Raw genomic sequence first — 277,620 nt, forward strand, 5'->3', positions numbered from 1 at the left:
TTGAAGATTCTCTCTTCACCATATTGGCACCATTTTAGATAACATGCTCCTGGGTCGCCGTGACCGATTTTCATGATCATATTCGGGTTCAGCGACCCTAAATTAGTTAAATTTGATCGGTCACAAGCCTGTTGCATGTTGTTTGAAAATACTTGAAGATTCTCTCTTCACCATATTGGCACCATTTTAGATAACATGCTCCTGGGTCGCCGTGACCGATTTTCATGGTCATATTCGGGTTCAGCGACCCTAAATTAGTTAAATTTGATCGGTCACAAGCCTGTTGCATGTTGTTTGAAAATACTTGAAGATTCTCTCTTCACCATATTGGCACCATTTTAGATAACACGCTCCTGGGTCGCCGTGACCGATTTTCATGGTCATATTCGGGTTCAGCGACCCCAAATTAGTTAAATTTAATCGGTCACAAGCCTGTTGCATGTTGTTTGAAAATACTTGAAGATTCTCTCTTCACCATATTGGCACCATTTTAGATAACACGCTCCTGGGTCGCCGTGACCGATTTTCATGGTCATATTCGGGTTCAGCGACCCCAAATTAGTTAAATTTAATCGGTCACAAGCTTGTTGCATGTTGTTTGAAAATACTTGAAGATTCTCTCTTCACCATATTGGCACCATTTTAGATAACACGCTCCTGGGTCGCCGTGACCGATTTTCATGATCATATTCGGGTTCAGCGACCCTAAATTAGTTAAATTTGATCGGTCACAAGCCTGTTGCATGTTGTTTGAAAATACTTGAAGATTCACTCTTCGCCATATTGGACGCCATCATGGATTACACGCTCCTGGGTCGCCGTGACCGATTTTCATGGTCATATTCGGGTTCAGCGACCCTAAATTAGTTAAATATGATCGGTCACAAGCCTGTTGCATGTTGTTTGAAAATACTTGAAGATTCTCTCTTCACCATATTGGCACCATTTTAGATAACATGCTCCTGGGTCGCCGTGACCGATTTTCATGGTCATATTCGGGTTCAGCGACCCTAAATTAGTTAAATTTGATCGGTCACAAGCCTGTTGCATGTTGTTTGAAAATACTTGAAGATTCACTCTTCGCCATATTGGACGCCATCATGGATTACACGCTCCTGGGTCGCCGTGACCGATTTTCATGGTCATATTCGGGTTCAGCGACCCCAAATTAGTTAAATTTAATCGGTCACAAGCTTGTTGCATGTTGTTTGAAAATACTTGAAGATTCTCTCTTCACCATATTGGCACCATTTTAGATAACACGCTCCTGGGTCGCCGTGACCGATTTTCATGGTCATATTCGGGTTCAGCGACCCTAAATTAGTTAAATATGATCGGTCACAAGCCTGTTGCATGTTGTTTGAAAATACTTGAAGATTCTCTCTTCACCATATTGGCACCATTTTAGATAACACGCTCCTGGGTCGCCGTGACCGATTTTCATGGTCATATTCGGGTTCAGCGACCCTAAATTAGTTAAATTTTATCGGTCACAAGCCTGTTGCATGTTGTTTGAAAATACTTGAAGATTCTCTCTTCACCATATTGGCACCATTTTAGATAACACGCTCCTGGGTCGCCGTGACCGATTTTCATGGTCATATTCGGGTTCAGCGACCCTAAATTAGTTAAATATGATCGGTCACAAGCCTGTTGCATGTTGTTTGAAAATACTTGAAGATTCTCTCTTCACCATATTGGCACCATTTTAGATAACATGCTCCTGGGTCGCCGTGACCGATTTTCATGGTCATATTCGGGTTCAGCGACCCTAAATTAGTTAAATTTGATCGGTCACAAGCCTGTTGCATGTTGTTTGAAAATACTTGAAGATTCACTCTTCGCCATATTGGACGCCATCATGGATTACACGCTCCTGGGTCGCCGTGACCGATTTTCATGGTCATATTCGGGTTCAGCGACCCCAAATTAGTAAAAATTAATCGGTCATAAGCTTGTTGCATGTTGTTTGAAAATACTTGAAGATTCTCTCTTCACCATATTGGACGCCATCATGGATTACACGCTCCTGGGTCGCCGTGACCGATTTTCATGGTCATATTCGGGTTCAGCGACCCTAAATTAGTTAAATATGATCGGTCACAAGCCTGTTGCATGTTGTTTGAAAATACTTGAAGATTCTCTCTTCACCATATTGGCACCATTTTAGATAACATGCTCCTGGGTCGCCGTGACCGATTTTCATTGTCATATTCGGGTTCAGCGACCCCAAATTAGTTAAATTTAATCGGTCACAAGCTTGTTGCATGTTGTTTGAAAATACTTGAAGATTCTCTCTTCACCATATTGGCACCATTTTAGATAACACGCTCCTGGGTCGCCGTGACCGATTTTCATGGTCATATTCGGGTTCAGCGACCCCAAATTAGTTAAATTTAATCGGTCACAAGCCTGTTGCATGTTGTTTGAAAATACTTGAAGATTCTCTCTTCACCATATTGGCACCATTTTAGATAACACGCTCCTGGGTCGCCGTGACCGATTTTCATGGTCATATTCGGGTTCAGCGACCCCAAATTAGTTAAATTTAATCGGTCACAAGCTTGTTGCATGTTGTTTGAAAATACTTGAAGATTCTCTCTTCACCATATTGGCACCATTTTAGATAACACGCTCCTGGGTCGCCGTGACCGATTTTCATGATCATATTCGGGTTCAGCGACCCTAAATTAGTTAAATTTGATCGGTCACAAGCCTGTTGCATGTTGTTTGAAAATACTTGAAGATTCACTCTTCGCCATATTGACGCCATCATGGATTACACGCTCCTGGGTCGCCGTGACCGATTTTCATGGTCATATTCGGGTTCAGCGACCCTAAATTAGTTAAATATGATCGGTCACAAGCCTGTTGCATGTTGTTTGAAAATACTTGAAGATTCTCTCTTCACCATATTGGCACCATTTTAGATAACATGCTCCTGGGTCGCCGTGACCGATTTTCATGGTCATATTCGGGTTCAGCGACCCTAAATTAGTTAAATTTGATCGGTCACAAGCCTGTTGCATGTTGTTTGAAAATACTTGAAGATTCACTCTTCGCCATATTGGACGCCATCATGGATTACACGCTCCTGGGTCGCCGTGACCGATTTTCATGGTCATATTCGGGTTCAGCGACCCCAAATTAGTTAAATTTAATCGGTCACAAGCTTGTTGCATGTTGTTTGAAAATACTTGAAGATTCTCTCTTCACCATATTGGCACCATTTTAGATAACACGCTCCTGGGTCGCCGTGACCGATTTTCATGGTCATATTCGGGTTCAGCGACCCTAAATTAGTTAAATATGATCGGTCACAAGCCTGTTGCATGTTGTTTGAAAATACTTGAAGATTCTCTCTTCACCATATTGGCACCATTTTAGATAACACGCTCCTGGGTCGCCGTGACCGATTTTCATGGTCATATTCGGGTTCAGCGACCCTAAATTAGTTAAATTTTATCGGTCACAAGCCTGTTGCATGTTGTTTGAAAATACTTGAAGATTCTCTCTTCACCATATTGGCACCATTTTAGATAACACGCTCCTGGGTCGCCGTGACCGATTTTCATGGTCATATTCGGGTTCAGCGACCCTAAATTAGTTAAATATGATCGGTCACAAGCCTGTTGCATGTTGTTTGAAAATACTTGAAGATTCTCTCTTCACCATATTGGCACCATTTTAGATAACATGCTCCTGGGTCGCCGTGACCGATTTTCATGGTCATATTCGGGTTCAGCGACCCTAAATTAGTTAAATTTGATCGGTCACAAGCCTGTTGCATGTTGTTTGAAAATACTTGAAGATTCACTCTTCGCCATATTGGACGCCATCATGGATTACACGCTCCTGGGTCGCCGTGACCGATTTTCATGGTCATATTCGGGTTCAGCGACCCCAAATTAGTAAAAATTAATCGGTCATAAGCTTGTTGCATGTTGTTTGAAAATACTTGAAGATTCTCTCTTCACCATATTGGCACCATTTTAGATAACACGCTCCTGGGTCGCCGTGACCGATTTTCATGGTCATATTCGGGTTCAGCGACCCTAAATTAGTTAAATATGATCGGTCACAAGCCTGTTGCATGTTGTTTGAAAATACTTGAAGATTCTCTCTTCACCATATTGGCACCATTTTAGATAACACGCTCCTGGGTCGCCGTGACCGATTTTCATGGTCATATTCGGGTTCAGCGGCCCGAAATTACTTAAATTTGATCGGTCACAAGCCTGTTACATGTTGTTTGAAAATACTTGAAGATTCACTCTTCGCCATATTGGACGCCATCATGGATTACACGCTCCTGGGTCGCCGTGACCGATTTTCATGGTCATATTCGGGTTCAGCGGCCCGAAATTAGTTAAATATGATCGGTCACAAGCCTGTTACATGTTGTTTGAAAATACTTGAAGATTCACTCTTCGCCATATTGGACGCCATCTTGGATTACACGCTCCTGGGTCGCTGTGACCGATTTTCATTGTCATATTCGGGTTCAGCGACCCTAAATTAGTTAAATATGATCGGTCACAAGCTTGTTGCATGTTGTTTGAAAATACTTGAAGATTCTCTCTTCACCATATTGGCACCATTTTAGATAACACGCTCCTGGGTCGCCGTGACCGATTTTCATGGTCATATTCGGGTTCAGCGGCCCGAAATTACTTAAATTTGATCGGTCACAAGCCTGTTACATGTTGTTTGAAAATACTTGAAGATTCACTCTTCGCCATATTGGACGCCATCTTGGATTACACGCTCCTGGGTCGCCGTGACCGATTTTCATGGTCATATTCGGGTTCAGCGACCCCAAATTAGTTAAATTTAATCGGTCACAAGCTTGTTGCATGTTGTTTGAAAATTCTTGAAGATTCACTCTTCGCCATATTGGCACCATTTTAGATAACACGCTCCTGGGTCGCCGTGACCGATTTTCATGGTCATATTCGGGTTCAGCGGCCCTAAATTACTTAAATTTGATCGGTCACAAGCCTGTTACATGTTGTTTGAAAATACTTGAAGATTCACTCTTCGCCATATTGGACGCCATCTTGGATTACACGCTCCGGGGTCGCCGTGACCGATTTTCATGGTCACAAGCCTGTTACATGTTGTTTGAAAATACTTGAAGATTCACTCTTCGCCATATTGGACGCCATCATGGATTACACGCTCCTGGGTCGCCGTGACCGATTTTCATTGTCATATTCGGGTTCAGCGACCCCAAATTAGTTAAATTTAATCGGTCACAAGCTTGTTGCATGTTGTTTGAAAATACTTGAAGATTCTCTCTTCACCATATTGGCACCATTTTAGATAACACGCTCCTGGGTCGCCGTGACCGATTTTCATGGTCATATTCGGGTTCAGCGACCCCAAATTAGTTAAATTTAATCGGTCACAAGCTTGTTGCATGTTGTTTGAAAATACTTGAAGATTCTCTCTTCACCATATTGGCACCATTTTAGATAACACGCTCCTGGGTCGCCGTGACCGATTTTCATGGTCATATTCGGGTTCAGCGACCCTAAATTAGTTAAATTTGATCGGTCACAAGCCTGTTGCATGTTGTTTGAAAATACTTGAAGATTCTCTCTTCACCATATTGGCACCATTTTAGATAACATGCTCCTGGGTCGCCGTGACCGATTTTCATGATCATATTCGGGTTCAGCGACCCTAAATTAGTTAAATTTGATCGGTCACAAGCCTGTTGCATGTTGTTTGAAAATACTTGAAGATTCTCTCTTCACCATATTGGCACCATTTTAGATAACATGCTCCTGGGTCGCCGTGACCGATTTTCATGGTCATATTCGGGTTCAGCGACCCTAAATTAGTTAAATTTGATCGGTCACAAGCCTGTTGCATGTTGTTTGAAAATACTTGAAGATTCTCTCTTCACCATATTGGACGCCATCATGGATTACACGCTCCTGGGTCGCCGTGACCGATTTTCATGGTCATATTCGGGTTCAGCGACCCTAAATTAGTTAAATATGATCGGTCACAAGCCTGTTGCATGTTGTTTGAAAATACTTGAAGATTCTCTCTTCACCATATTGGCACCATTTTAGATAACATGCTCCTGGGTCGCCGTGACCGATTTTCATTGTCATATTCGGGTTCAGCGACCCCAAATTAGTTAAATTTAATCGGTCACAAGCTTGTTGCATGTTGTTTGAAAATACTTGAAGATTCTCTCTTCACCATATTGGCACCATTTTAGATAACACGCTCCTGGGTCGCCGTGACCGATTTTCATGGTCATATTCGGGTTCAGCGACCCCAAATTAGTTAAATTTAATCGGTCACAAGCCTGTTGCATGTTGTTTGAAAATACTTGAAGATTCTCTCTTCACCATATTGGCACCATTTTAGATAACACGCTCCTGGGTCGCCGTGACCGATTTTCATGGTCATATTCGGGTTCAGCGACCCCAAATTAGTTAAATTTAATCGGTCACAAGCTTGTTGCATGTTGTTTGAAAATACTTGAAGATTCTCTCTTCACCATATTGGCACCATTTTAGATAACACGCTCCTGGGTCGCCGTGACCGATTTTCATGATCATATTCGGGTTCAGCGACCCTAAATTAGTTAAATTTGATCGGTCACAAGCCTGTTGCATGTTGTTTGAAAATACTTGAAGATTCACTCTTCGCCATATTGGACGCCATCATGGATTACACGCTCCTGGGTCGCCGTGACCGATTTTCATGGTCATATTCGGGTTCAGCGACCCTAAATTAGTTAAATATGATCGGTCACAAGCCTGTTGCATGTTGTTTGAAAATACTTGAAGATTCTCTCTTCACCATATTGGCACCATTTTAGATAACATGCTCCTGGGTCGCCGTGACCGATTTTCATGGTCATATTCGGGTTCAGCGACCCTAAATTAGTTAAATTTGATCGGTCACAAGCCTGTTGCATGTTGTTTGAAAATACTTGAAGATTCACTCTTCGCCATATTGGACGCCATCATGGATTACACGCTCCTGGGTCGCCGTGACCGATTTTCATGGTCATATTCGGGTTCAGCGACCCCAAATTAGTTAAATTTAATCGGTCACAAGCTTGTTGCATGTTGTTTGAAAATACTTGAAGATTCTCTCTTCACCATATTGGCACCATTTTAGATAACACGCTCCTGGGTCGCCGTGACCGATTTTCATGGTCATATTCGGGTTCAGCGACCCTAAATTAGTTAAATATGATCGGTCACAAGCCTGTTGCATGTTGTTTGAAAATACTTGAAGATTCTCTCTTCACCATATTGGCACCATTTTAGATAACACGCTCCTGGGTCGCCGTGACCGATTTTCATGGTCATATTCGGGTTCAGCGACCCTAAATTAGTTAAATTTTATCGGTCACAAGCCTGTTGCATGTTGTTTGAAAATACTTGAAGATTCTCTCTTCACCATATTGGCACCATTTTAGATAACACGCTCCTGGGTCGCCGTGACCGATTTTCATGGTCATATTCGGGTTCAGCGACCCTAAATTAGTTAAATATGATCGGTCACAAGCCTGTTGCATGTTGTTTGAAAATACTTGAAGATTCTCTCTTCACCATATTGGCACCATTTTAGATAACACGCTCCTGGGTCGCCGTGACCGATTTTCATGGTCATATTCGGGTTCAGCGACCCTAAATTAGTTAAATTTGATCGGTCACAAGCCTGTTGCATGTTGTTTGAAAATACTTGAAGATTCTCTCTTCACCATATTGGCACCATTTTAGATAGCACGCTCCTGGGTCGCCGTGACCGATTTTCATGGTCATATTCGGGTTCAGCGACCCTAAATTAGTTAAATATGATCGGTCACAAGCCTGTTGCATGTTGTTTGAAAATACTTGAAGATTCTCTCTTCACCATATTGGCACCATTTTAGATAACATGCTCCTGGGTCGCCGTGACCGATTTTCATGGTCATATTCGGGTTCAGCGACCCTAAATTAGTTAAATTTGATCGGTCACAAGCCTGTTGCATGTTGTTTGAAAATACTTGAAGATTCACTCTTCGCCATATTGGACGCCATCATGGATTACACGCTCCTGGGTCGCCGTGACCGATTTTCATGGTCATATTCGGGTTCAGCGACCCCAAATTAGTTAAATTTAATCGGTCACAAGCTTGTTGCATGTTGTTTGAAAATACTTGAAGATTCTCTCTTCACCATATTGGCACCATTTTAGATAACACGCTCCTGGGTCGCCGTGACCGATTTTCATGGTCATATTCGGGTTCAGCGACCCTAAATTAGTTAAATATGATCGGTCACAAGCCTGTTGCATGTTGTTTGAAAATACTTGAAGATTCTCTCTTCACCATATTGGCACCATTTTAGATAACACGCTCCTGGGTCGCCGTGACCGATTTTCATGGTCATATTCGGGTTCAGCGACCCTAAATTAGTTAAATTTTATCGGTCACAAGCCTGTTGCATGTTGTTTGAAAATACTTGAAGATTCTCTCTTCACCATATTGGCACCATTTTAGATAACACGCTCCTGGGTCGCCGTGACCGATTTTCATGGTCATATTCGGGTTCAGCGACCCTAAATTAGTTAAATTTGATCGGTCACAAGCCTGTTGCATGTAGAGACCCTAAATAGGAGACTGGTCTAAGCTGGCTAAATCGATCTGGCAACGTATGTTTTGAGCTTGGCAACACTGATAAGTTTTGCTGGGCGTAAAGGCAAATGCTCGTTTGGATTAGAGATCCTTAAGGATCTCTAGTTGCATGTTGTTTGAAAATACTTGAAGATTCTCTCTTCACCATATTGGACGCCATCATGGATTACACGCTCCTGGGTCGCCGTGACCGATTTTCATGGTCATATTCGGGTTCAGCGACCCCAAATTAGTTAAATTTAATCGGTCACAAGCTTGTTGCATGTTGTTTGAAAATACTTGAAGATTCTCTCTTCACCATATTGGCACCATTTTAGATAACACGCTCCTGGGTCGCCGTGACCGATTTTCATGGTCATATTCGGGTTCAGCGACCCTAAATTAGTTAAATATGATCGGTCACAAGCCTGTTGCATGTTGTTTGAAAATACTTGAAGATTCTCTCTTCACCATATTGGCACCATTTTAGATAACATGCTCCTGGGTCGCCGTGACCGATTTTCATGGTCATATTCGGGTTCAGCGACCCTAAATTAGTTAAATTTGATCGGTCACAAGCCTGTTGCATGTTGTTTGAAAATACTTGAAGATTCACTCTTCGCCATATTGGACGCCATCATGGATTACACGCTCCTGGGTCGCCGTGACCGATTTTCATGGTCATATTCGGGTTCAGCGACCCCAAATTAGTTAAATTTAATCGGTCACAAGCTTGTTGCATGTTGTTTGAAAATACTTGAAGATTCTCTCTTCACCATATTGGCACCATTTTAGATAACACGCTCCTGGGTCGCCGTGACCGATTTTCATGGTCATATTCGGGTTCAGCGACCCTAAATTAGTTAAATATGATCGGTCACAAGCCTGTTGCATGTTGTTTGAAAATACTTGAAGATTCTCTCTTCACCATATTGGCACCATTTTAGATAACACGCTCCTGGGTCGCCGTGACCGATTTTCATGGTCATATTCGGGTTCAGCGACCCTAAATTAGTTAAATTTGATCGGTCACAAGCCTGTTGCATGTTGTTTGAAAATACTTGAAGATTCTCTCTTCACCATATTGGCACCATTTTAGATAACACGCTCCTGGGTCGCCGTGACCGATTTTCATGGTCATATTCGGGTTCAGCGACCCTAAATTAGTTAAATTTGATCGGTCACAAGCCTGTTGCATGTAGAGACCCTAAATAGGGAGACTGGTCTAAGCTGGCTAAATCGATCTGGCAACGTATGTTTTGAGCTTGGCAACACTGATAAGTTTTGCTGGGCGTAAAGGCAAATGCTCGTTTGGATTAGAGATCCTTAAGGATCTCTAGTTGCATGTTGTTTGAAAATACTTGAAGATTCTCTCTTCACCATATTGGCACCATTTTAGATAACACGCTCCTGGGTCGCCGTGACCGATTTTCATGGTCATATTCGGGTTCAGCGACCCTAAATTAGTTAAATATGATCGGTCACAAGCCTGTTGCATGTTGTTTGAAAATACTTGAAGATTCTCTCTTCACCATATTGGCACCATTTTAGATAACACGCTCCTGGGTCGCCGTGACCGATTTTCATGGTCATATTCGGGTTCAGCGACCCTAAATTAGTTAAATTTTATCGGTCACAAGCCTGTTGCATGTTGTTTGAAAATACTTGAAGATTCTCTCTTCACCATATTGGCACCATTTTAGATAACACGCTCCTGGGTCGCCGTGACCGATTTTCATGGTCATATTCGGGTTCAGCGACCCTAAATTAGTTAAATTTGATCGGTCACAAGCCTGTTGCATGTTGTTTGAAAATACTTGAAGATTCACTCTTCGCCATATTGGACGCCATCATGGATTACACGCTCCTGGGTCGCCGTGACCGATTTTCATGGTCATATTCGGGTTCAGCGACCCTAAATTAGTTAAATATGATCGGTCACAAGCCTGTTGCATGTTGTTTGAAAATACTTGAAGATTCTCTCTTCACCATATTGGCACCATTTTAGATAACATGCTCCTGGGTCGCCGTGACCGATTTTCATGGTCATATTCGGGTTCAGCGACCCTAAATTAGTTAAATTTGATCGGTCACAAGCCTGTTGCATGTTGTTTGAAAATACTTGAAGATTCACTCTTCACCATATTGGCACCATTTTAGATAACACGCTCCTGGGTCGCCGTGACCGATTTTCATGGTCATATTCGGGTTCAGCGACCCTAAATTAGTTAAATATGATCGGTCACAAGCCTGTTGCATGTTGTTTGAAAATACTTGAAGATTCTCTCTTCACCATATTGGCACCATTTTAGATAACATGCTCCTGGGTCGCCGTGACCGATTTTCATGGTCATATTCGGGTTCAGCGACCCTAAATTAGTTAAATTTTATCGGTCACAAGCCTGTTGCATGTTGTTTGAAAATACTTGAAGATTCTCTCTTCACCATATTGGCACCATTTTAGATAACACGCTCCTGGGTCGCCGTGACCGATTTTCATGGTCATATTCGGGTTCAGCGACCCTAAATTAGTTAAATATGATCGGTCACAAGCCTGTTGCATGTTGTTTGAAAATACTTGAAGATTCTCTCTTCACCATATTGGCACCATTTTAGATAACACGCTCCTGGGTCGCCGTGACCGATTTTCATGGTCATATTCGGGTTCAGCGACCCTAAATTAGTTAAATTTGATCGGTCACAAGCCTGTTGCATGTTGTTTGAAAATACTTGAAGATTCTCTCTTCACCATATTGGCACCATTTTAGATAACACGCTCCTGGGTCGCCGTGACCGATTTTCATGGTCATATTCGGGTTCAGCGACCCTAAATTAGTTAAATTTGATCGGTCACAAGCCTGTTGCATGTTGTTTGAAAATACTTGAAGATTCACTCTTCGCCATATTGGACGCCATCATGGATTACACGCTCCTGGGTCGCCGTGACCGATTTTCATGGTCATATTCGGGTTCAGCGACCCTAAATTAGTTAAATATGATCGGTCACAAGCCTGTTGCATGTTGTTTGAAAATACTTGAAGATTCTCTCTTCACCATATTGGCACCATTTTAGATAACATGCTCCTGGGTCGCCGTGACCGATTTTCATGGTCATATTCGGGTTCAGCGACCCTAAATTAGTTAAATTTGATCGGTCACAAGCCTGTTGCATGTTGTTTGAAAATACTTGAAGATTCACTCTTCGCCATATTGGACGCCATCATGGATTACACGCTCCTGGGTCGCCGTGACCGATTTTCATGGTCATATTCGGGTTCAGCGACCCCAAATTAGTTAAATTTAATCGGTCACAAGCTTGTTGCATGTTGTTTGAAAATACTTGAAGATTCTCTCTTCACCATATTGGCACCATTTTAGATAACACGCTCCTGGGTCGCCGTGACCGATTTTCATGGTCATATTCGGGTTCAGCGACCCTAAATTAGTTAAATATGATCGGTCACAAGCCTGTTGCATGTTGTTTGAAAATACTTGAAGATTCTCTCTTCACCATATTGGCACCATTTTAGATAACACGCTCCTGGGTCGCCGTGACCGATTTTCATGGTCATATTCGGGTTCAGCGACCCTAAATTAGTTAAATTTTATCGGTCACAAGCCTGTTGCATGTTGTTTGAAAATACTTGAAGATTCTCTCTTCACCATATTGGCACCATTTTAGATAACACGCTCCTGGGTCGCCGTGACCGATTTTCATGGTCATATTCGGGTTCAGCGACCCTAAATTAGTTAAATATGATCGGTCACAAGCCTGTTGCATGTTGTTTGAAAATACTTGAAGATTCTCTCTTCACCATATTGGCACCATTTTAGATAACACGCTCCTGGGTCGCCGTGACCGATTTTCATGGTCATATTCGGGTTCAGCGACCCTAAATTAGTTAAATTTTATCGGTCACAAGCCTGTTGCATGTTGTTTGAAAATACTTGAAGATTCTCTCTTCACCATATTGGCACCATTTTAGATAGCACGCTCCTGGGTCGCCGTGACCGATTTTCATGGTCATATTCGGGTTCAGCGACCCTAAATTAGTTAAATATGATCGGTCACAAGCCTGTTGCATGTTGTTTGAAAATACTTGAAGATTCTCTCTTCACCATATTGGCACCATTTTAGATAACATGCTCCTGGGTCGCCGTGACCGATTTTCATGGTCATATTCGGGTTCAGCGACCCTAAATTAGTTAAATTTGATCGGTCACAAGCCTGTTGCATGTTGTTTGAAAATACTTGAAGATTCACTCTTCGCCATATTGGACGCCATCATGGATTACACGCTCCTGGGTCGCCGTGACCGATTTTCATGGTCATATTCGGGTTCAGCGACCCCAAATTAGTTAAATTTAATCGGTCACAAGCTTGTTGCATGTTGTTTGAAAATACTTGAAGATTCTCTCTTCACCATATTGGCACCATTTTAGATAACACGCTCCTGGGTCGCCGTGACCGATTTTCATGGTCATATTCGGGTTCAGCGACCCTAAATTAGTTAAATATGATCGGTCACAAGCCTGTTGCATGTTGTTTGAAAATACTTGAAGATTCTCTCTTCACCATATTGGCACCATTTTAGATAACACGCTCCTGGGTCGCCGTGACCGATTTTCATGGTCATATTCGGGTTCAGCGACCCTAAATTAGTTAAATTTTATCGGTCACAAGCCTGTTGCATGTTGTTTGAAAATACTTGAAGATTCTCTCTTCACCATATTGGCACCATTTTAGATAACACGCTCCTGGGTCGCCGTGACCGATTTTCATGGTCATATTCGGGTTCAGCGACCCTAAATTAGTTAAATTTGATCGGTCACAAGCCTGTTGCATGTTGTTTGAAAATACTTGAAGATTCTCTCTTCACCATATTGGCACCATTTTAGATAACACGCTCCTGGGTCGCCGTGACCGATTTTCATGGTCATATTCGGGTTCAGCGACCCTAAATTAGTTAAATTTGATCGGTCACAAGCCTGTTGCATGTAGAGACCCTAAATAGGAGACTGGTCTAAGCTGGCTAAATCGATCTGGCAACGTATGTTTTGAGCTTGGCAACACTGATAAGTTTTGCTGGGCGTAAAGGCAAATGCTGTTTGGATTAGAGATCCTTAAGGATCTCTAGTTGCATGTTGTTTGAAAATACTTGAAGATTCTCTCTTCACCATATTGGCACCATTTTAGATAACACGCTCCTGGGTCGCCGTGACCGATTTTCATGGTCATATTCGGGTTCAGCGACCCTAAATTAGTTAAATATGATCGGTCACAAGCCTGTTGCATGTTGTTTGAAAATACTTGAAGATTCTCTCTTCACCATATTGGCACCATTTTAGATAACACGCTCCTGGGTCGCCGTGACCGATTTTCATGGTCATATTCGGGTTCAGCGACCCTAAATTAGTTAAATTTGATCGGTCACAAGCCTGTTGCATGTTGTTTGAAAATACTTGAAGATTCTCTCTTCACCATATTGGCACCATTTTAGATAACACGCTCCTGGGTCGCCGTGACCGATTTTCATGGTCATATTCGGGTTCAGCGACCCTAAATTAGTTAAATTTGATCGGTCACAAGCCTGTTGCATGTTGTTTGAAAATACTTGAAGATTCTCTCTTCACCATATTGGCACCATTTTAGATAACACGCTCCGGGGTCGCCGTGACCGATTTTCATGGTCACAAGCCTGTTACATGTTGTTTGAAAATACTTGAAGATTCACTCTTCGCCATATTGGACGCCATCATGGATTACACGCTCCTGGGTCGCCGTGACCGATTTTCATTGTCATATTCGGGTTCAGCGACCCCAAATTAGTTAAATTTAATCGGTCACAAGCTTGTTGCATGTTGTTTGAAAATACTTGAAGATTCTCTCTTCACCATATTGGCACCATTTTAGATAACACGCTCCTGGGTCACCGTGACCGATTTTCATGGTCATATTCGGGTTCAGCGACCCCAAATTAGTTAAATTTAATCGGTCACAAGCTTGTTGCATGTTGTTTGAAAATACTTGAAGATTCTCTCTTCACCATATTGGCACCATTTTAGATAACACGCTCCTGGGTCGCCGTGACCGATTTTCATGGTCATATTCGGGTTCAGCGACCCTAAATTAGTTAAATTTGATCGGTCACAAGCCTGTTGCATGTTGTTTGAAAATACTTGAAAATTCTCTCTTCACTATATTGGCACCATTTTAGATAACACGCTCCTGGGTCGCCGTGACCGATTTTCATGGTCATATTCGGGTTCAGCGACCCTAAATTAGTTAAATATGATCGGTCACAAGCCTGTTGCATGTTGTTTGAAAATACTTGAAGATTCTCTCTTCACCATATTGGCACCATTTTAGATAACACGCTCCTGGGTCGCCGTGACCGATTTTCATGGTCATATTCGGGTTCAGCGACCCTAAATTAGTTAAATATGATCGGTCACAAGCCTGTTGCATGTTGTTTGAAAATACTTGAAGATTCTCTCTTCACCATATTGGCACCATTTTAGATAACACGCTCCTGGGTCGCCGTGACCGATTTTCATGGTCATATTCGGGTTCAGCGACCCTAAATTAGTTAAATTTGATCGGTCACAAGCCTGTTGCATGTTGTTTGAAAATACTTGAAGATTCTCTCTTCACCATATTGGCACCATTTTAGATAACACGCTCCTGGGTCGCCGTGACCGATTTTCATGGTCATATTCGGGTTCAGCGACCCTAAATTAGTTAAATTTGATCGGTCACAAGCCTGTTGCATGTTGTTTGAAAATACTTGAAGATTCTCTCTTCACCAGATTGGCACCATTTTAGATAACACGCTCCTGGGTCGCCGTGACCGATTTTCATGGTCATATTCGGGTTCAGCGACCCTAAATTAGTTAAATATGATCGGTCACAAGCCTGTTGCATGTTGTTTGAAAATACTTGAAGATTCTCTTCACCATATTGGCACCATTTTAGATAACACGCTCCTGGGTCGCCGTGACCGATTTTCATGGTCATATTCGGGTTCAGCGACCCTAAATTAGTTAAATTTGATCGGTCACAAGCCTGTTGCATGTTGTTTGAAAATACTTGAAGATTCTCTCTTCACTATATTGGCACCATTTTAGATAACACGCTCCTGGGTCGCCGTGACCGATTTTCATGGTCATATTCGGGTTCAGCGACCCCAAATTAGTTAAATTTAATCGGTCACAAGCTTGTTGCATGTTGTTTGAAAATACTTGAAGATTCTCTCTTCACCATATTGGCACCATTTTAGATAACACGCTCCTGGGTCGCCGTGACCGATTTTCATTGTCATATTCGGGTTCAGCGACCCCAAATTAGTTAAATTTAATCGGTCACAAGCTTGTTGCATGTTGTTTGAAAATACTTGAAGATTCTCTCTTCACCATATTGGCACCATTTTAGATAACACGCTCCTGGGTCGCCGTGACCGATTTTCATGGTCATATTCGGGTTCAGCGACCCTAAATTAGTTAAATTTGATCGGTCACAAGCCTGTTACATGTTGTTTGAAAATACTTGAAGATTCACTCTTCGCCATATTGGCACCATTTTAGATAACACGCTCCTGGGTCGCCGTGACCGATTTTCATGGCCATATTCGGGTTCAGCGGCCCGAAATTACTTAAATTTTATCGGTCACAAGCCTGTTACATGTTGTTTGAAAATACTTGAAGATTCACTCTTCGCCATCTTGGATTACACGCTCCTGGGTCGCCGTGACCGATTTTCATGGCCATATTCGGGTTCAGCGGCCCGAAATTACTTAAATTTTATCGGTCACAAGCCTGTTACATGTTGTTTGAAAATACTTGAAGATTCACTCTTCGCCATCTTGGATTACACGCTCCTGGGTCGCCGTGACCGATTTTCATTGTCATATTCGGGTTTAGCGACCCCAAATTAGTAAAAATTAATCGGTCATAAGCTTGTTGCATGTTGTTTGAAAATACTTGAAAATTCTCTCTTCACCATATTAGCACCATTTTAGATAACACGCTCCTGGGTCGCCGTGACCGATTTTCATGGTCATATTCGGGTTCAGCGACCCTAAATTAGTTAAATTTGATCGGTCACAAGCCTGTTGCATGTTGTTTGAAAATACTTGAAGATTCTCTCTTCACCAGATTGGCACCATTTTAGATAACACGCTCCTGGGTCGCCGTGACCGATTTTCATGGTCATATTCGGGTTCAGCGACCCTAAATTAGTTAAATATGATCGGTCACAAGCCTGTTGCATGTTGTTTGAAAATACTTGAAGATTCTCTCTTCACCATATTGGCACCATTTTAGATAACACGCTCCTGGGTCGCCGTGACCGATTTTCATGGTCATATTCGGGTTCAGCGACCCTAAATTAGTTAAATTTGATCGGTCACAAGCCTGTTGCATGTTGTTTGAAAATACTTGAAGATTCTCTCTTCACTATATTGGCACCATTTTAGATAACACGCTCCTGGGTCGCCGTGACCGATTTTCATGGTCATATTCGGGTTCAGCGACCCCAAATTAGTTAAATTTAATCGGTCACAACCTTGTTGCATGTTGTTTGAAAATACTTGAAGATTCTCTCTTCACCATATTGGCACCATTTTAGATAACACGCTCCTGGGTCGCCGTGACCGATTTTCATGGTCATATTCGGGTTCAGCGACCCCAAATTAGTTAAATTTAATCGGTCACAAGCTTGTTGCATGTTGTTTGAAAATACTTGAAGATTCTCTCTTCACCATATTGGCACCATTTTAGATAACACGCTCCTGGGTCGCCGTGACCGATTTTCATGGTCATATTCGGGTTCAGCGACCCTAAATTAGTTAAATTTGATCGGTCACAAGCCTGTTACATGTTGTTTGAAAATACTTGAAGATTCACTCTTCGCCATATTGGCACCATTTTAGATAACACGCTCCTGGGTCGCCGTGACCGATTTTCATGGCCATATTCGGGTTCAGCGGCCCGAAATTACTTAAATTTTATCGGTCACAAGCCTGTTACATGTTGTTTGAAAATACTTGAAGATTCACTCTTCGCCATCTTGGATTACACGCTCCTGGGTCGCCGTGACCGATTTTCATGGCCATATTCGGGTTCAGCGGCCCGAAATTACTTAAATTTTATCGGTCACAAGCCTGTTACATGTTGTTTGAAAATACTTGAAGATTCACTCTTCGCCATCTTGGATTACACGCTCCTGGGTCGCCGTGACCGATTTTCATTGTCATATTCGGGTTTAGCGACCCCAAATTAGTAAAAATTAATCGGTCATAAGCTTGTTGCATGTTGTTTGAAAATACTTGAAGATTCTCTTCACCATATTAGCACCATTTTAGATAACACGCTCCTGGGTCGCCGTGACCGATTTTCATGGTCATATTCGGGTTCAGCGACCCTAAATTAGTTAAATTTGATCGGTCACAAGCCTGTTGCATGTTGTTTGAAAATACTTGAAGATTCTCTCTTCACCAGATTGGCACCATTTTAGATAACACGCTCCTGGGTCGCCGTGACCGATTTTCATGGTCATATTCGGGTTCAGCGACCCTAAATTAGTTAAATATGATCGGTCACAAGCCTGTTGCATGTTGTTTGAAAATACTTGAAGATTCTCTCTTCACCATATTGGCACCATTTTAGATAACACGCTCCTGGGTCGCCGTGACCGATTTTCATGGTCATATTCGGGTTCAGCGACCCTAAATTAGTTAAATTTGATCGGTCACAAGCCTGTTGCATGTTGTTTGAAAATACTTGAAGATTCTCTCTTCACCAGATTGGCACCATTTTAGATAACACGCTCCTGGGTCGCCGTGACCGATTTTCATGGTCATATTCGGGTTCAGCGACCCTAAATTAGTTAAATTTGATCGGTCACAAGCCTGTTGCATGTTGTTTGAAAATACTTGAAGATCCTCTCGTCACCAGATTGGCACCATTTTAGATAACATGCTCCTGGGTCGCCGTGACCGATTTTCATGGTCATATTCGGGTTCAGCGACCCTAAATTAGTTAAATATGATCGGTCACAAGCCTGTTGCATGTTGTTTGAAAATACTTGAAGATTCACTCTTCGCCATATTGGCACCATTTTAGATAACACGCTCCTGGGTCGCCGTGACCGATTTTCATGGCCATATTCGGGTTCAGCGGCCCGAAATTACTTAAATTTTATCGGTCACAAGCCTGTTACATGTTGTTTGAAAATACTTGAAGATTCACTCTTCGCCATCTTGGATTACACGCTCCTGGGTCGCCGTGACCGATTTTCATTGTCATATTCGGGTTTAGCGACCCCAAATTAGTAAAAATTAATCGGTCATAAGCTTGTTGCATGTTGTTTGAAAATACTTGAAGATTCTCTCTTCACCATATTAGCACCATTTTAGATAACACGCTCCTGGGTCGCCGTGACCGATTTTCATGGTCATATTCGGGTTCAGCGACCCTAAATTAGTTAAATTTGATCGGTCACAAGCCTGTTGCATGTTGTTTGAAAATACTTGAAGATTCTCTCTTCACCATATTAGCACCATTTTAGATAACACGCTCCTGGGTCGCCGTGACCGATTTTCATGGTCATATTCGGGTTCAGCGACCCTAAATTAGTTAAATATGATCGGTCACAAGCCTGTTGCATGTTGTTTGAAAATACTTGAAGATTCTCTCTTCACCATATTGGCACCATTTTAGATAACACGCTCCTGGGTCGCCGTGACCGATTTTCATGGTCATATTCGGGTTCAGCGACCCTAAATTAGTTAAATTTGATCGGTCACAAGCCTGTTGCATGTTGTTTGAAAATACTTGAAGATTCTCTCTTCACTATATTGGCACCATTTTAGATAACACGCTCCTGGGTCGCCGTGACCGATTTTCATGGTCATATTCGGGTTCAGCGACCCTAAATTAGTTAAATTTGATCGGTCACAAGCCTGTTGCATGTTGTTTGAAAATACTTGAAGATTCTCTCTTCACCATATTGGCACCATTTTAGATAACACGCTCCTGGGTCGCCGTGACCGATTTTCATGGTCATATTCGGGTTCAGCGACCCTAAATTAGTTAAATTTGATCGGTCACAAGCCTGTTGCATGTTGTTTGAAAATACTTGAAGATTCTCTCTTCACCAGATTGGCACCATTTTAGATAACACGCTCCTGGGTCGCCGTGACCGATTTTCATGGTCATATTCGGGTTCAGCGACCCTAAATTAGTTAAATATGATCGGTCACAAGCCTGTTGCATGTTGTTTGAAAATACTTGAAGATTCTCTCTTCACCATATTGGCACCATTTTAGATAACACGCTCCTGGGTCGCCGTGACCGATTTTCATGGTCATATTCGGGTTCAGCGACCCTAAATTAGTTAAATTTGATCGGTCACAAGCCTGTTGCATGTTGTTTGAAAATACTTGAAGATTCACTCTTCGCCATATTGGCACCATTTTAGATAACACGCTCCTGGGTCGCCGTGACCGATTTTCATGGCCATATTCGGGTTCAGCGGCCCGAAATTACTTAAATTTTATCGGTCACAAGCCTGTTACATGTTGTTTGAAAATACTTGAAGATTCACTCTTCGCCATCTTGGATTACACGCTCCTGGGTCGCCGTGACCGGTTTTCATTGTCATATTCGGGTTCAGCGACCCTAAATTAGTTAAATTTGATCGGTCACAAGCCTGTTACATGTTGTTTGAAAATACTTGAAGATTCACTCTTCGCCATATTGGCACCATTTTAGATAACACGCTCCTGGGTCGCCGTGACCGATTTTCATGGCCATATTCGGGTTCAGCGGCCCGAAATTACTTAAATTTTATCGGTCACAAGCCTGTTACATGTTGTTTGAAAATACTTGAAGATTCACTCTTCGCCATATTGGCACCATTTTAGATAACACGGTCCTGGGTCGCCGTGACCGATTTTCATGGTCATATTCGGGTTCAGCGACCCTAAATTAGTTAAATTTGATCGGTCACAAGCCTGTTACATGTTGTTTGAAAATACTTGAAGATTCACTCTTCGCCATATTGGCACCATTTTAGATAACACGCTCCTGGGTCGCCGTGACCGATTTTCATGGCCATATTCGGGTTCAGCGGCCCGAAATTACTTAAATTTTATCGGTCACAAGCCTGTTACATGTTGTTTGAAAATACTTGAAGATTCACTCTTCGCCATATTGGCACCATTTTAGATAACACGCTCCTGGGTCGCCGTGACCGATTTTCATGGCCATATTCGGGTTCAGCGGCCCGAAATTACTTAAATTTTATCGGTCACAAGCCTGTTACATGTTGTTTGAAAATACTTGAAGATTCACTCTTCGCCATATTGGCACCATTTTAGATAACATGCTCCTGGGTCGCCGTGACCGATTTTCATGGTCATATTCGGGTTCAGCGACCCCAAATTAGTTAAATTTAATCGGTCATAACCTTGTTGCATGTTGTTTGAAAATACTTGAAGATTCTCTCTTCGCCATATTGGCACCATTTTAGATAACACGCTCCTGGGTCGCCGTGACCGATTTTCATGGTCATATTCGGGTTCAGCGACCCTAAATTAGTTAAATATGATCGGTCACAAGCCTGTTGCATGTTGTTTGAAAATACTTGAAGATTCACTCTTCGCCATCTTGGATTACACGCTCCTGGGTCGCCGTGACCGATTTTCATTGTCATATTCGGGTTCAGCGACCCCAAATTAGTAAAAATTAATCGGTCATAAGCTTGTTGCATGTTGTTTGAAAATACTTGAAGATTCTCTCTTCACCATATTGGCACCATTTTAGATAACACGCTCCTGGGTCGCCGTGACCGATTTTCATGGTCATATTCGGGTTCAGCGACCCTAAATTAGTTAAATTTGATCGGTCACAAGCCAGTTACATGTTGTTTGAAAATACTTGAAGATTCACTCTTCGCCATATTGGACGCCATCTTGGATTACACGCTCCGGGGTGGCCGTGGCCGATTTTCATGGTCACAAGCCTATTACATGTTGTTTGAAAATACATCCAAAACTGGCAGCGCTAGTCCGAGAGAATGATGGTCTCGAGTCGAGAGAATAGTGGTACCATTCACGGATGCAGAGAACACAACTCGAGATGGGCGATAGAACTTTTCTTTCGAGGTTCATTTGCAAAAAAGTTCATCCGTCAAACAAAAAACCAAAAGTGTCGACAACGGGAATCGAACCAGAGACCTTTGACAAACCAATCCAATGACTTAGCTGCCTCGGCAACCACAGCTTGTTGACCATGGAGAAGTCAGAAGTCGATGTATGAAACTTGTTGGAGATTTATTGATTCAACTAACGAATGAACTCATGTGTTATGATGGTGTGAGTTGGTACCATTATTCTATCGATTTTGGCACTGAGCCCTCAATAAATTTTGAGAGAACGATTATCTCGATTCTGAATTTTGGGTGTACTTGAAGATTCACTCTTCGCCATCTTGGACGCCATCTTGGATTACACGTTCCGGGGTCGCCGTGACCGATTTTCATGGTCAGAAGCCTGCTACATGTTGTTTGAAAATACTTGAAGATTCACTCTTCGCCATCTTGGATTACACGCTCCGGGGTCGCCGTGACCGGTTTTCATGGTCATATTTGGGTTCAGCGGCCCGAAATTACTTAAATTTGATCGGTCACAAGCCTGTTACATGTTGTTTGAAAATACTTGAAGATTCACTCTTCGCCATATTGGACGCCATCTTGGATTACACGCTCCTGGGTCGCCGTGACCGATTTACATGGTCATTTTCGGGTTCAACGACCCCAAGTTAGTTAAATTTAATCGGTCACAAGCTTGTTGCATGTTGTTTAAAAATACTTGAAGATTTTATCTTCGCCATATTGGACGCCATCTTGGATTACACGCTCCGGGGTCGCCGTGACCGATTTTTTTTAATTTATTTATCTTCGTCTTGAACAGACTGTTTCCTAACAGCTAATTAATTTCTTTAAACTATCTTTCGTCATATTTAAAACAAAACGGTCAGAAACTACATTAAACAAACGAGCATACATCAAATGGTTGGTTGTGTCCATACACAGTATGGTGCACAGATAGACGAAACATAGACGGATTTCGACGAAGATTACGTGGTGGAACATAAACGATCAGAAGTTGAGACAATTTTTGACAGTCCAGCCTTTTCGTCAAAAGATCGAAGATGAACAGCTGCTGCATCCTCTGTCTCCTCTTCAACAGCATGTCCAGCCCCAACAGACGACGGCAATCCTCGATTGATGTCTGCTCCGGCGGATTCCTCCACGGCAGCGTGCGTAATGCTAGTCGCACAAACGCGCGTTGCACCCTCTCCAACCTGGCGATGTGAACATTGTGATATGGTGCCCACACCTGGGCAGTATACTCCAACTGGCTTCTGACTAGGGCGCTGTACAGAGCCTTTAGAGCGTGGATGTCTTTGAAGGAAGTCGTGTTTCTTCGGATGAAACCAATTGTAGCAAACGCCTTAGCCGTGACGGAAGTGATATGCTCGTTGAAAGTCATCTTTCTGTCAAGAGTAACGCCAAGATCCTTAACAGAACATACCCGGTCTAGCAAGGATATTCCCATCATGTAGGCGTGCATGATTGGGCGCAGCTTACGGTCGAATGTAATTACTTGACACTTTTTTGCGTTGGCCTCCATCCCGTTTTGATCGCACCACCTCATGAGCGAATCAATGTCACTTTGGAGAGCCAGGCAATCGAGAGGTGAAGTAATTGTGCGATAGAACTTCAAGTCATCAGCGTACAAGACCTTGTCGTTCTTGATCCAGTGGCAGAGATCGGCCCAGATGACTACCCTGCAGGACACCAGACGGGATCATGAACAACCCAGACTTCGAGCCACCGAGTTTAACGTAGGCTGAACGAGAAGTTAGGTACGAGTGCAGCCAAGTCGTGATCCATTCAGGGAGTTCAAGCCTTCGCAGTTTTTCAACGGCAAGCTGGTGCGGCACTCTATCGAACGCCTTCGCAAAATCCACATAGACAGCATCCACCTGGCAGCGACTCTCCATACTCCTTAAGACGTCGGTGACAAAGGTCATCAGGTTCGTTGTCGTAGATCTCTTGGCCATGAAACCATGCTGACAGGCAGATATTATTGGTTGCACGGTATGGGATAAAAACTCATGCACAATTTTCTCGAACACCTTGGGTAGGCAGCTCAAAATGGAGATCGAACGATAGTTTTCCACGTTGTGCACGTTCCCGGACTTGTGAATTTGCGTGATCGAAGCTACCTTCCATTTAGCAGGGAACACACCCGATTCGAGGGAGCGGTTGAAAATAATGGCGAGCGGGTTTGCTAGTGTAGCTGCGCACTGCTTTACAATGGACGGAGGGATACAGTCCGGGCCAGGTCCTTTGGAGGCGTCGGTAGAGGCCAAGACCTTGCGCACGTCTTCCTCCGTGAGACACACCAAGGGCATGTGTAACTCATGCGGCAGGATCTTGTCCAGGGACTCGTTGCTGGGTGTAGGTTGATTGGCGCTGTAAACGGTTTTGAAAAAAACTGCAAACAGTTGTACAGAATCGTCTGGCGTTGAGGCGCTTGAGTCACGATACACCATGTCCTGCGGAATCCCTTTGTCTTGCTTCCGCTTCTTCACGAACGCCCAGAAGGATTTCGGCTCACGCTTCAGGTTCAATTCGATGCCACTGATGTATCCTGGGAAGGCAGCTTCTAAGCTCATCTCGTAGTGCAACTCTCGATCCGCCAACTCCCTGCCCAGCATTTCCGTCGGATGTTTAAGGAAACGTTTCCTTGCTTTTCGCAGCCTGTTGCGAAGATTTTCATGGTCATTTTCAGGTTCAGCGGCCCGAAATTAGTTAAATTTGATCGGTCACAAGCCTGTTGCATGTTGTTTGAAAATACTTGAAGATTCTCTCTTCACCATATTGGACGCCATCTTGGATTACACGCTCCGGGGTCGCCGTGACCGATTTTCATGGTCATATTCAGGTTCAGCGACCCTAAATTAGGTAAATTTGATCGGTCACAAGCCAGTTACATGTTGTTTGAAAATACTTGAAGATTCACTCTTCGCCATATTGGATTACACGCTCCTGGGTCGCCGTGACCGATTTTCATGGTCATATTCGGGTTCAGCGACCCTAAATTAGTTAAATTTGATCGGTCACAAGCCAGTTACATGTTGTTTGAAAATACTTGAAGATTCACTTTTCGCCATATTTGACGCCATCTTGGATTACACGCTCCTGGGTCGCCGTGATCAATTTTCATTGTCATATTCGGGTTCAGCGACCCCAAATTAGTTAAATTTAATCGGTCACAAGCCTGTTGCATGTTGTTTGAAAATACTTGAAGATTCTCTCTTCACCATATTGGCACCATTTTAGATAACACGCTCCTGGGTCGCCGTGACCGATTTTCATGGTCATATTCGGATTCAGCGACCCCAAATTAGTTAAATTTGATCGGTCACAAGCCTTTTACATGTTGTTTGAAAATACTTGAAGATTCTCTCTTCGCCATATTGGACGCCATCTTGGATTACACGCTCCTGGGTCGCCGTGACCGATTTTCATGGTCATATTCGGGTTCAACAGCCCGAAATTAGTTCAAATTGACACGTCGACAATCGTCATACTGTGATATTGTTGACTTCTCTATATACCCGCCATCTTGAATATCTCGCTTACCTTAAGCCTTAAGGAATCCGGCATCGTGACTGCGATATTTGGACTCACTACTATTTTTAGGACCTTTATTTGGACATTCTCTTGCTATTTCACTAGTAAAAGCAGTACTTTTTGAACACAAAACCTCATGTCATGACTATTTTATCAAGAGCAGCAAAACACTGCCTCCAAATAGCCTGTTCCATAATTGTGGGATGTTATTGTGCCTCCCACAATAGTGGAACATCTGTAATTAACTGATATTTTCACACACAAAAAAAGTTATCAGAAAATTCATTAAACATAACTATGCTTAAGTTTTGTTGGTTTCAGTGCGTGAAGTCATTAGGTCTATTCCCGTACTTGCAGAATTGCAGAATTTCTGCAGCTTCTGCAGAATTCTGCAGCCAGCATAAGTCACTTTTTTGCAGCACGTTCCCGTACTTTTCAGCTCGCTCTCTTCATCTCTTTCTTTTGCAGAAGTTCTGCAAGGAGAGAAGCGGCAAAAATTTTGCCTGGGTAGCGCGTTCCAGTACTTTTTCTGCAACATTGTACACAGTTGAGTGGATTTACTCAAATTGGGTATTAGGGTGGTCCAAATCCGGACTTTTTTGGGGCTACCCCCTGAAATCAAAGATTGAACCATCACTAGGCTAAATTCCAAATTTGAGCTCATACTGACCACGGGAACCCCTCCCTCCAATCGCTTAAAGTTTGTATGAGGAAAATCGTCAATATGTATGGAGAAAAGCAACTGTTTTACTTTTTTACCTGTGGAAGGCGCCATAATTATCCGATTCTTTCCATTTTTCAAATGTAGAACTTTCATTAAATTTAGAACAACTTTCCCGAAGACTCCATATTTTTAGGATTTTTTCCCGCGAAGTTATTAGCGCCTTTTTTGGACTTTTGTCGTCGTCGTCGTTTTCGTTTGCTATCCACTGCGCTGCGTTTCTGGCATGTTTATTATAATTTTCAACTAAAATAGCAGGATTGTTTTGAGATATTTTTAGCATATAAATTCTTAAATTATGTTTAAAATAAAAAAAACTGCGCTGTAAAATAGTTTAAAGAAAAGACAGCTTAGGGTCGATTAAAAAAATACAGCAAATGTCATAAGAACAGGGTTTGTTTGTTTTTTCCAAGCATTACACGCAGTTTTTCATATATGCTAAAGAAACATGATAATGATTCAATTATTTAAAAAAAAAATCTTCAGGTAATACAAATGTTGTTCCTTTAGGTAGTTTGCTTTAACAAAAATGTACTTTAGTACAAATCAGAACAAATAAAGGCAATTTTACAATTATTGCTGCAAATTTTCATTCATACTCTCTAAAATTATTTTTTTATTCTTTCTGGAAATTTCTTTCTGTGTTCCGCTCTTATAATATGATATCTTTTGTTGATCACATATTAAATTTAATTTTATATCTCAAAACAAACCTGGTATTTTAGTTCAACATAATAATAAACATGTCAAGAACGCAGCGCAGCGGATAGCAAACGAAAACGACGACGACGACAAAAGTCCAAGCAGAGAAACAGCGCGCGCTTGTAGCTAAACAGGCAGGCAGGCAGGCGAGCAAGCTCGTGAGAGAGTTTGAACCTGAGAGAGAGCACGTGCGTGTACGAATTGGAAATAAACATCGTTGTTAGGTAGCCCCTTACAGCTGGCCGCGCAAAAAGGGTCAGTTTTGGGCGCTAATAACTTCGCGGGAAAAAATCCTAAAAATATGGTGTCTTCGGGAAAGTTGCTCTAAATTTAATGAAGGTTCTACATTTGAAAAATGGAAAGAATCGGATAATTATGGCGCCTTCCAAAGGTAAAAAAGTAAAACAGTTGCTTTTCTCCATACATTTTGACGATTTTTCCCATACAAACTTTAAGCGATTGGAGGGAGGGGTTCCCGTGGTCAGAATGAGCTCAAATTTGGAATTTAGCCTAGTGATGAATTTTAAAAAAAATGGTTGACAAAAAAGGTAATTGAACGAAGTTTACCTCTAGAACTGAGACATTATTGTTTTATGCAGCACAACATTTTATTTAAAAAATCAAGGATGTATTATTTATGAAGTAACTAGAAATTTATTATGCTTAGGTAGAAACGTGGGTAGAAATCATATATTAGTAACAACTTAAAAATTTTACATTAGGTAAACAATTTTACAAATGAGAGTGGCAGGTACGTTTAATAAATATGATAAAAAAGACAAAAACACAAAAAGACTCGCGCACCACACGACGTTCTTGATGAATCAAAATAATTTTGTTACGCGATAAACCTAACGAACTCGGATCGTTTTTATCGAAAACTATATCACAATTCACGACAAAAATGCGAAACAAAAGGCACACACAAAAAAAAACACTTCACTCCGAATATATTTTTTACGACCACGCGCTCCCTTTGCCAATTATGCACTGATGACGCTGCATTTTCGGAGGGTAATCTTCTCGCAGCGCACAATTCACGACAAAAATGCGAAACAAAAGGCACACACACACAAAATCACTTTTCACTCCGAATATTTTTTTACGACCACCCAAAAAAGGTTTTATATAGAAGGGACCATGTTTGAAAGCAGAATGTTTGAAAGATTATTCAGGATAACATAAATAAATTATGACTGGATGTCACATGAAAGTACAACGGTGACGCAGTAAAATTGACAAATAAAAAAAATGATCACAAACTCAGAAATTAATTAAGCAATCTGGAAATTAAGAAATCCATAATTAAAAATATAAAAACTTTAAAAAAACAAATTAGATATTTGAGAAATTTAAAAATGCAAATAATTTTATCAAAAAAAAAACAAAAATCACAAATTCAAAGCTTAAAAGATCAAATAATTAAAAACTATATATTTCAAAATGATTAAAGTTCAAAAAAAATCTTAATTTAAAATATTCATAAAAAAAAGGTTGAAAAAAAATCGAAATAAAATAACAAAAGATTTTTAACATTTATGAGTTCAGAACACAAAAAATTCAAAAGCTACAGTTAAAAATAATAAGATAGAAACTTAAAGAAATTATAATAGGTCTATTCCCGTACTGCAGAATTCTGCAATTCTGCACGAAATCGGCAGCAGAGCGTTCCCATACTTTTCTGCAACATAAGTAACTTTTTTCCCAGGCAGAACTTCTGCAATGAGAGAGACAGAAGTTGCAGCAAAACCGTTCCCGTACTTTTCTGCAAGCTCTCTCTCTTTCTTGTTGAAAAGTGACTGCAAGTTGGTGTGATGGATGTTGAGTACACGCTTACATAAAGTTTGCAATTTTGGTGAAATCAAGCATTTTATTATTAGTTGTAATATTTTTTTTTGTTTTATTATCACTAAATTGAATTAGTCTTTTGAAGAGACGTTTGTATATTTTGAATTGATGATTTTTTTGGGTAGTTAGTTTTTTTTATGTCTGGTTTTATTGAGAACGATTTTTTGTGTTAACGATTTCATGCTTAGTTCATTAATGTAAATGGTATAGCGATATTTTTTAGTGTTAAAATGATAACTTTTTGATTAGACTAAATATGTGTGTTTAAATAATAGGTAAATTTAATTGCCAAATAATAATTTGTACCTTTAACGGTGCTACCAATTTGTATTCTTATTTGAACCAAAAAATGTTATGTAATTTAGTCGAACTCTTAAATTTTAGGAAGTTTAAATTCTGAAATTCGGGAATTCTTAAATGCGCCATCTTGAATCACAAAAAGTACATTTTTTTGGAGTCGTTAGAAAATCAGGTTTAGAGGATTTAGAGATTGAACATTTTGACGAGTTCTTCAGAAAATAGAGTACGAACTGTTTCTATGTTTTTAATATTTTAGTTTTCATTTTTATGTACAGAATTTTAAAATTTTACTTGTTTTAGTTTCTTAATTTTATATTATTTTTTAAACTGTAACTTTTGGATTTTTGTGTTCTGAACTTTGAAATAATCAAACTTTTGAGTCATTTATTTCGAATTTAAAAATATTTGAATTTTTAAGTTTAGGAACTTTTAAGTTAGAAACCTTTATTTTTTATTTCAAATTTTGAAAATTAAGATTAAGAATTTTCAATGTTTCATTTTTTATTATTTGAATTATCAAGCTTTTAATTTCTGATTTATTGTTTTTTTTCAGAAATAAACATTTGCATTTTTAAATTTCTCTAATATCTGATTTATTTTTTTCAAGTTCCTCAATTTGAAAATATTTTTTTTTATATTTTTAATCACGAATTTCTTAATTTTCAGATTTATAAATTTATGAGTTTCAAAATTGTAGAGTTTGTGATTCATTTTTTTATTTGTCAATTTCGCTGCGTCACCGTTGTTCTTCAATGTGAAATCCAATCATAATTTATTTATGTTATCTTTCAAACATTTTGCTATTAAAACATGTATTTATGGTCTATATAAATTTACCTTCTATATTAAACCTTTTTCTTTTTTTAATTATGTTTTTTTAAACGTACCTGCCATTCTCATTTCTTAAATTGTTTACCTAATGTAAAAGTTTTGAGTTGTTTCTAATATAAAATGTCTACCTAAGCATTATTAATTTCTAGTTTAATAAATGGTACATGCTTGATTTTTTAGATAAAATGTTGATTTGCATAAAAAATAAGTCCTCGTTCTAGAGGTAAACTTCTTTCAATTACAATTTTTGTCAATCCATTTTTTTAATTGTTTTGAAATAATTAAAAAAAATTCAATACCCAATTTGAGTAAATCCACTCAACTGTGTACAACATTGCAGAAAAAGTACTGGAACGCGCTTACCCAGGCAAAAGTTTTGTGGCTTCTCTCCTTGCAGAACTTCTGCAAAAGAGAGAGATGAAGAGAGCGAGTTGAAAAGTACGGGAACGTGCTGCAAAAAAGTGACTTATGCTGGCTGCAGAATTCTGCAGAAGCTGCAGAAATTCTGCAATTCTGCAAGTACGGGAATAGACCTAATATCAAATACAAGTAACATTAAAAAATTCTGTAAATCAAAATTTTTAAAACTCAAAAATAAATAAAATAGGAACAGTCAAAATTTTCATTCTCTAAATCCTCTAAATTTGAGTTTCTAACCTAAAATATGACTTCAAAAAATGTGTATTTATAATGATTCAAGATGACGTAGAAATTAAAAGTTCAAGAATTTAAGAATTTAAAAATGTAAGAATTTGAGAATTTTAATTTCAACAAAATAACATTTTTTTTTGGTTCATATAAGAATACATATTGGTAGCACTGTTAAAGGTATAATTTATTATTTGCCAATTAAATTTACCTGTTATTTAACACACATATTTAGTATATTCCGAGGTATATTCAAAAATTATTCATAAACAAATATTTATTTGAAATTATTAAACTCAAAAGAAATGTGTTCAACTTATGAACTGTTCATTTATGTTTATGAACTGTTCATTTATGTTTATTGGTTTTTGGAAGCGGCATGGCTGGTTTAAAAAGGTCCTTTACATTATTTGGCGTTGTAATAAAACATTTGAGGATTTGAGATTAAATTTACATTCAGGCAGTTTAGTTTAGGTTGTTGATAAAAGTTACACAGAAAAAAAATGATGGTAATATTCATCAGGAAATGGTGACAGATTTTGTGGCTAAAAAAATGATGAATTTCACCCCAGAAAATGATGAATTTTCGTCAGTTTTTGATGAATATTCATCAGGTTCACATTTTTACACATTTTTTATGGAATATTACCCAAAAAAAAGAGGTAATATTCAACCTACCAAATTTTCAACATTCCAAAATTCAACTTTTTTTTCTGTGTAGTTAGGTTTCCGTAGATGAATAATTGGATTTAAATTATTTGTTGATTTGGTCGAAGTGTCTATTTCTAGTTGTAATGTACGACAGGACTACTGACGGACGCGACAGGTCGGCAGTTAGTTTTCATCTTTTGTTCTCTAGTATTTTTTTATTTCCTTTAAATTTGGAATACATCATAGCTTTCTTTAGTATAGATCTCCGATTAGCTACATTTTTTTATTTAATTAACTAATAATTTAATTTATTCCGGGCCTTTTTACTTTGAATCACAATATAAGATTTTCTTTATTCAGTGTTAAACTTAGATTACCGTGACTGCTCATGTCATCCAAGTTCTTACTACTCACACCAACACTAATTTTCTTTCACCTTCCCCCTCCAGATCCCCTATATCTTCCGGTGTTGTTCATTTTGTATGCAATGCTAGTTCGGCCACTACCCTTTTTCCACAAGAAACCGAACTTGGACTGACTTGAGGCCGCGCCCCCACCTTGCTCCGTAAAACGAAACGAAAACGAAGATACTGCTGTCCTTTTTTTTCTGTTCTTTTCGAACCAGTTCCAGATCAAAGGTCGAGAAATAAAACCAGAACAACCAAAGAAAGCAGCTTACACCAGAAGGAAGGAAGACGAACACTAAAAGGACGATGAGAAACTACAGCGTCTGCGTGATGTTCCGGATGCGGCTGTAAGCGATTGAAACTTCAACCTGGGGATCGCCAAGGCATGTAGGCCATCAAGCAATTGCATCTCCCGCAAAAAGTGCCTTTTTCCAGTGATCGGTAAGATGGGTATTACCCAAGGTATTACCCATCATCAGGTATGTGACTTTAGTTGTCTTTATTATTTATAGTCGGCTCACTGGTTGTCAATCTCTCTATGTATTCCTCCTTCTGTAGAAGATTTATTTAGTGCTTCAAATTTCATTTTTCGATGCTTTTTTTCCATTTCTCTTTATCCCAACTTTTCTCTATTTTGACGGTCTATCTGATTTTAGTTAAACTTTCTTTTTGTTAATATGATCTCAATGACGATCACACCTTGCTTAGATTTTCTAATCGAATCGGTTTTTGGATTCTTATTTTATCTGTCTCGATGGTCCAGAGATTCGACTCTTTATATTTTTCCTAACTTTACAGGTTATATATAGGGGAGACTGGGGAGACTTGATCCCCTTTTTTTGTATCGCACATAACTTTGTCAATTACTCACAAAACTATAAACTTTTTGCATGAATTGAAAGCTTAAACATTCATCTATGTTTGGCTTATAAGGGTATATCATCACATGAACTCTTCGAATCATGCCAAGCGTTTTAAAAAAATATTTTAAACCGGCATTTTAAAAATGTTAGGGGTAACTTGATCCCCCTTTCAACATTTTGAAGAAATCTTAAGCAAAATGTTTCTTATTCATCCAAACTTTAAATTTTCTATAAGTTACAGCAATTTCACATAAAACCTGTACGTTTGTGTTCAAAATTTAACAAGTTTAGTATGTAAAATATTTAAAAACTTAAAATATTATTTTTTAGGTCAAAATTCAGCATGTTTACAAAAGCTGGAAATTTTTGTTTACAAAACTTTTGAAAAAAGGTTCAAACTGCAGTAAGTTATGTACAACTATACTAAAGCAAACTAAGTATGAAATCCCAGCCCAATTAATTAATCTTGAGGCTGATTCCAAGGACTGCAAAAATGCAGGGATCAAGTCTCCCTAAACGCACTTTTTTAAACAATTGATTGTAAAAATAGTATGACGATAAATTTAACATCAAATGCTTAACAAGGGGTTGGAAACTCTTAAAGCTATAATTATTATGTCAACCAGTATATCAAAATATATGTTAGTATACTTATTATTTCCTTTACATATCGCCAGTATACTTACCAATATACTGAGAGTATCTTAATATACTAACAGTTTATTGCTTTTCGGTTAGTATACTAACAAGTATACTGGAATATCGTTAATATACTCAGTATTTTTTAAAAATATTAGAGTTTCCAGCCCCTTGATGCTTAAGGGTTTCGAAGTTGATAAGTTTATCAAACAATTCATATACAAAAAATATTTTTTTGAATATTTTTTTAGTGTTTTTTATGCATATCAGAAAAAAAAGATCTCTTGGAAGTTTTTTGCAGCTCGTTTTAGAAAAATGTGTGTAACTCAATCTAAATTTTTTTAATTTTTTTCTTCGTTTTCTACAATGAGTTTTAGTTAATTTCGCACAACTTTCTAGAACAAAGCTAATTGTTTTACCCACATGCTGATGAGATACAGGCTTGGGATCAAGTGTCCCCGGGGATCAAGTCTCCCCACTCTTCCCTACAGTAATTTCCATTAAAAAAAAGTTTTTCTGGCATTTTCCCTTAAAATTAATTTTGCGTTTATTGCTTTGTTGGAACAGTCAAGTTGTCAATCAGTAAAAGTCCGTTAGCGTATTGAAAATGTACTCCGTTTGCAAGTGCTACTTGATCCTGGTTTTGGGAGTTTTATCCAAGGTTTTAACAGTTTTACTTTAAACAGTTAGAACCTTCAAAACTAGTTTTGGGGGGCTCTTGCAGACGGGGTTTTTATGACACTGTGGGGAGCGGCGATAGAGAACGAAATATCAAATTAGAATATTTACAACAATACACACTCTCACATACACAATCTCATTATAACCTACCCAATCATGTCCTCTTTCCCCGCTCCCCATGGGGTGTAAGTGGCACTTCACAGGCTAACACATTCATTACCTTTCCTTGACACAACCGGACTTGGACTGACTTGATCCTAGCTGTCCCACCTCGCTCTGCAAAAAAAAATAAATATTAAACTCAAAAGAAATGTGTCTTTTAAAAGTTTTTAAATACAATTTGTTTTTATAGTACAATTTTTTGTTGGGGTACTAGCCGTGCTGTAATACTATGGCTTAAGTTATCAATTTTTTATCAGGTTAAAATATAAACACTAAAAAAATCGCTATATCATTTACATAAATGAACTAAGCCTGAAATCGTTTACATAAAAAAATCGTTCTCAATAAAACCAGACATAAAAAAATAACCCAAAATCATTTTTTATTACAACTTATAATAAAATGCTTAATTTCACCCAACTAGCAGATTTTATGTAAGCGTGTAGTCAACATCCATCACACCAAATTGCAGTATCTTTTCAACAAGAAAGAGAAGAGAAAAGTAGCAGAAAAGTACGGGAACGGTTTTGCTGCAACTTCTACCTCTCTCACCGCAGAAGTTCTGCCTGAGAGAAAAGTTACTTTTGTTGCAGAAAAGTACGGGAACGCTCTGCTGCCGTTTTTGTGCAGAATTGCAAAATTCTGCAGTACGGGAATAGACCTATTATTTTTTTTAAAATTATGTGCTCCTGGGGAAAACCAAAGTTTGTTTACATCCGAAAGAAAAATGTGTTCCGAATTTGTGAATTCCAAGGGTCAAATTTTTCTTCAAAAACTTGATATAAAAGTTAAATTTGCAATTGTTCGATACAGCATTCCAAAAATCGCAAGAAAAGAATGGAGGCAAAAGCGAATCATTAAGTTAAATTATCGATTTGCTATGATTTTTTGAGCATTGGCCGATCTGTAAACCGTTCCGAATATATAGGATGACTGTACTCCTTGATGCCGGGACCGTGGTGTAGGGGTAAGCGTGGTTGCCTCTAACCCAGTCGGCCTGGGTTTGGTCCCAGAAGGTCCCGGTGGCAAATTTTGAGACGAGATTTGTCTGATCACGCCTTCCGTCGGACAGGGAAGTAAATGTTTGCCCCGGTCTAACCTAGAGGTTAGGTCGTTAGTTCAGTCCAGGTGTAGGAGTCGTCTCCCTGAGTCCTGCCTCGGTGGAGTCGCTGGTAGGCAGTTGGACTCACAATCCAAAGGTCGTCTGTTCGAATCCCGGCGTGGATGGAAGCTTAGGTGTAAAAAGAGGTTTGCAATTGCCTCAACAATCAAGCCTTCGGACACCTAGTTTCGAGTAGGAATCTCGCAATCGAGAACGCCAAGGCAATGCTGTAGAGCGAATAATTTGATTTTGATTTTTTGTACTCCTTCCGGAAATTGGATTAAAACTGCTCCCAATCCAACTGGAGAAGCATCTGCGATGTGAACTGTCGGGTTACCATCGGCTCATGAGCGCTACCGAGACTCCCTCATGTAGCCTCAGGGTCGGCATTAGGCCTTCCCAAAAAAAAAATGAAAACTTGTCAAATCTTCGGTGCTCACCCCTAGAATGATAGATTAGGATGTCAAGAACAATGTTTTCATACAACAAAAAATTCCCAAAAATGGTTTACAACTCACGCGCGGAGCTTGAATGAAAAAAGTGCATTTTCGAGTATTTTTTAGAAATGCGCGAAACAATCATACTAAAGTCATTCAAATTTGGTCGCCTTGAGCTTCAAGTTATAGTTAAATGTCCCCTGAACAAATTCCTGTAGGGGAAAGTGGGGCAAGTGTAACAAGCTAAGGAAATGCTCGTTATACCCATTAAATACGTTTAAAAATCTGTCGGATTTTTAGAATCATCTTATTCCAGGTCTTGACTGAGACTTTGATAGAACAAGCTAAAAAAAAATCTGTTTTTTAATGTAAAAACTGATTTTAAATTTTTCGATTTTTCGTGCGTTCTACTCATATAGTGGGGCAAGACGAACAACCCGTTGGGGCAAGAGGAACAATGCATGAAAAAACATGCTAATTTAGGATGTATTTGAAACGTTTATTAGATTAAAAAATAATATTTTACTAAAAACTTGACCGTTTTTACGAAAAAAAAAATATTACTTATATGATAAATAGTAAATTTTCATGATATTATTATATCGTGTATGGACCATTTTTTGAACAATTGTTTATCAGTTTTTAAGAACTTGTATGTATTTTTTCACAATAAAATATGTTGCTGCAGCAATTCGTATTTTTTTCCATACTGAAAATCCATATGGTACACTTGCCCCACCTAAACAAGATTTTTTAAAAGCTCTCTACAAAAATAACTAAAACATAAATAATACTTTATAATACGTGCAAGTCATTGGTAGGGACACTACTGATCTAGGAAAAATAGCATTTTGATAAAATGAGCCTTAAAACGAACCCTAAGCCTTATTTTGTACTTTCCAAATATTATAAGGAAACAAAGGCTTTGAAAAAAAACTTCATTCAATCTTATGCCCCGTGGCGTTTACGTCGTTTTGGCGGTTATGTGGCAGTAGAGTCAGCTAATTGCATTGCTAGCAACAATTCTTCATACTGGAAATAATCAAAATTGTAAAAATTACGGTCTTACGAGCGATTGTTCCTCTTGCCCCACCTTCCCCTACAGACATAGTCCATAAAAGATTGTGTTTGGGCATGAAAGGGCGTTTTAGAGAGAAAAATCAGTATTTTTTAGCCAAAAATTTTCAAAAATCACTCCCCAAAACGATGAAAAAAAATTTGCAGCCAAAACTAATGCATTCAGCTTATAGGAAATTTTACGGAGATCATTTTGCTTTTTCTAACATTCAATTTATGTCCACGCAAAGCCGAGATATTTGCATTTTGGTGAACAAAAAGTGACGAATTTTCAAAAAATTTCAGTCTTCCCGAAACGCGCGCACGCCGTATACGCCGTACAAGTTTCCATTGCAGATGAACCTCAAACACACCAGGCTGCCATGTTCGAGTTCTCCCCGCACGGCGCACTCAAGTTTACACGCGGTGTAAACACGCGGTGCACACCTCGGGTACAACGCCGTGCGAGCGAAGAGCGTGTAAAGAGACGAAAAAATGACTGCAGCGGAGAATGAAACACCGCTTTGCAGCAGAGGGAGCGTGAGGGAACTATTTTTGTCTCTTTTCTGCGTCGTCGGCTTGCACGGGGTTTGTACCCGGGGTGCAAGCATGGCTTTCTACATGATATACAGCCTTGGTATACATGCCATGATATACAGCCTTGGGGTGCAAGGTTCGGTTTTAAACTCGAGGTTCGTGTGCGCGTACAGACTGTACACGGCAGAGTTTAGGTTTGCTTGTACGCGTGCACACGCGGTGCTGGTGTTTGATCGAGTACAGAAAACAGAGAACGCGGTTGAACGCGGTGCACGGGGATCACTGAAATTTTTGGTATATAAGCGTTTTTAGCATAAAACATTGGCTACTATGATTACAAACGGGAAAGCATATATTTTGGATATTTTTATTTTGCTCGCTCAAAAACAATATTTGTTAATAACATTTCATGAAAAAAACGAGATTTTCTCACAATGTGACGTAAACGACATATTTATAAGTACTGCTCTGTGCTCTTCTCGATATGAACAAATGAAGCTCTAATGGGTAACTTTTTTTGGAAAAAAATAAGTTTTTTTTATAAATAAATTTGTTTCATTCGAATGTACACACAAAAAAATTACGTTCACAGCTTGGAGATATGAACTTAAATAAAATTAATTATAATTTATGATTATTTGTCGTTTACGTCACATTGTGAGAAAATCTCATGTTTTTTTCATGAAATGTTATTAACAAAAATCTTTTTTGAGCGAACAAAATAAATATATCCAAAATATATGCCTTCTTTTTTTTAATCATGTTTTATTCTAAAAACGCTTATATACCAACATTTTTAAAAATTCGTCACTTTTTGTTCACTAAAATGCAAATATCTCGGCTTTGCGTGAACATAAATTGAATGTTAGACAAAGCAAAATGATCTCCGTAAAATTTCCTATAAGCTGAATGCATTAGTTTTGGCTGCAATTTTTTTGGCTCGTTTTGGGGAGTGATTTTTGAAATTTTTTAGATAAAAAATACAATTTTTTCTCCCAAAAACGCCCTTTCATGCCCAAACACAAGCTTTTATGGACTATGTCTGTACAGGAATTTGTTCAGGGGACATTAAACTATAACTTGAAGCTCAAGGCGACCAAATTTGAGTGACTTTAGTATGATTGTTACGCGCATTTCTGAAAAAAAAAACTCGAAAAATGCACTTTTTTCATTCAAGCTCCGCGCGCGAGTTGTAAACCATTTTTGGGATTTTTTGTTGTATGAAAACATTGTTCCTGACATCCTAATCTATCATTCTAGGGGTGAGCACCGAAGATTTGACAACTTTTCATTTTTTTGGGTCGACCTAGTCGGCATGCTTGCGGTCCTGAATCGCGGTAAGCTGGGAAATGCGTCGGAATCCAGTGAAAACTCCACAATCTTGGTTGAACCCTTTCTATTTTTCCTATGGCTATCTGACCTTCTTTTCCTTCCTTATGGCTTTCTTATGGCTATCTGACCTTCTTTTCCTTCCTTCTTCTCTGGGCCCCGTACTCCGACTCAGCTTCCGGTGACGCCGCTTCCTCTCCTTCTGTTGTGGTTGCTGCGCCGCATGATGGCGGGGTTGTTGTACTGGATGGCGTACTCGACCGGCTGCGGTCATTAACGGATCCCACTCGTTCCGGTTGTTGTCGTCCTGTCCTCCGTCGTGGTTGGTTGCGTCCTACGACCTTCGGAGCACCATCAAGGGTGTCCGGAATACCCGGATGAGGCGCAGGTACGACGCGAGTCCATGTCCGGCTGCGGACTGGATTCTGGGATGACTCGAAGGTTGCGGCGAGTCCCCGGTTTGTGTCCTCGACACGGTTGTTACTGGGCGGTGCCGAACTGGCACTAAACGTGAGGTACGAGGGATCCTGGAGGTGATGGTTGACGTTAGGTGAGCCATGACGGTTGGATTTGTTGGTTAGGTGGATGGGGTCCGTTAGTGTTGGCAAACTGGCGGGTTTTGTGGACATGCCTGATGTCCATCAGCGGTCCCAAACACTCCTGGTTCCCGCTGGCACTATCACTCACGGCCGTGGCCGTGCACTTCAACTTATTTGCGAAACAGTGGAGTTGTAGCGGTCCAACTGTTCGCTGTGTCTCTTACCGGGCAATTGGACGAGTCTTGAGGAGTCATTGGCGGTTGACGGTCTTCGTCTTTCCCCTTCTCCTTCCGCGCCTTTACCACCCACTGCTGACGAGGTCCTCTGGTGGTCGGTTTTGGAAGCTTCTGCTGGCTGCGTTCTTGGTGGACGTCACTTGCTGGGTCGTTTACTGGAGACCAAACACTTGACACGCGAACACTTTCCAACTTTTACATTAAACGGAAAACAAATCGCGGTAACCTTCACGAGTGAGTTTCCGAACGGTTACAGATGACCCGCGTCGATAGTTTTGCGTCGAAATGGGACAAACTGCTCGATCTGCCAATGAGTAGCAGCAGACAATCGAACGCTTCCTGCTCGGCTGAACCCCACTGAAACGCTTTTACCAAAACAAAAAAAAACTGTCGAATCCTCGGAATCTGGATACAATGGCTTAATACTAAAACAAAAACAATATCTACAATAGTCAATTATTTATGTTTTCAGTTTTTTTTTACTGCGAGATCTTGGAAAATAAGCATATTCTTTCAGAGTTACATTTAAATTATAAAGCCAAAAATGTTTGAAATATCAATTAAAGAACCTGTCGACTGATCACAATTAACGAGCTAGCCTTCTGTTTTAGAGACAAGGTTGCTTAAGGTGAAACTCGTTTTTATTAAAATACACTCATTACATGATGGTCAGCCTTTAAAAAATCCTGTATGCTCCATTTGGTCCTGAACAACACGTGCTTTTCCAAAAAGCACACACTTAAAAAAATCAAAATGTTGCTTCCATCTGTTCCTTTTGCTGTTCGTCATTGCCGTACTAACTTGACGCATGTCTGAGCATATTGATACGAACGAGTGCCAGGATTGCACGACGAAGAATCGGGCTTCCTTTTCGGCCAGTCGCATGGGCTTCATCAAACAGGTGCCAGCTTTTTACGAACACTCATTTTATTCATTTCTCAATCTAGTGCTGCTTACAATATTTCGCTGGAAAGAGTGGCAAGAGTGGAAGCCAGCTCGATTGCACGGGTCGAAGCCAAAAGCAGAATAAAAAAGATAGAGCAGACGTCGTACGATACACATCAATTTTAAGCCGACAGGTGAAAATTTCTTTGATGTACATTCAACATCAGGTGCATTTTAAAGTTTACTGTCGACAACATTGATTCTAGGCATTCGGCTTCCTGTGCTTGATTGAGTTAAGGGGCACTTTGCATGCTGAAAGTAGCAGCTTGATATCAATTTGCCCAGAATTAAATTGTCCAATCGGATTCGTGATGTTTTATTAATGGTACAGTATCGTTAAGCTTTCGAAGACAGTTGTTTGCCAAGTGATATTTATTGTACAATCAGCTGAAATCAATTTAAAATTTAAATTCTGCTTTAAGAATCATTTTTAACATGTTTGAGTTGATTTAAAAATCTTTTTAATTTTTTGAATATTTTCGATGTTTATTATCGTTAAAAGTTTTTTTCGCTAATTTTTTTTTTCGTCAAATTTTACATTTTTTGAAAACTAATGATTGCAAAACAATTGAAATTGTGTAAAATGCATTTTGAAACACATGCAAATGTTGAAACTTTAAAAATCAAATCAAACCTTCCACATTCACGACCTCACGTCTTTTGTGATCTCTAATGCAAATTTCTGCTCGAACCCAAGCTCGAACCTAGAAGTCCTAGGATGTTCAAAATAAATGCTTCAGTGGCCAAAGTGCCTCAAAAAATGTTTTTTTTTTAATGTCTTTTTACGGGTTAAATTCCATTTAATAGTCAATTGCAAAGCGCCAGCTCCTGTAAAGTCATATCAAGCTCAAATTTTGGATTTGAGCTCAGTACACCCACCGGATCCAGCTCCTGAATGCCAGTCATTTTTGTTACATCCTTATACGATAAATTCTTAGTTTACACTATTGTTAATACAATATAACTAGGGCAACATTTGAAAAGGGCGCATAAGCATTTTGACAACAGTAACAATTTTGCCGAAGTGTTGAGAGTTCGCTATAGGGGGCCAGCTATTGTTTTACACTTCGAGTTGCGTGGAAACAGTTTCCTGATCCAAATATCGCCAACTTTTCAATGAAAACCCCGTTTGAAAATGCATTATACACCCATAGAATTGATATGCAATCATAAGTTTTCAAAAAATTAAGATCCGACGAAATCTTTTTGCGGTTTAGTTTTGGGTTTTGTATATCAAAAATTCACTAAAACTAAATATATATTTTTAATAGTCAGGACCCAGTGCCTGCGATTCCCGTTAGAGTTTATATGGAATTCCAATTAGAATGTAACAGAAAAATCAGGCATCGGGTCCAGACTGTTAATTAGGCGTCAGCCATAAAGTACGTCACGCAAAAATCGGCCAAAATTAACCCCCCTCTCCCCTATATCACACTTTGTCCACAGACAAACAGACGTAAATCTCTTTTTAATTCCATCAATCAGGAATATAACGGCTGATTTGAATTTAAACTTAGTTCTCGGATTATCCACCAGAATAGGATGGCGCTGCAATCAAGGCACACTTTCAAATGACGTTTAAGCTAGCGCGCCAAAAGTTTCAGGTAGCGCGCCAAAAGTTCTGTTTTTTTTCTGCTGCTACTTGAGTGTGAGGATGGACCAGTTTGGAGAAGATTGGTCGGTGGAATTTTTGGATCCGGACCCGCCTCCGGGTGTGGATTCCGCTAAATGGTCTGTTGAGCATTTAGATAATCCTCAATCCTTCCCGGCCGAACCGTTAGAAGAAGAGACGCCGGACTGGTTTGAAAGTTTTATCACAAAACACGAGCCACAGGATGAAGATATGCCGGATGCGAACTGCGGAAGTCTACTGCTTGACCGACACGAGCCACTGGACGAAGAAATGCCGGATGCTACGAGTAACGATTCCGGTGTTCTGAACATCGGAAGATTCTTAGGCAATTCCAACAACGAGACGCCGTCCCATTCAGCTGAGTTTGTTATTTCATCCGTCGGCGTTGGTAAATTTCAACTAGATCTTGAATGAATGCAATTAGAAACTGAATTTGGTCTACATTATAGATGGTGTACCCCAACTTGACCAGGTGAATGGGTTAGGCAATGCAGTGTCCACCGGAATCGCCTCGCCAACCTCGAGCACGCAAGAGACCGCGAGAATCTTGACTCCATCGTGGTTCTCAAATCCGGCCTTCGTGAATGACGCGGTGTCCAGCGATGGCAGTTGCGCGACCCGGCCGACTTCGAGGACGCAAGAGACCGCGAGAATCTTAACTCCGTCGGGGTTCTCAAATCCGGCCGTCATGTTATGATTTATTTCATCCCTTTTGATTGACTTAATACTCATTGTCGTACGACCTAATGATAATAAACGAAACTCAGAATTAAACCCAAAAAAATGTATAATTTTATTTAACTATGCAAAGAAAACTATTTAAAACCAATGCAGTCTAACCAACTGGCATAAATAAATGTATTTCTAGTTATTCGAATGCTAAGCCGTTCATATTATCAATAATCGGATTAGCGAATTGTCTCTGCACATAAATGATTTTTCACGTTCAACGCCGAATCGCCGATGTTGGTCTCCAGGAAAGCTGGATGGCAGAAACTGGCCACTGGTAAGGTTGAAGATGTAGGTATAGACCGAGGTATAGACCGTCGACAACAAGGTCAACCTGGTCTCATACGATTATTTGGTTGCTTGCAAGTGGACTAAATTGCTTGCCGAGAAGGTAGCTTAACCTTACGCCAAGAAATTTATTATTTAAACTCATGGCCAATTTGTGGGCATTGTTCACAAACAGCGCAGTAATACCCAAACCACCCTCAAACTGGTGCATCTTTCCAACCTTCAACCTTTGCAGCCTACACGAATGTTTCCTCGGCAAGATTTACCTAGTGCATGGCCGCAATCGGACGCGGACGTGGACCGTCTGCGTGAGTTAAGAATTTGAACTTCTTGCATTCTTCTCACATGTTGGTAAACAAATGTAAATGTTAGTAAACAAATCTCCCTCCTCTCACTACAACAAGAGTGACCGCGTTCACTCACACACTAACCAATTCTCATATACAGTGATGGTTAATGCTAGTATTGGCCACCAGATCGAGCTACTAGCTAACCTTTTTCCATTTTTTTGTGATTGATGGATTTTCGTTAAATTTGTTCAATGATTTACGTCTGTTTGTCTGTGCTTTGTCACACAAGGTTGAACCCCCCCCCTCAAAAAGTACAATTTTGCTCATATTTGGCTCAGAGTCCTGCAAGTCCAGAGTCAAAATTTTTTTGCCCATTCTGGAAATTTCTGAAAAGTTGGCATTTGATGTCCTCTAATATCAGAAAATAAAAAAAATAAAAATAATGTTTTTTTGCAAATCAAGTTTAGTGACAAAAAGTGAAATTAAAAATCACCAATTTTTATGTTTATCGTGTATCATTTTTTTTTCAGTGTAGTCCATATCCATACCTACAATTTTGCCGAAGACACCAAATCGATCAAAAAATTCCTCCAAAAGATACAGTTTTTTTTTTAATTTTCACATATCATTTTTGTATGCGCAGTAGGGTGCCCAGAAAAAAATACCCCCGGTCCACAAGTGAAAAACGGTTTTTTGGATTATGTTAAGCTTCTATATAAATTTTGAGCGAAATTGGATGAGATTAACCCATTGATACCCGAGCCTATAGTTAATGAAAAAACTGTTTTTCATAAAAAAAATACTTTACTTTATTAGCGATTTACGCTAATAACTTTTCAGGACCGAGTTTTACAGCTTTTGTATGTTCTACAAAGTTGTAGAGCATTAAATTTTCAATAAGAATCTCACTATTGGGAATATTTGCATGGAAGTAGCGCACCGTGCAGACCAAATCGTAAGAAACTTGGGTTTTCCATACATTTTTCGATGTTTTCCATACAAACTTCACCTTAGAGTATCAATGGGTAAATGATGACCGATTTTGCTCATATTTGGCCTAGAGAGGCGAAATGTCACTCTCAGGGCTCCAATCGAACTGTCAAATCGGGGTTCCAATCGAGCAATAAGATCATTCAAGAACAAGATTGGAATCAATTTAAAATAATTTTGGCAAAAAACGAGACTTATAACAATCACAAGTATTGTAAAACTGTTGTTGATAATAATCTGCTAGTTTTTGTTATTTCATGAAGATTTGGTGTAAACAAACAGGCAACACCAATATTGCTACACTCAAAGAGCCCACGTAGTTGTATTATTTAGTGAAGAGCCCACGATAAACAACGTGGGCTCTTCACTAATACTACTACGTGGGCTCTTCGAGGTTTTGGTGACTGTCAAACGTTCTAGCCATTTACAGTGGTGCCAGAGGGTTGCACGCACCACTTTATCCACACTTGGGAAATTTTGGGCGGGACCTGCGCCACCTGTTATAAAAATCCTGAATTCCTCATATAAACTTAAACGATAAAAAGCGACCCATTAGCTTTATCCGAATTGGCTCAAAATTGGCACAGTTACTTATTATTGCCTAAAGAAGGGGGGTATCTCTTCAGATTTTTCAAAATTTTAAATTCCCTTGTCACCCTAATAATCATCTTATTTTGTTTTAATCCGGTGGAAATAAAATTCAAAACTTTTCCGTCTTAACTAGTCTCAACTAAGCACTACCACTAATGCGCGTTCCAGCATACGCTACCTTCTCAGCAAGTAATTTTGTCAGTTTCGTTTTGTGCATCTGCTTTCGGCTTGCCTCGTGTTATTCTCAGTTGTAGAAATGACGTTGAAGAGAGAGGTCGTGTTTTATTGTCGCTGCTGCTTGTAGTGCTAGAAAAGATCTTCCGTGAAAGGCAAATAAAAAATCAAGCAAGGAAGGAAATTGCATTTAACGGTGGGGGAAAAACTGTTTTCTGCGCTTTGGGAACCCTTTCTCGAGGCCGTACCGTGTGTTCGTGTGTGTGCGGACAGCGTCTCTTCTTCCATCGCGGGTTGCCGCCGCTTGCTTGGATTTTGTGATCCCGGTGCCGGTTTTTTGTGTTTTGCGACGCGCTCGGTGAAAGCATTTTTTTCTGCTGTCCAATGGATTTTGGTGGCAATAGAAGAAATTGCATTATTATTGGCCTGCTGGGATGATTTTCGATGTGGTGAATAGAATGATAACAATAATTGTGTGATAAGTGAAATAAGCGGTCTTTAAAATTATATTGCCAGGTGTAGACAACTTTTCCCCGATATCCGGATTAACATGGTGAAGTGAGAAATAAAAAAAAGGAAGAACAAGGAATCTGTTGAGAGTGGCGAAGGCGATTGTGATCAATCGTGAAAAATAGAAAAAAAGCCAGGTGTTACAATGTTACGGCGACTGAAGAGAAATAATTAGAAATCAGTGTATCATGACGAAGTGCCGATGAGCGTTTTATCTCTTCCACCTAATAGTGAATTTTAATCGACTACCGCTCCTCTCTAACTGATCCGCCAACGTCCTCGACTCCGACGACCGTGTGTGATAAATTGTACACCACCTTCCACCCTCGTCTTCCCGCAGCTGCACCAGGGAGAAGAACGTGCTTAGCACAATGAATAGAATCTACTTTGGATCGGCTTTATGTTTAACGCTGTTGCTTTTCATCGCTGAGGTAAGAATCACCAGCCACTCTACCCTAGGGTAGAGAAGGATCAGATCCGACACGTGAGAGATTGCCAGCAGTCGAGTGAATGGGAACGAAAACACACAAATCCTCTCCCCCCGTCACATCACGTCCACTCGCCTGCTGCATCTACCGCGAAACTCATCCGGATGCTGTCGATCATCCCCCACCGCTCCTGCTCCTACCAAACCAACTTCAACCCATCCACTCCCCATTCCACTCTCCAATCTCTCGATCGACAATCTTCACACGGTCGTTATCAACCGACCGACCGACGGCGACTTATTTTGATCCAGTTTTAATTTCAAAACCGCGATCCACTGGGCGCGCTGTCGAACCTCCAAGGGACTCTCAAAATGGCGTCGGCCCCGAAGTACAGGAAGGATTTACAGCTGTCATCCAGTGTGTGCGTACGTTTGTTACGTACCTGCGGCGGCACCTGGCACCCACTTTTTTGTGTTGTTTTAATAAAAATAATAACAACAGCCGTTTCCACCCTACTACTTTGATTCTTCTTAATATTTTTTGTATTTAAATAATTGTAAATACCTAATTTTTTATTCGTTTTAACCGAATTTTTTGCTTTAGTAAAAATTTAAAAATATGAATATTCTTTTCAATTTGCAATAACTTTTGCTGCTGAAATATCTTAGCCCTCAACCTTATGCCTGTAACAAAAATGCTTGGTTGCAGAATTAAAAAAATAGAATTGAGCATTTTTTTTTTGTTAAGTAAGATGCATTTTTAACAAAATTATATTCAAGTTGTCAGTCAACGTGGCCGTCATAATCGTAGTGATGATTATAGAAACATGGACAGCGGCTTCTTATCCGTCAGGATCAATTAAATCAAAAATTGTCCCTCTTTGTTCAATTGTAGAATTTCACTAAATGTTTGGCTTATATTGAAAATAAAGCTGCCTTTATTTTTACTGCTAAAACCAGCTTCCAATTCTAAACGCAATCTTTTTCTCGTTTGCTTACTTTGGCATTCGTCGAACCGATTTCGTCCTTTCATTCATTCCATTTCATCACCCGTTTCGCCTTTTGAAAGATTCGAGCTTTTTGTGTTGGATATATCCTTTGCGATTCCCATGCCAACCAGAACATAATTCTGGGAAAAAAGCTTAACATCGGTCCTTCATTCCACAATCTTCTCTGCATCCTTGGCTCGGGAACAAGGAGAGGACGCTGCTAGCCTGTTGCTTTCGATCCGTTTCAGAGAATGATAGATTGCCTGGAGGAGCTCAACCCTGGGCATTGTTTTGGCTTGCCTAAATATAAAATTCCAGATGGATGTTTCTGTTGGATTCGAAGCTGTATTGTAGCTGGAAAAGAAGTGTTTTCAGCAAATGTAGATGATAGATGTTGCATTAACCTTCTATCATTACCAGTAGGGGAGAGTGGGGAGACTTGATCCCCGGGGACACTTGATCCCAAGCCTGTATCTCGTCAGCATGTGGGTAAAACAATTAGCTTTGTTCTAGAAAGTTGTGCAAAATTAACTAAAACTCATTGTAGAAAACAAAGAAAAAATTTTAAAAATGTTTAGATTGAGTTACACACATTTTTCTAAAACGAGCTGCAAAAACTTCCAAGAGATCTTTTTGCTTTTTTAATATGCATGGAAAACACTAAAAAATATTCAAAAAATATTTTTATTTGTGAATTGTTTGATAAACTTATCAACTCCAAAACCCTTACGCATTTGATGTTAAATTTATCGTCATACTATTTTTACAATCAATTGTTTAAAAGTGCGTTTAGGGAGACTTGATCCCTGCATTTTTACAGTCACTGGAATCAGCCTCAAGATTAATTAATTGGGCTGGGTTTTCATACATAGTTTCCTTTAGTATAGTTGTACATAACTTACTGCAGTTTGAACCTTCTTTCAAAAGTTTTGTAAACAAAAATTTCCAGCTTTTGTAAACATGCTTAATTTTGGTCTAAAATAATATTTTAAGGTTTTAATTATTTTACATACTAAACTTGTTATATTTTGAACACAAACGTACAGGTTTTATGTGAAATTGCTGTAACTTATAGAAAATTAAAAGTTTGGATGAATAAGAAACGTTTTGCTTAAGATTTCTTCAAAATGTTGAAAGGGGGATCAAGTTACCCCTAACATTTTGAAAATGCCGGTTTAAAATATTTTTTTTAAAACGCTTGGCATGATTCGAAGAGTTCATCTGATGAAATACCCTTATTAGCCAAACATAGATGAATGTTTAAGCTTTCAATTCATGCAAAAAGTTTAATGTTTTGTGAGAAATTGACAGAGTTATGTGCGATACAAAAAAAGGGGATCAAGTCTCCCCACTCTCCCCTACAGACCAAATGTTCTAATGTTTGTCGACTGCCTTTGAAAAATCCTACATTATGATCATTATACTGCCCCTGTTCGCATAAATGTCCCACATGCATGAAAATCATGTGCTCTTTCAGAAGAAATACTAACTTAATCCACCTATGTGGTTGATGCCTTCCTCGCTTTTTAGCAAGTTGGTTGGACACAAAGGTCTTTCAATTACCTAACCAACGGTGGGTTGGATAGTGGATCCAGACAGCCATTACCAAAAACGTTCATAAATATCACTTAAGTGGTCATAACTCAAGACAGAGTTGCCAGATTTTCAATGTTTTGGACTCGTTGGATAGGTTTTTCGATTACCTAATCAACGATGGGTTGGGTGATTGATCCGGACATCGTTTATATGCATATAATTGAGATCCGGATATATGTGAAAACACATTTTTATACATAACTTTTGAACTACTTATCGAAACATCAAACAATTCAATAGCGATGTATGGGACCCTAAACCAAGTTTAATGCAACTGATTTGATCAAAATCGGTTAAGTCAGTGCTGAGAAAACTTGGCAACAACATACACACACACAGACATTTGTTTAGTTTTCGATTCTGAGTCAATATATACATGAAGGTGGGTCTTCGAGCTTTTAATCAAAAGTTCAATTTTAAAGCAGGATTGTAGCCTTACCTCAGCGAGGAAGGCAAAACCAAAAATATCTAGTTCTTGAATTTTTGAGAAAATCCAGTCGTTTTCGCTTAAACATAACACGTAGTCTTATGTGTGGGAAAAACTTGTCTTGCGTTTTGCCTTTCTCACAAAAGAATGGTTTAAGGTTTGCTTTTGGAAAAACGCTTTTCTCAGAAATCATAAAAAATTCTTGCACGGCGAGGATTCGTCCCAGGAAAAAATCCTATTACTAAATTGAAGGTTAGGATGCGCTCTTTCGATTAAATTTTGGCCCGAAACCCGGAGCTCAAAGTCTGATTTTTGAGAGCTCTTTTTCTAAAATATATGAGCGATGTCTCTTAAAAATTTGTGTCTTCCATCACTGGAAAACCACTCGTAAAACCCACAATTTTTATAAGTCAGATCTGTAGCCGTGGGGTAGTTGTCGAACATTTTATTTTTCGATTCACAATTTTCGACCAGTAAATGTGGTCAAAGCCATTTTTAGAGGTATTTTTTGGACTATTTTACAGATAACACTATCAAATTAAAAGAAATCAGTTTCAAACAAAAAGCCATTTGAAAAAAAATGCGCCATAAACAGCTTGGGCCCAAAATTTGAAGCTTTTTCAAAATGTATTTCCAGAGATATAGCCATTTTAGTGTTTTTCGTCTTATTTTTACCCTATTTTTTCCATTTAATTTTTGGGATTTACACAAAATCGTATACTGAACATCAAATTCAAAGTCCCGGCTCGTTCTCGCTCGACAAGTCGTCAAGTCGAAGCTTTTACGCTTGCGCGTTTTACGCTGCGCGTGAAAGTGTTCTTTCTGGCTTCTCATAATAGATCGACAAAGTACAATAGCGATACATATTTTTCAAAGTTAATTATAGACTTACAATAAAGACTGAGTACCCTTTATTTTTTTCTAATAATGTCAATCCAATATGTTTTTCTTAATTAAATTTAAATATCTTGCGACAAATAATGTACCTCTAAAATAAAAAAAATGCACTTGAGGTTTAGGTGTAATTCTCACTGGGTGGTATCATTATGATTCTGAAAAATTAATTGCACCAATATATTTCTCGGAGTTTCATCATTTTGTAAGAAAGGCTCTATTGCACATCCGGTGATATTTAATAGGGTTTTTGGGCAGTATTATAATAGTATGTATTAATCCATTGAGTTCTATTTACATAACATTTTGCCTGGCCTTTTCATTGAAAAATCCATTTTCAAATGCCGACTCTAACGATCAGTTCCTTGTTATTTTACAAAACAAGTGAAATAACTGCGTAATGCATGTCTACTACATATTCTGTTTTCAGTTTGAAAAGTGATTCAAAAATATGCAAAATTTTGTTTTATTTGCACAAGTTGCATAAATGATAACTGATAACGCTTTATCATTTTTTACTGCGAGATAACTGCTACTCAAAAACTGAAATAAAAATGATGAAATCACATAACAAAACTATTTTAATGTCCACTTTGTATGTAACTTTTTATAAAAGACAGATCCTAAAAAATGCAGCAAAAACTCAATCATGTAAATCAAGTGAAATTTCGACGACGCGCAATACAAAAAAAAAGAATAGCTATGTCTCTTCCCGAAACTATGCTATCGATTAAGAGTAAATATGTATTCCCCCTTTTCACTTTGTTTAATATTTAATTATTTCTTAATTCGCTCTCCCGAACATCCAGAAGAAAAAAAAAGAAATAAGAAAAAGAGAGGGATAGTGGGGTGGCGGTGGCGGTGGACAGATCCGCGCGGCGCGGGGTTTTTATTTTTCATAACATGCCAGAAGAGAGGAAATCTCACGGTAGTTTACGGTTCAAATATATGTACACAGCGAACGACGAGGCCGGGAGCAGCTGGATCGCAGACAGAAAGAAGAAAACCAAGTTGAGAATTAGGGGCTTCTTTATTGCAGTTGTTTTCTTTTTTCGTTTATCGGGGCCAACTTTTCGAAAGGTCATATCCGAAATGACCCAAAAGGGGTTTAGTACCTCTGTAAAAACCGAGGAATTCAGTGCCTTGTTGCTAAATATTTTCAAGGGATTCGCAAATATTTCAATACCTTTTTTAAACTTTTTTTGGGAAATTGCAACTTTGTTTATCACAAAAGAAATATCTTTGGCCATCTTTCTTACCATTTTACTTACCTGGACAGCTTCATCACGGTGTGTGGTTTCCACCTTTCCTGTTGCTGTTTCTCTGTATTTCTTTCTCCTTCGTTATTTCTGCCTCTCCATCAGTTGAGGCCCGCACGAAGGCAACATAGTGTGGTGTGGAGTATATTTTATACATTTATACACATATAAAACATAAGCTTCACTACCACCACTATAGAACCTGGAGGCACCATGGCAAGCAGCCTGGCCATGAATAAATGGAAAAATGAAAGGTGTGCTCTACTCCGCGTATAGTTGGACCATCACCTGTAGCATCGGCAGCAGCAGCAAAAAACCGGTACAGAAGGTGATGAGAATTGTACTGATACAAGCTCACGGCGATGATGATAATCGGGGGGTCTTGCGATGGATTTTTTTTTTTTTTTTCAACCAAAAATGCCCCAACAATTAGAGCTTGTTTCTTTGAAATACGCATACATTGTTTAGAAATGATCGAATCTTCCGAAAGTGTTTTCAAATGAATCACCCTTTGAAAAAATCTAATTCTGAAAAGATTTCGTCATCGATTAAAAATCTTTATGGGATAGAGTGCTGATAACCTGGGTGCTGAATAGTGGTTCGCAAAACGGCTTCAATTTTGAACTGTCAAAGTGGAACCAATTTACTGTTCGCCAAAAGTAGAGAGTATTGTTATCGATCATTAGAAAAAAACAAATTTTTTTCAGGAATGAAAAAAATGTGGCTTTTGAGGATTTGGAGTTGAAGTCAAGAAATCTTAAGAAAGTTAATGGGGTGATCGTAATTTATTAAAAATATGAATGGAAGTTGTTTATGGAGTCGATGCGGTTGTATCCATCCAGAAGCTGCCTTAATTGTTTGATTCCGTTTAGTGGTTTAGTGAAAATCTTCTGTGTTTGTTGGATCAGCTTCGCTAGAATTAGCGATATTTTTTCGCTGGACCAGGAAGAGCTGCAGGATTTCAAAATCAGCCAGGGAATTTATCGGCGATATCGCAGAATGACACTCTCGCTGCACTTCTTCGTCACCCGTAAAAAAGAAAAACCTCTTCTTACGGATTGAAACTTGAAAACACACATAATTTATCAACAAAAAAGTCATAAACTAGACAAAATAAAACACATGCCACTGATTATAAAATAGCTCATTCACTAGTAAAAAAGGTCATGGTTGTGCTTGAACAACCTCCTACTTTGTAGATATAAACAAAGTGGGATCATTCGAAAATCACGATACGCATTCTCTCTATTCATCACCCAGCTGATAACTGGTTACAATATTTTTTTATTTTTGAAGCTGCAACGAAAACCAACAGCAAATCTATTTTACAGACAGAATTTATATTATATTCACTTATTTAAAACTTAAAAAAAAACAGAACACGATTTCGGAAATTTAACATTCCTCGCATTTGTAAGATTTTAACGAGTCCTTTTTCTCGATTTGGTAATAAGACTTGAAATATATTGATTAAACTTTTTTAAATCGAATCGTAAATGTAAAAAATAGTTCCGAACTCATCTTTTGCTCATTGGAAAACAGGTGCAGAAAAAAATTCTAGTACATTTAAAATATTTTGTAACCTTGTCTTGATACATATACAGACGAAATTTTTAGGCAGAAATGTCAAATTGAGATTTAGTTACGTTTTATTTATTTATTTTCAGAATCGAAAAATCGATTATGATTGTATTGGGGCACATGTACGAAACAAACTGTATTGTACTCAGTTATCCCACAATTTCGGAACAGTTCAGAGTCCGTCAAATTTTATTGAAAAATCACAGAAAATAAAATAAAAATAGCATAGTGATTTGCTTTTTCCTTCATTTCAAAACACTTCATGTGATCTGGCATAATATTGTATCGTTTTATATCAGAGTGAGGAAAAAAAAATGACCGTTCATATACACAAAATTCGAATATCCTTTTATTCTCAATGAAGATAAATAGCGGTGTAAAATACTTGTGAATGTTACGATTCCTGAATCCAAAAAATTAATCAGTCTTATGTTCGAGTCGCAGTAGATGTGAAACGAGACAAGATGAAGTCTCTTTATCGCTAACTCTAACCATTTTCAAAGGGATAGCTCGGTATGAAATAATCTTAAATTCCTTCTTGTTTCAAGTACGCTGAAAAAATTTCACTTACATTCTTTGTCCGAAATTACCTTTAAGTTTATGGACTGACTATACTGCCCATGATCGTATAAATGCCCCATATGCATTTTCAACGTTTTTGAGTTAATAATGCAGTTTGGTTCAAAATCGTGTGCTCTTTCAGAAAAGCCTATCACATCCAATACTTTGTTCTAGAAATCAGGAGGAAATCCAGTTTTTTTTTTCACGAAAACTTAACACGTAGCCTTATGTATGGGACAAACATCAAAAGCGTTTTTCTCAGCATATGGGACATTTATGCGAACATGGGCAGTATAAGGGGTTTAATCCCAAAAGTCTATGATTTGAAAGTCAAACCATAATGTTCTCCATTTCATTCGAAAAGTACCCTCTGTAATTAAATTCGCTGAACCTTTTGACCACTTAAATGTTGGCACCAAAAAACTAAAGTCCAAACTAAGCAGGATTGTTATTCCGAGCAATACGCCAAAAAATCATAGAATATGAGTTTAAGCGACCTCTTAGGGTTTGTTCAAATATTACGTCCAGAGATTTTCGGGATTTCAGACCCCCCCCCCCTCCCCCCTGTCACGCACTTTTGCTAAACCTTTAACATGGGCTGTCACAAACCCCAGACCCCCTCCCCCATTTATGGACGTAATTTTTGAACGAACCCTTACCAGCGCGCTCAAAGCATCTGCTCAACTCTGTACTATGTGAGGGTAGAGATGGGAAATCTTCACCGACAGCTGTTTGAACGCTTAAAAAAGGATCTCAACTGCTCAGGTCAGGGTACCGAGAAAGAAGGATCATCACCACCATGCAGAACTGTGGCAAAAGGGATAACACAGAAAGCACCCAGAGTTTCCGATTGTTGAGTTTGTTTTATACCATTGTAAGAAAAAGAACTTGAAAAAAGGACACGTCTGCAACTCAAGGATTTCTTTTTTTGTGGAATCCATCTGCGAGTTTTTTCGGGAAATTAGTTTCTCGTGTTTCAGTCGCACTATTAGCTCATTTTTTAAGATATTCAAACATATGCTAGTGGCAGCTGACTAGTTTTTTTCCACGCTAGCTTATGTGCTAGTTTATGATTCATTTTAAAGAATTTTCGTTCAACATTTTAATTGAAACAGTGTTTTAAAATGCATTATACACCTGTCCAGTTGCTTTGTCATCATTGGTTTCCAAAATATCGAAGTATTGACGAAAATTTTATTTTTTGTGAAAAATAAAATTTTTGCGGTTCTGTACATTGGAATTTCATAAAAATTCAAAACATTTGCAAAATGCATTAAAGATTGTTTTCAGTTGATTAGACTTCTATTTTCATGAAATTTTTTAAGTTTTTTCGGAAAAATATTTTTTTTGCCCGCTGATTTTCAGACCAATTTTGAAGGGGGGAGGGGAGAGGGGGGCGACATAAACTTTGAAAAGTATTTGCAACGGCCTTACTACGGGGTGTTTAAGCTTTGAATTACAGTTGAAGATACGGCACTCAAAAATGCTGATTAAGAGTTGATTTAGTTGGTTATTGTTTGGAACGAACATCAAGATCATCGCTCTTCCAATGTTTATCCAATTCTGACGAGCACTGTATAAATATGCGCCAACGCAAAGTCTTTTTTTTTTTTTTTTGGGCCGATTGCGATCAGGAATAATCTTGATCTTCTTTATGCTCCAATCTGACGACATTTTTCGATAGTGATGATTCACCGATCAAATAAATAAAAAAGCGAATCTATCTTTCCCAAACAATTTTGCGGATTCCTTTCGCGTCTCTAATCCAATCCGCGCGAGTTTGGGGTGGTATTTGTAGGGAGGGATTGAGGTTAAAATTCCTATCCGAAAACACAGCTGCACACACATCGTTGCGTCTGTGGTGTATCTTATCCTCCCAATGGTTTCTCTCGCGATCACTTGCTACCCGTCGTCGTCGTCGTTGACTGACTATCAACTCCTGCTTGATCATTACTGTTATTGATGTTATTGCTGTTTGCTCTTGTTGGTATTGGTAGAGTTGTGTGAAGCGGCATGCTGGAGTGTATCAAACACACCAACTGTCCGTCCGTTTGTTCGTCCATTCGTTTTCTTTGCTTACCTTACACAACCATCATCATCGTTTCGTATAGCCCGATGTAAACGAGTGGTGAACATTCAACAACAAAAAAATGTGTATTAATCCACCTAGGCAACCGAGAACCACTTTATTCATCGCGTCGATAATTTATAGCTGCGCGGGCCAACAATGGTTTACATCTCAAAATAAACACGGCCGTTGTTGCTTTTGGAAATCCATCCCTATTGTGTACCGCGTACCTTTCGCCCGCCCGTTAAGAGCTCCATCGTTCGGGATAAGCAAGGGGGAGGAGGAGAAATGCATACCACCTTAAAGATGGGTTTTCGGAACAAGCTTAAATCGTTTCCGCCGACCCGCGAAAAATGCTTCATTCAGAACCGACGGTCCGGGCGTGCGGAGTGTGAGCGGAGAGTGTACGTATGCATGAAGCGAACTCCACACCACCACCACGACGACGACGACGAAGAAGAATAAAAGGAACAAATTGTTTTCCCACGGCACACGATTTGCCGGTCAGCACCGGGCGGGCGGACAGGCAGGCGGGCAGCAGGACCGTGGAGAGCGCGAACGTTGCGCAGCGCAACTTGAAGCAGCAATCCAGCAAGCAAGAAGAGTGCGAGGTAGCAACGATAAAAGCGGTGACTTCAGCAGTATTTGCCTGCCTGGCCTGCCTGCGAAGGTATAAATTCGTATTAAACGCACGAACCGATTCCATTAAATAAATTTCGCATATTATCCAGAAAGGTGAGGTACTTTCTACTCCCTTGGAGTAGCTGGAGGAGGAGGAGGAGGAGGAGGAAGCGCGGGAGTGGGAGTGAGAGCCAGTCAGTGGACCTGTCGTCTCTTATTCTAGGTATTGAGCCAAATCGGATTTGTTAGTAAAATGAGGCAACAGTAAATACCGTGCGTCACAGAAAATGACCCCATGGAAATGCAGCAACGTCGTCGGTCGAGGATCGCTAATTAAGTAGGACCGTAAACCTAATATTAGAGATTAGGATGGTGACCAAAACAAGTGTGGATGTGAAACTGAAATATGGATTTCCAGATGATTTTGTCTATCTTAGAAATTTCAAAAACACAAAGCTAATCAAAGCTAGATTGTCATTGCTCTCTTTACATTTACTGACCCCTCGTTGATTTGTAATTACTTTTGACGATTGATCGTGATGGTTCAAAGTATCCTCTGCAGTCAAAGTTACAAAATTCCAGATTCCAATATCGTGTAAGTTTGGGAAAAAATGAACATTGGAAGCATATATGATTAGTAAACGGACGGTACCGGGGCATCCTGGAACCCTCCCTGGCGCCAAACGATCATTCTTAACGGGTGACCAGCAGCGGGTGGCTCTTTACAAGATTTCTTCTCTGTGTCTAATCGACAAGGAGATCGGATTCTTTGGCACCTACCTGCTGCTGATTTGACGTCGTAAGGACTTTCGTCCTTGGATTTTTTTTTGTAAATAAAATTGGATTTTTTTTTGTATTTACAATAAAATCAGAAGCAAAATGTTTATTTAGTTTTGAGGTAAATGAGAAACCCTTTCATCTTTCTAACAATGTTTAACGTATTAATGTGATGTTTATGTTACGTTTCCAAAAAAAAAGTCCAATTATATCCAGCCACAAAAAAAAACTTCACATCTTTCTGTTAATTAGAGTTGAAGTAATTAATTGCTTTGTTTGTTAATTGCCCTTACGTTCACTTTAATACACCTTACTCGCTGTGCCGTGCTGCTCGAAACGATGAGAAATCAACGAGGAGAGAAAAATAACTCAACTTGAACGGTTCGTTTATAACGCAAAATCGAAATCACGGACGGACGTGGCAACCACCGACCAATAAGTACCATCTTGTGTCACTCCGTGTGCTGGGTCGTACCGACGGTGATCGCTCATTGATAACTAATTCCACGTGTCCGCGCATGACCCATTAGGGTGTAATATCAAAATCGATTTTCCAGCACAGCACTTTTTCAGTTCCTTTTGGGGTCCTAAACAGCTCCTTAAAGTTTGGGACCGATTGGTTTAGTCCTCACTTTGCGCAAAGCGATTCAATTTTCCATATAAATTTGTATGGGGAAAACCATTTTTTAGGATTTTGATATTTAACAATTTGACGTTTCATGCCATATCAAAACCGGACTCATATTCGGATGCTCTGGAAGGTGCTCTACAACTTTGCCGAAGAGAGTATGGTGCTAACTTGCTCCTGAAAGAAGATATAGCGCCCTCAAAACTCGTCTAAAACGTGATTTTCGAGCAAAAAACACGTTTTAGACGAGTTTTGAACACGCTGTATCTTTTTTTAGGGGCAAGCTAGCACCATACTCTCTTCTGGAAAGTTGTAGAGCAGATTCCAAAGCATCCGAATATGAGTCCGGTTTTGATATAGCATGAAACGTGGATTTGATAAATATCAAAATCCAAAAAAATGGTTTTCTCCATACAAATTTATATGGAAAATTGAATCGCTTTGCGCAAAGTGAGGACTAAACCAATTGGTCCCAAACTTTGGGGAGTTGTTGAGGACCCTAATAGGAACTGAAAAAGTGCTGTGCTCACTAAATTTGGACAACTTTAATTTTTTCCATACAACCATATTACACCCTAATGACCCATCATCGTTGGGCGGAAAACCTTATTTCCTCGCGGAGCAGAGCAGCGGCGTGCGCGCGGTCGAACGCTTTTCAATAAATTACGACTATAAAAGAGCCGTAAAGCGGCGTGACAACGTTTGCTCACCCTATCGTGCGCTGTAAATCGGCTTGCTGCGATCGTAAACGCGTTCTTTTACAGCCCTAAAAAAATGAGTGACAAGATTAGGTTGGCTTGTTGTACGAAAAAAAGGAAGATCGAGAGCAAAGTGGAGCTCCGAATCGCGAGAGTGGTACTTGGGCGCCAGGAAGATTCCAGCTAGGGAGCCTTTTTGAAGATCCGAAGTTGGAACAATGGGGGTGCTCCTACAATATTGGAAAGAACTAAAAGACTTAGTGCCAACACGATTCGGACATGATGCCGATCAAATTAATACAAAACAAAAGGATATTTCGTCCTTGAGTTTCTTTGAAACCTGTCAGATGTACTTGTGGAGGACCCGGAGTTGCCGTAGCAAAAAACTCCAAAATGATCCAATAATTGACATTCAGTGGTGCAGTTCATCGGTAAACATAGCTCACCTGACCCTGTCCATAATTTCGACAGTCAAGAAACCAACTTTCATCCTCAAAAAACTCATTACACAACGTTCAATCGTGCAACTCTGCACACATGACTGGACGGTTCAGTTGCAGCCTGACGGCGTGGTCGTTTTTGGTGCGTGACATTGTTTTAATTTATTTCTCGATGGCAACAATATGACTGTGAGTGTTTGATCATCTGTCCCGGCAGTCAGTGCGGGGCTGGTGGCGGGACAAACTGGGACTTTCTAGTGAATGCTTTGAATGACCTCGAGTCAATCATCCCGCGTGTTTTTGGGGGCCCATTTTGATTTATTTTGCTCGCGAAAGTTTCTTGCCGTTTCGTTTGATCGCGCACATTTTTAAAGTTTACTCAGGCCGACTGTGTGTTCGACAGGATAGACGATGGTTCCATCTGCCTACAAAATTCGAAACGTAAAAAATAATTCTTTGCTTTTCTTTTTCCGGACCTTTTTCGTCCGTGGTGGCAGCTGCCTTTTTTCAAGCAACTTCAAATAGAAATCTGAAAACACGTACAATCGCGCGCCAACGCCAGCTGAAAAACGGAAAACATCTGGTGATCATTTTTTATTCTTTTGCTGTTTTTTCCAAGTATCGTGACGGCCCGCGTGACACTGTTGCGTATCTTCCTCGCGCACTAAGCGCTGGAGTGATTTTTATCAGTTATTGAAATATGATCATGATTGGTGTAACGAAACGAAACGTACAGTCGGATATTCCATATGCACTCACACGCATACAAACACACTAGCAAGCATAGTTTCCATAAGGCTAAATGCTACATCCGTTCATAAGTTTGCTCGGGTCCTTGCTTTTTTTTTTATGCAGCTCATCCAGTGGTGCGTCCAACCATTGAAATATGCGCGGGGACCCTTTCATTCACCACCACCACCAACACAGAGCCAAATGGCAGCAGGAGCATTTAAGTGTACATAAAAACACACTCACACAAAGAGATAGTTGGACAGATAGCGCTTCTCCGTCGTACCAGCGCGGCCGGGACGACCGGTATACGAAAACCTTGCATTCCTAATGGAACGACCGACGGATGGCAGGCAGTCGACGGCACCCAATACATTCGAAAGGCCGGGGTCGGGTCTCGGGAGTAGGTAACAGATGAACATAATTGTGACGACGACGAGCGAAAAAAGAAAATGCTATATAGGGGAAAAGCACCTATTCTCCTTGGGCTGGCCGGCGGTTCTCAGCGGTTAATTTTCGATGAGTAGTAGCTCGTTAAAAAGCTCTCTGCTTGGGTCGCGTAAACGCAATTTTCTTAAAAGCCCAAAACAACGCACGTAATCGTTGTCATGTCGTTATCGTCATTGTCGCGACAAGATGGGCTCCAGAACTGATGGATTTTAAATGTGTCAAAAATAGGTTTGAACCCGAGGCCTTAATTGGTCGTGCGAACGAACGCGCACTCTAAGTTCAATTTACCCACAATTACAGTCGCTGAGTTTAGTTGAGGCAACGGTAGCGCAAAGCACGTGTGGTAAATTTATTCAACATTTCAGACAGGTGAAGTCCATGAGAGCGGAGTGCTGCTACGGTGCTTTTTCACCATTAGAGAGCCTCCTTTTGATGCAGCAACAAATTGTCTTCATTCTTGGAGAAAAGAAACTCTTCGACAACTAATGCATTGCAACAAAAGGCTCGGGAATTGCAAGCTCCATTGCTTCGGCAAGTTGCGCTTCAAGTGGGTGAGAGATTGGTGTGGAGCTTGAAATCACGAGTTTGGCTCTCAAGATTTACTTCTATTGTTTCCTCAAGCGCGGCGGTGCTGCCAGTATCAGTTGTCCGGGTCTCCTAATTTGATTGGTTTACGGATCCACATGTATCTGGATAATACTAAGCAGAGCTACGGAGTCGACCCCGACAGCAACAACAACTCGCATAAAAGTTTTTGAAAATTAGTTGGCTGTAACTCACTCACTCACATTCACTTTTTCTATGAGCATAACAATTTGCCATATCCAAAACAAACAAATGATAATCCAAAAAACTGTATCAGCATTTTAGATAATAAGTTTTCTTAACAAAACCTGAAAAATTACATCCGAGAAACGTACTTTTACTAAAACGGTAATGAAATAAAGACTCTCCTATTGAATAACGCCATAAATCTCCAGGTTTATGGCAGTTTATCAGGATTCACAGATAGTGCGGAGAATTATTCGAATGTACCTATTTATAACTGCGTTTAAATATAGTCCAGACTGGATTGTCCGAAGTCATCGGAAAAAAACACTTTGGATAATCGAATCAAACTGCTCAACTGCTAGGGAATGACAGGAAAAGAAGGTATTTTTATAACTGAATTGCAAATATTTTTTAAAACGATTTGATCATCCTAAGTTCCTTTGAAACTGTTTCAAGATACCTCAACATATCCGAATAAACCCCCCAAATAAAGTAAAAACTAAAAATAAATTCAAGATGTTAAAACTTGAAAGATTTAAAACAAAAATCTATTCCGAATATCTCAAGCATATTGTGATGCATCACAGGTGTGTAGTGTGCAGACACTGTTGGTGCAGGTACCTTACCCGGTCGCATGCAGACGACGCGGACCGAGAAGAGCGCGAGAATTTTTAACCAAAACAGTTAAATGAACGGACGTAAAACGATTCTCGAAGGAGAGGTCCCAAAAGGAAAGAAGGAGGAAAAATCGTGCAGTTTTTCAAGTTTTGCAGCCTGTTTTCGTTGTGTTCCCATGATTGAGAATATTTTTTTTCTCGCTCTCGTGTGTTGTTTTATTTGTTTGTCCTGGGCTTTCGAGCGTCCCTCAACCCACCAGCACCCCCTTCTCCCCCGTTAAAATTGGGCGCAGGGAGGAAGACAGATGAACTTCGGGACCGCTGCGGCACATATGGAGCGCTCTTCCCGCGGGCTCGAAACTGGTTTATTTTTACAATCGCGAGCGAGCGCGAGGACCTAAAATCATTTACAGTTTAATATCAGATGGAAGTTGATGCGACACTTTGCTGCAGGCTCTCCAAACAAACCCTCATGCAAGTACTGCGCGGGGAAAGCGCCAATTGGTTCTTGCTTGTATTTTGGAGCCGGCCGGCCGGCATTCTCTGGGCGGAGAAGAGCAAGCGAACGATACCGCAACTTTCTTTTGCTATAGCGAGGCAATGCATGCAATGATATTTAATTATGCTCGGGTGTCTCCAATGCAAATTAGGCCCGGTTTTTTTTTTTTTGAGTTATCATTACTGAGCTGATCAAGTTTTACCAATCAATAAGGCTTTCATCATAATTCTGTGTTTCCTGTTGTGCACACGACTTCTTTTTATGGTTTTGATAAGAGTGCTCGATGCCAACTTTAATGTATTTTTTTTTTTGTTACATAAAGGGTTGTCGAGCCCGACCCTGACTGTAACAGCAACTTCTAAACAAAGTTGTAGAAACTGTGCCGACTTCGACTTCGGGTCTTCAAAAAGTTCCCGTGCTACAGCTTTTTGGAATGAAATGTTAAATGAATCGATTAGCGCAAAATTAAACAGGTTTCCCCGAGGGTTTGCCTAAATTTCCTTGTGCAACATAACCGCGATTCCTCACCAAGAAACAGAGAGAAAAAAAGTGGTGTTATGTGTAACACAATCGAAATTTCCTTCGTTATTTTGCTTGGGGAAGGGGCAGCAGTTTTGTGATTAACAGATTGATGAATTTCGGGCAAACGCTTTGCAACCGCTTAAGCGCGAACGCGAACAACATTAGGGAGAGAGAGAACACCCAAAAAAGAAATTACCGGTTCCCAAGAGCGCGCGCGGGGCCAGATCGTTTGTTGCCGGTGGTGCAGTCAGTCAGTCCGGGATGCTGGGACTGCTTCATTATTTTAATTATTAATTATGATAATGAGTTTTGTCTTTCTTTTGTTGGCCGCGCGCAAAGCAGCGTTTTATCATGATTGTTTTATATAGAGATATCAAATAATCTCCCGGGAACCAACACGGTGGAGCCGCTAAAGAGCAGAGCATCTATCCACCACTATTTTTTTTTTCTTCTTCTTGATGTGGCGCATAACGACGGTGGGCTTTGTGTGATCTGACTACTATAAAAGTGCTCGGATTTTTTTTCCCATGTAGCTTTCAAAGTGGATAGGCTCGAAAAAGGCAACGCGCGAGAAATAAATGTAATTAAATATATTTTTAACATTCAGTTTTGTTTTATTTCTTTCTTGGAAACTGTTTCCTAATTAAGTCTGGTAGTCTGGGGGGCTCGGAATGGTCTTGTTGGGTATTAAGGGCAAAAGTCAAGTACATCTTTTTGGTCAACGCTGTACATGATACTGTTGCTGGATCCGAGTAATTCACACAGCATCTTAAAAAAAACAACAAAAAAGCGCGTTGGGCAGGTGATCTCAACCTCATAAATTCTGCTGTTTTCACATGTCGGCTTCCGGGAGATGAACAATGTTGACACAGTGGAATTAACCTCTCTAATCGACGTACTTTTTTTCTTTTTTTCTTCTCCATTTACAGACTGAATGTTCGGGACTTTTCGAGCTAAAGCTCAAATATTTCAACAACGAGCGAGGGGTGGATAACGAGGGAGCTTGCTGTTCGGGGCGGTCCGACCCGGTTAGCGGGAACTGTATCGGGGCATGCAAGACACGGTTTCGGGCATGTTTGAAGCATTACCAGGCCAAAATCGATCCGTCCTCGCCGTGCACGTTCGGCAACGTTATTACACCCGTGCTGGAAGGCAACTCACTCAACCTGACCGAGCGGAGCAAGCAAGTGCCATTCGAGAACCCGATCCGGTTCCCGTTCGAGTTTGGTTGGCCGGTAAGTCACCACCCTTAACCCTGTGTACTAGAAATAGACCCAACCCAAACCGTGAAAGCACCGTGGTTGGTTTATGGTAATCGAATGATTTATCAAAACTACTGCTGCAAGATTTGGGACGCGTGCGTGGCGTGTCGGCATGCTAGTAAATTGTTTTTTCGTTCGTTATTTCTGCCAGTTCCCAAAAATCTATGTCGCAAAAACGAAAAAAGTTTTATGACCCGTGGGTTGAGAATCGAGAATGTCAACCCCCGAAAAAGTTCCACAATCGAATTCAACGACCCCGTCCTATTGAGTGAACTCCTTTCGGTTCCACATTCTTCTTGCTTGATATCGTGATAGAAAGTAGCAAAATAATAGAATATCGATGTTTTGCGAGTGGAAATGTCATGGCTGTTACTGAGAGTCCTATTTGGTACTCTGATATCGTCGCATTTGAGAACATTTTGGCATAGAAGACTTTAGATATCAAAGAAATAAGGAAGGATTCAAAAAGATTTTATAACATCCCATTCAACTTTAACCTATCTTTGAACTCAACAGATTGCTTGTTCTTGTCCTATTGAACGTTTGCAACACGGATAACTTTTGTTATTTATAAAGTTTTCCTCAAAACTGCTTTCAAAAACTCGAGTCGTCTTGTATATTGAAATTAGTTTAAAATTTGCCTAAACAAATCACAAACTAATATAATAAGATGTTGTTTGATTAAAAATACCAAAATATACTTCAATTAATGTATCCCAAATAATGTACAACCGACTTACCAAGTTTTTTCAGTTTAAATTTAAATTTTTAGCAATATTTTTTTGACCTCTGTTTTTTTTTGAGGCAATTTGAAAGTAGGGGGGGGGGATACTTGAAATAAAATCTGCAATGGCCTAATCAATTTAATACAAGCTTTTGTGTTTCAGAATTTTGTAATGCTGAAAAACACAACATTCCTTATTTTTAAAAGTTTCCACTACTGGACCCCTGAACTTTGCTCGAAATCGAGAAGTTTCTCATTTTATTCAAGTAAAAATTCTTCGAAAAAGTAATCTGGCTTTTAGAGCCTTACAATTAGGTTTTACGCCGACTCGATTTCGAGGTTAGAAATTTGACAGCTTGGCTGCACTGTTTACATTTTTTGCACGTCTATCTCTGTAAAAATGTGTGTGTGTGTGTAAAACCTAATGGTGGTGCAATGTTGACAGATCGAACTGGTGCGACCTAGGGTGCCACCCTAGTCGAATCTGGACAGCATAACTTTTCAGTATTGTTTTGGATCTTATAATTCCATAAATTTTAAATCATTTTTTTATCCTTCATTCCTGTTACAATCCGCCTAGCAGACTCCCAGAAAAATCAGACACCCGCCAGACCCGCGTCTTCTATTTTTGCTCTATCGATGGCTGGCAATCGGTCGGCGATCCAAACAAATCTAATTTCGCACGCTAAAACATTTTTGGCATTTTCCGACGCAAAAGACGCGAAAAAAGTGCGCTTTTTCTCTCTGGATTTGGCCGAATTTAGAACGCCGAGGAAACCGCGATGATAAATGTGCCGAAAAGGCGTTGAATTTGCAAACGAAAAAAAAAAATGCAGCTCTATTCGTCGTTCGCCACAAGTTGTGACTAATCCAGTCAAACGAGAGATATTTAACAATAACATATAGGCAAATAGTTGGCACAAACTTTGGGGAGACAGGCCGAAAAACTTTAATTTTCTTCAAGAATACCAGTTTAACTACATGCTATATGTGAAAAAGCGTTTCTCTTTGAGGTATTTATCACTCCTTATTTTTCGTGTTTATGCAGACTCACTCTCCCTGTTGGGCCGCTGCTGTCGAAAGGAAGCATCTGCTGTTCATGTTTTTTATTCCGTTGTATGGCATACCAACTGAATACATAGGGCAAAGGCAGCTATATTCGGCCAGGCGACGCGATCCCACCGTGGCCACGACCGCCTTCGTGCGATCGTCGAGACCTTTAATTGATTCATGACAACCATCGATCCGGTCGGAATTACCTGCTCCTTCCCATGCTCTTTCTTATGAATATGTTTGTTCTGCAGAGTGCTTAGCTCAAGAGAACGGGTGGCTCAACCGATCTCTCTCTCTCTCTCTCTCTCTCACTCTCTCGATATAAAACATTACTTTTAAGTGAAAAGTACTTGGGACGATCGTGCCTACAAGTGCGAATTCCACTTCCACCAAACGAACGAACAAACGGTTTGGAGAAAAACTTCAAATCGTTGATTGCTTTGAAAAATGTCCGCGACACCATTAATGCATTGATACAAAATTGACCGAAAATTCAAGTTTCCTCAGCAAACAAACGTTTTTATTCGGCTCAAGTGCTGCCACACACTTCCTGTCCCTTCAGTTCGCCTTGCCGAAGATGCTTGGAAATTTGAGAAAGTGATCAACGTCGTTAAATGTATATGAAATGTGGCCACGATCGCTGCCGAATCCTGTTTGGATCTCTCCCCTCCTCCCGTCGCTTGGCAAGGATCTTTATTTCCGGTTCTGCTGCGAACTGAATTGGCTGAAATTTAAGCCGGGGGCTTTCAAATGCGTTTCCTGTTTGCACGAGAAGAAATGTGGTTTTCGGAGGATTTCTACTGCTATATCTTTCGACTTCCGGTTTTTTCCAGATCCTGGGAAGGATCTACACGACAGCACCTCCTGCTGTTTGCGCAGAGGCAGGTTTGATGTTTGATGAGTTATCCGACACTTGGAAGTAGGCGAATCCCGAACACATGTAACCGTTTAACAAATGACGCTGGAGTGGAAGTTTTATGATGGTTGCTGGTGAGGTTGAAATCTCTACCATACCAAACATTCTTATCTATTTCATGTTTTTTGAACATTTTTTTTTTTTTGGAAAACTATCATTTTAGATTTTACAGACTTTTACCTGAGCCAATGGATTGTTTTTGAAAATTGTTTTTCTTTTATTTTTAACCGATACTTGGAATTGGGATAATCGAATGGTTCGTTAAAATATCCAATTTAAAAAAAAGAATATAGCTGTTAAATCCAGCAAATTAAGAAATGACAATTTTCTGGTTCTGGTTAAATGTTTTAAGGATAATAAAGTTATGGTTAATCTAACCCGGATAACCAAGAACAAAAATTGGGATAATTAAGTTGGGGATATTCAAGACTGCGGTACTACTTCTGAGCAGGACATAATTCTATCATTTGTCATTTGTCATTTTATTTTAAATGATGCAACCTTCCGGGAAATTTTTTGTTAGTTATTTTTTTCGCGTAAACTCTAGGCTCTTGCTAAACTTACGCCTCCCCTCACGCAAAATACATTTATTTACCTCTTCTTTTTTCATCCTACACAGGGCACCTTCACGCTGATAGTTGAAGCATGGCTTGATACGAACGAAACGACATCCAGAGCGCACGGTAAGTTGAGGGTCATCACTTTCAATCAAAGCTTTTCCTTGTTCCCCTCGTAGAACGATTTCCGAACAATAACGTGCCATTGTGTATGCGTGGGTGGGGTGTGTGCGATCTCCCCCACCACACTTTCGATCGATTCCCTTTTTTTGATCACGTCTGGCACGACCCATTAAAGCCTTTAAACCCACTTCTAGGGATTCGAGTCTCGCGCTGGATGCGCATTTTGTGCACGTTTCCCCCAAAAAAGAATCCCTCCAACGGTCGTTCTTGATCCATTCATAAGTAGGTAATTAGTTTCAAGTTGATTGTGCGCCTGGTGCACTTGCTTCGTTGCAGTATTTGTTATTAGATTACTTCTTGAATTATCTTGGCAATAGAGCGAACCGAAAATCGTTGGAAAATAAACCTCTCATTACAGGAACGTTTTCGGTTTATGTCTTTCCCGCTTGTTCACCCTTGCGAGAAGAGCAGGAAAGATGCACCTTGCTCCCGGAGTCCATCCCACCGGCAGGAAGTTCGTGTGTGCGCCCCATTCCCATTCTGTACGTAACAAGAACAGGAATAAAATTGCCTCAGCCTGCTGTGTTGCGCGTCCCAGCGCAGTGAATTTAAAGCAATTAATTTCGTTTGCTTGATGTCTTCACTTGAATATTCCATTTATGTTTTTGTTGACCACTTATGATGGGATGGGACACTCTCCGTGTGTTCATGAGTTTCTTTTTTTTTTCGCTTTAAAACCGTTTTTGGGTTTTAATTGGAGAAAATGCTGTGTTGCTTACGTATTCACTTGAGCAGCTATAATTTTCGGGATCCAGTCTAATAGGTGTAACGCAAACACGAATTAAACGTCGTTCTTCTATTTCGTTAGGGTGCTTTAGGCGCAGGACACACACGTGTGACGACGCCGGCGTGCGCGCCTGTTTTGTGTTTGTTAGAAGGTGCTTTCATAATCACTTCTTCACCTATTCGGTGATCCGGTTACACGGGCCCATGCATATGCTTTATTTTCGTTCCAAAACCATGCTTCGTCGCATGCTTCGTGAAAGGAAATCCTGTGTAGTGTAATAACATTCGGTATTGTTCTGTTCACTTCCTCTTTCGAATGGCGGCGCACCAGTTCTCTGCTTTAGATTGAATTAAAAAAAACTGAGTGAGGTAAATCTACCCTCCTACCACACGTTCTTTCAAGGGCCCAAATCGTAAGCACATCCTCAGTGCTGCGGTAGGCAACTCGCAGCAGCAGTTCCACGTTGAACATATGGCTGCTTCCTACGATCCACACTTGGGACTCGTCGACGTCGTCGTCGCGTAGGGAAAGAGGGCATAATAAAATCTAATTCCACTCTGGGAGGATATTTCCACCTTGCTGTTGTTGTTTCTCGATCATCACATGGCTCCGTTTGGGTTCCGAGCACTCACACGATTTCGTTCGTCCAGGATTTTTTTTTGTGTATTCTTTCTTTCGAAAAGAGAAGTGCTTTTTTTCTGTGTTTGGTTCAACAACAACAACTGTTGCTCATTTTTGCGCTCAATTCATAATCTCTGAAAGATCTGGATCAACATGAAGCACCGGATGTGCTGCGAGTTGAGCCGGAAGTTCTATTCCGATGGGCACCAAAGCAAAAGGTGCATTGCATAATTACATGTGCTCGGAGGACGATCCCTTTCCGCCCACAATTGAATATGAATCGAGTTTTGAGGCTTATCCTTAAAAAACATAATATTCCCACAGGTTAGCTTAAAGGTGGTATTCCACTACCGGAAACTTTGATTTTAGATTGTTTCCGCGTTTCGTACTAATTTGTTTTTTTACCTGTACTAGATAACTTTAGGTTCCAATACATCCTTTATTAAAATTGTTTAAATAAGTGCATAACCTCGAACAAACTCGTCAACCGATCTTACTAAATTCCAAATGAATACAAACAAACGATTTTATTAACCTGCGTGTAAAATGGTTAAATGTTGCATAATTCCGCTCAAAACCTGCAACACTAATTTTGATGAAAACCGCTCTGCGACCCTGCAACGGATTGATGGTCTAGCGAGAAAGCCTGGATTGGTCTTGAAGTTTTTTTTTCGTTACCGGATTTTTTTTTACTTTAAGAATTTTCACCGTAGGTGCTGATTTTTAGCTAAGCTAGCAAAAATCGAAAATTTAGTTTTCGTGTTTCCAATTAACGAATTTAGCTTTTTCCTAATTTTTAAACTATTGACTTTTTGGGTTGCAAAATCGCAAAAAAAACTAGTTGTCCCATTGCAGGATGTTGTCTACACAAAACTAAAAATTTCGCGAAGCCCAGTTTTTATTAATTGATCTGGAATTCCTCTTTGCACGTTCGGTCGAGCATCTGTTAAAATTATCATAAACCAGTAACGAAGTTAAAAAAGGGGGATATTAAAAAAGCAGCGGTCATTTTTGAACCCGAAATTAAAAGCCAAAATAAAAAGATTTTTAGTGCTGCCCGATGGAATGAAGTTTCAAAAGCCTTTCGAACGATCTGGCGCGCGCTCGCGCTCAAGAGATCAGTATATTGTAGTGCCGGAGGAATGTGCAGCTTCAGTGGCCCATAGTGGCACAAATAACTGAACATTCAAGGCTCGCTCGTATGATTTTTTGAATGTTCTGGACAAGTTGTGCACACCGAGCAGCAGTGAGTGGGGCTTGTTATGAGCGAGCGAGTGCGCGCGCGCCCGGTTGTATGTGTGTCAGTGTGTGTATGTTGTGCCAAAGCATAAAAAGGCAAAAGCGCTGAAAAGCGGGCTACAGGTGTTTCATATCCAGCAGTCATCAGCCAAGCCAACCAACCAGCCACGTTGTGCACTCGAGTGTCTCGTCTCTGCTCTTCGATATTCTCTTGGTCGGGCGCGCATACTTGCCCGGCCGGGTTGGCATGCAATGTTGCCACAGAACACGTTGCCGAACGGCGGACACAAACAAGTTTTGCGCCGCCAGGGGTTTTGCGGCGTTTCTGGAAGGCATCAATTAAGCTTTATTACTACTGCTGGTACTGTTTCAGCCACAGCCACCGACTGTTGAAAAGAAAAAAAAGAGCGCATCCATCAACCATTGATGAATTCCAGTTGTCCCCGGCGCGCCGTCACCGATCGCGATCGGCGGCGACGAGATTCGCGAAACCTGTGGCGCCCAGCATCAACAGGTTCCCGGAGTCCGTCCGTTCGCAGTTCAATTACGCTTCCTAATCTCCAAATATTGAAAATGTGTATTGTTTTCCTCTCGATTATACCCATCCATTTCAAGCTATTTTTTTTTTCTCACCGTTTTATTACTACTGGTTTCCCGGCGCCCCAGAGCTCCCAGCATCCTCCTACTCCTCCTCCCCGTTATACACACATATCTGGGTTAAATCAATGTTTGTGAGCACTGCTGCTGCCACCACCGATGGGCAGTGCGTATGTGGAGAGGCAAAATACGATTAATCATTTCTCTAGTTTTCCATACGAGCCGGGCCCGGCACCTCTTCCCATCACCGAGTGCCCGTAGGCCCCCCGGAGAATTGAAATTAATGTTAAATTTGTTTAATTTGGGCTTCGATTTTCAACCTAATCAATTGAAACTAAAATTCGACCTCCGAAGCCAGCACACACACACTCACTTACAAACTTACGGGGCTGGAATTTGGAAAAAGAGTAGCGAGAGAGAGAAACATATCTCGAAAATTGCTGCTCATTTCCTGATGAGTGCGCTGCGCGCCCATTGCTTTGACCCTTTTCTCCACATTCGCGCGATTTCGCCGAAACGAAACAATAGGCATCTACTGAAAAAAAAAATGTATTACATCCATCCCACACCTCGCTATTTGCGCCCGTTCGGAAATTAATCGCATATCTCCTCTCTGTGTACCGTTTCATTTCAGGTGTTTTAATCTCACGACTGTCGATCCAGCGGGTTCTAGACGTGTCGCCGGATTGGACCGAGGACAGCTATAACTCATCGTACACGACAATACAGTACGCCTTCCGTGTCACCTGTGACTCATCGTACTACGGGCCGGGATGTGCCAACCTGTGTCGGAAGCGTGACGACCAGTTCGGCCACTACACTTGCTCCCCGAACGGCGAGCGGGTGTGCCTCACCGGCTGGCAGGGCGACTACTGTACGACCCGTAAGTATCTTCTCTCGTTCGCTGATCTCATCATCACAACGCAGCAAAGTTCAATTTCCATTGGGAAGCTGCAAACGGCTTGCTTTAAATAACCGGAGATTACTACATCCTTGTTCTGGCGCGGCCAGTCATTACGCAACGCATGCTTCGACCTTGACAAAAGTTCCGACTGTCCATAATTGCCCCAGAATCGTATTCTATTATAATACGATACATTTCACGCAATTAAATAACAATATAAATAACTTGATTTTTTTAAGTAGCTAATTTTGATTTTTCGGCAGCTGGATTACGCGTTTCAAACAATTTATTTCCTAAATTCAGCAGAAAATTAAATAGTTGAACCTGACAAAAATAAGAATAGTTTTTTTTTCAATTCCGTTGCGTCACTTATGAACGACGCCTTTGTCGCTCGTGTGCATAACGCCAATCGATGAGGCACCCATTTGCTAATAGATGAAACTGCCGCTATATTGCTTACGGATGAGAGCGCGGCATCGGTTTGGTAAATGAAAAACCTTCGCCAGTTTTTTTTTCCAGTTCACCTAAATATATGTATAGACGCGAGAGCAACCGTACCCACCAATATGGTGCAATTTTTCGGAATGGCTTAAACCTACGCTTCACTTTCGAAAATTGAGTTTTCTTGCGCCGAGAAGCGAGAGACACTGTTGGCTGTTATGCACCTTCCCTCACCAAACACCCTCTCGAAGACTTTCGTGCATTGTAACCGACGCTTTCGTGTACACGTTGTAAAAGTGCACAGAAATGGGGAGAAAAAAAAACATAAACAGCAACAACAGCAGCAAAAAATCATGCCGACACAGTCCAAATTGATATATGAGAAATTGTTGGTATGTGCGATTGCGACTGGGAACGCTGCACTGGCTTGGCCTGGCGGAGGTTACCGGCAGAGTCGTCGTCGTGGCTCGTGGAGCCAGCATCACGGCGCGACATTGAGAAAACGACAACGCAACGGCGGCGGTGTCCTAGTAAACGGTGCACTGGTGACACTTGAGACCGAGCCTGAACTCTTTTTGATTTCGTGCAGTTTTTCATGCAAAGGAATGCAAGCTGAATGGAAACAGCCAAACAACAACCGAAATAGTCACAATATTTTGAAAGCGATTTTGGAAACCTACAAATTTAAAACATACCTGAAATAACAAGCACAACTTAAATGAGAATTTGAAGGACCCACTGAAAACAGTATGTTGGAAATCATTTATACATAAAATGCCCAACTTCTCGAGAGAGTGTCGTGATGGAAACAGCTTAAGAGCAAGTCCACGAGCAAAGCATACGCATCTCGCATCGACCTCACCAATCTGCCTGAAATTTTCAGGGGTTGTTTGTACATATAAAACTAGCATCTGGCCAAAATATGAGCACTCTAGGTCAACGGGAAGTGGGGCAAATCGGGACACAAAGTTTGAAGGTTCAAAAACGTCAGACATCTTAAAAATGCTATAACTTAGGCAAAATTCAATTTAATTTCAAAATTCAAAATGCATCTGAAAGGGCATAGAAAATGCAACAAAATGCAGGAAAAAGCATCCCAATTGGTTGAATTTAAAGGTAGTTATTGGCATTTTAGTGAAAAAATAGCGTAATTTTCAAACTCAAATAAAAAAGTGTTCCATCCAGATATCAACTCGGTTCGACATGCAGCTTGTAGGAGACATCTGGGACTACCATCTGAGACAGAGAACGCTTTGGGTAAGGCAGTTTAACATATTAAATAGACACTTTTACTTTTAGTGAATTTTTTGGTTGTAAATTTTTACTCGGGGACCCCTTAGATCCCATTTTCTGGTGATATTTTTTTCATATTCGTGTTCCTGAGACAATTTCAAAATAGAAACATGCATAAAAATGTTTATGTTGATCCATTTTAACCCTTTAAAAAATAAAAGTTAAAAAAATTAAAAAGCTGCTTTTTTTCTGGTGTCATCTAGTATCCTTGGAAACGAGCTTGATTTTCAATAAATGTGAATCGAAGATTTTTTTTAACTTTTATTTTTTAAAGGGTTTAAATGGATCAAAATAAACAATTTTGTGCATGTTTCTATTGTGAAATTGTCTCAGGAACACGAATATGATAAAATTATCACCAGAAAATGGGATCTAAGGGGTCCCCCGAGCAAAAATGTACAACCAAAAAACTCACAAAAAGTAAAAGATTCTATTTAATATGTTAAACTGCCTTACCCAAAGCGTTCTCAGTCTCAGATGGTAGTCCCAGATGTCCTCTACAAGTTGCAGGTCGAACCGAGTTGATATCTGGATGGAACACTTTTTTATTTGAGTTTGAAAATTACGCTATTTTTTCACTAAAATGCCAATAACTACCTTTAAATTCAACCAATTGGGATGCTTTTTCCTGCATTTTGTTGCATTTTCTATGCCCTTTCAGATGCATTTTGAATTTTGAAATTAAATTGAATTTTGCCTAAGTTATAGCATTTTTAAGCTGTCTGACGTTTTTGAACCTTCAAACTTTGTGTCCCGATTTGCCCCACTTCCCGTTGACCTAGAGTGCTCATATTTTGGCCAGATGCTAGTTTTATATGTACAAACAACCCCTGAAAATTTCAGGCAGATTGGTGAGGTCCAAACGACGTCCCATACAAAGGGGTATGCCCTGTTCGTGGACTCGCTCTTAAAAAAATCCGCTTTAGCCGTCGTCGCTTTTGTAAGGGGGGAAATTTCAACAATCAATTTAGACTGTGTAAACAGTAGATTGCGGAGTTCCGTAACATGGTCCTAGTGGCCAGTCCAGTATTGCCTTGACCTTGAAGTAAGTGTAGATTTCGTTAAGCTATGAACAAAATTGTCCGTCCAACGTAGTTGCAGAATTTTGCGTCTGTCATCATAGCCTGTCTTCGACCATTGAACAATGTAACCAATGCAACAGAGTTTGACTGACAGATCCTGGAAAATCTTGCCCTTAGATGTAATGATCGGCAAATGATGATTGCGTCCGATTGATTTCCTTGATAGTCACCGAATAAAGGTTAGACTTGCTATTAGGATGTATATACAACTGTACAACTCAATTCAGAATTAGTAAATTGAAAGCTTTAAATAGGGACCTATAGAGCTTTAAAGCGTGGAACACAATACAACAGAAGAAAACGCGATAGGAGGGTTGTCAAATTCAGCGTTTCGAAAACCATGAACCAATTCCGCCTTAACTTTTCAATGGACGAATATGTAGATGTAAACAAGCAGACTATCTCTTTCTTACTCAACGTGAACTGTCACTAGAGCAAGTGGGATAGACAGTTTGTTTACATCTTTAGATTCGCCATATTGAAAAGTTAGTACGGAATTTATGTCGTTTCATTGTCTGCTTTGTGTTAGCATTAACATCACATAAACTTTTAATAGAATAGTTTTTCTACACATCAAGAATTATTATTTTTCTGGGATTTATAACAGAGTAAATCATTCCATAATCCCTTTGGTGGCCCCGGGAAAACACGAAGGTCATAGAAAGCGATTCAAATCGCGTGTTACTCCCATCACCAACGATCATCGTAGCTGATCGTTTGTGAATGAATTTAAAAGAAAACATCCCTCGAAAAGTAAAAACCCGCAAAAGTGCGCGCCACAATCGTTGATCGTCGATTTTGGAGGTGAACTACACGCGAGTTCCAGTGTGAGTTGAGTTGAGAGGTGAGGTGCGTGACTGCTGCGTGAGAGAATCCGGTGATGAGTCTTTTGAGCAGCTTCTTCTTCTCCTCCTTCTCCTCCTCCTCCTACTCGCACACATCTAAACAGTGTGGCACAGCAGCCTCGCTCCTCCAGAGGTGGTATCGGTGTCTGTGTTCTCAATGGAGCGCGCGCGCACACAACCGTAGACCGGCGCGCACGTAATGGGAACACATCGAGGCACAATTTTGCCTCGATCTACGACGCTCTCTCTCTCTCTTTCTCTCTAGTTGCATGAGTATAACGACGACGACGACGACGAAGGAGAGATGGATGGGCTGGTTGGCACGAAACCCGTCACCGTCGTCGCCGTAATACTGGGTCCCTCCGTGTTGGCCATGTGAAGCATATGATGATGAGGAGGTAGTCGGGCGAACGAGCGCGCGCCAGCTAGTGAGCGCACACAGACAACTGCTGCTGCTGCTGCTCATTGACAGCTGCATTTTCGATTCATTAATTTTCGAATTCGAGTTTTTCTCCTTCCATAACTTACAACCGGTGTGTGGCGCGGTCTCTTCAGGCATGATTCCTATTAAGTTGGCAGTAAGCCTTTTTTATGGAAATATGGATGTGTTTTCGTTGCAGAAGCAGCAGTCGTGAATACTCTATCAGAACGCAAAGCAGAGCTGGTTGGTAGGACGAGGTTCGCACGCTAATCAATTATCTCGGCGATATTTCTCTCACTACTTGTTGTTCCTTCGCCTTCTCTATGCTCCGTTCGCTTGGGGTAAGCTAATACACTGCCGGGCGGCCCATCACTTGGCTCCTAGTCCACCCCGCCAGAGCTCCCCGGGATTTCCCGGAAGATAGAACAAAGAGAAGCGTAAATTCACATTAAGAAGCACTTGGAAATATTGGTTGTTATTACTCAGTCTAGTATTGATTATAATAATTACGGCTAATCCACGGAGATTATACCAATGCCTAAATCAAAATATTAGCTGAGAGCAGCTACAGGTTTCTCAGTGCTCTACGTCGGATTCTACTAGAAGCGATCCGGAGAGCTCTCGCACCGCAATTAAAAGGGCAAGGGAATGCTTGCGGTATTCGCGTTGTATCTAAACCTTGGTGTAAGTCGAACTTGTTCTAAGAGTTAATGTTTGTCTAAGAACCACTAACCTGATAATCAACGTTAGCTCTCATTTTTCGAATTAATCTCTAAAAAGTGCTTTTCGTAATTTTGCAGAAATAATTTTGGGACGATCATAAAGAAGCGCAAAATTGTTATATCGTCGCAAAAAAAAAAAATCACGATGCTTAACCAAGTTTTTGAACCAACGCGAAAAAGGCGTCCTCTGACAGCTGGAAATCCAAAACATTAAATATTGACATTTCGTAAAAGAATTTTCAAAGACAATATTTTCAAAAGCTGTCACTTTAAAATACAAAGTTAGATTAGTGATGATATCGTCATGCTTTTTTTTTTTTTGTAGCAGAGTAAAACTTCTCGCTTTTGCAGCATGTTGTGATATTGCTGCAGACAGCTGCAAACGGGCAACCGGTTGGTTCGTCTGCTCTTTTCCATTGCGTCCTTCCCGGCACTGGAGCGCCCGGTGGTGTGGCGTTGTAGAGAAAGCAACAGCGCGCGCTACTCTGCTGCTGGAGACGGTACCCACAACTGCATTTTTTTATATATTTTTTTTCGGTTGCCTACATCATCCGGGTGCGCAACGATGAAAAGTGTAAACGTGAAACTTGTTTGTGTTTCAAATGTAAGCGCGCCCGCCGGTGACTCTGGAACTCGGGATCCTCTCGCGACCTGGGTGAAAATCTTCCCAAAGTCTAACGGAAGCGTCACTGCTGGAAAAGAGCAAAATTCGCTTGGCTAACATTCACAGAACCACGCTCCGCGAAGAAGCTTTGCCCTGCTAAGTCGCACCGTTTTTTTTTGTTGTTTGCATTTACACGAAAATTTTATGCCGGCAGCTGCGTTGTTGGGAGTCAACATGCCCCCCATATTTTGTCAGGCTGCCAACCAGCCAACCAGCGTCACGTGGGGTAACTCGAATCACTCTGCCGAGGACAGTTGGCCCGACCGCGTGATGATTGGCGGGTAGAACCGCATGATAATGTAATCGAAGCGCGCATCGCTTTCAAGGGTCCTTGTTGGCGCTGGTTAACCCCAAACAGTTTGATAAAGTTTTGACTATCTGTTAATTGAGTTTTTCAAATGTGGAACATTTTTTTCTTTTTGCTTCCGGAATTATTTTCGGAAGAATTATTCTGCAGATTTTTTACGACAAATCTTTTGAAAGTAAAATATGCAACAAGCTCGGACATTCAACTACGAAAAACATAACAAGTTGGAGGCTTTCTTTAAACCCTGCCAATACATAAATTAAAATGTATTTACTTTTGAAGTCTGAGTGATCTATGTTTAGAAAAAAAAAACAAATCAAGCTTTTTTTAACTAACCAATTTTTATTCTGACGTTTTTTCTTCTCCCATTCCAGCCCGTTGCACCCCCGGATGTGATGAGCAGCACGGCCATTGCAATAAGCCCAATGAATGCATGTAAGTATCTCTTTTTTGCGCTGTCTTGCTTCTTTTATAACAATTTGCCGCCGCTGAAACCGCCACCGGTCGCTTCCTGAAGGGGCACCGGGAAGACACATTATACAAAGTTGAAAAGAAGTTTTGTGCTGAAAATTGCGCATCCAGAACTCGGGTTTGTTGTTGCCGCCGCGCGCTCGCTGATTGCAGTTAGACAAAAACTATTGACACAAATCATAACGATTACGGCAATTGAAAGCACCTAATGATTAAATTGATTCGATTTACTTGACACGTTGCGACACACACACACACACACGATTCATTCGCCCACCAGCAGACGTGGTGTTTCACAGTTTTGTTTTATTGTGCGAGCATTATCCACGGCTCTCGGGCTTGGGATGTTCAGTTGTGCATGTGAGCCTCGGCCCCATTTCAACACACCTTGGTTACCTTTTGGGTCCGAGCTCCGAAAGGGATCAGCGCGCGGGCACGGGTTTGTACCGGTGTGGATCATCCCTAGCACCACCCGCGTGCGCGCCCATTTCCCACTTCTTGCACTTTCAGTCTTCTTTCTTGAAAGGCGAAAAGACTTGCTCCTCTCTCCTCCGCGAGATGATGCTTTGTTTTGCCTATAGAGAGTAGTTGTGTGTACGAACAGAACCTCGTTTAGTTGAATCTTGCCCGGGCCTGCCGTGGAGTCGCTGTTGGCTGGCTGGCTGGCTGGCTGGAAGAGACGACCTAACTTGGCAGTGGTGTGTCTCGTGCCGTGGGAAATACCTTCAGAAGAGGCGTGCCAAGAAGCTAATAATAACAATAATAAAATTGCATCGCCACAATCAAATAACTCCTGATGAGCACAGTTCAAGCATTACGTTACGCTTTTTAAATGATTTACGAGACAGCAGCGGGATTGAATTGATGTTCTCGGATGTTTTACCGGAACTTTGTCGTCTTTGAAGGGTAGGACAATTTCAGCTGTTTTGTTTCGTAACTTTTCCCAAACAAAGCTATTTCATGCTCAAATTTAAATCAATTAGAAATGTAGATCAATCAACTTTTGATCTACTTGGAAAATATTCGTCAGAATCTCACTCTCAGCAGCTTGTGGTTTCCTCATGAAAACAAACAGCTGTCACAGTCCCTGCGAAATGTGTTGGCTTGACTTCAGGCGGTCAACCTAAAAAAGCAGCTATAAGTCGCATGATAAACCATATTTAACACAAAGAAAAAGCAGAACTTGGAAGCATACAAACCAAAAATAAAGGCTTATTCAAGATACACTTTTTTAATGCGAGTTTTATAGTCTTTTTGGGAGTGTCTCCTGTAACGCGTAACTCAAGGTCTTTTTGCAAATTTGAGGGAGTGCTTATATGGAAACTATGCGTTACGTAACAGAATTTTTCATCACTCCATACTAAGGCATTCTAAGCCCAAAAATCAACCTTCTGTGGCCGAATGGTTACGGGTTTTCGCCTCATAAGCGGAATGTCATGGGTTCTTCTCAGGGTGGCAGCCTTAGGTTTAAGGTTTAAGCACTTTCCCTCTCAATAGGGACTGTGTTATAGATCTGGAAATGCTTAATAAAAATGGATAACACGCTACAATAGTTCTCGTAATCAGAATTAAGTGGCTTAATACTCAAACAGAAAAAAGCCCAAATCCAAAATATGAGCTTGATTAATAATTAATTAATTAATAACAGGTGCTGGCGCTCCGCCCTTCAATTTTAAATGGGATTTAACCCGTAAAAATAGTTTTTTTTTTTTTTTCAAAAATGTAACTTTTTGATGCATCTTGGCCACTGAAGCGGTTATTTTCAACATCATTGGCGTGTAGGCCAGATCCTTGCGCATCTTTTGGTATATATAACATTTAAAGTTGTTGAAACCTGGATCTCGGTACAAACCTTCAAAATTTGGCATTTTTTCGAAAAATCGATCCCGGCAAAAAAGATAGGCGTCCAAAAGATGCGCAAGGATCTGGCCTACACGCCAATGATGTTGAAAATAAACGCTTCAGTGGCCAAAATGCCTCAAATAGTGACAATTTTGAAAAAAATCTTTTTTTACGGGTTAAATCCCATTTAAAATTGAAGGGTGGAGCGCCAGCTCCTGTTACGTCCAATCAAGCTCATATTTTGGATTTGGGCTTAGTATGCCCACCGGAACAAACCCTTGAATGCCCGCCAAAAAGTCATTTTTGTTACATTCTACTACATACACTGTTCCGTTGACCACCGTTTGCGCTGAGATTAATCGATTTTATTTTCTACTTCCAGCTGCCAGTCCGGATGGAAGGGAGAGCTGTGCGACGAGTGCGAACCGTACCCGGGCTGCATGCACGGAACCTGCAAGAAGCCGTGGGAGTGCCTGTGCAACGAAGGCTGGGGCGGTTTGTTCTGCAACCAGGACTTGAACTTTTGCACCAACCACAAACCGTGCCAGAACGGTGGAACCTGCTTCAACACGGGCCAGGGCTCGTACACGTGCAAGTGTCCACCGGGCTTTACCGGCACCGAGTGCGAAACGGTCATCAGTGATTGCGCGGCCACGCCATGCCTCAACAACGGAGTGTGTCACGACGAGAAGCAGGGAGGTTACCGGTGCGATTGTCCCAACGGTTGGATCGGAGCTCACTGTGAGAAGGAAACGGTAACGTGTGCGGAGAAGCCCTGCCTGCATGGGACGTGCAAAGACACTCTTCAAGGGTTCAAGTGCGATTGTCCGGCCGGATACAGCGGAACGGCTTGCGAGGTCCAAATCAACGAGTGCAATCCAAGCCCGTGCGAGAACGGTGGCGTTTGCTCGAACCAAGGAGACTCCTTCAGCTGCAAGTGTTCCGATGGGTACAGTGGAACGAGATGCGAAGTAAACATTGACGACTGCCAGGGAAATCCGTGCAATAACGGCGGCTCTTGCGTGGATATGGTTAACCAGTTCCGGTGCCAGTGCGTTCCCGGTTTCATTGGATCTTTGTGCGAGAACCGAGTCGATTTGTGCCTCACGAAACCCTGCGCCAACGGAGGAACCTGTACGAACCTGAACAACGATTACAGCTGCAAGTGCCGTCCCGGATTTACCGGCAAGGATTGCAGCGTAGACGTGGACGAGTGCCATTCATCGCCTTGCAAAAATGGTGGGACGTGCGTGAATCGCGTAAACAGCTATCAGTGCGTATGTGCGGGAGGATTCCGGGGTGCGTCGTGTGACGAAGAAGCACTGTCAGCCAGCTGGGGCTCGGCAACTGGAAGTATATCGGCGCACATGGCAGGAGGTCATCAGGAGGCACACAGCGGCCGAAGTGACGGCCTGAGCAGTGGCCAGATTGTGTTGATTGCCATCTTTTCTGTTGCAACGCCATTGGCCGCATTCATCGCGACGGCCGTAGTGATTTGCATGAAGCGCAAACGTCGACGAGAACAGGAAAAGGACGACGCTGAAGCCCGCAAGCAAAACGAACAGAACGCTTCACACATGACGCACCACCACCACAACTCAATGTCTTCACCGAAGAGGAGCAGCAACAGCGCTCTCACAAATCTCGACACTTCCCACCATATGATCAAGAACACCTGGGATAAAAGCGTCAACAACATGTCCGCCTCGGCCAGTTTAGACGACGGATGTCTAATGAACAGCAGCCTGTACGGAGCGCTGCCCGGGACTTACGACAGCAACCCTTCCAGCAGTGAACAATGCTACCAGGCTGCCGCCATTCCAGCCACCCTGCAACGTGCCAAATCGCAAAAACAGCTCAATACCGATCCTATAGTAATGCATCGAGCATCGCAAATGATCGCCACCGGAAGTGGTACGACGGCCGGCGGTCAATCGTCGCAGCACGTGGCCGGACCGATCGCCGGCGTTTCCAGCGCTGGGGTCAGTTCATCGTCCGCAGCGGTTTCGGTGGTGAATCCGAAAGAGATGCTGCTCGAGAAGCGGATATCGGTGCTGTCGGACGTTAGCCTGTGCAACAGTCGGTGGAGCGGGGCGCCCCAGAATCGGCAGATCATCGGCCCCTGCAGTCCGCCGCACGTTTAAAACTTTTAATCATTGAACGCTTCGGTTTTATAAGAGATCTCTTTTTTCCCTTTGCTCTTGTTATACGTTGAAGATGCGTATATTTGTAATTATTAATATTAAGTTTTTTTTTTCCTCTTAACTAGAATCTTACAAACTGAATTGACGGTTAAATCATGTAACTTCAACATCCTACAGAGTTATAACGAAATGTTATTAAGTTAGCTGTGAATTTCGATGTTCTTAAAAAACGAACTGAAAATGTAAATCATGAATTTTCAATGGAATAATTAGGTTAAAACATTTATCAAAAGAAACAAAGTGGTCATGACAAATTGTTGGAAGCCCCACTTGTATCATTTTCAATAAAAACCAATTCCAACCAAATGGAATTTCCGAGTTTGAAGTCACCGGCCAGTATCGTGGCTGAGGATAGTTGTAACATAGAATAGGGAGAACAACACAAGTGTTATCTAAATAATAGCGTAATCACTTTCGGCCACGAGCAAGCGACCGAACGGTGTATTTATTATCTCTTTAGAAGCACGTCTAAACGACTGCGGTGTAATTTATTGATTTTTATCGGAACATATTTAACTACTAGCTAAGTTAACGAACACAAAAAAAAAACCTTCCAAATTGAGTCAATCTGTGACAAGTTACGAATCAGCTACGAACCTCCATTGGACTGAATAGGGGTACGTTTTTTGTTCGGAAAGGATTTAGAGCATTGAGTGTTGTAACCAAAGTTGTAAACTATAATGTAATTTTTTTTCTGTAGGGCAGTATTTCAGCGGCACCCGACGCCATTTTTTTTCTTTTCGACAGCCCAATCGCTTACAACCGGATTATTTTGGTCTCTTGGCACTGATTTCTGACCTGTTTCCTCCGTGCGCAAGTTGGAACGTTGGCCCTTTTCGCAAAATTTCACCCTCACATGGAGTTTTTTTTTTTTTGTTGCTGCTGATCGATGCCAGTCATAAAAGGTTTGGCGGAAGTCAACCGGAAGTCAACCACTCCGTCATTATACACTGAGTGAAAATCTGTTTTCACACATGATTTCGTCCCGTTCTGCGAGCCATTTGGAAGTAGTAATGTTCACAGCAAATACCTATGTTTTCGATTATAATCCTATACAAAACTAAATAATTCTCAATAAGGGCAATACTCTAAATTTCCTACATACAATTCCAAACTTTTCATAATTTTGTCTTTGATTTTACACAAAAATTTTAAATGCAGAAATAATTATGGAAAAAAAAGCAAATAGATAATGAAATAAGCACAATGCCGCAAAAAAACACATTTGAATGGCTTAAACTAGACGGAAACATATCTATGTCCTTCTCAATATCATAAAAATTGCATCAATCGAAAGCGACAGTTTCACTGACAATTTGACTGCCATAATAATATTTGTAAATAATACTCGCTACTTCCGTATAGGATATATATTTAGTAGGAATAAAATTGCTGTGAAGCAGCGGTGAAATATGTAAATCAACATATCAACATAGACCCGCCCGTCACACTCGGTTACTTAAGTCGCTAGAATCAGAAACGTTTTGGCAAACTTTGCTGGTCAATAGTTGATGCAAACTTTTGGGTCTGATTTAGAATTCGATCGCATTTTTTAATGTTGGAAAATTCGACCGGATAATGCTCGGCCAAATACACACCGTTCCATTTTATGAGAAGAAAACAAAACGTTAGCAAAGAAAAATGCACATATTTTCGATAGAAAGCTCTAATTTATATTGTTCCACCGTAAATCGGTACAGCGAAAATACGTGCTTTTTCTACCCCGCATCATGCTGATCCTATTGTATATGTATGTAAAAGTAAACAAAATAAAGCAGCCAGTCTTAAAGAACGAAAACAATCACAGTCAGCTAAAATAGAATAACTTCAGGTATTTAAATGAAAATTAAAGTATTTTGAACATGGTGAAACACTGTGACGTTCGTTCTTGCAACAAAGAATTATGACAAACACTAAGTTATAAACAAATGCTATACAATGCGAATGTTTTAACAACAAATATTAAAAAAGTATTGTGATTCATACTTAATTCGACCATTTAGGTATTAAGATAAACTATATGAATAGAATATTCAAGCGGTTTAGTAGTTTGGATCTAAGAAATGATGAAAACTAAGTCAGAAAAATAGTTTACATGTTTTTTTGTAAATTGCACTTTTTTATAATATATTGAACCAATTGACTGAATTTAAATGGATTCATTAATAAAAAAATAAATACAAAAAAAGTACTGTTGTTTTATTTGTAACCGAAAATGTGTGCACCCCATCCTTCCTTAAGTGGACTATACTGCCGTTCTACGCATAATTGTCCCATGTCAGTTTTTGACGATTTTGACTTTATGCCATTTTTAAGTTTAGTCTGATGTGTACTATAAGAAAAACACATAAAATCTGGTACTTTGTTCGGAAACTCATCAAAAACAACACCAAGTCTGTTTGTCCCATCGTTGAACTTCTACGCATAATTGTCCCACCAAGTATTTTCTTACACGGAATCATTAGTTTTACTAAGCATTATGTCTTGTTTACCTGCTGTATAGCAAGAGAATCACAAATAAGGGTGATAAACTGCTAAATGGGGCGATTAGGGACACATTGGGCGAATAGGAACCCACGGGACAGTTATGCGTAGAAACACAGAAATCGGTCGAAAAATTTCAATCACGTTTTTCTCAGTTGCACTTTTTTGAACATGGGACAATTATGCGTAGAACGGCAGTATACGTTCTACGCATAATTGTCCCATGTTCAAAAAAGTGCAACTGAGAAAAAACGCGATTGAAATTTTTCGACCGATTTCTGTGTTTCTACGCATATTTGTCCCGTGAGTTCCTATTCGCCCTATGTGTCCCTAATCGCCCCAGTCAGCAGTTTATCACCCTCATTTGTGATTCTCTTGCAATAAAACAGGTAAATAAGACATAATGCTTAGTAAAACTAATGATTCCGTGTAGGAAAATACTTGGTGGGACAATTATGCGTAGAAGTTTAACGATGGGATAAACAGACTTGGTGTTGTTATCAATGAGTTTCCGAATAAAGTACCAGATTTTATGTGTTTTTCTTAAAGTTCACATCAAACTAAACTTAAAAATGTCATAAAGTCAAAATCGTCCAAAACTGACATGGGACAATTATGAGTAGAACGGCAGTATAGACCTGGTAAGAAACCCTCCGCCTATACTTTTATCACGGATAGTCTGTGATAGCACGATCACGTCAATTTGGTGTTCGATTAAATGGAAAGGATTTTAGGTTTAAACCACAGAGTAACACAGAGTCACCACTGCCATTTAATTTTTGGTTCCACTATTTGTATATAATACTTGCTGCTACCAGCAAACCTTATGGAGCCAAACATTGAAATGACTTTTCTTCTGAATGTTTGCTCTGGGTTACTCTGTGTTTAAACCATTCATAGAACAGTTGAAATAAATTGGGTTTAAAATTTGTAATAAAAGTAAAAGAAAGCACCTTGAAGGGAAAAATGTGTGTGTGTGTGTGGGGGGGGGGGGGGCAGGTGTAACAAGCTAAGGAAATGATTATGACAACCATAAAAAAAGTTTAAAAAGTCAGTATGATTTTTGATAATACTTTAAAATCAGAACTTGACTATGAATTTGCTAAAACAAGTTAAAAAAACGTTTTTGTACCGTCAATCACAGACAAATAGACGTAAACTATTAAACTTTTTTTTCAGGAATCCATTGATCACAACAGTTATCTGTGGCTGGCTCAATCTGGTGACAAAAACTACATACATACCGATACCAATCAGCTTAGAACACCATACGCGGTGCCCGTGCTGTATCAAAAAGGTTGTTCCATGTTTCTCGGTTCTGGGCTGCAGCTCGCCAGTCTCCTAGGTTGCAGATTAGGGTGACAAGAAAAAATGAAAATGTTGGGAAATCTGAAGAGATACCCCCTGGATCGATTCTTCAGGCAACAATAAGTTACTGTGCCAATTTTGAGTCAAATCGGTTAAGGCTAAGGGGTCGCTTTTTATCGTTGAAGTTTATATGGGGAAAATCGCTAAAATGTATGGGGAAAAACATCGCTTCAGGATTTTGGCAGCAGGTGGCGCAGGTCTCGCCCAAAATTGTCCAAGCGTGAGATTCTTGTAGGAAATTTAATTTCCTGCAACTTTGTCGAAGGGTGCAAGAAGATCCGAGTTGATCTTGATGAGTTATTAACAATGCGATGAAAAGAAATTGGCTTATATACTTGAAAGAATATAAGGGGTATATAAGAAGTACATAAGAAAATAATTTTTACTAGAAAAATCATCAAAAGTGAAGATGGCGTTCGAATGGTGAACGTCCGAAATGTCAAAACTACGCAGTAGCACCAACATTGGAAAAAAATGTGGCGGTCATGCCATTACACACTTTTTTCTTAATGTTGGTAACACTGCGTGATTTTGACATCTCGGGCGTTCACCATTCTAACGCCATTTTCGCTTAAAAATCTGGATAAACTTCAACGGTAAAACTTTTCTTAATCCACCATTAGGTGGGTGATGCCTTCCTCACATTTACAAAGTAATAATGAAAATAAGTTCATGAAAAAATATATACCTGATACAGACTTTTCCAGAAAACATGCAGACTCTCATTTGAAGCAATGTGGCAACCGGGCGTTTCGCATCTGGCGCGACTCTCGCACGTAAACAAAAAGACCCGGCCTTTTGAGGTTATGCAAAAAATCACCCTTTTTTGTATCTACAAAAATCTTTTTCTTGGCATAACTTTTTAAATACTTTACTAAACAGAATAAAATTTAATAGGGTGTTTTTCTCGCGTAAAACTTCCGCCGACGAATCGAAGCTACACTCGTTTAAGCTTGAAACGCTCGCCGTATTCTACAGTCTCGAGAAATTCCGCGTGTACGTGTTTGGTATCCACATCACGATCGTTACGGATTGTAACGCGTTGAAAGCGACACTAGCTAGGAAGGACATCAACCGTAAGATCGCGCGTTGGGCTTTATTTATCGACGTATTTGAACCACGTGATTGAACATCGTTCTGGCGCAAAGATGCAGCATGTTGATGCGCTATCCCGAATGTACTGCCACGTGATCGAAGAAACCGATCAATCGAGTAACGTTTTCGAAAACGCGCTGTACGTGAATCAGATCAAAGATACCGCGATTATAAAGATTAAGTCCGATCTCGAAAACGGCGACAGCAAGGACTACGAGGTACGCGACAATTTGGTTTTTCGTAAGTACAAGAACAGATTGCTTTTGTACGTCCCCGCGAACATGGAAGAATCGATCTTCTATAAGTAACACGATGGACTAGGTCATTTCGGCGTTGACAAAGTCTGCGAGCTCGTGAAACGTTCGTATTGGTTTCCGAAGCTACGGCCGAAGCTTCAGGATCACATTGCGAAGCGAGGGGCGTGACAAAGGCCTTAATATATTAATTTTTGGTATTTAATACATTAAGGAATTAAATTCCTCATGTCATTTGAGATTTGACAGCGCCACACCTGCTTTGAAAACTTTGGTTTGCTTTGTGTCTCTTTCGCACGCTCGGCTGTCAAGCTTGTTTTGGTTTCGTGTAAAAATGAATGACGACGTGGAGCTGAAGAGATTTTGGAGGAGGACGATCCAAACGTGCATTGACGGAAAAATTGCAGCCGGCGGAGTCGATTACTTTAACCAGTAGATGGTTAACTGCGGTTTCACCTATGACAAGATCCTGGAACGCGCTTTGCCGTAGTGTTATGGTCAAGTTCAAGAATATAAATCAGACGTTAGACAAGAGCAAGATTTCGTTGCAGCTGGTGGTGGCTTGCGATAGCGATGCCTTCAACAAATCGGCATCGGGGGAAATAAATTGCAACTTCTGTGCAACCGTAAACTGCACTACGAGCGCTGTGATGACAACGCCGCTCTGCGGTGCACTAGAGCTAGGGTGCTAGACTGAGGCAGGTTCGGGAATGGGTGACACGGAAAAGCATTCAGGAGTAGTCCATTATAATTTCATCAGAGTAACCTACTTGGAGTGGCTTTTATCTACGTTAGGTGGTACTTTTTGGTAGATTGCATGGAAAAGAAGAAAATAAAATATCTCATCTTTGTTGTTTCATTTATTTCAATAATAATTCCGCCATGTTAAGTTGGCCAGTTCTTGAGTGTCTGGAATAACGGCGCCACTTTGCCGATCGCCAAGGACCCAGGCGCAGAAGCTGGGGCTGGGGCGAAGCTGGTGGGCCGCATTCAACATGCCCAGCTGTTTGGCGGGAGGACTAACGAAAAAGCCAGACCAAACCAACTGGACCATGTTTGCGAAAATATGTGGGTGGAGAATTGGAATCGAGGATCCGTTTCAACAAACGCAGCATCGAGGTGTGTATCAATGCGCCGCTCGATGGCCTTCTCCAACAAATTTCCGGCTGGAGCAGCTTCGATATCGTCCAAAACGTCATTGCTACCGCCTTGGATGGCGCTGCGCAACTTTTCCGGTTTGCCTGTGCCGCACTGGCCCCGCTGGCACTTTCCTGCTCAACCGGCTTTCCGACGACACAAATTTTGCGCCAAACACAACAACAAACACGCGCGGTGTCAAACTGTCAAATCAATGTAGTGTAAGAAGAGGTGGCGTTGTTTTGAACGTAAACAATCGTTAATGTATTTAATTCCTACCGTTAATTAATTAAATTATTTAATTTCTTATTACTGTCCCGCCCCTCGTTGCGAAGTGTGTTACGTGTATCGCGTTTAACCCGAAACAGAAGAAGTTAGATGGACCGTTGCACCTGGTGGACAAGTCAAACGTGCCCTTCCGGACCGTTCACATTGATCATCTAGGACCGCTGGAGAAGACGAAAGGTAAGAACTAGCACATACTTGCCGTTATCGACGCGTTTACGAAGTACGTTAAATTTTACCCGACCAAGACGACCAACTCGCGCGAAGTATTGAAACATCTGAAATCGTATTTCATTGCGTATTCGACACCCGACGTTATCGTGTCCGATCGCGGAACCGCGTTTACTTCCGATCAGTTCAAAGCTTTCGCTAACGATCACGGATTTCATCATCAACTCGTCGCGACCGCGTGTCCGCAAGCGAACGGACAGGTCGAACGTTGGAAGTGTTCCATCTACAAGTCGCTGATAAGACCGGTCGCCCTCTACGGGCACGAGACGTGGACAATGCTCGAAGAGGACTTACGAGCGCTAAGCGTCTTCGAACGTTGAGTGGTAAGGACTATCTTTGGCGGCGTATGTGAGAACGACGGATGGCGGCGGAGAATGAACCTCGAGCTTGCACAACTCTACAACGAACCAGGCATCCGGAAGGTCGCGAAGGCTGGACGGTTGTAGTGGGCGGGTCATGTTGCTAGGATGCCGGAGCAATTGAGCCAGCGGAACCAGAGGATCAACCCTGCGAAGTTGGTGTTTGTGTCGGAGCCGGTAGGAACAGGACGCGCGAGGTGGGTGGACCAAGTGGAGAACGATTTGTAGAGAGTGAGTGTCCCGCAAAACTGAAGACAAGCAGCCATGGACCGAGCTTGTTGGCAGAGACTCGTGCAGCAGGCCAAACTAATGGTGTAGCGCCAACAAAAGTAAAGTAAGTTGGCACAGATAATTATTTTTGCTAAGGAATCGAGTCAGAGTGTATCTCTAATGTCGTTTTTATTTATTGTCACCCGAGAATTTATTGTTCCAAGAATTAAATTTACAATTTAAATCAGTCATCATTATATACTGATTGATAAAATTAAAACGTGATTAACGTCTGTTTGTCAGTGGTTTTTCCGAAAAAAACATTTTCTTCAATCAATTGAAAATAAAGTAAGGGTTAACGTTTTTGTTTGTTTAGGTTTGGGATGGTCATAATTAAATATTGTCAAGAAAACAATACTAGGATTTGTTTTTTATTTTGCACCATTTCATGGCGAACTTCTACTAGTTTCCGGCGGAGATGGAGCGGTACCTTGCCCCCCCAACGGTACAACCAGTGGGCCGACAGGTTTCCTTACTCGTGTAGAATGACTCCGATGGCCTTGGTTTCCGGGACCGTTTTTGAGGCGTGGTCGACCTGGCCCTCTTTTGACCTGGGGAAGCTGCTGAATTGCTGCCGGTGCCGCTGGTGTGTGTGCATCTGAAAAGGAAATTTTCCGTGTTCATTCGCAGTTGTGGGGAACGGACAATGACTTACCGCTCGGTGACTGCCCAACGAAGTCTGATCGGCCAACACTACCAGTGCCACCACCGCGGCGAGATCCTCGTGGTCTGCCCCGCTTTGTTCCACGAGGGTGATGGCGTTTTCGTTGCTTCCCAAGGACACCGTAGGGCATGAGTGATCCTGTTGAAAAATTGAAGAGAAAATAATAACGTTTTCAATCAGACTACGGACACCTACCTGATATATGCGAACCGCTTGCACTATCACAATCATTGTCATCGTTACTGGAGTCGGCGCCACCTTGAGGCACGGATTCCGAAAATTTTACATTCCCACTTGTGTTAGATTGCTCGCTAGCGGCCGGACTGGGAGCGCCCGACTCTAGAAATATCAAATCATCCGCGTTTAGTTGCGTTTCGTTCTTGCTTTTTTTCAGTTCGCCTATCTGCAATCAATTAAGCAGAGTTAAATATATTGAATACTAGCTGTTGTTCAAAGCCACCTTGATCGTTGATGGAGCTGCTCTTTTTCGTTCACGTTCCTTCTCATCGTCAGCAACACTCTTCCTTTCTTCCGTCTTTTGACGATCTAAAAAAATGGTTGATTAACAAATAAAGAGTTAGTAGGGAGGTTACAAAATCTAACAAAACATACATTTCAACTCAATTTCTTCGTCATCCAACAGTAGAGAGACTACTTCTTTTGGCTTCAGCGTGTCTGGTTTAAAGTTGCCACCGCTTATCACCATTCTTTGAATCTGCAATGGAAGTTGATATCGATCAGCTTATGTGACGAGAGTTGGGACCGGATCCCGTTCATGCGGATCTATGTGGTTGGCAATTAACGCAGTTATCTTATTATATAGGTCAGATGTTGGTTGGAGGTTTTTTTTTTTTTTTGGTGTACCAGCCTAGAAGTAGGTTGAGAATCGCTGCTGTAGCTGGACAAGGCGCGGCAGATCGGATTACTCCAGCGATTCCTCCTGGCTGGGGAGGTTCCTACGGAAGCGTGACCGCGACGAGCGGTACAGTTCCGGAACAAGCAGCTGTGTCCGGTGATGACCTATTCACTCTGCCAGTGTTGGTCGACGACTGTGTTACGCCTCACATAAATATTTTTTTCGAGGGGAGGAGATGATTCGCGAATCCAAAAACCCACATTACCTCACTTTTTTCCCGAGCTCGTTGCAATATCCGCTCCTCGATGGTTCCCTTGCAAATCAAGCGATAAACAGTGACCTGTTTTGTTTGCCCAAGACGGTGCGCTCGATCCATTGCTTGTTGATCAACCGTCGGGTTCCAGTCGGAGTCGTAAAAAATAACCTGCCAAAATTAAAGATAAATTGTGCCGTCCTCATGTCCGACCGGATCAATGCTATGCCACAAACCGTGTCCGCCGCTGTTAAGTTAATGCCCAATCCCCCGGCACGCGTCGAGAGCAAAAACACGAAAATGTCAGTTCTGCTCTGGAAGTCAGCAACCATGTCGCGTCTTGCCGAAATTTTGCTGGATCCGTCGAGCCGCATGTACCGGTGCTTTCGGTGCCACATGTACTCCTAGAATGCAAAAAAATAACAAAACAGATTTTTCAAATGCAAAAAAAAATAACAAAACAGATTTTTCAAATAATTCTAACAAATAGCCTCAAACAGCTGCTTACCTCCAGCAGGTCGATCATTTTGGTCATTTGGGAGTAAATTAGCACGCGATGGCCTTGGGTTTTAAGCCGAGTCAGCAGGGAGTCCAGTACGGCCAGCTTGCCCGCGTCGGAAACTAGCGTTTGCTTGTCCGGGATGACTATTTTGGACCACCCGACCGAGCTCGTGTAGGACAGCTTCAACGCGTCCAAAACCAGAGCAAACCCATCCGGAGATTCGCATTGGGCGTGGCGAATGGCTGCCCACGCGGCCCGACGACTCTTGCAGCTGGAAAACGAGAGGTGAATTATGCACTCGTGCGAAGGTTTAATTCCATCAGGAGAAACTTTGGTCTTGACTAAAGAAAGTATTAGACTATGGCAAACAAACAAACAAACTCGCACATTGTTGTGTTTGACAGTTTGCCAAATTCGCAAACACTGCAAAATGTATGCGGGCTGACGTTTCTGCAAACAAATGCAAACTGCCAACTGTTAACAACATTGTTTGTTTGCGAGTTTGTTTGTTTGTCATAGTCTAATACGTCCTTAAGAGAAATACAACGTTTCCCACCATGGAGTGCAATGTAAACTCACTAGAATTTCTTTTCCGAACTGGCGACCCGTGGAATGAGTCCGTACAGAAATTGTGGCATCTCGGTTGGCCAACATTGATGCATTTTTGTAGGATGGAAGCGGTGTGGTAACTCCGGCAAAAGAGTCAAGTTCGTACTGGAACCTACCGGAAGTTCGTCCAGACCTTCGAGTTTAATCTCCGATGTGCCTGATGGGGGAGTTGTTTTTTTCACACTGGACAGCTTGAGAGCATTCCGACTTCGGAGAATTCTATGTTCCATTGTTTCCTGCATATCACTATGGATTATGAGATCGACGTGACTGTAGATACTGTTGACACCGCTTGAGGTGAAAATGATCGACTTTAGTACCTCGTGCGAGTCTTTGAACAGCGTGTTCGTCCAGCGTTCAATCGTTGGTTCCAGCAGCATGCATTGCTTATCGATTTGACGCTCCCACCATATCCAGCGATGGTGTAGCAGAATTAGATATTTGAACAATTGGCGAATGTGTCGGAAGCTGTAAAAAAAAGTTCTTAATATCTGTAGCTACCCTTATCTAAAAACACATACAAATAGATCAACCCTGCCAGTGCCAAACGGTCCACCTCATTGGGGGACAAACAGCTGAATCTCGCAAACGAAAACGCATCGTTTGTGTTCAAGTCCTGCGCGCAGTCGAGCTTGCCGCTTGTTTGAAACTTTCCGAACACGGACCGGTGCACGTTTTCGCAATTGAAAACATTGTACCGATTGTATAGAAGATGACACTTGCTGGCAATTGTCTGGACCAGGTAAGCCTCGTAGTAAACCAACCGTGGCACCTCGTACTCCACCGGACGACAAAAGAATGGACTCTTGGCGTCCCGACGCTCAAAGAGTTCCGGATGGTTGCACACCTTTCGAAACTGCATCACAAGATTCATCAGGTTGGAAGTAAAGTTCTTGTCGAACGAGTGGCCATCATTGCCGTGGCCCGTGAGGTGCAGCAGATCTTCAATGCAAATTTTCTTCTTCAATGCCATGTACAACAACTTTTGTCTCGTCGTCAGCGGACAATACACCATTATTTCGATCTTGTCCGAAAGCTCATTTTCAACGTCCTTCTTGATGCGTCTCAGCATAAATGGTTTCAATATCATGTGAAGTCGGGAAATTTGCTCTGAAAATCAGTAATAAGCAGTAGAAATAAATTTGGTAGAATTTAACATTCAGATAATTATATGGAAGAATAACTTAATGCTTACTTTCGTCGATTCCCGTCTTGTTTTCGGCGTGACTTTCGATATCCTTTGAAAACCACTCGTTGAACTCGTCGTGAGAATCAAACAGTGTGGGCATGATAAAGTGCAAAAGCGCCCAAAGCTCCGCCATGCTGTTCTGGATCGGAGTACCGCTGAGCAGCAGCCTGTTCCGGCAGTTGAACCCGAGAAGTAACTTCCATCGCACCGAACTGGAACTTTTGATAGCTTGCGCCTCATCCAGCACCATATACTGCCACTTTATCCGGTTGAAATACTTGTAGTCGGACACGACCAACTGATAGCTGGTGATCACTACGTGGAACGTAGCATCCTTGGTGTGGAGATCTTTCTGCTCCCAGAATTGTCGAAGAATTTTGCGCTCGTTTGGCGATCCCCAATACGGGACTACGTTGAATTCGGGCACAAATCGTTCCATCTCTTGCTGCCAGTTGTGCAGCGTCGAGGCAGGAGATATGACCAAAAATGGACCCCACACGCCGTAATTTTCCGCGATGTGACAGAGGAATGCGATCGATTGGACCGTTTTTCCCAGACCCATTTCGTCCGCCAGAATGCCGCTGATGCCTTGATCGTAGAGATTCGCCAACCACGTCATTCCCTTAAGCTGATATCCTTTGAGGCATCCCTGGAAAAGCGACGGCTGTGGCAAATCGATGATGGTCCCAGAATTGTCAACATTCTGATAAATTGGCACCTTTTGCTGCACGGAACTATCGAATTGTTCCTTTCGAGCACGTTCGCTGTTGAACGCGTCGGTTGCGTTGCGATGTGCTTGCTCCTTCATAAGCTCGGCGTCGTAATTGTCGATGGCAGTCAACCTTGGATTGGATTCTTCGTCGAGCTGTGATAAAATTTTCAACTGCTCCTCCTTGGACACGTTGCCCAACTTTTTAGACATGAAGTGAGCATACAACTCCGTCTGCGTAATCAAAAAGTTCAACTTTCTCTGCTGTCGCTTTGCTTCCACAATCTCAACATCAATTTTGCGCTGCTCCTCGGCTTCCTTCTCCATACGGCGGCGCGTTTCTCGCTCCACGCGATCATACCTTTTCCAGTAGCCCTGCATTTCTCGTGTGAGCCGTTTTGCGCGCCAAACGGTATCTTTCATGAGCTTTTGCGATTGCATCGCCTTCTGGCGGGATACCTTCATACAAAGCGAGGCCACCCGCCGGCAGTTGGTTACCATATCTTTGTGGTTGTTAATTTTAGCTCGCTGCACTTTTCCCAGCTCTTTTTTCGCCATCAGCTGCCAAATCTTGCGCCGTCTTATCGCCATCATTTCCGGCGTTTTCGCCATCGATTTTCGGCCCCGCTTGCTTTTGATGCCCGTGGGACTGGTGGGCTTGGAATCGATTTCATCGTCATCGTCATTTCTCAGCGCGGCCAACTGCTCCTCCCAATCTATGTCGGAGCAGCCACGATCTTCCAGGTCATTCCGCTTCTGAAACATTTCCAGTCATTTCAAAATAATAATAATAAAAAAAAAAACAAATAAGAAAGACACTTACTGTTGGCTTTTTGCCCTGCTTCAATTTCATCAACTTCTCGATCTTTTTCCCCCGCTTCATTTTACGTTTGCGAACACCTACTATCGAGCGCCTATGTTCCGGGAACATATCGAAGCTAGACAAAAATCCCACTCCGTAATATCCGTACTGGGAATTCTGCCGACTGGTGTAATATTTTTCACGATATTTTTGCTCTCGCATGTGCATCCGCAACATATCTTTAATGTACTCATCCTCGTCGGATATATCCTGGTCCGTTTCGGTGTCCGACAGGAGCAAATTTTGCAACCACAAGCGTTCCGGTCCGACAGAGGACAGATTGTAAAAGTATCGCTTATCTTCATTGCGTTCTGAAAGCACAAAAAGCAGGACAATTTTGTTTAACGTTTTCCGGGATCGTTAGTAAAACCTACCCTGCTTGGACGCTTTAACACCGTAGGCAAGCTTCCGAAAGTTACGAATACTTCCGGCCCCGCCGCCACTAGACGAATCTGTGTTGTTGGTCGAATCTTCATCGCTACTTTCGTCGTACTCGTCGCTGCTGGTCAACGGAGCGGTCAGCACCTTTTGGGCGTAAGAAAGAAATGGCTCTACGTCGAGGGCCGCTTCCAGACGCTGCAAACGCAAGAGGTGTTTAATGAAAACAAAAGTTTATTTCGAAGCTATTTTAACAAATTACCTTTTCTTCCAGAGGTTGGGCCATCTTTTGCTTCTCATGAATATCTTTTTCGGCCATGGTTACATGGACACATGAACTGCTAGAATTTCATAAAATTTGTGTAAAACTTAATATTACGAGGGAACCGAACCGAACTTTGCGATAAAACCAAAGAAAAACAATTTGCCATTGACAATCTGAATGTCAATTCAACACGCTTACACGGATACGTCACGACTGTCATCCACATACAAAGCGAGTGAAGTCAAAATCGAACCAACCCCGTAAAAAATTTGACAGTTCTTGACCTAACGAAACACCCTTCAAAATCGGGTAATCAAAAACAACCAACCAGTTAGCCGATTTAAGGTGTATTCACATTATACCGCATTCGCAGCCGCAGCCGCATCCGCACAAAATTTGACAGTACGGACGCACAGTGCGGACGCGATTTCTCCAATGCATTTCATATTCAGCCATTCACACTGTTCCGCATCCGTATCCGCAGTACGGATTCGTATACGGATGCGGAACAGTGTGAATGGAAACATTTGAAATGCATTGGAGAAATCGCGTCCGCACTGTGCGTCCGCACTGTCAAATTTTGTGTGGATGCGGCTGCGGCTGCGGATGCGGTATAATGTGAATACTAGAGAGCCTGGAGCTTATTAGAGAACGGACATCTCAAACCAAAAGTAGCAATCGAAGCACGAGAACTGTCAAACGGAGGTACCAATCGAGCATAAGACAAAGGATTTTGCTCGATTGGTACCTCCGTTTGACAGTTCTCGTGCTTCGATTGGTACTTTTGGTTTGAGATGTCCGTTCTCTAATAAGCTCCAGGGTCTCTAGTGAATACACCTTTAGTCGGGATTCGTCAGGAGTAAGATTTTTAATCGGCCTACGAATAGACCGATTAAATTGGGTTGAGTAAGATTTTATTTTATTCACAGACTAAATCGGTAAAAAATCGGTTGTTTTTGAAACCGATTTCGTCGGCCGATTTCGACAACCGATTTACCACCAGACCAGATTACACAGAAGTCTGTTGCCCGGTCGGCCGATTCGTTGGCCAACGAATCGGCCGAAACCACCCGACTAGACCCGACTTAGTTATGCGAAAAGTCGGATTTTTTTTACGGGGAAGATCGAACCAAGTTTTTGCAGCGAGGTTTTTGAAAATGTTGTATGCACATGAATTGCAAAAATAAAAATTAATCACCAAGCTTTTTTTTCAAGCGATTCACATTTAATTTCAGATTTTCAGAGTTTTTTTTTAAAGGACCAATAAACTATTGTCTTTCATATGTTTATAGGACCTGATAAAAAAAACTCTAGATTTGAACTTTAATTAATATTCAAATAACTTGTAGCAAACTGGTAAAATTAATTAAATGTTAAATCTAGGGGTGAGACACATGCCCTAATCAACCAAAAATTTCCAGCTAGTTGATTAAAAATTACAGTTAGTTGATTAGAATTATCGCTAATCGATTAGTGTATTCCTGCCTTTTCACTTTTATCTTGGGCTGATGAACAAACGTCAAAACATCACAACATAGCAAAATTCATCGTGCTTGCGGCCGTTAGACAAATGTAAGGCAACCATGCAAAGTGGCCAACCTGGTTCTGGAACCTATTGCCCACGAATTGCCAATTGGAGTACGATGGTGTTATCGAGGTGTGCAAACGACCGACGAATTTACAGGGCAGCAGATTATGCGGAATCAAACCGATCCGGCGGTAAAGTTGCGGCGTGGAAATTTTTAAAAATAGATTCCGTCGCCGGGAACAAAGGAGTCTACGTCAATTCCTGAGTATTCTGAGTAGCAGTTTATGTCGGAGGACACGTTCCAATGAAGATCCTTTCGGGGGCGTAGCTGACGCGATCCTCGACGGCGTCGTAACAAGGAGACAGGTTATTTGCAGCAGATGACGGTGCAGGTAGTAATCTTGCACCTCGTTTGTGAGCACCTTCATGTTCGAGCCAATCGGTGCTCCGTCCTCTTCACGACTGTTCCCCCGCCCCAGCACCACATCTCTCAACAATTTGATGAAAATGCCAAAGAAAAGTTTGAGCTCCAGCTGCTCATGGATAATACAGCCAATTAGAAACCAAATCCATCAACTTGTCCAAGCTGACCTTGTAGAACGTAAGCTCATCCGCGTATCCCAACTTAAAACTCCGAATGTTTGGTGTTCGGCTGCTTCGGCTTCACTTTCTGTGGTCATATTGCCGTTCCGCGGTGTTGTGGCCAACCGGATTCCGTTTTGTCTAACGGCTAAGCCTATCGAAAATGTCATCATCAACGCAACGGAAGCATTCTGCCCCCACCCCACCAAAGTAAAACACAACCAAAAGAACGGTTTTTATTAAATTTCATCGAGTAAAGATTTACAGAACTATTGTGAAAAATTAAAAACAAGTGAAAATATTTAAATTCTTATAAGAAATCAGTGCGACGAACAATCTGGTTCCCCTAGATCAGTATTTCGTTAAACCGCTCCGACAGGCACATTCCACGTCAACCGCCTCATGTTCACTATCGACACCTGGAATGTTGGGCATCATAGGCCGGCTGACAGCTGGACAATTTCCTCGACTGAAACCTGCTCGGACACCACCTAGTTCAGGTAGAGCAGCTCGTTGTTCACCGTCACGAGTCTTTCGTCGCGGACCGTACACAGAGAAGAGTTTTCCGGGTCCGCCAATTTTTTTTTCTGACTCACTTGCTGCCTCGGAGGAGATGTCCGATTGCGTCGATAAGGATTCACTGGCTAGGCGATAGGAACTATCTTGTAGTTTCTTCTCCGCGGCTTCCGAGGATTGTTCCGGTTCGGCTGGTGACACATCCCTAACGGACCACCACAACCTCGGTACCAGCCGCTGGCGCAGGTGAGTCGAAGTGGGCATCGTGGGTTCCCCGTCGTCCGAATCTACCCGCTAGATTGGTTTGTCCGATTTTAGCTGAGGTTGATTGCTTCAACTTTTGGGGCGAAATCTTAATCACTTAGGTTTACGGACGAAGTGGTGGGACGGTGAGACGTTAGGAGAGCGCCCTTGAATGCTGTGGACAGTGGCTTGCTTTTCGTTGAATTGAACAAACATTCAGCAGTAGTTCCAAGCTTGGTTCCAAGTCATCGTTGTGTCGATTTGCCGCATACTGTCGATTTGCCGCGGAACTGCTGCTGCTTCTACTAGTGACGACGATCTGGCCGGAGCTGCTAGCTCGAACGAGTTTTTGTCGATCGTTGCCCGGACGCAGCCGGGAGGAATCTGGAATTGTAAACATAACCTTACTGTTCTATTTATTAAATTTCATCTGTTCCACTCACCACTTTTCGATATCCAGAGGGTCCCTTCACGACAGTCTGTAGACTGGACACGAGTTCTTGGCCAGATTGACCAGTTAATGCACACAAATTTTGCCAGCGATCATCGAGAAAACAAATCTAAACATTGAACTGACAGAACGGAGTTTGGTAACACGTCAAGATCATTTGGTACGAGGTGTGAATGCTCTGTCAAATAGCCACTAATTAATTAGCTAATCAACAACAAATCAGCGCTAATTGATTAGCGAAAAAATAATCGATTGGGTGTGTCCTGCCCCTAGTGTTAAATTAACTGAGTATTCTAAAAATGTAATTGAATTTAAACCAACAGTCAGGTGAGTCAGGTAAAATCTTACCTTGCTAATTTTGTTTCAAGGAAACTGAATATATTTAATTTTTAGCTTAATGTTACGTGTTGTTCTAGTACAACTTTGTTTATCGGTCTTATAAGTAAAAAAAGAGGAAATCTGTACGTAATACTTGTCATTTGATTAAATATATAAGCAAAAGATGATGAAAACTAAAAATTTATTAATTTGAAGATAAAAGTTTATTAATTTGTTTCATACAACTTTTTCAAAAACCCCACGTAAATAACATTGACAGCGCCTCTGGCGGTGACTTCGGGAAAGTGCATGCCTGTCAGATCCCTGCACGCTTACCGCCCAGATCGAAAGTCCGTAGACCCACGATGTTTTGTAAGGCAACGATGTTTTTCGAAAATTTCGATGAACTGTATGCTGCGCGGTAGAGTAAAAGAGAAGGCATGATTTTGATTTTCATCGAAGTTTCGCTGAGCAGGCTATCTCGCTCTTTCGCAATTGCGAAAATTTCGGACGAACTGTCAAACTGCCAAACAACCATCTTGTTTTTGGAAAAGTTTTTTCAAGTCGCGTGCTGTTGGCAAATTTCGTAATGATTTCAGTTTGGTGAGCTAGGTAATTATTTTATTTCTTAGTTTGTTTGTTTAATTTAAGTTCTTCTGCTTCAAGCCGTGCCAATCTCCTGCTAAAGCAGACAAGTCCGTCCCTGCATCGTTGATCGGAACCTGCCGGCAAGTTGTGACTCCCGGGTGGACACGGGCCCAGGAATCACGACCCCAGAACAAAACGGGGAAGATATGAACCAGCCCTACGAGCCGCACCGGACCTGGTCGAAATGTCCACGTTAATCAGTGACACCAAGCTAACCACCATAACATCCCCATTGGACGGTTCCTGTTCCGGCAGCTGCCATCAGTTCCAACTGAACATGCCCTTTTAATAAGCCATGGGTGAATTTTCCGGCTGCAAAATGTTCCGGCGTGGCCAACCTTCAGAGAACGGTGCTCATTCGTTTGGGTCGTGAGTCCAAGAGCGATAACGGGACCACCACCAAAACTTCGGAAGTTCGCAGCGGAATCGGTGACGTTAAAGAAAATCAACAGGTGCAACAAGCTCAATGAACTTGAATCCGTCCACGAAGATGAATCTGCTACAGGAGATCCAAACCTAGCGCTGTCTAAATTTCTGGTGGGCAATCGGAACGCGGAACAGTTTAGTTTACCTAATCGTGTCCACGAACAACATTTTTTTCACCTCCCAGCCGCAATCCGGCGACACTAAGCGAAGCTGCGGTGGCCAGCAGCAGCTACTGAAGCCGGTGTCCGGAAGCGCGCAAAAGTTGCGGAAAAGGTCTTACTCGGACCAGAATCAGCTGCATCGGCACCAGCCGGGACTTCTCCGATGACGGAATGGCGGAGAAGACGATGAGGGTGAAGGTTATGATTGGGAGTCGGCGAGGCGTGACTGCGCCCAGTCAAATCAATCCGAATTCTGATCGCTTCAGCAGCGGTGCCCGGAGTCGTCCAGCAAGATGAGCGGCGGTGGTGGCCGTGCCTACTTCCGGTACTTCAATGCTGTGGTTTCGCTGCAGGAGTCGGATCTTTTTGGCCTCGCAACTGTAACACTTGGAGATGGCCCAGGAGCAGCTGATGGCAGCGAAACCAGGGCAGCGGGAGCTTAGGTAAAACAACTAAACTTTACATTTCTCAACCCGATCTAACATTCCCTTCTTCCAGGTAAAATAATTTTGCACCATCTCCAGAAAATGGGATCTGTGGATCGAGCAGGACGTCGGCCCGGAAATGAAAAAAGGTCACGTGCTGAATTTTCGAAACAAAGGGCATGTCGACGACCCCGCAGGACGTCAACAGACGGTCAAGAAGCTGAGGAACCATCGGAGGCGTGCCACCCCGTTGACTAGGGAAAGTAGAAGCTGCCGTATTAAATACTTCCGTTACGCCCAAAGCGATACCGGCCGCCATCCGGCGCAATGCTACGTGGAGTCATGAAGAACAAAGACGTGATCCTACCCAAGATGCGTCGGTACATCTAGCAATCCCTATTCGTTCTGTTGGATTGTCCGCTGGAGTACAAGGGCGAACGTCACGCCACCGTGGAAACTGTCGGCGATCAGAACTTTAGCAAGCTGCTGCAGGAGGAACATGTGGCCAAGGTGTGTACCGATATGATTGCCCCGCAACCTTGTCGGTTAGGAAAGATTCGTTTCGACTGCAACGATGTCGTGCGCTTGAAACCACGCTTCCTGACGTAGAAGTGACCTGATCAGCGTGGTACTTCCGAAGGAGCGAATGCCAGCAAGAACAGTGCAAGTGCAGCTGCTGGCTGAACCGGTGCCGTCCGTGCCGTCGCCTTTTCCAGCTTTACGGTCTTCAGCACGCCCACAGTGGCCGAATTAAACAAAAGATTCTGGTATGTAACTTGCATTTACAATAGCCCGCAGTAAAATATTTTTTTTTGTCTTCAAATAGGTTCTTTTCCGTTGTGTATGCTCGGCGCAATCCGGAATTTACACCTAGAATGGCCATGGCTCTACCAATGTCCTCGGAACAACGCTGCTCGGAACAGGCTCTAATGACGGTCACGGCTCTGTAGTCGCCGACAGGAACGAAGATGGTGAAAACTCCAGTAAATCAAATGTTACGTAGAGGATGGTCCTCAACCGCGGGAACGTGCGCGGGAACATGGTCACGGACTGCGGACTGGCTCCCTTGCATCTTCACCGGCAGCTCTTTTTAGTTCCCGCATCAGAGGCAGCAAACGACGACTTGAACGAAAAACAACCGGTTGATACGACCAAAATTCCGCTCATGCACGAGTGGCATGGCATGCTGCGAATGTCACCGGAGGAACGGGAACGGTAAGGTGTCCGAACAGCTCGATTGTTTGGGAAATTCAGGAAATGGTTTCTTTCAGAATTTCAAAGAAGACCCGGAACCTTTTATAGATCAACCGGCGGGCTGCCAACTCGTCAACCTTGGCCAGCGGTAACGACTTCCCTGCCTCGCTTCCGTAGAATGTCATGGGATGACAATTTTAAGATCAAAATGTATGGTTCTGGTAAGTTTTTTTTTGATACATATTTTCTAATTCCAGTGCAACAAACTTTCTTTTATATTTTTAGACAGATTCTTCTCTTTGGCCCTTTAAGTGACATAATACGCACCGGCACAAGTTCACCGCCAATTTTCTCAAGCACCAGTACCATTATCTACCACAGTTGTACCCCCGCGCATCGTCGGTGGCCGGAGAAAGTAAAAGATTTAAAGCCCGTGGGGGAGGGACAGTGTGGGTCTCGTGGCGCAGGGGTAGCGGCTTCGGCTGCCGATCCCGATGATGCTATGAGACGCGGGTTCGATTCCCGCCTTATCCACTGAGCTTCTATCGGATGGTGAAGTAAAACGTCGGTCCCGGTTTCTCCTGTCTCGACAGAGGCGCTGGAGCAGAAATCCCACGTTAGAGGAAGGCCATGCCCCGGGGGCCGTAGTGCCAATAGTTTCGTTTCGGGGGAGGGACAGAGCAACCCGGTCAAAATGTCCACGTTGATCAGTGTCGACAAGTTCATTACCGAAACATACCCATCGGACCATCTCCGGCAGCTGCCATTAGTAGAAACGACACGATCCTGGATCGCTTGGCCAGTAGCGGTGTTTACGCTGGGGACCATTTTCTGGACACCACCGTCTAGTGACCGGACCGGACCACGCAACGCAATCCCGCTTGGAAGGCTCATGAACTTTTCAAACAAAGCCTGGTCTAAGGTCATCAAGTCCCAACAAAGATAACGGACTGCACTGCATGGTAAAGCTGCCAAGTGGGGCACCTTTGAGATTGATAGAAGTAATCCCGGCCGGCTTCAATACAAGGTGGTAATGTTCCGGTTGGGGAAACCAGCCACGGCTTAGCCAATCTGCCTCAACGGGTTTGCAGCGCTGCCCACCGAACATCAAAAACTGGGCTCGCGTGCAGCAAAATTAATGTCGTATGCCGACCCGTCCAGACGACGTTCAGGAACTGATGAGCAAGTGGAACAGGTCCTTCAAGTCAACGAGTCCTCTGCAGCCACTATCAAAATCCTCGTGAAAAGCGTTCGCGAGGATATGGTCACGGCTGTACCCACCACCTGCTGAACCGACTCCAAGGGCAGAGTCCCCCGAAGTTACCCAGCTGGGTGGTTCCGGCTTCGGAAAATGGTTCCTTGCAGGCGGTCAGCACGTTCATTAAATCAGCAACCAACGTGACTGTGGTATCGTCAATCGGAGGTGGCCAAAGAGCCTCCGGTGGCAGCGGAACCGGTGCTGAAGGAGCACAGGTAATAAAGTCATTTTTGAAATCTTTCAACCCTAAATAACTTCCCTCCCTTCTAGACGGTTGTTGATTGGTCTAGTCGGAGATGTTCAGTTGTATCAAAAAACGGCGCAGAGGCGGGCCAGTTGAACATAAAACGACAGCTCTACTAAATACCTTGCGGACCAGAAGTTTCAACGCCACCAAGGACAACCTCCGAGTGCGACCACTGCCGTTAGGCCACGCGGGGTCTCGATGGCCGCGCACGAAAAACATTCAAAGATCGACTAGGGCACATTCATCGGGCCGGGAACACCGAAGAAGGCGATGGCAGCGGACGCCAAAACGGGCCCCGCTCTGGCGGTGATCCGTACCTGTGAGCGTGAACGGAGCGGTCCAGATACTGAGCTCAATCTGGAACTCAAAGCGTGCCGCTTCAGAAGCTGTTTAGCTATGTAGTCCGCGGTTTTGTGCCAAGCAGGACACTTCCGTTAGGTCCCAGGCAGTGCGTCAGCGTGTAATAATCCGATCTTTCCGACCAGGCTCTCCGGTTCCGATAGATTCGCCGAAGGAACACTTCCGTTAAGTCCAAAACAACGGAACTGGTGTAGTGGAAATCGAACAGCTGGTGGTGACCGGGAGCACCACAAAACTGCGTCGAGATTCGCAAGTTGGAGTCCGGAAACGCCCAGAATCTGTAAAACTGGTCACATCCGCGCGCCAGAACTACAGTGTAAACGCAGGAACAAAAAATGAGCTTCAAGTTTGGCAAGAAGTAGCACCGCCAGGCTAGCCAACAATGTGAAGGAAGTGTGCGGGAATATGGCCAAGGTCGGTGAACCGCCGGAAGGTGACTTTTTACCACATTTGCACTGTATTCCAAGTTTGGTCGTCAACAAGTTTTCAACACTACTCATTCCGGTGTTGAAGCGTTCCAGAAAGTTCAACCTCCCCATCGTCTAGTTCCTGTCCGTCCGATGGTCAATATGGTGGACATCCTGCTGCTGACCGGTTGCCCCGATACCGGCGAAACGAACCCACTCCAATCCGGTGAACTAAACAAGTCGCTTCCATTTTTTCGGTTCCAACGCCAGAGGCAGCAAAAGTAAAACTAAATTGCTTCAAGAATTGAAAAATGTATATTTTTGTCGAATAAAGTGAAAAAAAAACGCGAAAAATAAACTTATTGTTTCAATCAAAACAAATTATGAGTTTGACAGATGACAGAAAAAGAAGAAGAAGAACCTAAAAAGAGAGGTTGATGCGCGTCCGATTTTCCACCTTTACGTCGTTCTTACATCGGCCCCGCATGTAGGCCTCTTGCGATGTTCGAACAACCTTGACAGGTTGACGTTTCGGGTGCAAAATACCTTGATTCGGGTCTGATGCGTGTCTCAAAATCAGACCCGCATCGGCCCCTGTAGGTCTGATCGTCGTTCTTACGATCAGACCCGATCGGCCCCGTATTTCTTACTGGGCGAGGGTATGTCAACTTATGAGTAGATCTCAGAAAAGGCCTTTTCAGCAAAACCAATTTTGAGATGAATGTGTTACTCAATTTTTCAACAATAGAGTTATTTATCTAAGCCCGATCTCACGCACACTAGCACGCCCTTTTGTTTTGCTGGCCGGTACAAAATTTAACCTCTATCTTTTTCGTGTATTTACACTAGCCCGGGTCAAAAAAACTAAAGTTGCTCAAATCAAAAATTATATGAGATTGCCCGAAAGAGTACTCAAAATGGAGGCTCAGGCCAAAATTTCAGCCCATTTGGTTGAAAACTGGCTTGCCTTGAGCAGGAACAAGTTTAAATGGGAATTAACCCGTAAAACTGGAGCATTTAGGTAAATTGCTCTGTACAAGTCAGCTGTTAACAAATGACGACTTTTGCATACCATGGGGTCCTAGGGGATGTTCTGGGGAACAATTCCTCCGAAGGGTGCAAGACGATCCGAGGCCCCTGGTCTTGCCTTGAACCGGATTTATTCCGGCGTCGCAGAAATTCTCATGGTCCCAGCTAAATGTATAGCGAAAAATCAAAGCACACTAAGAAGGCTGCCTCGATCAGAGGACAGCACATGGCAATCAGCTACCACGTGGCAGGAAAATAACTTCAAATTCGGCTTCAAAATTACATTTAGCGTTGTTAATGTGTTTTTGATAAAATATCTGGTTGAATAAAGTGTCCAAGGAATAACAAAACCACTTTGAAAGCAAAAATTGATGATACCCTCCAACCACGTGGTGGCTGATTGCCATGTGGCGTCCTCTGATCGAGGCAGCCTTCTTAGTGTGCTTTGATTTTTCGCTATACATTTAGCTGGGACCATGAGAATTTCTGCGACGCCGGAATAAATCCGGTTCAAGGCAAGACCAGGGGCCTCGGATCGTCTTGCACCATTGGGAGGAATTGTTCCCCAGACCATCCCCTAGGACCCCATGGTATGCAAAAGTCGTCATTTGTTAACGGCTGACTTGTACAGAGCAATTTACCTAAATGCTCCAGTTTTACGGGTTAATTCCCATTTAAACTTGTTCCTGCTCAAGGCAAGCCAATTTTCAACCAAATGGGCTGAAATTTTGGCCTGAGCCTCCTTTTTGAGTACTCTTTCGGGCAATCTCATATAATTTTTGATTTGAGCAACTTTCTTTTTTTGACCCGGGCTAATTTACACGCAATACATCCCAAGTAACCATCCAGAAAGAAATCATAAATGAGCTGCTAAACAGCATTCACCAGCTTATTAGTCATAAAACAGCTAAGGTGATTGCAAATTAGCTTTAAAACAACTGCTCTAGTAATAGCCGGAATAGTGCTGATTTGATGCTGCTACTAGCAACACAGCAACAACATATTTTATCAAACTGGCAACACGATTTTGTTCCGTGTAAGAGCGAAAGAGAGAACACCAACAAAAAAAATCAAAAATAATGCTTACTCTCTCATGCATTAAACACAGACAAACAGACGTGAAACTCTTTTCTATTCCATCGCCAACGAAAACGGTCAATTAAAATTCAAACAAGCAAAAAACATGGATGCCATAGTACCGCAACGAGACACGATCAAGAATGATGTCGCCACCGTACACTTTAACGTTTCTTGAATTGATTGGTTGTGTGTGTGAGCGCGGGATATTTCTGTTTATGCCGCTTGATTGCTGTTGCAGCAGAACAAAAAGCACGAGGTTTTGTGAAAATAAAAGGAAAAATTGCATAAGAACATCGTTTTGATCAAATTTGATTCAAATTTGCTATGAAATGATACAGGAGTTTTTGATAAACTTAAAGAACTGTTATTTTGGGAGATTTTTGAATCCACGTTGTTGTTTTTTGCATCATCAACTGCGAAAGCAAAATATTCCCTTACAGACGATGTCACCTCCACCACTCCAGCATCACGCTGCGGTACATCGACCGGCCTTTTGATCAAGGACGAGGGCAAAAAGTCGGTTGTCACCGGAACAGAATCGCAGCAGTAGAACTTGAAACTCACCATTCGGGATGATGAGGACGATGAGACGTGGAAGACAAACCGACATCGGTGGCTTGGAGTATGCCAAACAGGTCTCACGACGTCGAAAAAGGCGTCCATTTCGGAGCCGAAGTTCTCATTTTCCCGTCAATTAAGGCCTTCTTGGATAAGGCACCGCTTGTGGAAGAGAGACAGGCGGGAGTTTGGCCGCGGTAGTAGATGTTGCACACTTGATCTGTTTGTCCAAGGTCAGCTTTTTTTGGTCCCTAAAACATCATGGCCGTGTCCTGCCTATCGATCTAGCTGCCGAATCTGGCAGGCCTGCTGCATCTTTCTGCGCTCCTCCTGCTCTCGTTTGGCCAAAATCTTCCGACTTTTCGCCGACAGCTTCTTGTCTTTGGTCTCCTTCTTGTGCAGCAACAAATTGGCCGGATTTAGCAGGCTGCTCTCAACCACGCCAAAATCCATGCTCCGGCTATGCCCGGAACCTGCCTGCACCGGATAAAACTGCACAACAGATTACTTTTAACGTTTAGTGTTTTCCTGCGGTTCAAATCAAAGATAGAGACATTTTCAAGCTGTCAAAATGACTTTTCTCAACGTCAAGATAACTCAATATGAGATGGGAATGGAATGTCAAATCAGCGCTAATCAATTAGCTAGTTGACGAAAATCAGCGCTAATTAATTAGTGTAAACATGATTGATTAACTGTGTCCTGCCCCTCGGGTTCAATTTTAGAACATTTGAATTTAAGAATTTTACAATTTTGGTATTAAAGAATTTAAGAATTTCAGAATGTATATAATTAAAGAATTATAATTATAGCGCTAATTAATTAGTGTAAACATGATTGATTAACTGTGTCCTGCCCCTCGGGAACAATTTTAGAACATTTGAATTTAAGAATTTTACAATTTTGGTATTAAAGAATGTAAGAATTTCAGAATGTATATAATTATAGAATTGTATGATTATTTTTTTTAGAATTCTAGATTTTTTGTTGATATTTAAATTATTAGAATTTTAGTGTTATACGATTTTTGATTTTTAATATTTAAGAATTTTATAAATTTTGATATTTTTGTATTCTAGTATTTATTTTTAATATTTATTTTTATGATTTTCAAATGTTGACGATATAACAGAATTTGTAGACTTTTCAAATTTTAGAATTAAAGAATTCACAAAAATTTCGGTGTTTAAAAACATTAGAACAGCTATAGAATTTTTGATCAAGTAGAATTATAAGAGAATTTTTAAAACTTAGATTTAAATAGTTTGTGAGTGAAAATTTATCTCGTTGAAGTGTAATTTGAAACGGTAAACCGCCAGCCAATCAGTTAGCAGTATTTCTATAAGAAAATTCTTGCAAAATTCTTACAGAATTCTGACAAGGCTGCTAGAATCATTCTAGAAGGATTCTTACAGAACCAATCGAGAAATTAAAAGTGAGAGTGTGTGCAACATGGAGTTAAACATTCTGTGAAGTTGCTGTGAAGATTATCATAGAGTTATCTAAGCCCGCTCTCACGCACACTAACACACCATTTGATTTGCTGGTCGGTACAAAATTTAACCTCAATCTTTTTCGTGTACGTACACTCAATACATGCGCACGTAGATAACCTCGTAGATAACTCTATTCTGTATGAAAATCTCGTATCTGGGAACTAGTCGTACAACATATTTTTCTGCGTGATTATTGTACATGAGTGCGACACTCACACATAAACATATCAAGCTGGTGGCAACCTTTTAATACATAATCCTTATTTCTAGACTAGAAGTTTTTGACACATCATTCCTCTGAGTTGAGAGTGCATTTAGTCAAGTTTTCGGAGGCAGTAGGCAGATAAAGTAGTGAAATTTTAATTCGATAATAATACATAGCACTAAAATGGCAGGACAGACAATAAACGATCGCCTCCTAGCAGCACGCCATAGTCTTGCTGGTCAGGGTCTGGCCAAATCCGTCTGCAAGGCCACAACGGAAGAATTGATCGGACCGAAGAAAAAGCATCTGGACTGTAAGTGTGGCTTTGCTGTTAAAATTGATTTTCAATGGGTCTACGCGACTGTCAAGTAGGCTGTGCTGTGGTGGGCCAAACTTTTTATCTCCTTCCTCCACATCATAATCAATACTTTCCACGCAATGTATTTCGCTGGCAAAAATTTAAGGCCAATATCATTGATCAATTTAAACTCATGTTTCATTATCAAGTGGCAATGATTTTGATTATGTTCATTAATTAAACTTTCTAGTTAACTGTAAAAAATGTTTATGTGAAAAGTCCAAGTTGAATATGTTCTTGGAGGGTCGTCCAAACATTACGTAAAACAAGTACATGTACAGTAAGGCAGAAAAATACTCGAAAATGGTCTTAATCTAGGTATCCGTCTATATTTCTGGAGAAAAATGTTAACATTTGGAAGCATAAAATTTAAATCTCAATTACTTGACCATTCTGGAATTCACAAATTTTACGAATTCAGTATCGTGTCCTCGTTGGACCTTATCTTGCTATTAATCTGAGCCGTGGTTCCAAAGTAACACAGGTTAATCCTAGCTTAACTTATAATTTGAATACAGAATGTTGTTAAACTAGAAAAGTGGTTTTAAATTCTGTAACATTCTTCATAGTTGACATAGCCCACTGAGAAATGTAACGCCGGATCTGTCTGATGGTTCAATAAAATCGGTCTTACAAAGGTCGATCGGGGCGTTACATTTCTCAGCAGGAGTGTTCGCACTCTTAGGCAAAATTGCTCCCTGCAACAATAACTAAGTTCATAAAGTTTTTGAAAAATTCAAAAATCTTAAAGAGTCTCAAAGATGGAAAAGCACCGTTTTCTAATCTAATCAAATCAGACCCTAGCAGCCAATCTTTCGAAGGGATCCTGGAGAGTGCCTTAGGTTAGATTACGTCTAGCACTCTTCTTGTCATTTATTGCCCTGATAAAAAGTCTAACTAACAGGATATCGTTGCCAAATAAAATTACTATTACTATTAACATTTGTAGTGCGCAATTGCAGGCCAAGGGCGAATGATACTGATAATACCTCTTCAGTTGACGCTTAGGCGAGGAACATCCTGGAAGGAGCGTCACTGACTACGTCCGTAGTCCTGTTAGATCATTCTTGATCAGGACAGTATAGCTCTGGTTCCTTGCAAGTGTCATATTTTCTTACCTCCACGTTGGCTTGGTTTTCATGATGACCTAGCTGGTGGCCTGTGGAAACGGATCGTAAACCTTTGACCAGCGAGGGTCAGAGTCGAGACGGCTAGAAGAAAGGGGCGCGTCAATGTGGGAAAGGGAAGTAATTTGTGATTGTAGACGGTATTGTTATGATTCGCAGTATGTTGAGTCAACTGCTGTGGATGTACCTGAGCATCGCAGAACGGGGTTTCTCTTCTTTCCATTTCAGCTAACAGCTATTTTCTGTTTATTTTGTTTCACTGATTTTCTAAAACGGCTTCTGCTTACTATCCTCCATTTGATTTCGATTTTACTTATTTGATTCTCTTATTTCTCAACGCTTTCCCTTAATTTGGCAGCGACGTCAATTTTGTTTATCATGTGCCTTTTCTTTATTTATCTATTTGAATAATTTCTCATCTTCCCTGTAAATTGCCCTCAATACAATCTAAGCTTGTTTGTTACCTCTATTTATTAACTATTGTTAATTTCTTTATCTACTTCATAAATTACTATCTTTCTTTTACTATTGATTCTTTACATAGTATATTTCCTTCACTGTCCATTGTTTTGAAACTTCACCTTTTTCTTAAGCAAGTGAGGTTCGAGCCCTTACTCAATTTATGGAATGATTAAAGGATTAACACAAATATTACTATTGTTATTGGCAGAACACGTCTTGCAGGGGCAACGAACAGAACAAGAATGATTTATTCAACAAATTACATTAAGTCAATAACAAGTCAAGGCATACTTATGCGTATCCTCAACACTCCTCCTCGCATGAGTATCCCTAACGGCTTCAGGCTTCATTTTTGCGAGTTCCAATGGTGAGGATCTCCATCTCCTCCTGAATCCTGGACAGTTTGTTTTCGTCTTCATCTGGATCAGCCAATCGACGTGATTTTGGCACGGTTCCACTCCGCTCCACTGGACCCATTCGTTTGGTTCGACCACTCACACGCCGTTTGGATGATGCTCGAAAGAAGTAAACCGGTTGTACCACATCCTCGTGATACTGGACGGGATCCTCCATTTTCCGTTGACCCAAACTTGGAGCACCGCTCAATGTATCCAGATTTTTAAGCGAAAATGGCGTTTGAATGATGAACGCCTGAAATGTCAAAATCACGCAGTGATACCAACATTACGAAAAAAGTGTGCCATGGCATGACAGCCACATTTTTTTCTAATGTTGGTGCTACTGCGCGATTTTGACATTTCGGACGTTCACCATTCGAACGCCATCTTCTCTTAAAAACCTGGATACTCAAATACTTCCCTTTTCTTCGTCTTCTTGCTCCGACGTTTGCTTTCGATCAGGACTCCCACAAACTGCGTACCGGTCTCCTTCTGTTGTCCGGAGCGCCACCGACGTTGCTTGAGCCGGTACAGTCCGTCGCGCAAAACTGCCACCGCTGCTGTCTCTCCTCGTGACATTATCCGGCAGCCATGTTTGCCGAACCGGATAACCGCTCCCTTCACTATCAGCTTAGCCACCGAAATGAGGTTCATCTCGAGTCCCTGGATGTACAACACGTCCGTCAGCTTGATCACCGTTTGCTCTCCATTGTTGTCCACGCTATTCAACGACACCGTTCCAATCCCTTGGACATCCACCTCCTTACCGTTCGCCAATAGCACTTGTCCTCTGGGGGCAGGTTTCAGCGAATCGAAACAAGCCTTCATGCAGCAACGTGGGAGCTGGCTCCCAAATCCACGATCCATTCTTGCCGTTTGCTGGTGTCCAATACAAAAGCATACGATTTCTTGACACTAGCGCTGGCGTTGACTTCCACGTCGTCATCACTCATCTCGGCTGGACAATCCCCTTTCCTATGGCCTTCCTTACCGCATCCGTAGCAGATCAGCTTCCTCTTGAATGCCACCTTATACGCAACTGGTGTGTCTCCCGATTCACCTTCGTTCATCTTGCGCTCCTGGTCCAGAATTTTCCCTTTCACGTAATCCAGCTTAAGATCCTCGTCCTTCATGATCAGCAAAGCAGTCCGGACTTGATCGTAGCTCATCGGCAAGCTTCGCAAGAGCATCGCAACCTGTACATCCTCTCCCAGGTCCTTTCCAGCACTCCGTAGCTTCGCAAACAGTTCCTCAAGATCGTAAATGTGTGTTGCAACGTCTCCTCCTTCCGGCAACTTCCGGTCGCAGATCTGGCAGATCAAGGACACACGAGAGCACATCGATGTCTTCTGGTGCTCGTTTTTAAGCTTGAGCCACACCTCTTTCGCCGTTTTGAGCTCTCGGATTAGCGGATGCTGGCGCCTCTCGACCAGCAGCGAAATCGTTGCGCGTACTCTCTAGACTCCATCCGTCCACTCTTCATTTTCTGGAACCGGGGCTGCGCGTACTCGACGTACTTCCACAGCTTCTCGCGAATCAGCAGCATTTCCGTTTCGAACGCCCATTGCGCGTAGTTTTCGTTGCTCAGCTTCTCAACTCCAAGCTTCGCTTCCATTCTTCTCGAGAAAATTTTCTACAAACTTCCGATTCCGATTCCGTTATCGCCTTGGTTACTGGGCCCATAACCTATTGGCAGAACACGTCTTGCAAGGGCAACGAACAGAACAAGAATGATTTATTCAACAAATAACATTAAGTCAATAACAAGTCAAGGCATACTTATGCGTATCCTCAACAATTGTACTTTTGAAAAACTTTTCTAAAATGCTTAGGACCAAAAATGTAACAAAACACAGCGACAAAAGAAATAGCAACAGATAAATACGACTCAACACTAGGAAAGATTTCAGGAGAAAAACAACACCCAGTAAAATAACAACTAGTTTTTGAATTCAAACTAAAAATAAAACAGTACTTGCTTTAATGAAAATTAATAGGCACACTATAAATGGTTAGGCGCTTATACTTACATCAAACCCTACGTAATGTACCACCCCCGGCCGAGTTAAAATGCGTAACCGGAAAAGAAGGTGTGCATGCCTGGCACGAACACTCAAAGCGTGTTCTAGCGTGCTGCTCGTACTGACTCAGAGCAAGGGTGAGATGTAGATGTAAGAGCAGTGCGTGTTCGTTGGGAACCTGGTGCATAAGATCGGTCAAGGCCCGTTCTTACACTGAAAATTGCGAATTGCGAATTTGTAGTGCGCAATTGCATCGACAATGCATTGAAACATCACAAGCGTTAAGGCGGCAAGGCCTACTGCTTAAAGCCGTATCGCAGAGATGATTCGTAATTGGGTTGAGTTTGAGCACTGAGTGTTCGAACAACAACACAATTCTGAATCGACAGAAGAGGAAGAAGCGTGGGGACACGCCACCATATGCTCCGAGATTTGGTTGTATCCGTTGGGAGCACCATGCTACACTGAGCAAAACTCACACATGATTTCGCACATGATCTGACCCTGCAGTACAGAGCACTCAAATATCAATCGCAAAACACTCGAAATTGCGGTGATTGGCCATGAAATAATTTCAATAGCCAAACGCTTGAATTTTAAATGGTGTTGAAAAATAATGGTACGTACAAGCGATATACAGGTTCTCGCTTGCTAGTCGTGCAAGCTACCACTGCGCCGGCCGGCCAGTTGAAAACGGGAGAGTTGTTTATGCTACTCGTTCTAGCCTCGCTTCTAGCCATCGATAAAAGTTGCGCTAACATCAATCTGTCAAAAATCAAACCATCCACATTAACGACCCCCGGGTCTTTTGTGGTCTCTATTGCAAGTTTCTGCTCGAACCTAGGAGTCCGAAGGCTCGAATGGGGAGAGCACCCAAACCTCTTTCTACTCTAAGGAACCTTCCACCCCAGTGTTTAAACTGACGACCTTTGGATTGCGAGTCCAACCGCCGCCAGCGATTCCACCGGAGTAGGCTTGGTTTGGTGTGTTGTTTGTACTTATGGCATGGAGACGACTCCTAAACCTGGAATGACTTAACGGCCTAACAACCAAGGCTGGGACCGACATTTTACTTCCTCATCCGATGGAAGGTTGGAGCAGATGGGAATCGAACCCAGAATCATCCGCTTACAAAGCGGACAGCGTAACCATTCGGCCACGCACTGCCAAATCAATCTGTGAAATACATTAAATTCAAGTAGAAAATCACGTTGACTTCGAATAGTGCTTGTTTTGTGTAGATCTTAAGATCAATGTCAAGTGTTTTCCTCATCACTTTGAATAATTCAAGACAGTGGGACAAATTCATGAGCAAAACACTTGAAAAGCTTGAGCCACCCGAATGACAATAACGTGTCAAAAAACACCAAAAAGTTAATCGCCCAAACACTTGCATTTAATAGTAGGTCTATTCCCGTACTTGCAGAATTGCAAAATTTCTGCAGCTTCTGCAGAATTCTGCAGCCAGCATGAGTCACTTTTTTGCAGCATGTTCCCGTACTTTTCAGCTCGCTCTCTTCATCTCTCTCTTTTGCAGAAGTTCTGCAAGGAGAGAAACCGCAAAACTTTTGCCTGGGTAGCGCGTTCCAGTACTTTGGGAGCGTTCTTTTATTACGTAACGCAGTAGGGGGGGAGGGGGGGTCGGAGGCCGTGTTACGCTCCATACAAAATTTTTAAAATTTGTATGGAAATTTTGTTACGAGGGGGGGGGGGGAGGGGGCCTAAAAGTCCGATTTTTCGCGTTACGTAATAAAAGAACGCTCCCTTTTACTGCAATATTGTACACAGTTGAGTGGATTTACTCAAATTGGGTATTATTTTTTTTTAATATTTAAAAGTTTATTTCTAGAACTTATTGTTCTATGCAACTCAATTTAATTAATTATGCTTTGGTAGAAATTATACATTAGAAACAGGTCAAAACTTTGACATTAGGTAAACAATTTTAGAAATAAGAGTTGCAGGTAAGTTTAACTAATATAATTTAAAAATGACAAGCATAAATCTTTAATGGTTAAAAAAATCTAAGAAATTTTAATTTCAAAAATAAGTAAAATTTGGAAACGCTGTAAATCCAAAATTTCGAATCTTTAAATCCTTTAAATTTGAGTTTCTAACCTAAAATATGACTCCAATGTGTAGTTTTTTTTATTATTCATGATGGTGGCATTTAAGAATAAAGGAATTAAAAACTCTAAGAATTAAAAAATAAGAACAATTCCTTAACGGAGAAATGAGGTGTAAGGTATACCGAAAGTTTGGATTTTTAATAAAATGTATTTCAATTTTAAATAATATAAAATATGATGTGTAAACAACGTATGTTTAGTTTCAGAAAAATGTTATGTTCATCAATTATATAATCAATTATATTTATTATTTGTTTGGTATAGTCTAATACCTCCTTGTTGACCCCTTCGTTCGACACAATTCTATCAAATTGGTTTCAGGTATAATTTATTATTTGCCAATCAAATTTACCTATTATGTAAACATATGTAGTCTGTTCTAGAGTCTGTTCCACGGCCTGTTCAAAAACAATTAAAGATTAAAAATTAATCCTTAAACAAATATTTATTTAAGGATTATTCAACTCAAACTCACAGCCAGTCCACAGACAAACAGACGTAAATCTCTTTTTAATTCCATCAATCAGGAATATAACGGCTGATTTGAATTTAAACTTAGTTCTCGGATTATCCACCAGAATAGGATGGCGCTGCAATCAAGGCACACTTTCAAATGACGTTTAAGCTAGCGCGCCAAAAGTTTCAGGTAGCGCGCCAAAAGTTCTGTTTTTTTTTCTGCTGCTACTTGAGTGTGAGGATGGACCAGTTTGGAGAAGATTGGTCGGTGGAATTTTTGGATCCGGACCCGCCTCCGGGTGTGGATTCCGCTAAATGGTCTGTTGAGCATTTAGATAATCCTCAATCCTTCCCGGCCGAACCGTTAGAAGAAGAGACGCCGGACTGGTTTGAAAGTTTTATCACAAAACACGAGCCACAGGATGAAGATATGCCGGATGCGAACTGCGGAAGTCTACTGCTTGACCGACACGAGCCACTGGACGAAGAAATGCCGGATGCTACGAGTAACGATTCCGGTGTTCTGAACATCGGAAGATTCTTAGGCAATTCCAACAACGAGACGCCGTCCCATTCAGCTGAGTTTGTTATTTCATCCGTCGGCGTTGGTAAATTTCAACTAGATCTTGAATGAATGCAATTAGAAACTGAATTTGGTCTACATTATAGATGGTGTACCCCAACTTGACCAGGTGAATGGGTTAGGCAATGCAGTGTCCACCGGAATCGCCTCGCCAACCTCGAGCACGCAAGAGACCGCGAGAATCTTGACTCCATCGTGGTTCTCAAATCCGGCCTTCGTGAATGACGCGGTGTCCAGCGATGGCAGTTGCGCGACCCGGCCGACTTCGAGGACGCAAGAGACCGCGAGAATCTTAACTCCGTCGGGGTTCTCAAATCCGGCCGTCATGTTATGATTTATTTCATCCCTTTTTGATTGACTTAATACTCATTGTCGTACGACCTAATGATAATAAACGAAACTCAGAATTAAACCCAAAAAAATGTATAATTTTATTTAACTATGCAAAGAATACTATTTAAAACCAATGCAGTCTAACCAACTGGCATAAATAAATGTATTTCTAGTTATTCGAATGCTAAGCCGTTCATATTATCAATAATCGGATTAGCGAATTGTCTCTGCACATAAATGATTTTTCACGTTCAACGCCGAATCGCCGATGTTGGTCTCCAGGAAAGCTGGATGGCAGAAACTGGCCACTGGTAAGGTTGAAGATGTAGGTATAGACCCAAGGGGCAGGAAACTCCAAGTATAATTAATAAATCTTAGTATACTTACGTTATTCTAATATACTTGTAAGTATACTAACGAAATTTGAACCACGAATTTCCACCGCTACTTTACGCTTCTTGGCTTTGACAGTTCTGGTGCTTTTGTGTGTTTATGTTTACATTAGAGCTTTTAAATTTGCATGACCTAGCAGTTTTTAATGTTGATCAAATATTCTTCGGTAAAATTCAAATAAAACCGACATTTATCAGCGGAGCAAGCATTGATTTTAGCGAATATTGGCTGTGGGCTACGACAATTCATTGGACAGGGACAGGTTTACCTAGCCATCAATTCGCCGCAGATTTTTGCCTCGGAATAACGGTGGTGGTCCTACAATCATGGTAGAGGCCGTTGGACTGATGCACCAGACAACAATTGTTTCCTTGTGCCGAAAGTAAGCCCACCGGATGTTCACCGTCCATGAAAAATTCTTGATTCTTGAGAAATTGTTAATACAATAGAGAGCAGGTTCTGGATCAAGTGTCCAGTTGATTGATTTTGGAATGTTCCCTAAACCCTTGAGAAAGTTTTTCTCAACATATAGGTATCATCATTTTTTTTTTTTTTTTTTTTTGTATGGATTTGGCAGAAAGCTCATCCGACTCGTCCAAATTCAATCCCATCTGCAAAAAACGGCCCCGTTAAGATCCTTCATCTTCTTCTCTACAAACGCTATGTCCCTCACTTTTGCAACCGCTCAACTCGCGTCGGATTCCTCGTCATATCAAAATCAACCTCGTCATATATGATACCCTAAGTCCTTCCCGGAAACACCGAACTGGCCCGCCGGTACAACGAGTGGTCTATCGCTTCCTGCACAATCCCGAGTAACCGGTGAACCACAATCTCCCCCAAAATCATTCCCGCAACGGGTTCGCACTCAGGTTTGCACAGTCCCCGTACCAGCGCATAATCTGCAAAATCTCTTCGAAAAACACCGGAATGTAATCGCCGGAAGCGCCCCACAGGCCAACAAGAGTCGCCACTTCGAAAGAGATCCTAGCGTCGGAACTGGTCTCGAGACTAGCGCTACCCTGGTGGATTACAATGTTGATCTTCCTGGAGGTGTCGTCGCTGGAAGAAGTCACACCCGACAGAAAAAAAGTAAAATCGGTTTGATTTCGTTTTCGTTTAATTGATTTTGAAATAATTCAAAAGCCCTGGAGGAAGTTTTTTTCAATTTGCCGGTTCCGTCGTTTGTTGGTTAGGTTTGGCAGAAACAAAAAACAATTTAATAACAAAATAGTTGTGACATTTATAGACGTCACAATGACGTTTTTTCAAGATGATTCATGTTAGGGTGTGATGGCGTAAGTATACTAAAATTATTTAAGTATACTTATTAATATACTTGAGTAAAGTTCTAAGAGTTTCCAGCCCCTTGTATAGACCGAGGTATAGACCGTCGACAACAAGGTCAACCTGGTCTCATACGATTATTTGGTTGCTTGCAAGTGGACTAAATTGCTTGCCGAGAAGGTAGCTTAACCTTACGCCAAGAAATTTATTATTTAAACTCATGGCCAATTTGTGGGCATTGTTCACAAACAGCGCAGTAATACCCAAACCACCCTCAAACTGGTGCATCTTTCCAACCTTCAACCTTTGCAGCCTACACGAATGTTTCCTCGGCAAGATTTACCTAGTGCATGGCCGCAATCGGACGCGGACGTGGACCGTCTGCGTGAGTTAAGAATTTGAACTTCTTGCATTCTTCTCACATGTTGGTAAACAAATGTAAATGTTAGTAAACAAATCTCCCTCCTCTCACTACAACAAGAGTGACCGCGTTCACTCACACACTAACCAATTCTCATATACAGTGATGGTTAATGCTAGTATTGGCCACCAGATCGAGCTACTAGCTAACCTTTTTCCATTTTTTTGTGATTGATGGATTTTCGTTAAATTTGTTCAATGATTTACGTCTGTTTGTCTGTGGCCAGTCGCATCAATCATGCCGATGTTCGAACGCTTCGCTCTGATTCTCACCAGCCAGCTCAAGGATCTTAATGGCCACTTCCAGGTTGCCAAACTTCTGCTCTGTTCCTTCAGAGTGTCGCGCGACCTTTCGATTCCTCCACCATGAAATCGACGAAAGACCGACCCGTCTCGAATCGCTGGAACAGGAACCCTTCGAAGGCACAGGAAACGGTTCCGACGGCTGATCTGTCCCCACCGGTTTTGCCCTCCGTAGGTTCATCGTGGTACAGCTCCGTTAGCAGGCTCGTCGCAGCCAACACCGGCCCGGAACACGCCCGTTTTAATTAATATTCCGTTTGGAAGTTGCATCAGCACAACGCGGCGAGAATCTTGTTTCCTCCTAGAGCGCCACCGTTTATTGACCACCATCCGTCCGGTGACGGAGAAAAATCTAGCAAAACAAACTGCTCGACTGATTTGACAACGAGAACTGTCATTTGCTCTTGACAGTTCTCGCTGCCAAAAAAAATCGAGCAGTGTGATGAGAGAACGCAAGTAAAGGCAAGCCAAAAAGCAAGTTATCGCGGTTAACGCGCGTTAAAGCAAGTTAAAGCGGAAAGGTGAAAGTGAACGCTGCAAAGGTTTGAAAAGGAAGCTTTATCGCTCGGTTAGCGCGGAAGTGACATCCCCCTCGGTCCCATATGCAAAAACAGTAAGCTGAGAAAAGGATAAACGCGTTACGAATGGTGCACGCCCGAAATGTCAAAATCACGCAGTAGTACCAACATTACAAAAAAAAAGAGTGCCATGGCATGACAGCCACTTTTTTAGCTAATGTTGGTACCACTTCGCGATTTTGACATTTCGGACGTGCACCATTCGTAAATAACTAGAGACCATTAATAGGGAGACTTGTTAGACTTGGCTAAATTTAACTGGTACGTTTGTTTTGAGCATGCCAACACTGCCATTTTTGCTGGGCGTAAAGGTAAAGGCTCATTTGGATATACGTCAAGCTCGTGTCTGTTTGGATACGTCAAATTCGCATCGACCAGTCTGGAAGCGTTCTTTTATAACGTAACGCAGAAGGGGGGGGAGGGGGGTCGGAGGCCGTGTTACGCTCCATACAAATGTTTAAAAATTTGTATGGAAATTTTGTTACGAGGGGGGGGGAGTCTAAAAATCCGTTTATGCGTTACGTAATAAAAGAACGTTCCCTCTCCCTATTTAGAATCCCTTCAGAATTTTACTATAATTTTTTCCCTTGAAAATTAAAAATTTGCAAATGAAGATATCTCGAGTTTAAAGAAAAACCGCCCTGAGATTTTTTCATCGTTTGTAGAGCTAGTTCTCCCTTTTTCGAATGCACGTGGACACTTTTTTGAAATCTCATTTACTTCCCCGTTCGACGGACCTTTGCACAACTATTACGTGCGACTCAATAGCTGCTACAAAAGAATGAACAGACAGTGTCTGCCTAGTTACGAAAGCCGCTGTAAGCTGAACAACCTTAACACCTTAGCAGTGCAAAGAAATGTCAGCCGTGCACTCGTGATCTCCGACGCTTTGACTTCTAGATTGTATTGCCTAAAAAAGCAAAGCAAAGCAATCCACTTTAACGACCCCCGGGTCTTTTGTGGTCTCTGTTGCAAGTTTCTACTCATTTCTAGGCGTCCGAAGGTTATGTGTGGTGAGTCACCCAAAACCTCTTTTACGCAAATGGACCGACGTTTTACTTCTCCATCCGATAGAAGGCGTGGTCAGGCAAATTTCGTCTCGAAAAATGCCACGTCTGGGATTGAACCCAGGCCATACTGGGGTGAGAGACTACTACGCTAGCCACTACATCACCGGACCCGGTGGTGGATTGTATTTAGTGCCTTAGCTATTCTTCAAAGACTAGACATTATGGCAGCACCTTGGCACCACTGTAAATATCTAGAACGTTTGACAGTCACCAAAACCTCGTAGAGCCCACGCACTACTACGTGCGAAGAGCCCACATAACCCAGTTAACTCAATCCGAATTCTGAAACAGAATTTAATTAGAATCGTATACGAATTCCACACTGAGCTGCCCATCATTGAAAAAAACGGCTAATATCCACTTTTGGCAAAAACGAGATGTTAGCACCAGGCGGTAGAGGTTGTTCCAACGCATCTCCTGGAACTTGAATTTCAACGAAATAGTGTTTAGACTTGGCTGCCGATGCGAAAAACCAAACGGCTAATATGCCACTCTTATGGGAAATTGCCTTGACGGAGATTTTGTGACAAACACTAAAACGCGTTTTTCTCGGAATACTTGATTTGGCATAATAGCCGAATTTTCAATTATGGGCAGTGAGAGAAAAGCTCCTAATAATACCATAAGTTAAGTCTTATGAACGAGGTCCCAGCTGTGTCCATTGAGGCCCTCACGAAATTTATAAGTAAGCTTAAAAGCATTAGCAAAGCTTATGAGATCAGATCTAATAAGCGCATGCTTTACATAAGATTTTACAATGCTGTTCGACCAATGCCTTGTTGTTTTTGCCTTCCTCACCTTACTGCCCAAGTAACCGTAGGACTGTATCCAGATTTTTAAGCGAAGATGGCGTTACGAATGGTGCACGCCCGAAATGTCAAAATCGCGCAGCGTTACCAACATTAGAAAAAAAAGTTTGGCTGTCATGCCATGGCACACTTTTTTTTGTAATGTTGGTACCACTGCGTGATTTTGACATTTCGGGCGTTCACCATTTGTAACGCCATCTTCGCTTAAAAATCTGGATATGGTAGCTTTAAATCCCCTCTATATCCACATATAAAGTATGCATACAGAGTCTCAAAACGTTATATTCACTTTATACGCATGGAAGCAAAATTGAGTGACGACGGGTAGAGTTGATATAGAGTTATACCGCGGTAAAACGTCAAAATACTACCTTACCGACAGTATTTTAAATAGAAAAAAATGCTTTGCGCGCAGTGCTTTTCACGCTGGGATGACGGTTTTTGAAAGCTTGTTTCCGTTTTTTTGCTGTGTTGTGCTTCATTCGAGATTCTAAACTGCGTGTTGATTTGATGTTCAGAGATGTTTCACCTAGATGCCCTTCGCCAACCGTCTCGCACGTCCTGAAATATGTTTACACGTATGATTTTTGTCGATAGAGTCTTCCTTCAGTTAGTTGCATGAAAAAAGAATACACTAGCCAGGTTAAAACAAAGTACATATTTATTAATCAATACACTTCAAACCTTTACAAGATATTTCTAGAGAGAGCGAGGGAAAACACGACTGGTTGTGGGGAAAGTTAAATGTGGAATGAAGTTTTATTGAACGGAAAACTTAAAGTTAATGATCACCGATTGTCATTGATTACTTCGATCTTCATTACTCCTCCTCAATCAGTGATCTTGAAGTCCCATAGCAGCGCGATGTAACTCCAGTTTCTGCTTCTGTAAAGGCTTGGTCAATCCATCGGCTACCTGCACTTCGGTGTTGATATAGGTAATCTCGACATCGCCACGATCTAGTGTGTCCCGTATAAAGTGGTGACGAATGTCAATGTGTTTCGTTCTGGAGTGGAAACCACCGTTCTTCGAAACGGCTATGGCGCTCTGGTTGTCGCAGTAGATGACGATCTCCTCATTCTTCTCGATCCGGGCGCGTAGACGTTTCCACCACAAAGCTTCTTGTACTGTGGCAGACAAGGCCATGTACTCCGCCTCGCAGGTTGACAACGCCACGGTTTGTTGTCGTTTGCTGCACCACGAAATAGCTCCACCTTGCGCGATGAAAACGTATCCCGTTACAGACTACCGGCCCTCGCAGTCTGCGGCCCAATCAGCATCCGTGTACCCCTTGATGTCTGCGTTACCGTCCTTCCGATACGTCAACTTGAACTTCGATGTCCCTCGCAGGTACCGCATCAGGTGTTTGACGGCGTTCCAGTGCTTGTCTCCGGGGTTGTCGTTGAAGCGGCACAGAACGTTCACGGCGTGGCATATATCTGGACGGGTGCACTGTCCCAGATACATCAGGCAGCCCACTGCCTCCTTGTAGGGTACGTTCGCCATCCGCTTGGCTTCTTCAGGATCGGTTGGTTCCATCGACTTGGTCAGATTTTCGGCGGCGTTCATCGGTGTGGCAACCGGCTTGCAGTTGGACATCTGGAAACGAGCCAACACAGACTCAACGTACGCCTCTTGGTCCAGTGAAACGGAGTCCTTGGTCCTTGAAACACGAATGCCCAAGACGTGCTTAGCTGGGCCAATATTCTTCATCCGAAATTCACCACAAAGTTGATCCTTGACCTCCTTCCTCCAGCGCTTGCAGTTGCTGAAGATCAGCAAGTCATCCACGTACAGCGCAAGAAACAGAACCTTCTCTCCGACGACCTTGTAGTATACGCACGGGTCGTAGTCGGCACAAGTGAGACCAAACTTCTTCAACGCAGCATCCAGCTTGAGGTTCCACACGCGGCTGGACTGCTTCAAGCCATAGAGTGCCTTCTTGAGTCGGCAAACCTTCGTCTTGTCTTGGTCGTCAAAACAGGGCGGCTGTTCCATATAGATTTCCTCGGTCAGCTCACCTTGGAGGAACGCGGTGATGGCATCCATCTGGTCGATCTGGAGATTCATCCTGGCAGCGAGCGCAAAGAGGTACCGTAGGGAACTATGACGAACCACGGGGAATACGTTTCTTCATAATCCACCCCTTTCGCTGAGAGTACCCTTTGATCACCAGCCTTGCCTTGTATCGATCCACCTTGCCGTCAGCGTCCACCTTCGTCTTGTAGACCCATTTGCATCGAATCGCCTTCCGATCAGCTGGTAGTTCAGTCATCTCCCAGGTCCCGTTGCTGATGAGAGCATCGTACTCCTCCTGCATCGCACGTCTCCAGCGGTCGGAATCGTCACGTGTCAACGCTTCTTGGTGCGTACACGGGTCATCGAGATTGCGCTGTGAACAATTGGAACCAGTATCGCCATCGTGGACATCAACATGGGAATACTTGCCGTGGGGTGGGCACCCCCTATCGTTGAGCATCAACCCATGTTGGAAAACGTCGTCAACTGGTCTTTGATTTGATGACGACGGGGTGCAGTGCTGGCAGCATTCTCTCGTCGGGCAGCTGAAGTGGACGATCCGTCCATCATCGGGGCATCTGAAACACGCGAAGAGCGCTTACCATTGCACTGGACATTGAAATCTTTATACTTGCCAGGGATTGCGCGCTCCCTACCGCTGCGCCTCAACGCCTGTGACTGGGGCGGATGTGAAGATTGTCGCGGCGGGAGCGCAGGAAGTGTCACGGAGTCATCAGCATCCTCGAACTCGTCCGAACTTGTATCGGATGCCTCCTCTTCTTCCACTTGCTCGGGTTCTTGAGCAGGTTCCGGTTCTTGAGCAGGTTCCGGCTCTCGAACAGGTTCTGGTTCTTGAACAAGTTCTTCAAAATCCAACCTCACGTACGTCGACTGTGGCCCGTTGGTAGCTTTGAGAGTTGTCCTTCCGTCGCAATCCGCCAATCCTTCATCGAGGAAAGTCACGTCCCGGCTCATGAAGATCTGCTTCGATTTCACGTTGTAGAGACGATAGCCCTTCGTCTCCTCGTCGTACCCGATCAGGATACATTCAACCGCCTTCGGATCCCATTTGCGCCGCTTCTGTTTCGGGACATGGGCCATCGTTGTCGTCCCAAACACTCGCAAATTGGACAGATCCGGTTTACGACCAGTCCAGGCTTCTTCTGGTGTCGTCTGAATCCCCGTGCACGGAGATCGGTTGATCAAATACACGGCAACAGCAGCTGCTTCCGCCCAAAACGTCTTCGGCAAGTTGGCCTCGAATAGCAAGCAACGTGCCTTCTCGACGATCGTCCGGTTGGCCCTCTCCGCTAGACCGTTTTGCTCGGGTGTGTACTCAACGGTGGTCTGGTGGCGAATCCCCAGCTGACTCAGGAGCTTCTCGAAACCCTTGTTTTTGTACTCCGTCCCGTTGTCCGTACGCAAAACAGGGACCACGTTTTCCACTTTTTCTCATCGAAACCGACTACTTTATCGACTTCATTTTGCTGGGCGAGATAGGAAGCCGTCTATTTTTAGACGATGACTCAGCACTTTTCCACTCTTGCACTTAAAAAAACCAGATGGCAGCACGATGTAACGCCACGTCCCTATGTGCAGCGAGGTGATTCCGAGGGACTTGCACTTTCCGCCTACGTACAAAGCGGCCACATAGCAGCGTAGGGCGAGCCTCGTCACGATCAGCCTTGACCTTCATGCCGCCGGTGCTCCGCCAGATAGTTACTTGCCCAAAAGATCCGTAACGTGGACGAAGGTATCGTTGAAACTGGCGTATACGTATGCCACTCCGAACACGATCTCGTCCGAGCAAAACCTGGACCTCCTCCAAACGATTTTTCCTGCATCAACAAAAATACCACCAAATACTGCCAAACTTTCTTTGCTCTCACTAATGTTGAGTTAGTGTTTTGAAACATTTGAAGAAATGTCAAAGTATGATGTAACTTTATAAGCTTACTTTACATTGATTTATAAAGCTTACAATTAATGCTTTGAAACATTATTGAGCTAAATGCTTTGAAACTTTAATTGGCTGTTCTATATGTCATTATACAGTAGATAATAATGTTTCAAGCTACAAATGTTTCGAAACATTGGGAAAGACTATTTAAAGTGTCATAGCATCGTGAAAGTTTATTTAGAGTGGATTTAGAGTTTTGATTTAGTGCTTCTGGTTACTTGGGTGAGGAAAGGCTATAAAATCACTCGAAAAACGAGCAAATGTCTGTGTGTGTGGTGGGATGTTGATCAAAAAAAATTTGCACTGTATTATCTCGGCAGTGGCTGAACCGATTTGGACCGTTTTGGTCTCATTTGATCCATCTTGGGGTCCCATTAGTCGCTATTGAAAATTATAAAGTTTAGTTAAGTACTTCGAAAGTTATGCTAAAATAACGATTTTAACAAAAGTCCGGAAGATTGTAAAAAGGGTGGTTTTTGTATGAAACCCCGTCATGTTATACATTGTTAGAAAGGTTTTCAAAAGACCTTTTCAACGAGTTCAAAAGATTGAAGATCTGAAAACCCTATCAAAAGTTATAAGCACATAAGTGCCTTGAATTACCCAATCAGATGGTATGAATAATAAATCAAATTGATAGAACACTGAAAGATCCACCCTTTTGTATCTATTTTGGATAGCATAATCCTCTAAATGTGAGAAAGGCATCAACCACCTGAGGGTGGGTTAAGTAACGTTTTTTTATAAGACTTGGCAACAAAGTTCATAAGATTTTCCTATGGATTTTATAGCTTGGACATTCGCTATTTACAAATGTCAGCAGTGCGAAAATAGCTTAAGACAATTTTATTTCACCCAAACTTTAAAATGGCGTCGGAAGAGCAAACTTGTGGGAACTTTGGGCTGACTTCTACCATAGACTAATTAAAGACTAAACACTCCGAACAAATTTTTCAAAAAAGTATGACTTATGAGCTGTGAACCGTGTGAACCGCGATGTACCGCATCGGCTTGCCCCCCGTCTAGAAGATTTGCTTGGCAGCACTGCGTTTTTTTCAATTCTCCTTTGTGCTTGTTTGCGAGCGCAAATTTTGTTTTTGTTTTTATTCCGCACCTCAGTTGGCCGGTGTATTTTGTCATAAATATTAGAAAATGCTGGAAATTGTAAGTTTTAATTAATTTGCTGTAAGTATTTTGCAGTAACCAGTCTTCAGTTGGGTCCCTTATTTCAAAAGCCGTCGTTCGCTTTCATGACACTGCTGTGTCCCTGGGAAAACTAAGTCGGCGGATTAGCATCGATTGCAGCATTATTGAGCAAGTTAGCGGAGAAGGTGAAAACAGAATCTGATGTTCCAATCCGGCACCGTATATATCGAATCAAAGAAGAGTACCTACGTGCAGGTACGTCACATCAGCCGACAGCTGCAAGAATCGTTAGGCACCCAAACCGAAGCATCTCGTGTTGAAGGTGAAGGAACGGATTTACCCCAGATGGACAGCATCGACAGATTGGAGACGCAGTTGCAGAAGCGGAGTCAGTCGTAAGTTGGATTTGGTTCTGATTCTTATAACAAATCTAAATTGAATTACTTTTTTTTAGCAGATTCAATCGGGCAAGGTCAACTGGGTTAAAGAACACCTCGAACAGCCGGTGGCGTGTTCGTGTTTAAACAGAAAGAGCTTCAGGGGGATGATTAACCGTTGACACATCAAGAAGCTGCTCCGCAAGATGCTCAAGTTTCTGCGAAAGGTCGATTTGTATCGGTCCCAGACATCCGTTCCGTGTGGCGCTGAACGTGGCCCGTGCAGTTCAGAAGGAGTACAACCATCGTACAAAGATCAACAATCAACTAGAATCCACACTAAGGAGAAGCGTGATGTGTATGACGTAAAAATACATAAAATTCTTCACGTAAACTAATGTCAAAAACATAAACAATGAATTTTATATCCCGCCGTTTGACACGTTGGGATTTTAAAACCCGCCAAACAAATCTTAGCAAACTGGGTTACAGCGAAAACGTCCTTGTCATTAATTTTCTGTTTACGATTGAAAAGGAAGTGATTTTGGAAATATGCTTTGATTGAATCGGAAATAAGTGGCCAAATTAATTACTGAGTTCCCGATACCGTAGATTTTGTAAATCCGATGACTTGACTCGTTGAGTAAATACATTCTGTGGTTCTGGACTGTTAAATTGTTAAACTTCTTGAACCGATGGAAGATTATTACAGTGCCAACATGAGTTTTTTTTTTTTTTTTTGCTAGAGGCTTGAACCATTTACATATTCTCAAAAGAAACCAAAAAATACGGCTTTTCTGGTCAGAGTTTAGTTGCTACATGACTTTTACGAATGCCCGGTAAAAAACCGACAATTTGCATAGCTAAGTCTGGTGGTTTTGGCTGACTCGTTGGTCAACGACTCGGCCGACCGGGCAACATACTTTTTTGTAAATTTTACGTAAGCGTCTGGTGGAAAATCGGTTGTCGAAATAGTCCGTAAAATGATTTTTTTTAAAGTCCTCCAGATCTTCTTTTTAAATTTATTACTAAATATATGAGTTCAAAATAACGTGCAAAATAAAATTTAAATATGTCCTGATAGCCGCAATAAAGAATTTCGAATACAATCACGCACTCTCAAAACCAGCCCCACCCATACTAAAACATGTATATTTCACTTCAAAAATAAATAAACATAACAAGATAAAACATAATTCATAATCAGCTTCAGTTTCACATTAGAACACAAAAGATCATTTCGTTGAGTTTTCACTCCATGGTCCAACATAAGCGATCAAAGCGACAATTTCTGTCCAATTTGCTGAACTTCCGGATCCACAAAATGCGTTTCTTTATCTGGCCGGACCATCGGATTGATCAAATCTACGGGATTGGCGAATCCAGAACTCCGTAGCTTGCTTTCGGCTCAATTAAGCCTAATTAAAAACAGAACTCCGGAAAATACTGCCATTTCAAATGAAAACAGAAAATTTCTGACAAGACCATTTCCCCAGCAACTCCCAGTGTGCTGCGATTTGTTTGGCGGGTTTTAAAAATCATGGATGTCAAACGGCGGGTTTTAAAAGTCATTGTTTACGATTTTGACATTAGTTTACATAAAGAATATGTATATGGATTTTGGTCGTGTTCGTAGAGGATTTTGTTTAAGCACCGGATAGAAATTCCTTAGTAAAAGTAGATTTCACTTAGTGTCCATACCACAAACCTGAAGATCTTTAGTTGACCACCTATCTAAGAAACGGGCGACGCCTTGCAAATGGGTTTGCTTCTTGGGACTGCTGAGTCGTACCCCGGCACAGATCGGTTTGATTACGTTCGATTAAACCGCACTCCCGCCTTCCCCCGGGGTTCCATGTGCCAGTTGCGGACCCCAAAAAGAACTGAAAAGTTGCTGTGCACACTAAATTTTGTCACTTTCTTAAATACATGTCCTGGCGGAAGTTGCAGCTGTGCCGGAATTAGCTGAACGCATCAGAGCTGCTGTCCGGATTGCCCATGGTCGCCTGGTTGGACAAAGAGACGAGCTTTTTGACGGCAATGCTGGCACGTGAGCAAAAAGAAGACCTTCACCAAGACCTCCAAGAAGTGGATCAACGATCTGGGCTAGAATAAATCAAGGAAAACTTCATGATCTACTGCATCGGAGCTGAAATCTACTCCAAAGATGGCAAGTTTGTCAAAAACAGGGCCGCCACCGAGGAGGACGGCATCCGCGAGGAGAACTCCCAAGCAGTGACTACCGCCGCCAAGTCGTCAGCTTACTAAAGGTTTAGAATACTTATTTTGTGAAAATATATTAAATAAAGCTTTTGGTCAATGTGTTCGCAGAGTATATTGGAAAAGCACCAAAAGCACCGAATTCCAGGTAGTACACTCAAACCCCGATGGTTTGACACCAACTGTTGTCAAACGAACGGGGTCACTTTTTAGTTTGACACCCCTTTTACACGGAGTTCACACACACTCCGAAACGTTTGTTTTGATAGTATGCGTGAGTGCCGTGTAAAAAGTGACAGTTCGTCACTTTTTAGTTTGACTTTGACCAACCAACGGGGTACAAACTAAAAAAGTGTCAAACAAAAAAGTGACCAACCACCGGGGGTTGAGTGTAGGGGAGTCACTTTTGTATGGCGAGTGGACAATTGCCAACTCTTCTCCCATGATGTGTCCACGTCTGTGGCGCCGATTTCTGACTGAGAATTGGGAGGAGGAGGAGGAATTGGGTCCTAAAATGAAGCTTAGATTGCTGATATTATTGTTTACAGCGATAAAGCTTATTTTTCTGAGTACAATGACCCTTTGTATGACCACAAAGAGTTTAAAATGGATTTTTAAATCAATTTTGAAAAATTAACCTCGCGGTCCTTCTTGACAGAAAAGCTCCTACTTGACAGCTCGTTCCAAGGGGACCATAGTTGATTCATCGAAAAAATGTTGTTTTGCATTGAAATGAAAAAAAGTTATCAGAAATGGTTTTTAATCGTGTTTTTTACCGTTGTACATAAAAATTGACATAGGGCTTTAGTACCCAATTAACTATTTAGAGCTACTACTATTGACATGTTCAAGGAAATGGTCACCTTGCCATCTATCGGATGACGCCTTGCAGGAGGGTCGCCTCTTGGGACGGCTGATTACCTCCTAGGCACCGATCGATGAAACTCGATTCGATTCCTCCGAAAAGTCACGTGCGCCATCCCGGTACATGGAACCCCAGAACCGGACCCGGAGTTGTTCCGGAAAGTTCAGAATGCCTTACGTAAAGGTTACTCTCACTAGCTTCATTCCTTGTGCGTCAGGTAGTCGACGTCACATGACCGGATGCGACAGCTGCTGACCAACCCGGAACCGATGGACATACGTTCCATCGGTGACTTAGGGTGAAACCTAACGTTCATGGCCCTTCCCCTGTGCGAATGTGTGTGTTTGTTTAGATTAACAAATCAAAACAAAAACAAAAAATAAGAAACGTCAGAAAATCGACAGTGGAGCCAGTTCTTGACATTTTGATCTGTCATATTTGACAGTGAACCGGCCGTGCCGAGGGGTCATAAAAAGTTTGAGTCATGGTTCAGAGCCCAGTGAGTAGTCTTTTATTAGTCTATGCTTCTACTCCATTTCGACCAAAAATCTATATCTGTCCTTTTAATTTCAAAATTCTGCATTTTGAGATTTGGCGGGGATTTTAAATATTATTATATCGAATACAAGATTATTAAAAAGGAAAATTCCAATTCTTCGATTTTTTCATCAGAACATATTGCAAACAAGCACCGCGTGAAGAAACGTCAAACGCCACTTTTCGTTTATGCTGCGTACCACTTAAGAAAAATCTTTTCGTGACCCTTTCCCTGACCGTTTCTTGGGCGTTTTTTTTTATATGGAGTTTTGCGTTCCTTCGGATCTGCGTATCAGCCTTTACGTTACAACCATTCAAAATATTTTTAAATGAAATGGAAAAAAATGTGCCAGTGCGTGGCCGGATGGTTACGCTGTCCGCTTTGTAAGCGGATGATTCTGGGTTGGATTCCCATCTGCTGCAACCTTCCATCGGATGAGGAAGTAAAATGTCGGTCCCGGCCTTGGTTGTTAGGCCGTTAAGTCATTCCAGGTTTAGGAGTCGTCTCCATGCCATAAGTACAAACAACACACCAAACCAAGCCTACTCCGGTGGAATCGCTGGCGGCGGTTGGACTCGCAATCCGAAGGTCGTCAGTTCAAACACTGGGGTAGAAGGTTCCTTGGAGTAGAAAGAGGTTTGGGTGCTCTCCCCATTCAAGCCGGCGGACTCCTAGGTTCGAGCAGAAACTTGCAATAGAGACCACAAAAGACCCGGGGGTCGTTAATGTGGATGGTTTTGATTTTTGGAAAAAAATAATAATAAAAATAAACGTATTCGTAATTTTTTCTTACTCCTCACTGACGTGAGCAAGATACACCCTTTGTTTACAAACTCACATTGGACCAATTACATTGTTTCGCTTGATATATATTTTATACATAATTTAAAATGTTCAAATCAGTTTAGTTATTATTAAATTTTGGGCATTCATGTTTAAATTTTCGGTGATGATTTTTTTATATTAATATATGTGGTTGATTATTTTTTATTTAAAAAATACAAAAAAATATATAAATTCCACAACTTTTCAATTTAATAAAATCGTTTTGATCTAATTTACTGATTTCTTTAATATTCATTCAAATTTGATATTCAAAATAAATGCAACTTCAACCAAAACAAATACAAATAATTCAAAAAATCGCTGAAAAAATTAGCCACCGGCAGCTCGGGGACTTCTCGAGCACCTATCTTGGCTACTCGACGGATCCCCGATTAACTTTTTCTTCGCTGAATGAACTCGAAGGCTAATTTAGCTATAGCTTTGCTACCCGCGGTGCGAAAGTTGGGGTTCAAACATGTCGGGAACAAATCGGGTGAACTCTTTCAAAAATTTGAAAATGATATTTTATTGATGTAAGCAAACAATTTGGACATATAATGCAATTGGAAGCATGTTCTATCATGCTAGAATATAGTTTTATTGATTTCGATCAACAAAACGGCTAGAATTTGAAAATGAATAAATTAGATCCCCGCGGTGGGCTTTATTCGGTAGCCAAATTAGCTCCCAGCGGTGCGAAAACGTGTATTAGCTACGGAGCAAAGCTTAAACTGGGGATCCAACCGATAGGTTTGCCACGCAATTAGATCTCTGCGGTGGAGATGCCCTAACTGTCTAACAAATGTTGCTGGACCGCCGGGTTTCATGGTCGTACCGGTGATAGTGGTCTTCACGGAGTCAAAAGATGTCACGGATTGAGCAGATCCGAGGTGTTGTACGGCTAGCCCGCTCGAACGTGTACCCGACTGCTGTGGAGGTATGATGACGTTTTGCTCGTTTGGCGACAGGTACGGCCCGAACTGAGATTGCTGCTAGTGTTGTTGTTGTCACACCTGTGGCTGCATATGGCCACTGCTACTCAATGGAGGTCCTCCAATGAGTTGAGACTGAGCTGCGGTTGTTGCTACTGCTGCTTCTGCAGACTAAGATGCAAACTTCCCGAAAGTGGTGTCATCTAGTTGCACGATGCTTTGGAGCTAACCGGCGATGATACGGCAGCTCCACGGTAACCTGGTGCCTTCGAGGCACCTGAGAGGAGAAACAAAAAAAAATGTAGCTCGCGAAACTCTACCTAACCACTAACTCATCATACATACAGCGGTTTGTTCTCGAGCATAAACGCTCCGGCAACGCCATGTGATCCGCCGGGTCCGTGCCCGAGACCCTGACCTCTCCGACTCGCAACGCCTGATAATGGTGGTGCGGCCCTCCGTGATGCTCTCCACCAACCACACCGTGACCGTCATGACTCTGGGCACCACTTCCGCCACCTCCAGCAAGGGTCCTGATTTTCGGCTCAATGAATAGAAACCACTCACTCATCGCCTATCCATTCGTCACCTATTCCAACCCGCTAGCATTCATAAGCGAATGAGTCTCGCATCCATCCAGCGAGTGGCCCGAACTGTTCACTCAGCGAACAAATACATCGTGAAAATATTTGCCTACTCCGCCGCTCGACGACACTCACACACTAACATACTCAGCGAAGAGCCACTCTCACAAAATGCCAGCGCGGCAGTCTTTTTGTCTTCACGCCCTCAGTTTGCCATCAATTTGATTTTTTTCTTTGTGGAAGTTTCTTTGTATGGTGAAATCAAAATAAATGCACAATTTAATTGATAACATTGATTTTAGGCAACCCGAATCAATGAGTATAACGCAGCGCATCAGAGAAAAAATGTGTTCAGTTCAGAGTGATCGGCGACGTTCGGCCTGCCTGAGCCGTTCGGAGACTGAGCCGATCAGAGAGAGAAGGAGAGTTGAAAAGAGAGTGTTCGGGAGCGAATGGATTGAATGTGACAAACGGTAGGAATTCATCAGGGCAGTATCGCGTCGCCTGCTATTTGCGCTCGCAAATGGAGTGATTGATTTTGAGCAATCAGTACCCTTGACCCCCAGTACCACCACTCGAGTTCGTCGCAAGAGTTCGAGCAAGTTCTCGTGCGCCTGCGCATTTGCGTGAAGGTTGTTGTTTATCTTAGCCTCCAGTTGCTGGGCGATGACAGATTCTCTGGCCAGCAGCATCTTCTGTATCAGCTACTTTTTCTGATCTCCAGCGCCACCGTTCTTCTGTTTAACTTTTTGTTTGCGGCAGTTCTACCCAACACAACAAAAACAAACGCGATGTCAAACGGTCTTACCAATGTGCTGTAAAAAGAGGTGGCGATGTTTTGATCGTAAACTAAATAAATTCATCGTTAATTAATTTTGGCAATTAATTAATTAATTTATTTAATTCCTTACTATTGTCGCGCCCCTCGGTTTAGAGAACATTTGTAGGTTGTTTTTTTGATTTTACCAAAAAAAATGTGAGGAAGGCATCAACCACCGGTGGATTCAAAAACGTTTTTTTAATTAAAAGCCATAAAAATCACATTAATGCATCATCATTTTCTTTACAGATTTGGTCCACTGCACCAATGAGCCCAACGTTTCAATTCCGCATTTGGCTAATCTGCTTTTGGAGAGAACGCAAAATACGAATTGGGTTGTCGTTTACAAGGGTCTGATTACAACACATCATATATTGGCCTACGGCAATGAGGTAATACATCTCCCAACGAATGATTATATTTTTGTTACGAGTTGCTTTTAACATTTATTATTTTTTTACAGAGATTCATTCAGTACTTAGCATCGAGCAATTCTTCTTTTCAACTGAATAGTTTTCTTGACAAGGGAGGAGTACAAGGTAAAATACTTGGGCTAATTCTGTAATGTTTGTAGTTTAATGGCTCGGAACCACTTGTATTCGTTGTGTAAATAGCAAACATTTTACTTTAATGGCATACATTTTACTTAAATGTAATTTTCTTATTTTAAAGGTGCTGTTGGGGCAAGGATTGGTAAGTTAAAATTTGATAATATTAGAAAAATAACTTTGCCTTGTGCTTTCCTTTAATTCCTGGAAGTTGAATAATACTTTGCTTTACTATCTCAGGATATGACATGTCTCCCTTCATAAGAAGATATGCAAAATATTTAAATGAAAAGGCGCTCTCTTATCGTACTTGTGCATTTGATTTCTGTAAGCTGAAACGCGGAAAAGAAGAGGGTTCACTTCGCGTTATGACTGCTGAGAAACTTCTGAAAACTTTGCCGGTTCTGCAAGCACAACTGGACTCGCTGCTTGAATTTGACTGTACAGCGAACGATTTAACAAATGGTATAGAATTATTTTAAATAAACCAAACAAAATGTAAACATATTTCTCAATTATAGGCGTTATCAACATGTGTTTCATGTTACTATTCAGAGATTTAATTCGGTTGTTTGCCTGCTACAATGACGGCATAATCAACTTGCTAGAGAAATATTTTGACATGAATAAGAAACAGTGCCGGGACGCTCTGGATTTGTACAAGAAGTTTCTAACTCGCATGGACCGCGTTGGAGAGTTTCTGAAAGTTGCTGAGGTTGGTTTGAACACAAAATATACAAAGCTCACCACTCATTTGTATTGTTTTGCTTTTTCAGAATGTTGGCATTGACAAAGGTGATTTACCAGATTTGACAAAAGCGCCGAGTTCTCTCCTCGATGCTCTCGAGCAACATTTGGCAACACTGGAAGGAAGAAAAGGTTCTGCTGCGAATACTCCTACCCAGTCAGCAAAGTAAGCTTGAAACGATAACAAAAATATTATTTCTACAGAGGGCGTCATTTAAACCTGCACCACAATTCGATGCCAAGTAGCTATACTTACTTGCGCGATATTTGGTTGGCTCGAACTGTTTCTGATCGGAAAGTCACGTACTCTAGTGCAGAATAAAACAAGCCAACAAAAATGCAAGAAAGTGCTTGCACATTCTTCATTCATAGAAAAGCACACTCCAGAAGATCCCCAGAATCACGTGAACATGTTTTTTTTGGGACGATCGAATGGTTTTTTTTATTCGAAGTAAGGGCGTTTTTCATTTCATTTCATAGCAGTTGATACATTCACTGGGCTAGTATATCAGTGGAAAAAAATATAAACTTGAAAACATATAGTGAGTGCATTCTACAAAGCTTCAGGATTCTAAAAACAACTTTTACATACTTTAAAAGATTTATAAACTCCGTATTTGACTCAAGTGAAGTATTAACTGTAAAAAAACAAAATATCGTGTTTTTATGCATCAGCAAAAAAACACCTCAAAACCACCTCCGGAAACCCTAAATAAATCCGGTGGCCAGGAACCATTTTTCGGTTTTATCCCTTATCCCCGAATCCATCGGGATTCATCGAGAATCATTTCCCCGAAAATGCCACATCCCCGAAAAGCATTGTGAATTTCCGTGACGTTACAACGCAAGCAGAACACCCTTTTTGTAAAAGAGCAGTTCGCTACGGAATCGGTCTTTTTTCTTTTATTTTATTTTTTGTACTTTTTAATCCGGCTTAAACTTTTTTGGTGCCTTCGGTATGCCCAGAGAAGCCATTTTGCATCATTAGTTTGTTCATATAATTTTCCATACAAATTTGGTAGCTGTCCATACAAAAATGATTTATGTGAAAATCCAAAAATCTGTATCTTTTGAAGGCATTTTTTAATCGATTCGGTATCTTCGGCAAAGTTATAGGTTAAAAAATTATACACGGTAAAATTTTTTTGTGATTTTTAATTTCACTTTTTGCCACTAAAACTTCATTTGCAAAAAAAAAAAACACTATTTTTTTATTTTCTGATATGTTTTAGAGGACATCAAATGCCAACTTTTCAGAAGTTTCCAGAATGGGCAAAAAATCCGCTTCCGCCTCGTAAGCGGTAGATCGGGGTTCAAATCCCGTCTCGGACCAACACAACTGGTAATCTATTCCCTTCTGGATCCGATTGCATAATAAAGGGAAGGTAGTGTATCGTCACAAACTGGACCTTATAAAGACACCTTATGAAGACAGTGCATGGAATGTAAACATTAACCTCAATATGTTAACATCATGTTGATTAGTCACTGAATCCGCTTTGTAAATGCAGGCCCCGATACTTTTCACGGGTGTTCCTCTCAGGAACAATGAAAGATTTACTTACTTTATTTTTACAAAAAATCTTTGATCGAGTTATAATTTTTTGAATCAATACAGATTTTTTCAAAAAATCGAAATATTGGTCGCAAAAATTTTTCAAATTTATTTTTCGAAGTACAAGCGAATTTGCAATCAAAAAGTACTTAAGTGAAATTTTGATAAAGTGCACCGTTTTCAAGTTATAGCAATTTTTAGGTAACTTTTGTGAAAATAGTCGCAGTTATTCTTTTTTTTAAATTAGTGCCCATGTTTGTCCACATTTGAAAAAAATATTTTTGAAAAGCTGAGAAAATTCTCTATATTTAGCTTTTTTTACTTTGTTGATGCGACCCTTAGTTGCTGAGATATTGCCATGCAAAGGTTTAAACACAGGAAAATTGATGTCTTACCCAAACAAACCACAATTTTCTAATTTCGATATCTCAGCAACTAATGGTCCGATTTACAATGTTCAAATATGAAACATTCTTGAAATTTGCCGATCTTTTCGAAAACAATATTTTCAAAAAAATAAAATCAAGATTAACATTTCAAATGGGCGTACTATGGAATGTTTGGCCCTTTCAAAAAGTTAGTCTTGATTTTAAATTTTTGAAAATATTGATTTCAAAAAGTTTAATTTTACACTTTAAATTTTTAAAAACATTTAAAAAAAAAATAAAATTCTTAAAATTTTTAAAATTCTTATTTTTTTTTGCAAATTTTGTTGGTTGCGTTAAAAATAAGTTTTTGGTAAATTTCAGTAGAAAGTATGATGTTGTTTTTTTTATTAACGTGACTTTAACCTAGAGAGGTCATTCGTCACTTGTAGAAAGTATGAGATTTCTAAAAAAGTGCCCACGTGGTTTATGGATGGTGTCTTAACCGCAAAGATGATTCGTTAAATTGGATTGAGTTTGAGCATGAATGTTTTAACAAGAATAAAATTCTGAATCTACAGCGGAGAAATGGGGATTGCCCTCTTACGTTCCTCTGTTTAGGGCATCTCCACCGCAGGGACCTAATAGAGTTATCTAAGCCCGATCTCACGCACACTAGCTTACCATTTGTTTTTGCTGGCGACAACAAATTTTAACCTAAAAATCCATCGTGTACGTACACGCAATACATGCGCACGTAGATAGCTCTATTGCGTTGCAAAGCTAATTTGGCACTCGCGTCAAGCCCACCGCGGTACTTGTACATACCATACCATACCATACCAATCAGCTTAGAACACCATACGCGGTGCCCGTGCTGTATCAAGAAGGTTGTTCCATGTTGCTCGGTTCTGGGCTGCAGCTCGCCAGTCTCCTAGGTTGCAGATCTTTCTTATTATTTATTTATTTAATTCAAATAATGTTACTTAAGGCTTAGCCTTTTAATTTGTTACAAAGTGTGCAGATGCAGGATTAAATTCAATATCGATAAATCGATTCCTTAATGCTATGCTTCTCTTTATCCTAATTCTAATTTACGCTGGCGAGTTCTGACAGTCGGTTTTCTTTGAAATTTTTATAAGAATGACTATTTTTTATACTTCCAATTTATGATTCCAATTCACAACCCCTCTTGCGAAGAAAGATTGACTATAGTAAAAAGTCGAATGTTGCGGTATCAAAAAACTTTTAGTTCTTGTAGATCTTAGCGGTCTGAGTTTAGTATATAAATATTCTGGTTTTTTAGTATGAATAATTCTGAACAAGTTAGGTCCGCCTCGATCTGATTACCCCATCGTGCACGCTGTGCTCCTGCTCTTCGGCCTGTGCGGCCATCCGGTCGCGCGCGGTCAAAGAGCATCCTGACAGGATGGTCTTCGTCCATCCTCGCGACATGGCCGGCCCACCTGAGCCTTTCGATTATCGCCAGGGTGACGATTGTCGGTTCTCCCAGCAGCGCGTGCAGTTCGTGGTTCATGCGCCTTCGCCACGCGTTCTGAGCTGTACGTACTCCACCGTAGATCGTTCCCAGCACCTTCCGTTCGAAAACTCCAAGGGCTCGTTCGTCCTCTTGCCGCAGCGTCCAGGTCTCGTGGCCATAGAGGGCAATCGTTCTAATCAGTGTCTTGTACAGGGTCAGCTTCGTGGCACGTTGCACTCGATCAGATATCAAGGTTTTCCGTAATCCACGGTACTTGTGCGAGAGTTAATTTAGCTTCGAGTTTATCCGTGTTCATCTGAATCTAAACAAAATTCGGATTTGCCCCGGGGTCTAACGGGAGCAAATCATCAGACGGATGTTTTTTTCGAGCAAAACAATGTAATTGGGTCAATGTGAGTTTGTAAACGTCAGTAAATGTTTACATTAGGAGAGATGCTTGATTTTTCGATTTCAATTCTTCGAGTTTGAAGATATTTTCGCTCCTGTGCTGCAAGTTTACGCATGAAAAATGAATTTTGGTAATCTGGGGTGTTAGTTAGTTTGTTTATGTCGCGTTGGGGCAGTGTTTGATTAGATAACTTTTTCGAAACAACCAATGCCCCATGGGTTACCTATGTACATAGAACATTTTGAAAATGTAAGCGAGATTTTGTCGCATTGTCGATCTCCTGCCGGACATTGAGGAAGGTTTGAGATTTCCAAAAATGGTCCCATAATTAAAAATGGGATTCAATACAGCACAGAGTTAAAAACATTTTTTTTCTGACAAAACAGAATTTTGTTAAATTATTGCCAAAACCACTGACCTTGTTGCGTGCTCTTCGGTTGACGTCCACGTAAGGAACATCCTGGAAGGAGCGTAACTAACTACATCCGTAGTTCTGTTAGATCATCCGAATTATCTTGATCAGAACAGTATAGCTCTGGTTCCTTGCGAGTGTCCTATTTTCTTACCTCCACGTTGGCTTGGTTTTCATGATGACCTAGCTGGTGGCCTGTGGAAACGGATCGTAAACCTTTGACCACCGCGGGTCAGAGTCGAGACGGCTAAAAGAAAGGGGCGCGTCAATGTGGGAAAGGGAAGTAATTTGTGATTGTAGACGGTATTGTTTTGATTCGCAGTATGTTGAGTCAACTGCTGTGGATGTACCTGAAACATCGCACAACGGGGTTTCTCTTCTTTCCATTTCATCTACCACCTATCTTCTGTTTATTTTGTTTCACTGATTTTGTAACGCGGCTTCTGTTTACTATCCTCCATTTGATTTCGATTTTACTCATTTGATTCTCTTATTTCTCAACGCTTTTTTCATTCTATTTTACCAATTGATGCTGCTGTAACATACATTCTGCTTTCCCTTAATTTGGCAGCGATGTCAATTTTGTTTATCATGTGCCTTTTCTTTATTTATCTATTTGACTAATTTTTCATCTGCCCTATAAATTGCCCTCAATACAATCTAAGCTTGTTTGTTACCTCTATTTATTAATTATTGTTAATTTCTTTATCTACTTCAAAAATTACTATCTTTCTTTTACTATTGATTCTTCAACTAGTATATTTCTTTCACTGTCCATTGTTTTCAATCTTTTCTTCAAACAAATGAGGTTCGAGCCCTTACTCAATTTTTGGAGTGATCAAAAAATTAACACAAATATTACTATTGTATTTTTGGTAAACTTTTATAACATGCTTAGGACCAAAAATTGTAACAAAACACCGCGACAAAAGAAATAGCAACAGATAAACAGACTCAACAATAGGGAAGATTTCAGGAGAAAACAATACACAGTAAATAACCATTAGTTTTTGAATTCAAACTAAAAATAAAACAGTTTTTGCTTTAATGAAGGTTGTTAGGCACACTTTAAATGGTTAGGCGCTTATACTTACATCAAACCCTACGTAATGTACCACCCCCGGCCGAGTTAAAATGCGTAACCGGAAAAGAAGGTGTGCATGCCTGGCACGAACACTCAAAGCGTGTTCTAGCGTGCTGCTCGTACTGACTCAGAGCAAGGGTGAGATGTAGGTGTAAGGGCAGTGCGTGTTCGTCGGGAACCTGGTGCATAAGATCGGTCAAGGCCCGTTCTTACACTGAAAATTGCGAATTGCGAATTATTGCCAAAACCAAAAACCAAACCACATTCTTCAATTAAGTGCGTTTGGGTCAACTAAACCAATAACAATGATTATCTCCTTTTGCGGCCAGCTATTGTTATATCGTTTGAGTTTTAGAAGGTTACCTGCAACGCCAACCTCCTGTGGCCGAATGGTTACGGGTTTCGCCTCATAAGCGGAAAGTCATGGGTTCTTCTCAGGGTGGCAGCCTTAGGTTTAAGTTCAGAGGTAGCAGCAACCGTATGAGTATAAAACGGCTGCTTCACGTGCTCTTCTAGCATGTGATCAATCTTGGGATATTCCTTTGCGCCTCTTCCCAAAATACTTTCCTCGTGTCTTCGCATGTAAATAATGCCCAGCCGATCGGTATTGCACTGCAGTCCAGTCGCTTTGTCCAGATCAGAGACAATTGTCTTTACAAGACCCCGCGCGGCAAATAATAGCTGCTGGGAAGAGCTTGAAAAATGACACGAAAAAAGGTGCAGGTGATTATGTTCTACATGACCAATATGACAAAGAACTTTGTACAAAACTCTAAAAAGTAATTCTATTTTTATTTGTATTTTTTTATTCTTTGCCAATTTATTTAATCATTAATAATTAATTCTAATTTAATGTTTGCAATTATTGGCACCTCTGTGGAAATAAGTTAATTGCCAAAACAAGTATTGTTCGGAAAATGAATTTTGATACACATATAGCCCAAATTTGTATGGTTCCGTAAATGTCCTCCCGGGAGAACCTTCACCAGGGCAATGGCCACTCCGAGTGTGGCCAACCCTGTCAAAATGGCCATTTTCATTACCAGTACCAAAAACCATGAATTTTGATACCCATATTGCCCAAATTTGTATGGTTCCGTAAATGTCCTCCCGGTAGAACCTTCCCTCAGGGCAATGGCCACTCCGGGTGTGGCCAATCCTGCCAAAATGGCCATTTTCATTACCAGTATCAAAAACCATGGATTTTGATACCCATATTGCCACAATTCGTATGGTTCCGTAAATGTCCTCCCGGGAGAACCTTCACCAGGGCAATGGCCACTTCGAGTGTGGCCAACCCTGTCAAAATGGCCATTTTCATTACCAGTACCAAAAACCATGAATTTTGATACCCATATTGCCCAAATTTGTATGGTTCCGTAAATGTCCTCCCGGTAGAACCTTCCCTCAGGGCAATGGCCACTCCGGGTGTGGCCAATCCTGCCAAAATGGCCATTTTCATTACCAGTATCAAAAACCATGGATTTTGATACCCATATTGCCCAAATTTGTATGGTTCCGTAAATGTCCTCCCGGTAGAACCTTCCCTCAGGGCAATGGCCACTCCGGGTGTGGCCAATCCTGTCAAAATGGCCATTTTCATTACCAGTACCAAAAACCATGAATTTTGATACCCATATTGCCCAAATTTGTATGGTTCCGTAAATGTCCTCCCGGTAGAACCTTCCCTCAGGGCAATGGCCACTCCGGGTGTGGCCAATCCTGCCAAAATGGCCATTTTCATTACCAGTATCAAAAACCATGGATTTTGATACCCATATTGCCACAATTCGTATGGTTCCGTAAATGTCCTCCCGGTAGAACCTTCCCTCAGGGCAATGGCCACTCCGGGTGTGGCCAATCCTGCCAAAATGGCCATTTTCATAACCATGAATTTGGATACCCATATTGCCCAAATTTGTATGGTTCCGTAAATGTCCTCCCGGAAGAACCTTCCCTGGGGCAATGGCCACTCCGGTCAAAATGGCCATTTTCATTACCAGTGTCAAAAACCATGAATTTTGATACCCATATTGCCCCAAGTCGTATGGTTCGATAAATGTCCCCGATAGAACCTTCCCTCAGGGCACTGGCCACTCCGGGTGTGGCCGATATCCTACCAAATTGTTCCCAATCATTTCGGTATTCCGGTGACCGTTATGGCAACCGTCAATATCTTCTTGGACCTCCCTCAGGTTTGTGCACCACCTGTTTCTTTCAACGTGTGCGTGTGTGTGTGTGAGCAATAAAATTCCCAACGTAAGGTCCGTCTTTGATGAAAGTCTGATGGCTAACTTTTAGCTTAAATAGTTGGCACGGCATCCACGCAACAGAAACAGAATGTCACGCCGAGGGCATGCGACGGTAACGCTACATTTTCGAAAGCTTTAAGACAAAGTCCTTTGTCAAAATTGTCACCGCGGTTCTAGCGATACATAGCGCACAAGGCACAAGGAATGGAGTTTACAGCATCTGGATGGAACAGCACTTTTCCTCTCAATAGGAACTGTTTTATAGATCTGGCAATGCTTAATAACAGTAAAAATGGGTAACACGATACAATAGTCCTTGTAATCAGGATTCCGTGTCTTAATACTCAAACAGAAAAAAAAAATACCTGCAAAACAGTTCCAACTGTCAAAGTAAAAGTGAAATAAAAAGCATTTTCCCGAGATTAAAAATGTTGCATGAGAATATTGGTCGGCTTCCAATAAAAAAATATCCAAACACTATTTATGAAATGTTGATTTTTTACATTCAGGTCAAACAGTCACTCACATTTCAAAGCAAGATATTGAATAGTAAATCAAAAAGGACCTGAAACATCGCACAACGGGGTTTTCTCTTCTCTTTATATCTCCTATTTTTGTTTTGCTCTACTGATTCTCACTTCTTCATTGATTCTTCTTTTTAATATCCATCGTTTTCATTCTTTTATCTCTCAAAGATTTTCCACTCTTTTTTACCGATTGATACTCTGCCCATGTTCGCATAAATGTCCCATATGCAAAAACAGCAAGCTGAGAAAAACGCATTTGAAGTTTGTCCCATACATAAGTATACGTGTTCAGTTTTCGCGAAAAAACTGAATTTCCTCCTGATTTTTAGAACAAAGTACTGGATGTTATAGGCTCTTTTGAAAGAGCACACGATTTTGAACCAAACTGCATCAAAAACGATGAAAATGCATATGGGACATTTATGCGATCAGGGGCAGTAACTGCTGTAACAAATTTTGTTTTTTTTTCCTTAAAAATATTCTTTTCCTTAATGTACTAGTAATACCAAGTCTATTTATCATTTGCCTAATCTTTTTTGATTTTCTTCTTTATTTATTTATTTGAATGATTCTTTATCTGCCCTAAAAAACATCATTACTATAATATAAGTCGGTTTTTTAATCTTTATTTATTGACTATTGTCTGTTTTTACATCTACCACATGAATTTTATTCTTTAAAATTCAATCATAATTCTTTTTTTTTATTCTTAACTTATTTTTATTAGGTCCGTTTAGGTGCTATGACCAGGTTAGGACCGAGGGACGGTTCAAAATAATTTAGAATACATTTAAAAAAAAGATTTCTATTATCCGCCGTATTTGCCGAGCATGTAACTGACGAGTCTCAATTGGTCCACGCGGGTCTTGCAGGTCTGGAACCTGGCGCTGTACTCGTTAAAAATGTGCCACAGTCAGTCGAACTGTAGAGCACCTCCTCTCCTTCCGCCGTGATGGTAGCACCGGTGCCGGCGCCGGTATTTACTTGACTGCTTCCTGCGGGTCGAGGGCGATCTTTTGGCTTCACTTCCAAGACTGTGCCCGGCAGCGGAGGGAACTCCGCCGGCGTGAACGCCGGAACTGCTGGACTCTGCTTCTCCGCCTTCCTTGCCGGCGGTTTCGGTTTTGACGCCTGCTGGCGCCTCTGGATGAAGTCCGCACGCTTGGGGCAGCTGCGGTCCGTGGCTTCGTGGGCTACACAGCAGTTGGCACATCGCTTCGGCTCGGCTTCTTGGACTTTGCACTCGTCCGTCTTATGGGGACCCCCAAAGTTGTTGCACCTCCCCTTGAGGTTACAGTTCCTGGTTCCATGACCCAGCTGCAAGCAGTCCCTGCACTGGGTCACGTTTGGCCGCTTGTTCCGGTAGGCCTCCCACCGGATGATAGTGCTTGCCACAACTTTCATTGCAGAGAGTTTCTTCAGATTGGTGTATCCCTTGGGGAAGACTACAATGTACGGAGTTTCGTCCACGGTGGACTTTTCCTTCCGCTTGATGGCATGCACCTCCAGCGCGTCCAGCTTGAGATCCCTCTTCAGCAGGTACTTGACCTCATCCGATTTCAGTTCATCAGGTAAACCACGAAGAGCGACCCGGTGAAATCATTCGCTTCTTCGGTCGTGGGTCTAGAATTCACTTTCTTCTTCTTGAGGAGCTCTTGCAACTTGTCAAAATCATTGACAGGTCACCTTGGTTCCAAATCGGGTTAGTTTGTAAATCGGGTCGAAACCAAATTTAAAACTTTCCTGTAAGAAAGGTCAATCATCATTCTCTTACTATTGGTTCTTGGTTTTATATAAAGTATATTCTTTTTTACTGTCTATTGTTTTCAATCTTCACCTTTTTTTTCAAACAAGTGAGGTTTGAGCCCTTACTCAATTTATGGAATGGTTAAAGGATTAACACAAATATTATCATTGTACTTTTGGTAAACTTTTATAACATGCTTAGGACCAAAAATTGTAACAAAACACCGCGACAAAAGAAATAGCAATATATAAACACGACTCAACACTAGGAAAGATTTCAGGAGAACCAATACACAGTAAATAACAATACACAGTAAATAACAGTTAGATTTTGAATTCAAGCTATAAATAATACATTTTTCGTTTAAATAAATGTTTATAGGCACACTATAAATGGTTAGGCGCTTATACTTACATCAATCCCTACTCAATGTACCACCCCCGGCCGAGTTAAAATGCGTAACCGGAAAAGAAGGTGTACATTAGGGTGGGTCATTTTTTTCGAAAGCGGCTGAAATAAAGTCCATCTTGTAGAGGGTACCCATAGGGACTCTCATACCAAATTTGAGCTCATTTGGTTGAAAACTGGCTTGTCGCTGGGGGGTTAAAGTTTACATGGAAATTACTATAGAAAACGCGTGCTTTAGCTTCAAACGCTCCTACAAGCTAAGCGATAAACTTTAGTCCACACTTACACTAGGTAGCCGTGCCGTGGGTGGTCCAAGGAACATTTTTCTCTAAGGGTTCATGGTCATCCGTTCAACCCTGAGCTTGCGCAAAGCCGAAACATCCGGCGACGCCGGAATTCTTCAAAATCTCAGTTTTAACGGTCAACAAACTATGACAGAAGCATCGTTTGATTGAACAAAAAAACGCGACGCCAAACGTCAACTCACTGTTTGGAAGCTAATGTGAGGGTTTGCCTTTTGGTTTGCGCTTTTCCAACAAAGTGTTTTTTCTTGAAAAATAAAATGGTTTGCAATAGGCAATTTGAAAATAAACATGGCCTCCGAACCCGAGTTCGTCGTTGAGCGGGTCGTTGCGAAGAGAACCCGGCGCTAAAAGGTCCAGTTTCAGATCAAGTGGAAGCGTTGCGAGGATCCCGAAAACACCTGGGAACCGGAGAAAAATCTCAACTGCCAGGGTCTTCTGGAGAAATCTGCACGCGAGGAGGGCGAGAAGCAGGTCAGCTGCGACAAGCGAACATGGATCGGGTCGAAGAAGATGGGGGGCCCTCCGGTGATTCCGGCCAAACGAACTAGGGCCTAAAACGGATTCGAAAAGGTTACGTGGCGAAGAAGTCGGAAGGAGTGCCCGAAGAGGATGGCGAACGGCCGTTCCAGGTTCGTTGGAAGGGAGTCGACGAGGTGGAACTGTCCCAGTCCGGGATGGTCCGCCTGCACGTACCGGCGCTGGTGATTGATTTCTATGAGAGCCATATCATCAACGCGGCCAAGATAAGCATGCAGTAGAAGTTTAAGTGATACAATCATGAAACTTTAGTAAAATAACTTTGTTTGGTCTAAAAAATAAAAAATAAAAAGCTATACTATCTTAGTATGTTTCTTACAAATAGAAATATTATCAACGTAAACCGATGCTAACCGCTTCGATAAGGTCAATGATTCCATGCGTTGACCGTTAAAACTGAGATTTTGAAGAATTCCGGCGTCGCCGGATGTTTCGGCTTTGCGCAAGCTCAGGGTTGAACGGATGACCATGAACCCTTAGAGAAAAATGTTCCTTGGACCACCCCCTTAAGTGTGGACTAAAGTTTGTCGCTTAGCTTGTAGGAGCGTTTGAAGCCAAAGTACGCGTTTTCCATAGTAATTTCCATGTAAACTTTAACCCCCCCAGCGACAAACCAAATGAGCTCAAATTTGGTATGAGAGTCCCTATGGGTACCCTCTACAAGATGGATTTTATTTCAGCCGGATCCGAGCACTTTCGAAAAAAAATGACCCACCCTAGTGTACATGCCTGGCACGAACACTCAAAGCGTGTTCTAGCGTGTTGCTCATACTGACTCAGAGCAAGGGTGAGATAAAGGTGTAAGGGCAGTGCGTGTTCGTCGGGAACCTAGTGCATAAGATCGGTCAAGGCCCGTTCTTACACTGCACAGTGGTCCGAAACCGAAATCTAGCGTGACAAAATTGATAGCGGCCACACGTTAAGATTTAGAGCTTTGGTATTTGGGACATCTTTTGGTATGGTGGACATTAGGGTGGTCCAAATTTTAGGGTGGTTCAGAATTTTTATTTTGGCGGGATGACGAGATAGCGCTTTGGTGTCTTCAGAAAAGTTGTAGGGAACACCATTCTGAGCAACTTTGCTGAAGAGCACAAAGCTCTATTTTCAAACGGGAAGTTTCTAGAGCCATTTTTGTAATTTAGGTTGAATTGTTGATGAAAAAATGAGTTATTTGAATTTATCAACTCAGGCTTGTGTCGCAGCGAGCGTCTTCTAGACATTTGTAGAGCTTATCAAAACACACATTTATCTTCCAAGAGAGCAAAAATCGGACCTTTTTAACGAAAGTTATAGCCAAAATACGACGAAACAGACGCCATTTTGAAATGTGAATAACTGTGCACTGAAAATTGTGAATTGCGAACTGCGACAAGTGAAGCTCTGTTCATATAATTTCTTTTGTGGCTCCATAAAAAACAAATCCTCAAATCACACCATCAATCAATACTCTATTGCTTTTCCGGTTTTAAATATGTGTATCCTACTATTGCAACACCTAATAGCAATCAAAGAAACATAAAGAGTGGAGTCACAGCCCTATCTTCTACCAGTTCTTCTTTTGGAACCGCGGCCGCATCTACTAAGTTTGATAACCCATCGAACGGTTCAATTGATGATAACCTTAAAGCTCAGGTACTGGCCGAAGAGGAAGCAGCGATGAATCAGTACAAGGTATATAAAGATTTTTAAAGATTGATAGAGATGGGCATTACAAAACTTTACATTTATTTCAGTCGAAAGTGTCATCGCCAATAGCCGGTGGCAATAGTGCAACAATTACCAACCCATTTCTGTCTTCACCTACTACTACTCCAAGTGCAGTCGATTTGTTCGCTGGTGTCGATGTTCAGCCTGCACCAAGCGCCACGATTAAAACATCCGATGATCTTCTTCAACTCGGCAATCCCTTTGCAGACATGTTTGGCGCTCAGCCAGCACCAGTGGCGGCTGCTCCGATCGAATCTCTCGCCTCCGTCAACGACTTGTGGACAAGCAATGGTAATTACATTAAATAGTTTGTATAAAAAATCTGGATTTACAGCTATTTCTTTTTTATCTACCTTTCAGGCTTCAATAGTACACCAGTTGCAATGGGATCACAGCCAGCACCGGTTGCAGCTAATTTGACCGATACATTTGTTTCAGAAAACAACTTTACGTCAGTTTTTGGAAATAAAGATGCACTCGGTAAGTAAATTTTCTGTATAAATACAGCGTGATCCATTAATTAACTAGGCAAGCTAGATGTGAACTCTAGTCTATCAAAAGAAGTTCTTCAAAACACCATGCTTAACCCAAACGGTGGTCGCATCATTTTGTCTACAAACCTGATCTATGGCTAGGGCGTCCAATTTTCCCGGGTTTTGAATTTCCCGGGAAACGGGAAAAATATTTTTGGAATCCCGGGAATTCCCGGGATCCCGGGAAATTTTTGAATCAGTAATAAAATCTATGTTTCATTATATTTGTTATGTTTTCAAGCTTAAATTCATAGAATTAGTATAATAATATCAAATGGTGATAATCCTTTCACTTCAATCTAAACAAAGACGACAAGTTTTTTTTTTAAAAAGGTCCAATAAGCTTTTGTCTTCCATGTGTTTATAAAACCTATTTAAAAAAAAACTTTGGAATTCTTTTAATATTTTTTTCTTTTATATATATTTTTATATGATATGACTAAAACAGCTTAAAAAATTTATTTTATATGTCTAAAAAACAAAAAAAACGACAGTAAATAACAGTCAATATAAAATTTTAGATAAGTTTTGAATTCATTGTTCTATATAAAACATATTTTACAAATTATCTTCAAGTTACTACCGCCAACCGAGGGAAAATCAGAATTACAGTCTAAATATGTACAGGAGATTTTAGAACAATACATTTGGAAGTACATTTTTTTTGTTCTGTTCCTGTTTTAACCGAAGTCATCCAAAACGTCATGCAATTATTTTTTGCTTTAATAGCTGTATTTATTCGTTACATTTGTACTTATTTGCCCAAGATGCCGGTTTTTGATTATAAATACGTAAATATATCCAGTCTTTAAAAAAAATAATAGAGAAAAAATTTAATACACTAGGCACCTGTTAATTAAAATTATAATATTTTTTCCAAAAAAGCCAATTTAATGCTGAGATTTTCTTAATACAAATTTTAATTCATTTTATTGTTCTACTAATTTCAGAACCAAATCTGAATTTCCAGACCAAAATATGATTTTTTTTCAATTTCGGGAATTCCCGGGACAAATTATAGAAAATCCCGGGATTCGGGAATTCCCGGTTTTGGAAAAATCCCGGGATTTTTGTCCCGGGAATTCCCGGGATGGACGCACTATCTATGGCCTTGCTGCAAAATCTGTTATAAAAGGTAACATTGTTTGTAGCATATCTTCTATGACAGATTCTGCAGGCCAAGGATTGATACCTAAGAGCATGCAATGGCACTGACCTTGTTGCGTGCTCTTCGGTTGACGTCCACGTAAGGAACATCCTGGAAGGAGCGTAACTAACTACATCCGTAGTTCTGTTAGATCATCCGAATTATCTTGATCAGAACAGTATAGCTCTGGTTCCTTGCGAGTGTCCTATTTTCTTACCTCCACGTTGGCTTGGTTTTCATGATGACCTAGCTGGTGGCCTATGGAAACGGATCGTAAACCTTTGACCACCGCGGGTCAGAGTCGAGACGGCTAAAAGAAAGGGGCGCGACAATGTGGGAAAGGGAAGTAATTTGTGATTGTAGACGGTATCGTTTTGATTCGCAGTATGTTGAGTCAACTGCTGAGGATGTACTTGAAACATCGCACAACGGGGTTTCTCTTCTCTTCATTCTCAGCTACCACCTATCTCCTATTTTTATTTTGCTCTTCTGATTCCCAATTCTTCACTGATTCTTCTATTTAATATCCAACATTTGATTTTAATTTAACTAACTTTTGATTCTCTTATCTCTCAAAGCATTTCCACTCTTTTCTATCAATTGGTACTGCTGTAACAGACTTTGTTTTGTTTTTTTTTTCTTCCTTAAAAATATACTTTTCCTTAATGTACTTGTAATATCAAGTCTATTTATCATTCGACTAATCTTTTTTGATTTTATTGCGAATTTATTTATTTAAATAATTCTTTATCTGTCCTATAAATTATCATTACTATAATCTAAGCTTGTTTTGTATCTCTATTTATTAACTATTGTCTAATTTTACATCTAATACATCTAGCTTCTCATTTTTATTCTTCAAAATACGCTCATCATTCTCTTACTATTGATACTTGATTTTTATAAAATAAATTCTCTTTTACTGTCTATTGTTTTCAATCTTCACCCTTTTTTCAAACAAGTGAGGTATGAGCCCTTACTCAATTTATGGAATGGTTAAAGGATTAACACAAATATTACTATTGTATTTTTGGCAAACTTTTATAACATGCTTAGGACCAAAAATTGTAACAAAACACCGCGACAAAAAAAATAGCAACAGATAAACACGATTCAACATTAGGGAAGATTTTAGGAGAAAACAATACACAGTAAAATAACAATAAGTTTTTGAATTCAAACTAAAAATAAAACAGTTTTTGCTTTAATGAAAATTGATAGGCACACTTTAAATGGTTAGGTGCTTATACTTACATCAAACCCTACGTAATGTACCACCCCCGGCCGAGTTAAAATGCGTAACCGGAAAAGAAGGTGTGCATGCCTGGCACGAACACTCAAAGCGTGTTCTAGCGTGTTGCTCGTACTGACTCAGAGCAAGGGTGAGATGTAGGTGTAAGGGCAGTGCGTGTTCGTCGGGAACCTAGTGCATAAGATCGGTCAAGGCCCGTTCTTACACTGAAAATTGCGAATTGCGAATATCTTCAATTCAATTCAATTCAATTCAATTTTTATTTCACCAGTTAGCAATGTACAATGAGTTCAATTTGTTGACAAAATAGAGCTTTGGATTTCCTTACAGCTATGAATTATTGCTTAGAAAATTAAATATGCGATTTTATAAATAGGAGCAAAGAATAAACAAAAGCAGGGAAATCAAGCAAAAAACCTACTTCACTTGTTAAAGATGGGGGATAGGAGAAGGAAGCTTAAATGTTAAATCACAGTTGTAAAACTCAGGCTGAGTACACGTATTTCGTCATAAGTTCCCCTAAGGCTATGAACTGTTGCTCCTTATTTCGGCAACCACGAAGGCGAGTAAACATTTCTCTCGCGAGGGCGAGAAATTCCGTGATCGTGAAGAGATCACCATCAGCTACCCGTCCTGTGCTGTGTTTCCAGCAGTGACGTTAGCGTACGTCCGAAACCCGGGTGGATTTGGTTTCCCAGCAGATCCCTGGTTGACTTGAGCTGCAGCCGATGAACTGGCAGATTTTTGCGTTGAGTTGGCTGGTTTCTTCTTTTTGTTGTTCTCCAGCTTCTCGAGGTATTCCTTCCTGGCGGTGCACCCACGGTAATTTGCTGTGTGATTACCTTTACAGTTCACACATTTGACAAGCAGTTTGTGAACCTCTGCATTGTTCCCAACTCCGAGGTTCGCTCTCTGCGGCAACGAGCACTTGTCGGTAAAATGGGACTCCCCACATTTTACGTATTTTGGCGGAAGATTACAGTTCCGAGAACCATGCCCGAATCGCTGGCACCGGTGACATTGGGCCGCGTCCGTAGGCCGCCTAGTGAAATATCTCCACGAGACAACAACATGGAAGATGGATTTCACCTTGCGTAGGTCTTGCAGTTTCACCGTTCCCTTGGTGAAGTAGAGAAGGTAGAGCGCGTAATCATTTTCGTTGGATTTGTGAAGTAGCTTGATGTCCCGGGGGGTAATATTAATTAGCTCCAGTTCCTCCTTCAGATCTGGGATGCTGATTTCTGGCAGTCCTTGTAAGACGATCTTGGTAGGATTGTCTTCAGCCACGTTGTAGGTGAAGAAATTAATGTTGTTTTTCTTCAGCGCTGATAGCACCGCAGAAAAAACATCTTTAGTTTTTGCCATCAGCTGAACAGAGGTTTTTGTCAGCTTGAGCAGATACTGGACAGTGTCGCTCAGTTGAACACCGGCTTTATTGAGCACTGTTATTGTTGAAGGTATATCCATACCAACAATGTGTATTGGCGGCAGACGGCTAGCCTTTTGTTTGGCTGGCGTTGAATTTTCGGGTGACTGGACTTCAAGGTCGTTGTCGTCGTTTTCGTCATCCGAACCAATTGAGAGTGCGTCGAACGTGTTGCTGGTTGGGATCGTTGCTGAAGCGCTGCTGCTGGAGGCTGTGGCTGGATTACCTGGAACCGGCGCGGGATGTCCAGATTTTTCTTGGATCTGGTTTGCACTGGACTTCTGGGCTGGTACAGAGGATGAAGTTTGGTGGAGTCTAATCCATCAAGTGCAGACAAGATGGCAGATTGGCTTGTTTGGTTGTTCGATGTGGAACATTTTGTCACTCGTCCGGGAGACGAGTTCCGCGAATGGCCCGAGTTTAAAAACGGGTTGCGGTGGGTCGAAGCGCCTTTCCGCATCGCGGACACACTAACTCGCGACTTGACGGTACGATCGCAACGTGAAAACGGATTTTTCGCGGAGCACAAAGAACTGTGATGTAACTGGCTCTGAAGTTGCCAGAGAAGTGAGAATATCTTCTATGACAGATTCTGATATATATTTTTCCTGTGGGCACCCTAAGCGCATCCGTGCGCACGGGTGATCGGCTGTACGATCGATTCGCTTTAAAGCTGGCTGTACTTGACTTCGGCTTCAACGAGAGTAAGCAGAAACCTGACAATCCCCCCGACAAAACATCGCAAGCAGGAAGTCTCAAGAGAAAATGCCTGCGACGGCACGAACACAATTTTGGCCGATCGCAATAGGCCAGATCAGTCGAAGTAGACGGATATGTTCAATTGTCCTCACTAGACTAGTAGGCCGCGATCCGATCAAGCATGGTAAAAATTAGATTACGGTGAAAGCTACGATAGATCTTACGAGTGCATTCTCCCAGGAACACAATTCAGATCGTTGTCGATCTTTCATTAAGGTGACCAAACCACACTGTGTGTTGCAAGCATCCGTCTCCTACCACTCAAGATACCTGTAGCACGATACAGACAGGTGGTCGCACAGTTCCTGATTGCTACATGTCCATGCATGATATCATTGACTTTGGGCTTCCGGACAGATAAGCGATAAGAGGCACTAAACGAAAAAATCAAAATGTTACGGAATTCGTAACAGAGAAAGAGGCTAGTTCTAAAAACTGAAAGGTTCCAACAAATTTCAAATAACCAGCAGTTGTGAAATATTCAGGTTTTGGAACAAGCCTCTTTTTTTTGTTACGGATTCCGTAACACCACCTTTCTAGTTGTAGGTATTTTTTAAACACAAAAAACATTATTCAGGACCAATCGGCGAAGAGCAAAGGAAAGGGTAGAAATGACTCATGAACATTTTCATTTGCAGGAGAAAGCGCACCGTTAGCAACAACTGCTCAACAGCCAGGAAAGGTGCTCACAGGAGATTTAGATAGCTCATTGGCATCGCTGGCAGAAAGCTTATCTATCAATAAAACGTCATCGGCGCAAATCAAGTAAGTCGCGTTAATTTTTGTGTAATAACAGTTGTACAATAGGTTGTCATAAAACGCGATGTCGCGGGATAGAAGATTTTTTCAGCACAGTTCGTACATTTATCCATTTATGCATATGTTAGTTATTTTGTATAAATCGGGTTTTTGCAATTTTTTTAAGAAAAAGATTAGAATTCTAAGCTCCAAATAAAATAACAAAAAATGGCAGCTTCGTGGATCAATATGAATACAGAATAATAATTGACACTAGACATGAGAGTCCTATGGGCATGCCCTACAACATCCTTTTTTTTGGGACACCCTATTGATTGCAAAAGTTTTGGGCTGTATTGGCTGTAATCAGAAAATCTATCATTTTTAAAGCTCATACTCGCCTAAGTGCGTTCTAATGTCCGCAAATGTGTTTGTTTTGGCTCTCCCTCAACTACAGAAATGTTCAGTGGAATTCTCCCAAAAACACAACAAAACCTGGATCGGTTGGTTGGTCTCCTCAGCCACAGCCGGCGACAAATCAATCGGGATACAAACCAATGGTAAGTACTGTAAGCCTATGTTAAACTAGTTTATGAATGTAAATAATATAAATTTACAAAGATTGGTGTTTAAGTGTACTTTGAATATTCTGTCTTTAGATGCAGTTACATGCACAGTTTGATGACTGCTTATTGCCTGTTTTTTTCTCTTTATCGAGTTCTTTCTCTTGGTTTTGCTTTTTCTCGGTGAAAACTTTCGGATCGATTGGAACATGTTGCTTGATGAATTTTGTTAACTGAATAGATGAATAGATCCTAAGGCGGTAGAGTCTATGGTTTCATTCTTTTTTCTTTTGTTTTTTTTTCTTTTTCGGTTGTTATTCTTTTGTATTATATTCAACAATTTACTTTACAATGAATCTACATCAACATTGACAAAAGGCGCAAGGTATGACAGTTTGCCCTGCTCCTAGCACTATTCAACCAATTATTCACACTTCTTACCCCGTAGTACCAACGTACATGTTGCAGGTAAGTGTAATTAATATAACAATAACCGTGTAGCGGTATGTATGTGTGTGTGTGTGTTTGTTTGTTAATTAAGTGTTGATATCATACTAACTTTTCTCTAGAATCATTTGTTTCTACCAAAACTATTGCTTTATTTTCTAACAAAAAGCAATTAGGGTAGTGTAGTCATCAATGAGACACTTTTGGTTTTTAACTTTCCACGATTTTTGTATTTTTTTCATCAGCATGTTTTCACGAGCTTTTTGTTGCATTTACTTTCTTTTAATGTGTTCTAACATTGACCAAAATATGAGATCGATCTGACGTCTACAGCCAGAGTTATTCAACTGTCTCATTGTAGACGCACTTGGCAGGAACAATGAGACAGGTGGGGAACAATGAGACACTCTACGAAAATCAATACTTTTCTAGTAAAACATCATGTTTTTATATTGTTCCATTGCAGGAGACTTGCTTTAAACATTTTCAACCAATTTTGTCAACATGAAACTTCAATTAACAAAAGTTATACTAAAAAGTATTTAAATTTGGTAAAATCCATATAATTTACGAAATAACTTTATATGTTTGCTCAAATGAAGTTCAAACTCAATAAATATGCCAAAAATCACTTCCAACTCATGTTTTGAAACATTTCCATAGATTTTGAAAAGTTTAATGAAGAAAAATCAAAGTGTCTCATTGTTACCCATGGGCAGAAAAGAGTGGGGAACAATGTGACAGCCTTGGATCCTGGGTATATTCTAAATTTTTGTCAAACCTAATAAAAGGAAATTGTAACCCAACTCATGCCCTGTGAAATGACGAAAGAAATTTGGAGAAATTAGTTTTTGTGTTAATGGTAGCCTATGAACGAAAATGTAATTTTTAGGCAAAATTTACTTTTACACCTCAGAATCAAACATGTATGAATAACTTTGCAAGGGAGCGGCCATAACCAAAGCCACTATTATGGCAGACGTGTATCTAGTAGACACACCTTTCCCCCAAATATGAGCCTGTTTGGTTGAAACTATGTCTTGTGAGAGCCATTTCCCCGTGTCTCATTGATGACTACTCTACCCTACTGCTTCGAGACTCTTTTGAAAACTATAGAGACGAAGCCAAAACTGTTCGTAAAGAATTGTTTAGATTATTTAAAATTAGACCAATATTTTTCCTTATTTCATTTTACTATGGTGAAAGCTTTAAGATCTTCAGAGTTCAAAACAAGATTTTGTTCTCAATTCATACAGTTTTTGGTTTTGCACTTTATGCTTTTACAAAAATGTACAAACATATTTATATTTTATTACTATTATTTTTACAGCAGGGAATGCCCCAAATCAGGCCCATGATGAATCCGATGATGGGATCTCCACAACCTGCTGGCATGGTTATGCAACAGTCGCAGCCGCACGGTGTCATTGGTCAATCTCCGCTGCCACAGCCCACGCAACCCCCGGCTAGCGCGGCAAACATTCAGCTGGACCCATTCGGAGCACTCTAAAAACAATAAGCAGCAAATCCGGGCATAAATATTAAAATGCAATAACTATGTAGATGTTGAACAAAACAAAACTTCACATGAATTCCCACAATGACTATTGAATAAATAAGTTCATGTATTCACGATATTCATTGCTAACGAAAAACTTAATGATGATATTCATGTAAGATATGCATATATACCTATGTTATAATGTGCGCCAATGCAGCATGGACGCAACTCAATATTTAAATGTTAATCAAAACTATAATAAAGATGATGTAAAATATCTGTTGTTTATGAGTATTGTACAATAATCACAATAAACGAGCAACAAAATGTGAAATGTGAGAACATATTATTAATCATAGATGCTTCTAAATAACTGAAAATAGTGTCGCTTCTGGAAAAGTATGTTGATCGCTTAGGTTTTCCTACAAGTAGTTGTTTGGTTACGAATAAACTTACGATATATCAAGAAAACCTTACTTGTTTTTTTTAGCATTAGTATTCTGAGGACGCCCTATCACAGTTGGCTGCGGCACGCTTATCCCTCTCTGGGATGGGATAAACAAAGAGAAAAAAAAACCTATTGTCAAACTAAACCACTTTCAACATGGCCGCTTCTGTCAACCTAAACCAGTCCTTTCTTATGAGAAGAAAATGAGAAGTATTGTAATTTGAGCTGAAAAAAATAAAAAAAATCAAATCAATTTCACAAATAATTGTAAATTGCATTAATAGATTAATTAAAATATTTTCAATTGAAAGGCATTTATTTCTATCGTACACCGAATGTTGACTTATCAACATTTCATTTTAAAAAACAATACATTTCATGAACTGACGATTCTTTTGCCCATTTAAAACTATTTTAAATTTTTTGGGCGTTACATAAAAATGTCATCTAGATTGAACAATATTAAACCCGTGCTTCCCGTGAAATTAAAATGTGGCGTGACGGAACAACGTCGAACTGGATTTAAAAAGCAAACGAAAAAAATGGCCACAGTATAGCCTATTTGATTTTTTCGCACCTTTTCATTTCAACATGTTTCCACAAATTGAAAAACAAAGTTTTTGCTCTTTGAAGTGAACGAATTGGTACAAATTTAAATTTTTGCCAGCCATTTCTTTAGATTCTGCCACCTTAGGTCGTGCGACCTATGGAATGTTAACTTTAGTTAACATTAGTTGAGTAAAAATTGCTGCAGGCCAAGGGTGCATGATACTGATGATACTCGTCGGTTGACACCCAGGCGAGGAACATCCCGGAAGGAGCCCAACTACATCCGTAGTGCTGTTTGGATAAAACAGCATGGCTCTGGTTCCTTGCAAGTGTCCTATTTTCTTACCTCCACGTTGGCTTGGTTTAGTCATCATGATAACAAGGTGTAACCTAGCTGGTGGCCTGTGGAAACGACTCGTAAACCTTTGACCAGCGAGGGTCAGAGTAGTGACTGCTAGAAGAAAGGGGCGCGTCAATGTGGGAAAGGGAAGTAATTTGTGATTGTAGACGGTATTGTTTTGATTCGCAGTATGTTGAGTCAACTGCTGTGGATGTACCTGAGCATCGCAGAACGGGGTTTCTCTTCTTTCCATTTCAGCTAACAGCTATCTTCTGTTTATTTTGTTTCACTGATTTTCTAAAACGGCTTCTGTTTACTATCCTCTATTTGATTTCGATTTTACTTATTTGATTTTCTTATTTCTCAACTCTTTTCCACTCTATTTTACCAATTGATGCTGCTGTAACACTGTCTGCTTTCCCTTAATTTGGCAGCGATGTCAATTTTGTTTGTCATGTGCCTTTTCTTTATTTATCTATTTGAATAATTTCTCATCTTTCCTGTAAATTGCCCTCAATACCATCTAAGCTTGTTTGTTACCTCTATTTATTAACTATTGTTAATTTCTTTATCTACTTCATAAATTACTATCTTTCTTTTACTATTGATTCTTTACATAGTATATTGCCTTCACTGTCTGTTCGCACTGGTTTGGGGTATTTTGCCACGACTGGCCAAATCAAAATAGTGGACTGTATCGGATTTGTCCAGAAAGAAAACCACTGGAATGTTTCTTAAACTAAAACTATATTTCTCCCACAAACACTTTCTCTCTTCTGATCGCGGTTTTCACTCTGCTGCTGCTGCTCGGATGACGCGCGTCGAGCGCGTCCGACTCGGTCGGTCGATCGGATACTTCTGTTGATGCTGGCCGCGTCGCTTGTCACACGCGGTATTTTCTCTCCTTCATCTGCTGTCAAACGGCTGCGCCGTTAGCGCATGGGCGTCGGGATTTCTGGTTGCGCGGGAGGGGCAAAACTCCGACGTTAGACGGAACACTGTCCATTGTTTTAAAACTTCACCTTTTCCTTGAGCAAGTGAGGTTCGAGCCCTTACTCAATTTATGGAATGATTAAAAGATTAACACAAATATTACTATTGTAATTTTGAAAAACTTTTCTAAAATGCTTAGGACCAAAATATTGTAACAAAACCCCGCGACAAAAGAAATAGCAACAGATAAACACGACTCAACAATAGGGAAGCTTTCAGGAGAAAACAATACACAGTAAATAACAACTAGTTTTTGAATTCAAACTAAAAATATAACAGTTTTTGCTTTAATGAACGTTGATAGGCACACTATAAATGGTTAGGCGCTTATACTTACATCAAACCCTACGTAATGTACCACCCCCGGCCGAGTTAAAATGCGTAACCGGAAAAGAAGGTGTGCATGCCTGGCACAAACACTCAAAGCGTGTTCTAGCGTGTTGCTCGTACTGACTCAGAGCATGGGTGAGATGTAGGTGTAAGGGCAGTGCGTGTTCGTCGGGAACCTGGTGCGTAAGATCGGTCAAGGCCCGTTCTTACACTGAAAATTGCGAATTGCGAATTGCGAATTAGTTGAGTAAAAATTGCCGCTGAATTCGCTTTGTAAATGCCGGCCCCGATGCTCTTCAAGTGTGCTCCTCTTTGGGGAACTGGGAAAGATTTATTTACTTTCTTTGCGTAACAGGACAACGACAGGAGCAGATCTAAGAAAAAATCTCCCCTCCCATTTAATGACTTGCAGGCTTTTTAGGATTTTTTAAGATTGAAGTATGAAAACGCATTTAAATCATATTGCATTTTTCATATCCAAATGAAAATTAAAAATCATTCATATAAAAAAAAACACATTACAAGTTGAAGAAGTGAACATTTTTTGACTCGTCGTGATCGTATCGTATCATTTACCTCGAGCGTGACCTCGAGTCATCTTTGATTTGCCAACCATTTCTAGTGATTTATATCCGGCAGCTCCTTATGAACGAATCCACCGTAAAATGATGGAACATAAACTCAGGATTCTATCCAGCCGTCCCGTCCCAGATCCCTCTGCTTAAATAGAAAAATTTAAAAAAAGAGATGTGAGCCGGTATTGCGCATTTTGCATCTTATTAGCGAGAAATTAAAAAAGAGAGATGTGAGCAGGTAACATGGAGTTAAACTTTCGCAACTGTCATGGTAAACTTTACAGCAGCTTGACAGAAAGTTTAACTCCATGTTGCACTTTTAATTTCTCGATAGTCTAAACAAATCTAAATTATTCGCTCTACAGCATCGAGAAATTAAAAAGAGAGATGTGAGCCGGTAACATGAAGTGAAACTTTCACTGCTGTCATGAAAAACTTCACAACAGCTTGACAGAAATTTTAACTCCATGTTGCGCGTTCAATCCCTGTTTGAAAAATGTCGCACGCCGTACGAGTTGTCGCACGGTTGTGATTTTACCGTTTCGATATCGATTGGTCGAAAGGACGACAAATGTGCGACAAACACTCAACATGCCCGACATTGTTTTTCCATCGATTTACCTCAATTCGACGTCGATTATCGTCGACGCAAACAGTTTGACAGTTCTCTTCAGTTGATCTTGTTCGGACTTGATTGCAACCGAGTCGAACCAGTTGTTATTGCTGTTAGGCTTTTGGAGGATTTTGGACAGTTAATAGGTAACCCAAGTAACATTTTTAAACCAACTAGCCACCACCAAGTTTTATTAAGGTTTTATTGTAGCATCTTGATTGCTTAATAGTTTAATTTGTGCATTCACCGCAACCAACAAGCAAGAGCTAATTAATAGGTTCTAACAAGGTTTTATGCCTCGGACATAAAACCGGGTGAAAATAAAAGCCGACTGGCTTTCAATAAGGTTTTATGAAAGTTTTAATAGAGGCTTGAAAACCAGATGGCAATGCCTTGCCAAACGGTTTTATCGCATGCTTTGTTAAAACCAAGGGTGTTGTAGCTGTCAAGTGCCATTAGGCATGCAATAAGCTCACTTAAAACCATAAGCTCCTAATAAGGCTTTCTAGGCCCAGTGAAAAAAATATAATTTAACTCAAAAATGAAGAACTCCTCGTCACAGTGTCCTGATGCAAACAATGATCGAGCTGTAGCTGTCACAGCCCTGCGAAGTATGTTGGCTGACATATCGGGCAGTCAGTCAAATAAACCAGCTAGAAGTCGCTTGACAAAAAAAATTTGCTAGAAAGAGATAGGAAACCTGATGCAAACAAACGTCCAGCTGTCATGTAAACATACTTTGAATGTGTTGGTAAATTTCTAACTAGAAAGCCTTATAGAGCATTTATCGCGGCCAAAAAGCAGTGCATAAATATGGCGCTAAACGCGTGCTCTGATTGAATATGATTGACCGCCATCTTGGCAGAAAAAAATGAAAAATCATAAATTTGATGAAAACACACAATTATGATGAATTTGTGACATCGTTAGCATAGGAACAGAAGTTCAAACATAATTTGAACATTTTTTGCAAAGATTTGCAATACAATATTTTTTAACATTAAAAACTATGATTACAAAATAATGATTTTTGATGAAGCGAGTTGATTTTTTTGGCTCTATCTCCCCTACAATCATCAATAAAATTTTAACCGCAGCTGAATTTGAGCCACCAATTTCGAGAAATAAGGTTTGAAATTATTTCAATTACCTCCAATATCTATCATATCATCATCACCATTTTTGACAACCATCTCCATAATTTCAAACGCATGAAGACGTATGAAATGTCATTTTCCCTAACTCCTAACAAGGTTTTAACAAAGGAGCAGTTCTCTAGGATTTCGGTCATTCGATTTTTTTTGTATTTTTTAATCCGACTGAAACTTTTTTGGTGGCTTCGGTATGCCCAAAGAAGCCATTTTGCATCATTAGTTAGTCCATATAATTTTCCATACAAATTTGGCAGCTGTCCATACAAAAATGATGTATGAAAATTCAAAATCTGTATCTTTTGAAGGAATTTTTGATCGATTTGGTGTCTTCGGCAAAGTTGTAGGTATAGATACGGACTACACTGAAAAAATGATACACGGTAAAAAAATTGGTGATTTTTTATTTAACTTTTATCACTAAAACTTGATTTACAAAAAAACACTATTTTTATTTTTTATTTTTGATATGTTTTAGGGGACATAAAATGCCAACTTTTCAGAAATTTCAGGTTGTGCAAAAATCATTGACCGAGTTATGAATTTTTAATCAATACTGATTTTTCAAAAATCGAAATTTTGGTCGCAAAATTTTTCAACTTCATTTTTGATGTAAAATCAAATTTGCAAAAGTACTTCAGTGAAATTTTGATAAAGTGCACCGTTTTCAAGTTATAGCCATATTTAAGTGACTTTTTGAAAATAGTCGCAGTTTTCATTTTTAAATTAGTGCACATGTTTGTCCAGTTTTGAAAAAATATTTTTGAAAAGCTGAGAAAATTCTCTATATTTTGCTTATTCGGACTTTGTTTATACGACCTTTAGTTGCTGAGATATTGCAATGCAAAGGTTTAAAAACAGGAAAATTTATGTTTTTAAGTCTCACCCAAACAACCCACCATTTTCTATCTTCAATATCATAGCAACTAATGGTTCGATTTTCAATGTTAATATATGAAACATTTGTGAAATTTTCCGATCTTTTCGAAAAAATATTTTGGAATTTTCAAATCAAGACTAACATTTCAAAAGGCCAAACATTCAATATTACGCCCTTTTAAAATGTTAGTCTTGATTTGAAAATTTTGAAAATATTTTTTCGAAGAGATCGAAAATTTCACAAATGTTTCATATATTAACATTGAAAATCGGACCATTAGTTGCTAAGATATTGAAGATAGAAAATGGTGGGTTGTTTGGGTGAAACTTAGAAAACATCAATTTTCCTGTTTTTAAACCTTTGCATTGCAATATCTCAGCAACTAAAGGTCGTATCAACAAAGTCCGAATAAGCAAAATATAGAGAATTTTCTCAGCTTTTCAAAAAAAAATTTTTCAAAACTGGGCAAACATGTGCACTAATTTAAAAAAATGAAAAACTGCGACTATTTTCAAAAAAGTCACTTAAATATGGCTATAACTTGAAAACGGTGCACTTTATCAAAATTTCACTAAAGTACTTTTTTATTGCAAATTTGATTTTACATCGAAAAATGAAGTTGAAAAATTTTTACGACCAAAATTTCGATTTTTTGAAAAAATCAGTATTGATTAAAAAATCATAACTCGGTCAATAATTTTTGCACAACCTGGAAATTTCTGAAAAGTTGGCATTTTATGTCCCCTAAAACATATCAAAAATAAAAAAATAAAAATAGTATTTTTTGTAAATCAAGTTTTAGTGATAAAGTTAAATAAAAAATCACCAAATTTTTTTTACCGTGTATCATTTTTTTCAGTGTAGTCCGTATCCATACCTACAACTTTGCCGAAGACACCAAATCGATCAAAAAATTCCTTCAAAAGATACAGATTTTTGAATTTTCATACATCATTTTTGTATGGACAGCTGCCAAATTTGTATGGAAAATTATATGGACAAACTAATGATGCAAAATGGTTTCTTTGGGCATACCGAAGGCACCAAAAAAGTTTCAGTCGGATTAAAAAATACAAAAATTAAAATTGAAGAAAAAAGACCGATTTCGTAGAGAATTGCTCAAAGGCTTTATCAAGGCTTTAAGGAGGTTGTTAGGATTTCGTTGTAAAGCCTTGAACTCCTATGTGGGTTTTATAAATAGGCCGTAACAACCTTTTGCGGAGGTCCTTTTGGGTTTTAAGTGAAGTTTATCGGGGTTCTGGGGAGGCTGTTACGACTTGGTGGTTTTAATGTTGGTTTTGGCTGATAGGTTTTATAGCGGTTGTGACAGCTTTGATAAAGCTTAAAATGTTACTTGGGAAGTTGTTTACTAGGTTCAATTACTTTTTCTGCCGAAAAGTTCCGGCCGGAGTGGGCGAGCGACCGAATCAAAGTGTCTTGTATTCCAGATTTCGGTCTTCGTGGCGGTGGAGGAGGAGGACGGGAAATATTATTTACTCGGCGGGTCATTCCGGAAGACGGGACAGGCAGGAACCAGTTTGCGATCGTGGAAGCGGTTGATGTTTGGTGTATTACCGTTCGCGGGAGGTTGCGACGCATGCCTAATGGAACTGGTGAGTCATGTTTTAGAAACGATGGAGGTGTGCTGGAAGTGCGATTGGACAATCGAAATTAAAAATAGGATGAATGGAACATAACAAATCCTCAACTTTTCAATCCAATAATTCAAAACTGAAAATTAAAAAATCTAAAATACTAAAACTTAAAAAACTTAAACGCTGAAATTGTAAAGTTGTAAAATTCTAGCATTCCAGAACTTAAAAATGCAAGAATTTGAAAATTCTAAATTTATTTAATTTCTTGATATTGTGCAAATTGTTAGTATTCTTAAATTCTAGAATTTATTGATTCTTCAAATTCTCAAAAAACAATTAAATTCAAAAATAAGAAAATTGTTTAATTGACAAAAAATTTAAACACTAACATTCCTTAATTCTTAAATACTAAAATTCTTCAATTTATAAATAATAAAAATCTAACATTATAAAGTTCTTAAATACCCAAAACGTTGGACGCACGAGTTGGAATTATGAATTCTAATATTCTAAAAATTATGAGTTCTTAAATTCCAAAATTGTAAATTCTATAAATTCTAAAATTAAAATAACTTATATTTTGAATTCTAAAATTCCAAAAATTCTATTTTTTATTTTACGCATTTGAAAAATTCATAAGTTTCTTAAAATTTTAAAAATAAAAATGTCAGATTTTTATTTTTTAGATGTTAAATTTAAAATAATTCAAAAAAATTTAAAAATATTTTTATCACTAATTTGAAAAAAAAAATGCAAATTCAATGTTTTTTTTAAGTTTTAAAACTGTTGTTTTTGTATTAAAAAGAGTAAAACAAATTTGAAAAAAATTAAACAAATTCTTGAATTTTCAAATAGTACAAAAAATCTCAAATCTATAAACTTTAGAAAATTACAAGGTCAAAATTTAAAACAAATTCTATTAAAAAATAGGAGTTATACAAATATTACGAATTGAAATAAATGATTTTGGTATTGAGGCACCCTAGAATTAAAAAAAAATATGATTCAAGAAAATTTAGTTTTTAAGAATTTCGAATTTCGGAACTTAATTTTATTAGAATTTTAGCAGTTTAGAATTTAAGAATTTTAGAATTTTAGAATTTTAGAATTTTAGAATTTTAGAATTTTAGAATTTTAGAATTTTAGAATTTTAGAATTTTAGAATTTTAGAATTTTAGAATTTTAGAATTTTAGAATTTTAAATTTTAGAATTTTAGAATTTTAGAATTTTAGAATTTTAGAATTTTAGAATTTTAGAATTTTAGAATTTTAGAATTTTAGAATTTTAGAATTTTAGAATTTTAGAATTTTAGAATTTTAGAATTTTAGAATTTTAGAATTTTAGAATTTTAGAATTTTAGAATTTTAGAATTTTAGAATTTTAGAATTTTAGAATTTTAGAATTTTAGAATTTTAGAATTTTAGAATTTAAGAATTTAAAAATTTTAGAATTTTAGAATTTATGAATTTATGAATTTTAGAATCTTAGAATTTTAGAATTTTAGAATTTTAGAATTTTAGAATTTTAGAATTTTAGAATTTTAGAATTTTAGAATTTTAGAATTTTAGAATTTTAGAAATTTAGAATTTTAGAATTTTAGAATTTTATAATTTTATAATTTTATAATTTTAGAATTTTATAATTTTAGAATTTTATAATTTTATAATTTTAGAATTTTAGAATTTTAGAATTTTAGAATTTTAGAATTTTAGAATTTTAGAATTTTAGAATTTTAGAATTTTAGAATTTTAGAATTTTAGAATTTTAGAATTTTAGAATTTTAGAATTTTAGAATTTTAGAATTTTAGAATTTTATAATTTTAGAATTTTAGAATTTTAGAATTTTAGAATTTTAGAATTTTAGAATTTTAGAATTTTAGAATTTTAGAATTTTAGAATTTTAGAATTTTAGAATTTTAGAATTTTAGAATTTTAGAATTTTAGAATTTTAGAATTTTAGAATTTAGAATTTTAGAATTTTAGAATTTTAGAATTTTAGAATTTTAGAATTTTAGAATTTTAGAATTTTAGAATTTTAGAATTTTAGAATTTTAGAATTTTAGAATTTTAGAATTTTAAATTTTAGAATTTTAGAATTTTAGAATTTTAGAATTTTAGAATTTTAGAATTTTAGAATTTTAGAATTTTAGAATTTTAGAATTTTAGAATTTTAGAATTTTAGAATTTTAGAATTTTAGAATTTTAGAATCTTAGAATTTTAGAATTTTAGAATTTTAGAATTTTAGAATTTTAGAATTTTAGAATTTTAGAATTTTAGAATTTTAGAATTTTAGAATTTTAGAATTTTAGAATTTTAGAATTTTAAATTTTAGAATTTTAGAATTTTAAATTTTAGAATTTTAGAATTTTAGAATTTTAGAATTTTAGAATTTTAGAATTTTAGAATTTTAGAATTTTAGAATTTTAGAATTTTAGAATTTTAGAATTTTAAATTTTAGAATTTTAGAATTTTAGAATTTTAGAATTTTAAATTTTAGAATTTTAGAATTTTAGAATTTTAGAATTTTAGAATTTTAGAATTTTAGAATTTTAGAATTTTAGAATTTTAGAATCTTAGAATTTTAGAATTTTAGAATTTTAGAATTTTAGAATTTTAGAATTTTAGAATTTTAGAATTTTAGAATTTTAGAATTTTAGAATTTTAGAATTTTAGAATTTTAGAATTTTAGAATTTTAGAATTTTAGAATTTTAGAATTTTAGAATCTTAGAATTTTAGAATTTTAGAATTTTAGAATTTTAGAATTTTAGAATTTTAGAATTTTAGAATTTTAGAATTTTAGAATTTTAGAATTTTAGAATTTTAGAATTTTAGAATTTTAGAATTTTAGAATTTTAGAATTTTAGAATTTTAGAATTTTAGAATTTTAGAATTTTAGAATTTTAGAATTTTAAAAATTTTAGAATTTTAGAATTTTAAAAATTTTAGAATTTTAGAATTTTGAAAATTTTAGAACTTAATTTTTTTTAGAATTTAGGATTTTAGAATTTAAGAATTTAAGAATTTTGAAAATTTTAGAACTTTAAAATTTTAAAAATTTGGATTTTTTTTAGCATTCTTAAATAAGGTACAATTTTCAAATAATACTATTCTCAGATTTTAAAACTAATTGCAATAATTTGAGCTTTTTAATTTTAATCCATCATCTATCTCGGGGGTCTCGTGGCGCAGGGGTAGCGGCTTCGGCTGCCGATCCCGATGATGCTATGAGACGCGGGTTCGATTCCCGCCTTATCCACTGAGCTTCTATCGGATGGTGAAGTAAAACGTCGGTCCCGGTTTCTCCTGTCTCGTCAGAGGCGCTGGAGCAGAAATCCCACGTTAGAGGAAGGCCATGCCCCGGGGGGCGTAGTGCCAATATACCCAGTAAGAAAGACTCGAGCCGAAATGGCTCGAACCGCTCGCCAAACTCGAGCCGAATCTCGCTCGAATCGAGGCAAATTCGCCTCGAATTTGGCGTGTATTTGCCTCGAATTCGAGCTCTTTTGACACAAAAAATTCGCGCTACTCGAGCTAAGAAATATTTCACTCGCATCTCAGGAATTATTTCAAGTAGTTCAGAGTTCACACATAGATGTCGCTCTCAGATAAGCCGACCGATGCGACCCCTGGTGGTCGGTTATAGAATTATGGGTTTGTTTTTGTTTTGGTTTCTCAAGAAAAATAGGCTGATTTATTAAAAGGGCGAATTGACTTTTGAAAGCCAATACGCCCTTTTAATAAATCAGGCTATTAAAATAAATGGAAAGAAAATTACCAAACACGGTGAGTTTTATTAAAAAGTAAATTTATAAGGCATATTGATTTGGTATTCAATGTTTTGTTTTCTACGGGCTTTTTGGACGATTTCTTGGAATCTCGACGGGAACCGGAAGGAAGGAGGACGTAGACGGTTCAGTTTAACTTCTCGTCACGGGGCAGGCAGCGGGCGGCTTGACGTGCTCGCTTCGCATGGCGATCCACAGCGGACGTGCATGTTGACGAGTTCCACTCCATCGGTCTTGTCGGTAGGACATTTCCTTGCTACCGAAACCGGTTCCGGCAACTTTCCTACAACATTCTGGCTGTTTCGGGAAGCTGAAAGAAAAATTAAACTATAGCTTTCTGTTATATTTTCTATTCAGACATACAATCACTAACTTTTGAAGAATCCGTGATCCGTAATGGTTATTTAGTTTCTCCGACAGTGAGAAATCCTTGGCAGTTCGATTCTTGCCGTACTGCTGACCGCGACAAGCAGAAAGCACCGTCTGGTCGCCGGTGTTTGGCCCCACGAGCGGACCATGTCGGACCACATTGTCCATGTCAACCAGGGCGGTGGGCGACATGGAGAAATCCCACACCTTCGTATTGTGGGCAGCCTTAAAAGTCGTGATGGTCTTGACCAGAATCGACACTGTCCAGACAAGTAATCGCGCTTTCCGGGTGCAGTCGGACCATTCCGTAATACGTCATGTTGGAGGTCGGTACCATTTTGGACATGGACATCAGAAGCGCGGAACTCGACGGCGACGGCAACGGTGGCTTCATCGGCATGATGGCCTTCGCACGGTGCTTAAGGAGGAACACGGGCGTCGGCAGATGTCTATTATCTGAAGCAGTGCTTTTCAGTCGGCAGCTTCCACGTGACCATCAGTTTCGTGATCCGTCGGCTTATTTTCGAATGTTTGCTCGGGTGGACACGCACATCCCGCATCGGGCCACCGTTGATTTTGTCCGTGGTGGTGATGACGTTCACGATATGATATAAGGCCTCGTACAGATCTTCAGCGTCCAGCTGCAGTTTCAGCATCGCGTGGTCCATTTGCTTGATGAGAAGCGTAGGCTTGATCCGCTCTGCGATGGTCCAGCAGAGCAAGGTCACGGTCTGTAAGCATACCCCGGGCATATAGGCCTCAGACGAAAAGTCCACGTGTCCGGTCGATTAGATTAATTCGGAACAGTCTTTATAGCGCTGTTTGATGATGAACACCGCTTCGTGGCTCGAAGAGCATCGACATGGCAGTCGACTTGATGTAGATGCAGCGCTGGTCGACCTTGTCGGTGCCACCGATCTTGGATACCAGTCGGTAAGCTTCGCCGTGGTCGTGGTGGAAGTGCGCGATGACGGACGATGATCATGGCAGTGTGGTTTATTCGGGGAGATCCAAGCCGCTGAAAAAAATCAAGATTTTAATATGTTTTATTTCTTTTATGTTTTTAAATAACTTACGTTTGGATCTCGCTGTAGTGATAGATGGTGAGATGACCAACATGTGTTTCTGAGCGGTTACTCTGAAGCTTTCTCCGCGGAATCAATCTGGAACTGGACTCTGGTGGACTCGGAACACGTGGGCTGGTTGGGATATGCTGACCGAAATTACCATTTTTTAAAGCTCGATGGAAGAGAAAAGAATAAAAAAAGAAAGAAAAATTAGTACCAAATTAAACAATTATAACAAAAATAGCGTTCTATATTTTTACAACGGCAATCACAAGAACAAAGAAATAAGTAAAACTATTTAAATTAAATGGGGGAGCAAAAACTTTGAAAAATATTTGCAACTGCCTTACACTAAGAATTCAAGAAACTCAAAATATTTCAGGTGTTAAAAATAATTAAAGCATTTTAAATAATCAAATTATTTAATGTATTTTGAGTATGCCCAGAATAAAAAAATTAAAAGCATTTAAAAATTTTAAAAAATAATCCAGCGTTTCATTTATATTAGGAATTTAAAGGCATTCAAGGGAATTCAAAATATTCAAAGTATTGAAAGTTTGTTAAAAATCAAAGTATTCAAGGACTCAAAATTTCAAAATATTAAATTCATCAATTTTTTTTTAAATGCATATTAGGTATTTGAAGTAGCTACTTCAATTATTTTAGGGTGTTGAAAGTTTTCAATTATTATAAGTGGTTTTTCTAGAATTCAAAGTTTCTTTTTAATTCGTTTATTAAAAAAATCAAAGTTTTCAAAGTAATCAAGTATTCAAAAAATCAAGCATTCAAAGGACACAAAGAATTCATAGTATACAAAGAAGTCAAAATTTTAAAAGTTAAAAAACAGTAATTTTTTAAAAATAAAAATATTCATTTTATTTATTTATTGAATTTTTAAATTCAAAGAATTGCGAGTATTGCAGGAATTTAAAGTATAGAAAGTAGTGTAAGTATTTAAAGTATTTCAAATGTTTCAAGTTTTTAAAGAATTTCGGGTAGGGACCATCCACAAACCACGTAGACACTGTTTTTGGAAAGCTCAAACCTCCCTCCCATCGTGGACAATTTCCATACAAATAAAATCTTTTTTGTATGAAGCGTGGACAATCGCCAACCCACAAAAATCAATTTCAAATATTTCAAATATTCAAAGTTTTCAAAGAATTCAAAGTATTGAATGTATTTATAATATTCAAGTATTCACGTATTCAAAGTACTCAAATGGCTCAAAGTTTTCAAAATATTAAAATTATTTGAAAATAAAAATTCAGGTGCTTCATTTAATTTAAAAGTTCAAAGTAAGCATTCAAAGGACTCAAAGTATACAAAATATGTGATATATTGAAAAACAAAATAAAAATATTCAAAGTATTCCAAGGACTCAAAATATTCAACATATTATATGAATTTAAAAAATTCTGATATTAATACTTGCCAATTATTTGAAGTATTTCAAGTCTTTAAAGAAATTCAAGTATTCATAGAAAGTTTTCAAAATATTCAAAGGAATCAAAGTATTGAAAGTGTTAAAATATCAAAGTATTTCAAGCATTTCAAATATTTTAAAAGTACTGCGAGATTTTCAAGAAATATTAAAAGTTTTTAAAGTGTTCATGGTCTTCAAAGTTTAAAAAGAATTCAAAGTATGCAATGCATTTAAAATATTCAATATGATGAAAGGGCTCAAAGCATTCAAAATATTAATATGTATCAAGTGATTCATTTATTTAAAAAATCAAATCAATCAAAGTATTAAAAATATTCGAGCGTTCAATGAACTCAAATTATTCATTCTATTCAAAGTAGTAAAAATGTTTAATGTTTAAAAAATAAAAGTTATCTATGAATTCAATTATTCATAAAAATTTATAAATGTTGAAAGTTAATACTTTATATTTTAAATGAAAGTTAATATTTAGTATTTTAATAATAAATATAATATATGGTTATTACTAAAAATATGGTAAACATTATGAGTATTTCAACATGTTCATGTTTTTAAATGAGTCAGAGTATTTAATTCAATGTATTCAAATATTCAAAGGACTCAAAGTATCAAAAGTATCAAAATATTTAAAGTAGTTAAAAACTAAAAGTATTTTTGGTATTTCAAAAGTGTCAAGTATTTTGAGCATATCAAGTATTTCAAGTATTTCAAATATTTCAGGTATTTTAAAAATGTCAGGGTGTTTAAAGAATTCAAAGTATTCAATGTAGAGTAGTTCTCTAGGATTTCGGTCATTCGATTTTTTTTTTGTATTTTTTAATCCGGCTGAAACTTTTTTGGTGCCTTCGGTATGCCCAAAGAAGCCATTTTGCATCATTAGTTTGTCCATATAATTTTCCATACAAATTTGGCAGCTGTCCATACAAAAATGATGTATGAAAATTCAAAAATCATTGAAAATCGGACCATTAGTTGCTGAGATATCGACATTGAAAAATGGTGGGCTGTTTGTGTGAGACTTAGAAAACATCAATTTTCCTGTTTTTAAACCTTTGCATTGCAATATCTCAGCAACTAAGGGTCGTATCAACAAAGTCCGATGAAGCAAAATATAGAGAATTTTCTCAGCTTTTCAAAAATATTTTTTTCAAAAGTGGGCAAACATGTGCACTAATTTAAAAAATTAAAAACTGCGACTATTTTGAAAAAAGTTACATAAAAATGGCTATAACTTGACAACGATGCACTTTATCAAAATTTCACTAAAGTACTTTTTGATTGCAAATTCAATTTTACATCGAAAAATGAAGTTGAAAAATTTTTGCGACCTAAATTTCGATTTTTTTTAAATTAGTATTGAATAAAAAAATCATAACTCGGTCAATGATTTTTTGCACAACCTGGAAATTTCTGAAAAGTTGCCATTTTATGTCCTCTAAAACATATCAAAAAATAAAAAAAAATAAAAATAGTGTTTTTTTGCAAATCAAGTTTTAGTGATAAAAAAGTTAAATAAAAAAATCACCAAATTTTTTTTACCGTGTACCATTTTTTTCCAGTGTAGTCCGTATCCATACCTACAACTTTGCCGAAGACACCAAATCGATCAAAAAATTCCTTCAAAAGATACAGATTTTTGAATTTTCGTACATCATTTTTGTATGGACAGCTGCCAAATTTGTATGGAAAATTATATGGACAAACTAATGATGCAAAATGGCTTCTTTGGGCATACCGAAGGCACCAAAAAAAGTTTCAGCCGGATTTAAAAATACAAAAATTAAAATTGAAGAAAATAGACCGATTTCGTAGGGAATTGCTCTGTATTTAAAAATTTTAAGTACTCATGTATTCAAAGTCCAAAACAAAATCAAGTGCTTTATTTAATTTAAGAATTCAAAGCATTCAAGCAACTAAAGGACTCAAAGTATACAAAGTTTTTTATAATATTGAAAGTTAAAAAATCAAAGTGTTCAAAGTATTCCAAGGACTCAAAGTATTCAAAATATTTAATGAAATTAAAAATCTAATTATTAAAAGTATTTAAATTTATTTTTAAAGTTTTGAAAGATTTTCAAGTACTTCAAGTGTTTAACATATTTGAAGAAATTCAAGTATTTAAATTATTTCAAAAATTTCAAGTTTTAAAGTATTCAAAGTATTTATATAAAGTATCCAAAGAAATCAAAGTATCAAAGTGTTCCAAATATTTAAAGTATTTCAAAAATCAAGGAATTTCAAGTATTTCAAATATTTTTTAAGTACTTCAAGATTTTCAAGTAATTAATGTTTTCAGAGTGTACAAAATACTCAAAGTTCTAAAAGAATTCAAAGTATTCGACGCATTTAAAATATTCAAGTGTTCAAAGTACTCAAGTATTCAAAATATGGAAATATTTAAAGTATCTCATTTATTTTAAAAATAAAAAAAAATCCAAGTTGTCCAAACATTGAAACATAAAAAAAAACAAAGTTTTCAATGTTTTCAATGTATTTATTATTTTTAATTTGTTATGGAAATTCAATGTATTGCAAGAACTTTTATAATTGAAAGTATTGAAAGTATTTCTAGTCATTCAACATTTTTATGTTTTAAAAGTATTCAAAGTATTTAAAGTATTCAATTTATTCAAGTATTCAAATTTTCAAAAGACTCAAAGTATCAAAAGTATTCAAAATATGTAAAGTAGATAAAAATAAAAATATTTCAAGTATTTTAAGTCTTATATAATTTATAGTTTTTTTTAGCATTCGAAGTATTCAAAGTACTTTAAGTATTTAGAATATTTCAATAATTTCAGATATTTCAATAATTCAAAGTATTTCAAATATTCAAGTATTTTAGTTTTCAAAGTTCTAAAGGCTAAAAGTATTAAAAATATCTAAAGCATTTAAAAAATCCAAAAAATGCAAGTGCTTCATTTAATTTAAGAATTAAAAGTATTCAAGCATTCAAGGACTCAAGTATTTAAAGTTTACTAAGTATTCGAAATAAAGAAAGTTAAAAAATCAAAGTAGCAGCCAAAACATTGAATAAATTAGATGAATTTAAGTTTATAAAGTATACAAAGTATTTAAAGAAACTATTCAAAGGAATCAATGTATTTAAAGTGTTTAAAATATTTAAATTTTTCCTAAAATCAAGGTATTTCAAGTATTTTAAATATTTGTTATGTACTTCAAGATTTTCAAGAAGTGTTTAAAGTTTTAAAGTCTTTAAAGTTTCAAAAGATTTCAAAGTATTCAATGCATTTAAAATATTCAAGTATTCAAGGTAATGAAAGGGCTCAAAGCATTCAAAATATTAAAATATTTCAAGTGATTTATTTATTTTAAAAATCAAGGCAGTTCAAGTAATCAAAATATTCGAGCATTCGAAGAACTCAAATTAATCATTCTATACAAAGTAGTAAAAATGTTTAATGTTTAAAAAAATCAAAGTTTTCAAATTATTGAATACTTAAATTTATATGAATTTTGAAAATTCTAGATCTGCACATATTTCAATCATTTGAAGTATTGAAAGTATTTTGACCATCAAGTATGTAATGTATTCAAATTGTTCAAAGTATTTGAAGGTTTTAAAAAAATCGCAGTATTCAATGTATTTAAAAAATTCAAGTATTCAAAGTACAATGGCTTTTCAAAATATTAAAAGTATTTATTATTGTATTATTTATTCACAGTGAACAAAGTAGTCGAAATATTTGAACTTAAAAAAATCAAAGCATTCGATGTATTCATATTATTAAATAAATTTAGAATATTTAAAGTATTGCAAGTATTTCAATAATTTAACGTATTGAGAATATTTCAAGTATTTAAAGATTTTCATGTTTTTAAAGTATTCAAAGTATTTAAAGTATTATGCGAGTTATTTGCATGTATAGAATATAAATCTAAAATACATGAAAACAACTCAATTTCTAAGAAGCGGCCGCGTGGCCCCGTTTGATTGGTAGCACACACACACATTCAAAGTATTTAAAGTATTCAATGTTATTAAGTATTTAAAGTTTTAAAATATTTAAAGTATTCAAATTTGGTAAAGTGTTAAAAGTTTTTAAAGTATTAACTGTATTTAAAGTATTTAAAATATTTGCTATGTTTAAAGAATTTAACGTATTTAAAGTATGTAAAGTATGTAAAGTATTTAAAGTATTTCAAGTATGTTAAGTATGTAAAGTATTTAAAGTATTTAAAGTATTTAAAATATTTAAAATATTTAAAGTATTTAAAGTATTTAAAGTATTTAAAGTTTTCAAAGTATTTAAAGTATTTCAAGTATCTAAAGTATTTAAAGTATTTAAAGTATTTAAAGTATTTAAAATATTTTCTATGTTTAAAGAATTCAAAGTATTTAAAGTATTTAAAGTATTTAAAGCATGTAAAGTATTTTAGGTATTTAAAGTATTTAAAGTATTTAAAGCATGTAAAGTATTTTAGGTATTTAAAGTATTTAAAGTATTTAAAGTATTTAAAGTATCTAAAGTATTTAAAGTATTTGAAGTATTTAAAGTATTTAATGTATTTAAAGTATTTAAAGTATTTAAAGTATTTAAAGTATTAAAAATATTGAAAGTATTTACAGTATTTAAAGTATTTAAAGTATTTAAAGTATTTAAAGTATTTAAAGTATTTAAAGTATTTAATGTATTTAATGTGTTTAAAGTATTTAAAGTATTTAATGTATTTAAAGTATTTAAAGTATCTAAAGTATTTAATGTGTTTAAAGTATTTAAAGTATTTAAAATATTGAAAGTATTTAAAGTATTTAAAGTATTTAAAGTATTTACAGTATTAAGAGTAATTAAAGTATTAAAAGTTCACTTATCCAACAAGGCTCTGCTTTTAAAAACAAAAGTAATAAAAGTATAACAATTATTAAAAGAAACTTAAAAACGAATTCAAAGAAATAAACATAAAAATAAATATTTCAAATATTGCAAAATTTTAAGTTTGTCTAGAATTTCAAGTATTTAACATATTCAAAGTTTTTAAAGAATTTAAAGTATTCAATGTATTTAAAATGTTTAAGTATTCATGTATTCAAAGTAGATACTCAAAAGGTTTAAAGCATTCAAAATATTTAAAGAATTTTAATTATCCAAACATTTCAAGTGATTTCAAATGAAGCTAATTTAAGAATTCAAAGTATTAAAGCATTCAAAGGACTCAAAGTATACAAAGTATTTGAAATATTGAAAACTTAAAAAAAAATCAAGGTATTCAAAGTGGTCCAAGGACTCAAAATATTTAATGAATTTCTAGTTTCATGGATATTTCTGATATCTACAGTATTTAATAAAAAAAAAGGAATTAAAAGTTTTGAATTACTTCATGTTTTTCATGATTGTCAAACATATAAAGTATTTCAGGCACTTCAAGAATTTTTGAAATAAAATTAATAAAAAGTTTAAAAGATTTTGTGGTATTTCGAATATTTCAGTCAAAAATATATTTTAAAATTTTACGGTTTTAAAGTACTACATCAAAACTGTTAATCATGTTATTGAACTTTTTTTAAGTGTGTCAAATATTTTAAAGTATTTCAAGTGTTTTAAGTATTGGAACTAGTTCAATTGTTTTGAGTATGTTAAGAATTAAAAATATGAAAGGATTTATATTTTAGGTATTTAAATTATTTCAAGTATTTCAAGTATTTCTAATATTCAAAATATTCAAGGTATTTAAAAAAAGTATTTCTAGTATTTCAATTACTTGAAGTTTTTCAGGCATATCAAGTATTTAAATTATTCAAGTATCAAAGAGCTCAAAATAATTGATGTATTCAAATATTAAAAAAGTTTTATTTAAAAAGTTCAAAGTTCTTCAAGTATTTAAATTTTTGTACGTATTGAAAGCAATTCAAGTATTTCAAATATTTAAAATATTCAAAATATTAAAGTATTCAAAGTATTCTAAATATTTAAAGTATTTTATTAAAAAACCTAGTATTTCAAATATTTCTATTATATAAAGTATTGAAAATATCGAAAACATTTTAAGTAATTCTTGTGTTTAAAGTAATTCAAGTACCTGTTTTAACCTTGTACAACCAATGTTTGATTTTTAAAAGCATTGGAAAGAAGAACTCTTAAAATTTAAGAAAATTATAAGATTGAAAATGTGACTTGATTCATGTGACTTTGCTAATGTTTTAAAAATGTCATTTTTTCTGGGGTCAACTTTGGCTATGTTTCTTACCAACATTTCTCCTATATTATGTGAAAATAAGTTTGTAGTAATTTTAGTAGTGAACCAGACTATGCCTAAGAGCATTTTTTACAATTGACGGTAAAAACATGAAAAAACTAGATAGGCAAAAGATAATGATAGGAAGTGATAGAATAAACCAAATACTACCAAAAACAAACATACACTTAACATGATAAATGCAAATCAAAATACTAAAAATGAAACAAGAAAAATAAAAAAATAAAACAAGAGATGTAGATTTTTTCATAGAACGAAAGTAGCTCAAAATGACCTCCTAAACAAGGGAAAAATAAAAAAAAATAAACTTTAAAAAATATTTGCAACGGCCTTACCTTATTTTGAAATTTTTTGAAGTAATATGCCATAGTTTTTGAAAATGTATTTTACACAAGTTCGCTTGTTTTAAATTCATTAGATTTCAAAAATGTAAGAATTTACAAAAAAATGTAAGCAAAAAAAAACTTTTTGTGGTTTTGTACATCGAATTTTTTTTTCTAAATTCTAAAGATTTTCGAACAAATCAAACATGCTGAAAATTATTCTAAACGCAGGCGAATTAGTTTTAAGGAGGAGGAGGAGGAGGAGGAGGAGGAGGAGGAGGAGGAGGAGGAGGAGGAGGAGGAGGAGGAGGAGGAGGAGGAGGAGGAGGAGGAGGAGGAGGAGGAGGAGGAGGAGGAGGAGGAGGAGGAGGAGGAGGAGGAGGAGGAGGAGGAGGAGGAGGAGGAGGAGGAGGAGGAGGAGGAGGAGGAGGAGGAGGAGGAGGAGGAGGAGGAGGAGGAAGGGGGAGCGTCATACACTTTGAAACATATTTGTATCAGCCTTACGCATTGTTGAAAAATGATCATGGAACTTACCCGAGCTGCCTTGACACTCCGGGAGGCAGACTCCAAATCACCCGCAGGAAGGCTGATGGTGATCAAATCACAACAAGAATTACAGCTCAATGCTAAGTCGAACTGGGTTTTCGTTTTGTTAACTCATATTCATTATTTTCACGTTGATTTTCAACAGTAAACACACCAAATTGGCACTTCCGGCTTTCCTTTTCTCTTTTCCCAAATCCGCCCAATAAACTTCTTCTTTGCTTTTGTTGTTTTTTTTCTTCATCACTTTTTACTGTCCGAAGTGTAAATCCCAATTTCTTGTTTTCCTCAGAAAAAGGTTCTTAGCCCTGATATTCACCCCACCAAAACAGTACAATTTTGTGACCGGATAACCGTTTACGGTTCCGTGCGGCACAACAGGAGTGCAGAAGACTTGGAATTCGCCCTCACGGAAGATTTTGAGCAAATATTTTCAAAATATTACGCGCGGAACGGAACTGGGCAATGTTTGAATCTTCTATACCTGCTGTGTCACGCGGAATCGGACCCGGTCTGATGGCCCAGATTGCCGATACAGCGGGAGTTGTTGCGATCGGTTCTGCTGCGGTCACACCATGACCGGTATGTTCCCCGGTTCGGATTCGACGGAATCGGTACCAATTCCCCAGCAAGCAGCGGCTCCAGTCCCGCAGTACGCTGCAGCTCCGGAAGCGAACACCGGCGGGCCTTGCTCGAGGGAGATTAAGCAGTTCCTTTCGTGAGTCCAGAGTCCTTTTTCCGGTGCGGCAAAAAAGAAACACTGCACTACCGCACACGACACTCTTCCGGCAACTACTTTTTGGTTCACGTATTCTTCTCGTCATCTATCTTCTTCTCAGCTCTCCCAGCTAGACTTTGCACCAAATATGTTTCCGGTGATGGAAATCCGGACACGGCTACACCCGTTGTCGACAGGTTCGGCAACGTCCGGATTCTCCAGCTGCCGAATTCCTTGGGAACAACTTTCGCGAAACCGAAATTCTGCGCAAAAATTACGGACCGTTGGCAAAATTAATCAACGGCAGTTTTTCTCGGCACCAAAGAACCGCGTTACGCCCAAGAAATCCGCGAAAACCGAAATAAAATGTTTTTTTTTTTTGTTATGCAAGAGAAATTGTAAACGTGGCAGGGACGTAAACAAACACAAAAATGGCTAAGTCCGGTTCTGACAGCTCGGGTTTACGTCACTCAAGCAATATTTCAGTCTGTTCACAGCAGTTGGTGTGTCTCACCGCTAGGCGGCGCCATAATTTGAGCCATGCGACACCTTTTTTTGGAAACGCGAACTAATTTGGCTCGACTTGGATTTTGGCTGTTTTACTGGGTAGTTTCGTTTTTTTTTTTTTTTTTTTTTTTTCATCATCTATCTAGACATCTTTTATTTATAATTCTTTTTAAATGTTTAAATTTTGAGAGTTCATAAATTTAGTTTTTCTTTTATATTTCAAAAATACATTTTTCAAATTTTATTATTATTTTTATTATTATTGAAATCTGAATTTGATTTAAAAATTCTTGCCAATTGTTGATTGATGATATATTTTTTTCAGGCATTCATATTCTATTATTATCCCGCCGGAAACCATGCGTCCCCTTGTGGTCACTCCACAAACCCACGTTTTCTCGTACTCCGGTAAACATCAATCCGTCGGAGATCTAAGATCGTTGCCAAGGCGTCGCATCCGGATTTGATCAGCTCGTCGAGGAGCAAAAGTCCAACACGACCAAGATGCTGCCACGGCCGCCTCAGAAGAACACCAACACCCAAGCCGGAAGCTGCCGCCAAGGCAAATCCAGAAGAAAGCCGAGTTGGGGAAGAATCGGCGATCCGCAAGTGAAATTAAAAGTACAAGAAAATATTTTTGTGAAATTTTTACAGTTTGAATAAAAAAAAACAATTAAAACAAAACAACAGTTTTTCAACTGCAACATAACCTAAAAATCCGAAATGACAGCACACGACAATAGCACGACATTCTGAATAACAAAACCGTGCGACGTCGGTCGAATGTCGTACGACAATGTCGTACAATTTCGATTATCGATCGCACGACAAATACGACATTTTGGTGCAAAAACGTCTGACATTCGTGCGAAAGTCGCGCGACATTGTCGTACGACGTCGTACGATTGCACGGGCGACAAACGACGGACGTCCGACGGACTTTTCAGTCAGGGTATCTATCTCTGACTCTCTCACTTTCGTAGACGCTGAATTGCAACACTCAAAAAACATTCACGTTGAAGTTACGTGAAAAGCTATGTGGTATTTTTCCACTAGAGTTTTCACGTAACTTCTACGAGGCGGCCCTACCCTGACTGAAAAGTCCGTCGGACGTCCGTCGTTTGTCGTCCGTGCAACCGTACGACGTCGCACGACAATGTCGTGCGACATTCGCACGAATGTCATACGTTTTTGCACCAAAATGTCGTATTTGTCGTGCGATCGATCATCGAAATTGTTCGACATTGTCGTACGACATTCGACCGACGTCGCACGGTTTTGTTATTTAGGTTGTCGTGCCTTTGTCGTGTGCTGTTTTTCAGGTTTTTAGGTTATGTTGCAGTTAAAAATAGATGATTGTTTATTTTTAATTTATTTTATTTTTTCATGTAATTTGCACATTTCCCCACAGTAAAAAATCAATTATTTCATTATACTTGTTGTGTCGCGGATCTTCACGTACATCTTGGTGTCGTCTTCCGGTTGGTCTTCCAGATCTCCTCGTCGCTCGGCATCTTGGCCGGATTTTTTTGGCGTTGTCTTCCGGGTCCGGATTTTGTCAGCCATCTTTTCGAGCCGACGCCAGCGTGCGGGGAAGCATCTTGATCAAGAAGGACTATTGCTCCTCGACTAGCCGCAGATACGGCGGGGTGCGGCGCCACCGTTTATGTCCCATGGATTGATGGCCACCGGAGTACGGGACAACGTTTACGAACTTCTGGAGCAGGTGTTTTGCGGTCGTTACAGCTTCCGTTCAACAAGCTGCGTGGAACAACACGGAGACGCTGGGTTGTTAGCAGGATCAGATTGGAATATGTTTGGTTACCTGAAAAAAGATAACGTCATTCGGCTGAATAATCATATCCAAATCATATCTAGAGTTTTGTTGTTGAAACAAAGGGAATCTCATGACAGATATCATACTCAAAAAATCTGTGAAAATTCATAAAATAATTAATTGTGGAATATTCAAAAGTTTAACTTTCAATGTAAAATTTTGAAAACAAATTAATTAAAAAAGTAGTTAATTAAACCTTATTTTATTCAGAAAATAAAGATTAAAACAAATTTAAGACAACAAAATATTCTAACATTTTAAATTTCAAATTAAAAATCAACATTTACGCAAGTTTAATGAAGAAACCCCACCTGGACCTGTTTAAATATTTTTGATTTTTTTAAATTAAAATGCATGTGTTTCTGAAGACTTGGGGTCTTCATGCTTTGAAGAAGCTAAGAACTTAAAAGACTTTAAATAATTTTAAAATGTTCGAATGTTTAAATTAATCGTAAAAATTCAAAATATCTGAATAATTTAAAAATGAAATTTAATGTTTGATATTTTTGAAATTTACAAATATCAAGAATTAAAAGAATACACTCAAAACCCGATGGCTTGACACAAACTGTTGTCAAACGAAAGGGGTCACTTTTTAGTTTGACACCCATTTTACAAACGAAAAAGTGACCAACCACCGGGGGCTGAGTGTAATACAACATAATAATTTAAGAGATTAAAAATTGTAGAACCTAAGAATTCAAAATTATTAAAAAAAATTTTAGAATTTAGAGTTTTAGAACTTTAAAATTCTGAAACCCTAAAATTCTTAATTTCTATAAATCTTTAATTCTAAAATTTTAAGATCACAAAATTCTAAAATTAAAAAAAAAAATCCTAAAATTCTAAAGAAATCTAAAAATTCTAAAAAAATTTAAAAAATTCTAAAATTTTAGAATTTTAGAATTTTAGAATTTTAGAATTTTAGAATTTTAGAATTTTAGAATTTTAGAATTTTAGAATTTTAGAATTTTAGAATTTTAGAATTTTAGAATTTTAGAATTTTAGAATTTTAGAATTTTAGAATTTTAGAATTTTAGAATTTTAGAATTTTAGAATTTTAGAATTTTAGAATTTTAGAATTTTAGAATTTTAGAATTTTAGAATTTTAGAATTTTAGAATTTTAGAATTTTAGAATTTTAGAATTTTAGAATTTTAGAATTTTAGAATTTTAGAATTTTAGAATTTTAGAATTTTAGAATTTTAGAATTTTAGAATTTTAGAATTTTAGAATTTTAGAATTTTAGAATTTTAGAATTTTAGAATTTTAGAATTTTAGAATTTTAGAATTTTAGAATTTTAGAATTTTAGAATTTTAGAATTTTAGAATTTTAGAATTTTAGAATTTTAGAATTTTAGAATTTTAGAATTTTAGAATTTTAGAATTTTAGAATTTTAGAATTTTAGAATTTTAGAATTTTAGAATTTTAGAATTTTAGAATTTTAGAATTTTAGAATTTTAGAATTTTAGAATTTTAGAATTTTAGAATTTTAGAATTTTAGAATTATTTTAGAATTTTATTCTAAGTGTTTGAAATAAAAAAAGATATTGCTTTTACCTTTTTGTAATCTGCATTTTTCAATTTGTTATAATTTTATCATAAATATTTTTTCATTTAAAAAATATTTTTGTAAACCTTTAAAAATAATTATTTTTTTGTAATCTGCTTTGTTTTCAACCTTTTTATTTAAATTAATTTTATTTTTCGGTAAAAAATATAAAAAAACTGTAAAATATTAGAGAATTCAGGATGTTGGTAGTTTTTAAATATTGCAACTCATCATCAAGATGTTCCTGGCGGAGCACTTACACCATTCAAAAATCCGTTTTTTCAATGTTAACTACTTTTTAGGTAATAAAAACTGTACAAAAGTTCTGGGCCTTGAAGGGTTAAATCAGAGATACTAAAAATTTCCTTAAGGAGTTAATTTTTGATTAGTCAAATGTTAGAGTTTTTTATTATACAATTCTGAAGTCCAATAATCATAACACCCAATATTAGCCCTCATACTTCCGGTCTTCCAAGCTCACTCCCGATACTTTGAAATGCGCCTCTTCCATCATTTCAATGACTTGAAGCAACAGTTCTATTGATTAAAAAATCCGGTGGATCAGAAACACCGCCACGAGATGATTATTCTGTACCCTTTTTCTCTTACCTTGGGTAGAACTTTTGACATTCGGTGATTCATCCTCCTCCTCCTTTGGAATGAACCATATCCTCCATAAGCTCGGTTCCTCCCGGTCCTGTCTTCCGCCACGAAGATCTGGCCCGCCGGATTCATGCGTCTCGTCCTCCTCCTCCACCGCCACGAAGACAGAATTCTGAATATCTGGAACATAAGAAACTATAATTTGGCCACTTGCCCACTCCGGCCGGAACTTTCCGACAGAAAAAGAAGCACAACTTACCGGTCAAAATCCTTCCGAAGCCCAACATCAACAATAACTGGTTCGATTCGGTTGCATTCAAGTCCAAACAAGACAAACTGAAGAGAACTGTCAAACTGTTTGCGTCGACGAAAATCGTGACGTCGAATTGAAGGGAAATCGATGGAAAAAACTATGTCGGGCATGTCGAGTGTTTGTCGTCCTTTCGACCAATCGATATCGAAACGGTAAAACCAAAACCGCGCGACAGCTTGTACGACGTGCGACATTTTTCAAACAGGGTAGTAGAAACGGAATTTGCTTGGCCAGATCAATTCACGTCGTTTCTACGTGCTTCACACGTAAAAGCTAAATGAATCAATTGATGATTTCTACATGTTTGTTGTAGTAAACATTATAGGAACCTTCTAGTACTAATGTGGTCTAATTTCTGATATTTTTTTTTATCAAGCAGAAAAAAAACAAGAAATGCAGTTCTAGTTTCAATTTAAATCATAGTTTTATTCAATTTTCCTTTGCTAACATTTATAAAGAATGGTCCAGTCTCTCATGAAACCGAGCAGGAAGACGTTCGTACGTAGCTTTCTGTTACCGCTATACTTCGTGGCCGCACGGGAACCCGTTTCGAAGTCGTTGTCGTTAGTTGTGGTACTTCTGTCTGTGCCACGTTAACGTGGCTGCACATCACCAGGGGCAGGTACTTTGAGAGCAACTAGGCAAAGTTTCCGATCAAGTTGGGTGCTCGGATGGTTGGCCAGGATGGCGTGGCCAGGAAGATGTTAAAGATGATTGGGGCGACCACGTTCAGCTCTCGAATTCCGTGCACGGGTTCGTTGGTCTTGCCGGATACAACTTGCTGCTTCGAACAACTTTGGCGCGGGCACCACACTGGCCAAGGCCGACGAGAAGATGGCCGCAAAGCAACCTCGCACCCAGGCAAGTGTCCGCAATGTCCGTGACATTTTCGGTTGCGTCGTTCACCACGACCAGCCGCTTATATTAGAACGGGCCAGAATCCAAGTGGCCACCGGTAAAAGTATGCTGCTTCCAGAATTCGGCCGCTGCAAAAATATTTCTATGATTATTTATAAATAAAATCATTAAAACTTTATTTAACTTACCGTCTGTTCTTTTTTGATGATATTTTGCGAGAACAAGTTCGGCAGCAGGTCTTCGCCGGACGCCATCAATTTTCATACTAAAATAATCACGTAGAAATTTCGCCGAATGGCGCACTCGAGTTCCGTTGAAGTTACATTTCAAAACACATAAAAACTACATGGAAAACCCTAGTGGAAAAATACCATAAGGCTTTTCACGTAACATCAACGTGAAAACTTTTTTTTGCCAGTACACTTTCACATTATTTTTACGTGTGTCACGTAAAACGAGCCTAGCGAGGGGAAAATCGGGGTTACGTGATTTTTCAGGTAGCATCAACGTGTGGATTATTTTGAGTGAAGCTTCCCACTGTGCGGTTAACTCGGTTTTGCTTTGCGCCTGCTTTGTTCGGTTTTTGGGCTCGTAAACCAAAACCGCGGTGTGTGTCGTCACTTGCGCGTTGGAAGCTAAGAATTTGTACGATTAAAAATATTCGATAGGTGAAAATTGCGTTTTCAATTTCTTTTAGAAAACACATCATTAATAATACCTTGCTTTCATCATAAGATTTTTGATTTTTGTGAATTGAGAGAAGTTATATTCTTTAGTAAGAAAGGCTCTATCTCACCCCTGGTGGGATTAAATCGGGTTTTTCATTTAATATTAAATTTGTTTTCGCAAATCAAAAGTCCTTCCCACAGCACCAATGCTCGGAAGGCACGCGTTCGATTAAAAAGTTTCTAAATAATAAACATTGTATCTTTCCGCAGCCGGCTGCCTAAGATTTTGAAAATTCAACCGATAAACAAATTGCTCATGGTCGCATCACCTACCACAGTGAATCCTGACCTCATACCCATCTTACTAACCCCTCAAAACTCATGTGATACTTTGTCGGAGACGCAGTCGATTTGGCGGTCCCATCACTCAAGTATTGGACTAACATTCCCATCCACTTCCCCGTGTCTTACCACTGGTCGTGGCCGGCGTCGGTATTGATCAGCACGATAGGGACCTTTGAAAATTGCGAAGGGGTGATGATTGGTTCCTACTTTTCATCTGTGGTCCACGGAGCAATGATTGGGGGTCCTGGTCAATAACGAAGTAGCAGCTACGGGTAGACACCAATGCTATGCTATGCTATGCCTTTGCTCGTGTGTTCCGTCATTGTTCATGTTCCTCTTTCTCACGTCTCACGCGCGTGAGATGCCGACGCGGCGTTCGTTCCCACGCAGCATCGTGGTGTCGACCCCGTCGCGGCAGTGAGCGCAGCCCGGGAGCATGTTGACAGCTCCCATACAAACTGAACGTACCCCGTTTTGTGGGCCCAGTGGGCCTAAGATGGCGGCCTTCGATATTATCTAGCCAAACATTTGAAAATGATGAATTGTTTAAATAAATATAGTTTTTGCCTTGTTTTGGTTTAAAACGACAAAATAAGCATTCTGGAATCATTTTCTTTAAAAACTTGTTTAGAGATACGCCACGTTCAAATATTAGTCTAGAACAGTTGAATAAGAGTGCCGCAAAAGCCGTCACGAAAAAAAGTTTTTTTTGCAAATTTTGAGTTTCGTATTTGATGGGTGGACTCCGACGAGGCCCACTTGCCATCTGTCGGTGAATACGCGCAACTCACGAAAACTGTCATCTTAGGGTCCGGTTGAGTGAGCGGCCTCAACAAGCATCATATTGTGAACAATTTAAATCATGATTTTGTTTTAGAAACCAAAACTGATATTGATTCAGCCTTGGAATCTTTAACTAATGCAATTTTGGATGCTAGGAATATTGCTATTCCTAAAGTCCAAGTCAAATTTGATTCTCCCATTATTGATGACGATCTTCAGCTTCCCCTCTCTCTCTCTCTTGGGAGAGTGATTTTCATGCTGGGATGACGATTTTGAAAGTTTGTTGGTTTATTTGCTGTGTTTCTTTGAGATTCTAAGCTGTGTGTTGGGAATGATGTACTGAGATGTTTCACCTAGATGCCTTGCGCTAGCCGTCTCGTCCGTCCTGAAATATATTTAATTAGATGATTTTTGTCGGCTAAGTCTTCCTTGAGGAACCACTTCATTTTATGCAGAAAAAAACGAGAAAACTTGTCAGGTTAAAAAACAGCATTTATTAACTGTTACACTACAAAACACTACCAAATATTCACATAATTCACAATAATCATCGACGAACAGCTCAGGGCACGGAGCGCCGATCTCGGGGTATTGGTGCAGTTTCCGCCGATGGCACGCAGCTTAATGTGCAGCGCGGTGATTCCGAGCGACTTGCACTTTTCGGCGACGTCCTGCGCGGCCAAGATAGCGGAGTAGGGCGAGGCCTAGTCACGATCGGCCATGGCCTTCATGCCGCCGGTTACGCGCGAGATCGTTTGCTTGTCTGAAAGATCCGTGACGTGAACGAAAGTGCCGTTAGAGCTGGCGTAGAGCAAACTCTGGACCTCCTCCTTTTCAGTTTTGTTTTTGCAGGAAGCCATCGCAGTTAGAAATTTGTCTCATGGGACAAGAAAGAGCTGTTAATGAAAAAGAGAATAATTTAATACTGAGCTCAGCTAACTAAGCATAATTAACTCACATTTTTATAGCCGCCGAACATTTTTTCCTGCAACAATCACAAAAATACCACGAAACTGCCAAACATTTATTACCCTCACTAGTGTTGAGTTAGTGTTTTGAAACATTTTAAGAAATGTCAAAATGTGATATAACATTAAAGGCTTACTTTACAGTGATATATAAAGCTTACCATTATTGCTTCGAAACATTATTGGGCTAAATGCTTTGAAACTTTAATTGGCTGTTCTATATGCCATTATACAGTAGTTTATAATGGTTCAAGCTACAAATGTTTCGAAACATTTGGAAAGACTATTTAAAGTGTCATAGCATCGGGAGTGTTAAGTTAGAGTGAATTTAGAGTTTTGATATAGTGCTTGTGGTTACTTGGGTCTGATTCGTCTGAAAAATGTTCGCCGAAGACAGTATCACCGTTCTCGTGATCCTGCACTGAAGCGAATTCAAAAAGATTTGCAAAAGGTTATTGACCACAGATTCACTCTCCTGCGAAATGAAAAGTTCGCAAGAGATGTTGAACAAATTAAACCTTATTCCAAACCTTTTTGGAAACTTTCAAAGGTTCTTAAGAAACCTCAAAAACTAATCCCTTCTTTAAAAGATGGTGATAATATTCTATTAACTAATGGGGAGAAAGCTCAAAAACTTGCTCAGCAGTTTGAGAGTGCTCATAATTTTAACTTAAATGTTTTGAGTCCTATTGAAGATCAAATTTCAATAGAATTTCAGAATATTGTTGAACAAGAATTTTCATCAGATGAAGTTTTGAATACGGATCTGAATGAAATAAAATCTATCACAAAAAAAAAAAAATGTGAAGTAGCTTGGTCAAAATTTGCAACAAATGTTTTGATTTGGCATATTTTCCCAGTAGTTGGAAAAATGCCAAAGTAGTTCCGATTTTGAAACCGGAAAAAAATTCTGCTGAAGCCTCAAGCTATCGGCCCATTAGTTTGCTTTCATCTATTAGTAAATTATTCGAAAGAATAATTCTTAATAGAATGATGACGCACATTAATGAAAATTCAATTTTCGCTGTTGAGCCAGTTTGGATTTCGCCTTGGGCATTCAACTACTCATCAGTTGTTGAGAGTTTCAAATTTGATTCGAAGCAACAAATCTGAGGGCTATAGAGTTATCTAAGCCCGAGCTCACGCACACTGGCACCCCATTTGTTTTGCTGGCGGGTACAAAATTTAACCTCAATCTGTAACCTATGGTATTTGCATCCCAAGATTAGTGCGATCGTTTGTTCCGCGGCAAGTTACGGAGGGAGCACTTGAGAAGGCTTGCGGGCAGAACGACCTACTAGCGTAGCTGTCCAGCCCCTACGGACGCTACCAACGATGCACCGCTAGTTGCGCTAGTCACCGCCAGCAGCGCACGAGATCATCGCAAACGCCGCCTTGGGTAGCGGCGATGACCAGGACGATGGGACGATGGGACGAAGGAGTCCAGAAGGGGGAGGTTGAGGATCGCTGGGAAAACCCCGCGATTGCAACGGTCACTTTGCCTGGTATCTTGAAGAGAACGGTCGATATCCGTGAAAATCACCGTCACGAAAGAGTGAAGTTTAGAAGTGAAGTGGAAGATCCGGTAGACGCCATCCCGGAGAAAAGCCGTCCGACGATCTAGAGATCCGGACGCAAGCAGGAGGAGCCTGCGTTGATTTGTGGACATCCAGGTAAATACCGTTGCTTCCCGATCTATCGCCGTCCAACCTCCTTCCGCCATCGCTAATTTCCGTCCCCATTGTGCCCACAGAACCCCTCGGTGTTCGTACGCTTCGCGTACAGGCCGGCGCAGACGCATCCGTCCGCCGTAAGCCACCCGACACCCGCGGTATTCCCCGCGCGGTACCTAGTACCGCCGAGCACGATCGCTCACGCACGAGGATCGCCCGCGACACCGTTCCGGTGTGGGAACCGCCCTCGCGACGCCGCCATTTTGGTCTTCTGACCTACCGTCGCGAGATAAGACGCCAGCCTCGCCAGCCGTTATACCAACCGACGCCGGAAACCAGGCAGACCGGTAGATTCATCTACCGAGGTCCCAGAGTCCGTCACCATACTCGGGAGCGTCGAGGCAGGTGGCGCAGAAGAGGGTCGAGTACGAGAGCAGCAGCTGACCGCCCATAGTGGTCGCTGAACGTGAGAGGAAGACGTGTCCCGCCCCGGTTGACCGAGTCCCGGAGGTCGGTGGAGGCGTGTAGCCGTTGTTCCAGGAACGCGAGCTGAGAGTGGAGAGAGAGCGGAAGCAGCAGTTCCGTAAAGGGCCCGAAGAAGAAGGAAGAAGGACGTGTGAGGTAGGATTAGATAGTAAGGAAGTGGGGGATCGAGGAACGAAGAACGCGCAGCTTGAGTCTGCTGAATAAAACACGAGTTTCCGGAATAAAGTGGGTTTGTTTTGTCCGTTGGTCCAATCGAGTGTTTCCCTTTCCGATTCCGGATTAACATGCCGACCCTGAGGCAAAGAGGGGGGTCTCACTGATGCTGGGGTAGCCCACCATTAGTTACACTTGGCGCCCAACTAGAAATTAGTTTAACTGTTTCGTGTTTGGGTTCACTTGAGGACTTTAGACGATTTGCCCACTCCCCTGGGAAAACGCCCATTATTCAGGTGCAAAAGTTGTCTAATCGTCAAAATACAAACAGAAGTGACGCTAATATTTGAATTTTTGAGTTCCGAGGAGGGGTTTTGGAAGTCTACGCGAGGAGGAACGACCACCAGACATTGGCAAAGTAATTGGTTGGAGATTTCATACAATTTTGTTTGAATTCCGGAATAGAATTCGTATCGGTGGAGTGTCGTTTCCTTCGGACTAGTTGAGTGAAAACACCAGGCAAAATAAGTTATTTATTCACCGTACAAAAGTACGATTACAAAAGTTTCGACTTTCACTAGTTTTTTTTACAATTATTCGCTATTTGCTGATTCATTCAAGAGCGTAATTCAATTCTAGGTTTTTTTTTCAATTCATTGTTGATCCGTTGGTGTTCATCAATGAACAGTTTCATTCACTAGGTTATCAAATTATCTCAGTTAGCGAATCAATTTTAGGTATTTTTCTTAATTTGTAGTTGAGATTGCTCATTTCTAGTATTTTTTAAATAAATTTTCTTTTTAATTACAAGATCTTTGATTTTCCTTGCACTCAAGATGGATATGGTTCATTTGTTGTCACTGTATCGCGGAATGAATACGGGTCATTTGACCGTTGATGAACTCGAACATGAGCTGAAGATCCGCGACATCCCATTTGATTCATCGCGCAGCGGAGCCGAACGTGCGTTGCGTAATCGCCTAAAAGAAGAGAGAGAATTAAAACATGTTGTGTATGAGCAAATGAATGGTTCAGTGTTGGATGAATTGGAAGCGTGTGAGTTGAAAGTGAGTGAGATTAAGTCCCACTTGGAAAACCGGAAATCCAAGCAAGCACCAGAACAGTCGTTCAAGACTAGGATTCTTCATTGCGTTTTCCGCTTGGAACGTTTGAGAACATACACCACCAAGGATGATGAACTGAATTCATTAGCAGAAACAGCTCGAGCGTGTATGAAGCTGCTAAATACTTTCTTTTCTATTTCGTCACATTTGCCCGAAGTACGTGAAGCAGAGTTAGCACTCATTAACCAGAGTCTAACGGAAATAATGAAGAAACAGGATACGGAAAAAGGAAATGGAAAAGGAGCGGAAGAAGATAATGAATCTTGGAATAGTACTGAAGAGAATAATGGAGAGGAAATTGCTGGAATTGTTGGTGAAACTGGATCTGTTAGTGGAAATGGTAAGGGAAATGGTAGTGGAGTTGGTAGTGGAGTTGATAGTGGTGATGGAAAAAGTGTTGGAAAACCTGGTGACGTGGAAAGAGCTGAATTTGAACAGTGGAAAGAACAAAAAGTGGAACTAATAAACGTGGTCAACAAGTTGTTGGAACACATTCAAGTTCTAGAAGCGAAACAGGCTGAGAAAGAGGTGGAGAAAGAAAAACCGGAAGTACAGGCCAAGCCAGCCAACAGTATGCAACTTGGAGTAGACGCGAACAAGGACAAAAAGGACGAGGGTAAAAGCCAGCAGAATCCAGGAGATTTTCTCGCGTGGCTCAACCAAAGAAATAGTTCATTGGGAAGCTTCGGTAACTCAGAGAATGAACATAACAAACCAGAGGAAGTTCATTCCGGCAAGGATGAACCGAAAGAAAAGAAAACCGGATTTGGCAGGAGTTTACCGGTGCATAAGTGGACGGTTCGTTATGACGGGATGGACAACGGGAGGAAACTGAACGAGTTTTTGAAGGAGGTGGAGTTCAACGCTCGTTCAGAAAACATTTCTGAGTCCGAGTTGTTCCAGTGTGCGCATCATTTGTTCACGAGGAAAGCACGTTCTTGGTTCATGGAAGTGAACGGGAATAATGAACTGGGTTCATGGAAGAAGTTGGTGGAGGAATTGAAGAGCGAATTCTTACCGATTGACATCGATTACGTCTATGAGCGGCAGGCAAACAATCGCAAGCAAATGTCCAGGGAGAAGTTCCAGGACTATTACGTGGACATGGTCCGGATCTTCCGCTGTATGACGAATCCGTGGGATGAGAAACGGAAGTTTGACGTTCTCTTCCGCAATACTCGCGAGGACTGCCAAATAGCGATGCTAGCCGCAGATATCAAGACGATTCCAGCGATGAAAGAATTCGGTAAGCGATTCGACTCTGTCAATTGGAAGCTGTATCAGAAGGGAGAAAGGTACACGCCGCGATCAGCGCACGTGGAGGAGGTGCAAACACAGCGGTCGTCGTACCAGAACACCGGGAATAGGTACCAGAACTCGAATCGTTTCCAGGGTGGAAACCGATCGCAGGGTGGTTACCAACAGCAAAATCAGAACCAGCAAAATCGACCGTACTACAACAAGAACAACAACAACAAAAACGGAAACTACAATCAGAAGAGCGCGTGGAAGCCAGAACAGCAGAGACAGCAGAGCAACGGAAATCAAAAGGAGAACAAACCAAGGGTTGACGAGAGGTCTCAACCGAAACCGAACACCCAGAATCGCGAGAACAGCACTGCTGCAGGTTCGAGTGGAACCAGTGCCTTACAACGGATTGTGAAGGCGTATATTCCGGTCAAACGGGATATTTGCTACAATTGTCACGTTGCAGGTCATGGCCACGAGGAATGCCGGCAGGAAAGGAGCGTGTTCTGCGTGCGGTGCGGTTTTCCGGGTTTTTCTACGAAAGATTGCCCGTACTGCGAAGCAAAAAACATGCAAAAGACTGCTCAGTGAGGCGAGTCAGTCTCACGGGAAGCTCCAGAAGACCTCACGAAGATACCGAAGCGTCGGAAGCACTCCAACAGCTAGGATATTCGAGGGTTGATGGAGAAAAGAAAGAAGAAAATGCTGAAGTGGCAACGATGCTTGTAACAGTGAGCAACGGCGATCGTAGGCCGTTTGCAAGAGTGGAAATGTTGGGAATATCGGTTGTTGGACTTCTTGATAGTGATGCACAGCGCACAGTTTTAGGTGTTGGTGGAAGAAAGTTAGTGAAGTTGTTAAGTTTAAAGTTGAAACCCACGAATATTGATTTGAAGACAGCCGGAGGTGAGAGTTTAGAGGTGATTGGATGTAGTGACATACCGATTACGTTCAATGGTGTTACGAAGATTCTGTCCGTGATGATCGCGCCGAAGCTGAACAGGAGGTGCATCCTCGGCTACGACTTCTGGCAGATGTTCGGTATCAGGCCAACGATGGAATCCGTCGAGGTGGTTGATGAGCAGGTCGATGAAGATCTAGAAGACGCAGAAGAAGAATTAGAAGAAGAGCAGAAAAAACAGTTGGAAGATGTACAGAAGATGTTTCTCGTTGCCAGCGAAGGAGTCGTCGGAAAGACGGACCTGCTGGAACACAAAATCGAGCTGAAGGAGGAGTTCGTACAGTCCGAGCCGGTCCGGAAGAATCCGTATCCGTGGAGCCCAGAAATACAGAAGAAGATTCATATAGCTGTGGAAAAGATGCTCCGGGACGGAATCATCGAACCGTCGGAGTCGGATTGGGCGTTGCCGGTCGTTCCAGTCAAGAAGAGAGACAGCGAGGAGATCAGGCTGTGTCTCGATGCTCGTAAGCTAAACGAGCGCACCAAGAGGGATGCGTACCCTCTGCCCCATCAGAACAGAATACTGAGTCATCTGGGGCCGTTCAAGTACCTGTCCACCATAGACTTGAGCCAGGCGTTCTTGCAGGTGCCGTTGAGTGAGGAGTGCAGGAAGTACACCGCTTTCTCCATTCCCGGAATGGGATTATTCCAGTTCAAGCGACTTCCGTTTGGACTGATCAACAGCCCGGCAACCTTAAGCAAGCTCATGGACAAAGTCTTAGGATTCGGGGCACTTGAGCCGTCCATTTTTGTCTATTTAGATGACATTGTGATGGCCAGTCACACGTTTGACGACCACATTGCGAAACTGACAGAACTTGCGGAGCGGTTGAAAAACGCGAATTTGCGCATCAACCTCGAAAAGTCCAAGTTCTGCTGCTACGAATTGCCGTATCTCGGTTACATCCTGTCGCGAGAAGGAATGCGGCCTAATCCAGATAGAGTCCAAGCTATCTTAGGATATGAGGCCCCAAACTCGGTCAGGTCGCTGAGACGATTCCTCGGTATGGTCAACTACTACCGTAGGTTCATCGATAAGTTCAGCGAACTTACTGCGCCGCTCACGGACTTGCTAAAGAACAAGCCGAAGCGAGTGGTGTGGTCCAAAGCAGCAGACTTAGCTTTTCGGGCCATCAAGGAGAGGCTGATTTCAGCTCCAGTGATGGCCAATCCCGACTTTAAGCTACCGTTCTGTGTCCAAACGGACGCAAGCGACACCGCGATAGCCGGAGTTCTTACACAGGTTCACGATGGTGTGGAGAGGGTGATCGCGTATCACTCAGAGAAGCTGAAGGGTGCTGAGTTGAACTACCATGCTGCGGAGAAAGAGGGTTTAGCTGCTCTCCGTTGCATCGAGAAGTTCCGCTGCTATATTGAGGGCACTCATTTCACGCTGGTGACCGATTCATCCGCGCTCACGTTCATTATGCGAGCGAAGTGGAGGTCGTCGTCGCGTCTGAGTCGTTGGAGCATAACCTTCCAGCAGTACGACATGGAGGTGAAGCACAGAAAGGGAAAGGAGAACATCGTACCCGACGCGCTGTCGCGGTCGATTGAGACGCTCGACGTGGGCGATGGCGACAACTGGTACCGGAATCTGTACAATGCTGTTGAGGACGATCCGGAGAAGTATCTGGACTTCCGCATCGAGAACGGGAAGCTGTTCAAGTTTGTGTCGTCCAAGTCCGACGTGCTGGACTACAGATTTGAATGGAAGGAGTGTGTACCAGAATCGGCACGAGAGCAAGTCATGCGGCAAGAGCACGACGGCTGCTTGCACATCGGCTTCGAAAAGTGCATTGAGAAGCTCAAGAGGAGGTTTTACTGGCCTCGAATGAGCGCAGACTTGAAGAAGTACATCAACAGGTGTGACACCTGTAAGGAGACAAAACATTCGACCGTGTCTACTGAGCCGATGATGGGACAACAACGAGTAGCGGTTAGGCCATTCCAGATTGTCTGCATGGACTACATACAGTCGCTTCCGCGTAGCAAGAAAGGGAACGCACACTTATTGGTCGTCTTAGACGTCTTTTCTAAGTATTGCCTTCTTGCTCCGGTCCGGAAGATTGCGTCTGCTAGTCTGTGTAGCATTCTGGAAGAGCAGTGGCTGCGAAAGTTGTCTGTGCCCCAGTACATCATCACCGACAACGCAACTACGTTCCTGTCGAAGGAGTTCCAGGACTTGTTGAAACGGTATGGAATCCAGCATTGGGCAAACGCTCGTCACAGGAGCCAAGCAAATCCCACCGAGCGCTTGAACCGTACGATCAACGCGATGATCCGCACGTACGTCCGGCAAGATCAACGGCTGTGGGATACTAAAATCTCAGAGATTGAGTTCATCCTGAAGGTACTCACCGGTGTTCGATGTTGGACAGCGTGTCTTCAAGAGATCCTTCCAGCAGTCGGCGGCGAACAAGTCCTTCAATGCCAAGCTTGGGCCTACGTACGTCCCGTGCATCATCGTCGCGAAGAAGGGAACGAGTTCCTACGAAGTGTCCGACATGAATGGTCGCTCATTGGGAGTCTTCTCAGCGGCGGATTTGAAAGCATGATCTCTGAAAGAGGGACATGGCTTAGTTCGAGGACAGAGGTTCATCTGAGAGGAGGTCAAGGTCGATATAGATGTGATTCCGCAAATTCATTCATCAGGAGTTCTCATCTAAGTCGCCTTGCGCAATCCACAGCGCATGAATGAACCGAGTGTCACTCATCAATGGGTTCATTGACACATGAACACCCACGCATCGCAAGCACCAGTATGGAAAAGTGCATCCTAGGAAATCATTGATCAAATTTTAAGTGAAAGTTTTAAAGTGTCGTAATTGAATGTTATTTTGTGTTTTGTGAATCAATTTTATGTTTTATCGGTGCATAATGTCCCATTCATCTCTCAGGCAACATTATCAAGAGTATTTCTAAAGTTGCACTACGAGAAGGGAATGTGGAAAGAAAATTGCATCGGAGTTCAAAGTGTGTGTGAAAGAACATGTTAATGAGTCGTGAGGAGTGAGCAAATGAGTTGGCTAACCATGAAGTTGCAAGAAGTTTCTTTGTCATATACCATGCATCACTATTTAGCTTTTTTCAATTTATAACTAGGATTTTTTCGCTTAATTTTTCACCTAGTGGACGCACTTCCGTGAAATTTGAGCACTTCATACTTACCAAAAGCATAGCATACAAAATTCATATCAGAGCATATTGCATCTCTGATGAGCTTGTTTGTGAGATATGGGATTTTTGGGGTAGAATTGGGGAATAAAACTTCAAATGATTATATAGGTACCTTTTTAAACTGATACGTATCAGGAAAATAATAAATAAATTCCCATTTCTACACAAATCGCCGATTTTCTCACAAACAACCGCATCGCGATCTTGCACAGGCCACATTTTTTATCACCAATAGTAGTTTGACAGGTTCAGGTCACTCAGCAAACCCGAAGAAGCAGCACACACACTGATACGAATGATAACGATAAGGATTATAGCACGAATTGGTTCGATAAAGGAGATCTCCGACACTCACGTAGTGAATTATTTCAACCGTCGCTTGATGCGAATAGGTTTTTGATCGCGATATTTGTTGAATTTGTTTATTCCGGAATATAATTAATTACCATGGTATTATTTGTAATTTGCATGCAGCAGAAAATTTGAAAATCAAAAAAAAATAAAAAAAAATCAAAATTTATAAAAAATTGCATGCTTGAGTATAATTTTAATTTGTAAATATTTTAATTTGTTATTTATTTATTTATTTATTTATTTATTTATTTGACTTGTAAATATTGTAATATAAATGTTGTCAATGTCGGTTAATATATCAAGAATGGAGATCGCTGGAGACCGGAGTTGAAATATACGTTGATGGTCAGTAACAGGTTTCGGCCTTGAAACTGAGAGGAGTCGACTTAGGTTGACGATGATAACTTATGACCCCGCCCATTACCCTTGATATAAGTGCTGTGAACTTGTGTATTCTGACTTGACTTAGTACAACGGACTCAATTTTCAAATATTTCTGGTTACTTTGAGTTAAAACAACGATGTGCAGTCAATTCTTTGTTCTTGTCTCGTGGTTCAGAGGTAAGCGGATCGTATATAGTGTTCAGTGCAAAACGAAAAATGTTAGAAAAAAAATATTAGTTCTAATATTTTTTTTACCCGAGCGAGGGGAGAGTGTAACCTATGGTATTTGCATCCCAAGATTAGTGCGATCGTTTGTTCCGCGGCAAGTTACGGAGGGAGCACTTGAGAAGGCTTGCGGGCAGAACGACCTACTAGCGTAGCTGTCCAGCCCCTACGGACGCTACCAACGATGCACCGCTAGTTGCGCTAGTCACCGCCAGCAGCGCACGAGATCATCGCAAACGCCCGCCTTGGGTAGCGGCGATGACCAGGACGATGGGACGATGGGACGAAGGAGTCCAGAAGGGGGAGGTTGAGGATCGCTGGGAAAACCCCGCGATTGCAACGGTCACTTTGCCTGGTATCTTGAAGAGAACGGTCGATATCCGTGAAAATCACCGTCACGAAAGAGTGAAGTTTAGAAGTGAAGTGGAAGATCCGGTAGACGCCATCCCGGAGAAAAGCCGTCCGACGATCTAGAGATCCGGACGCAAGCAGGAGGAGCCTGCGTTGATTTGTGGACATCCAGGTAAATACCGTTGCTTCCCCGATCTATCGCCGTCCAACCTCCCTCCGCCATCGCTAATTTCCGTCCCCATTGTGCCCACAGAACCCCTCGGTGTTCGTACGCTTCGCGTACAGGCCGGCGCAGACGCATCCGTCCGCCGTAAGCCACCCGACACCCGCGGTATTCCCCGCGCGGTACCTAGTACCGCCGAGCACGATCGCTCACGCACGAGGATCGCCCGCGACACCGTTCCGGTGTGGGAACCGCCCTCGCGACGCCGCCATTTTGGTCTTCTGACCTACCGTCGCGAGATAAGACGCCAGCCTCGCCAGCCGTTATACCAACCGACGCCGGAAACCAGGCAGACCGGTAGATTCATCTACCGAGGTCCCAGAGTCCGTCACCATACTCGGGAGCGTCGAGGCAGGTGGCGCAGAAGAGGGTCGAGTACGAGAGCAGCAGCTGACCGCCCATAGTGGTCGCTGAACGTGAGAGGAAGACGTGTCCCGCCCCGGTTGACCGAGTCCCGGAGGTCGGTGGAGGCGTGTAGCCGTTGTTCCAGGAACGCGAGCTGAGAGTGAGAGAGAGCGGAAGCAGCAGTTCCGTAAAGGGCCCGAAGAAGAAGGAAGAAGGACGTGTGAGGTAGGATTAGATAGTAAGGAAGTGGGGATCGAGGAACGAAGAACGCGCAGCTTGAGTCTGCTGAATAAAACACGAGTTTCCGGAATAAAGTGGGTTTGTTTTGTCCGTTGGTCCAATCGAGTGTTTCCCTTTCCGATTCCGGATTAACATGCCGACCCTGAGGCAAAGAGGGGGGTCTCACTGATGCTGGGGTAGCCCACCATTAGTTACAAATCTTTTTCGTGTACGTACACGCAATACATGCGCACGTAGATAACTCTATTCTACTGGCGCTGCTCTTCTAGACATAGAAAAAGCATTTGACAGTGTTTGGCATAAAGGTTTGATTGCGAAAGTGAAAAGTTTTAATTTTCCGATTTATATCGTGAAAATTATTCAAAATTATTTGACAGATCGTACTCTGCATGTATGTTATCAGAATAGCAAATCTGATCAACTACCTGTACGTGCCGGCGTCCCTCAAGGAAGCAAGGTCCAATTTTATACAATATTTTTACTTCTGACTTGCCTGATTTGCCCCCAGGATGTCAGAAATCACTTTTTGCTGATGATACAAGCATCTCCGCCAAAGGTAGAAGCCTTCGTGTCATCACAAGAAGATTACAAAAAAGCTTGGATATTTTCAATTCTTATTTGAAATGAAAGTCTTGGCTTCGCACAGCGTAGAGCATGACTCGGACCGGGTAGTCCCAGGGTCGGCAAGCTACTGGGTGATTCAAGGGAGACGGTGAACAAACAGAAAACACTACGAATTTCAACTTCAAAAACAGCAATTTATTGCGGAATGGTGTGAGTGTGGGTGTGGAGGTGTTTTGTGTGGGTAGTTCAGGGGCAACCTTACCATGCAGCTCAGCTGGATCTCGCCGGTTGTTCGCCGCCAGAAGAGCTTCGGCGCTACCACTCTGCGGCTTCGTTCCGTCCCACAGGGGGTTATTGGCTTGCTGGCTTCGGCGATGGCGGTTGTTCCCCAGCTGCGATCTCCGGTCTTCGTTGCCGGATGCAGCTTCGTACTGCGGCCTTCGGGCCGTCTTCGGCTTCGGCTTCCGTGCCGGATGTGGATGGACGACCAGCAGGCGTTGCTGGCTTCGTTGCGGGCAGGTGTCTTCCCTCCTTGTCGAATCGGCAAGCCCCGGAGTCCACCGATTTGGGCTCGCCGAGAGGGGTCCCTCCTTAGCGGTTAAGGCCAGCGGCCTGAGGGTGTCGTCCTTGGCTTTGATGGCGCGGGGAGGCGCCAGACGACGGGGTGGTCCTGTTACGGTTAGACGTGGGCAAATGCCATACTGGACTTACGATGCCCAGGCCGACCAAACCGAGATGGATGCGCGCTCGCGGAACCTCCGGATCCCGCCTTGTGTGTGGCAATTGACGACCAACCCACCGAGGAGCACGTCTTGTCCACTCGGACACCTGATTGGAAGAGGCCGATTTTTCCCCAAAATCGGCTCCTTGTTAGTTTTCCCGAGTCCATTTTCCCACCAATTTCCTTATGTCACCTGGACGTTTACATAATCCCCACCCTGGGAAATTGGTGGGCTTCAGCCTCGCTAACACTAGTAAAATTAGCCCCCTCACTACTGTATAGTGTAGTGAAATGTGAAGGGACTACTGAAGTTGAAGAGGTAATTCGTCAAGGGTTGTGACCAACGGTTACACTATCCACTACCCCGGCGAAAAATGTGAATGCACGAAGTTCATGAACATTTTTAATCGAAAAGCATTTCCAAAATCATCTTCGGCACTCCTCAGGTTCGTCGACTAGTGTAAATGGTCATTCAACATTGTACAAGCCTCAATATGGGCAATATTTACAAGTCTCAGTGACTAACAATCACAGAAATATTTAAATTTATATTTAAAATAGAAAAACGATGGCATAGCAAACAAATACAAATAAATAAATTAAAAATTAGACATGCACTACAAATTAAAATAATAATTAAAACGAATCCCAAAATAATAGTAGACAACTCTATTTACATTACGCTGCGCAGCGATTTAATTTTGAGAACTATTTACATTTCATCCAACATTAGATCACTTTGGATCTCTTACGGAAATTCACCACATGGGCTTATTCCTGACGGGCAAACTGGTTGACAGTTTCCGAAACGTCTCTAATTTGGTAAACGTCAGCATATCACAATGTTTACATTGCTCATCTGCGTAAAAGTAGTGCAAAGTAATTAAATCAGTGCATATCGGTGTTTTATCGTTGAAATCAGCTGAAAAATTCAACGAAAGGACAAGGTAAGTAAAATACAATACAAACATAACGAAGATCTTCTTTTACAGGGTAATTTTGACTCAAATTTGGGTGTGCCAAGCTCGGCTAAACTTTGCGTGGAAGATCGCTGCTAGGTCGCACTTTTTCTTTAAAAAGAGGCCTGCAGGAGTCCACTATTTATCCCGGGATTCACCATGTAAGCCATCTTGACGCGCAAGATGCTACAGGTAAGAAATTGTGTACACATTAAAATTTTTGATCGAAACTAAGATCATAAAATTCAATCAGGCCTGAATGCACCGAGAGATCCCCTCACCGCAACACCACCAGTCGCGCTCGGACCGAGGGAAAGGATATTTAACCCCTTGGTCGTCCACGAACTGGCCCGTTGGGCTATGGATTCTCGATTGTAGTGGTGAGTGGTTTAGGTTCATTACAACACCACAAAGTATGCCATCTTGCCATTCTCTCCTTTTCACGAAGGTGGGGTTCTACACCCACACATTCTTTAGGGGAGAGTGGCTAAGACTAACACACACTAATCCCTCTTTCAAATAATTCAAATCTTGAAAATATTTTACAGGATTAAATTGTTCACTTTATCATTCACAACTAATATTCCTTTTCTCTTTTCTTTCCAGATATTTTCACTGTTCGGTCTTGCTGCTGTTGACGACAGGTCAATCCAGATCCGCTGACTTGGTCCAGGGAAAGTGGGACGTCGCCCGTAAACCCCTAGCACCCAAGTCGGTGCGGATCGTGGCCACTGACATCTCCAGCCGCAACGTACTAGGTGTAAAATATTAGATATAAGAGAAGCGAAAAAGAAAATAGTTTAAATAAAGCTTTTGTTCGGGGCTTTCCCCAATTCTTTGCTTGTTCTAACTCCACGAAGGAAACAAGACTTTTCACAGGTTGCGAACGCCTACCAGGTATGACTACGTCACCTTGCTGGGTCCTCGGCAATTCTACAGATTCCAACTCCTTTCGGCCACCTCCCGGGCAGAACTCCTCCTGCTATCCGGTTCATTGGTGCCTAGAATAACGATTAGGACGGCTTCACAGGACTTACTCATTGCCTAATTTATCGGCCCAGTCCAACAGGTACAAAATAATTTCATTTCAGGTGTGATTACCTCTCCAGGGATGACGTCACACGTCATCTGCCTGGGTTTACGGTAATTTGTGGGTTCTAAATCGGTTCAATTCCTCTAATACATTCTAATCTGCCGCCGGATCTCATCACCAGGACGGTACAGACTCTTGACCAGCAAATGGTCGTAAATTATGGTTTCCTCACAACACTACTGCTGGAGAGGACTCGACTGACGATCGCTTGGATCGGGCACCAATCAGTCGCACTTCTTTCCTACTGTTCTGTTTTGATTCTGTTCTATAGTTGTGTGTGTTGGAGGAAAAGTGTGGTTGTCGTTTGATAATTTGATTGCTCGTCAAGTTCAACAATGGACCCGAAAGAGACGAGACAAAATAAATAACATTGAATGCTGTTGCATGATTGTCGTGTAGTAGACACAAAAGGACGTTATAAACATTATGTACACGCAGCATAAAAGTTATAAAACTCGCTGCTGACCAAAATCGACGAACTGAGTCGTGCCAAAAACGATTTTGGAAAGCGCGCAAGATCCTCATTCCAATAGGACCGTAATGGACCGCGGTTCTGTGCTTTTTCACATTATTTTCGCTAGGTAAGTGGACAGTGACCAACCGAGTTTACTCGGATTCCTGCCACCTCCCGTTGGAAAAACCCTTAGGTTTTTCTGCTTGACTCCATCAACCTTGATCACCTTTCGCGGATTTGAGCTGGGAGCCAATTGAAAGTCTTGGCTTCGCACAGCGTAGAGCATGACTCGGACCGGGTAGTCCCAGGGTCGGCAAGCTACTGGGTGATTCAAGGGAGACGGTGAACAAACAGAAAACACTACGAATTTCAACTTCAAAAACAGCACTTTATTGCGGAATGGTGTGAGTGTGGGTGTGGAGGTGTTTTGTGTGGGTAGTTCAGGGGCAACCTTACCATGCAGCTCAGCTGGATCTCGCCGGTTGTTCGCCGCCAGAAGAGCTTCGGCGCTACCACTCTGCGGCTTCGTTCCGTCCCACGGTTGGGGGTTCTTGGCTTGCTGGCTTCGGCGATGGCGGTTGTTCCCCAGCTGCGATCTCCGGTCTTCGTTGCCGGATGCAGCTTCGTACTGCGGCCTTCGGGCCGTCTTCGGCTTCGGCTTCCGTGCCGGATGTGGATGGACGACCAGCAGGCGTTGCTGGCTTCGTTGCGGGCAGGTGTCTTCCCTCCTTGTCGAATCGGCAAGCCCCGGAGTCCACCGATTTGGGCTCGCCGAGAGGGGTCCCTCCTTAGCGGTTAAGGCCAGCGGCCTGAGGGTGTCGTCCTTGGCTTTGATGGCGCGGGGAGGCGCCAGACGACGGGGGTGGTCCTGTTACGGTTAGACGTGGGCAAATGCCATACTGGACTTACGATGCCCAGGCCGACCAAACCGAGATGGATGCGCGCTCGCGGAACCTCCGGATCCCGCCTTGTGTGTGGCAATTGACGACCAACCCACCGAGGAGCACGTCTTGTCCACTCGGACACCTGATTGGAAGAGGCCGATTTTTCCCCAAAATCGGCTCCTTGTTAGTTTTCCCGAGTCCATTTTCCCACCAATTTCCTTATGTCACCTGGACGTTTACATAATCCCCACCCTGGGAAATTGGTGGGCTTCAGCCATGCTAACACTAGTAAAATTAGCCCCCTCACTACTGTATAGTGTAGTGAAATGTGAAGGGACTACTGAAGTTGAAGAGGTAATTCGTCAAGGGTTGTGACCAACGGTTACAGAAAGAATGGAAAATTACTCCAAATGCTGCAAAAACTCAACTTATTATATTCCCTCACAAACCAAGGGCTGATTTTCTTAAACCAAAAAGTCATCACATTATAAAGATGAATGAGGTAAATTTAAAGTGGGAGGATCAAGTGAAATATCTTGGACTTGCTTTTGACAAAAACCTTACTTACAAGGATCACATTGAAAGTATACAGGTTAAATGTAACAAATATATTAAATGTTTGTATCCGCTTATAAACAGGAATTCTAGACTTTGCCTTAAGAATAAACTGTTGATTTATAAACAAATTTTCAGACCTGCCATGCTTTATGCTGTGCCGATCTGGACAAGCTGTTGCCTAACCAGGAAGAAAAAACTTCAGAGGATTCAGAACAAAAGTCTGAAAATGATTCTGAAACATACTCCCTGGTTCAGCACCAGTGAACTTCATCAATTAGCCGAAGTTGACACTTTGGATGTTATGTCCAATAAGATAATTGATGCATTTCGACAAAAATCATTGCAGTCTTCAGCTGCATTGATCCGCTCTTTATATAGTTTATAAGTTAGTTTTAAGGTATCCCTTTTCCTTTTGTACATGTAGGACCTCCTACATTTGAAATCACTGAATAGCGAAAGCTACAATATTTCATGAATAAATGAAAGTTGCTAGTATTTAAAATTGAGGTGAAAAGTCATCGATTGTGATTGGACACTCAATAATATTTTAACTGAATGAATGTACATGGAAGAGAAAATCAAAATAAATATAAATTAAAAAAAAGGGGAAATTCTCGTATGTTTGGCAGGTTAAGCACTCGCTTCTAATTCCATCCAATTTGATGATTTTCACTACTTAAACTTGTAAATCTGTTAATAGAAACTTGCTTGCTCACTTCTTACTGTGCTATTTATAACTTGATTACAGTTGAAAACGCATTAAATTAGCATGTAATTGAACGCCAAAGTGCTGATATGGCAACATTAGAGGCACGATGGAGTTAGATGCTGTTCCCCTAGTCATAGGGGAAATTCTCGTATGTTTGGCACTTGCTTCTAGCTCCATCCAATTTGCTTATTTTCACTATTTAAACAACTAATTTTGAAAAACTATTGATAGAAACTTGCCTGCTCACTTCTTGTTGAGCTATTTATCACTCGATTTCAGTTGAAAACGCTTTTAATGAGCTGTAGTTGAGTGCCAAAATGCTGATATGGCAACATTAGAGGCACACTGGAATTAAATGCTATTTTGGAATATCGAAAAATATTCAAAAGTGGGAAAAAATGACTGTCGTTTTCCTGACGTGCCATACTGTAGCATTTGTTTATATTGCATTTGATTTCCAACCAGCTCCCAACAGATTTCCTTGCGCCCAGAGCCGGGCTGCATACATAGCATGGAAAATCAGCTGCCCTCCATTCGTATCGATTTTCTATTCTATCTGCCTCTTCTGACGTAATGTGATGAACTGATTCGTATCGTTCAGAGGAGCATTAATTTTGAAAGTTTATACTGGAAAATTTAGTTATAAATAGGTGTCAAAAAATGATAATGTCGTTTAGATCAAATGTTGTAATGCAATTATTGCTGAAATAGAGCAATATTTTATTGTTCAAAGAATGGATAACTTAATAAAGCTGCAGAAAGAAGACATCTGAAAAATAGCATAGCATCACTGAATATAAAATGACGGGAAGTTTTCGTGTTCAGTTAGTTAACATGGGTACAAGAGGAGCTGCCTGTAAGTTTTATGTGTGTTTTTTTTTTTTTCAAATAGGATTGCTATAATATGGTAGCATGTTTAATCAAAATTGTATTCAATACAGCATTTTTTTTAAATTATAGTTCAAGCAAAGCTGCGTTCTTTGCACGAATACCATCGCTTGTTGAGTAATCAAATGCCAGCACCATCGGGATCGGATATAGCAAATACAATAAAGTATTTCTCCCAAACATTATTAAGTGAGTGGAAATATTTAATTTAAGGAACTCTAAATAATTTTTTTTTGTAGCTGTTTTAAAAGATGTTCCATGTTCACCATTGGAGATTATTAAAGATCCTTCGTTGGATCAAGTGAGAATGGCGAGTTACCCAAATCTGGAGTATCAAAATTTATACAATGCATTGACAATGCTTTTGGATGTTGCCTCGAACATTCAAAACGGGCTAAGCCTGTTTGGTAAAGCATTGCTGCAATGTCTTGGATGTATTCTACCGTTTTTGGACAAAGATTTGATCGATAATTTGCCTTATCTTACTGCATCTAGCATCTCCGTGCTTCCAGCGTCGTTGCATCAGGATATAATCAATTATCTTTGCTATTACATACTACCATTTACGATAAGTAATAATTATTGTATTTATAGTTTTATACATCGATTACTAAGACATTACATTTTGCAGCTCGTCAGAGTGATGAAGACCAAGAATGTCATGCGTGTCAATCAATTTCTGCTGTAATCATGTTGGTGTTTCAATATTCCAATAATCCGGCACATCATTGTCAGCTGCTGGAAAGTCTGATGAGACTGAAACACAACGTGGTTAAGGATTTACTGTGTGTTATTGCTTATGGTACGTCTGGGAGTCGAGCATCTGCAGCTAAACTTTTATTTTACTATTGGCCGGCTTTTGATCCGAACTTATTTGATCGCAAAGGACTTTTGTGTAAATTTACCAACAATCTAGTTCCTTTCGTATGTCAACGTGAATCATGTCCCAATGCTGGAAACGCAGAAGCTGTAAAAGTATGCTACGATCATTGTATCAGTATATTATATGCAGTAGATTCGCCTCCCCCACTGTATCTTTGCATAGAATGTGCCAATGAAATACACCGAGATCATCCTGATTTACTGTTTGGTGACATTTTACATCCAATGCAGCAAGTTTCGATGATTTGCGAAAATAAGGTAAGTTGAACATCATACATGTTATTAAATATTTATGATATATAGTATTAATACTACTTTTGCTTACAGAATTGCAGATCCACCGATAAATCAGCAATTTCAATCTGCTTCTCTAACGAGTGTGCCAGCTACAATGGAAATCACCCAATCAGATATTGTACACAATGCCATAACAATCGTCATAATTCACGAAGGTAACGAATAGTAGTATTGTATTGCGTTGTTTTTTAAGTGTTGTAGAGCAAAATATGTTTGAAATTAAGGCAAAACAAGAGCTGGAAAGCATTTGCTCTGCACCTGTGGAGCAATTGCTACTCGAAGGCTGAATTTCCTAGAAGTCGCCTTCTCTCGCCATACGCGATAAGCCGTATGGCGCACTCATCCCAAAAATAGAGAGCCTGGAGCTAAATAAGCTCCAGGCTCTCTACCCAAAAAGATGATTAGTTTCACGAACTAATGGGATAAAAGCACAGGTCAGCCAACAACCAATTCACTACCCCCATCAATGGATACGAGTAACCGGAGTCTATGACATTTCCCCGAAACCCACATTCCCGAAAATACATTTCTCCGAATGCCACATCTCCGAAAAGACATTTCCCGAAATTTCATTTACCCGAAATGTCATTTACCCGAAAATCATTTCCCCGAACAATCCATTTTCCCAAACAGTCACATCCTCGAATGGTGACTTCCCCTAAACACCATTTTCCCGGATGGCCACTTCCCCTAATTTTTCACATCCCTGAAAATCATTTTCTCGAATGGCCATATCCCCGAACGCCACTTCCTCGAACCCGGTCAGGCGGATATGCGCATGCGGTTCTGGGCAACGGGCATACCCGTCTGACCGGGTTCGGGGAAGTAGCGATCAATGGAGCACTTCCATTCGAGCAGTTTTTGCTTTTTTCTACAATGTATTTCTTATGGAGCGAACTGTCAAAAACTGCTCGACTGCGGGTGCTCCATTAAGTATATACTTGAGATTGAAGAATCAGTTTTGGGTCAATTTTCCCAAACACGAAAAAAACTGCCTTTTACATAATTTTTATTTTTATCAACATAAATGTGTCAAACTACACGGAGAGACCGGCCAGGGCAAATCTAAGAAAATCTAGGTTAATTTAACTAAAAGTATGGGTTAATTTTTTACACAGCTTTTTTTCAACAATGGATTGTTGATTTTGTTAACCCAAAATTGCTGACCACCAGTAACTAAAATTAACTAAAAAAATAGTTGGAATTGCAATTTTTGTTGGTTAAATTGCCGAAAAAAATTCTAGCAGTCGACTGCTAGAATATTTTTTTCAGAAAATTAACTAAAAATTTCTTGTTTTTAGCTGAAATATTGTGGAATATTCTGTTAAAAACTGGCTGGAACATATTTCTCAACTATTTTTCAACAATTTTTTTCGTTATATCAACCGAAATATTTTTGCATGCAGCAAATTATTAGTGGTTTATAACAAAACATTTCTTAATTAGACATAATTTATGTAAGTGTTGATATATATTTTCTTTAATTATCCAACGATACAGGCTGGGCCGAATTTCTAGCTATATTTTAACTAATGTCTTACTTGAATACAAAAAAATATGTGTTCATGTAGTCAATAACTACACTGAAAGAAACTGACATAGAAAATTCAAGTGATTTTTCACGTGAGCTCCTCCAAAATTCGGCACAATAATTTCACATGCTTTTCCTTTGACTCAGATATGTTTAACATGTCACATGGATGTGATATTCATTTGGAATCAGCTGATGACTAGCGATTCTTTTTCATTCTTTTATCGCATGGAATTCACTTTAGATTCAAGTGAATTTCACTTCCATTTGCCCCATTTGACTTTTCCCATAATTTCGAAATGCAAAGCACGTGAGATTGAAATGTATGGTTAGTGAATGGTGATAGATGAAAAAATATCCATTCGTAAGATGGCGACGACCGACGGACGTGCTCAAATCGAATAAGTCGTTTTTGTGAATAAATTCATATTCATGTGATTTAAAAATCAATATTATCGTCTAATAACTTGCTGGTAAGGAATAAGAAAATGAAACAGTTAAAATTTGCATAAATCTTAACATTCTTCGTGGATTTTTCAGGAAATCATGTTCGCAGTTCTGAATGTGCCGGTTTCCTATCACAGTGGCCTTGGCCACTCGTTCCGGATCATCAAGATCGATTCGGTGGGGAACTCCACACCGGAACCTTCTAGCCCACATCAAGCTGTTAAACTACCCAAAGTTCCGGTTCCCGCTGCTGCAACGATAACCACAACAAGAGCTCCCGGGAGCTGTTCCATCGCCCGTACACCTACCACCAACTACCAGAAAACCGTACTGCCGACGCCGGAAGGGTATGGCTTCACCATTTTTTATGGAGAGTAATACGTGCAAATATGCAAAAAAAGGCCGATGGTCCGGTTGGTTTTGTTTAAACTTTTTGTAATTGTTTTTTATATATCAATTTAAAATAAAATGTATTATTACTTGTGCAATAAAGTTTATTTGTAATCGCAAAAAAAAATCTTTTTATAATATGCAGAAAACTAAAAAATTACATTGCATTAATCTAAAAAAATAATAAAAAAGCTTATTACAAATTTCTCATGAATTCCTTAAAAATAGAAACCGAGCAATATTTTCACCAAGTTTTAAGCTAAAATTTTTATTATGTTGTATAAAATTAAGTGTTGTATTCACTTACCATCACTGTGAAATCATCCGATAAGTCATCATCATCTACAACGTCCAACATATATATATACACTCAAAAAAATCCACACGTTGATGCTACGTGAAAAATCACGTAACCCCAATTTTCCCCTCGCTATGCCCCTTTTACGTGATACACGTAAAAATAATGTGAAAGTGTACTGGCAAAAAATGATTTCACGTTGAAGTTACGTGAAAAACCTTCTAGTATTTTTCCACTAGGATCTTCCATGTAGCTTTTATGTGTTTTGTAATGTGACTTCAACTAGCTTCGAGTGTGCCAGTCGGCCAAATTTCTACGTGATTTTTTTAGTATGAAAATTGATGGCGTTCTGTGAAAACTTGCTGCCGAACTTGTGCTAATTAAAATGTCATAAACGGTATGTTTAATTAGGTGTAATAGTATTTTCAAAACTAATTATTTATTTTGGCAGAAAACAACTTCTGGACCCTGCATTTTCGTATCCGACGGCCGTTGGAATTCTAGCCGGTATCCTATAGACTCCTCGAAGGCAACTTGGCAGTCTCGACGTCGATTTCATACATCGGATTACCATTCCGTCGGTGCCATGGTTGGTGCTACTGTGGATCTTGACGCCACCGAAGGGGACATAGCCAACAAGTTGTGGGCCATTCCTGAGTGTGGCCCGAAGGTCTGCCGTTTCTTGGTCAAGCAGCTGGGGTTGTGTCCGCGTCAAATATGTTCCAAGACACAAACCTCCCTAAAATACCACAACCCAAGGGGCTGGAAACTCTAATATTACTTAAGAATATTGAGTATACTAACGATATTCCAGTATACTTGTTAGTATACTAACCGAAAAGAAATAATCTGTTAGTATATTAAGATACTCTCAGTATATTGGTTAGTATACTGGCGATATGTAAAGAAAATAATAAGTATACTAACATATATTTTGATATACTGGTTAACATAATAATTATAGCTCTAAGAGTTTCCAACCCCTTGCCACAACCTTGACCACAACTATCTGCTACGCCAGAGTACCGGCTATTTCCGCCGCCAGAAGGTCAAGGCAGAAGACTACGACTTTGAAACGGGTTGCTGCGTTGATCTGGGGGGAAGACCATGTTCCGCAATCTTGGGAAGACCGGATGCGTTTATCTGTTTGTTCTAAGAAAGTGAAACGAACTTATTTGTTAGTTTTTTTATGACGTGCTTTTATAGCGAGATTGTTCCGAAGATGCTAATTTATCAATAAAACAATTTTACACCATATCAATTATTTTTTATTCTATTTTGAAAAAAATACCATAAAATACGAACCTTCTACTATAAAGTTCATATAATGTTTACTAAAACGCTTAAGTAAAACTCATCGGTTGATTCATGTAGGTTTCACGTGTGAAACACGTAGAATCAACGTGAAATAATCTGACCAATCAAATCTCGTTTCTACTAGGGCCACCTCGTAAAAGTTACGTGAAAACTGTAGTGGAAAAAAACCACATAACTTTTCACGTAACTTCAACGTGATTGTTTTTTTGAGTGATATACTCATTAATATTACAACACTGAAAGAAAGGCACATGGCAATATCACATGTTTTGCACATGAATCTGCCCCATACGACTTGGCATATGAATGTCACGTGAGAATCACATCAAAAACTTCCATCGCGTAACACGAAACGAAACTATTGGCACTACGCCCCCCGGGGCATGGCCTTCCTCTAACGTGGGATTTCTGCTCCAGCGCCTCTGACGAGACAGGAGAAACCGGGACCGACGTTTTACTTCACCATCCGATAGAAGCTCAGTGGATAAGGCGGGAATCGAACCCGCGTCTCATAGCATCATCGGGATCGGCAGCCGAAGCCGCTACCCCTGCGCCACGAGACCCACGCGTAACACGGCGAATTCAAATGAAAATCATGTCAACTTCAAGTATCAACACACATGAGTATCAAGAGAAAATCTTATCCAAGTGTAATGAAAATCACGTTAGCTTCACGTGTCCTCACACATGATTATTAAGTGAAATTCTTGTCTTTTTTTCTCGTCAATGTTGATAAATTGTGTTTACAAAATTATGTTCCTTTTTAATATTTTTATTCAGTCTAATGTCACATTTTCGAGCACAAATTTTTCCACTTATAATTTAGAAAACACAAATAAAAAAAAATCCAAAAACTCTCTTAAAGTTGACAATTGTGCCGGCCTTTAGCGCTTTTCCTTCTACTTTGTAATGCACCTGCTAGCTCCCAGCATAAGTACACCTGGACATAGTGGACACGTTCCGAACAGCCAGAGGAGTTAAAACAAGCTACAACTGCCTCGTAAATTTCTTGGCGGGTAGTTTAGTTAGGTTCTTCGGAAGCCACTATATGTCCTCCGGCACCTACTGTTTCCCTGGAGTTACATCCGCGCAGAAGTCCAGCTTTCCTTGGTGAATTTCTGATTTCCTATAAAAATATTAGATATTAGTTGTTAAAACATTGGTATTAGCGGATTACAATATAGTTAATGTTTACCATGATTTTTGGAACTCTTTTCCAATATTTTTATCGGTAGAAACACTTTCTTTACAGCAAAATCTTCATTGAACCTGAGAAATCTCAGACAATTCTTCTTGCTTGTCGCCATCTTACTTTGTGATTTTTGCCTTCCTCACCTTACTGAGGAAAGGCTATAAAATCACTCGAAAACTGAACTTCTCAATTAGGCCTCCTAGACCCATCTTCATGTATACATATCGACTCAGAATCAAATTCTGAGCAAATGTCTGTGTGTGTGGTGGAATGTTGATCAAAAAATTGTCACTCGATTATCTAAACATTGGCTTAGCCGATTTTGTCCGTTTTGGCGTCATTCGATCCGTCTTGGGGTCCCATAAGTCGCTATTAAAAATTATGCAGTTTAGTTAAGTACTTCAAAAGTTATGCAAAAAAACTATTTTAACAAAAGTCCGGAAGATTTTAAAAAGGGTAGTTTTTGTAAGAAAGCCCGGCATGTTATACGTTTTTAGAAAGATATTTAAAAGACCTTACCAACGCGTCCAAGACATTGAAGATCTGACAACCCTATCAAAAGTTATTAGCACTTAAGTGTTATTTATGTACTTTTTGGAAGCCGGATCTCAGATATCATGATGAAAACGTTGTCCGGATATATCATGCGACCTGTCGTTGAACAGGTAATCAAAAGACCTTTCCAACGCGTCCAAAATATTGAAAATCTGACAACCCTATCAAAAGTTATAAGCACTTAAGTGTTATTTATACACTTTTTGGAGGCCAGATCTAAGATATTTTGATAAAAACGTTGTCCAAATATATCATGCGACCTATCTTTGGATAGGTAATTAAAAAGCCTTTCAAACGGGCACAAATTGAATTGGAGGTTTGACTACTCTATCATAAGTTGTAAGCACATAAGTGCTCTGAAATATTAAGATCTGACTACCCAATCTAAGTGAATGAATAATGAGTCAAATTGATAGAACACTTAAAAGTCCGCCCTATTTTGGATAGCAGTACCTTTTAAATGTGAGGAAGGCACCAACCACCTAAGGGTGGATTAAGTAACGTTTTTTCGCTAAAGATATCTAAAACCATAACACGTAATTCTAACGTGAATTCCACTTGGTAATCATAGGATAAGTCGAATGGGGCAAATCGATGTGCAATTCATTTGAATCTAAGATGAACATCATGCGAAAAAAGGATGGAAGGTTTTTCGCTAACGATCAGCTGATTTCAAATGATTTTCACATCTATCTGACATGAATAATTTGTGTGGGTCAAAGGAAAAGCATGTGAATTTATCGTGTTGATTTTTTTAGACACTCACGTGAAATAACACTTGAGATTACTATGTTGGATTCTTTCAGTGAAAGTGAATATTAATTTTATCAGCAAGTTGCGCTGCTTCCATTCAAATATACACAAAAGTGAGTTTTTTTATTTGAAATGTTAAGCATTCCACTTTGTCATATACGTAGGGACATATTAATTCACCGTCTTCAGCTTTGGATCTAACCCAAAAAAGCTGCGGGTCATTTTTTTTTTGAATTCTCAACTGCTGACTCAAGGTTTATATTTCCTTTAAAGAAAGGGACACATTCTAGACTTTTTTTTCAAAGGAATCCCCCCACTAACCATAGTATATGGGTTGTTTATTTCTTCTCAACAGGCACTTATTTTGCCCCAATGATGAACTTAAGACTAAATTTACATGCGTAACAAAGATCTTAACAAGGACACAAACTTAAAACGCAACGTAGTACGAGACACATCTAAGCTAAACACACTGGACACTTTGTTAAACGCTCTTTTAAGTCCGTTGATGGCACCATTCGCGCTGTAGTTGGTGCGACGAAACGGAACTTCGAGAGCTGGCGTGTGGCGTAGTTGACGGGTAGGCACTCGGAGCTGAATCTGGTTACGCAAGTCAGGGCAATCAATCCGGCCGAGTAGGACATCAGCAGAAGTCATTGCACGGGCTAGGTCTCGTCCTAGCTGGAGTGTATCGAGGTCGACCAAGCGGCAACGTTATTCGTACGGCGGAAGTTGCAAGGGATTTGTCCACGGCAGCTGCCTGAGGGCATATCGCACAAACCTTCGTTGGATGCTTTCGAGGCGGCAAACAGCGTTGTTGTAGTGCGGGGACCACACTGTCGAACAGTACTCTAGAGTGGAGCGGACCAGCGAGCAGTACAGGGTCTTTAGACAATAAATGTAAGTGAACTTGCGCGTCATACGGATTACCAATTCTAGTTGTCGGGAGGCTTTGGCGATTATGTATGACAGATGCTGCTTGAAAGTGAGTTGCGTGTCCAAGATGACTCCCAAATCCTTCACGTGAGTGACTTCTGTCGTATCATTAATACTGTAGTCGAAGGTTACTGGGAAGTGTCTCCGACTGAACGTGATCGATTGGCATTTTCCAGTGTTGAGGATCATGCGGTTCACATCGCACCAACCAGCAAACCTGTCAAGATCGCGCTGCAATGCTTCGGCGTCGTTCGAGTTGTCAATTCGAGCAAAAAGATTGAGGTCATCCGCGTAAACGAGGCGAGGTCCAGTGACGGTGTAATTTAAAGTGTTACGGCGGAAGGACGACCGACGCGGCCAATTAAACGCGGTTTTAGTTAGTCGAATATAAAAGCGCGTGTATTTACTTTGATAACTTTGCTAGAAGTGAGGCGAAGTGAAGCTTCCCTCCAAACAGCGTTTGACAGCTAGCGCGTGCACTGGCGGCGCACTAAAGTGGGGGCACACGGGTTGCAAGGGGTTGCACACTCAATACGCCCGCTCAAACACAGCAATCCGGTACACCAGCACTGGTCATAATCCTCCGTTTCTCACGGTCCAGTCGCTCCCGTAGCTCGTCCAGCAATTCCAGCGAATAGTCAACGTAGGACAGAGCACTTGAAGCAGAATGACCGTACTCCACATCGTAGTCTTTGTGCCACGCTGGAGGATTTCGATTCCGGTCCGGTCTGGCGGCTGGAGCAGGAGCGCCGTCGATCGGCACAGGTGCTGGCTCGGTAGCAGGAACATCTTCGTCCGGCTCGGTGCAGCTCTCAAAGTCTTCATCTTCTTCAACGACTTCGTCGTGTTCCACAACACTTTCTTCTTCATCTCGACGAATCAGAATCATTGGCACATCACTTTCTTTCGTTGACTGGATCACACCCTCGGCAACTTCCACTGCATCCGGATTCTCCACGAAGTCGACATCTCTTGCGACGCTCTCCTGCTTCGTTTCCGGATTCCACACCCGATATCCGTTGTTGGAATAGCCGATGAAGATCCCTTTCCAGGCCTTTGCGTCCAGCTTCTTGCGGCGCTCTTTGGGAACGTGCACGTACACCTTGGAGCCGAACACACGAAGGTTCGAAACGTTCGGCCGCCGTCCTTCCCACACTTCGAACGGTGTTTTGTTTCCTTCGTTGGCGTTCGTTGGACTGCGATTCGTTAAGTAGGCTGCAGCCTGAATAGCTTGGACCCAGAAACTCTTATCAATCGCAGCATCTTCCAGCATGGCACGTCCTTTCTCGACGACTGTGCGGTTCATTCTCTCACTGGTGCCGTTCTGTTCGGGGGTGTAAGGCACTGTACACTCCATCCGAATCCCCTTGCGGTCGCAGAAATCCTCGAAGGCCTTGTTCTTGTACTCGCCTCCGTTATCGCACCGCAGCCGAGAGATCTGCACTCCGAACTTCGCCGTCACGTACGCTTCGTACTTCATGAACCGTTCGAGCACCTCATCTTTCGTCACCATCGGGAACACCATCAAGAAATGACTCCAATCATCTATGAATGTGACGAAGTACCGTTCACCGTTTGCACCTTCCGGTGAGATAGGTCCGCAAACATCCGAGTGAACAATTTCAAGCACTCGCGACGACTTCTTGCCATCGCGCACGGAGAAAGGCTTTCGTGTTTGTTTCCCGACGACACACGGTTCACACACGACGACGCTGTTATCACCGGACTGCGGCTTCAAACCGTCGACAAAGCCTTTCGCAATCAGCTGGTTTAGCTGATTCATGTTCAGGTGCCCGAACCTGCGGTGCCACAACTGTAGGCTCTTCGTAATGCGTCCACAGGCCAACAACGACTCACTTTCAACACTTTCGATTCTGTACAGATCGAGCTCGTAAAACAGACCACGACGCGCACCATTGGCAACCAGTTCGGAGTTGCTGAAGATCTTCACACTTCCTTTGTCAAACACCACTTTCATGCCTTTCTTCTCTACTTGCAGCACTGAAAACAGGTTCATTCGCAGCTCCGGAACATACAGCACGTTCGACACCGAACAGCGCCGACGCTCACCGCCGACGATGGTGTGCAGCCGCACCGTCCCCGAGTAGTGCGCCACGATGGACTCTCCATCTTTGGCCACGGCAATCTCCACCGGCTTGGCCAGCAGCGTCAACTCATCGAAAAGGGTCTCGTCATTCACGAGGTGATCCGAGCAACCGGAGTCCACAATCCATCGCACCTTCGACTTCTCCGGTGGGTATCCTGCACCCTTCTCAGCGGCAAAACAAATCTCGCCACTACTGCTTTCAGCAGCGTTCGCCTTCGATGTTCTTCCGGACGATGGCTTCGGCTCCTTCTGTTCCTGCATCTTCTTCGGGCAATCAGCGATCTTGTGCCCCTCTTGTTGACACCCAAAGCACTTAATCTTCTTCGTCAGTCGCGACTCCTTGGCACCGGCAAGAGCCGCCGACTCAGCATTTGGGATGACCAACTCGACACCTATCGTTGATCGCTTGACCTCCTCATCGAGAAGACGGCACTTCACCGTTTGCAGGGTTAGATTCTTCTCCTCCATCGACTCCAACGTCGTGACCACTGTCGCATAGGTTGACCCCATATTGAGCAGCAGGTTGCAGACGACATCAATCTCGGCGATCACCGCTCCCGTTCCCCGGAGCTGTCGCACCAATCGATCGTGCTCGAGGAAGAAATCCCTCAGCGGACCGGAAACATAGCGGTGGGCCATCAGTTTCCGCTGCGCGGTCATGCGACCAGCGACACTTTTGCGCTCGAAGATTCCGATCAAGGCGTCCAGAATACCCTTCGGCGTCTTGGAATCCTGCACATGCTCCAGCTGGGAGTTGTGAATCCTCGACACCATCAGCATCTTGCACCTCCGATCCTGCTTCAGCCGCTTCGCCAGCAACGCCTTTTTCGCCGCCTTCTGCCGCTCGGAATCGCCCGCTGCTTCCGTCAGCGCCGGATCGTCCACCGCCTCCACTTCCACACAATGCAGCAGTTCAGCGTCCTCCAGCATCACCAGGAGCCGGTACTTCCAGGCGGGAAACTCGGTCCCGTCGAACAGCGGCATAAAGAACCGCTCGCCCTTGTGATCTTCCGCCATAATTTAACTTTCACTCACTCGCTGCGCGTTGCTGGGCCCATAACCTAAAGTGTTACGGCGGAAGGACGACCGACGCGGCCAATTAAACGCGGTTTTAGTTAGTCGAATATAAAAGCGCGTGTATTTACTTTGATAACTTTGCTAGAAGTGAGGCGAAGTGAAGCTTCCCTCCAAACAGCGTTTGACAGCTAGCGCGTGCACTGGCGGCGCACTAAAGTGGGGGCACACGGGTTGCAAGGGGTTGCACACTCAATATAATTAACGTCGTTAAAGTAAAACAGGACCGAGGTGGCTTCCTTGCGCGATACTCGATGTGGCGTCGATGATATCGGTAAGTGCGTCTCCGATTCTCACCCTCAGCGAACGTCCCGTTAGATAAGACTTGAACCAGGCCAATAGGCTTCCTCGAAAACCCAATCTCTCAAGCTTAGCAACAGCGATGCGATGGTTAATTTTGTCGAAGGTGGCTGATAGATCTGTGTAGATGGCATCGGTTTGAGATTGGGCGTCGAAGCTGTTGATGATCGATTCGGTGAAGCAGAGGAGATTGGTTGCTGTTGATAGCTTAGGAACCAGTGTTGTTCATCAGCAAGGTCTTGGCGGCAATGCGAGAAAACCGGATCAATCACAACCAATTCCAGCAACTTTGAGGTGGCACACAAGGCGGAAATCCCACGGTAGTTCTCAACGTTAGTTCGATCGCCTTTTTTGTGCACTGGAAACATGTAAGCTTGCTTCCAGGCAACAGGGAACTTTCCAGAGCTCAACGAAAGACGAAACAGGTGTCAAAGTGGTGCCGATAGGCTGGAGGAACAACGTTTCAGCAGGGTAGACGGTATCCCGTCTGGTCCTGGTGAGCAAGAGTGTTTTAGTTTGACTGCAGCGGCTTGGATGGTACCTTCATCAATCTCGATCGAAGCCAGTAGTTCATCCCGACGTGGAACGTTTTCTGCGGCGGCTCGAACTTCCTAATAGGCTCCGCACAGAATACACCGGCAAACTTCTTCGCGAAAAGCTGGCAAATTTTGTCTGCATCATCTCCTTCTTCGTCAGCCAACCGCATTGAAGTCGGCAATCCAGATTCTCTACGGCTCTCGTTGACGAATTTCCAGAATTTCTTTGGGTCGGTTTTCAATTTCTTCTGCATTTTGCGCTGGTAGTTTGCAAAGCACCTGCGACTCAATCGAAGATAGTAGTCGCGTAAGTGTACAGATCCGTTGGAAACCTTAAAGGCAGCTCTTTTCTGGGTCTTGAGGAGGCGAAGTTCTTGGGTTTGCCAGGGAAGGTGATGGGAGACCACCTTCCGAATCTTCGGAACAAACTGTTCAATCAGTCTGCCCAGAATAGATGTGTTCGTTTGTTTGTTTGTTTGTTTGTTTGTTTGTTTATTAAGTATCAACAGGCCATCAACGGCCCCAATGATACTGTGACTATGTTACACAATAATACTTTAATTACATCTAAAAAACTCTAAAAATTGCTTTTTCAAAACATCACGTGACACATTAAAATCGAAAATTGAGGCTACTCGATTGAAGGTCCGTTGAAGTCCGATGATGGAGCCATGTGCACTGTAGTTGGCAGCTTCTAGTGGGATTCGGAAGAAGGCACCTCCGCGCAGCACACGAGATCTAGCTTGCAGATTCAGCTCACCGAGTAGGGAGGGGCAATCAATCCTTGATGTGAGCAGGTCGGCAACAGCGGTTACACGTGCGGCGTTGCGACGAACAGCCAAAGAGTCCAGATGGATTAGCTGACATCTGCTTTCGTAGCTTGGGAGACGGTGGGGGTCACTCCATGGAAGCAAGCGGAGTGCGAAACGAATGAATCGTCGCTGCACGCTCTCGATCCTCTCCGAGCTATTCTGGTACCAGGGATTCCACACCACGGAACTGTATTCCAGGGTTGACCGAACAAGGCCGCAGTACAATGACTTCAGGCAGTAGACGTCGGTAAACTTTTTGGTCGCACGAAATATGAAACCAAGCAGTCTTGAGGCTTTTGCAACGATGTATGCGACGTGATTCTTGTACGTGAGCTTCGCGTCTAGCAGCACTCCGAGATCGTTTATGCATTCGACCCGCGGGACGGTTGTTCCGAGGAGCGTGTAGTTGTGCGTGATCGGCCTGAGCTTCCTGGTGAACGATATAACGGAACACTTCTGAGGATTTAAGGTCATGCGGTTTGTGGCACACCAGTCGGCGAATTGATCCAGCTGCTGTTGAAGTAGTTCAGCGTCATCCGTTGAGTTCACGTACCGGAAGATCTTCAAGTCGTCGGCATAAGCGAGTCTTGGTCCATCCAGTACAAAATTGCTGTCGTTAAAGTAGAGCAAGAATATAAGAGGCCCCAAGTGACTTCCTTGCGCTACACCGGAGTAGGCGAGGAATAGCAGCGAGACGCATTCACCGATCTTCACACTGATTGTTCGTCTGGAAAGATAGGACTGAAACCAACCGAGCAAACTGCCACTAAACCCTAGTTTTTCGAGCTTAGCGATCGCGATGTCATGGTTGAGCCTGTCGAAGGCTGCGGAGAGATCAGTATAGATTACGTCGGTTTGGCTTCGACTAGCTATCCCCTTGGTCAGGTAGGTGGTGAAGGTCAGCAAGTTCGATGTAGTCGAACGTCCCGGCATGAAGCCATGTTGTTCAGCGCAGATCTGTTGCTTGCAGTGAAAAAACACCAGGTCGAGCACAGCGAGCTCGAACATTTTGGAGACAGCGCAAAGCGCCGAGATCCCCCGGTAGTTGTCGATGTCACGTTTGTTTCCCTTTTTATAGACTGGAAACATGAAAGCAGTTTTCCACAGGTCCGGAAAAACCCCTTTGTCGAGAGAGTGCTGGAACAGTAATCGTAGTGGGGACAGCAGGCATTGGATGCACTTTTTCAGGATACTGGAGGGGATTCCGTCAGGTCCTACTGATGAGGTTGATTTCAATTTGGCAGCTGCGTTCATGATTCGTTGGTCGTCGAGTACGAATCGGTCCAGAACGTTGCCGCAGGGTGGCACATTTTCAGTGGCGGCTGCGACCTCGTGCGGTGAAAGGGTTTCATTGATGAACATTCTGGAAAATTTCTCTGCAAACAGTTGACAAATGGTATCGGGATTTGAAGCGGTCTCGTTGTCAAGGAACATAGAGGAAGGCAAACCACTTTCTTTCCTCTGGTCATTGAAGTGTTTCCAGAAGGCCTTCGGATTAGATTTCAGTTTTTGTTGGATCCGGTATCGATAGCGGTTGTAACAGTGATTGTTCAGGGTCTTGTACCGTTGGTTCAGTCGAAGGTAGTGGTCTCTGAGTGGTAGTGTGCGCCTTCGGGAAAACTTTTTGAGAGCGGCTCGTTTTTTGGATTTCAGCTTCTTCAACTCGTTGGTCTGCCACGGGATGCGATCGGGGGGCAGGATTGCTTTTTTGGGTACGTGACGGTCAATTGCGTACGAGAGAATGTTAGAAAAGGTCTGCACCTCCACATTAACATCGTCTGGGTCTAGCGTATTAGTCCAGTCAGTGCTCGTTAATATCTCAGCGATTCCGTTAATGTCAGCCTTGCGGTAATCGTACCGGATCGGTTCGAATGTCACAGTGCGTGCGGGATACGTGTCGACAAACACTCGAAGTCGGCGCGCCGAATGTTGTATCGGACCAGGGCGATCTCTTCTCGGTACTCGGTGCTACAGCTGCCGTCGACCGATATAATGAGTGCCGGATGAGTGCGACTACCTTGGCGAGTGGAACCGCCGCGGCGGTGACTACAGGGGCGGTGTCACGTACACTAACGAAGCAGAGATCTAGACTCCGACTCCTCGTTTGTCACGTGGCTGATCTGCTGCAGAGTGCTCGCACTGTAACTGTCGAGAAGATCACGGGCACAGGAATGGAACTGGGATCGGTCGGGGTCTGGAAAAAGAAATCCGTTTCGACAGTGCGTCCAATTCAACTTTGGGAGATTGAAATCGCAGACGACAAAAATATCGTCGATTGGACGGGCTCGTTCTACAATAGATCGCACGGATCCCAGGTGAGCTTTGTACAAGTCTTTGTCGTAAGTGCGATCCGGTGGGAAGTAAACCGCGCAGAGATACAGCACACGATCCGATAGCTTCAGCGAAACCCATACTTGCTCTACCGTCTTCCAGTTGTCCTGATGAATCCGACGAGGCTTGAAGCTTTTGCGTGCGGCGATGAGAACTCCACCACCCTCAGTTTTCTTGCTGTTATCCGGCCCGCGATTACAACGGAAGGTTTCATATTCAGGTCCGAAGATGTGAACGGAGAGCGTGTGATCCTTCAGCCAGGTCTCCGTCAGCGCATTGAAATCGTAGTATTCCCCTGAACTAGCGTGTAGGTAATCGCTTATTGTACCGTTCATGCCACCGGCGTTTTGATAGTACAGATTACATTGCTGAGCTGTGGGCGACGCGTGTAAAGCCAGACGGGGTGGCTGGCTGCAGCTGAAAGGTTGGGAAGCATCAGGAGACGGCGATTGGACGGGAAAGCTATGATACACTTGTGACAACTGTGTGTGTGTGTGTGGTCCAATCCAATACCCGCTAGCCGGTAGCGATATTATGGGAAAGTATAGTTTGTATCAGACTATGTATATGCCGAATGCTGATACAACTTATCTCAGTCCCGGGTATTAGGTGGTGATAGCCCTCGCGCTGCTTCCAACGACCCATTTCAGAATTACAGAATTCAGAATTACTCCTTGCGGTCCAATTCCGAGGTCGCTGGGCATTGTTCGGCCCCGCCTAAACATAGAAGCAAGCATCTGAAGGAAGCTCGATCTATATTTGATACTTCCAATCCCGGCAGGCAAATCGGTGATCAGCGCGTATTTAATATGAGAAGATAACATGTTTCAACACTACGGATCATTTCACTGCTAGAGTGTAAACCTTATGATGGCCGACTGCTTAGCGTCCCGACCACCAATCCAAAGGTCCCACCTGATTCATTTTCGTTTTTGTTCATGTTCAAAGTACAAATTTCTGATTCCAAATTTCAAAGGTACCGACCGGGATTTGATCCCTGAACCTTCTGCTTATGAGGCAGAAGCCGTAACCATTATATTAAGCCACGGAGCCGGTTTCACTTTCTAGACTTGTGACAACTGCTTAAAACAAATTTAAAGTTGAATTTTCTTCATTAAAAGGGGATAATGCGCTTTAGCTGTGGTCACAACTCAAGCGAGTTTTCCCTTACTTTAAAAATATTCTTCTATATCAGCAGTCAAAGAGCTTTCCCTTCTTTAAAGAAGGGATAATTCAACTTGTATCAGCAGTCTAGAGAGTTTTCTCTTCTTTAAAGAAGGGAAAATTAAACTTGTGTCAGCAGTTATCACAAGTCAAGAGAATTTGCCCTTCTTGATTGGACAGAAAACTCAAACATATAGGAATAATTCAACTCGTGTTAGTAGTCATCACAAGTAAAGAGAATTTTCCATTATTTAAAGAAGGGAAAATTCAACTTGTGTTAGTAGTTCTGGGTTCGATTCCCATCTGCTGCAACCTTCCATCGGATGAGGAAGTAAATTGTCGGTCCCGGCCTTGGTTGTTAGGCCGTTAAGTCATTCCAGGTGTAGGAGTCGTCTCCATGCACACCAAACCAAGCCTACTCCGGTGAAATCGCTGGCGGCGTTTGGATTCGCAATCCAAAGGTCGTCAGTTCAAACACTGGGGTGGAAGGTTCCTTAGAGTAGAAAGAGGTTTGGGTGCTCTCCCCATTCAAGCCTTCGGACTCCTAGGTTCGAGCAGAAACTTGCAATAGAGACCACAAAAGACCCGGGGGTCGTTAATGTGGATGGTTTGATTTTTTTTTTAGTAGTCATAACAAGTCAGTGAGTTTTTTCCCTTCTTTAAATAATGGACTGAGAAAGCCGACCAATCAAAACAAAGGAAAATTCTCTTTACTTTTGATAACTACTAACATGAGTTGAATTACCCCTATATGTTTAAATTCTAAATTTTCATGAAATAAGGTGAAATTTTCTTGACTTGTGATAACTGCTGACACAAGTTGACCACAGCTGAAGCGCATTTTCCCCTGTTCAATGAAGAAAATTCAGCTTTAGACAGGAAATTCAACTTTTTTCCGCACACAGAAAACAAATTATGGTAATATTCATCAGGAAATGGTGACAGATTTTGCGTAAAGAAATGATTAATTTTAAATCAGAAATTGGTGAATATTCATCAGTTTCTGATGAATATCCATCAGGTTCACATTTTTACAAACTTTTTAGCTAATATTACTCAAAAGAGAGGTAATATTCAAACAACCATAATTTCAACCTTCCAAAATTCAACGTTTTTCTGTGCAGTTATCGCAAGCCTAGAAAGTGTCCCTTTCTTTAAAGGAAATACAAACCTTCATAAATGTCGAACATATTTGGCTCAATGACTTAAAATAGCCCTGGGAACAATATTCAGCATGTGGATCAACGTTTTGAACAAACGTTTAAAGTTCTGTGTCGGAGATAAGCCTGGTAGAAAATATTAATAATAATATTTCATGATTGACTGTGTTTCGTATCGTAAATAGTTACTACGATCGATTAAATAAATGAATTAATTTAGCGCTTGTCTGTTTATCTGTGAAAAGTTCAAATAATGCGAGAGAGAAATATCGTTCACACACACACTACACCACCAATGGTGTGGTGAAGATGGTGAGCGTAGCCAAAGTCGAACGTTGCCGGTTCGGCTCAACACCAATGAGCGTAACGAAATGAGAGAAAGAGAATCTCTACAAACGAGAATGTGATTTACAAAGACGTCGGTCTGAGAAGCTTCGGTGAGAATTTAGTTCTGGAGAACAATTAGTCTATTCGCGAACTTTGGAGAACTAAGCACGCGCTGCGTTTGAAAAGTTTTGAAAAGCCTGAGAAAATGGCGTCTTTCCACGTCAGCTACGACATTCTGGTAACCCATAACCAGCAGCTTTCAAAACGAGAAAAAAATCTTAAAGAAAGAAAAAATCAGCTTTCGCCGGCAGCTATCACAACTTAATGTGGTCTTCTTAAAGCAATTCTAATATTACCTTAATTTTGAAATTTTTTACATCATTATAACAAATGACCATTATGCCAAATGGCTTTATGCCAAATGGGATACACTCCATCTTTTGGGGACAGGGGAGAGCAGCCTTTTGCTCAACGAAATATGCTCCATTGTGGAGACAACAGCGGTGACGACCAAGAGTGTGCCACTTAAGGTTTTCGGCGCGGTGCTGGCACGGTGCCAGAACTTTTCAGACCCAGGCCCGTGATACTGACGAAGCTTGCTGAAGCCGCCACCAAATGATTGGTGGCGCTGTTTCGGGAATAACATTTCAGAGGGTCACAAATCAAAATATAATATGTCTTATTTAATGTTGTGGAGAATAATCCTGTAGCTGCTCATATTGATTCTTTTCATTAACAGTCTGGACCCGAAGCCTGATTTTTCTGTTACAATCTTATTGGAATTCCATATAAACTGTAACGGGGATTGCAGGCACCGGGTCCTGACTATTAAAATAAACCATAAATGCCGCCAACAACAATATATGTTTAGCATCAGGTCTCAGGCAAAGCTTCCCAGCAGGTGTCTTTTTCAAATCCTCTGAAATGTCTTCCGCAAATTCTTATTTGGCCAATGAACTTACAGATCATCATAATGTTAATTTAAATCTACAATTTGAGGCGGTTGAGCTCAACCATGTTGTTGGGAAACCTTAAGAGCGAGTCCACGAACAGGGCATAGCCCATTGTTAGGGACGTTGTGGGGCTTTACAAAAAAACATGTTTTTGAGTCAAACAAACCAACTTCTTTGGTACCCCGTGGTTTGAATGTGTTGGTAAATTTTCGACAATAAAGTCAGAACAGCTGTTTTTAGACATAAAAGTTCAAATTTAGAAACTAATTTTGTTGTTCTGTGTCTATTCCTACTGAAACAAATTAAAAAATATTCAAATATTGTGCAAAAACATTGCTAAAATCACTTCTCAATTCACCCCATGTGTCTCGATTTGGCCCGGATAATGGAACACATTTTCATATTTATTTCATATTTATTTATTTGTGTGTGCTTATCGATGTACAATTTGTTGAGTTAATTACATTATGTAGTGTTGTGGAAATTTTTTCAGCTACGGCTTAATACATTAATCAAATGATTACTATTGTTTCTAGGATTAAGGGATAAGCAAGTGCAGGAAAAAATCACAAAAAAACTGCAAAAATTACTTAGGAAGAGGGACAGGGGAAGGGAAAGCTTAGGACTATATCACAGAATATTTAAGTCAAAACCAATGTTGACGGCGTGAATCGACGTGTCGTTGAGGGCTCAAACGATGCAGACATATTTCATCATGAGCTCTGATAGCGCCATGAATTGTTGCTGCTTGTTACGGCAGCTACTCAGACGGTGAAACATGTCCCTCGCGAGGATGAGGAACTCCGACAGCGAGAACAGGTCACCATCGGCAGCGTCGACCTGCGCTGGGGCAGGTTCTAAGCTGGCTGCTGCTACGCTTGCGTACGTTCGCGACCATCCGGGTGGATGCGCCGAACTGCGATCTGCTGCGGGTTTAGTCAGTGAACTGGCTGGCGGCTTCCTCTTCTTTTCCTGCTGCTCGATGTACGACTACCGGGACGTGCATCCGCGAAAGTTGGCGGTGTGGTTTCCACCGCAGTTAGCGCATTTCACGCTAGGCTTGTGCTGCTCAGCGTTTCCGGTATCCTTCAGCGTCGCCTTCCGGGGTAGAGGGCAGCCTTCGGTGAGGTGATCCTTGCCACACTTGACGCATCGCGGGGGCAGGTTACAGTTGCGGGATCCGTGGCCAAATTTTTGGCAACGGTGGCATTGTGCGGCGTCGGTTGGCCGCTTGGTGAAAACCCTCCACTTCACCAAGTATCCGGAAAAGCACTTTACCAGTCGGAGGTCCTGGATTTTACTGTACCCTTGTCGAAATATAACAGGTACAATACATGTGTACCTGTCGCTGTGGTCTTCTTCGACAGCACTTTTACCTCTCGAGGCGTGATGTCGAGGTTCTTCAGCTCCTCGGTGACCTCGGAAATGTCCATCTCCGCCAGTCCTTGGAGCACGACCTTGACCATTTTTTGGTCACGGCGGTCGTACGTGAAAAATTTCACATTATTGGCTTTGAACACTTCCAAAACCTTGGCATAATCCGCTTGGGACAGCGCGAGCACTTGCACCGCAACTTTTGTTACTTTGATGAAATATTGTACGTTTGACGGTAGCAATAGATCATCAACAGTAGACGCCAAAGTATCGACCACATGTATCATTGGTGGCCTGTCTCTCACCCTAGGCAAAGAACACGCGAGCATTTTTGCCTCCTTTGCTTCATCTGCGGGGTTATTGTCCTCCTGTTGGTGTGCACTTTCGTCGTCGTTGCCGCTATCAGACAGAAGGTAATATTCAACCAACCATAATTTCAACCTTCCAAAATTCAACGTTTTTCTGTGCAGTTATCGCAAGCCTAGAAAGTGTCCCTTTCTTTAAAGGAAATACAAACCTTCATAAATGTCGAACATATTTGGCTCAATGACTTAAAATAGCCCTGGGAACAATATTCAGCATGTGGATCAACGTTTTGAACAAACGTTTAAAGTTCTGGTTACCCATAACCAGCAGATTTCAAAACGAGAAAAAAAATCTTAAAGAAAGAAAAAATCAGCTTTCGCCGGCAGCTATCACAACCTAATGTGGTCTTCTTAAAGCAATTCTAATATTACCTTAATTTTGAAATTTTAACATCATTATAACAAATGACCATTATGCCAAATGGGATACACCCCATCTTTTGGGGACAGGGGAGAGCAGCCTTTTGCTCAACGAAATATGCTCCATTGTGGAGACAACAGCGGTGACGACCAAGAGTGTGCTGGCACGGTGCCAGAACTTTTCAGACCCCTGCCTGGCTGAGTGAGCCACACACAGCCAGGCCCAGGACCACTAGCGTGCCCAGGTTCTCAAGGAAGGTTGGGCAAAAATATTAGAGTTTTGAAAATTTCGTCGTTTATGGACACCCCCTGCCCAATTTTAGAACAAATTTCCGAGGATGGTGGGGCAACTGCCCCATGTTGCCCCACCCTGGGCACGCTAGTGCCCAGGACTCAAATTACATAACAATCGGTTCAATATGCGCTGGATAATGCTGATCCAGCGCAAAGGACACTTCAGGCCATAAACAAAGAGAGCCAACTCCAGATATCTCTAATGAGTAAACTCTACAAATACGATGTAAGAAATGTAACCAAACTCATATAAAAGGGCCAGGAGCCACCAAATAAAGGAGATTCTTTCTTAGAACACAAACCAGAACTGTACAGTTTAGTGATCGCTCCCAAACCAGGCTTGAGGACACCGATCTACTTCGGATGACAGCCTATGGTCCAAAGTTCTAAGACCCTTGAAGTAATCAAGGCTACACAATCTTCATCAACCACGTCATTACGTTCGAGGGTGGCCTCGAGAGCAAGCAAACGGCATCGAAGTCGAAAAGAATGACACCCTGAGAACCAGATGAATAACTTCCTCCTGAGCACCGCTTCCCAGCAGGAAATATAAACCCTCAGATTACATTTCGACATGTCTAAACCGGAACTACGAAAAAATCTATACAATAGAAATAATATCTAGTATGTAAGAAAATTGTAAGTAGTCTACATAAGCTTGACGAATAAACAATAAAATCGGAATTTATACCCGGAATTCGGCGTTCAATAGGCACACACAAATTACTTCAATAGAACACGGTTCAAGTCCTGGTCGGTACTTTTGAAGTTGAATAATTAATTAATCCAAAAACAACGTGAAAAAAAAAACAAATGAAAATCGAGAACAGAAAACGAAAAAATAAATTCGAATGTATTTGATTTTTAAATAATGTTTTTAGACTAAAACTTCACAAAGGAACATTTTCAAGTATATGTAAAGTGTAATAAAAAAAATAATTTAAGAAATTATCTTTATTAAGTTACCCTTCAAATTTTGAAATATTTATACCCATAAAAAAATATGCTTAAAGATATTCAAACTCTGAGAGAAGATGCAGTTTTGGTCACTGGTTTTCTAAGAAACGTGATATTATCATTTGTTCGATTTACATTTTGCTGGTTATTTACTTCTACGCTAAATCATGTCCACCTTTACACCTATTTCTCAAGTCGGACGATAAGTGCATCAACAGACCGTAACTCTTCAGCAAGTAGTCGGCTCCGAGATGAACTGAATCACTCTGGCCAGCGAGTACATGTACAACAGCATGTCGATATTTAGACGCCCGATGGAATATCGTGGCTTCAGGGTCAGTTTGTTTCTTCCGTCTACTGTTCCTAGATAAAATACGATGACTCAGGGTAGGTTGGTCAATTTTAGATGGCCTAGCTAACTTAGCAGCTAGAATATTCCGTTGGGCGCCTGAACAAGGCGTTGGCCACTCTACGCACCAACAGACCGTGAAATCTTCCACCACGTTAATTCTAATGTGGCAACAAACGCGCCAAAGAAAACGAGGCTTAGCAGCTGGAGGCAACCTTCCATCGGATGAGGAAGTAAAATGTCGGTCCCGGCCTTGGTTGTTAGGCCGTTAAGTCATTCCAGGTGTAGGAGTCGCTCCATGCCATAAGTATAAACAACACAACAAACCAAGCCTACTCCGGTGGAATCGCTGGCGATGGTTGGACTCGTAATCCAAAGGTCGTCAGTTCAAACACTGGGGTAGATGGTTCCTTGGAGTAGAAAGAGGTTTGGGTGCTCTCCCCATTCAAGCCTTCGGACTCCTAGGTTCGAGCAGAAACTTGCAATAGAGACCACGAAAGACCCGGGGGTCGTTAATGTGGATGGTTTGAATTTTTTTTTGATTGAGTGTTTAGACTTGGCTGCCGATGCAAAAAACCAAACGGCTGATATGCCACTCTTATGGGAAATTGCCTTGACGGATATGTTGTGACAAACACTAAAACGCGTTTTTCTCGGAATACTTGATTTGGCATAATAGCCGATTTTTCAAATATGGGCAGTGTATCAATATCAGGGTGCAATAACAAAAACTTAACAATTTGCGACCTCCGACACTTATTTAATTTCCTCTTTAACACAAATAAAAATATCATTGTTTTTTTGGAAATTGATTGAGAATCGATCGGTTGGAGTGCATAATTGACAAAGGGGGCGCGTGGTCGTAAAAATATTCGGAGTGAAAAGTGATTTTTTTTTGTGTGTGCCTTTTGTTTCGCATTTTTGTCGTGTATTGTGTGCTGCGAGGAGAAGATTGCCCTTTGAAAATGCAGCGTCATCAGTGCATAATTGACAAAGGGAGCACGTGGTCGTAAAAATTGTGAAAAGTGATTTTTTTTGTGTGCCTTTTGTTTCACATTTTTGTCGTGTATTGTGTGCTGCGAGGAGAAGATTGCCCTCTGAAAATGCAGCGTCATCAGTGCATAATTGACAAAGGGGGCGCGTGGTCGTAAAAATATTCGGAGTGAAAAGTGATTTTTTTTTTGTGTGTGCCTTTTGTTTCGCATTTTTGTCGTGTATTGTGTACTGCGAGGAGAAGATTGCCCTTTGAAAATGCAGCGTCATCAGTGCATAATTGACAAAGGGAGCACGTGGTCGTAAAAATTGTGAAAAGTGATTTTTTTTGTGTGCCTTTTGTTTCACATTTTTGTCGTGTATTGTGTGCTGCGAGGAGAAGATTGCCCTCTGAAAATGCAGCGTCATCAGTGCATAATTGACAAAGGGAGCACGTGGTCGTAAAAATTGTGAAAAGTGATTTTTTTTGTGTGCCTTTTGTTTCACATTTTTGTCGTGTATTGTGTGCTGCGAGGAGAAGATTGCCCTCTGAAAATGCAGCGTCATCAGTGCATAATTGACAAAGGGGGCGCGTGGTCGTAAAAATATTCGGAGTGAAAAGTGATTTTTTTTGTGTGCCTTTTGTTTCGCATTTTTGTCGTGTATTGTGTGCTGCGAGGAGAAGATTGCCCTTTGAAAATGCAGCGTCATCAGTGCATAATTGACAAAGGGAGCACGTGGTCGTAAAAATTGTGAAAAGTGATTTTTTTTGTGTGCCTTTTGTTTCACATTTTTGTCGTGTATTGTGTGCTGCGAGGAGAAGATTGCCCTTTGAAAATGCAGGATCATCAGTGCATAATTGACAAAGGGAGCGCGTGGTCGTAAAAATTGTGAAAAGTGATTTTTTTTGTGTGCCTTTTGTTTCACATTTTTGTCGTGTATTGTGTGCTGCGAGGAGAAGATTGCCCTCTGAAAATGCAGCGTCATCAGTGCATAATTGACAAAGGGGGCGCGTGGTCGTAAAAATATTCGGAGTGAAAAGTGATTTTTTTTTGTGTGTGCCTTTTGTTTCGCATTTTTGTCGTGTATTGTGTGCTGCGAGGAGAAGATTGCCCTTTGAAAATGCAGCGTCATCAGTGCATAATTGACAAAGGGAGCACGTGGTCGTAAAAATTGTGAAAAGTGATTTTTTTTGTGTGCCTTTTGTTTCACATTTTTGTCGTGTATTGTGTGCTGCGAGGAGAAGATTGCCCTCTGAAAATGCAGCGTCATCAGTGCATAATTGACAAAGGGGGCGCGTGGTCGTAAAAATATTCGGAGTGAAAAGTGATTTTTTTTTGTGTGTGCCTTTTGTTTCGCATTTTTGTCGTGTATTGTGTGCTGCGAGGAGAAGATTGCCCTTTGAAAATGCAGCGTCATCAGTGCATAATTGACAAAGGGAGCACGTGGTCGTAAAAATTGTGAAAAGTGATTTTTTTTGTGTGCCTTTTGTTTCACATTTTTGTCGTGTATTGTGTGCTGCGAGGAGAAGATTGCCCTTTGAAAATGCAGGATCATCAGTGCATAATTGACAAAGGGAGCGCGTGGTCGTAAAAATTGTGAAAAGTGATTTTTTTTGTGTGCCTTTTGTTTCACATTTTTGTCGTGTATTGTGTGCTGCGAGGAGAAGATTGCCCTCTGAAAATGCAGCGTCATCAGTGCATAATTGACAAAGGGGGCGCGTGGTCGTAAAAATATTCGGAGTGAAAAGTGATTTTTTTTTGTGTGTGCCTTTTGTTTCGCATTTTTGTCGTGTATTGTGTGCTGCGAGGAGAAGATTGCCCTTTGAAAATGCAGCGTCATCAGTGCATAATTGACAAAGGGAGCACGTGGTCGTAAAAATTGTGAAAAGTGATTTTTTTTGTGTGCCTTTTGTTTCACATTTTTGTCGTGTATTGTGTGCTGCGAAGAGATTTGAAATTTGCTCGCGTTATCTAAATTTCACAAACAGTAAAAATATACTGATAAGTCCAGCCCATAGCACTTATGCTCGGTTGGCACGCGTTCGATTAAAAAAACTTTCTAAATCATCACTAATTTACCTTTCCGCAGCCGGCTGCCTAAGATTTAAAATTTTCAACCGATAAACAAAATGCTCATGGTCACATCACTGCCATTCGTGAATCCTGACCTCATACCCATCTACTAACCCCCTCAAAACTCATGTGATACTTTGTCGGAGAAGCAGTCGATTGGGCGGTCTCTATCACTCAAGTATCGGACTAACATTCCCATCCACTTCCCCGTGACTCTACCACTGGTCGTGGCCGGCGCCGGTATTGATCAGCATGATAGGGGCCTTTGAGAAGTTGCGAAGCGAGGAAAGATAGCACCCACTCATCTTCCACGGCTCGTGGATGTAACTTCTGGAGGTCCTGGTCAATAACGGAGTAGCAACTGCGGGTGGGCACCTATGCTTATGCTTTTGCTTATGCTTAAATTGATTGAGAATCGATCGGTTGTTATAGATTAGATCAATTCATTGTTAACTTTTTTTTTATTTTCAGAGGTGTTGATCATGTGTTTCACCGAAGTCTGCCGAACAATGCCCAGATGGATGCCGAGATGCAAGCGTATCTCGTTGAAGCAGTAATTAGTTTGCTTAGAGAAGCAAAACCACTCAATTTAGACTTTGGAAAAGATTTCTGTAATGATGCCAAAAATAATTCAACCAATGGAGCCCAGGATATGCTTACCCTGGACGATCGTCAACTTTTAGGACGGTACGGTATATGGTTGCTCGTGGGAAGGTGTAAACCAACTGCTGACACACCACCGGAAATATTGGGCAGACTTTTGTCGATGCTATTCCATTGGTTTCATGTTACGGCATATTCATACGATGGACAGGTAGAAAGCACATTGGAAAAACTTAAACAGGATCACGTGTGCGGATGGTTAAAGGATGTTTGCGATAGTCACTATAAGGAATTTATAGATTGTCTCCTGCCTCATCCACCAGAGTTCTCGAGAGTTGGCGGCCATTGGGATACGCTGGCATCTAGGACATCGCATTTGAAGGAAGGATTGCAAAGATTAATTTGCTTGATACCGTATGAAATTATTACACAGAAAATTTATGATACAGTAATGCCTCATTATATGGAAGCTGTTACTAATGACGTACCAGAAAAAGAGCTGATGGAACTAAAAATTGTGCTGAGCAAAATATTAGACCCAGAAATGTCGCCACTTGGTTTTGATGCTAAAGCTATGTACAACTTTGTTATTATTAGATTTGAGAAAACTACGGCTAAAGTTCAAGAGCAAGCACTCCATTGGTTGCAAAATTTGACTAAATTGGAAATTTTAATTCCACTAGTGCAGTTATTTAACATGTTCGGAGATGGCGTAAGAATTATGAAGCATGGCATGCAAGCTGAGCTTAACAAAGATAAAGAGAGCAGAAGCAGTGGAACGAAACAGGCCAAAGAAAAGGAACTGCCTTTGCCGCGACGAAGCTCTATTTGTAAGTAATTGAACTTCGCACTTTGTAATTATATGGATAGCTATTAAAATAACTAAAGCTCAATCCCCACAGAATAAATGATAAGTCTTCAAAAGGGTGTAACCTACAGAGTTCATCCCAGTCACGACGGGCTCATTGATGCCTCTAAAATGTCTAATTGAACGAAAAAAATATCATTGACAACTGACAAAAGTAGCCAAAAGTGATTTATTTTCGATAGAACTGGGATTGCGAAAGCTTGCGTCGACTGTTAAAGGGATCACGGCGTGTTTTCTAGAACAAACATTTCAGGAAAAAATAGTCATCGCTACTTTCAAATACGTCTTATAGGAAATTTTCTCAGCTTTCCAATGCTTCTAAGAGCGAAATGATTGATCGAGAAATATCTGAGATATCCTTATTTTAAATTTTTTGTTTAAAATCCTTTTATTATTTATTGGAAACTTTATACTAACAGTTCAGAAAACTTATCAAATGATGTGTTTCATGTGTCATTTAATCATCAAAATGTGCAAAATAAGAAAAGAAACTACTTTGTAAAAGGTAGCAAACCGCCATACATTTTAAAAAATATGTTTTAACTGAATTTAGGAATAAATGGGATTTATTCAGAAATTAAAATCATAAAACCGTGTTAAAATATTTTTTTTTACGAAAAATATTAGATTATTACATATTTTTTGTCTACAATTGGGTACTAAAGCCCTATGTCAATTTTTATGCACAACGGTAAAAAACACGATTAAAAACCATTTATGATCACTTTTTTTCATTTTAATGCAAATTTTTTTTTTGACAGGACAACATTTTTCCGATGGATTAACTATGGTCCCCTTGGAATGAGCTGTCAAGTAGGAGCTTTTCTGTCAAGAAGGACCGCGAGGTTAATTTTTCAAAATTGATTTAAAAATCCATTTTAAACTCTTTGTGTTCGTACAAAGGGTCATTGTACTCAGAAAAATAAGCTTTATCGCTGTAAACAATAATATCAGCAATCTAAGCTTCATTTTAGGACCCAATTATCACGTGTGTGCTCTGATTTATCTTGTACAACCGAAATTTTGACAGGTTTGAGATTGTTAGTGGTATTATTGGATTTTGAAGAATAAATTTGATATTTTCTTAAGCAAACAATAACCAGGAACATAAATACAAAGATGATTTAAAATATAAAATCGAAATCACAAGCACAAGCAAAAATTAAATATTATGTTAACAAAAACCGGGAACCGTGGTGTAGAGGTATTGCCGATTGCGTGATTGTCTCTCACCCAGTCGGCCTGGGTTCGATCCCAGACGGTCCCGGTGGCATTTTACGAGACGAGATTTGTCTGATCACGCCTTCCGGATTTCACCTTGACCATTTCATACAAAAAACTAAAGAATCAGTTCATACTCATGACAAGTATTTCTCCTAAAGCTTGCAGCAGTTCAATTTTGAGTATTTATCACGTGTTGTATCCTGCAACTGGTTAATGTTTGGTTAAGGAAATATTTAGTAATACCCTATCAATCCCATACCTGTAAAAACTTCGGTTGTATCAGCTAATTCCAACGAGGGGGATGACACTTCGCGATTTCATTGAAATCGCACCTAATCGCGTTAAATTCTTCCATCTTTGCTCATCGCACCTTCATCGCGGTTTTTTTTCGCTCATCGTGCCAAATCGCGCCAGATCGCGCTCATCGCGCTCATCGTGCTTAGATCGTGCTCGAATGAAAATTTTCATTCATGCAGTCAGAGTTGCCAGAAAATATTCGTTCTATCAGTTTCCCACGAAATTGGGCGCACTGTTTCAATGTTTATTTTTGTTGATTCGAGCAGTCTTCTGATGTAAATAAACAAAATTTCTAGTTTTTTCAGGACGGATTGCGGCAGATCCGTGAGACGGTAGTAAGCCGGAACTATTTCGCCTGTGATGACCTGGACCAGCAAGTTTCGGGTTTTAGTAATCGTTTAGTTGTTTTCTTTCGTTTGGGCAGGACGTAGATCAGCAGGGGAGCGATGGTGGGGACGGAGATGGCGCTTCGACGACCGCGGCGCCGATTTAGCGTTACATTCGATTGGACATTGGAGGCAGGCTGCGCGGTCTGTCCCAAACCGTCTTCTTCTACCGTTCAGGGTGAAAAATTCCTGCTTCCTGGAGGACTTGCTCAAAAACGGAACGGTGACGAAGTTGAGTCGGTTGAGTTCAATCAACGTCGAGTTGAACCCGTGGGGATTGTTCACGTAAGTTCTGGCAGAATCGCTGTCCGATCTGCAATCCGACGGTGGAGTCTTCTCGTCGTTGAAACTCGTTTTGCAACTTACGAACAAATCTCCCAAATTTGCCGGCATGGACCAGCCATGGCTCGTACGAGCTGCTACGGCACCTGCTGGCAAGTAGCAGCAAGGATTTAAGGCGTACCTGCTGGTCATCCTCCTCTCGCTCGGGTACAAAAAGCGCGTCGATCCGGACGCGGTCGAGGACACGATGAAGAAAAAAAAACAGATTTGTACGGTACGCAAGCCTCCGACCGCATCCTTGGCCCCGAACCAGTGACCGCAACCTTCGATCCGACAAAAAAGCAGTCCTGAACGGCTACGGCTTCAGTTGACCCACTTCTGGTGGAGCTCATCAAGATGGCGACCAAAAATAAGGACAAGCAGAAAAACCCAACAAATCAACAACGACTCTACTGCCACCGCAGCAGGCGGCGACCCGGAAAGTGACGACAAAGGCGCCGCCGAATCGGACAAAACGACGACGGCATGTCGGACGCTGACGTCGAGGACAATCTGACCGACGATTCGCAACGAAAAAGTTCGTGGACCAAAACGGCTGTCAGTCGGCCGCCGGCCGGAACAGCGTGACGATGCACCGGAGAATTCGAATAAAGAAGGAGAGTCGAATGTGATGAGCTAGTTGTATTTGAGTAGGGTAGAGTAGTCATCAATGAGACACGGGGAACAATGATAAAATGGCTCTCACAAGTCGTAGTTTCAATCAATCAGGCTCATATTTTGGGGAAAGGTGTGTCTACTAGATACACATCTGCCATAATAGTGGCTTTGGTTATGGACGCCCCCTTGAGAAGTTATTCATAAATTTTTGATTCTGGGGTGTAGAAGTAAATTTTGCACAAAAAATACTTTTTCGCTCGTAGGCTGCCATCTACACCAAAACTAATATTTCTTCAAATTTCATTCGACGTTCTATAGGGATTGAGTTGGGCTACAATGTCCTTTCATTAGGTTTGGCCAAAATTAAGAATATACCCAGAATCCAGGGCTGTCTCATTGTTTCCCACTCATTTCAGCCCATGGGTAACAATGAGACACTTTGATTTTTCTTCAATGAACTTTTCAAAATCGATGGAAATCTTTCAAAACATGAATTGAAAGTAATCTTGGCATATTTATAGAGTTTTAACCTCATTTAACCAAAAATACAAAGTCGAAGTAGCAGCTACGGGTAGACACCAATGCTATGCTATGCTATGCATTTAACCAAAAATACAAAGTTGTTTGGTGTAAATAAATGGATTTTACAAAATTTAAATACTTTTTAGTATAACTTTTGTTAATTAAAGTTTCATGTTGGCAAAATTGCTCTAAATTGTTGAAGGCAAGTCACCTGCTATGGAACAATACAAAAACATGATGTTTTACGAGAAAAGTATTGATTTTCATAGAGTGTCTCATTGTTCCCCAGCTGTCTCATTGTTCCTGCCAAGTGCTTCTACAATGAGACAGTTGAATAACTCTGGATGTAGATGTCGGATCGATCTCATATTTTGGTCAATGTTAGAACACATTAAAAGAAAGGAAATGTAACAAAAAGCTCATTAAAACATGCTGATGAAAAAATTTAAAAAATCGTTGAAAGTTGAAAACCAAAAGTGTCTCATTGATGACTACCCTACCCTACTGAGGGCGTGGTCAAAATTAAGGAAATATGAACATCGAGCAGCAGGAAGCAGGCCAAGGCACGACGTCAACGGACCGTGAGTCATGCCGATTGGGACAATACGCTGGCGCCGCGATACCAGTGCGAAGACAACGAGTATCCGATTCAATCCTGCTTAAACGCGTTCACCGCGGTTGAGTTGGCACCAGATCCGGTCCCGCTTTGCGCCGTCCGCAATCCGGGGCTTCTACAAGGTAGTCGGTGCAGTTGCCCTGCTCCTCGCGATACAGGAAGTACCCAGTGCAGATGCGAACCAGCGCGATTCCGAGCAGCGCTAGCCATCGTCGTTTGGTGACCGAGATTAGCTCCGATGTCGTAGTGCCGGATGTTTGTTAGGGCTCGTCCTGAAGCTGCAGTTTGGACGACTTTAAGTCATAAGAAAACTGCGTTTAATTCCTATTCTCTCGTTTTTCAGCTTTTACATTGATTGAATTCACGACTTTTGTTAATTTATAATGAAAGACATTTTTTTTTATTTTTTTATTAGATTGTCTAATCAAATTCACTCTTAGATTGACTCCATATTCTTTTAAATTTTCATGCATGCGTCTTAATCTTCCGCCAAAATATCCGGTCAGTCCCACGGCGCCTCCTCCAAATTGTAGCCCTGGTTTGCTAACACCAACTCCGGTAAATCTACCACCGGCACGTGCTGCTTCCTCCTCCTCGGTCAAGTGGCCACCTGCTCTGGATTACGACATCTAGCGGAGATGGTTATTGCGTAAAGTTATGATGATCGTCGGTGTACATTTCGATGCCCTGTTCCGCCGTAATTATTCCCGCCACCACCGTAGTTGAAGTTGTTGTATTTATTTGGCGGAGCCGATGAAGATCCGGAATTGATGTGGCCGGTACTTCCCGGCAGTGCCGTGTTGGGCGGAAAGTTGAACGGCGGTACAGATGACCGGCGTAAATTTGATGGTGGTGCTTGACCGTAGGGAGGACCGTGGCTGAAGCTGTTGGGACCTTGGTCTAAGTTTTGATGAGTGGAAGGCGACACTGGTCGTGATCGTTGGTTGGCCAATTGCCAATGCTGTTGCTTTGTGACTGTCAATCGGCGAGTCCCGGGACTTGAACATAGGTTTGTCGTCACCGCCGTTGAATTCACAATCTTCGTCGTCCCAGTTGCACTCGTTCTGATTGTCCCACAGTTTCATCTCTTCCTGATGCTCGCGACGTTACTTCTCCTTTTCCCGCTCGCAACCTTTTTTGCTGTTCCGCAGGACGATTTTGTCCTCGACTTCGTCCGTGTAGAATCGTAAATCCAGAGGCGAGTTAATGCCAAGCTACAATGGAATGCCCGTCGTTGGACCGGCGCTGCCGGCGGTGGAGTTCGCCGTTTCATCAGCGATGTGGACAACAGGAGCGGTTCGGCTTCAGGTGGTTCGGTCGGTTCTTTTTTAGTGTTTTTAATTTTGATGAAGTTAGGAACAATATCCAGCTATGCCCGGCTCGCAAGAATGTCCAGCCCGTTTATGAAGTACCGGTTGAAAGCTTCCGGATTCCAGCTCAGATCACGCTGAAAATTAAAAGTGGCCTTCAATTATTGAACAAATATTGCGCCCCTTACAGAGGGAAGAACTTGCGTTGCACTTGTATCACCCGGTCCTACATGATGATCGCAAACGGGGCCATCTACAACGGTTGGCAAAATCCAATTCCGGAATGACCCCATTGTTGTTCGTTCCTAAGCTATCGGGCATGTCGGTCTAATCCTCAGGCCCCATGCCCGGAATGGCCACTCGTCCAACCTTTCCGACAGCGTGTTGAGATTGTATTTGTCCCTTTCTTGGTCACCCGGCCGATTCCTCGTCTAGAACTTGATCGGTTCGATCCGGAGCACAGGATGTGCTACCTTTCTGGTCTGTTGCAGATTTGCTGCTCCAAAAACTCCGGCCAAAGTTAGAAATGTTCATGGAATCTACAGTGTAGATTCTACACCAGCCTTTGTTTCATGCCAGCCAGAATTCCGTCGGCCACGTTGAAATTTGTTGTTGTTATTTTTTCACTGCTGGATTCAGCGAAAACTGTCATTCGGTTCCTGTCAAACTAATTCGAGCAGTGGACAGCTCAAATCGCGCGATTTTTCTACATCGCGCTCACATCGCGATGAAATCGTGCCAAATCGCGCCAATCGCGCAAATCGCGGCTAATCGAGGCAAATCGTGGACATCGCGGTTAAATCGTGGGCTCATCTCGGGAGTGTCATTCCCCTCGAATTCCAAGCTAAATCAGAGCAGACAGGTGTTATTTGTATTTTTTTTGTAATATACGATTTGTTCTTGTAAAAATCATATTTTAATACGGTTTTATGACTTTAATTTTTTGAATAAATCCCATATCTTCAAAAATTCGGTTCATTTTTAAATTGTTTAGCGGATTGCAACCTTCTACAAAGTAAACAGTTGTCTTATTTCGTACAATTGATGAGTAAATAACACATGGAACACATCTTTGACAAGTTTCCTGGACTGTTATATTGATAGAAATTTGATTTGGCTACTAATTTTGCTACAACGAATGTAACGGTCGCATTTTTGCATACACGTTCGATTATAAGCTATCCCTTAATGCTTACATACTCAAAATTCTCAAAAATGTTTAGATATTAATTTAACGGGCATTTGAAAAACCTATCAAAGTCACCCCGGGCTATGAAAGTCCCCCCAGTTTATAGAGGTATCTAAGCCCGAGCTCACGCACACCAGCACCCCATTTGTTTTGCTGGCGGGTACAAAATTTAACCTCAATCTTTTTCGTGTACGTACACGCAATACATGCGCACGTAGATAACTCTATGGCAGTAGCGATGACTATTTATTCTCCTTAGTGCATCTCCAGCGCGGGTAGCAAACATCGAAGCAAATCAAATTTACACCCGACGTCAACGCCGTCGCGGTAGCAAATTTGCTCTCAGTTCTTCGGGATTTCACTTTGCTACCCGCTATTCTGCTGGTTTGCTACTGCACGCAGAAAAATGTTTTGTAGAATCAGCCTGTACGAGGTTTGAATCAACAAAATTTTTGTTGAATATAATCAACAAAAAAATTGCGTTGAAACAAACCTTGATTTTCTCAATTCCACAAAATTCTATTGGTGTTTTGAAAAAGCTGCTTTGACTTTTAAGCGGTGTTTGCACTTCGGAAGGAATCGGTCAAGAAAAATTTCAAATGGGCAGCAGCGGTAGCGAAAGCAAGCCAGAGAGGGTGAAGAAAAGCCCCAAGAAATCGCTCCCTCTTCTTAGTTCTGCTGTTCGTAAAGCTGTTTCTTGACCCATTTCCTTCCGATCTCCATACTAGCCTTTAGCGTTGCTTCAACAAAAATGGAGCCTAACATTTCAAAAGGGCACATAACTTTTGTAAGCAATAGTGTATCCCTTTCACTCAAATGACAGTTTACATAAGGTGTGAAAGGGACACACTCTTGTCTAAAAAAGTTATGTGCCCCAATGAAATAGCAAGCACGAAATTATGATTTTCAAATCAACAAAACGTTTTGTTGATTTAAATATGCCTTATTTTTCTGCGTGTGTGGCAAATGGAATGATGCATGGAAAAAACATGTTTTTAAATTGTTATTTTAAGTAAAAAAATTAAAAAATATAAATTCTAAAAACTGAAAAAAAAATTAAAAAAAATTGAAAAAAAATTGAAAAAAATTAAAAAAATTGAAAAAAATTAAAAAATTGAAGAAAAATTAAAAAATTAAAAAAAAATTAAAAAATGGAAAAAAAATTAAAAAATTGAAAAAAAATTAAAAATATAAAAAAAATAAAAAAAAATTAAAAAAATTAAAAAAAAAATTAAAAAAATTAGAAAAAAAAATTTACCCTAGGGGTGACGGAGTTTTTTCAAGGTGGCAAATTTGATCTCGGTATCCATAAGCCGGGTGCAAATTTGATTTGCTCTCCAGCGCTGCAGATGCCCTTAATACCTAAACTCCCAAGCTCGAAAAAAGGGGGATTTTCCATACAAATTTTTAGACGCGCCACGCGCAAAAATGGGAAAATGACGAAAAACCCAGTTTTTATTTTCAAAAAATCGTATCTCAAAGTATTTTTTTTTGTATTTATTAAGGACCTTTTAACTATGAGTATTTCGTGCCCTGTTTAATCTTTACACTTTTCCATACATCTCAGTAGCCTTTAAATTTTTTTCGCCATATCTCGATCATCAGCCAAGGTTTCCCTGACGTTGGATGGTACTCCAGTTCGTCGTCTCTGCTCTCCAAACTCAGGGCATTCCGCTAAGATGTGTTTCACCGTCAGTGCCAAATTGCACCTTGTGCAACCCCTGACTGAAAAGTCCGTCAGACGTCCGTCGTTTGTCGTCCGTGCAATTGTACGACGTCGCACGACAATGTCGTGCGACTTTCGCACGAATGTCATACGTTTTTGCACCAAAATGTCGTATTTGTCGTGCGATCGATCATCGAAATTGTACGACATTCGACCGACGTCGCACGGTTTTGTTATTTAGAATGTCGTGCTATTGTCGTATGCTGTCATTTCGGATTTTTAGGTTATGTTGCAGTTGAAATAACCGCTGTTTTATTTTTATTGTTTTTTTTTATTTAATCTGTCAAAATTTTACAAAAATATTCACTTGTTCACCTAATTTCACTTGCGGACCGCCGATTCTTCTCCAACTTGGCTTCCTACGGGATTTGCCTTGACCGCAGCTTCCGGTTTGGATATTGGTATTCTTCCGAGGCGGCTTGGTCGTGTTGGACATTTGCTCCTCGGCGAGCTGATCGAAACCCGGATGCGACGCCAATCTTGGATCTCCGACGGATTGATGTTTACCGGAGTACGAGGAAACGTGGCTGCTTCCGTGGGTTCTACGAAAGCCACGCGGGACCACACGGGGACGCATGGTATCCGGCAGGATCAGATTGGAAAATGTGTGTTGCCCTCGTTGTTGCCTGAAAAAATATATCATCAGTCAACAATTGGCAAGAATTTATTAATTAACCCTTTCAGGCCTGATGGGTCATATATGACCCATACCGAAATTCGGTTGTATAAAATCACACAGTGCTCAAAACATATAACATTGTTCAGCAAAGTTGTAATTTATGAGTTTCTCTACCTAGGAAAAAATGTTTGAGTGGTTGTTAATGGCCTTTTTGACAACCTAGAACATCCTGAAAACCTGAAATTTGGAAACTTCAGAAAATGTTGAAGATAATTCAGGTTTACAACGATTTTTCAAGGCAAATGAAGTTTAGTTATTACCAGTCACATCCTCACGACCATTTGGGGCCACTTCGATCCCTTTGGATCTCTTTTGGGATGATCTAGGTCCTCCAAAGTGTCCTGGAATACAGATCTTGGAGTCTACCGCCGTAACAACACGATTCTACCAAGTTTCTGATCATGGTTCATATTCAGTGATGTCCCTGGGACCCTTTGGCAACCCTCTGAGCTATGTGGGTCACTTTTGGGGTGATCTGGTTCCTCCAAAGTGTCCTAGAATACAGATCTTGGAGTCTACCGCCGTAACAACACGATTCTACCAAGTTTCCGATTAAGGTTCATATTCAGTGATGTCCCTGGGACCCTTTGGCAACACTATGAGCTATGTGGATCACTTTTGGGATGTTCTGGGTCCTCCAAAGTGTCCTGGAATACAGATCTTGGAGTCTACCGCCGTAACAACACGATTCTACCAAGTTTCCGATTATGGTTCGTATTCAGTGATGTCTTTGGGATCCTTTGGCAACACTATGAGCTATGTGGATCACTTTTGGGATGTTCTGGGTCCTCCAAAATGTCCTGGAATACAGATCTTGGAGTCTACCGCCGTAACAACACGATTCTACCAAGTTTCCGATCATGGTTCATATTCAGTGATGTCCCTGGGACCCTTTGGCAACACTATGAGCTATGTGGATCACTTTTGGGATGTTCTGGGTCCTCCAAAGTGTTCTGGAATACAGATCTTGGAGTCTACCGCCATAACAACACGATTCTACCAAGTTTCCGATTATGGTTCGTATTCAGTGATGTCTTTGGGATCCTTTGGCAACACTCGAAGCTATGTGGATCACTTTTGGGATGATCTGGGTCCTCCAAAGTGTCCTGGAATACAGATCTTGGAGTCTACCGCCGTAACAACAAGATTCTACCAAGTTTCCGATTATGGTTCATATTCAGTGATGTCCCTGGGACCCGTTGGAAACACTATGAGCTATGTGGATCACTTTTGGGATGTTCTGGGTCCTTCAAAGTGTCCTGGAATACAGATCTTGGAGTATACCTCCGTAACAACACGATTGTACCAAGTTTCCGATCATGGTTCATATTCAGTGATGTCCCTAGAACCTTTGGAAACACTCTGAGCTATGTGGATCACTTTTGGGATGTTCTGGGTCATCCAAAGTGTCCAGGAATACAGATCTTGGAGTCTACCGCCGTAACAACACGATTCTACCAAGTTTCCGATTATGGTTCATATTCAGTGATGTCCCTGGAACCGTTGGAAACACTATGAGCTATGTGGGTCACTTTTGGGATGTTCTGGGTCCTCCAAAGTGTCCTGGAATACAGATCTTGGATTTTCCCACCGTAACAACATGATTCTACTAAGTTTCCGATCATGGTTCATATTCAGTGATGTCCCTGGGATCCTTTGACGAACACGAGAAACCAATCCGCGGACGTGGAGATAAGTGAGATTGAGGGGAAACCTCGTATATTTTTGACCCATATAGAGTTCGATACCGATCATATAGCCCAATTTTCAGCTCGAATTTTGCCTGAGACTATGTTAGCGAGTAGAATGTTGCAGTTGAGGCATTTCTCCGTGTATTGCTACGGAGTTTTTCAACGCTCAGATTCAGCCGCCCACAGATCGTTCGAGAGATTGAATGTGTTGGGTTTTGGCAGGTTTATGACTTGAACAAATTCAACTAACGCTGCAGTCAAAATCCTCCCTCGAACGCCACCTACCCCTTTGCCTCGCCAGATTGGATTCAAGCCATCCTTTCGCTTACAAAGCGAAACCCGCCAGGAGCTGGCATCCTTTAGCATTACTAGACTCCAAGAACTGTATTCCAGGACACTTTGGAGGACCCAGATCATCCCAAAAGTGATCCACATAGCTCATAGTGTTTCCAATGGCTCCCAGGGACATCACTGAATATGAACCATAATTGAAAACTTGGTAGAATCGTGTTGTTACGGCGGTAGACTCCAAGATCTGTATTCCAGGACACTTTCGAGGACCCAGAACATCCCAAAAGTGATCCACATAGCTCATAGTGTTGCCAAAGGGTCCCAGGGACATCACTGAATATGAACCATGATCAGAAACTTGGTACAATCGTGTTGTTACGGCGGTAGACTCCAAGATCTGTATTCCAGGACACTTTGGAGGACCCAGACCATCCCAAAAGTGATCCACATAGCGCAATGTGTTGCCAAAGGGTCCCAGGGACATCACTGAATATGATCCATGATCGGAAACTTGGTAGAATCGTGTTGTTACGGCGGTAGACTCCAAGATCTGTATTGCAGGACACTTTGGAGGACCCAGATCATCCCAAAAGTGACCCACATAGCTCATAGTGTTGCCAAAGGGTCCCAGGGACATCACTGAATATGAACCATGATCGGAAACTTGGTATAATCGTGTTGTTACGGCGGTAGACTCCAAGATCTGTATTCTAGGACACTTTGGAGGACCCAGAACATCCCAAAAGTGATCCACATAGCTCATAGTGTTGCCAAAGAGTCCCAGGGACATCACTGAATATGAACCATGATCGGAAACTTGGTAGAATCGTGTTGTTACGGCGGTAGACTCCAAGATCTGTATTCCAGGACACTTTGGAGGACCCAGAACATCCCAAAAGTGATCCACATAGCTCATAGTGTTGCCAAAGGGTCCCAAGGACATCACTGAATATGAACCATGATCAGAAACTTGGTACAATCGTGTTGTTACGGCGGTAGACTCCAAGATCTGTATTCCAGGACACTTTGGAGGACCCAGACCATCCCACAAGTGATCCACATAGCTCATAGTGTTGCCAAAGGGTCCCAGGGACATCACTGAATATGAACCATAATCGGAAACTTGGTACAATCGTGTTGTTACGGCGGTAGACTCCAAGATCTGTATTCTAGGACACTTTGGAGGACCCAGAACATCCCAAAAGTGATCCACATAGCGCAAAGTGTTGCCAAAGGGTCCCAGGGACATCACTGAATATGATCCATGATCGGAAACTTGGTAGAATCGTGTTGTTACGGCGGTAGACTCCAAGATCTGTATTGCAGGACACTTTGGAGGACCCAGATCATCCCAAAAGTGACCCACATAGCTCATAGTGTTGCCAAAGGGTCCCAGGGACATCACTGAATATGAACCATGATCGGAAACTTGGTATAATCGTGTTGTTACGGCGGTAGACTCCAAGATCTGTATTCTAGGACACTTTGGAGGACCCAGAACATCCCAAAAGTGATCCACATAGCTCATAGTGTTGCCAAAGAGTCCCAGGGACATCACTGAATATGAACCATGATCGGAAACTTGGTAGAATCGTGTTGTTACGGCGGTAGACTCCAAGATCTGTATTCCAGGACACTTTGGAGGACCCAGAACATCCCAAAAGTGATCCACATAGCTCATAGTGTTGCCAAAGGGTCCCAAGGACATCACTGAATATGAACCATGATCAGAAACTTGGTACAATCGTGTTGTTACGGCGGTAGACTCCAAGATCTGTATTCCAGGACACTTTGGAGGACCCAGACCATCCCAAAAGTGATCCACATAGCTCATAGTGTTGCCAAAGGGTCCCAGGGACATCACTGAATATGAACCATAATCGGAAACTTGGTACAATCGTGTTGTTACGGCGGTAGACTCCAAGATCTGTATTCTAGGACACTTTGGAGGACCCAGAACATCCCAAAAGTGATCCACATAGCTCCTAGTGTTGCCAAAGAGTCCCAGGGACATCACTGAATATGAACCATGATCGGAAACTTGGTAGAATCGTGTTGTTACGGCGGTAGACTCCAAGATCTGTATTCCAGGACACTTTGGAGGACCCAGAACATCCCAAAAGTGATCCACATAGCTCATAGTGTTGCCAAAGGGTCCCAGGGACATCACTGAATATGAACCATAATCGGAAACTTGGTAGAATCGTGTTGTTACGGCGTTAGACTCCAAGATCTATATTCCAGGACACTTTGGAGGACCCAGAACGTCCAATGATGAAATGTAACTTTTTTTTGCCTGTTTCTGTTTACTCATGGAAAAAATGAACTACTGGTACCAAAATTGTAGATTAACACAGCTCAGAAAAATTCAGGCCTGAAAGGGTTAAATTCTGATTTCAATAATAATAATAATAATAAAATTTCAAGACAATAAAATTTCAAATATGTATTATTGAACTGTAAAAGAAAAACTAAATTTATGAATTATCAAAATTTTATCATTTTAGAACAATTATACATGAAGACATCTAAAATAATTTGATTTGAAAACGTATAAAACTCAAAGTATTGCAAATAGTTTTAAAATCTGAAACTATTATAGTTATTTAAAAATGTACCAAATTTGAGAATGCTTAAAAAAAATTAATGATCAATCGTTTACAAATATCAGCATTTTTGGTATGACCCAATCTCATCAATCAAATCATCATCATCATCAAATTCAAATTTTAAAATTCTAAAATTCTTAAATTTTAAAATTCTAAAATTCTAAAATTCTAAAATTCTAAAATTCTAAAATTCTAAAATTCTAAAATTCTAAAATTTAAAATTTAAAATTTAAAATTCTAAAATTTAAAATTTAAAATTTAAAATTCTAAAATTCTAAAATTTAAAATTTAAAATTTAAAATTTAAAATTCTAAAATTTAAAATTTAAAATTCTAAAATTTAAAATTCTAAAATTTAAAATTTAAAATTCTAAAATTCTAAAATTCTAAAATTTAAAATTTAAAATTCTAAAATTTAAAATTCTAAAATTTAAAATTCTAAAATTCTAAAATTCTAAAATTTAAAATTTAAAATTCTAAAATTCTAAAATTTAAAATTTAAAATTTAAAATTTAAAATTCTAAAATTCTAAAATTCTAAAATTCTAAAATTTAAAATTTAAAATTTAAAATTCTAAAATTCTAAAATTTAAAATTCTAAAATTCTAAAATTCTAAAATTTAAAATTTAAAAATTCTAAAATTCTAAAATTTAAAATTCTAAAATTCTAAAATTTAAAATTTAAAATTTAAAATTTAAAATTCTAAAATTTAAAATTCTAAAATTCTAAAATTCTAAAATTCTAAAATTTAAAATTCTAAAATTCTAAAATTTAAAATTTAAAATTCTAAAATTTAAAATTTAAAATTTAAAATTCTAAAATTTAAAATTCTAAAATTCTAAAATTCTAAAATTTAAAATTTAAAATTTAAAATTCTAAAATTCTAAAATTCTAAAATTTAAAATTTAAAATTTAAAATTCTAAAATTCTAAAATTTAAAATTTAAAATTCTAAAATTTAAAATTTAAAATTCTAAAATTTAAAATTCTAAAATTTAAAATTTAAAATTCTAAAATTTAAAATTCTAAAATTTAAAATTTAAAATTTAAAATTTAAAATTTAAATTCTAAAATTCTAAAATTCTAAAATTCTAAAATTCTAAAATTTAAAATTCTAAAATTTAAAATTTAAAATTCTAAAATTCTAAAATTTAAAATTTAAAATTTAAAATTCTAAAATTTAAAATTTAAAATTCTAAAATTCTAAAATTCTAAAATTCTAAAATTCTAAAATTCTAAAATTTAAAATTCTAAAATTCTAAAATTCTAAAATTCTAAAATTTAAAATTCTAAAATTCTAAAATTTAAAATTTAAAATTCTAAAATTCTAAAATTCTAAAATTTAAAATTCTAAAATTTAAAATTTAAAATTCTAAAATTTAAAATTCTAAAATTTAAAATTCTAAAATTTAAAATTTAAAATTCTAAAATTCTAAAATTCTAAAATTCTAAAATTCTAAAATCTGAAATTCTAAAATTCTAAAATTCTAAAATTCTAAAATTCTAAATTCTAATATTCTAAAATTCTAAAATTCTAAAATTTAAAAATTCTAATTTAAAATTTTAAAATTCTAAAATTCTAAAATTTAAAATTCTAAAATTCTAAATTTAAAATTTAAATTCTAAAATTCTAAAATTCTAAAATTCTAAAATTCTAAAATTTAAAATTCTAAAATTCTAAAATTCTAAAATTTAAAATTCTAAAATTTAAAATTTCAAAATTCTAAAATTCTAAAATTCTAAAATTCTAAAATTCTAAAATTTAAAATTCTAAAATTCTAAAATTCTAAAATTTAAAATTCTAAAATTCTAAAATTTAAAATTCTAAAATTTAAAATTCTAAAATTCTAAAATTCTAAAATTCAAAATTCTAAAATTCTAAAATTCTAAAATTCTAAATTTCTAAAATTCAAAATTTAAAATTTAAAATTCTAAAATTCTAAAATTCTAAAATTCTAAAATTCTAAAATTCTAAAATTCTAAAATTCTGAAATTCTAAAATTCTAAAATTTAAAATTTAAAATTTAAAATTTAAAATTCTAAAATTTAAAATTCTAAAATTCTAAAATTCAAATTCTGAAATTCTAAAATTCTAAAATTCTAAAATTCTAAAATTCTAAAATTTAAAATTCTAAGATTCTAAAATTCTAAAATTCTAAAATTTAAAATTCTAAAATTCTAAAATTCTAAAATTCTGAAATTCTAAATTCTGAAATTCTAAAATTTAAAATTCTAAAATTCTAAAATTTAAAATTCTAAAATTCTAAAATTTAAAATTCTAAAATTCTAAAATTCTAAAATTCTAAAATTTAAAATTTAAAATTCTAAAATTCTAAAATTCTAAAATTCTAAAATTCTAAAATTCTAAAATTCTAAAATTTTAAATTCTAATTCTAAAATTCTAAAATTCTAAAATTTAAAATTCTAAGATTCTAAAATTTAAAATTCTAAAATTCTAAAATTCTAAAATTCTAAAATTCTGAAATTCTAAAATTCTGAAATTCTAAAATTCTAAAATTCTAAAATTCTAAAATTCTAAAATTCTAAAATTTCTAAAATTCTAAAATTCTAAAATTTAAAATTTAAAATTCTGAAATTCTGAAATTCTGAAATTCTGAAATTCTGAAATTCTAAAATTCTAAAATTCTATAATTCTAAAATTCTAAAATTCTAAAATTAAATTCTAAAATTCTAAAATTATATTCTAAAATTCTAAAATTCTGAAATTCTAAAATTCTAAAATTCCAATATTCCAAAATTCCAAAACTCCAAAACTCCAAAATTCCAAAATTCCAAAATTCCAAAATTCCAAAATTCCAGAATTCCAAAATTCCAAAATTCCAAAATTCTAAAATTCCAAAATTCCAAAATTCCAAAATTCCAAAGTTCCAAAATTCCAAAATTCCAAAATTCCAAAATTCCAAAATTCCAAAATTCCAAAATTCCAAAATTTCAAAATTCCAAAATTTTAAAATTCAAAACTTCTAAAATTCCTACATTTTTAAATTCCTAAATTCCTAAATTACTTAATTTCTAAATTCCTAAATTCTTAAATTCCCGAATTCCCAAATTTACAAATTCACTTATTCACCAATTCCCAAATTCTTAAATTCCTAAATTCCCAATTTCAAAAAATTCCCAAATTCACACATTCCCAAATTCCGTAATTCTCAAATTCCAAAATTCCCAAAATCCCAAATTCTTAAAATCCCAAATTCCCAAATTAACAAATTCTTCAATTTTCAAATTCCCAAATTAACAAATTCATCAATTCCCAAATTAACAAATCCACTAGTTCCCAAATTCTCCAATTTACAAATTCCCAAATTCTTAAATTCCTCAATTCCTAAATTCCTAAATTCCTAAATCCTAAATTCCCAATCCCCAAATTCCCAAATTCACAAATTCTTTTATTCCCAATTTTCTAAATTCCTAAATTCTCAAATTCCTAAATTCCTAAATTCCTAAATTCTGAATTCTAAATTCTAAATTCCTAAATTCCTAAATTCCTAAATCCTAAATTCCTAAATTCCTAAATTCCTTTATTCCTAAATTCCTAAATTCCTAAATCCCAAGTTCCTAAATTTCCAAATTCTCAAATTCTTAATTTCCAAAATTCCCTAATTCCCAAATTCTTAAATTCCCAAATTCCTAAATTCCCGAATTCCCAAATTCCTATTCTCATCCCCAATTCCCAAATTCCCTAATTCTTCAATTCCCAAATTCCCAAATTCTTAAATTCTCAAATCCCTAAATTCCTTAATTCCTAAATTCAAAAATTCCTAAATTCTCAAATTTCTAGATTCCCAAATTTCCAAATTCCCAAAATCCCAAATTCCTATGTTCCCAAATTCCCAAATTCCTAAATTCTCAAATTCCTAAATTCCTAAATTCCTAAATTCCTAAATTCCTAAATTCCTAAATTCCTAAATTCCCAAATCCCCAAATTCCCAAATTCACAAATTCTTACATTCCCAAATTTCTAAATTCCTAAATTCTCAATTCCTAAATTCCTGAATCCTGAATCCTAAATTCCTAAATTCCTAAATTCCTTAATTCCAAAATTCCTAAATTCCTGAATTCCTAAATTCCTAAATTTCTGAATTCCTAAATTCCTAAATTCCTATATTCCTAAATCCCAAGTTCCTAAATTCCCATTCTCAAATTCCTAATTTCCAAAATTCCCAAATTCCCAAATTCCCAAATCTTAAATTCCCAAATCCTGAATTCCCAAATTCCTAAATTCCCAAATTCAAATCCCAATTCAATAATTCAATTCCAAATTCCCAAATTCTCAAATCCCCTAATTCTTCAATTCCCAAATTCCCAAATTCTTAAATTTTCAATTCCCTAAATTCCTAAATTCTCAAATTCCTTAATTCCCAAATCCCCAAATTTACAAATTCCTCAATTCCCAAATTTCCAAATCCCCTGATTCTTCAATTCCCAAATTCCTAAATTCTTAAATTCTCAAATCCTCAAATTCCTTAATTCCTAAATTCCCAAATTCCTAAATTTTCAAATTCCTTAATTCCCAAATATCCGAATTCCCAAAATCCCAAATTCCCCAATTCCCAAATTCAAAAATTCCAAATTCCCAAAATCCCAAATTCCCAAATTTCCATATTCCCAAATTCTCAAATTCCCAAAATCCCAAATTCCATGTTCCCAAATTCCCAAATTCCTAAATTCTCAAATTCCTAAATTCCTAAATTCCCAAATTCCTAAATTCCCATGTTCCCAAATTCCTAAATTCCTAAATTTCTTGTATTCCCATATTCCAACACACACACACACACACACACACACACACACACACACACACACAAATAGTAGTTTTTAATTAATGATGTATTTTTGTTTCAATAAAAAAACAAATCAACTGTTTTACTGAACCAAAAGAAATATCCAACGGTCAATTCAAAAACCAAATCCAACGGTCAATTCAAAAACCGAATAAATCGTTCGGGATGGCTGCGTGCTTTCTGTTTTGCCAGACGTCACCAACCGTGACGACTCAAAATCAACAACATTGTTCTCGATTTTGATGCAAATGTTACCGGACGACTGGTCGACAACATTCTGAAACGAATTTCAGAACGAATCGAGAACAATGTTGTCGATTTCCCGGACAGGATTTCTATCCGTGTACCAGAAGTTGGCGCGTGATTTTCCCAGACCTGTAGGAGCGTTTGAACAAAAAGTTTCAATTTCCCATAGTAATTCCCATGTAAACTTTAACCCTGATGCGCGCAGCCAGTTTACAACCAAATGAGCTGATATTTGGCATGAAAGTCCCTATGGGCATGCCCTACAAGGGGAACCATACTAAAACTTGATCCGAGAACTTTTTGAAAAACGTACCCACCCTAGTACCCACCCTAATGTCTAATCTATCTAATCTAATCAGACCCTAGCGCAGCCAATCTTTCGAAGGGATCCTGGAGAGTACCTTAGGTTAGATGACGCCTAGCACTCTTCTTGTCATTTATTAACATTTGTAGTGCGCCATTGCATTAGAATGCATTGAAACATCACAAGCGTTAAACCGGCCAGGCCTACTGCGTAAAGCCGTATCGCAGAGATGACTCGTAATTGGGTTGAGTTTGAGCACTGAGTGTTCGAACAACAACACAATTCTGAATCGACAGGGGAGGAAGAAGCGTGGGGACACACCACCATACGCTCCGAGATTTTGGTTGTATTCGTTGGGAGCACCATGCTAAGAAGGTTTGGTACTCCGGGACCCTCTGGGATGGGACATTGTATTTCCACGAATGCCCTGGACACTATTTGCCGTGGTTATAGCGCCACAACTCGCTCGTACCAAAGACGATAAAGATGTGTGAATAAACAGAGACGGGGTATCGAGAAATTAAAAGTGAGAGTGTGTGCAACATGGAGTTAAACTTTCTGTGAAGTTGCTGTGAAGATTACCATGACACTTTGAAAAGTTTAACTCCATGTTGCACGCACACACTCTCACTTTTAATTTCTCGATGGTTTGGACTGATAGTTTAATAGGCGATTGTGACATCTTACTGACATTATCAACTTTATGGATCTGTCATAATCGTATAATTGCTGTTGTAATAATACTCATCAATACAGGGATAACACCGGAAATGTGTGTTTGTGGGGTTCGATGGCAAAACAAGGACGAGAATTATCCACTTTAGCTCAACTTCCACCCACTTCCCGACCAGTTTCGTTTATATGGATAGGAGCTGTCCAGAAAATGGTCAGTTCTGCCTGATATCACCGGCACTGAACAAAGGCAGAAACGAGATAAAGTCAAGCGTATGTGTAAGTATATGTTTGTGTAAATACATGTATTTATGGCTCGATAGAGCTTGATGGAAATCGTTAAAATCACGTTATTAGCTCTACTCCACCAGTCTTGCTTGTTGCTGAAAGAGGGTGAAAGCATATTTTACAAATAGAACATTTATTGCAATATTGAATTGTTGCTGATGTGGTGGAAGAAACACCTAAAGATACGCCGACATTTTAAAACACTCAAAGTAGAATAGTAGTTTATGGTTTATTGGACCTTTTCAAAAGAAACTCCAGTTATTAACCCTGTGATTAATACGTCAAATGCTGTATGAAATAGGCGAAAACCTGTTTTATCCCCTAATCCAACAAATTGTTAAATTTTTTTTTATTCAATCTAAATGGCATTTTTTCCAATCAAATTTACAACTCCAATACTTCTAACTAACGTGAAATTTTTCGAAGATTCCGAATATGAAAAAAATGAGTCAAAAAAGTGCCGCCACAGGGCAAAAACTAAAGTTGTAAAATGTTTGTTATAGAATCGACAAACTATGAGAAAAACTGCAATTGGTCAAAAAGTTAATACCGTAGGCTTATAGTCCATGAAATTTCTTAACTTTTGACTTACAGGAGTATCGGTGTTGAAGGCTGTTGCAAATAGTTATTAAGGTTTAAAAAAAATCCATTTTTAACAGTAATTTACAAAAACTATGAGAAAAGTTAAACCAATCCTGTATGTCAGTAGCACATTTTGAAGTGCTGGAAAAGACCTTTCAAATGCATCTAAGAGAGTTGGAATTGATGAAATTTTACGGAAATGCGAGCAATTTTAAGTTTTTTTTTTATGTTTTTGAACCTCAAATTTCAAAGCCCGTTTTACCCGTTATTTGGCATGAGTTCATCTCATGTATAGACAAACAAACGCTGAAACTTTCATCCAAATCGGAGCACCTCGATACGACCTCTAGAACAAACCGAGCTATATTTACAAAAACTGCCTCAGAATTATTTCAAAAGTTTGAGATGTTTTACTCTTTGGAAGGTTGTAATTTTAAAAGTTTTAGTTTCACTTTCGATGTAAACACAAACAAAATGGATGGTGTATTGCAAGTACTAGTTTGGTCTCGCCACCTGTGATAAATATTTTCAAACCAAATCCGAAAACACTAGCGCTTTTACGACAATCAGAACGTACTATCTAAAATCCGCAATCTTCAGCAGGGATGCCAGATACACAGATTTGTCTGTGTTTCACAGACATTTGAGCTCGTGTCAGACATTTTTTGAGGTGCACAGACTTTTTAAAAACTTCATTAAATTGTTATTTTGTTAAAATATCAATCGAAACTTATTTTTTAGTCTTCAAAACACAATTTTTTATAGACTTCTATGACTGTAAATTGATTTATTTGAATTTAAGACAAAGACACAGACATACACAGACTTTTTCACAGACATTTTAAAAAATCATGTGGCATCCCTGATCTTCAGTTTCATTACAGGTGGATGGAAATACATTTTACTAGCACCTACCTTTTTCGTCAGGAAGCCTCTAAGTCAAACCGTCAGCCTGTCACTCTCGTGCCAACGATACCGGATGGCTCTATTTAATCCACGTCTAATCTCTGCTCCTGCTGTAGCCGCCCGGACGAAAGCGTGCCCATAAACAATAAATTCATCGGAGAATCGCGTTTCGCTAAAGCAGGCCAACCTTTACGACATCGGCCCGCAATCTTGCACAAGAGTAGACCAGGCGGAAAAGGGCACGTCATGGGTCTTGCTTTTGGTTCAAGCCATTGCGAAACTGCTAGTGATGATGATGGACATTAGCTACAACCCTCAAATTTTGCAGGGGAGCAAGTGAGCAGAGATTTGTAAATTTAAAACATTCTTCAGTATGATCCCAAAAACAAACCTAAGTGATCATGAAATGTAGTGCTCAAATTCCACAAATTTAAGGTTGCTGGAGTCGAGTTTGCTCGCACAAATTATAAATAATGTTAAGATAATCGGATTATCGAGACTATACAGTTTTTTATCAAACTATTTTAGTATATTTCTTCGGGCTTCCATAAATTTCATCCACAAGCAACAGAATTAATCGAATTAGCAGAATAGTGAATAGAAGAACCTTGTCATCAGCAAACATCAGCCCAATCGAACCACAGTAAAAAACGATCCCGGTTCTTACTTAGCTTTAATAATTTTCCTCCCATATTTGAAACCTCTAACCCCATCATTAAATCACACAGAAAATCCATTTCAGCCCAAGCTGAGTTCAGCCAGAGTGAGGTACGACCAACACCCAACCATCCAACGCCGTCACTATTTTGTTCCATTCATTCTGACTGACGATCGGATTTCAATTAGTGCTAGCCCAAAGTCAATTGGAGATTTCCCAGAAGGTTGATAGCTCGAAAGGTTGGAAAAATTTAATTGCTTTAATTAATTACTGGTTTATGGTCAATTACACCCAGAAGTGTGTACGAGAGAACAGCGAAATTAGTGTGAATGTTAGCTCTTTACGAGTGCCGCCAAAATCAGTTTAAATTTAGAAGCAATCTGTTTTATAACGATGGTGGTCGTAATGGTTTTCTCACTTTAAAGCGGAACAACTCGATACCTATGTGCTCTCTTGTACTAAGTTTGCTGGTTTTCCCACTAGTTAGCATAACAGAGGTATCGAACTGTGGATCTTAGGTTTGAATCATTCGATTGACTCTTTTTGACTACCGGAAAAATGCTCGCAAAGCCTCTCTTATAAAAATGCTTCTGACAATACAAATAAAATAGATATAAAAAACCAACTCTAAATTTTATATTATTTGTTTTTGCAAATATATATCACATTCATAAAAATTCCAAACTTTTGTTAACAAGCCCAATTATGCTTAACAAGCTTTTCCCGGCAAACTTCGTCCTGTCCTTTTTTTGGTTTCTTGACGTTTTTTACTTGTCTTCAGCCTCCTCTGATCAAAATTTGATTTTACGTAACTTATCGTAGATTTACCGGAATCGGTTAAAGAGTGGCCAAAGTTGTCACTTTTTGTCGAAAGAACCTTCCTTGGACTTATACGAACCCAACGCAACAAAGAGCACCTCGGTCCAACGCTCCGTATTGAACTGATTCGCGTTCGAACAAAACCGTCGATTTTTATATATATATATATATATATATATATATGGGTCATTCCACCTGAAGTGTGCAAGAAAAAATGCAAATTTGAAAATTACCATCTCCGATTCTGATCAAATTTGGCAGAGCTGTTGAGACTATCAAAACATGCAAAAATCCCGAATTTCATCCAAATCGGACCACCCCCTCCATTTTTGTACCCTCCCAAAAAATCGACTTTTTGGCGATTTTTGAGCAAAACCCCTATCTTCAAACGACGATAACTCAGGAACCGCAAATCATAGAGGGTCTCGGTCTTAGACTTAATTTTGAAGGAAATTGGACGTAGAATCCATTTCCGTGATCAAAATTTAGATTAAAATATTTTTTCTACCTGTACGTAATAAAAGAACGCTCCCTTGGTGCGCCTCGCCAGGATCCCGTCGTTGGCCGGTTACGCATAGGACGACAATGACTTGACTAATTTTTAAAATTTTAAAAGATTGATAACATGACAACATGCGTGGTAATATGTTGTCATGTTATCAATCTCGATGTAATTTATTTTAAAAGAAGTGAGGTTTTGTGCCTTTGTGAGAATGATTCTAATGTGTCAACTCACATCGGCTTTTACCCTCGCCAACCAAAACATCCATGTAGACCCTTGGTTCGATGGATTAATAAATAAGTATTATGATTGTCAATGCAGAAAAATGCATTTTAGATTGTTTTCAGATGATTAGACTAATATTTTCATGGAAATTTTGAAGTTTTTTGGAATAATATTTTTTTTGCCTCCTGATTTTTCAGACCAATTTTGAATGGAGGGGGGTGACATAAACTATGAAAAATATTTGCAACGGCCTAACTATGGTGGTCCACATCCGGGCTTTCTCGGGGCTACCCCTGAATTAAAGATTGGCTCATCACTAGGCTAAATTCCAAATTTGAGCGCATTCTGACCACGGGAACTCCTCCCTCTAATCGCTTGAAGTTTGAATAGGAAATATCATAGAAATGTATGGAGAAAAACGTTACTTAATCCACCTTTAGGTGGTTGGTGCCTTCCTCTGATATATCCAGATTTTTAAGCGAAAATGGCGTTACGATTGATGCACGCCCGAAAAATTTCCCAGTGCACAGTGGTCCGAAACCGAAATCTAGCGTGACAAAATTGATAGCGGCCACACGTTAAGATTTAGAACTTTGGTGTCTTCGGGACAAATGATCAGGGTCAATAGGGACATCTTTTGGTATGGTGGGCATTAGGGTGGTCCAAATTCTAGAGTGGTTCAGAATTTTTATTTTGGCGGGATGACAAGATAGCGCTTTGGTGTCTTCAGAAAAGTTGTAGAAAACACCATTCTGAGTAACTTTGCTGAAGAGCATAAAGCTCTATCTTCAAACGGGAAGTTTCTAGAGCCATTTTTGTAATTTAGGTTGAAGTGTTTATGAAAAAATGAGTTTTTTGAATTTATCAACTCAGGCTTGTGTCGTAGCGAGTTGGTGTCTTCTAGACATTTTAGAGCTTATCAAAACACACATTTATCTTCCAAGAGATCAAAAATCGGACCTTTAAAACGAAAGTTATAGCCAAAATACGACGAAAAAGACGCCATTTTGAAATGTGAATAACTCGAAAAGGTGGTAGAGTTTGACCTCGCTCTTAGAAGCATCTGAAAGTACCGTAAACTGGGGTGACTTTGATAGCCCGGGGTGACATTGATAGAAATTTGATTTGGCCACTATTTTTGATACATCCAATGTAACAGTAACATTTTTGCATATATGTTCGATAATAAGCTTTCCCTTAATGCTTACATACTCAAAATTCTCAAAAATGTTTAAATATTAATTTGACGGGCATTTGAAAAACCTATCAAAGTCACCCCGGGCTATCAAAGTCACCCCAGTTTACGGTACACATTTTAGAGTACATTTCGTCGCCATCGTGCTAACTTGTCGTACGTGCATTTTGGGCCAAATTGAGTTAAGAACGCCATTTTGTGCAGCTCACAATGCCTCACCTTTTGACCTTCACAGATCCCCAAAATTCGATTTCAATCCTGAGATATTCAACAAAAACCGAAAAAACTCCGTGCATTTTTGTCACTTTACATATGCAAGTAGTTTCAATCTTGTCGTGCTATCTTGTCACTCCATGAAAATTGATGTAAGTGCGACAAAAGGCCAAAGGGATTTCAGGCCAGGAAAGTCAGGATGCGTTTGTCGCACGTACAAGCTAGACTACCGTAAACATTTGTAATTATAACTCGGGACTCCAGCAACCAATTTCAACCAAACTTTGGGACAATGCACAGAATGGTGAGCCAAACAAAACGTGTTTGTTATTGTTTACATTGCGTGCTCTCGTTTTTGAATATTCAAGGTCAAACATTAAAACGCGTTTTTCTCGGAACGTCAAAATGGCGGGTGCGACAAGATAGCACGACGACGTCGATTTGCTGAAAATATTTCGGAGGTCTTTTTTGTTTAACTTATTTAATCTTAATTTGAATAATTTGAATAATTTGAAAATGAGCATTTTTTAATCGTTTTTTGCCCATAACTTTTGATAGAATTGACCAAAATACATTTTTTAGGAATAAAAATGTTCATTTTGACAAGCTCTACAATTGTCTAGAAGGGCTCAAAAATGTACAAAATGATCTAGTGGTTGTAAAAGAAGAACAAGTTTTGGTTGAAATATTTCAGGAATCAACAAAATAATTAAATTTATTCCTGAAATATTTCAGCCACAACTTGTTCCTTCTTTTACAACCACTAGATCATTTTGTACATTTTTGAGCCCTTCTAGACAATTGTAGAGCTTGTCAAAATGAACATTTTTATTCCTGAAAAATGAATTTTGGTCAATTCTATCAAAAGTTATGGGCAAAAAACGATTAAAAAATGCTCATTTTCAAAGTATTCAAATTAAGATTAAATAAGTTAAACAAAAAAGACCTCCCAAATTTCGTGTTCAACACCAGCCAGCAACAGTCAACTGTTCGGAGCTCCTCAAAGTTTTCGATTTTTTTCGCCGTAATTAACAGTGTTTACCCGCGAGTTTGCTGCTCCAGCATGCCAAGGGCCGGCCGTGGCCGTGGCAGTTCGAGTGCGGCCTCGAAAACCCGCGAAGTTCATCTACCGGCAGAGTGCAGAAAGGTAAACATACCAACGCCGCATCGACCGCCATCGCGCACGGGAGCGTGCCCGGTGACGTCACCGATCCTTCTTTTACACGTGTCATACCGTCCACGTGAGTCCCCAGTACGGACGAGACAATCGACCCGGGCATCCGGAAGTACTTCCGACCAGCAGCAGCAGCAGCAGTCCACCAGCACTACGACAACAACCACTTCCAACGTTCCCACCAGCAACGAATTTGAGATGCTGAGTGGAGAAGAAAACAACACCGCCAGTGACAGCAGCAGTGCTGGCGACGACGATGACGATGATGAACTTGCGCGCAAGCAAGAAAGCAGAAAAGTGTAACTCTCCGAAGGAACGACGACCACCTCCAATTTTTGTTTTGGATACGTTGGCGGACGATGTTGACGAGTTGCTTGAGGGACTCCAATATTGTCTCAAAATTAGCAAAACTTCAGTGCAAGTGATTACGCATAAAAAACAGAATTTCGACTTGGTAGTGAAGAAGTTGAAGTTGCGAAACTTCAAATTCTTCACATTTGACCCAGCAGAGAAGGTCCCAGTGAAGATCGTCCTTCAGGGATATCCGGACCGCCCGATCTCCGACCTGGAAGAACACCTGTCGGGCGTCAAGGTTAAGACTCGAGAGGTTAAGGTGCTCTCGAAATCGACAACGGTGACAGGTACGTACACATTGTACCTCCTGTACTTCGATCGTGGGTCGGTCAAAATCCAGGACCTACGGCAGATCAAAGCACTGGACGGCTTCTTCGTGACGTGGCGATTCTACACGAAGAATCCGACCGACGCAGCGCAATGCCACCGCTGTCAAAAATTCGGACACGGTTCAAGAAACTGTAATCTTCCGCCCCGGTGCGTTAAGTGCGGTGAGACCCACTTCACCGAAAGGTGCAATCTTCCGCGGAAAGACCAGCTGGGGAAAACGCCCAGCAGCACAAAGCGCGCGTCAAGTGCGCGAACTGTGGTGGAAACCACACGGCGAATTTCCGTGGCTGTGCCGCGCGGAAAAAGTACCTTGAGGAGCAGGACAAGAAGAAGAAAGCGCCAGCGTCCCGCCAACCTCCAAAGACTTCGAGCACGAACGCTGCAGCAGCTGGCGGCGGAGCGGTTCCATCGACCAACCCAGCGTTCCTCCCGGTTGGGGAGGTTCGTACGCTAGAGTAGCCGCTTCTGGGAGCGGTACTTCACCGGGACAAGCAGACGTTACCGGAGATGATCTCTTCACGCTTCCCGAGTTTTTCGCTCTTGCTGGAGAGATGCTCACGCGCTTTCGTGCCTGCCGGAACAAGGCAGAACAATTCCAAGCTCTGAGTGAGCTTATGATGAAGTATATCTACAACGGATAAGCTACCTTGTGCAGCGAAGTTTTTCGACGTCAAAAGACAAAACAAACTGTGATCTAGTTTTAAGCTTTTCTATCTCTATCCTTTTCCTTAGCAAATTTAGAAGGTTTTTTTAAAATAATTTTTCCTTCTGTTGGCAAATCCATTGTTAGAATATCCAATTACATCAAAATGAACTATAGTACAAATCATAGTTGAAAGGTACTCCAAAACTCTATTAGGTTATAAGAATTACGAAATTGTGAATTGATTATTTACTAATAAAAACTAATTGAATTGAAAAAAAGACCTCCGTGATATTTTCAGCAAATGTACTCTAAAATGTGTACTTTCAGATGCTTCTAAGAGCGAGGTCAAACTCTACCACCTTTTCGAGTTATTCACATTTCAAAATGGCGGCTTTTTCGTCGTATTTTGGCTATAACTTTCGTTTTGAAGGTCCGATTTTTGCTCTCTTGGAAGATAAATGTGTGTTTTGATAAGCTCTAAAATGTCTAGAAGACACCAACTCGCTACGACACAAGCCTGAGTTGATAAATTCAAAAAACTAATTTTTTCATAAACACTTTAACCTAAATTACAAAAATGGCTCTAGAAACTTCCCGTTTGAAGATAGAGCTTTAAGCTCTTGAGCAAAGTTGCTCAGAATGATGTTCTCTACAACTTTTCTGAAGACACCAAAGCGCTATCTCGTCATCCCGCCAAAATAAAAATTCTGAACCACCCTAAAATTTGGACCCCCCTAATGCCCACCATACCAAAAGATGCCCCAATTGGGTCCTAAAATGGAGCTTAGATTGCTGATATTATTGTTTGCAACGATAAAGCTTATTTTTCTGAGTACAATGACCCTTTGTACGACCACAAAGAGTTTAAAATGGATTTTTAAATCAATTTTGAAAAATTAACCTCGCGGTCCTTCTTGACAGAAAAGCTCCTACTTGACAGCTCGTTCCAAGGGAACCATAGTTGATCCATCGAAAAAATTTTTGCATTAAAATGAAAAAAAGTGATCAGAAATGGTTTTTAATCGTGTTTTTTACCGTTGTACATAAAAATTGACAAAGGGCTTTAGTACCCAATTGACCCTGATCATTTGTCCCGAAGACACCAAAGCTCTTAATCTTAACGTGTGGCCGGTATCAATTTTGTCACGCTAGATTTCGGTTTCGGACCACTGTGCAGTGGTACTAACATTACAAACAAAGTGTGCAGTGACTTGACAGCCACATTTTGTTTCTAATGTTGGATTTTGACATTTCGGGCGTGTACCTATTGTAATGCAATTTTCGCTTAAAAATCTAGATATAGTAATTTCGTCCGATATTAAATAAAATCCTATTTAAAAAAACTGCAGACTTTTTGTCACACTTTTGACAAAGACATCATTTGTAGAAAATGGCAACCCTCTACACCAGCGATTTTCATGGTTTAATATTAGAGGTACGTTGGAGTTAGATGCTGTTCCCCTAAATGACAAAAAACAAACTCTTAGCCATATTATGTGCATTCCAAATAATGAAAGAAAACGACGGTTTAAAAAAAACCCATTCAATCTTCGGTTCCGTGGCGTTTACGTCGTTTTGGCGGTAGAATCAATTAATTGCATTGCTGGCAACGGGTGTATCCCATTTGGCATAATGCCATTTGGCATAATGCCGTTTGGCATAACGCCGTTTGGCATAATGCCGTTTGGCATAATGGACGTTTGGCATAACGGTCATTTGGCATAATGATGTTAAAATTTCAAAATAAAGTCTAATATTGGAATTGCTTTAAGAAGACCACATTAGGTTGTGATAACTGCCGGCGAAAGCTGATTTTTTCATTCCTTACGATTTTTTTTTTCTTGATTTAAAAACTGCTGGCTATGGGTGCCCAGAACTTGAAACGTTTGTTCAAAATGTTGCTCCACATGCTGAATATTGTTTCCAGGGCTATTTTAAGCCTTGAGCCCTAGATTGAGCCAAATATGTTCGACATTTATGGAGCCAAGAATTGAAATGGCTTTTCTTCGGACTTGTCACTCTGGGTTACTTTTTGGTTAATATTTCCTTTAAAGAAAGGGACACTTTCTTGCCATAACTGCACAGAAAAAAAGTTGAATTTGGTTGGTTAAATATTACCTCTTTTTTGAGTAATATTACATAAAAAATAGTAAAATGTGAACCTGATGAATATTCACCAATTTCTTATGTAAAATTAATCTTTTTTTTTTACACAATTTATTTTCTGTGTGCTAAAAAAAGTTGAATTTTCCTTCTAAAACTGAATTTTCTTCATTAAACAGAGGAAAATGCGCTTCAGCTGTGGTCACAACTCAAGCGAGTTTTCCCTTCTTTTTAAAAAATATTCACCCATATCAGCAGTCAAGAGAGTTTTCCTTCTTTAAAGAAGGAAAATTCAACTGATGTTAGTAGTTATCTCAAATCAAAGAACGTGTTCACTTCTTTAAAGAAAGATAAATTCAACTTGTGTCAACAGTTATTACAAGTCAAGGAAATTTTCCCTACAGAAAGGGAGAGAAAAATCAAACATATAGGGATAATTCAACTCGTGTTAGTATCGGATGGGGAAGTAAAACGTCGGTCCAATAGCGTAAAAGAGGTTTTGGGTGACTCACCACACATAACCTTCGGACGCCTAGAAATGAGCAGAAACTTGCAACAGAGACCACAAAAGACCCGGGGGTCGTTAAAGTGGATTACTTTGCTTTTTTTTAGTAGTTATATCACAAGTAAAGAGAATTTTCCATTATTTCAAAAAATAAAAAAAAATCTAATTATTCGCTCTACAGCAGGGGTGCTCAAAGTTTTTGGAGGCCGGGCCAAATTTGAAGCTCAAATGAGCTTGCGGGCCAAATTCACAAAAAAAAAAAAAATTCCGTTATTTTAATTTAGAAGATTTAATTTCTGTTATTTAGAAAAAATCAATTCAAAATAATACACCCAAAACTGGCAGCGCTAGTCCGAGAGAATGATGGTCTCGAGTCGATAGAATAGTGGTACCATTCACGGACGCAGAGAACACAGCTCGAGATGGGCGATAGAACTATTCTCTCGAGGTTCATTTGCAAAAAAAGTTCTTCCGTCAAACAAAAAACCAAAAGTGTCGACAACGGGAATCGAACCAGAGACCTTTGACAAACCAATCCAATGACTTAGCTGCCTCGGCCACCACAGCTTGGTGACCATGGAGAAGTCAGAAGTCGATGTATGACACTTGTTGGAGATTTATTGATTCAACTAACGAATGAACTCAATTGTTATGATGGTGTGAGTTGGTACCATTATTCTATCGATTTTGGCACTGAGCCCTCAATAAATTTTGAGAGAACCATTATCTCGACTCTGAATTTTGGGTGTAGACACCACAAAATAACGGTTTTCTATCGGTATTGTTGATTTTATTGTTTCAGGTATTTGAAAAAAAGTTTTTAGCTGAATGTACTTGTGTTTAAAAAAATAAAGTTTTGTTTTTATATTTTGAAAATGGTGATGTCATGTTGAACAATTCATCTAAAAAGAAATTTTATCTTTAAGTTAAGTGTGGCTAATGAAAAAGCGTTGAGAGCCGGAATTTCAACATCCCAATGAAAAAAAATTAGAAAATGTTTTAAGCAAGTTAAACTGCAATCATTATTTTCAAAAAAAGGTTCAACAAAAAAAAGATATTAGCGAAAAAACATTTATTTATATCATCGAAAATTCACTTAAAATTGAAATTATTTTCAATAAACCCAAACATGCTCAAATGATTCTAAATGCAAAGGAATTCATGTTTAATTAATTTCAGCTGATTGCACTTAAATTTTTTTTTTAAGTTTTGGGGTTTTTTGAAATTATATTTTTGCTCCTGGTTTTTCGAGCCATTTTTTTTTAATAATGGATGGGGGAGAGGTGGGTTGATCGACGAAAGCTTTGTGAAATATTTGCAACAAACTTGATCCTCCGATTTCCACATTTTGTCTGCCTGAATCAGTTGGTAGTCAATCAGATTCGTTATCTAACTGCAATCCTGAAGGAAGTGCAATGTAAGTTTAAGGGTCAGTTCATAAATGGGTCATTATGACTTGCAAATTGATAAAGTAAACTTATATTTTTTCAACTATCACAGAATTCTACCTAAGTCAAACATGAACTTTTTTTAAAATATTTCCAAAAATGTTTGATGAAAGATATTTTCTAGATTCACTCACATTGAAACGTGTGAATTTGTTATAATTATAAAAAATTGAACAAATTGTTTCTATACAAAAGTGGGATCAAAATATTGATAAATCATACGTTTTTGCTAACAAAAAAAAATAGCATATAAAAGTTTAAAATAAACCTTAATTTTGAAAAAGTATAAAATCACTTTACAAGTGTTCAACGGGCCACTTTACATGATCATTCAAAATGGGTCCGCGGGCCACAAAATATCACCTCGCGGGCCACGTTTGGCCCGCGGGCCATACTTTGGTCACCCCTGCTCTACAGCATTGCCTTGGCGTTCTCAATTGCGAGATTCCTACTCGAAACTAGGTGTTCGAAGGCTTGATTATTGAGGCAATTGCAAACCTCTTTTATACCTTAGCTTCCATCCACCCCGGGATTCGAACTGACGACCTTTGGATTGTTAGGCCAACTGCCTACCAGCGACTCCACCGAGACAGGACCCAGGGAGACGACTCCTACACCTGGACTGAGCTAACGACCTAACCCTTTTTTTTAGGTTAGTCCGGGGCCAACATTTACTTCCCGTCCGACGGAAGGCGTGATCAGACAAATCTCGTCTCGAAAAATGCCACCGGGACCGTCTGGGATCGAACCCAGGCCGACTGGATGAGAGGCAATCACGTTTATCCCTACACCACGGTTCCCGGCTGCCATTATTTAAAGAAGGAAAAAAACTCACTGACTTGTGATGACTACTGACTTGTGATAACTTCTAACACTTGTTGAATTATCCCTATATGTTTGAATTTTCTCTCCAATCAAAAACGAAGTTGACTTTATAGCTGTCGGCCACCATTGCTAGTATCAACCACTAGTGTCTTCCTTTTTATCTACAAGGACTTCGCCGCCCTGGGCTCCTAAGTGTATGAAAGTATGGCACGGAGCGACGGCGCCGACTACCCATATTTACACTGCTGACACAAGTTGAATTTATCGTTCTTTAAAGAAGTGAAAACTTTCTTTGACTTTAGATAACTACTAACATGAGTTTATTTTTCCCTTCTTTAAAGAAGGGAAAACTCTCTTGACTGCTGATACAAGTTGAATTTTCCTTTCTTTAAAGAAGGGAAAACTCTTTGACTGCTGATATAGGTGAATATTTTTAAAGGAAGGGAAAACTCGCTTGAGTTGTGACCACCGCTGAAGCGCATTATCCCCTTTTTAATGAAGAAAATTCAACTTTAGAAGGAAAATTCAACTTTTATCAGCAGTTGTCACAAGTCAAGAAAGTGTTCATTTCTTTAAAGGAAATATAAACCTTGAGTCAGCAGTTGAAAGTTTAGAAAAAATGACCCGCAGCTCTTTTGGGTTAGATCCAAAGCTGAAGACGGTGAATTAATATGTTTCTACGTATATGACAAAGTGGAATGCTTTAAATTTCGAATAGAAATCTCATTTTTGTGTATAGGCTAGTATGGAGATCGGAAGGAAAGAAGTCAAGAAACAGCTTTACGAACAGCAGAACAAAGGAGAGGGAGCGTTTTCTTGGGGCTTTTTTTCACCCTCTCTGGCTTGCTTTCGCTGCCGCTGCTGCCCATTTGAAATTTTTCTTGACCGATTCCTTCCGAAGTGCATACACCGCCTATATTTGAATGGAAGTAGCGCCACTTGCTGATAAAATATTCAATTAATAATATTCACCCTGTACACAGAAAAAAAAATTATGGTAATATTCATCAGGAAATGGTGACAGATTTTGTGGCGAAAAAAAATGTGTAATATTACATCAGGAATTTGTGAATTTTCATCAGTTTCTGATGAATATTCATCAGGTTCACATTTTTACACAATTTTTGATTAAAATCACTCAAAAATGAGTAATATTCAACCAACAAAATTTTCAACATTCCAAAATTCAACTTTTTTTTTGCTGTGTAATATGAACGAGTATATGTTGGCATGATGTAACAAAATGAGTGAATTTCGCGTACATTTCAGGGCATGATCCCCTGGATGCACTGAGCCCGAATCCCAAATATGATTGTGACAGGACCTGGCGCTTTGACTTTGAAATTTAAATGGGATTTAAACCCGTATAATCGGTGCGTTTTGGTTTTAAGTTTTGAGTCCCTTAATGATTTTTGAATTTTTCATCAACCTCACGAGCTCATAGTTCGTGTTCCAGGGCACAACCCAGGAACAACCAGGGAACCGAAGAGTTTGGAAAGATTCGTCAAATATTAAGAATGCTACAGAATTTATATCACCACCGCTGAAAACTTCAACTTTTTCTGTAAGCTTTTCTGGCAGCACTTGCTGCTACTGCAGAGAAGATTGAGGCATGTAACCACCCACTGAGAATTTTGCTTGAGCCTCGACTCGATCAGGCTCGATCTCGAACCAGATCGACTCGAGGTTCGAGCCAAAATTCTCAGTGGGCAAGCAAGCTGCCAGAAGAGCTTGAAGAAAAAGTTTAAATTTCCAGCGGTGGTGTTATAAATTCTGTAACATTCAAAAAAGTGCATCGTTTTCTTAATGTCTAGCTTTAAAATGTACTAAAAACTGCTGTCTTCATTCAAACTGTAGTGCCGATTGATCCCAGTCTAGGGAATTGAAATAATTTTGAAAATTTAATATCATTATGCCAAATGACCATTATGCCAAATGGCCATTATGCCAAATGATCGTTATGCCAAACGTCCATTATGCCAAACGGCATTATGCCAAACGGCGTTATGCCAAACGGCATTATGCCAAATGGCATTATGCCAAATGGGATACACCCGCTGGCAACAATTCCTCATACTGGAAATATAAAAATTGTAAAAAAAATTACGGCCGTACGAGCGGTTGTTCTTCTTGCCCCATATGGTCGTCTTGCCCCACCTTCCCCTATGTATTAAATTTTCTTCGAAAAAGTTTTCGACCAAAAAAATGTTACTACCCTGTTTGACAGATCTTTTTGTTTTGCCCTTTTTGTTTTGCCATCGTCTTCGTGTGATTTGGAGCTGTTTGGAGCTGTTTTTCCGTCTGTGCGATTTCAGCAGCTGGTCCTGTGAATTTTATAGTTTTGACCGAAGCGAAACCTCTCGTCCATGATGACTTCCGATTGGGACGAAATCGAGCGGCTCGCTTCCGACTTCCAGAATGCCCAGCTGACGACCAGCTTCCAAAGGTAGGTTCTTGCGATTTTTGCTGGAAGATGTGTCATTTTACTTTCCATTTCTTCTCGGACAGGTTGTCGGAATTACGTCGAAGTAGTCGCTCTGCTGATTGAGAAGGGCCTGCTGGAGGTGATTTACACGACCGATGGCAAGGAGTACTTGACGCAGATTCATTTGAAGAAGAAGGTGCGGGACGAGATGTTTGTGCGGGGAGGCCGCATTAATCTGATCGATTTGGCCAATGTTGATCACTGCGAACAAGATTGTTTTTCCCTGGGTCCCGGAGGATGTGCAGCTGCTGGAGCACCACGATGGGCATGAATGTGGTGGAGCTGCGATGGGGTAAAGAAGGAGGAGGAAAAGGGAAGGACATTCGAGTAGGAAAATGAATAAAAATGCAAAGTGTGTAAATATACAAGTAAATGTGTGAAAATTTATATCGTTTGTTTTATTGACACCAAAGATTCTTGGAGAATTTGCCGTCCCGTTGCCAAATTATGGTATGGTGTGGTTAGATGGCGATTTCGGCCCAACGAAGAAATAAAAGGAAACTTGAGAAGGTCTTTTGATTATGCACCCAAGGATGAGTTGCATGATTGACCCGGACCTAATCTTTATCAAAATATCTGAGATCCGGCTTCAAAAATGTGTACAAATAACACTTAAGTTCTTTTAACTTTTGATGGGGTTATTAGATCATTAATGTTTCAGGATCATTAAAAAGGTCTTTCAATTATCTAACTAACGATGGGTCGCATAATAGATCCGGACAACTTTTTCATCAAAATATTTGAGATCCGGCCTCTGAAATGTGTACAAATGACACTTAAGTGCTCATAACTTTTGATAGGGTTATCAGATCTTCAATTTTTTGGGCTTGATGGAAAGGTCTTTTGATAACCTATCCAACGATGGGTCGCATGATAGATCCGGACAACTTTTTCATCAAAATATTTGAGAAAGCCTCTGAAATGTGTACAAATGACACTTAAGTGCTCATAACTGTTGATAGGGTTATCAGATCTTCAATGTTTCGGGCTCATTAGAAAGGTCTTTGAAATACCTTTCTAAAAATGTATGATCCGTCGGGTTTTCTTACAAAAACCACCCTTTTACAATTTTTCAAACTTTAGCCAGAATCGTTTTTAAGCATAACTTTTGAAGTACTTTACTAAACGTTATGATATTAACTAGGGTCTTGTGGGATCCTAAGACGGATCGAATGAGACCAAAACGGTCCAAATCGGTTCAGCCAGTCCGGAGATAATAGAGTGCATATTTTTCGGTGCACGGACTCACATCCAGACACACGCACATACATTTGTTCAGAATTTGATTCTGAGTCGATAGGTATACATGAAGCTGGGTCTACGAGGTCGAATTAAGAAGTTCATTTTTCGAGTGATTTTAAAGCCTTTCCTCAGTAAGGTGAGGAAGGCAAAACCATTGTTTCAGTTATACCCAACCCTCTGGCACCACTGTAAATGGCTAGAACGTTTGACAGTCGCCAAAACCTCGAAGAGCCCACGTAGTAGTATTAGTGAAGAGCCCACGTTGTTTATCGTGGGCTCTTCATAATACTACTGCGTGGGCTCTGTAAGTATAGCAGTATTGGTGTTGTCTGTTTGTTTACACCAAATCTTCAAGAAACTTGTGTGTGATACGAAAAAAGGTGAGAACTGTTGCTTCCGATTGACCGGGAAGATTTGCCGGGTAATACTGGATCGGAGACTGGCCAAGTCCCGCTGTTGATCCTTCCGAACAACTCGCTGCAATCTTCGGCAGGGAGTAACTGACCAAGTGAAGAAACATCCGTGATTCCGGTAATTGTGGCGGAGCTGGTCTTTCCGAGCATCCTTCGATAACCTTCTCCGAGGACTGGCCCACTCCCGCTGTCGACTCGCACAGGGAATTGAAGGAATCGCGTGCTTGTGTAGAATCCGACCTTTTGTGGACTCACAAGAAGTTCATCACGAAGTCCGAACAAATCTGAACCTTGAACTTGCAAAATCGTCTTCATCGCCACTTCGCGGGGCATTAATCTATAGTCTCTGGCGGATAATATCCTTCGGGAACTTGTGTTTGAAAATCCGTCCCGTGTCGTTATTTTTTATGGAAATCATTTCAACATTATGAAATTATGCCTTTTTTACTTTTTTTATTTTCAAATTTTGACAGCAAATGCGTTCTTCATCTTCTTTGTTTTCTTCATGTTCGCGTCGAACATTTAGGTTTCATAAACATGGCCGTCGTGACAGAGGGCTGGGTAAACAGCTGGTTTTTACAGGCAATTGATCTACTCGATTTGTCTATTTATGTGTAAAAATAGTATAAACAAAATCAGCTGCTTGGAATTCAGCCAATCATAAAAACAAAACATTACTTAAAATACAAACACTAACACAGAATCATGGTGTATGTAAGAGAAACCGTGGAGATCTCTATTCCAGAAATTTTCATATTTACGGCAAGTTTGTTGGTCCATCTGAAAAATCTTTTAAATATGGGTCCCATAGTAAAAATGTTCACAAACCAGTCCCGCGTTGAAAAAATCATGTCCTAAACTTGCAATTGCGTATGCGATCCTGCGTGTTTCCTATTGTAGACTAGGCTTAAGAATTTTGGCTCGATTTCGAGCCAGATTGACTCGAGCCTGAATCGAGTCAATAGTTCCGTTATCGTTATCACCTTCAAATAAAATCAAAAAACGCCTTTTGGAAGGAACCGGCCAAGAAAAAAAATCAAATGGGCAGCAGCGGCAGCTAAAGCAAGCCAGAGAGGTTGAAGAAAAAGCCCCAAGAAATCGCTCCCTGTTCTGCTGTTCGTAAAGCTGTTTCTTGCTCCATTCCCTTCCGATCTGCGTACTAGCCTTAAAGGACAAAACGTGTTAATAATCGGCACGCTTATGAGTAAAACGGCGCACGCTTTTGGCCCTATTTTGGATCATTTTCCCATCTGGGAGGTGTACATGAATTTCCGTGTGATAAGTTTTCATGACAGATATTGTTAAATTGTATACAGTATTCTCTTTTTCACAGTCTGAGCACACTGGTATGGGATGTTGTTGTTGTTAATTACTTTATTTCCGGCAGCTTTAACCTTTCGGTCATTCGCTGCCCTGGTATGGGATGATCTCGCAAACTTTGCTCTTGCATCGTTCAGTTGCAATTTGATCGTGAAGGCAGAGGGCGATTCTGAAAACGGTAAGCAAAAAGTAGTCGGTGGGTAGGTCAAGACTGACACCATCTTGCAAGATTGGTTTTAGATCAAGTCGTAAAGATGGTTGCAGTAGTGACATGGCTTTTTTTTAATCCTTCGGCAGTGGCGTACGTGTACATTCGCTGTATTGTTAATTTGATTTTGGTTAACCTCAGTGGATTTTCCTAAAATATTTCGTTGGCGTCGAACATCGAACTGTCAAAAAATTATCGCGGTGGATACTTTTCTATCACAGTTTTGTTTTTGTAAAATCAATGTGCTATGGTGAATTTTCGACCGTTTGAATTATTTTAAGAAAATCAGCCGCGGTAAAAAAAAAATAACAATACAACTATTGTGATTAAAATCGTGAATCGTGCACAAATCATGTGGTTTTAAATGTCTGAACCAATAAATGAAAAAAAGGCGAATCAGCATTTTGACGGCTGGAACTAATTTGCAAGTTCAGAGACAAAAGCTGGAGCAACATTTGAAGGAGCATTACAACATTGCTCTTACGGCCTTTTGGTTCGTTTAAACACGTGTAATGAAAAGCTATAAGAGCCCTTTCAAATGTTGCTCCTGAATGGTAACTTTTTCTCAAAACAGTTTAATTATCTGCTTTTTCTGTACAAAAATGTACATTTTCTATGGAACCTCCCGCATATGTAAACGTGGTAATCCAGTAAGCTACGTGCAAATGTATTGCTTGTACGCTTACGAAAGAAATGAGATAAATTGGAGCACCATTTGAAAAGGGCGGTACGACATTGCTTTTACGGCCTTTCTTCCCATTGTAACGAAAGGCCGTAAGAGCAATGTCGTACCGCCCCTTTCAAATGTTGCTCCAGAATTTTTACCAGCCCGCAAAACAAATTGTGTGCTAAGTTATGAAAATAGTTGCCCAAAGAGCTTTATGACAGTAGCGCACCATTCGATTTTGCTGGCCGGAAAAAAAAACCTCACTTTTTTTCGTGTACGTACACGCAAAACATACGCACGTAGATAATTGTATCGAGAAATTAAAAGTGAGAGTGTGTGCAAAATGGAGTTAAACTTTTTAAGGAAGAAGTAATCTTCACGGCAACTTTACAGAAAGTTTACGGAGCCGGATGGAGGGTTAGATTGGGCTATGTGAATATTTGTAAATTTGTATGGCTTAATCTCATCCCTCTAACCACCCATGTTGATTGTATTCTACATTTAAAAGGTCAATCGTGGACTTTTGCTAACACGTTTGCGAATTTAATTGCGTCAATCATAAGCTACGTGGACAACTGTTTTTTTTAAGAAGCCTAAGAAGCCCCGTTCCTTAATTTGCCGAAGTGTCCACGTGGATTAAGGATGGCCCTAAACTTAAAAAATATTATGAATGGTAACGGAATTTTCATTTCAGATGTCGGACGAGTCGATGGAGCTGGGTCCGGCTACTCAGGCCGAAATCTTTGACGTCGAGCAGTTCTTGGAAGATTGTGACGAGGAGTTCGCGTTGGTATGTATTGATAAAATAATAAAAAATATTGATAAAACTTAATGATCCATAAGTGCGTGTGTGTGTGTGTAACCTTGCAATTTGCTAGCTCCAGCTGTTGAAATGCGTTTTCTTCTAACTTAACGTGAAGACTTCCATCATTGCACAGTGGTCCAGATCGCAAAATTAAGTGGAAAACGGATTTTCCGAAAAATTGTGAAGTTTTGGAGCTAAGGTGTCTTGAAAAGAGTTGTTGCAAATGGAAAGGGGTAACTTTTGGTTTGGTTGAAAATTAGGGTGGTTCACTTTTAGGGTGATTTTGAAAATCTCACTTTTCAGGAATATTTTTGGGAATTTTGTTGTCTTCTAAAAAGTTGTTGGGCTTGCCAATCCAAGCAACTTTGTCTAAGACACCAAAATTTTATCTCTTAATCTTCGACCAAATTCATAGATAGCATCTGAGCAAACTTTCAAAAATTAGATTTTTTTAAACGTGGCAATTCAGGGTTAGTTCAGGGTTTTAGCGAAAATTGATATTCGGGACACTTTTCGAGCTCTGAAAAATATACAATTTTATTTTTGACTGTTCAATTTGGACTTAAGGGTCAACAGTTACATCCATTTTAAGGTTAAAAAGATGCAACATAAAAACTTAAATATCTCGAAAAAAGCGCAAGCCAAATTTTAAGCACCAGGTTGCATTTGGAAGTGGAGATCCAGCACTACAAACGCTGAAAAAATCTCAGAGGTGTTTTTTTGGAAAATTTTCGAATTTCGTTAAATTGAATGAGATACAGAGCATTTTATACTGATCAATTTTCTTCAAAAATGATCAACGGCTTCACCTTAAAGAATATCCAAGAATGCATGGGATAACGGTTTGACTAATTTTTTTAAGAGAATTTAGGCCGTTGCAAATATTTTTCAAAGTTTATGTGTTCGTAGAATGGCAGAATATTTGAATGACAGACAAAACTTAAGCAGTTAATAATTATTTTATTTTACAGCACGGCAATCATCAACAACGAGAAGAACGCGAACAAAATGCCGGAGAAGAACGCGAACAAAATGTCGGAGAAGAAGGCGAAGCACTACAAGGTCAACTGCGGGTTAGTTTTTTTTTTTTTATTTTGCCTTCCTCACTGAGGTAAGGCTATAATCCTGCTCCAAAAATGAACTTTATATAAAAACTAACTTAATCCACCTATGTGGTTGAAGCCTTCCTCACTTATTACCAACAATGGCTGTTATGATGGAATTGTACATAAATTTCATCTCTTTTTAAGATCCGGAATAAAAAAAAGTACATAAATGTCATTTATATGGCCATACCTCGAGACAGGGTTGCCAGATCTTCAATGTTTTGAACTCGTTGGAAAGGTCTTCTGATAACCTAACCAACGGTGGGTTGGATGGTGGATCCGGACATAGTTTACATACATTTAAGTGATATCCGGCGTCCAAAAAGTACATCAATATCACTTAAGTGGGCATAACTCGAGACAGGTTTGCAAGATCTTCAATGTTTAGGCTCGTTGGAAAGGTCTTCTGATAACCTTACCAACGATGGGTCGGATGATGGACCCGGACATAGTTTACATACATTTAAGTGAGATTCGGATATATGTGAAAACACATTTTTATACATAACTTTTGAACTTCAAAACTTCAATCTGTATAAAACTCGATCTATGAGACCCTAAACCAAGTCGAATGCAACAGGTTCGGGTCAAATCGGTTCAGCCAGTGCCGAGAAACATGAGCTAGTTTGTTGGTCACATACATACATACTCTCACACATACACACAGACATTTGTTCAGTTTTCTCGATTGGAACTCCGATTTGACAGTTCGATTGGAATCCTGAGAGTGACATTTCGCGAATGCGCTCAAATTTGGAAATTTCCCTAGCGATGGGTTAATCTTTGATTCCAGGAAGTAGCCCCAAAAAAGCCCGGATTTGGTCAACCCTAAACTAATCATCTTGAGCATCAAGAAACTAAGTGTAGCATACCATGGATTAAAGCTTTATGTCTTGGAGTAATACTTTCGCTGAGCTAAAAATTCGTTTAATCTGGCATGCTGCTTCTATTGCATCTGAGTTTGTTATTAATTTGTATCAAATAGCAATTGTATGTTTAATACCAGCTAGAACTATTTGAACCACTATTGAGTTTTTGATTGATACTAAATTGATCCTTTTTTAATGATTATTACTTTGAATCGACTTATTTTCTTAAAGCCAGTGTTTCTTTTAAACATAGAAAAGGTGCTGAAGAACGGTTGGATATTTTTTTCTAAATTTTAATGTTAAAAAACATTATTGCAATGCTTCTGTTAAGATTGTTCAAAGTATCTATGAATAAATGAGAATTATTTTTGTTTTGTTTTTCTTTTTTACATATTGTTTGATTTTCACTCTGCGTCAGCATAATTAACAAAAGGTCAATTTTCTCCATTCTACCACCATTTTTTGAGCATATGCCTGTGATTGCTTCGGGATGCTTGCGGATTGTTAAATGAACCCACCTGACGAGGGTCTAACATTGAGAGAGTTGTAGGAGGACGTGGTGACATGAAAGCCATCTTTGCGTAGGTAGTTATGTAAAATTGTGTGTGGCAAATTTAAGTGCAGAATAAATGGATGCAAAAGAGGTAGAGTGATTTGGGAAAGTGTGCGTAACATCGGGTGAATTAATTTTAGCGACAGATTTATTTTTGGAATGATTGAGGCATAGTAAAAAAATATTTTAAGATACTATGGTAATTCTGGCGGATGATTCTGGGTTCGATTCCCATCTGGTCCAACCTTCCATCGGATGAGGAAGTAAAATGTCGGTCCCGGACTTGGTTGATGTTAGGCCGTTAAGTCATTCCAGGTGTAGGAGTCGTCTCCATGCCATAAGTACAAACAACACACCAAACCAAGCCTACTCCGGTGGAATCGCTGGCGGCGGTTGGACTCGCAATCCAAAGGTCGTCAGTTCAAACACTGGGGTGGAAGGTTCCTTGGAGTAGAAAGAGGTTTGAGTGCTCTCCCCATTCAAGCCTTCGGACTCCTAGGTTCGAGCAGAAACTTGCAATAGAGACACAAAAGACCCGGGGTCGTTAATGTGGATGGTTTGGTAATTTTGGTTTGTAACAGTACGGGAGTCGTACAATGCGCAGCAAGCTAAACCGAGGTGAAGGAGAACCAATACGACACAGAAATGCCAACTTTCCTCGTCCAGGTTTTGCAGGAAGAAATACCCAATGCCAACACACCACCCTTCTTGAAACACTCCCGCTTTTGCGCCAGTGTGGCCCCGATCGCAACACAGTGGAAGGTCTGTTGCGACCCGACTAGTTCTGCTCAGGACGGGTTGTGGAACAATCGCAAATGTATGTATAACGGCAAAGATACAGTATAAATAGTATTTGGGCACTTTGCACATTTTGTGATGTAACATGTAAACAATTTAAAGTTTGACAGAAACCTAGTACTACGTTTTGTTCAGAAACTCATGCCGAACATAAAAAGCTCACGAAAAGATGATTTCCCTAAAAAGTTATATAACAAATACTACTACAGAAATCAAAAAAGGTGCAAAAAAGTTTGTACACCTTTCGAAAAATTTACATAATTATGTTATTTGTTGACAAATCACCATAAATCCAGTCTTCCAACTCCAAATAGGCATCCTTGACTGATTAAAAAATATGTTCGATTGAATATAAAGTTCACTAAATACTTAGTATAAAAGTTTAAATAACTCTGGAAATTCTATAAAGAACTTATCTAAACTTAATTATGCAAACTTTCAATTTAACTAAATGTCAATATATTACCATAGAATTGCTAAATAAACATTCTGGAGTGGGTATAACACCGTTTTGGGGGTCTTTGTATCGATTGAATAGATTTTTCGTTGGAATTTTGTGCCAACCCGGAATTCAGAGCGTCCAATTTCCCGGGGTTACAAATTTCCCGTCATGGAAAATTGGACACTCTACCGGAATTACGTCGTCGGAAAATCCACCGGCATCCGAACCGGTTCACGATTCACAAGTCAACCTATGTGGCATCGGGCAAAGGGCATACAATTTCCGATTATTTGATACCCAAACATCTAGGTTTTCTTTAAAACCCGCGTTTTTATTTCGAATATTTTTTTTAATATTTTGACTAATTCTTCACATCGCACCTTGTTGATGCTGCTGCTGCTTTTGGATGCTGGATTCTTTCGATTCATTTTTTGTAGGATTCCTCTTTTCATCAGCATACAATCCCCGTTTCGTACCCGCAGCGCTCTTCAACCTGTTGTTTGGCAGTTGCTTCAGCATGGCCAATCCCCAATTTTCCTGCTTCCCCAGGCATTTTCAGATGGCCCAGATTGAGTTAGGTGAGCGTAGTAATCGATATCTTCGATAAAGTACACTAGACAACTCTGGACAAGTGTCCGTTCCAGATGCGAGGGAAGGTATGGTAGGAAAGAAGTGATTAAAGTGTGGAAAATCCAGTCAAACCATCATGGGCGCTATGACGAGGAATTTCTGAACTATGCTACATAACGTCATGATTCGAAATCCGGACACTTAGTAGCATATCATTTTTGTTATAGCTGGCAAACAATCATGTAATAAGTTGGAAATGTAGAAACATTATCAGGATGTAGTAAAAACAGTCAGTTCCATGAAAATGCATGCAAACTATGTCTTTTCTAACCATTTTTCATCAGAATTTTAAAATTAAAGTGACTTGTTGTGCTTCGAATCCCGGACACTGATAAAAGCTGATTCGAAATCCGGACACTTTTGCTTCGAATTCCGGACACTCGATTTTACTTATGAATCGCACAAATTTGGACTGAAATGTTAGTGAATGGCATTCATTAGGTCTCAAATAAGCTGTAAACATCAAAACAATCGATAGTTTATATAAAAATTTGCTAGAATTTAAGGAAATCGAAACCATCAATTTCTGCTTTGCCTTCCCGGTGCTTCGAACGCCTATGAAATATTTCAAGTGAAATGTTTCACATTTTTGGTAAAATTATAATTTTATTGTATTTAATTGTTTTGGCATTAACTACAGCGTTCAAACAAACTTTAAATGAAAGTTGATGTTGAAATTCATCAAATAACACAGTTTTGACATTCATAATGCGAACTTATATCCAAATAATTGATAAAACAAGATGAAGTGTCGGGAATTCGAATCATGACGTTATTTGCCAAATAACTTCATCGTACCATAAAACTTAGAAACTAGACTAAAGTGTGAATTAGGGACGTTACCCTTTCTCGTCACATTTTCATTTCATAAGAAATTTGGTCATAAATTTCTGTTTCCATAAAGTATTATTGACAATTCCAAAGTAATAAATAGCTCAAATAAAAGTGAGCAAGCTACTCTCCGTTGTTAATGTTTCCGAAAATGTTGTTTTAAAAGCGAAAAACTTCGAAAGTGATGAAAATAGGTCCAAAGGCTTACGAAATGTGACGAGACGAAAATGGCTATATTTCCCCTACTTGCTTTTTAAAGCATTATTACAGTGGACTCTCCCGTTGTCGATATTGAAGGAACGTCGAGAGCGGGAGTATCAAATTATAGAACGAAAAATCACAGCATGTTATTTGAGGGGACTGAAAAAAAATATTGACATCTGGAGCAACATTAATATCGAGAAGATCGACAGCCAGAGAGTCGACTGTATTACAGAAATCTGATCGCTTCGCTGTCACGTTCCACGTGGAGCTTGCTGCCTTGGGTCTTGGCCAAATCGCTTTGACCTTCCCATCAGGTGGCGGCTTCGGTTCAACTGAGATAAATTGTGCTTAAAGAATGTTACCAACCAAACGACCATTTCATATCAACTCTATTGTCTGCGAGGAAGTTTAAAAACTAGTGTCCAGCCTGAGAAGGGTTGCAAATCCACGCGAAAACATTTTCCCGCGCGAGAACAGCAGGAGGAAAGGGTTGTAAGCAGATAATTACAGCCATTTATAAATAATTCATATCCCATTAGATTGTTGACTTCCCTTCTTCATTCGGTAGGTACGGCGGATGAATTTTTAAGCAACCCCCATTGCGGCCAAGTCGGATATGTTGCTTTCGAATGGGCAAGGGGCTTGGAGACTGGGGAGTTAAGCAGAGTTTCAGTTGCGAGCTTTTGTTTTCAAATGTCGATGTGCAACATAAGTGTTGCTGCTCTTGTGCACTTTCTTCTGTTCGTGCTTTTTTTTTTCTTTTAAGCCATATGTGAGCAATTAGGACCGGACACTTCTGTTTACGTGATTTAGTTATTTGTGTTTTATTTTAAATTTAAATCAGTCTTGAACATATTAATGATATCAAACTTGATCTGAACTGGCACTAATAGACAGAATTTTTTCTATTTGAAGAACAAGGATGTTTAATAACCTCAGAAAAGGATCATTAAACGATGCAAGTATTTTCGTCAATCTTTATAACGCAAGGCATACACGATAAGGAAGGGTGGAATCCAGGGTTGTGAATTCCTAAAAAAAGAAGTCTTGAACATAACTTTCATACTTTGTTTTGCTTCCGGAGACCATCTCGAGCATGGGTAAATAAGACAACTCGACAATTTTTGAAGTTGACGTCAGTTAACGCCTCAGTTTCATCAAGGTATGATAGATTTGAGCTCCCTGGGCACGCTCCAATTGACAAAATTAAATTTTAGTGGATTCCCTGCCAATAAATATAATTATAAATTTGGGAACAAATTCTATGGAGTTATCTTGAGCAACCACGGGCACCCACGTTTATCTATGTGGGTAGAAAAAATAAGGGGGTGCGCATGGTTCATTATATAAGGGAACGCATGGTTGTTTAACATAATTCCATAGCATTCCATAGCAAATCTATCATACCTTGACGAAACTGAGGTATTTACTGACATTAACTCCAAAAAGGTCGAGCTGTGTAACAAGGGAAATGCATACTCATATTTTTCTCTGTTATCAATAAATCAATACCAAATTTTGGTATTCGTGGATCCTTCGAAATTTCTATAGGTTTATACAAGAGCAAAATTTGGTATCATACCAATTTAAGGTATTGTTTTGATTTTGCAAATTTCATAATTTGTCAATGATTGGACACTACATTTTTGTATTATTTTGGTATTATAGTATTTTTTTAAAATTCCTCTTAACCTATGGGACCATGTTGACCAGTTTTGATAAGGTAATTAGTTTTGCGCTAAAATTATGTCTCAAAAGAAATGCTTTCATTGAAAACCAAAAATAAAATGTATTTGATGTACCAACTAAGCACATCTTGAAATCGTTGAAATGCCCCTGCAATACAGTTTCATGTAAATG

At 40.2% G+C, this 277,620-nt stretch overlaps 7 protein-coding genes and 9 long non-coding RNA genes across 34 annotated transcripts in view; 12 read left to right on the forward strand and 4 right to left on the reverse strand.

The window, feature by feature from the left end:
• The first annotated feature begins 41,426 nt into the window (after positions 1-41,426).
• On the forward strand, positions 41,427-42,307 carry LOC119766128. The gene is made up of 2 exons (XM_038250523.1): positions 41,427-41,998; positions 42,060-42,307. Exons 1-2 carry the CDS (start codon positions 41,632-41,634, stop codon positions 42,305-42,307), a joined length of 615 nt encoding a protein of 204 aa, XP_038106451.1. The 5' UTR covers positions 41,427-41,631.
• A 2,418-nt stretch (positions 42,308-44,725) lies between these two features.
• LOC6053525 (neurogenic locus protein delta) lies at positions 44,726-81,122 on the forward strand. 2 transcript variants are annotated; one of them, XM_038252917.1, is made up of 7 exons: positions 44,726-45,121; positions 45,189-45,613; positions 62,666-62,971; positions 66,311-66,374; positions 70,250-70,498; positions 76,669-76,729; positions 78,990-81,122. In XM_038252917.1, exons 2-7 carry the CDS (start codon positions 45,554-45,556, stop codon positions 80,749-80,751), a joined length of 2,502 nt encoding a protein of 833 aa, XP_038108845.1. In that variant the 5' UTR covers positions 44,726-45,121; positions 45,189-45,553; the 3' UTR covers positions 80,752-81,122. The 2 variants fall into 2 exon arrangements, with proteins under 2 accessions (XP_038108845.1, XP_038108846.1); XM_038252918.1 differs by having other exon boundaries at positions 44,726-44,868.
• A 5,056-nt stretch (positions 81,123-86,178) lies between these two features.
• Positions 86,179-86,865, forward strand: LOC119765901. Its single transcript, XR_005276920.1, has 2 exons — positions 86,179-86,509; positions 86,564-86,865. It is a non-coding gene; the product is annotated as an uncharacterized LOC119765901 (long non-coding RNA).
• Positions 86,866-88,649: 1,784 nt separating this feature from the next.
• On the reverse strand, positions 88,650-94,754 carry LOC6053523 (chromatin-remodeling ATPase INO80). Its single transcript, XM_038253786.1, has 14 exons — positions 94,579-94,754; positions 94,313-94,514; positions 93,900-94,249; positions 92,374-93,832; positions 91,700-92,288; positions 91,149-91,646; positions 90,576-90,840; positions 90,304-90,471; positions 90,080-90,238; positions 89,571-89,673; positions 89,419-89,504; positions 89,154-89,361; positions 88,950-89,096; positions 88,650-88,892 (listed from the first exon to the last, which is right to left on the reverse strand). The coding sequence occupies exons 1-14, from the start codon at positions 94,633-94,635 to the stop codon at positions 88,681-88,683; spliced, it is 4,503 nt and encodes a 1,500-aa protein (XP_038109714.1). The 5' UTR covers positions 94,636-94,754; the 3' UTR covers positions 88,650-88,680.
• Positions 94,755-98,628: 3,874 nt separating this feature from the next.
• Positions 98,629-101,539, forward strand: LOC6054202. Its single transcript, XR_005277893.1, has 6 exons — positions 98,629-98,822; positions 98,886-99,897; positions 99,953-100,646; positions 100,706-101,094; positions 101,151-101,294; positions 101,359-101,539. It is a non-coding gene; the product is annotated as an uncharacterized LOC6054202 (long non-coding RNA).
• A 6,255-nt stretch (positions 101,540-107,794) lies between these two features.
• LOC6045493 (phosphatidylinositol-binding clathrin assembly protein LAP) lies at positions 107,795-155,646 on the forward strand. 3 transcript variants are annotated; one of them, XM_038254252.1, is made up of 14 exons: positions 107,795-108,026; positions 132,976-133,118; positions 133,190-133,265; positions 133,399-133,419; positions 133,515-133,739; positions 133,796-133,989; positions 134,051-134,187; positions 146,605-146,773; positions 146,836-147,100; positions 147,170-147,289; positions 152,565-152,691; positions 153,122-153,224; positions 153,606-153,695; positions 155,005-155,646. In XM_038254252.1, the coding sequence occupies exons 1-14, from the start codon at positions 107,897-107,899 to the stop codon at positions 155,182-155,184; spliced, it is 1,980 nt and encodes a 659-aa protein (XP_038110180.1). In that variant the 5' UTR covers positions 107,795-107,896; the 3' UTR covers positions 155,185-155,646. The 3 variants fall into 3 exon arrangements, with proteins under 3 accessions (XP_038110180.1, XP_038110181.1, XP_038110182.1); XM_038254253.1 differs by having other exon boundaries at positions 146,653-146,773; XM_038254254.1 differs by lacking the exon at positions 153,606-153,695.
• On the forward strand, positions 114,696-115,662 carry LOC119767018. Its single transcript, XM_038254255.1, has 2 exons — positions 114,696-115,272; positions 115,334-115,662. The coding sequence occupies exons 1-2, from the start codon at positions 114,822-114,824 to the stop codon at positions 115,579-115,581; spliced, it is 699 nt and encodes a 232-aa protein (XP_038110183.1). The 5' UTR covers positions 114,696-114,821; the 3' UTR covers positions 115,582-115,662.
• Positions 155,647-162,424: 6,778 nt separating the features above from the next.
• On the forward strand, positions 162,425-178,311 carry LOC119767025. Its single transcript, XR_005277275.1, has 2 exons — positions 162,425-162,667; positions 177,953-178,311. It is a non-coding gene; the product is annotated as an uncharacterized LOC119767025 (long non-coding RNA).
• Positions 166,424-177,719, reverse strand: LOC6051924. Of its 2 annotated transcripts, none has more exons than XR_005277271.1 (5): positions 176,887-177,719; positions 176,394-176,710; positions 167,883-168,019; positions 166,811-167,824; positions 166,424-166,747 (listed from the first exon to the last, which is right to left on the reverse strand). It is a non-coding gene; the product is annotated as an uncharacterized LOC6051924 (long non-coding RNA). The 2 variants fall into 2 exon arrangements; XR_005277270.1 differs by having other exon boundaries at positions 167,883-168,045.
• Positions 178,312-179,291: 980 nt separating the features above from the next.
• Positions 179,292-182,915, reverse strand: LOC119766129. The gene is made up of 3 exons (XM_038250524.1): positions 181,879-182,915; positions 181,626-181,799; positions 179,292-179,452 (listed from the first exon to the last, which is right to left on the reverse strand). Exons 1-3 carry the CDS (start codon positions 181,904-181,906, stop codon positions 179,292-179,294), a joined length of 363 nt encoding a protein of 120 aa, XP_038106452.1. The 5' UTR covers positions 181,907-182,915.
• Positions 182,916-185,057: 2,142 nt separating this feature from the next.
• LOC119767026 lies at positions 185,058-185,589 on the reverse strand. The gene is made up of 2 exons (XR_005277276.1): positions 185,545-185,589; positions 185,058-185,482 (listed from the first exon to the last, which is right to left on the reverse strand). It is a non-coding gene; the product is annotated as an uncharacterized LOC119767026 (long non-coding RNA).
• A 1,386-nt stretch (positions 185,590-186,975) lies between these two features.
• LOC119767028 lies at positions 186,976-187,965 on the forward strand. Its single transcript, XR_005277278.1, has 2 exons — positions 186,976-187,227; positions 187,308-187,965. It is a non-coding gene; the product is annotated as an uncharacterized LOC119767028 (long non-coding RNA).
• Positions 187,966-198,644: 10,679 nt separating this feature from the next.
• Positions 198,645-200,399, forward strand: LOC119767029. Its single transcript, XR_005277279.1, has 3 exons — positions 198,645-198,937; positions 198,999-199,125; positions 199,352-200,399. It is a non-coding gene; the product is annotated as an uncharacterized LOC119767029 (long non-coding RNA).
• A 2,586-nt stretch (positions 200,400-202,985) lies between these two features.
• Positions 202,986-277,620, forward strand: part of LOC6045498 (protein unc-79 homolog) — a 279,959-nt gene continuing 205,324 nt past the window's right edge. For 4 of the 14 annotated variants that reach the window (XM_038254247.1, XM_038254248.1, XM_038254249.1 and 1 more), the window contains exons 1-6: positions 202,986-203,299; positions 203,404-203,520; positions 203,571-203,903; positions 203,963-204,471; positions 204,541-204,665; positions 229,911-230,872. In XM_038254247.1, coding sequence (XP_038110175.1) covers positions 203,245-203,299; positions 203,404-203,520; positions 203,571-203,903; positions 203,963-204,471; positions 204,541-204,665; positions 229,911-230,872 — 2,101 coding nt within the window. In that variant the 5' untranslated portion in view covers positions 202,986-203,244. Of the gene's footprint in view, positions 203,300-203,403; positions 203,521-203,570; positions 203,904-203,962; positions 204,472-204,540; positions 204,666-229,910; positions 230,873-277,620 lie in introns of those variants that run through there. The other 10 variants (XM_038254239.1, XM_038254243.1, XM_038254237.1 and 7 more) reach the window with 7 other exon arrangements.
• On the forward strand, positions 250,253-266,059 carry LOC119767021. Of its 2 annotated transcripts, XR_005277269.1 has the most exons (3): positions 250,253-250,268; positions 265,527-265,633; positions 265,696-266,059. It is a non-coding gene; the product is annotated as an uncharacterized LOC119767021 (long non-coding RNA). The 2 variants fall into 2 exon arrangements; XR_005277268.1 differs by lacking the exon at positions 250,253-250,268 and having other exon boundaries at positions 265,483-265,633.
• LOC119767022 lies at positions 268,428-271,412 on the forward strand. The gene is made up of 3 exons (XR_005277272.1): positions 268,428-268,825; positions 270,217-270,312; positions 271,299-271,412. It is a non-coding gene; the product is annotated as an uncharacterized LOC119767022 (long non-coding RNA).

This window comes from Culex quinquefasciatus, chromosome 2 (genome assembly GCF_015732765.1).
Source record: "Culex quinquefasciatus strain JHB chromosome 2, VPISU_Cqui_1.0_pri_paternal, whole genome shotgun sequence".
NCBI classification, from domain to species: Eukaryota; Metazoa; Arthropoda; class Insecta; order Diptera; family Culicidae; genus Culex; species Culex quinquefasciatus.

Excerpts from the sequence above, each read along its gene's own strand:
- LOC6053523 (XM_038253786.1), bottom strand. The coding sequence starts at position 94,635 with ATGGCCGAAAAAGATATTCATGAGAAGCAAAAGATGGCCCAACCTCTG. Across the intron at positions 94,515-94,578 it reads CCCAACCTCTGGAAGAAAAG|CGTCTGGAAGCGGCCCTCGA; the intron begins GTAATTTGTTAA and ends TTGCGTTTGCAG. Across the intron at positions 90,239-90,303 it reads ACTTAACAGCGGCGGACACG|GTTATTTTTTACGACTCCGA; the intron begins GTTTGTGGCATA and ends TAATTTTGGCAG.
- LOC119766129 (XM_038250524.1), bottom strand. The coding sequence starts at position 181,906 with ATGTTGGGCTTCGGAAGGATTTTGACCG. Across the intron at positions 181,800-181,878 it reads CTTCGGAAGGATTTTGACCG|ATATTCAGAATTCTGTCTTC; the intron begins GTAAGTTGTGCT and ends CTTATGTTCCAG. Across the intron at positions 179,453-181,625 it reads TGTCAAAAGTTCTACCCAAG|GTAACCAAACATATTCCAAT; the intron begins GTAAGAGAAAAA and ends ATCTTTTTTCAG.
- LOC119766128 (XM_038250523.1), top strand. The coding sequence starts at position 41,632 with ATGGACCAGTTTGGAGAAGATTGGTCGGTGGAATTTTTGGATCCGGAC. Across the intron at positions 41,999-42,059 it reads TATTTCATCCGTCGGCGTTG|ATGGTGTACCCCAACTTGAC; the intron begins GTAAATTTCAAC and ends TCTACATTATAG.
- LOC119767018 (XM_038254255.1), top strand. The coding sequence starts at position 114,822 with ATGACGTTTAAGCTAGCGCGCCAAAAGTTTCAGGTAGCGCGCCAAAAG. Across the intron at positions 115,273-115,333 it reads TATTTCATCCGTCGGCGTTG|ATGGTGTACCCCAACTTGAC; the intron begins GTAAATTTCAAC and ends TCTACATTATAG.
- LOC6053525 (XM_038252917.1), top strand. The coding sequence starts at position 45,554 with ATGAATAGAATCTACTTTGGATCGGCTTTATGTTTAACGCTGTTGCTT. Across the intron at positions 45,614-62,665 it reads TGTTGCTTTTCATCGCTGAG|ACTGAATGTTCGGGACTTTT; the intron begins GTAAGAATCACC and ends CTCCATTTACAG. Across the intron at positions 76,730-78,989 it reads AATAAGCCCAATGAATGCAT|CTGCCAGTCCGGATGGAAGG; the intron begins GTAAGTATCTCT and ends TTCTACTTCCAG.
- LOC6045493 (XM_038254252.1), top strand. The coding sequence starts at position 107,897 with ATGGCAGGACAGACAATAAACGATCGCCTCCTAGCAGCACGCCATAGT. Across the intron at positions 108,027-132,975 it reads GAAGAAAAAGCATCTGGACT|ATTTGGTCCACTGCACCAAT; the intron begins GTAAGTGTGGCT and ends TTTTCTTTACAG. Across the intron at positions 133,119-133,189 it reads TATTGGCCTACGGCAATGAG|AGATTCATTCAGTACTTAGC; the intron begins GTAATACATCTC and ends ATTTTTTTACAG.